Raw genomic sequence first — 229,289 nt, forward strand, 5'->3', positions numbered from 1 at the left:
CATAAAAAAAGCCTTTTCTGTCATCTTACAAGCGTAAGTACCTGGAGTTTGCAAAATGCTACTGGGACTTTGACTGTAACCATGCTGTATTGTCAGATAACACAAAAATATAGCTTTTTGGCAACAATGGCTACACCGAAAAGAACCTGATGCCCACTTTTAACAAGGTGGAGGGTCTCTGATAATTTGGAGCTGTTTTTCTTGAAAAGGAATCTTATTAGGGAACATGGCAGCATGGACTACATTACTCTAAATTTACTCTAAAATGTACTTCAGTTACAGGTTGGATTTTCTCTTTTTTGTGTGAGAGATAACCCTTATAACCCTTTTTATCTTTAACAATGTTGCAAATAATTGTAAAGTTACTAAATGGGTTCGATGCCTGTAACCCTCAAAGTCATCAGTAGAAGTGGAACAGTGGGATTACAATCCTTTCTATATTCACATACACTTATCAGCTCCTTCTCACACCAGCCTGAAGATGAGAGGAGGTCGTCATAGATACATGGAAGCCAGGGGCAAGCGTCCAAGACAGCCACCAGCTTGTGAAAGAAGGGCATTCCTCAGCGGTTGGGTGTCCTGCATGTGTGTGATAGGTAAGAATAGGGGCTGAGTAAGTATTTACTCTAAAAGCAAGACTAAATAAACAGAAAACTGCTGCTGTTTTAAGACCTTCCTGTCACTAGGTACACTCGTTAAAAGCTTATAACCTTCTAAACAACAAGAAGAACGCAGCATGATTAGTGGTTTCGAATTAAAATATAAAAAATGTTAATATAAAACGACCAAACACACACACACAGAGACACACAAACAGTATTAATGAAAAGTCAACACACTCTTCATTCTATGTGGAAAAGTTGATAAAAATGAAACCACAAATCATCACCAGACAGGTATGCAATACTATAACGTGCTAGCAGATTAATGATATAGAGAGTAAGAGAGCAGCCAGCAGTCATCTCAGAAAAATTACAAAATGACCAAAATGTCAACAGTTACACAGTGCAAAATTTGTTCCAATCTTGTACGTTTCTAAACACAAAGTCAAAATACATTCTAGTGTTTTAGTGGTTATATACACCGATCAACTATATAATTAAAACCACCTCCTTGTTTCTACACTCACTGTCCATTTTATCAGCTCCACTTACCATATAGAAACACTTTGTAGTTCTACAATTACTGACTGTAGTCCATCTGTTTCTCTGCATGTTTTGTTAGCCCCCTTTCATGCTGTTCTTCAATGGTCAGGACCCCCACAGGACCACCACCGAGCAGGTATTATTTGGGTGGTGGATCATTCTCAGCACTGCAGTGACACTGACATGGTGGTGGTGTGTTAGTGTGTGTTGTGATGGTATGAGTGTATAAGACACAGCAGCGCTGATGGAGTTTTTAAACACCTCACTGTCACTGCTGGACTGAGAATAGTCCACCAACCAAAAATATCCAGCCAAGAGCCCCGGGGGCAGCATCCTGTGACCATTTATGAAGGTCTAGTAGACGACCAACTCAAACAGCAGCAATAGATAAGCGATTGTCTCTGGCTTTACATCTACAAGGTTGTTTGACCAACTAGGTAGGAGTGTCTGATAGAGTAGACAGTGAGTGGACACGGTATTTAAAAACTCCAGCAGCGCTGCTGTGTCTGATCCACTCATACCAGCACAACACACACTAACACACCACCACCATGTCAGTGTCACTGCAGTGCTGAGAATGATCCACCACCTACATAATACCTGCTTTGTGGGGGTCCTGTGGGGGTCCTGACCATTGAAGAACAGGGTGAAAGCAGGTTAAAAAAGTATGTAGAGAAATAGATGGACTACAGTCAGTAATTGTGGAACTACAAAGTGCTTCTATATGGTAAGTGGACCTATGATAGATTGGCATCCTGACCAGGGTGTGTTGCTCAGTTGCGCCTGATGGTTCTAGAAAGCAGAAGGGCAGGACCTAACATGTCCCTGACAAGGACAAAGCGGTGATAAAACATTAAAATGAATGAATGAATCATAATCAGATAATAAATGCAGGTAAATCATGTGAGAAATCATGTGATCATGTGTAATATAATAGGTGCAATGGGCAATTGTAGCCTAGCGGTTAAGGTACTGGACTAGTAATCAGAAGGTCACTGGTTCAAGCCCCACATCTGCCAGGTTGTTACTGTTGGGCCTTTGAGCAAGGCCCTTAACTCTAAGTTGCTTAGACTGTGTACTTTCACAGTAATGTAAGTCAGTTTGGATAAAAGCGTCTGCTAAATGCTGAAATGTAAATGCACCCTGCACCAGGTGCAAGACAGACCACAACCCTGATCAGAGAAGTGACTAAAATGAATGATTGATGTGAGTGCTTGCTAACAAATTGTTCTGTAAATATAACTTATCGGTTAGCATGTACTGTATTTTGGATCTATTTTGGAATTTGTATGCTTGCCTTGCACCAAATATTTCAGTTTGCACTATCATCTAACAAGCAAGAAGACGGAAGAATTTTAAAGACGAATGTATTTATTAGGATCCTAATAGTTATTGACTTTGCAGAATAGAGCATTATTTATTTTATCTTCAAATATTTTTGGAGTCAGTCGGCTATTAAGTTAGTAGACTCTTTTTGGCAAGTCGCCACATCACACAACACTTTATACAGGCCGAGTAACAATAATATGCAGGTAGTGGAAGTGAGACCAGAGAGACAAACACAGCTCTGGTATGCACTATTGGACCATTTAGAGTATGTACACATAACCCCTCCTCCCACACACACACACACACACACACACACACCTGGCCTCTGTAGTGAGACCATCATCAATCATTATGTCCTTTCTTTAGAAGAAACCCTGAAGCTGTCATCAAGCATTGGACCGCAGCCCAATAGAAACTTGTCAAGCAAAACCACTAGATGATTATAAATATACCACAAGTTCCTGTTAATGGTGCTAAAACATGTCTCCTTTATTCATATCTGTTCATTTAAACAATTTGTACTATTCTTACTTTTATGAGGATAAGGCAGGTAACATGTAGTAGCTACTCTCGGGGAACAAGTTTCAGTCATAATAGAAAGATAAACAAAGAGTATTGTAAAGGATAATAATAATTAAACAAAGAGCATTGCTTCTTTTATTTGCACTGCTTATAAAGCAAATTGATTTGTACTGATTTATACAAGTGCTGGAGTGGTTTAGCTTCAAAACAGGCTATTTCAAAGCTCTGTTAGGACCTACCTGCGGACAAAGGACCACAATGTATAAATAATACAAAAATAAATAAAAAATAGAGCATAATCTAGGAATTTTCAACCTGTCTTTTTACTAGTGACCCTTTTAAGGGCAATATTGTTTTTGCAAACACACTTCTCAGCCTGCGCCCTTATTTCAGTACAGTACTGTAAATAAGAGCATATTTTACACAATGTTTAATGTTAACACAAAGTGATTTCTTTCAATTAAATATGAAAAGATATATTCTGTATAAATAATTATATTTGTTTACAACCCCAAATCAGAAAAAGTTGGGACAGTATGGAAAATGCAAATAAAATAAAAATGCAGTGTTCATTTACTTTGACTTTTATTTGATTGCAGACAGTTTGAACCCAAGATATTTCATGTTTTAACTGCTCAACTTCATTTCATTTGTTAATATACCTCCATTCCTGCATTTCAGGCCTGTAACACATTCCAAAAAAGTTTGAACAGGGGTAGTATAGGGTTAGCAATGAGGTGAAAAAACTAAATAATGATGGCACTGCATCAAGAACTGCAACTCAACAGTAGCTGATATAACCACATTTGTCACAACCTTTGTCAAGCACTACAATATGGAGTTACATGCACAAATGCCACTTAAAACTTTACTGTGCAAAAAAGAAGCCTTATGTTAACCATGTCCAGAAGCAGCATCGACTTCTCTGGACTCGAAGGCATCTACATGGACTATCACACAGTTGAATCGTCTATTGTGGTCAGATGAATCAGCATTCCAGGTCTTGTTTGGACGCTGTGTGCTCCGGACCAAAGACGAAACGGACAACAAGCTATCAGCAACAAGTCCAAAAGCCAGGGTCTGTCATGGTATGGGGCTGTGTCAGTGCCCTTGGCAAAGGTCATTTACACTTCTGTGATGGCAACATTAATGTAGAAAAGTACATTGAGATCTTAGAGCAACATATGCTGCCTTCAAGACGTCATCTTTCCCAGGGACGTCCATGCTTTTTTTAACAAGACAATGCAAAACCACATACTGCACACATTACAAAGGCATGGCTGCGGAGGAAGAGGGTACGGGTACTGGACTGCCCTGCCTGCAGTCCTGACCCTCCACAATAAAGAACGTGTGAAGAATTTTGAAACAAAGAATGCAACAATGACGACCCCGTACTGTTGCACATCTTAAGACGTGTTTGCAGGAAGAATGGGACAAAATAAAAGCTGAAACACTAAATCACTTGGTATCCTCGGTGCCAAAATGTCTTTAAAGTGTGGTGAAAAGGAATGGCAACATTACAAAGTGGTAAATGCTTTACTGTCCCAACTTTTTTTGGAATGTGTTGCAGGCCTGAAATGCAGAAATAGATGTTTATTAATAAATGAAATGAAGTTGAGCAGATAAAACATGAAATATCTCAGGTTCATGCTGCCTGCAATCAAATAAGTAGAGATGAAGTCAAGTAAATGTAAGAAACTCTGTGTTTTTTTTATTATTTGCATTTTCCATGCTCTCCCAACTTTTTCTGATTTGGGGTTGTACTATTTTTTTATTTAATTGATATTTAACATTAGTACTGTACAATGCAATTTATAATAACAATGCTTGAATTCTTGAATACTGTTTATCACAGTATATTTTAAGAACCATGGGAATTACTGTATAATTTATAGTATGTGTTTGTACACATTAGCTGTGCCGGAATTTACTGAAATCTCTACAAAAGTGAAATTATAAAGCTAAGGACACTATCATAAATCATAATGCATAAGGCTTTGATGTACAGTATGTAGGGTCAGATAGTGGATGCAGAAAAATTGTCTGCTGAAAAAGAAAATGAAGTGCAGAATCTGCCATTGCTGGATGAATATGAAAGCAAAGAAGAGATAAAAGGATCGCTATGTCTGGTAAGCACATTTTTTCTGTTATTAAAAACATAGCCCATAGTTTTACAGCCAAATAATCACAGTATATTACATTCTATTATATTCACAAAAGTAAAATAACATTATGTAATTTAACATTTTAAGATCTGTGCAGGATACACTGATCAGCCATAACATTAAAACCACCTCCTTGTTTCTCACTCACTGTCCATTTTATCAGCTCCACTTACCATATAGAAGCACTTTGTAGTTCTACAATTACTGACTGTAGTCCACCTGTTTCTCTACATGCTTTTTTAACCTGCTTTCACCCTGTTGTTCAATGGTCAGGACCACCACAGAACAGGTATTATTTGGGTGGTGGATCATTCTCAGCACTGCAGTGACACTGACATGGTGGTGGTGTGTTAGTGTGTGTTGTGCTGGTATGAGTGGATCAGACACAGCAGCGCTGCTGGAGTTTTTAAATACCGTGTCCACTCACTGTCCACTCTATTAGACACTCCTACCTCAGAGACGATCGCTCATCTTTTACTGCTGTTTGAGTTGGTCATCTTCTAGACCTTCAGTGGTCACAGGACGCTGCGCAATGGGTGCTGTTGGCTGGATATTTTTGGTTGGTGGACTATTCTCAGTCCAGCAGTGACAGTGAGGTGTTTAAAAACTCCAGCAGCATTGCTGTGTCTGATCCACTCATACCATCACAACACACTAACACATCACCACCATGTCAGTGTCATTGCAGTGCTGAGAATGATCCACCACCTAAATAATACCTGCTCTGTGGTGGTCCTGTGGGGGTCCTGATCATTAAAGAACAGCATGAAAGGGGGCTAACAAAGCATGCAGAGAAACAGATGGACTACAGTCAGTAATTGTAGAACTACAAAGTGCTTCTATATGGTAAGTGGAGCTTATAAAATGGACAGTGAGTGTAGAAACAAGGAGGTGGTTTTAATGTTATGGCTGATCAGTCTATGTCATAGAGCAGAGCCACTCAAGTGTATTACTGTTTGTATGGTACTATGTATGTGTACTATATCATTAGTTACATGTTTAATATATCATTAGTATATGTATGTGTACTATATCATTAAAGGTGCCGCACAAACTATAATTTTGTGTTGTGGGCTAACATTGTGTGTTTTTTCCAAGGCTTACAGCTCAGACAGGCTGACATCATGGAGGAGGGCATAGCTGGGGGTTCAGCTGCATTAACTAAGATGGCAAAGGCACTTAGAGATCTATGTGTTACAGCTGTCAGAAAAAACAAACACCTCAGGACTGAACGGATTAAAGGACAACAGGAATTTGATGCCAGTGATACGATTCATTTTAGACACAAACGGAAGGCAAGCACTTGTAATAGATACTACAAATCTGCTTATTTGTACTACAGTCCTACATATATAAAGTCCTTGGCAGGCAGCAAGAGTGTTTTGCTTGTAAAACAATAAATACAATCACAGTAAAAGCAAAGTGTCAAAATCATCTTAACCTGTGAAGAGAATGCTCAGTGTAATGCTCAAGCTGCAATTAAAAATAATCTCTGTGCTATGATTCTGTCAGGAAACCCAGGCCAGATAAAAAAAGTAACATTTCATTTTTTCATGTAATACACGGGCAGCTGTAGCCTAGTGGTTAAGGTACTGGACCAGCAATCCAAAGGTTGTCGTTTTAAACCCCAGGTTGCCACCGGTTGCCACTGTTGGGCCCTTGAGCAAGGCCCTAAACCCTCAATTGCTTAGATGTATACTGTCACAACTGTTAGTCGCTTTGGATAAATGCATCTGCTAAATGCCAAAAATGTAAACGTAAATGTGATTTCATGTATTTGAGTGTACCTTAACCATTTCATCTACTGTCATTCAGAGTTGCCACCTAAGACCTGCTTCAAATTAAATTAAATCAAGTGCTGTGCACTGGACATGGAGTGAGGCACCCAACTACAATGCTGTTCTTACCCTGGTACAAGGACACTCATACAAGTAGTTGTAAACCATATGAAATAATGGTTTCACTGTTTTGTCTGATGAGTGACGTGGTTATACTAACTTACTAAACCTAGGATTCCAACATATAACACACACAGGAGCACACAGAGATGGGATGAAGGAGTTATGAAGAGGAAAAGATCTGAGGCACTACTGCAGGAACATCTCCAAATCATAGTTGTGCGAATGGCTGGCAAGAAAACACCAGCATGGGGTAATTGGTAGACTATTTAAAGACACTGAAGATGAATATAGATACATTTTGGTGTTGTACACTAATTGGTAATGCACTGAAAATGAACAATTGTTTATTATATTAATCTTGTTTTCATGTATTTAATGTAAAACTTACTGAGATTGCTGTTATGCTTATTGCTTATGTTTATCCATGTTAATGTTTTGTTATCTGCATTTCTTAATTGTGTTAATTGTGTTACCCACCATAAATGGATGAACTTTATGCTTGCTAGTTCATTAATAAAGCCACAGCATTTGTAAGCACTTACTAAGTTTGAAGCAGTAGTTATTAACAATGAACAAGCTCCACTTTAGTCATGGTCTTGCAGATTTATAAATAAAGATCTCTTATATGTAGCCTTTTTTGGAAACTCTTTCTAGATCATTTGTAGGCATTTACTAACAGTAAGGTGTTGATAATTAGGAAGGACAAAGTTTCACTTTAGGTATGGTCTTGCAGATTCAAGACTGTTTTCTTCTTTGGGGTCTCGGAGATCCTAGGTTGTGTAGTGTGTGTGTGTGTGTGTGTGTGTAAAGAGATTCAGCTGTACCCTAAACTCTCTGAGACCCCAAACCCCCGAAGTTAATTTGGGGGTGTTTTGAACACAATGTCGGTAAGAAATAATACAACCCCAAATCAGAAAAAGTTGGGACAGCTTAAAAAATGCAAATAATAAAAAAACAGAGTTTCTTACATTTAATTTGACTTTTATTTCATTGCAGACAGGATGAACCTGAGATATTTCATGTTTTTCAGGTTTTATTTTGTCCCATTCTTCCTGCAAACACGTCTTAAGATGTGTAAAACTGATATTTTATGTAATTCACATTTTACATTTTTAACTATATTTTCTGTTGTTTTACCCTGAGGTGGTTCTGATGGAAACCTGTTTACCCACCCGTGGTTAAGGAATGAAGTCGAGACTGCCGTGCCAACAATGCTGCTCCTGCCAGATGTGACGGAAACCTGGCGTGTTTGCACCAAGAATGTCAAGAACTCACTACAGACTTTATCACAGACTGAATAATAACTCCAATAATTTTTGCTAATTATAACTTTTAGTTCATTTTAATTTGTGTGTGTATGATATTGTGTAAATCATATTTATTCAAATTATTCTCCAGGCCACCTAAGAAGGATGGCCTTCTGAGCCCTGCTGAGTCTGGTTCCTCTCAAGGTTTCTTCCTATAATTTTAAGGGAGTTTTTCCTTGCCACTGTCGCCCTCGGCTTGCTCAACAGGGGTTTTGGTCTGTTGGTCCTGGATTCTGTAAAGTTGCTTTGAGACAATGTCTATTGTAAAAAGCGCTATATAAATAAAGTTGACTTGACTTGACTTGCAACAGAACGGGGTTGTCATGAGGGATTGTAGATCACAGGCGTTCAGCTTAAGCTTGCGCCCTTGGCCCTTGGCATTGGAATTCCTCCTGATTCCTTGAATCTTTAATGATATTATGCACTGTAGAGGGAGAAATATGCAAATCCCTTCCAATCTTTTTCAGAGGTTCATTGTTTTTAAACATTTCAATAATTTTCTCATGCATTTGATGACAAACTGGAGATCCTCTGATCATCTTTGCTCATCAAAGACTCAGCCTTTCCTGGATGCTGCTTTTGTACCAAACCATGATTACAATCACCTGTTGACATCACCTGTTTGGAATCACATCATTATTTAGTTTTTTCACCTCATTACTAGCCCTAAATTGCCCCGTCCCAACTTTATTTGGAATGTGTTGCAGACCTGAAATGCAGGAAAGGAGGTATATTAACAAATGAAATGAAGTTGAGCAGACAAAACATGAGATATATTGGGTTCAATCTGTCTGCAATCAAATAAAAGTCAAGGAGAACCCCAAAGAGATCATAAGTGTTAATGAAGACCTTTTAAAAGTATTTTGCCATTTGTGAGTAATTTTTATGTCCCATTTCAAACATGAACCTTCCATAATTTTACAGCATGCCACTGTAAATCTATATAATACTGGACATGTTTTACAGCTTAAGAGTACAGAATGACAGTAATTACTGTGAAGGTCAAGTCAGCTGCTAGTACTTTACTGGACAAATACAGGTTTTATGTTTATTCACTGGTGTGAACTGAAGTGGAACAACTGATGCCCTTTTGCCAGGGCCAGACACTCATGAGAAAGCTTGTGCAACGATGACCCTACTTGTGGCTACAAAAAATCGCACCATCCTAATCTTTGGCACCTCCAGCTCCCTCTTCTATCTTTTAGTCAGTGCCACTGCCTTCAAACCATATAACATAGCAGGTCTAACTACCGCCTTGTGAGCTTTCCCTTTCACTCTGGCAGATACCCTTCTATCACAACCCCTGTCTGCATTCTCTTCTTCACCTCTCTACCAAATTCTCCATTACTTTGCACACTCAACTCATATTTATACTCCCACTTTATACAACCACTTCCAACATGTACTGTAATGTTTCACTCCTGCTAACTGTCATGCCCCTTCTCTCCAATGCATACTGCTATTTCTCATGGCTTTCCTCAAGCTGCTCCCAACTCTACAAATCAAGATGTCATCTGTGAACATCATTTTCCATGGAGACTCCTGCCTAACCTTGTCTGACAGTCTGTCCATGACCAAGAATTAGGAAAGGATGCAGAGCAGACTCTTGATGCAGTCCCTGTTCCACTTTAAACCCATCCATCATGTCTACTGTACTGCTGTAACACTGACCTCATACATATCCTGCACCACCCTCACTTCTCTGCCACTCTCAATTTCCTCATCTAATGCCTCTGCTTCTCTGGATGAACACACAATGCAACTTCTTCTAGACTTAACTATACTCCATCAACATTTTCAAAGCAAATATGCACTGCTGCTTTCTCAGATCTTTATGCTATGGCTGATCAACTTTATGCCTCTGTAGTAGCTGTAGCTTTGTACATTAGCTTTATTCCTAAAAATGGGAACCATTACGCGTCTTCTTCACTCCTCATGCATCCGATCACATTGATTTTGTTAAAAACTCCACTGCTATCTTCTTCTTGTTCCTTAGCCTTTGTCCCGTTTTTCGGTTACAGGGTCGGCATTTCCGGCTTCTTCCCGTTAGGGGTCGCCGGCGGGATTTGGCACAGTTTTACGCCGGTTGTCCTTCCTGCTCCACTGCTATCTTCTTCTTGTTCCTTAGCCTTTGTCCCGTTTTTCGGTTACAGGGTCGGCATTTCCGGCTTCTTCCCGTTAGGGGTCGCCGGCGGGATTTGGCACAGTTTTACGCCGGTTGTCCTTCCTGACACAACCCTCCCTATTTATCCGGGTTTGGGACCGGCACTACAATGCACTGGTCTGTGCATCCCAGCAGCTAGGTACAGTGCCTTGCAAAAGTATTCAACCCCCTTGAACTTTTCAACCTTTTGCCACATTTCAGGCTTTAAACATAACGATATGAAATTGTAATTTTTTGTGAAGAATCAACAACAAGTGGGACACAATCGTGAAGTAGAACGAAATTTATTGGATATTTTAAACTTTTTTTAGAAATAAAAAACTAAAAAGTGGGGCGTGCAATATTATTCAGCCCCTTTACTTTCAGTGCAGCAAACTCACTCCAGAAGTTCAGTGAGGATCTCTGAATGATCCAATGTTGACCTAAATGACTGATGGTGATAAATAGAATCCACCTGTGTGTAATCAAGTCTCCGTATAAATGCACCTGCTCTGTGACAGTCTCAGAGTTCTGTTTAAAGCGCAGAGAGCATCATGAAGACCAAGAAACACACCAGGCAGGTCCGAGATACTGTTGTGGAGAAGTTTAAAGCCGGATTTGGATACAAAAAGATTTCCCAAGCTTTAAACATCTCAAGGAGCACTGTGCAAGCGATCATATTGAAATGGAAGGAGTATCAGACCACTGCAAATCTACCAAGACCCGGCCGTCCCTCTAAACTTTCAGCTCAAACAAGGAGAAGACTGATCAGAGATGCAGCCAAGAGGCCCATGATCACTCTGAATGAACTGCAGAGATCTACAGCTGAGGTGGGAGACTCTGTCCATAGGACACAATCAGTCGTACACTGCACAAATCTGGCCTTTATGGAAGAGTGGCAAGAAGAAAGCCATTTCTCAAAGATATCTATAAAAAGTCACCTGGGAGACACACCAAACATGTGGAAGAAGGTGCTCTGGTCAGATGAAACCAAAATCGAACTTTTTGGCCACAATGCAAAACGTTATGTTTGGCGTAAAAGCAACACAGCTCATCACCCTGAACACACCATCCCCACTGTCAAACATGGTGGTGGCAGCATCATGGTTTGGGCCTGCTTTTCTTCAGCAGGGACAGGGAAGATGGTTAAAATTGATGGGAAGATGGATGGAGCCAAATACAGGACCATTCTGGAAGAAAACCTGTTGCAGTCTGCAAAAGACCTGAGACTGGGACGGAGATTTATCTTCCAACAAGACAATGATCCAAAACATAAAGCAAAATCTACAATGGAATGGTTCACAAATAAACGTATCCAGGTGTTAGAATGGCCAAGTCAAAGTCCAGACCTGAATCCCATCGAGAATCTGTGGAAAGAGCTGAAAACTGCTGTTCACAAACGCTCTCCATCGAACCTCACTGAGCTCGAGCTGTTTTGCAAGAAAGAATGGGCAAAAATTTCTGTCTCTCGATGTGCAAAACTGATAGAGACATACCCCAAGCGACTTGCAGCTGTAATCGCAGCAAAAGGTGGCGCTACAAAGTATTAACGCAAGGGGGCTGAATAATATTGCACGCCCCACTTTTCAGTTTTTTATTTCTAAAAAAAGTTTAAAATATCCAATAAATTTCGTTCCACTTCACGATTGTGTCCCACTTGTTGTTGATTCTTCACAAAAAATTACAATTTCATATCGTTATGTTTGAAGCCTGAAATGTGGCAAAAGGTTGAAAAGTTCAAGGGGGCTGAATACTTTTGCAAGGCACTGTAACTATGGGACAATTCAGTGTCTCCAATTAGCCTAGCGGTATGTCTTTGGACTGTGGGAGGAAACCCACGCAGACACGGGGAGAACATGCCACACAGAAAGGACCTGGACCGCCCCACCCGGGGATCGAACCCAGTACCTTCCCGCTGTGAGGCTACAGTGCTACCCACTTAGCCACCGTGCCGCCCAAAAACTCCACTGATATCGCTCCTAATTATTTCCATATCTATACTGGTATGTCTTCTGGGTCAACTGCCTTTCCACTCTTTATTCTCTTTATAGCTGCCCTCACTTCCTCCTTGCTAATCCAAAGCACTCCCCTACTCACTATCTCTATGTTATCCAACCTTATTTTCTTCATTCATCAGCTACTTAAAATACTATTTCCTATTATAAAATACTATTAAATACTTACTACGTACACTCTTCTCGTTTGTTAGCACATTCACATCTGCATCCTTCATCATTCTGTATATCCTTTGCAGCTCTGTCCTTTTCACCTTCCTTAGTGTCCAACATCTCATACATCTTGTCATAAGCCCTTTCCTTTGCTTCAGCTCCTTTAATCCTGTCTACTCTCTTCGTCTGGAAATCCCAGGTTTTTTTTGCCAACCTCTTTCTTTCCTGCACTTCTCTATTCCACTACAAAGTCTCTTTTTCTTCCTTCCTCTGTACAGATGTCACACCAAGTACCCTCCTAGCTGATTCACTCACCACTTTCGTGGCGTATGCCCAGTTATCTAGCTACCCAGAGCTTGTCTTACCTCTTCTCTGAATTTCACACCACAGTCTTTTTCCTTGAACTTCCACCATTTGATCATTGGTTTCATCCTCCCTCTTCCTCCTCTTCACCTCCAAATATATCCTACAGACCACTGATGCTGTCTAACTACTTGTTCCACCACTTTACAGTCTCTTTCAGGTTACATCTCTTGCATAGGATAAAGTCCACTATAATTTCCTTTGGGATCAACAAAGTATCTATCTATCTATCTATCTATCTATCTATCTATCTATCTATCTATCTATCTATCTATCTATCTATCTATCTATCTATCTATCTATCTATCTATCTATCTATCTATCTATCTATCTATCTATCTATCTATCCATCCATCCATCCATCCATCCATCCATCCATCCATCCATCCATCCATCCATCCATCCATCCATCCATCCATCCATCCATCCATCCATCTACCAGTGTGCACCTTCCCCCACACTTCTAAATCACCCTATGTTCCTCCTTCTTATTAAAATGTGGGTTTACTACAGCAGTTTCCAACCTTTTTGCAACACCTACTCATTACCTATATTCCCTTCACCAACATGCCCATTAAAGTCAGCTTCAATCACAATTCTCTCTTCTTTGTGTATCCTTATCACCACTTTATCCAGCTCACTCCAGAAATCTTCTTTCTTATCTATCTCACAACCCACTTGTGGGTCATATACATTCATCAGCACTCCATCAATTTCAAACTTCACACTCGCCACTCTATCAGACACTCTTTATACCTCCACTTTATTTTTGATGTACTCTTCTTATAAGATTACCACTACCCAATTTCTCCTCCCATCTACACCTTGGTAGAACACTTTAAACCCACTTTCAATGCTCCTAGCCTTACTTACATCCACTTTGTCTCTTGCACATGTAGTATGTCATTGCTTCTCCTCTCCATCATATTAGCTAGCTCTCTGCCATTATCAATTATAGTGCCTACGTTCATTGTTCCTACTCTCACCTCCACCTTCTTACCCTTCTGCCTTTCTTTCTGCTGTAGAACATTCTGTCCCCCTCATTTCCTCCTTCTTCTTCTTGGCACAACAGTAGCATAGTTTCCACCAGTACCCTGCTGACCAACAGTACTGAAGGCGAACAATGTTAACTCGGTCCTCAACCGATCTGGTATGTTAATATGATGTTTGATCTGCATATTTGATTTGGCACAGTTTTTATACCAGATGCCCTTCCTGATGCAACCCTTATTATTTACCAAGGCTTGGGACCAGCACTAAGAGTGCATTAATATTTGCAGCCCAATGGCAAGGTTACAGTGGCCTACTACTGTGATAATTGTAAAATGAGTTTACAGTAGTTTATTATCTGTTCATATCCCTTGATTTACATGTCACAAAATACATTTTAAACATGTTTACAAGTAACAAATTACAATTAAATGTAACTTATGGACTTTGAACTTTGGACAAACAGTTATACCATTAATAACACATTATCAAAATACAATTACACAGCATTTCTAAGCTTACTTACAAATGATATGTTTCTATTTACTAGGCAATTACTAACTGTTACCTACTTTTTATATTTCACATACTACACACTTTTTATTATTATGTCTGCGTCTGTAATATTTTAAATTACTTGGAAATTTACTAGAACTTATCCTACCTATCTTAACTCTGGGGTGCATTCACACATAACACCCCTCCTTTCCCAGAGAAAATGATAAAGTGCTTATATATACAATAAATCAGACTAAATGTTTAAAGTGTAAACAGTGTGAAGGGGTGTTGGCCATAAAATAATCTCTTATCATCTAATTTACAGATTAAAACCAGTTGTCAAAAATAAACCAGCTCCTCGATTCACCGGCATGTGACAAGCGTGTTCCTGGAAAATGAGAGAGGAGCTCAGTAAATCCCAGTAGTGTCAATAAAAGGAGTGTAGCAGCCACTCCACAAGCTGACATAGTCCACATCCAATGTAGATCAATCTGTAGGGTTGTGCTCACAAAAAAAGTTCCAGCCTCAATGAGCAGGTGCCTGATAAGCACGAACACTATTTAACACATGACAAAAAGAAGCCATGCCCCCTGCCATTCATAATGTGTGTGAATGTATATGTGTCAGTCTGCCCTGTGATGGACTGGCAGTCTGTATGTGGAGTTTCCTGCCTTATGCCAAATGAATCAGACACCTGACCAAGGTAAAACAGTGGTAAAACAGAAGTGGTAAAACAGACAATGAATTAATGAATAAATTAATGAATTATTGGGAAACTAATTAAATTAAATTAGTTTTTTAAAGTGTAGTGATTTTACCAACCTGTTATTAAGGTATGTAGTTGGAATTACTCAATACTGGAAATATAAACACAGGAGCAGCAAATGAATAATAATCCTGTAGCAATTCACCAACAACACCTCCCCTTCCCTTTTTATGTCTTAACATACTTGAGAATCTCCTTCCGTAGTTAATTGGGTCCATCTTTCCCAGCTCTAGACACACATTGAGGCCCATTTTCTTTGACTGTTCTTCAGCAATAAATTGCTGCTCCCTTGGGATGACCTGAGAGACAGCCAGCCTTGGAAACAAGAGATAAATCTGAAGGGGCTCTTGTTTCAAACCCAGTTTGCAGGACTAAAGTAGGCACAAAAAGCAGCCTAAAAAACCAACCATTTTGCCTCACATAGCATTACTAGGACTCTGGAGATAGACCTACTCTTTCAATGTTCTTTTAGGCCGCTAGACATACAAACCAAATGTGCTAAACACTGCCTATGGCTGATATGCAATAATTGAGAGACTGAGTTTATAGGTTTGTTTTGGGAGACAGTTTCCCTGCATTTACTTACTCATCTCCTTTTTAATTCCACTTTAAAGCATTAACTTATTTAAATATGGTAAAGGATTAATAATACACTTAGATAGCATTAGCTGGGTGAGAATAAAAATCAGGTAAACACAATTTTCAGTGTTTATATATCTGTAATTTACACTCTTCAAATAAGCTTCAAAAAAGTTATGTGGAATTATGCCACAAAATAATTATGTTTAATTGTCTACATAAAACATGTAATTAAGACATTAAAACTCTTAACTGTCTAAATGAAATTATCATAAATAAATTATAAATAAAATTAAATTATTTATAGGTCTTTAACAAGTTTTCAATGTTGCCACAGGAAATCAACAGAATTGCTGGCATCCTTCAACAACCCTTTTTTAAATTTCATCTACATTACATCTGGTGGTCATTTACTTTAGTGAAATCAAAAAAACAAACGAATAAAAACAAATTGCTTACAGTAAACATAATTGCTGTTTAGTTATAGTCCCATCCTAGTTATAGTCATATTCTACTAAGCTTAGCAAATCTCAGTTAATTTGATGTAGACACATTTTGTTTATATTTAATACTACATAATTTAATAATAATCATGTGCTTTATAAGAAATTATATTTAAAATTAAATAAATAAACATATAAAAAATAAAGTAATTACAATATTTATATTAATTTTAACTAAATTAACTTTTACCGAAATGTTTTTGTTGGTACGTGTATGTACCTTTATTCAGTTAGAATTTAACTTTTAACACATTTAACACATTTTAACACATCTACCAAGCATATGTCACTGAAGAAATTGTTTTATTACTTTAACTGTCATATAAATAAGAAATCTGAACATCTGGAACAAATTGTCAGAAAATAAGACGTACTAAGGCTGGGGACAGATTAATGGCCCTGCCAGGTGCAGTCAAAGGAAAGGATTATATAGTTATATCCAGGCCAATGGACTAAACATTCATTTTGCTTCATGCACACACAGAACATAGTCCATTTTAAATTTTAGTCCATGTCATGTTGAACCTACTTTCATATTGCAACATCCTGCCTTGCAAAGACTTAGGAATTTAGTTTTAAATACAAGATATGCTGCAAGTAATAAATTGCATTAAGAGAGTATGATCATGACTACACTGGAAGAAAAATGAAGCAACAACTGTAAAAATCTTTTAAACACTTTCTTAATAAATGTCAGATAGTGGCTTCAACTGGAATGTTAGCCAGAAGTCAATTTATGTATGAAAACACTAAATAATATGAAATCAAGAAGTAGATTTCCAGGGTCATATATATTAAATACAAACTTTCGGTGTTATGGCTGAAATTCGATAATATGAATATGACCATTGATCCCTAGATGATCTTAGGAAGGAGTCTCTTGTCAGCAGGGTCAAGGAGGATGATATCTGTATCTTCTCATGCTCAGACCAAGGACACAATTGATCTCCCTAGCTGACACTTGAGCTTTAACAGTGTGACAGTCCAAACAGACCTTGCAGATCATTCACAGTCATAAAAGCCTTTAACTTCTCTCTTCTCATCTTCACCCAGCATGTAGGACTCTGCTCTGAGCACTCATAAATAACCAGAATTGAACCACAGTACTAACACTAAACCTTTGGAAAGCAAATTAGTGCATGTTTAACATGTAAGAAAGATATCACAGTGTTTTCACTGGTCTGTAGCTGCTTGCCAATTAACCCACACAATTGAATATTTAATTGACCAAATTGTATTGAGAATCATTTACATGAGACAGTGTATGCCAGCTGTTTGTGAAAATAATCACTTACAATACTTATATCGCATTCTTTTCCATTTTACTTGTATTTAATAAAGTCTTTTAGGTAAAACTCTCTATTTTCTATAATTAATCCCTATCCAGAATCAATCCTAATGAACTAATTTATATATTTATTCATTTTACGTTACCTCTTCATCACCTTTAATTCTTTTTGAATGTCTCCGCAAAATTTGCACAGCTGGATTTAGTTTACCAGATTCTTCATCCTCTCTAGGATCCTCTCATGCTCTGTCAGATCAAATAGCAAACTATATCTCCACAGATGTCAGATGGGCATTGGCTAGACACAGACATTCATAGACACACCGAAGCATCTATAGTGATGTTTTGGCTTTGTGTTTAGGCAGTGTTCCTGTATTAAAAAACAGAAAAACAAAACAGCTGGCACTTATTTAGTGTGACCTCCCCTTACACTTGAGCAACTGCAGGAATCTGGTTCTTTTAAACGTAAATGGAATGGAACCCTAATTAATGTCATTGCTAACACCTGTATTTGCCCTCTTATTTAATGTTTAAATAACTGCTTTAAAAAGGCTATTACACCAGGTTTGTAAAAGACATGCATTACATACACATGTTATATGAGTTCAGTTTTTTGTAAGATTGCTTATACACTGATCAGCCATAACATTAAAACCACCTTCTTGTTTCTACACTCACTGTCCATTTTATCAGCTCCACTTAGCATATAGGAGCACTTATAGTTAGTGTGTGTTGTGCTAGTATGAGTGGATAAGACACAGTGGCACTGATGGAGTTTTTAAACACCTGAGAATAGACAGTAGTTCTACAATTACTGACTGTAGTCCATCTGTTTTTCTTCATGCTGTTCTTCAATGGTCAGGACCACTACATAGTAGGTATTATTTAGGTGGTGGGTCATTCTCAGCACTGCAGTGACACTGACATGGTGGTGGTGTGTTAGTGTGTTTTGTGTAGATAGATAGATAGATAGATAGATAGATAGATAGATAGATAGATAGATAGATAGATAGATAGATAGATAGATAGATAGATAGATAGATAGATAGATAGATAGATAGATAGATAGATAGATAGATAGATGGACGGACGGACAGATACTGTAGATAGATAGATAGATAGATAGATAGATAGATAGATAGATAGATAGATAGATAGATAGATAGATAGATAGATAGATAGATAGATAGATAGATAGATAGATAGATAGATAGATAGATAGATAGATAGATACTGTATGTGGATGGATGGATGGATGGATGGATGGATGGATGGATGGATAGATAGATACGTTATTTATCCCGAAGGAAATTATTGGTATGATTGGATAAGACACAGCAAGAGAATAGTCCACCAACCAAAAATATCCAGCCAGCAGCACACTGTGGGAAGCATCATGTGACCACTGATGAAGGTCTAGAAGATGACCAGCTCAGATGAGCGATCGTTTCTGACTTTACAGTCAAAGTGCTTCTTTATGGTAAGTGGAGCTGATAAAATGGACAGTGAGTGTAGAAACAAGAAGGTGGTTTTAATGTTATGGCTGATCAGTGTATGTATTAACTTTCAGTCACATCATTCCATTCAAAATGCCAAAGATGACAGAATATGACATACATAAAATCATAATTTTGCATCTGCAATCCCACTCTCAAACTGAAACTGAAAAGTACAGCCAGGTTTAAATTCATCATGCCATTTCCTCCAGAAAGCACCTGATTGGGAGTGTTTTTATTTTTCAGCATTATAACAATCCCAAGCACACTGCTAATGCAGTGATATCATATTTGGAGAGGAAAAAGTGCTGATATTAAGAGTCCAGACCTGAAAATTATAGACGCAGTATGGGATCACCTGGACAGAGAAAAAAAGACAGCCCATCTGAAGAAGAACTCTGGAAAGTGCCTGGTATAATATACCAAAAGAATACTTTAGAAAAATTCAGGACAGTCTCCTCAAAATGTGCTTAGTTGAAGATGTGCTTAGCGCAAATTGAGGTCACAATAAATACTGACTTTTGCTTGTAAAAGCCATTTTGTTTGGAAAAAAATGCTGCTTTGTGTACATATTTCATGTTTTTGCTTGTATCTTCACAAATAGACCAAAAATCAATGTGTCATTAAAACTTTGCTAAAACAAGAAGTGATGGCCTAGGACATTTGAACAGTGCTTTAGTAGTACTTTAATAGTATTTTGGCTCTGTCCAATCTCTAAACCTAAAAACCCAGTAAAAAATCTGGAATGTGGCGCTCAGGTGGCGCAGCTGTAAAACATGCTAGCACACCAGAGCTGAGACTACGAACACATTGTTTCGAATCTCAGCTCTGCCATCCAGCTCTGGCGCCTAACGATTGGCTGTTGTTCACACAGGGTGGGAAGCCGGATAGGGACTTCATAACTGATTCAATTACGACCTCTGCTGGCTGGTTGATGGCGCTGGCGCAGAGTTGATCAGGGTGTGTCTCTCCGTACACAAAGCTGATCCATATATGAACTCGCCTCGTGCAGGTGAAAAGATGTAGTCGGTACTGCACACGTGTCGGAGGGGGTGTGTGTCAGTTGTGGCGCTCCTCAGTGAGCAGTGGAGGTTAGCATCGGTAGAGGGGAAGTGTAATGCAATCAGGGTAATTGGGTACGACTAGATTAGGAAAAAAAATAGGGGGGAAATTGCAAAAAAAAAAATCTGGAATGTAATCAAGATGAAGATTAATGGTCACAAGCCATCAAACAAAGTCAAACTGGCATAAGTGGCATATGAAGCAACAACTGAAAAAATCTTTTAAACACTTTCTTAATAAATGCTAGATATTGGTGGCATGAAATAACCCAACAGCAATGTGAAAGACTGGTGAAGAGTATGCCCAACATTATCAACTGTATCATTCTTCCTTGACCAAAACATACTTATTTCTTATTTCTACTGCATGTTTCCTTCCAGTCCCTTTAGTTTAATAAGTAGCCCAGACTTAAATCCTTCCCTTTCTTAATACTTAGTTTTACTGGCTCCACTAACCGAAACTTTGACTTTAGTGACTTTGTCCCACTGCTCAATTTTGGAAAGGAGAATTTACTCATCTTGACATGCTGAACCCAGCTGTGTTTAATCTGTCTCTCATTCAAGATTTACTTAATCCATGATGGCTTTCCATAAGCGTCCCAAAGATCGCTGTGCATCCCGGATGAGATATCAGGCATCCCAGGGTGCACTGCATGGCCCAAGCCTCTGATCTCAGCTTTGTGGCTAGTAAATCAGCCTTAAGAGGTGACAGAAAGACCTCATTAAAGCAAAAAAGAGTGAGGGAAAGAGAGAGAGACAGAGGGCGAGAGAGGAAGTAAGGGTAGTAACCAAATGTGGTCAAATTTTATTGAGAATTTTGTAATTCAGTGGTAGAAGTAGAAAATTCATTCATATATTTGATTTTATTTCTGTTAGTTTTCAGATTTTCAGAGGGCACTTTTGGGAGGTACTTTTAATTTATTTTTAGCATATGAATTTAGGAGCTACATGGTGACGCTGTTGCCTTACAGCAAGAAGGGCCTGGGTTTGGTTCCCCAGCTTGCTTTCCATGCATGTATGTCTGCCCTCTGATGGACTGGTGACCTGTCCACGGTGTTTATTACCTTTCTTCCAATTAATCGGACCCACCGCAACTATGAACAAGATAAAGTAGTGGTAAAACAGACAATGAATGAATGAATATTACTTTGGCTTACAAATGTTTAAATGGTTTTAACTATAAAAACCCTACTTGAGAGTGCCCAGGTGGTGCAGCGGGATATTCCACTAGCACACCAGCACCGAGTTTCTGCACTCCCCGGTTCGAAACTTAGTGTTGCCACTGGCCGGCTGGGCGCCATCTAGCAGGCATAATTGGCAGTGCCTGCAGCAGATACTAATTGGCCACCGTATCTGCAGGATGGGGGCCGGACTATGTGTGGGTGGGTGGGACTTCATACTGTGTAAGGACCCTGATTGGCAGAAGAGACGCCTGTGCAGAATGCATGGGTGAGAAGAGGAGGGCTGTGCACGTGTCGAAAGAGGCGTGTACAGCGACGTGCTCTCCTCGGATGCAATTTGGCATCTCTCAGCAGCGGAAGACAAAATTGAGTGCACTAAATCGGGAGGAAAAATGGGGAGCATGCATTTAAAAAAAAAAATAAACCATCTAGATCAGACCTGTCTGCAAAGTGGCAATATAATCAAAAGTTTCACTGGTTTTATGTGATGAAAATGAGGGAATGAATTCTTTTGGAAGATCAGCAAGCAATACATCTGACCATAAATCAACACTGTATATCAGCTGCCTAATACCATCTCTATGGTGAAACATGATGGTGGCAACACCAATGAGTGGCCCAACCAAAACCCAGACTGGGATAAACTGACCAAATCCAGGTGTGCAAAGCATGTAGCCACATAACCAAGAGGAACACAAGAGATCTAAACTGTGCATCCAGCTATGCATCATAGTGCATAGTGGTGCTAAAGAATTCAAACAACAGGTGACTGAGTGCACATGCATGTATTTGGTAGGGGTGTGAGTACTTTTAATTAGATAGGTTATTGTGTGTGTGCAAGCATGTATTTGGTAGGGGTGTGAGTACTTTTGCTGAGATATCTAATTGTCTGTGCAAGCATGTATTTAGTGGAGGTTTGAATACTTTTGCTTAGATATTTCCAAAAAAGATGGGACATAGTGTAAAATGCAGTAAAAAGAAGAATCTGAGGGTTCCCAGGTGGCGCAGCGTGATATTCGGCTACCGCACAAGCGACTAATAATGGGGTCTTCAAATGCTGTGTAAGGAACCTGGTTAGTAGCCCGAGGTGCCTGTACAGAAGTGTTAAGATGTGTTTATTTTTTAAGATCTGTCTCCTGTTGAAACTGTATGGTGCAGCATAAGGAGGAGAATCAAACAACAGTTACTGCGGAGCAGCTGATGTCTCAGTTGCTAAACGATTACAAAGTTTCATTAAAGGAAAAGGTGATGGGCCGCTCAGGTGGCACAGTGGTAAAAAGATCTGTCACACGCTGGATCCAGAGCTGGGATCTCGAATACATCGTATCAAGTCTCTGCCTGTCGGCTGGGCCGAGTGGCCACATGAATAATGATTGGCCTGTTGTTCAGATAGGGGTGGGATACTAAAAAAGCCGGATAAAGACTCTCTCATAACTAATGCAATTACGACCTCTGCTGGCTGATTGATGGTGCCTGCACAGAGACAGGAAAAAAGTGCTGTCAGGGTGTGTCTCTCTGTACACAATGCTGATCCGCATTGCACTCGTCAAAGTGTAGGTGACAAAATGCATACGGCTGCTGCCCAAGTGTCAGAGGGGGTGTGGGTTAGCTTCGTTCTCCTCAATCAGAGCGGGGATCGGCATCGGTGAAGAGAAAGCATGACGCAATCGGGTAATTGGATGTGTTAAAAAAGGGAGAAAAAGGGGGAAATGCATAAACATTATATATATATATATATACAGGTTCTTCTCAAAAAATTAGCATATTGTGATAAAGTTAATTATTTTCCATAATGTAATGATAAAAATTTAACTTTCATATATTTTAGATTCATTGCACACCAACTGAAATATTTCAGGTCTTTTATTGTTTTAATACTGATGATTTTGGCATACAGCTCATGAAAACCCAAAATTCCTATCTCAAAAAATTAGCATATTTCATCCGACCAATAAAAGAAAAGTGTTTTTAATACAAAAAAAGTCAACCTTCAAATAATTATGTTCAGTTATGCACTCAATACTTGGTCGGGAATCCTTTTGCAGAAATGACTACTTCAATGCGGCGTGGCATGGAGGCAATCAGCCTGTGGCACTGCTGAGGTGTTATGGAGGCCCAGGATGCTTCGATAGCGGCCTTAAGCTCATCCAGAGTGTTGGGTCTTGTGTCTCTCAACTTTCTCTTCACAATATCCCACAGATTCTCTATGGGGTCCAGGTCAGGAGAGTTGGCAGGCCAATTGAGCACAGTAATACCATGGTCAGTAAACCATTCACCAGTGGTTTTGGCACTGTGAGCAGGTGCCAGGTCGTGCTGAAAAATGAAATCTTCATCTCCATAAAGCTTTTCAGCAGATGGAAGCATGAAGTGCTCCAAAATCTCCTGATAGCTAGCTGCATTGACCCTGCCCTTGATAAAACACAGTGGACCAACACCAGCAGCTGACATGGCACCCCAGACCATCACTGACTGTGGGTACTTGACACTGGACTTCAGGCATTTTGGCATTTCCTTCTCCCCAGTCTTCCTCCAGACTCTGGCACCTTGATTTCCGAATGACATGCAAAATTAGCTTTCATCCGAAAACAGTACTTTGGACCACTGAGCAACAGTCCAGTGCTGCTTCTCTGTAGCCCAGGTCAGGCGCTTCTGCCGCTGTTTCTGGTTCAAAAGTGGCTTGACCTGGGGAATGCGGCACCTGTAGCCCATTTCCTGCACACGCCTGTGCACGGTGGCTCTGGATGTTTCTACTCCAGACTCAGTCCACTGCTTCCGCAGGTCCCCCAAGGTCTGGAATCGGCCCTTCTCCACAATCTTCCTCAGGGTCCGGTCACCTCTTCTCGTTGTGCAACGTTTTCTGCCACACTTTTTCCTTCCCACAGACTTCCCACTGAGGTGCCTTGATACAGCACTCTGGGAACAGCCTATTCGTTCACAAATTTCTTTCTGTGTCTTACCCTCTTGCTTGAGGGTGTCAATGATGGCCTTCTGGACAGCAGTCAGGTCGGCAGTCTTACCCATGATTGCAGTTTTGAGTAATGAACCAGGCTGGGAGTTTTTAAAAGCCTCAGGAATCTTTTGCAGGTGTTTAGAGTTAATTCGTTGATTCAGATGATTAGGTTAATAGCTCGTTTAAAGAACCTTTTCATGATATGCTAATTTTTTGAGATAGGAATTTTGGGTTTTCATGAGCTGTATGCCAAAATCATCAGTATTAAAACAATAAAAGACCTGAAATATTTCAGTTGGTGTGCAATGAATCTAAGATATATGAAAGTTAAATTTTTATCATTACATTATGGAAAATAATGAACTTTATCACAATATGCTAATTTTTTGAGAAGGACCTGTACAGTGGGGTCAAAAAGTATTTAGTCAGCCACTGATTGTGCAGGTTCTCCTACTTAGACAGATGAGAGAGGTCTGTAATTTTCATCATAGGTACACTTCAACTATGAGAGACAAAACGAGAAAAAAAAATCCAGGAAATCACATTGTAGGATTTTTAAAGAATTTATTTGTAAATTATGGTGGAAAATAAATATTTGGTCAATAACAAAAGTTCAACTCAATACTTTGTAACATAACCTTTGTTGGCAATGACAGAGGTCAAACTATTCCTGTAAGTCTTCACCAGGTTTGCACACGCTGTAGCTGGTATTTTGGCCCATTCCTCCATGCAGATCTCCTCTAGAGCAGTGATGTTTTGGGGCTGTCGCTGGGCAACACGGACTCCACAAATGTTCTATGGGGTTGAGGTCTGGAGACTGGCTAGGCCACTCCAGGACCTTGAAATGCTTTTTACGGAGCCACTCCTTCGTTGCCGGAGCGGTGTGTTTGGGATCATTGTCATGCTGGAAGACCCAGCCACGTTCCATCTTCAATGCTCTCACTGATGGAAGGAGGTTTTGGCTTAAAATCTCATGATACATGGCCCCGTTCATTCTTCCCTTAACACGGATCAGTCGTCCTGTCCCCTTTGCAGAAAAACAGCCCCAAAGCATGATGTTTCCACCCCCATGCTTCACAGTAGGTATGGTGTTCTTGGGTTCTTCTTCTTCCTCCAAACACGATGAGTTGAGTTTTTACCAAAAAGTTCCATTTTGGTTTCATCTGACCACATGATATTCTCCCAATCCTCTTCTGGATCATCCATAAGCTCTCTGGCAAACTTCAGACGGGCCTGGACATGTACTGGCTTAAGCAGGAGGACACGCCTGGCACTGCAGGATTTGAGTCCCTCTCGGCGTAGTGTGTTACTGATGGTAGCCTTGTTACTTTGGTCCCAGCTCTCTGCAGGTCATTTATCAGGTCCCTCCGTGTAGTTCTGGGATATTTTGCTCACCGTTCTCATGATCATTTTGACCCCACGGGATTGAGGGAGATTATCAATGGTCTTGTATGTCTTCCATTTTCTTACAATTGCTCCCACAGCTGATTTATTCACACCAATCTGCTTGCCTATTGTAGATTCACTCTTCCCAGCCTGGTGCAGGTCTACAATTTTCTTCCTGGTGTCCTTCGACAGCTCTTTGGTCTTGGCCATGGTTGACTGTTTGAGGCTGTGGACAGGTGTCTTTAATACAGATAACGATGTCAAACAGGTGCCATTAATACAGGTAACGAGTGGAGGACAGGAAAGCTTCTTAAAAAAGAAGTTACAGGTCTGTGAGAGCCAGAAATCTTGCTTGTTTGTTATTGACCAAATACTTATTTACCACCATAATTTACAAATAAATTCTTTAAAAATCCTACAATGTGATTTCCTGGATTTTTTTTCCCTCATTTTGTCTTTCATAGTTGAAGTGTACCTATGATGAAAATTACAGACCTCTCTCATCTTTCTAAGTAGGAGAACCTGCACAATCAGTGGCTGACTAAATACTTTTTGGCCCCACTGTATATATACATATATATATATATATATATATATATATATATATATATAAAGAAAAGGTGATGGAACACACTGCTAAAGATGCCCCTGTCCCAACTTTTTTGAGTGTGATGAATTCATCAAATTCTAAATGTGTTCTAAATATTTACAAAATACAACTATGTTAATCATTGCTTTGTCCATAGTGTCCCAACTTTTCTGGAAATGGGGTTTGTATTTCTAGCCCCACACTACTATGTAGACTGCATCTGAAGGAGAGGTATAAAATTCCTCATAGTAAAAATGGCTGGAGGGTGTACATTTTCCAGTGTATTTTAATATCCTCTGCAGACTTGAAGTCCCCTGCATATTTCTGAGAATAATCTCTAAATCTACTCTCTGGGGCAACAGTGGACTTTATCTACAGAATAAGATATGTATCTGTACATAACCTCTCTGAGTTGTAACAGGCTAGCGGCATCCTGGAGGGCTAGAAAGTAAATTGAATTTTTTGCATCCTGGAATATAGAAACAATATGGAATTGGCACTTGTTTGTTACCCTCTGTGCATACCAATGCAAAACTGAACACAAGTAAAATAAGGACCAGATGTGCATTACTGGCTCAGACTTCATTTGGCAGTGAACCTTAGTAGAGAGCCGGCCATGAGGTGGACAGACTTTCTGGGGTCTGTTGCCTTTCAAGCCTGCTGAGCTATATATGTGCCAGGTAAAGCCTGATAAACAAAACCAGAACATGTTTTTCAGCTTCCCTCCCTATTTCTGTATTGTTTCATTTTATCTATTTTCAATCACAGTCGGGTCATTCCTTATCCATTTTAAAATACTACGTTTGTGTCAGTGTGTACCCTGTTATTTGCCCCAAATAGCATTAGAGCGTCTCAGACAACTCTGGTTTGCTCCCTCGAGTCATTGCACTCTGACCTCTGGCTTAAGTTCTGACAAACTGACAGTGTTCATTAGCTTCATTAAAAGCATAAATTCTCTGAAGTCCTACTCAAACCTGGACCTGATTCTCCTTAATGTTGCCGTTCCCTCTTTCTAATATACCGTAACATGTGGAAAGAGTTTGACATAGACTAAAAAGAAAAAAGCTTTCAAGTAAAGACCACATCTTGTACCCCTTTGCTGGCAGTATGCCAGTGTTATACTTGTCATGTGTATATGTAGAAATGTGAATACACAGCTGCTACAAAAGTGCCATTGATCACATACTGCCTGCATACTTTTTTGTGCATCTACAGAAGTAAAGCATACCCCCCTAATAACAGGATTTAGGCTGCATCCCAACACGTCAGTGTTAGTTTTCATTGCATTTTAATTCATTTTCATGGTGAATGAGTGTGCACATCCAAAAGGTGTACACAGCCGATGGTGTCATCAATGGAATAGAGGTTTTAGAGCTGTTGATATCTTGAAAATTGCAGAAAAAGAAAGACAAAAAACTGGTTTAATAAGAGGAATAATAAGAAGAAGAATACATAGAGAGTTGAAATTTCGGAAGAAAGTGGTAGTGGTCTACAAGCATGTATTCGGTGGAGATGAAAATACTTTTGCTCAGATAAGGGATTGTGTGTGTGCAAGCACACAAGCAGGTAATGTGTTGCTAGGCGGTTGCCGAGGTGTACTTGTTGTTAAGGTTTTTGAAGGTGGCTGCCATGGTAACAGGTGGTGTTGTTGTTAAAGGGTTGCTAGGCAGTTACTAAGGTTATGCCAAGTGGTTAATCTGTGCTGGTGGGTAGTTGCTAAGGTGTAACTAGGTGGTTGCCAAAGTGTACTGGGGTTACTAAGCTGTTGCTAGGTGATTGCTAAGTGGTGGACTGGTGTGAAATATGACTTATCCTTCTGCCTTTCAACATTTTGCTAGCAGATAAGGCATGGAGGCACAGATTAATGGATCAGTTCCTCTTAACTGACAGTCACCTGCGCCTCACTGAGCATTGAGACATCTCGCATGTCATCTCAGCATAAATCTCAACTACAACTGTCATCTGGTACAATTAGTTTATCTTTACCAGAAAAAAATGTCTACAGGGAGACAACTGTAAGCATACATTATTTTATTTCACTTTCTAGGCACTCTTTATTGTGAAGAAAAAGTTGGGACAGTATGGAAAATGCAAATAATTATAAAAAAACACCAAGTGATTTAGTGTTTCAGGTTTTATTTTTGTCTCATTCTTCCTGCAAACACGTCTTAAGATGTGCAACAGTACGGGGTCGTCGTTGTCACATTTTTCGTTTAAAAATTCTCCACACATTCTCTATTGAGGACAGGTCAGGACTGCAGGCAGGCTAGTCCAGTACCCGTACCCTCTTCTTCCGCAGCCATGCGTTTGTAATGTGTACAGCATGTGTGATAAAATGCTGATTCATCTGACCACAATACACATTCCCACTGTGTGATGGTCCATCCTAGATGCCTCCGGGCCCAGAGAAGTCGACGCCGCTTCTGGACATGGTTAACATAAGGCTTCTTTTTTGTACAGTAAAGTTTTAAGTGGCATTTGTGCATGTAACTCTGTATTGTAGTGCTTGACAAAGGTTTACCAAAGTAATCCCTCACCCATGTGGTTATATCAGCTATTGTTGAGTGAGGGTTCTTGATGCAGTGCTGCCTGAGGAATCAAAGATCATGGACATTCAGCTTAAGCTTGCGCTATTGCGCACTGAAATTCCTCCTGATTCCTTGAACTGTTTAATGATACTATGCACTGTAGAGGGAGAAATATGCAAATTCCTTCCAATCTTTCTTTGAGGTACATTATTTTTAAACATTTCAATCATTTTCTCATGCTTTTGTTGACAAACTGGAGATCCTCTGGCCATTTTTTGTTCATCAAAGCCTTTCCTGGATGCTGCTTTTGTACCAAACCATGATTACAATCACCAGTTGACATCACCTGTTTTTAGTTTTTTCACCTCATTACTAGCCCTAAATTGCCCCGTCGTAACTTTTTTGGAATGTGTTGCAGACCTGAAATGCAGGAATGGATGTTTATTAATAAATGAAATGAAGTTGAGCAGACAAAACATGAAATATCTTGGGTTCAAACTGTCTGCAATCAAATAAAAGTCAAAGTAAATGTGATGAACATTGCATTTTTATTTTATTTGCATTTTCCATACTGTCCCAAATTTTTCTCTTTTGTAAATATAAACAAATTTAGAATCTGACACACTCATTCCCTAAATCTATTCATTATATTATATTAGATAGTAAAAGATCTGAGCAAATTTGAGCCTTTGGAGGATCCTTCTTTAATACTCAATCATGATACTTTCAGTGGTTGCCAATTCACCTTCTTATTGTGGAATATTTGAAAATTGTATAGGTTGATTTGTTAAGTTAAATTTGTAAAATACAGTGATATTAGCATCATGGTTTGAAGATGCTTTTAAGCTGCAGAGGCGGGCAGTCTGGTTGATGCTAATGGAAAAATGAATAGTGCATAACAGAGAAAATTTCAATAAAAACCCACTTTACTCTGATAGAAAGCTTAAACTAATAGGGATCATGGACAGACTGACTAAAACACAAATAACTTTGGCATACTTTAAAATGATTTTTAAATACATAAGTGCAGTGGTACTGATGTTAACCACACCATTCATCTGTGGTTTAACCTTACACCAACAGTGGCCAAAAACCTGGAAAAATGTTTTAAGACCGAGTGTAACTGAATACGAGAGTGAAAGGAAGTAAGAGACACCAGCATGCAGGGTGAGAGAGTGGAACTGAACTTACTCAGAACCCCTGCTGCAGCCGGAACATCTGCCCACTCAGTGCAACCAATCCCAGTGCCATGACAAATCAGACTGCTTGGTGATCTTTTCATGAAATCCTGGCATGGAGCTGGAACAAATGCTGTCATTGACCCTGTTTTTTCTTCCCTTTCCCTCTCTCCCCATACCATTCTGGCTTCGAAATCCTAGACCCCTGCATGGAGAAATCATCTCCCACTCCACTCGAGTAATGAGCAAAAATCATGACAAAGACGATGCCTCAGCATTCCAAGCTACTGGCAACATACATAAGGGCAGGTTTGTGTGGCTTGTCAATTGTCCTTCCAAATACCAAAGGAACTGTGCCACCTAAAGATAAATAATTAAATTAATAAAAGAATAAATTAATAATGGTAAAATAGGGCAGCACAGTAGCCAGCATACTGTACCGGCCAGCAAAAGCAATAAAACACGAGAGCCCCAGACTATACAGACCCCAGATCCCCAGGATCAGAGCCATCTATCCCTTGTTTGGAAAGACTAATAAAGCCTGAGTAAATAAATATGTTTTCAATGTGAACGTGTCTGAATTACAGACAGCGGTAGGGAGATTATTCCAAAGTTGTTTGGCTATATAAGAAAAACAAAATGACATAACAGTCAATTTAAACCAAAATAATCAAACCAGTGAGGCATGGATTCAAAATCATACTAAAAATCAAAGTCATGTTTTGAAATCACAGGCTGATCCAATTTGTGTGAATTTCAGCACGGCAAATCATAATGTGAGTAGTGTGTATGGCCCCCAAGAACGTCTGGGCATGCTCCTTATAAGACGACTGATAGTGTCCTGGAAAATCATCTCCCACACCTGGATCAGGGCATCAGTGAGCTCTTGGATAGTCTGTGGTGCTACTTGGTGGCAGCGGATGCACTGATGCATAATGTCCCAGAGGTTCTCAATAGGATTCAGGTCTGAAAAATGTAGGCCAATGGTATCAATCAGTGGTATCAATGCCTTCATCATACTTCAATTTAGTTGTGCAAGTGTACATTTACATTTTTAGCATTTAGCAGACGCTTTTATCCAAAGCGACTTACAATTGAGACAGTATACATTGCAAGCAATTCAGAGTTAAGGGCCTTGCTCAAGGGCCCAACAGTGGCAATCTGGCAGATGTGGGGCTTGAACCTGTGACCTTCCAGTTACTAGTCCAGTACCTTAACCGCTGAGCTACCACTGCTATGTGCACCGCTGAGCAAGCACAATGTGCAATGACAATAAAGGATCCATTAATTCATCCAGGCACTACCTACGCAACCCAGTGCCCACTGCACCAGCGTCTGACAGTGGCTCTGAGGATTTTATACCAGTACATAACAGCAGGCAGGGTATCATTGGCTACCACATGAAGGTTTGTGCAACCCTTAAAAGATGTAGTTTGGTTAAAAACATGCACACCAGTAGCCGACTGGAGGTAATTTTGTAAAACTCTGGCAGTGTTCCTCCTGTTCGTCCTGAAAAAGATCCCGGTCCTACTGCTGGGTTGATGCCCTTCTACGGTTCAGTCCAGCTTTACTCGTGTAAAGGCCAGTGTTCTGGTATCTCCTCCATGCTCTTGACAGTGACAGTGCCAGGAGACACAGCAATCTTGTAGGAGATGGATTACCTGTGCACCCTGAATAGGCTGCGGGTACGGCTTTATGGTAACAGTAGTTACAAAGACACTAGTAAAATTCAGCTTTAGCCGCTGTCATTCTTTGTTTAACTGAGCTGCTGGTTAGTGCATGCTGTAGAGTGTTCATATATGCCATGCTCTACAGCCCTGTTTGAATTCTCTCTATGGGCAATATAATTCAATTATTATTATGCATTATGTCCTTTCACTTCCTTGTTGTTTCACTATATCAAAATTCCTGTGGGTCAGAAGTTTATATACACCAGGTTGACTGTGCCCATAGAAGCTTCTGATAGGCTAATTGACATAATTGGAGTTAATTGGAAGTGTACCCATGGCAGTACTTTGAGGCCCACCTTCACCCCATTGCCTCTTTGCTTAACATCAAGAGAAGTGGGAGTAATTTCCAAATGCCTGAAGGAACCGCATTCATCTATTCAAATGATAACATGAAAGTTTACACACCATGGGATTAATTAACCATCATACCTTTCAGGAGGGAGACATTTTCACAAGCATACTGCCAAAGTGTGGACAACAAAGTGAAGGTAATACAGTGGCCATCACAAAGTCCTGACCTTAATCCCATAGAAAATGTATTGGCAGAACTAAAAAAGCATGTGCAAGCAAGGAGGCCTACAAAATTGACTCAGTTACACCAGTTGTGTGAGGAGAAATGGGCCAAAATTCCAGCAGCTTATTGTGAGAAGGTTGTGGAAGGCTACCAGAAATGTTTGACTAAAGTTAAACAATGCACCTTGTGTAGACGTGTGTAAGCACTGCTCTCACACATTAATAATTTATCATTTTGGTGACTGAAAATCTCCCTGACAGTGTTTTTTTTTATCCAATTACCTGATTGCATTACCCTACTGATGCTGATCTCCACTGCTGATTGAGGAGAGCGAGACTGACACACGCCCCCTCCCCCAACGCATGTGCAGTAGCCGACTGCACGAGGCGAGTTCATATGCGAATCAGCTTTGTGTACGGAGAGCCACACCCTGATTAACACATTATTTTTCGACTCTGTGCAGGTGCCATCAACCAGCCAGCAGAAGTCGTAATTGCATCAGTTATGAGGTCCCTATCCGGCTTCCCACCCTGTATGAATAACAGCCAATCGTTGTTCATGTAGCCACCCAGCCCGATGGCAGAGCAGAGTTTCGAACCGACAAGTTTAAAATTTCAGTTCTGGTGTGCTAGCGAGTTTTAGCACTGCGCCACTGCATTTTTTATTTAAACGTGATCTTGACAAATGTCAGTTAACCTGAGAGAGCAATTACTTGCTTGCTCACAGCCAACACTGAAGCAGTCGTTAGTATTTGACAAACTAATGCTACATCTGAATCCTGCACCTCTGGCGTGGACAACAGCATTCACAACTCAACTGGGCCTTCAGAGGGGACTGGTTCACCAGCAGCTAGTCACAAGGTAGTATCAGATTTTTCTAAGATTACTGCAGGGACCTTTCTCAACAACTCTTTTTGTACAGTAAGGGGCTGCCCTATACAAAGAAGGGCTCCAGTTCAGTTTACTCAACCCTATTTGGCTATGGATGGCTTCAAAGGACAGCTACAAATTATTTGATACCCTGGAGGCAGTCTAGATTTTACTAAATGAGCATTACAACCGCTGCACAACCAGTATGTTTTTGGAGTTAAAGGTGCTCTGCTCTGTTTGATATTAGTTACTTAGTTTAATTTTTATACAACCCCAAATCAGAAAAAGTTGGGACAGTATGGAAAATGCAAATAAAATAAAAATGCAGTGTTTACTTTGACTTTTATTTGATTGCAGACAGTTTGAACCCAAGATATTTCATGTTTTGTCTGCTCAACTTCCTTTCATTTGTTAATATACCTCCATTCCTGCATTTCAGGTCTGCAACACATTCCAAAAAAAGTTGGGACAGGGACAATTTAGGGCTAGTAATGAGGTGAAAAAACTAAATAATTATGTGATTCCAAACAGGTGATGTCAACAGGTGATTGTAATCATGGTTTGGTACAAAAGCAGCATCCAGGAAAGGCTGAGTCTTTGATGAGCAAAGATGATCAGAGGATCTCCAGTTTGTCAACAAATGTGTGAGAAAATGATTGAAATGTTTAAAAACAATGTACCTCAAAGAAAGTTTGGAAGGGATTTGCATATTTCTCCCTCTACAGTGCATAGTATCATTAAACAATTCAAGGAATCGGGAAGAAAGGCCAAGGGTGCAAGCTTAAGCTGAACACCCGTGATCTTCGATCCCTCAGACTGCACTACATCAAGAACTGCCACTCAACAATAGCTGATATAACCACATGGGTGAGGGATTACTTTGGCAAACCTTTGTCAAGCACTACAATACAGAGTTACATGCACAAATGCCACTTAAAACTTTACTGTGCAAAAGAGAAGCCTTATGTTAACCATGTCCAAAAGTGGTGTCGACTTCTCTGGGCTTGGAGGCATCTAGGATGGACCATCACACAGTGGAAAAGTGTATTGTGGTCAGATGAATCAGCATTCCAGGTCTTTTTTGGAAAAATCTGTGCTCCGGACCAAAGACGAAAAGGACCATCCAGACTGTTATCAGCAGCAAGTCCAAGAGCCAGGGTCTGTCATGGTATGGGGTTGTGTCAGTGCCCTTGGCAAAGGTCATTTACACTTCTGTGATGGCAGCATTAATGCAGAAAAGTACACTGAGATCTTAGAGCAACATATGCTGCCTTCAAGACAGATATCCTCTTTAAGTTAACACAGGACGAGTTTAAATATTTGGATGTTAATATTAGATGTAAAACATCACTTATTCAGGAAGCTAACAGGAAGCTTATTTGTTTAAAAATGTTCAAAGAATAATGATTTCCTTTTATAAGTGGGCAGGGTGCAGTGCGTCAAGATAAATGTTCTCTTTAAATTTTGTTTATATTCTAATGACCTTTGCTCTTTTTGCTCTAATCTTCCTTTTCATTTTTATATAAGGCCATTACAGGGTGTTTTTTGGATGGTAAGGTCCCCCATATAAGGAAGGGCATTTTCAGTATACCCACTCTACAGGTGGCTTGGTCCCCAACTTTATGTATAACTATTTTGCAGCTAATATACAAAAAATAGCCATCTGGCATAAATATCCAGATACCGTCTGGTGCAATATGAAATCCCTTTCCTGCCATTTATCCTCAGATAGTGCTTTTGCAGTGTTTTTTCCTCTCTTTCCATATTCCTTTCTCATTTTTCTTCCAACCCGTTAGTTATGTCCACTCTAAAGAATTGGATCCAGTTTCGCAAAACACCTCACTTTACAGAGGCATCCATCCTGAGTCATATATGCAAGAATAATCTATTCAAGCCTGCAGCCTTAGACTTTAGATTTGGAAGTGGATAGGCATCAGTACTTTCAGGGATATTTACAAGAAGGCTTTATGCAGTTTAAAATTGAATCTTCCTAGAACGAATCTGTTGCAACTGTTTATAGTTCACCACTGAGCAGAATGCTGTTTTTAATATTTCAGGAATGTCTCCTGCTCTTCCTTGGGAAGATTTTTTTTTCAGTGCAAACTTAAGGAATCCCAGCTCTCTTTTCTTTGAAACGATTTTATCCTCCAATAAGAAAAAGGTGTTCAAGAGCAACTGCTAAATTGGAGGGAGATTTTGGCAAGGAGCTGGAGGATGACTGGTGGACTGAAGCTCTGGTTAGCGTCAATTCCTCATCTTCCTTTACCAGACTAAATTTAATGCAACTGAAGGTGCTTCACAGAGCTCATATGTGCAATGCTAAATTAACTCAAACTGACTCCATGATAAAGCCTACCTGTCCTTGTTGCAACAGGGACCCGCCAACACTTTATGTTCTGGTCATGCCACAAGTTGGGGAGATTATAGGATTATGAGTTCTCTACTTTTTTCCACAGTTTTAAGTAAACAGTCGAGTCCATGCCCCTTATTAGCTATTTTTGGGGTCCCTGCTGACACTACCCTAATGGGGCTCTCAAGAATTGGATGCCATAGCCTCATAGCCTTTGCACTGCTGCTAGCGAGATGAAGAATTCTCATTAGCTGGAAGTCTCTTTCTCACTTCTCTCATTCTCTGTGACTAAGAGATGTTATTTCCTTCTTGCTTCTTCAGAAAATCAAGTTTAGTTTTAGAGGTTATATGTATATATTATATGTACTGTATATGTACAGTGTATCACAAAAGTGAGTACACCCCTCACATTTCTGCAAATATTTCATTATATCTTTTCATGGGACAACACTATAGACATGAAACTTGGATATAACTTAGAGTAGTCAGTGTACAGCTTGTATAGCAGTGTAGATTTACTGTCTTCTGAAAATAACTCAACACACAGCCATTAATGTCTAAATAGCTGGCAACATAAGTGAGTACACCCCACAGTGAACATGTCCAAATTGTGCCCAAATGTGTCGTTGTCCCTCCCTGGTGTCATGTGTCAAGGTCCCAGGTGTAAATGGGGAGCAGGGCTGTTAAATTTGGTGTTTGGGGTACAATTCTCTCATACTGGCCACTGGATATTCAACATGGCACCTCATGGCAAAGAACTCTCTGAGGATGTGAGAAATAGAATTGTTGCTCTCCACAAAGATGGCCTGGGCTATAAGAAGATTGCTAACACCCTGAAACTGAGCTACAGCATGGTGGCCAAGGTCATACAGCGGTTTTCCAGGACAGGTTCCACTCGGAACAGACTTCGCCCAGTGTTGCTGGCACTGGGGAGCTGCGGTTCATTGAGGGAAACATGAATTCCAACATGTACTGTGACATTCTGAAACAGAGCATGATCCCCTCCCTTCGAAAACTGGGCCTCATGGCAGTTTTCCAACAGGATAACGACCCCAAACACAACCTCCAAGATGACAACTGCCTTGCTGAGGAAGCTGAAGGTAAAGGTGATGGACTAAACCCAATTGAGCACCTGTGGCGCATCCTCAAGTGGAAGGTGGAGGAGTTCAAGGTGTCTAACATCCACCAGCTCCGTGATGTCATCATGGAGGAGTGGAAGAGGATTCCAGTAGCAACCTGTGCAGCTCTGGTGAATTCCATGCCCAGGAGGGTTAAGGCAGTGCTGGATAATAATGGTGGTCACACAAAATATTGACACTTTGGGCACAATTTGGACATGTTCACTGTGGGGTGTACTCACTTATGTTGCCAGCTATTTAGACATTAATGGCTGTGTGTTGAGTTATTTTCAGAAGACAGTAAATCTACACTGCTATACAAGCTGTACACTGACTACTCTAAGTTATATCCAAGTTTCATGTCTATAGTGTTGTCCCATGAAAAGATATAATGAAATATTTGCAGAAATGTAAGGGGTGTACTCACTTTTGTGATACACTGTATATATAATATGTTATTTTTTGTTACCTTGGTCACCTTTTATTGTTTTGTTAAAGTACCTCCCATAGCCTCCTGTGGTAAGTCCTGATTGTCCTCTCTCCTAAATCCCTCCCTGTACTCTTTTTTTTATTTTTATTTATTTTTTTTATTCTTTTTTTTTTTTTTTTTTATTACTATTTTTATTTTATTTATTTATTTATTTATTTATTTATTTATTTATTTTATTTTTCTTCTTTTTTGTATTTATATGGAAGATTGTTGGTCTTTATGTTGGTCTGTAAGTACAAAAAACAACAAGAAAAGCTTATAAAGCTACCAAATAATAACTACATGTATGTTAGCTACTGAGCCACTGGGAATGTCATGAAAAAAGCTGAAACAATCACTGTAGTTTGATTCTGAAGTTTCACATTCTTAAAATATAGTAGTGATTCTAACTGACCCAACAAAGGGAATGTGTTCTAGAATAAAAAGTCAGGAATTGTGAAAAACTTTAATTTAGTTTAAATTAGTTTAAATAAGTGTGACTATGGTGTACGTAAACTTATTTTCTTGGGCAAGAAGGACTTGGAAGAGTTTGGTTTTGGATGGCTCAATAAACCATTTGTAATAAATCATTTCACAGGCTAAAGTCACAACCTACAGGCCAGACAGTAGCAGTTGGTTATGACTAATGACTTCCACAGCTGTGCTACATGAAGGCCATGCAGGCCATGTTGTTAAACTAATGACTTGCATCATCATAATCCTAAAAGTTAATCCGTTTGCTTGATATATGATTTGTTCAAAATATGATTTAATTATATTTTAATACTGAAACAATTACTGTTTAAGAATGAAAATAAAGTACAAGACATTTTATCAAGGCAGAACAACACTTTGGCTAAAAAGCCACTAACAAAAAAAGGGGTAATAGCATATAAATAAGGTGTCCAAAATAACAGAAACAAAGTAATATTTATTTATTTATTTATTAGGATTTTAACGTCATGTTTTACACACTTTGGTTACATTCATGACAAAAACTGTAGTTACTCGTTACACAAGATTTATCAGTTCACAAGTTTAATGTCAAAAACAGTCATGAACAATTTAGTATCTCCAATTCACCTCACTTGCATGTCTTTGGAATGTGGGAGGAAAACGGAGCTCCCAGAGAAACCCACGCAGACATGGGGAGAACATGCAAACTCCATACAGAAAGGACATGGATCTCGCCACCTGGGGATCGAACCGAGGACCTTCTTGCTGTGAGGCGACAGTGCTACCCACTGAGCCACCGTGCCGCCCAACAAAGTAATAAATGAAAGATGCAAAGACACTTGCAGCCCACAACAGAGAAACTGGATAGAACAGACATAGTGCAAAACTGAGAAGTGGTTGTTAAAATATGACAGGAAAGACAGTGAACCCCTTAGAACCAGCTAGGCTGGCAATTCATGAACAGCACCCAACCCCACCAACTGGCGCACCTGGTGCAAAAACTTGGATTTACGGACGAGGTCCACTCTGGAAAAGGGATGTCACGACGCCTTTGTGTCAACCCGCTTTCCCAGGGAGTTCCCATAAAGAGATAAGTATGCTGGCATTGGATGGCAGCAGAAAACCAGGGCCTGGCATCCCGGTATCATGGCTTTAGGGAAATAACAGGTTTGATAGCAGAGAAGCTGAATAGTGTTAGAGGGTATAACCATGATATATAGAAAAAAAAATCCACTTGGAGCATATAACACTCATGAGGTGCTCATGAGGTGCAGGTGATTGCCAGGAACTGCTGAACTACCTCTGCAGCTGTCAGGTTACACCTCAGATGTCTATATCTGACAAATGTTAACAATATGGACACTATATGATCCCTTAGCAGTTCAACTGAACTCCAGTGTATACCCCACTATGCACACATCATATTGAAATGCTTATAAATGCTGTTAATATTTAACACCCATTTTTGTCCTGACAATATAATACATGACATTCTGCTCTACATAAAATAGCTGAATAACACCATTAGCAGGGAACCTCAAGAAACAGCTATTTTAAACTTGTTTTAAAAACAAAAGCTTAAAGATAATTGACATTAGATTACCTTTGACAACATCCTCCAGACAAAACGAGTTCCAGCAGTTTCCCTCAGCAAACAGGTGCCTGATGTGCCCCAAGTTCACATTATTGTGCTTAATCATTACTGCTTCATTTTACTCATTACCCAGCATGCTCATACCTTTACCCACTGGGCCCTGTCAGCTTTAATTTACCTAATTGGCATTTCTGATATGAGGGAATGATCAGCCACTCTTTAACATCTGTTTCCCCCTCAACATTGAACCCACTTTAACCTTACTCACAATCTGTAGGCAGTACATTACTTTTCCCAAAGTGACAAACGACAGCTCAGCCCCCTATTTCTAATTAATGAACCTCTTTGACTACTTATGTCTTGGATAAACTGCTGCTTATCCAGTCTACTGTAATAAAAACACTACAGTTGTGATTGGAAATATTTAACCCCTTTTATATTAAAATATATAAAAGTGATGTTCCTAGAATTGAGGGCGGCACGGTGGCTAAGTGGTTAGCACTGTCGCCTCACAGCTAGAAGGTCCTGGGTTCGATCCCCAGGTGGGGCGGTCCGGATCCTTTCTGTGTGGAGTTTGCATGTTCTCCCCGTGTCCGCGTGGGTTTACTCCGGGAGCTCCGGTTTTCGTCCCACAGTCCAAAGACATGCAAGTGAGGTGAATTGGAGATGCAAAATTGTCCAAGACTGTCGATATAACCTTGTGAACCGATTAACCTTGTGTAATGAACAACTACCGTTCCTGTCATAACCAATGTGTAAAAACATGACGTTAAAATCCCAATAAACAAACAAACAAACCTAGAATTGAATGAAAATAGTTTGAATAAACAGAGAAATAATTTTCATTGATGCATACAAGCAGTTTTAAAAAGTTGACATAATTTTCAGCTTAAATCAAGTTCTCTTAATGTCGATGTGCACTATTATTATTTAACCACCAGTCTCAGTACTTGGTGGAATATCCTTTTTGCCATGGTAACACCTAATAAGTGATTTTGGTAAGCGCAAACAAGCTACTGAACTGAACTAAATTACATTTGCCTTGGCTTTTGAACTTGCTACAGTCTAAATCAAACTCAAATGTGGCCCGCCATGTCATTTTATGAGGCCCGCTAGAGCTTAAAAGATGTATGATTGTCTTAAAATACACTGTAAAATCGCACATTAACTGCATCTCCCACAATGCATGCTGATTTTGTGACCCGCAAAGTGACCGCATCCTGCCACTAGGTGGCAGTGTTTCCACATCAGCGTTTAACTGAGGCGGTTTTCCAACAAGTGATGTTGAGAAATATTTACAAATAATCCCAAAATGTACAAGAAGAGAAAATTGAAGCAGAAGGAAGGTCATTTAATGAAAGATGGGAAAGTGAATACAAGTTTGTGCTTCAAGAAGAAAAACAGGTATGTCTCTTGTGTTATGAGGCCGTGTCTGTGGTTAAGGAGTACAATATAAATGTAGATATACAGTACATTATAAATATACAGTAACAATTTGGCATTTTGACACCAAACACAGAATTTAGCCTTCAAGAAAAACAACAAAATGTCCAAGACTTAAAAGGCAGACTGCAATCACAGCAGGATACGTTACAATCGACCCTTTGAGGGCCACCATAATGCAGATGTGGCCTTCGGTGAAAATGAGTTTGACACCCCTGGTCTAAATGGTCCTTTTTGTCTTTGTTCTGGAGCACACGGCATCCATTAATTTCAAAAATGTTCTTGAATATTGATTCATCTGACCACAATACATGTTTCCATTGTGTGATGGTCCATCCCAAATGCCTCCAAGCCCAGAGAACTCAAATATACATGAGGTATATTTTTTCTTTTTTTTTTGCACAGTAAGGTGACATTTGTGAATGCAACTTTGTATTGTGGTACACAGCTAGTGGGACAAAGGTTTGCCAAAGTAATCCCTTTCACATGTGGTTATATGTATCAGCTATTGATGAATGATCGTTCTAAATGCAGTGCAGGCGTTTCCCAGATTTGTTTAATCGTTTAATGATATTATGCACTGTAGAGGAAGAAATATACAAATCCAATTCAATCTTTTTTTCAGTCTTCTTTTTTGAACAATTTCAATCATTTTCTCACACATTTGTTGACAAACTGAAGATCCTCCTCCCATCGTTGCTCCTCAAAGACTCCGCCTTCGTTGGTACTGCTGTTGTACCAAATAATAATTACAATCACTTGTTGACATCACCTGTTTGAAATCACATTTTTTTACCTCACTACTAGCCCTAAATTGCCCTCCTCTCAACTTCTTTGGAATGTGTTTCAGGCCTAAAATGCAGGAATGGGTGTATATTAACAAATGAAAGTTGTGTAACAGGCACTAGGCTATAGGGGAGTGAATGTGAGATAACTTCATAAGAAGACACAGGGAGTGTAAAAGGTCATAGAGAAAGATGACAGGATGCTTTACCACTGCCGATGGTGGAAGAGAAAATTGAGAAACCAGAGAGGACAGTAAAGAATGAGAGGGGGCAGGGAGGGGAGGCACAGTGGCTGGTAGTTTATAGCACAGAAAGGCTTGTAGGGTGAAAAACATTATTTTAGTGGCCCCCACATCCTAATAGAAGCCAGATGTAAGAAACCTATTCCTTATCTCCCTGTCTTCCCTCAGTCTTTTGTTCTCTCTGTCTCTAGTTTTATCTTTTGTTCATTTTCAGTTCTTTCCTGCTTGAATCAGACATGCACTGTCTTTGTTTAATAAATTAAGAGTACATACTTTTTGTAAATAGTTGCATAAACTAGAGGTCAGCATGGTGGCTCGGTGGGTAGCTCTGTTGCCTCATAGCAAGAAAGTCCAGGGTTCACTTTCCAGGTGGAGTTGTCCAACTTTGCATGTTCTTGTGTCTGCATGGGTTTCCTCTGGGAGCTCTGGTTTCCTCCCACAGTCTAAGGACATACAGCTTAGGTTAATTAAAGATACAAAATTGCCTGTGACTGTGTTTGACATTAAAGTTGAACTAATCAATCACATGTAGCATGTAACTAGCTTCCTGTCCTTTCATGAATGTAACCAAAGTGTTAAACATGATGTTCAAACCCTAATAAAAAAACAAACAAGCATTAACCAAAACTATTATGCTGGTAAGTTATGTAAGAACATTAAATGATTAATCGGATTCTCCTATTTCAATTTATTTAAATAATAAATTCTCCTATTTAAATCAGGGTTCAGGGTAAGGGTTAGTTCATACTTTATGTAATCTAAATAACAGAGTCTATTTCACTTTGACTAACATAGGGCTCTTAATGACAACTGATGTAATGTTATTCCATGTTATTGCTGTTGTCAACAGTCACAAATGTAACTAATACTAATTTAAAAATAATTTATACTAACAAAAATCCATACAAAAAAAATAAATAAATAATAATACTAATTAAAAAAATAACTTTGCTGTCTGAGACAAAGTTATTTAATAGTATGGTGAAATTATCCAAATACAGATGCTTGAAAATTGTATGAAATAAAATTGAAATAACCTGCTTTTCCATTAGTTCTTTTCAAAATACAATTTTGGATCATGGGCACGGTGGCTAAGTGGGTAGCACTGTCACCTCACAGCAAGAAGGTCCTGGGGTAAATCCCCAGGTGGGGCGGTCCGGGTCCTTTCTGTGCGGAGTTTGCATGTTCTCCCCATGTCTGTGTGGGTTTCCTCCAGGAGCTCTGGTTTCCTCCCACAGTCCAAAGAGATGCAGTCAGGTTAATTGGAGACACTGAATTGACCCATAGGTGAATGGGTGTGTGTGTGTGTCTGCCCTGCGATGGACTGGCGCCCCGTCCAGGGTGTTACTGTGTGCCTTGTGCCCATTGATAAGCTGGGATAGGCTCCAGCAACCCCCCCAATGTGACCCTAATTGGATAAGCGGTTAAGACAGAGAGTGAGTGAGTGAGTGTTTAGAATAAAACTAGAATAAGTTGTAAAAGAAAACGTGGTTCATCAGACCAGGCCATCTTTCTCCATTGCACCGTGGTCCAGATCCGATGCTCACATGTCCATTGTTGGTGCTTTCGGCGGAGGACAGGGGTCAGCATGGGCACCCTGACTGGTCTGCGGCTATGTAGCCTCATACACAACAAACTGTGATGCACTGTGTATTCTGACACCTTTCTATCAGAACCAGCATTAACTTCTTCAGCAATTTGAGCTACAGTAGCTCGTCTGTCGGATCGCACCACACGGACCAGCCTTCGCTCCCCACGTGCATCAATGAGCCTTGGCGAGTTTACCACTGTTCCATCCTTGGACTACTTTTGATAGATACTGACAACTGCAGACCGGGAACACCCCACAAGAGCTGCAGTTTGGGAGATGCTCTGACCTAGTCGTAGCCATCACAATTTGGTCCTTGTCAAAAATCGCTCAAATCCTTACATTTTTCCTGCTCCTAACACATCAACTTTGAGGAGAAATATATCCCACCCACTAACAGGTGCCGTGATGAAGAGATAATCAGTGTTATTCACTTCACGGTCATAATGTTATGCTTGGTCGGTATATAAAAGACCACAACAGCTTTCATGCATATTGGCATAGTGCAGTCATTGAGACTGCACTAAAAGGACAGACTACTATTTTTTTATGGATGTTTTCTTAATTGGTGCTTTGCAGTTGGTTATGTAAATTGCTATTTAAAACGCTAGTCCAAAAAACATAGTTGTTTAGCTAAGACCTGGTACTGTGAAGGCCATAGTCTATAATATATTTACGTGCATTTTGAATGCAAGCATTGTGATTATAAAGTGATAGTACAAATGATTAATCACAGTATAAAGTTACTCAGTCAAAATAACATTGTATTAATTCATGGTAACCCTTCCTTCTAAAGGGACAAATGGATCAGAAAAATGAAAGCAAAATGCCCACCACAAGATAACAGTCACTCAATGTAATCCCTTGTAGACTTTTCCATTTAAATTGTAACTTTTATGTAGGATTGTATACATACAACACAGTGTTTGGTAAGTAAAATAGAGCAGCATGCTGGCAGCATTTTCCAGCAGATACAGCAGAGTAAAAGACAGATGGATAAAACTGGTTAAAACATATTAACAGCTGGTTAAAACATATTCATCAGTGAAGTACATGACAGGAGTTTCTGCCAGCAAATATTGGCCTTGGACAATGTCTCTAAAGAAAAATGAGTCTCCAGAGTCAGTGTATTATATGAATTGGATCAAATGATTTTCTTTCTTCCATGCACACTTGCATCACTATGTGGAAATAAATATAATAATGTTACGTAAAGCTTTTGTGAGTGCACTGGAATTGGAAAGACAAAAGCTGCAAGAAATGGAAATGTAGGAGGCTCCACTCAGGAAGAGACTAGTGACACTAATCTGGAAAACTGAACATCACTGGACTGTTTGTGTATCATACACAATGTGCGTGTCAGTAGCATTATAAGCATCGACTGTGCTGCAGCTTCCAAAGGACAAGCTTTTTGATTTCACTCTGGCATGTTGATCAGTTGTCTTCTTTTTTTCTCTTTGAAACAGTTAATGATTTGTTAATTGTCTCTGAACAATAAATGAACTCTTCACTTGCATGAATGTGCATCTGATCTTATCCATACACCAATTTCAGTGAGCAAAATATTTGTTATATTCAAGATTTATTCATTCATTAAACTCTTGTGCCTTTCCACATTTTTTCCCACTAATAATTTTTAAAGTACCTTTCCAGCCATGGTGAATGTTCGTCTTACCATGCACTTGTAATGAAATCCTTAAAGAACAGCTGGTTGTATTCTGAAGTGATAAAAAACACAATAATTTATGTGAGTTGTGGGCCAATTAGCCTAGAAGGTGATTGATTGTGCCTAAGCAAGTTTATAATGGTTACTCTAAGGGGCGCATTACTTATCCAAACCAGGTATTTTACTAATTAAATTACAACCAGTTATTAGATTTCTAAAGTGTATTTTTACTTGATGATGAGGGTAACAGTGTGTCCACAAGAAAATATGAAAATGTCAACAGTTTCTTTTATATGTACACCAATCAGGCATAACATTAAAATCACCTCTTTGTTTCTACACTCACTGTCCATTTTATCAGCACCACTTACCATATAGGAGCACTTTGTAGTTATACAATTACTGACTGTAGTCCATCTGTTTCTCTACATGCTTTGTTAGCCCCCTTTCATGCTGTTCTTCAGTGGTCAGGACCCCAACAGGACCACCACAGAGTAGGTATTATTTGGGTGGTGGATCATTCTCAGCACTGCAGTGACACTGACATGGTGGTGGTGTGTTAGTGTGTGTTGTGCTGGTATGAGTGGATAAGACACAGCAATGCTGATGGAGTTTTTAAACACCTCACTGTCACTGCTGGACTGAGAGTAATCGTCCTGTGACCACTGATGAAGGTCTAGAAGATGACCAACTCAAACAGCAGCAATAGATAAGCGGTCGTCTCTGACTTTACATCTACAAGGTGGACCAACTAGGTAGGAGTGTCTAATAGAGTGGACAGTGAGTGGACACGGTATTTAAAAACTCCAGCAGCACTGCTGTGTCTGATCCACTCATACCAGCACAACACACACTAACACACCACCACCATGTCAGTGTCACTGCAGTGCTGACAATGATCCACCACCCAAATAATACCTACTCTGTAGTGGTCCTGTGGGGGGTCCTGAGCATTGAGGAACAGGGTGAAAGCAGGCTAAAAAGGTATGTAGATAAACAGATGGACTACAGTCAGTAATTGTAGAACTTCAAAGTGCTTCTATATGGTAAGTGGAGCTGATAAAATGGACAGTGAGTGTAGAAACAAGGAGGTGGTTTTAATGTTATGGCTGATCAGTGTATATTAATTGACAATAACTTTCCTGCCAATCATTTTCTGAAATATTTCGAAGGCCCAATGTGTGGACTTACCAACCCTGTTACAATAAATGTAAAATCAAAACAGGCCTAAAAACAGGAAGAAGACAGGATAGAAGGGGAATGAAACCAGAGTACCAGGCCTTTTCATCTTGTCACGTTATCTATTCAAAGATTCAGTCTTCACGTGTGTACAAAATAAAGAGCCAGGGGTGACAAAAAAGGACAGGAGGTAAAAGGGTCATTTACCCTAAGGCCAGGTCAAGGTTCCTGCCTCTTGACCTTACTGTGAAAAAATTTTAAGTAAAGGGGGCAGGTCAGAGCAAGAGTATCTCCAGAGGGAGAATTCTTAGAGAGAGAGAGGAAAGATTTTTTAAGAAATTCTGAAACTGAGCATAATAATCCAAAACATCCAAGTTGATCTTTGCCCTGTTAAAAAATTCATACAACGTTTAGACATTTTTAGATTTATTCGTTTGCACATATAGTGGTGATCGGAAGCATTTAACCCCCCTCAACATGAAATGTGTCATGGTGATGCGTAATAAATTGATAAAAATACACCAATCAGGCATAACGTTATGACCACCTTCCTTATATTGTGTTGGTCCCCCTTTTACTGCCAAAACAGCCCTGCAACTGCAACACACTGTGTATTCTGACACCTTTCTATCAGAACCAGCATTAACTTCTTCAGCAATTTGAGCTACAGTAGCTCGTCTGTTGAATCAGACCACACGGACCAGCCTTCACTCACCATGTGCATCAATGAGCATTGGCCGCCCATAACCCTGTCGCCGGTTTACCACTGTTTCTTCCTTGGACCACTTTTGATACATACTGACCACTGCAGACTAGGAACACCCCACAAGAGCTGCAGTTTTGGAGATGCTCTGACCCAGTCGTCTAGCCATCACAATTGGGTCCTTGTCAAACATTTTTTCTGCTTCTAACACATCAACTTTGAGGATAAAATGTTCACTTGCTGCCTAATATATCCCACCCACTAACAGGTGACGTGATGAAAAGATAATCAGTGTTATTCACTTCATCTGTCAGTGGTGAGATTTTTAGCACAAGTTGACATCATTGAATTTTAATGAAAGACACTTCTCTTGACAAATGTCCTGGTGCACTATTATTCAACTACCAGCTTCAGTACTTGGTGGAATATCATTTTAGATTTGATAACCTGTAATAAGCAATTTTGGTAAGTGTTAACAAGTTTCTTTACCCATTCTTCTTTCAAAAGCTTCCATCTAAGTGAGGTTTGATGGCTTTCATGCTGCTTTAAATTCCACCAAAGATTTTCTATAGGATTTAAATCTAAAGACTGAGAAGGCCACTCCAGGATATTCCAGGACTGATTCCTTAAGCACATTTTGGTTGACTTTGCTTGAAAGTCTAATTATCACCAAAGGTCAATTTCACCACAGAAGGCTTAACATTCCTAATCAAAATCCCTTGGTATTACTGTGAATCCATGATGCCAGTCAAGACTGCCAATTGCTGCAGCAAAAAACATCTCCACATCACTGACACACCTCCATGCTTGACTGTGGGGAGAGTATTTCTCTGGTCATAAGCCTGTCCTTTCTTACGCCAGACCAACCGCTGATCCACATAGACATACAGTTCCAGTTTTGATTCATTACTCCACAGAACTGTGTCCTGGAGCTCTCAAGGTCCATCCAAATCCATTCAGGCATATTTCCTGAGTGGTATGAGTAGTGGAGTCCAGCCATGAAGCTGTTGGTTGTTAAGTGATCGTCTCATGGTTGACACAGACACATTTGTCCCAGCCCTCATCAGATTTTTCTTCACTGTCCTTAGAAAATTGCTGGGGACTCTGGGTGCTTCTGCACTATAAGTTTGGAAATCTCTGTATTTCCGTATGCCCCTTTGATGCAATTAAATTATCTACTCTCTCAGCTTTTGTGACAGCTTCTCAGCTTCTTAGTTGCACCTGGAGCACATCTCTGGATGGTGTTTATACATGATGTCCTTAAAGTAAAGACATACTTAAATGAATGAAAGAATGAAATGAAAATGAAAGCTGTGGTAGAAGGGGAAACCTACCAGTCTATGTCACCGACATCTTTAATGCTGCCATCTTGGATTCAATTTCAGTTATTTTTAATGGAAAGGTAAGTGTGTGAAACTTCAAACTGATTAAGAATTTCACCAGAAAAACAATGGTGTGTTAACATGAATATATTATGTACTGTACATATTACGTAGGGGTTGAATAATTGGAACATGGCAGTTTTAATAAAACATCCTGCTACTGCTTTTCTTTATTTGCTGTATTATTTAACCAATAAAGACTTACTTTAGAGCATATTGTAGCTCTGCTGGGAACTGCAGATCTTCTTGTGTCTTGCAAACGTGCAAAAAATACAGCATTTTGTGGTTTGAATGTGATCTCTGTCTCCACCACCAGGTGGCAGCACTATAAATCCTCGAAAAGTAAGAAATCGTTTTAATCAGGCTGTTAAGACTTACAAAAAACATACATGAGTAAAAAACAAAAGTATGGAAAAGTATATTTAATATGTCCTTTAAAGAGACTTTTTAAAGTGTCGATATGTTAATATGTTTATTTAATATTATGTTAACTAGGATAATTTGTAAGAATGCAGTATGACCCATGGCAAGCACTTCAAAAATACAAAATAAATAAAAAATAATAAATAAAAACAATAAAATTAATAAATAAAAACTTATATCATACATACAGTACACTTTTTAAATCCACACAGAGTATGTATGCTCTTTATTTAAAAATGCATAAATAAAAATTGGCAATATGAAAATTGCAACTTTTCTTTAACTATAATTTAACCATACTAAAATGGAGAAGATGGCTATTTTAGTAATCAAAATTTCCCTTTATCACTTGTAATGAACCAAAAACCACTTCTGGGTGAATTAATTTTGTAATTAATATTACAAACCACCAACTTGTTTTCTCTCATTGATCTAACAGTTTTAACTGTCAACTGTCAATTTAAACTTTAGCCTGTTCTGTATATAGACTGTGTTCCTTCTAAAAACAACAGCAACACAAACTACAACAACAACACTAATATTAATAATAATATGTTAATTATATTTACCATTCCATTTACTTGTGAACTGCCTTGCTGTATAGGAATAAAAATATGAGGATAAAACATAATTGTGTGTGTGTGTGTGTGTGTGTGTGTGTGTGTGTGTGTGTGTGTGTGTGTGTGTGCACAATGTCCTTGTGCATTACACTGAACTGAATGGCCCAGCATCACGGCTTCAGAGAAAAGCAAGTTTGATTTTACACTAAAAACAAACAAAAATAGAATAATGATGATGTGAACTAATGCCATTATAGAGCCCTTCCTTACTGTAATAAATACTCCCTTACTTAGCCTTGGATATGTACCCAAATGATTTAAAAACCTAATTTTGATCCATATGTGCTGTCTAATTATGGGCTGATTTCAAACCTTCATTTTGTCTCAGATCTCTTTATGCCCTCTGATAATGGATGTGTCTCTTGTTCTATTAGATCTTAGTGCAGCGTTTGGTACCGTAGATCATAATATTTTACTGGATAAACTAGAAAATACAGTAGGTGTGTACTGACACTCTCTTGGTTAAAACCTTATCTGTACCTTGTAAGCTGGCATGTTAGCTAACTAGCTAACTATGTCTAGGCAGGCAGGAGATCCACTATGAAAATCAGCATAACTGAATTTTTTATTTTTAAGTGGTTTGGTTTGGTACAAATGCCAAACATGATTTTATGATACAGGTACAGGCAGTGTGTGAGTGTGTTCTATTTATTAGTCAGCCAGCTAAGTCAAAATGACAGAGAAAAGGAAAAATGACATCAGATCATAATTTCATAATGGACAAATAAAAGGGAAAATCTTCGTGAGATCAGGACTTATTTTCTCATTATCTGTTCTGGCAATAAATGTTGCATACACTACACCAATACTAGCAAATTTATCAAGTGAAGAACACTAAATAAATAAAATGTGCTGATCCATGATGTGGTGTACAGAACAGAGGCAGCCTATACATTTGATCATCAGAGAAGCTGTGTAAAGCTAACGTAGCAGACTAAGACTGGAGCAATACGAGATATTTAATGACTACATATTTAATGTTTTTCCGTCTAAATTCATACTAAAACCGTAAAACTGTTAACTGTTAAACTTAGGAAAACTACGTCCATATATGGTGTGTTATCTACAGGCCATTCTTAGTATTACTGGTTGAACATACTAAAACCTGTAGCCTTTTGATAGCACTTTTGGTGTCCATTCCAGTAATTGCTCCTAAGAACGTTTACTGTTTATTGTCTGCCCCAATGTTGAAATGAAATGTATGTCCTTGCCTGTTAGCAATTATTGTGGCTAAAACAAATAAATTCAATAATTAGAATGATGTCCCAATACTTTTGTCCATATAGTGTATATATACTGTAAGCCAAACCCAACAACATCGACACAATCAATAAGATTGAGGATTGTGTAAACAACATTAAAGACTGCATGTCATGTAACTTTCTACTACTTAATTCAGATAAAACTGGTATTACTTGTGAGATTCAAAGCTGTCAGGGACAAGTTGGTGCTAAACCTTAATGCTTTCTTTGTGAGTCACAGCTCAATCAAGTTTTTGTCTTTCATCTACTTAATATTGCAAAACAAGAAATACATTCTCTGGTAATGATGCTGAAAAACTGCTCCACACATTTATAACTTCAAGGTTATTGCAATGCCTTCTCACTGGATGCTCTGTTGGATCCAAAAACAAGCTACGATTGGTTCAAAATGCAACAGCTTGAATTCTAACTAGTACTAAAAGTTTAATCATCTCTGCACTGCCTGACAATTAAAGTTCTACATGGTCTAGTGTCAGAGTATTTAAGTAAACGTATTGAGCACTACAACCCAGCATGTTTTTTTTTTTCCATTCACAAGGTTTAGGGTTACTTTAAAAAATCACAGCAGGGGGAAGAGCATTCTCTTCCATTGGCCCACAACTTTGGTATAATCTACTCATTATAGACAAATGCACTTGGGGGTTCAAGGTCATAGAGATTTGTAGTGATTAGGGATGTTGGGCTGCTCTTGTTCTGCCTCTTTTATGCAATCATTCATGTTTGTTGACCTGGATGAGGTGGGCGTTAATGTCCCATGAGAGCCTTGGCTGTGGTACCTCCTAGTTCTCTCTTTTTGTTATGACATAATAATGAGGGTTGCTGGTGTCTCAAGCTATTCTCTCCACAATTGCCATCTTACTTTCTACATATTCCTTCGTTCTGACACAAACAACACCACTCTTGTTGAATATGATATGAATATACTGTGTCTGCCATGTCCAGAACTCACCAAAAGACTTTATTCTACGTACTACAGACTTAACTGAAAGATGATGATCTCAAATTATATTTCATTTTGTTTCATTCCCTCTTTGACTCCCGATTCAAAACAGTGTTCTTCCTTATTCCTTATCTCTCAAAGTTTCTTCCTTGTAATATTCATTAATTCACTTACTGCTATGTCATGCTTCAGCCCTCTCTCTCTTTTTTTTCTCTTTTTATCTCTTAACTGTGTGGCCGTTACTCCAGCCCATAAGCAAAAGATCGAAACATGGAAATAGAACAAGATAGAGAAAGAGAGCTCTTGATAAAGAGGTGAAATGCAGCGAACAAATCATAGAGAGAAAGGACACCATTGTATGGGTTGGCCTACAGACAAGCTGCCTATTGAGCTTCACCCAGCCGTGTACAATGGCTAAACTAACATCACTGACATTTGGAGCTACCCAGGCTTTAGAACATAAGGGCAGGAGGCTATAAAAACTTTTGGAAAAAGGCCCTATGGAAGCTCCTTTTCAGGATCAAATATATAACTATCATAGCCTGAGAACAATGACACTTAACCTGTTGTAACTTTATACCAGAAGGGGAAAGCAGAAAGAAGAAAAAGAAGAGAAAAGAACAAAAAGTAGAAAGTAACTGAAAAAAAAACTAAAAAGATGAAAAGTTTAATGTCTTGTAAACTTTAATTTAGTATTTGATGTGTAAGTGTGCTTTTGGTTACCATATTGTAATGCACCCCCATGGCTAAAGTTCTCATTCAATGACTGTTAACAGTAACAATCATACTGTAAATCTGAAAGTCTTTATTGGTTATCAGGGTTATAAATAAAACATACCAGAAACGTATTTCTACAGTACATACTGATTTATTTATGCAGTGGCATGAGTTCCTCTGTGTAGACTTGGAATGAGTGGGCTCTAAAATGTTAAACCACCATCACTGAGATCCAGTGGCGGCTCCTGCCAAATCTCTCAGTGCGATGATGGCCAAGGTGACCCGTTCAATGGGTAAATTAAAGCTTAAATAATTACCATCTTAAGTCATCTGTCAGTTTGCCCTCACAAATAACTTTGACCATGGAGAGAGACCAGCTTTACCATTAATCATAAAATTAAGTAAAGCCTTCACACTAACAATTTAATTCAGTCTTCACCAGATAGCATTTTATTTTAGGTGCAGCAGATCCAGAATAAAGACTGGCATCGGGGCTAATGTGCAATGAATAAAGAAGTACAATTAAACAATTTGGGAGAAACAAAAAGTGCAATCACAATTTACAATTTAAAAATTATATTACTTACTTGTAATTTACTTGTAACTTATATGATTTTCCCCCCTTTGTAGATGCTTGATGTTTAAATTTGGTCTAAATTGACAGGTCAATGTTAACAAACAAGCAAAGACAGTGTAAGAAAGGTTTAACTTTGCACACTACATAATGATTTCACTAAACTTAGACTTACTGTAGTAAGTCTTGTACTATGACTTCAGAAAGAAAAGGAAATATAATGAGAAAGCAAGAAAGAGAAAAAGAGAGATATTCAATCCTGCTTCACTTACCTGACCAGACTTACATTCTCAAAGCTTTTCTCTGACCTTTGACATGTACCCCTCACCCCTGAGGTGAATGCTTTGAGTATGTCACATTTAATCAGTTACACACATGCACATACTTTCCTATAGCAACAGGAATCTGAACCTGTCAAGACTCATTCATGTATCTCTCCATAGCCTAGTTTAGTCTTTTTTAGGCCATATTTAAGAAATGCATAATTCAGTTTTGTTTCTATCCATTAGCAACAATAACCACTGAATGTCAAACCATCCAGCCAATTTTTTTTCTGTTCATCCAAAAAAGTTTATGCAAATAAAGAAAACGAAGACAAGAAAGATAGTTCTTTGTTCCTCTGGGTCTTCTTAGAGGAAAATAATCCAAAATTTACACTCCTCTTAAAAAGATCTTATCTGATTTCCTGTCTACTCCAATGTCCTGTCAGAGTGTAAAGAGAATCCTCTATTTTCTGAATTATTTGAAAACAGTAACAATGAATGATTAATACACTCTATAACTAAATTTAGTAATATTTTCATGAATTTATTCTTAGTAAATGCTAATCCTGACCAGAGTTAATATCACGGCAACTCAGATACGCCGGGAGCATGGCAGAAATACGTCCTGGACAGTGTACCAAATCATTTTAGGTTTTTAGTAACATTTCATTAAGATTATTGCCCTCTGAAGTTGTGAGGCCCTGTGCTGGAGTCTATAGCTATAGTTTATTCAGTTCATCCAACCATGTAAACTATATGGACAGAAGCAGTGGCGTAGGTTTCAATTATTTACTAACACCACCCAACCTAACACATGAGTAGTGTACAGTATTATAAAGCAATAAGCCACGAGAGACCGTGCGTTACTGCGATTTTATCGCCTAAAACGTCTTTCCCCGTGATAAAATCATAGCAGTAACGCACGGTCTTGAGTGGCTTATTGCTTATATAAAATGGCGGTCAACATAAAATATAATAAAATACAACAATGTTTATAATTTATAAATGTTTTTATTTACAAAAACACTTACAAAAAGCATTCTTCCGCGACATTATGTAGTCCGTTAAGAGTGTGCCATGTTGCTAGGCAACATGAGGGCGAACATTTGTTCGCAATAAACATTCCTCCACAAACACTATTACACTATTTCTTGGATGAAACACCCGCTTAATGATTAAGATTACTGTTTATATTAATCTGGACATTTCCATGCATAGTACATGACTTAAAATAGTGTTCAACCAAGTTTGTACTTTTTCTTTTCAGTGGCGTATTAATATGGAATGATGTGAGGTGGTCATAGGTGTGCGTTTATCGGGGATTTTACAACGGCTTCGAACGCGGCTCAGCCAATCAGATTTTAGGACCAGAACTATCCGTTTTATAACATTAAACTCAATGTCCCCTAAACTCAAAATCTTTGAAACCTATCGCCCTTCATTGAAAAATGTTTACCCTTAAACTCAACGTTTTCCTTAAACTCAACGTGTTCAGTTTTTTTTTTTTAAATGTATTTATTTAATTTCAAATAAACAATGAATAGCCACTTTGTTCAACACTCAGCTTAAGTGGTGTGGTAACACATCATCAAAGTGTGAATATGAGAGGAATCTGCATTTGTGTGGAATCACTGTCAGATTCACTCTGAAAGCATCCACATGTATCTGTGTTTAGCTGGATTTTCCTCCTGTTCACTTTAAAACTTGTGGTACAGCTTGGGTTTCTGAGAAATTGTAAGAATCAGCTTTTTATTTCAGTGTTTTTATATTTGTGTTATTTTTAGTGTATAAGTGTCAAAAACAACCCCATTATTCTACATGAGACTAAAATATATGCAAGTTCACGGGACCATGGAGAGCATTAATAGGCTTCCTATAAATCCTTATGGAAAAAAATACCTTGAAACTCAAAACCTTTTAAATTCAACACCACTCCCAAAACCAATTGAGATAACCTAAAAGAAATAATGACACTTTACACCAAAGGAAATGTGGTACAATTAATTTTCTCAAAGGCTTACAATTTGCTATATGTACTTAAGGGTTTAAGTAATATTCCAGTGGTTTCCAGTACAAAGCTCAACATGGTGTTTTCACAAAAAGAAATATAAAAATTCCCTCAATGAAATCAGCTCTATTCACAGTTTTGTAAGGGGTATAATTCACTGATAGTTACAGTTAGAACTCGCAGTTAGAAAACAGTTAAACTTTAAATCTAAACTCCACACCACAATTGATATGTATATATTTAAATATACTGAATACATTAAAGCATGCTTCATCACTTTTTATTAGTTCTTTTCATTTATAATACTGAATATACACACAACGACCTACTTAACTGCATTACTAACAGAGCCATCTGAAATCTCACCTCTTCCTTATTTATTTCACCTTCCTGCTCTGGCCGCAGTCTGAGCCACCTGATTTTTCACCACAATTTGATTATAATTTGTATTTTTTTCAATATACAATATGAATACATTAATCATGATTAGAGAACAATAGCATGCTATAATCATGGCACATTGATGCATTTTTACATAGTTAACCATTTCATCTTAAATCAAACCTCTGCATCAGTTCTCTCACCTCTATGCACTGACAATTAACCTGGCTGGATTTTTTACAATTGTGTTTTTATTTGTTCTTTTCATTTTTTTTAATACACTGAATACACACTTTTCAAAAAGAGAACAAAGGCCTACTTTACTGCACTACTTTACTGCACTATCAAGAGCTGAAATCTCACCTTACCTTCCTTATTTATTTCACCTCCCTGCTCTGGCTGCAGTCTCAGCCTGATTAAAAAAATCAGGATTTATTTGCCTTTTATAAAGTCAAGAGAATCATCTGACTGTTGTATGTTTTAAAATACCTCATTAATCATACCTACATTTGGATGCTGAAAAAAGTTTCATTGCTGGTTTACAAAAGACACACATAATATTAGTAGTAAATTGACAAACCTATGTGCCATGCAGACATACAAGTACACATTTAAATGTAAAAGCTTTGCATGTTTAACGAAACATGTTATTGAGGTGTTTAACTTTACATCTTGACAATACTTTTTCACCTGCAAACCTTTTTAACAGTCTCTGTTACAGCTTTCACTCTGTGACTAGGAGGCCAGCGTCCTCTCTATCATACCAGCAAGAGCTGAGCATTTATGCTGCAGGTGCTCCTCCAGGAATCAGCAGCAGCTGTGCGTGATTAGGGGAGGGGCACCCAGCACAAACTGGTGGGAAAATCAGAAACTCGGCCTTCCTCCTGCCACAGTACCCAACAATAATTCTTTTATGGTTAAATGAAAATAACATGATTCAAAAATAATAATAATTTTCACTGTAATGTAATAGCCAGGAAAAAACACATCATAGCAATCAAAAACTAAATCCCGAGGATATCTGAGCAGGAAATATAGGGAGGGGGAGCATTTTAACCTTCTTTGAATTTTGAAGTCAACCACCCTGCCAACCCCCATCCCCAAATCTACACTTATGGGGGACTTATGGGGTATTGGGACAACCCATGTAATTTTCAAATTCATGTGTTTAAACAGTGGGTAGCACTGTTGCCTAATAGCAAGAAGGCTTCACAGCGAGAAGCCTTTACAGAAGAGTGGTTGTTTTAGCTAAAAAGATCACATAGCGGTCACTCTATTTTAATACCATTTGTTTTTGAGTTGGATGTCCAACAAGCTCATGGTCATGTCTGCAAATAATTTTGGCCATATAGTGTATACACCTGCAAATAGATAAAACATTTTTAGGCTTGAAGTGTCTAAAATCTGTTGTCATAAAAAGGTGAAGTACCATAAAAGAGTATGCTGTTTTATACATAGTTTGCATCAGGGGTCCTAATTGTGGTAGCAGCATGTTTGGTTCTCAATAAATGCAACAGCTCTGTGAACTTGTTACTTGCACCACAATAGGTTGCTTTAATAAGCACATTTAAACTTCCCAGTGGGACTATTTTTTTGCCCTTTTGCTTAAGGTATTTAAGCTACACTTTGTTGATGTGTATAATTAGGGTTCTACTAAATTTCTGTGGTAAATGTGCTTAATTTCACAGATCTCTTTTTTTAATAATCACAGATTTCACGGATTTTTAAGGAAAAGTGCCACATTTAATCACGAAATTAAATAACAATCACGTCATTAAATAACACTTATAAATTCAATGAAATAATCAATGGAAGCTACAATACACAGCACAGCCTACACATCTATGTTCTGACACACCATCCTCTGCGTCCACAGAATCGGTTGGGAGTTTTCCAAACTAAGTTACCAGTGTTTCTACCTGCTTTAGACTTCAGTTGGCAAGTACATTTACATTTACATTTTCAGCATTTAGCAGACGCCTTTTATCCAAAGCGACTTACATTACAATTACAGTATACAGTCTGAGCAATTGAGGGTTAAGGGCCTTGCTGGCAGTGGTGGGGCTTGAACCAGCAACCCTCTGATCACTGGTCCAGTACCTTAACCACTAGGCTACAGCTGGCAAGTAAAAGTTGCTCCATAAGAAGGAGCAATCTACAGTAAAGTATGCATGACATCAGTCACACTGATGCTTCACCTAAATAACACGGTTTATTTGTTTGTGTGACACTGTTTAGTTTAAAAACAATATTGGGGGATTCTGCAAAGCAGTAGCTTGGATATAGGTGGAAAGGCATAAAATTAAATAGAGATAATTCAGTTGGAATGAGAGTGGTACACTATACTACAGTAAACCAACAGAGATGGCATTTCATAAAACACAATAACAACTATGTGATAATGTAGAAATGTTGTAAGACATTTTCAGTAAAACAAGAAAAAAGACTAAAAGAGTTTAAAAATGAGTACATGTACACCTGGGATGTTAAGTTTTCCCTATGAACAAAAAAAAAAAAACATTTGTGGCAGTTACCTCAGCCCTTGGCAGGGATTCTAATTAAAACCAAACTTGTTTCCCTAAGTGAACAAACATGACAAGCAAATAGGCCTAATGGCATGGAGCAGAATAGGCTTTTTTCAAGCCTGCCAAAATATTAAGTAAGTGCAGGTGCCTCAGGAATGCCAAAGGGAGGGTAAAGAGCAAAATTACCCTTCTTTGTCTGCATTGCTCACTCAAACTCTTTAAACCACTTTGTTATTAGCTCTTTTACTTTTTTTTCTTAGTCTCTACGATTGCTAATTTTTACCCTCAACACTCACCTGTTATTAGCTTTCATGGCTTTCTTTCATTTACTTTATTTATCTTCATTTCATATTTAATGGATCATATGTAATGTTGTGGTGTTTCTAAAATAACCATGTACATTTATGAGTGTTCATTTATTTATTTAATAAATAAGACTTTAGACTTGACTTGCAACTTGTTCCTAATAACTTCCAACTTAACATTGACTCATTTATTTATTTATTAGTATTTTAACGTCATGTTTTACATGCTATGGTTACATTAATGACAGGACAGGTAATTACTGGTTACACAAGATTCATTAGTTCAAATCTTTTGTCAAATGTCAAACAAAGTCGTGGACAATTTTGTATCTTCAATTCACCTCACTTGCATGTCTCTGGAAACCAAAGCCCCGAAGGAAACCTACGCAGACACAGGGAGAGCATGCAAACTCCATGTCGAATGGACCTGAACTGTTCCACCTGGGAATTGAAACCCAGGACCTTCTTGCTGTGGGGCAACAGTGCTACCCACTGTGCTAGCCAAAAGCGTGGCTTAATGTACTAAAAAAAAAAAACATAGGAACACCAAACTTTTAACTCTTTGAATCAAATTTTGAATCACTTTTACCACGTCATATCAAACAGTTTGTCTCACTGGAGGCGCTTTAAAAAGGTCAGCTGCAAACTGGGTCAGACTGCAAAATGTATAGTTAGCTTCAAAATTATTTGCACACTTGTTAGCAAAAAAGAATGTTATATAAAAGAACGTTCTGTTGTTATCCTGGTTTCACATATAAATACATAAAATGCAGAGGGTGGGCTAGCTGTTCTAAAATGACCCTTCAAGTAAATGAATATGTAATCGATTGGTGATGCCCTGAAATAGACTTCTTCCCTGTCCAGAACCAGTTACTCTGGCCAGAATAAAGCATTAATACAATTTAATAAACTGTCCTCAGATCAACACATCATTTGTTACTTCTCTTAGAATATAACATTCAGAAAAACAATGCCAGGCCTCATTCTGCACACGCTACAACAGCGGGGCTTCCCAGATTCCACAGAATCACAGATTCTTCTTTTATTGCATTTTATTGATTAAAGCACCCCAACAGAACTGAAATGAGTTTACTCATTGCTTTACTCAGATTGCTGAGAATAGTGCATATATTTGCACATATTCTTTTCATTACGCATTAACAAAAATGAAGCTGCAACTTTCACTCAGCACAGGAAATGTGTTATTGATTTTTGTGTAACTTAAAACACATTTTAAGCATTGTTATGCACAACAAATAAAAAGGTGTGTCTTCACAGAACCAGAACATTTTCATTAAACAAGATGTGTGCAAATAGCTGAGTTCTTTTTGAGGTGAGTGTGACCTCTAGTGGACAGAAAAAACGACACTGATGAACAGTAATATACCACTATACCTACAAATGTTTATCTGTGTAGGAGTTATAGTTTAAGAATTAATTAAATAATAAAAAGCTTATAAATAGCTCAATAAACTAATAAGAATATACGTATACAAATATATATATATATATAACCCCTGGCAAAAATTATGGAATCACCACTCCTGGAGGATGTTCTTTCAATTGTTTAATTTTGTAGAAAAAAAAAATAATCACAGACATACCACAAAACTATAATTTTTTCAAAATTCCAACCTTCTAGCATTAAGAAACAATAAAAAAGAAAAAATATAATTGTTGTGGTCAGTCACAATTGCTTTTTTTAGATCAAGTAGAGGAAAAAAATATAGAATCATGAGAAAAACACTGCACCATTAGTACTTTGTTGCACCACCTCTGGCTTTTATAACAGCTTGAATTCTCTGAGGCATGGACTTAACTAATGACAAACAGTATTCTTCATCAGTCTGGCTCCAACTGTCTCTTATTGCTGTTGCCAGATCAGCTTTGCAGGTTGGAGCCTTGTCATTAACCATTTTCTTCAATTTCCACCAGAGATTTTCAACTGGATTGAGATCCGGACTATTTGCAGGCCATGCCATTGACATTATACGTCCTTTGCCCTATATAAACCTAAAAAGAAAAGCTGGAAGCTTTTGTATCTGTTACGTGGGGGAGTGTGGTTTGTTTTATAATTCTAGCAGTACTTAAACGCTACCACTAGGGGAAAACACAGACAGGTGGATAGAGTGCGTGTATATTAAACAGGTGTTCAGAAGTTAATTGAGACAGATAAAGGAAGCAAACTAGAGTCGTCAAAGGTGACGAACTCAAATACAGGTTAACTTTTTTAAGAAAGAAAAACACTATTTTCTACTCTTCTTCTTGTAGTTAAGTATTCATTTCACTCTATTTTCTTGTTTTCTTTTCTTTTCTTATTTACTCTTTAAAAATGTTCCAAAGCTGTTACGTTTTGTTTTATGGAGATTCTTCTGTCCATTATCACTGGATCCTCTGAATTATGAAGTCGTTAAAGAGTCAAAATATGAATATTGCTACATGTAAGCTAATGCTACTGTGCACTGAATTGACGTCACTAAACTGGAAGCCTCTTAATGTTTTCTTTTTTTTTTCTTGTATAAGCCTCTTAAATAACCACACGAAGCAGCGCGATTCACCAGTGTAACAGTGGAGTGATATTCACAAGTTTTGGTTGATATTTTTAGTAGGTAGCTACATTAAAGTACAGTAGAAAGCAAGGATGGTCGGGTGTTACGCCTTTGGTTGTACTCACCAAAAGAGAGCCGCTCGTTCCGTTGATTTAATTGGTGTAGTTCAGTGACGTCTAATTAATGTGCAGTAGCATTAGCTTTCGTGTAGCATTATTAGTATTACGACCCTTTAACAACCTCGTAATTCAGAGGATCCAGTGATGTACAGGTGAAAAATGTACACAGGACAAAACATACAGGGTTCTGAAAATCTTTATTTAGCACAGGATGCGTTAGAGTCGATTTTTTGAAAACCCCGTTCATTTTTCCCATAGGAAATCTGAGTTAGACCCGGGTGTCCAAATATGGGCATAATGAGGACTACAGAATGACGCACGACTTCAGTGGTCTGTTGCGTCTGATTCGCGCTAGGCTAACTGGGATTTGGAGTTCCAGCTGTCTGAGCACCTCTGCCGTGAATCTGATAATTCTTTTAAACCTTTATTTAACCATTGAAAGTGCAGAGAAATTATGCCTATTTTTTCAGTGACCAACGTAATCGGTTTTTACAAACATAAACAAATTTCTATGCCCACAACACACTAAAATAGTTGGAAGAGCAAAATTTAATTTGAAAGTTTAATATTTAAGTTACACTTAAAAAAAAAAAAAAAAAAAGCATTTCACAATAAGCAGGTGAAGTTGTAACCAGTAAGACTAACATGATTGGATATAAAAGAGAAAGCAAGCTTACTAATAATCTAGGTCTTTGGACCATTTACTATACATAATACTGTGAAAAGACTCAGAAAATCCACAGAAATCTTGAAATCCAAAGAGAACCTTTGGATGTGTGAGACCTTCAACATTTTACATATCACAGTCTGCCACTGCATTAAATTTTGAAACCTGAAACTCTGTTACATATTGAGAAAGTGATACATCAATTCTATGGACAAATGCTGCTCTCTGGGTTGCTCTCTTAGCTGGGCTAAGAAACAGTGGAAAAGTGTTGTGATCAGTTGAGTTCCTGTTTCAACTTAGTTATTAATAACCAAACGCACAATACAATAATACTACATATACTACATTCCCCCAGAAGAAAACACCCCAGAAGCTAATGGATGTAAATATCCATTCCCTTAATGTTGTAACTGTTTCACAACTCCAGTTTTTTATAATAGTTAACAGTAATCATGTGCACAATAACTAACAATCATACCCTAGGGATGTTAGAGTAGACTACTATCAGTCCCACATGAATTCCAGGGCTTATTTTTACCCTGTGGCTGGTGAACCCACAACAAAATCACAAAATAGTACTTAGGTGGTCTCTTATCTCTCCCAGATCGTCTAAGTACCAGGTCTTCAGAACTAACAGACAATGGAGAAGACACAGTCTCAGAAATCTTCTCCTCTCCTTTCCTTGTAATGGTTCTACTGTGTCAAATCTTGTCTGCCAACCCACAATCTGAACGTCAGTTGAAATACACTTGTCAGAGAATAGTCTTGCGACAAGCCCTTTGTTGCAGAATCTAAAGCATCTCTCACTTGATATATACGTATGTCTCACTTGATGCTTCACTTAATCTACAGGGGTTGGACAAAATAACTGAAACACCTGGTTTTAGACCACAATAATTTATTAGTATGGTGTAGGGCCTCCTTTTGCGGCCAATACAGCGTCAATTGGTCTTGGAAATGACATATACAAGTCCTGCACAGTGGTCAGAGGGATTTTAAGCCATTCTTCTTGCAGGATAGTGGCCAGGTCACTACGTGATGCTGGTGGAGGAAAACGTTTCCTGACTTGCTTCTCCAAAACACCCCAAAGTGGCTCAATAATATTTAGATCTGGTGACTGTGCAGGCCATGGGAGATGTTCAACTTCACTTTCATGTTCATCAAACCAATCTTTCACCAGTCTTGCTGTGTGTATTGGTGCATTGTCATCCTGATACACGGCACCGCCATTGGATGCACATGGTCCTCCAGAATGGTTCGGTAGTCCTTGGCAGTGATGCGCCCATCTAGCACAAGTATTGGGCCAAGGGAATGCCATGATATGGCAGCCCAAACCATCACTGATCCACCCCCATGCTTCACTCTGGGCATGCAACAGTCTGGGTGGTACGCTTCTTTGGGGCTTCTCCACACCGTAACTCTCCCGGATGTGGGGAAAACAGTAAAGGTGGACTCATCAGAGAACAATACATGTTTCACATTGTCCACAGCCCAAGATTTGCGCTCCTTGCACCATTGAAACCGACGTTTGGCATTGGCACGAGTGACCAAAGGTTTGGCTATAGCAGCCCGGCCGTGTATATTGACCCTGTGGAGCTCCCGACGGACAGTTCTGGTGGAAACAGGAGAGTTGAGGTGCACATTTAATTCTGCCGTGATTTGGGCAGCCGTGGTTTTATGTTTTTTGGATACAATCCGGGTTAGCACCCGAACATCCCTTTCAGACAGCTTCCTCTTGCGTCCACAGTTAATCCTGTTGGATGTGGTTTGTCCTTCTTGGTGGTATGCTGACATTACCCTGGATACCGTGGCTCTTGATACATCACAAATACTTGCTGTCTTGGTCACAGATGCGCCAGCAAGACGTGCACCAACAATTTGTCCTCTTTTGAACTCTGGTATGTCACCCATAATGTTGTGTGCATTGCAATATTTTGAGCAAAACTGTGCTCTTACCCTGCTAATTGAACCTTCACACTCTGCTCTTACTGGTGCAATGTGCAATTAATGAAGATTGGCCACCAGACTGGTCCAATTTAGCCATGAAACCTCCCACACTAAAATGACAGGTGTTTCAGTTATTTTGTCCAACCCCTGTATATGTCTCCTTACAATCTGACAATTTCCCAATGCTACTTTACAAGATACTGGACCCATCCTTTGTTCAGTAGATCCTGGAATCCACATAGATCTCTGTACAAAACTCCTCGTACAATCAGAATCTCCTACTAGAGTTCTCTCCTTCTCTTGTTGACTGCTTCTGCTTCTTTTTAACACTACCCTTTAAACCTGAGTGAAGCAAATCTAAAGTAGAACTTAACTTTCTCCCTTTCAACAATTCTTCCCATTGCTCCCATACTGTAGTAGACAAATAATGCTCTTGAAACCCTTGTTTTAATGCATTATTAAATTATTTTAACTGCTCTTTCAGGCAGTCCATTGGATGATGTATGATATGGTGCAGTATATTAAGTCCTGGTATTTTCTAGAGAAAGTAAGCTGGAGTGGAGCAATCGTCTTTATTTAACCAACACTCCAAACTACATTGAAATCAAAAGGCTGGCACAAGGTCAAAATGATCATAAATTAAATACAGATTCAGATGTATAAATAAGAAAAAGACACATATTTAAGAAGAAATATACACATAAAGGTCTCAGTATTTCTAAATCACTTAGTTGCTACATTATTACAGATTCTAACATTATTCATTAAGTAAATAAAATGTGCCAAGACAAATAAAGAATACTGGAGAATGTTGTTACATGTAGTACACAACTAGTACTTGACAGAAATTTAAATGTTGCTTTAGGCCTCTTGGAAGCCTCCTGAAGCAGTTTTCTTCTTGTCTTGTTATATATGCATGTGAGTGTATGCATATACTGTATATATTTAAGATTATATATACAGGTAGAGGATTTTAGAAGTCAATTCTGACTGTTGTGCAGTTCAAAGTTCACCTCCGGTGTGTTAATCCACGCAGGCAGTTCAACGCTGCCAGTTTTGAGTTGGTCTTGGTCGCAGGTTCTGGTTCCAGGATTGGGGCTTCTGTAGCAGCAGCAACTCCATACACAGGTAGTGATGGGATTGCTGATAAAGAAGAGCACTGCATGTCCTCCACATCAGAAGTGTTGCTGCAAATCTCTTCTTGTGAGTCTCTGAGATCATGCAGGTGCCTTACAAATGTCAGAGTCTGCTGCTCCAGGGTCGTAAAATTCTTGTGTACTTTTTCAAACTGTTAAGAAGTGGAAAATAACCAAGCATTAATGTAAGTAACTTCTTTCAATCTCATTATCATGATTATTTAATGTGCTCACACAACTTTCAGTTTAGTTAGCTCCTCATAAATACATATGTTTATTTAAGTGTAGTATAACCATTACCAACCTATTTTTTGTTTGTTTGCACTCAATCTAAAATCTTATCTAAATAAATGGCTAATATGAATCACTATATTTACTTCTTATAATAAGTGCAAAAAAGAAAAAAACAAAAAAATTGATGTCTATGAATGATTTCTATGCTATTCATTCAGTATTTTGGGCCTCTAAGCCTATGTTTTTGAGATATATATTATTCTTATTGTTTAAAAATGAAGGGTTGTGTACCTGTTCAGTGTTGCACTGCAGAAAATCTTTGGTCCATGTGAACTCAGGTGTTAGATCTAAAGTCTCAGCCAGAACCTGCTGACTTCTCTCCAGCTCCTGTCCAGAAAGTTTTTAACATCGTTATCCCTTTAGTTACAAACTGTTAAAAGGTAGCATGAACAGTAGTTTGAGTAATTGCATAAATTAGGTAAAGAAAACAAAAGAGTAGGTTTGATGAAAATAAAACTATACATATGAGGATTTAATGACAAAATGCAAGAAAGCAACTGAAAGCAGCTGATACAGATGAACTGATTCAGCGTTTTTGGAATAATCTGTATCATAATCTGTAATTTTAAAGAAAAGCAGATCATGTAATTGACCTTAAGATAATTGCATAACTATGAATACTTGTACATTTTTCACCTGAAGAAGATCTGTGCTTGAGCTCAAGTATGTCTGACACTCATGAACCCTACTCCGGAACAGACCCAGCTGTGTGTATAGGCTCTGTAACACAGTATCAGTTAAAAAAAAATTAACAAAGACCATTACCACATTTAGTTAATTATACATTTACAATCCCACAGTTATTTATAATCCAACCTCAGTGTCTGTGATAACATTGTGAGGATCTTCAACACCTTGGTGATTTTCTGACTGTAGAGTAACTTTGGTATGCAGATCCTCCAGGAGTTCCCAGCGGTTCTGTAGCTCCTGCTGAATATCTGCTATGCATTTTCCATACTGGTTCTGGACCTGAAGGAGAGAGTGCAAAGAACTAATCCTAAATAAGAAAAGAAAGTTGAAAGAGGACAGAAACAATGATTTAGTTCTTTTGTATACACTTACACGCTAAACAAATTGTATTATTAATACAATATTAGCCTACAGGCTAATAATGAGCATAAGGAAAGTAAAATAAGCATAAGCTTTACCTGTCCTGCAGGTAAGTGCTAATGAGTTTCATTCTGTCTTCCAATCCAGACACACCCACTCTGTCCACACTGGCGAGAAGCAGTTGCCTTTCAGGTAGATCAACCGTATGAACTGCTTGGTACACTGCCTAGAAAACAACAATGGGTGTAGTTTTAGTTGGAAATATGGAGACTTCAGCAGGAGCAAATTAATACAGCACTGTTACTTACATTTATTTCGACTTTTATTTAATTGCAGATGGTATGAAGCCAAGATATTTCATGTTTCTGGTTAACTTCATTACATTTGTTAATATACATCCATTCATGAATTTCTGGTCTGCAATACATTTACCACTTTGTAATGTTGCCATTCCTTTTCACAACACTTAAAGGCTGTTTTAGCACTGAGGGTACTAAAACTATTTCAGGTGTTATTTTTGTCCAATTTGTCCTGCAAACATATCTTAAAGTGTGCAAACGTATGTGGTTGTCATTGTCTCAATTTTATTTTCAAAATTCTTCAAACATTTTCTTCTGGGGAAAGTCTCAGTGTACTTGCATTAATGCTGCCATCACATAAGTGTAAGTTATCTTTGACACAACTCCATCCCATGACTGGCTTTTGGACTTGTTGCTGATAACAGTCTGGATGGTCCTTTTCCTCTTTGGTCCAGCACACACAGCGTTCATTTCTTCCAAAAAAAGATCTGAAATATTTATTTGCCTGACCACAATACACGTTTCCATTATGTGATGGTCCATCCCTTTGAGCCCAGAGAACTAGACAGCACCAGTGAACATGGTTAACTTATGGCTTCTTTTGCACCTCCCTATTGTAGTGCTTGACAAAAGTTTGCTAAAGTAATCTCTTGCCTATGTGGTAACATCTGGTTTTAGCTATTGATGACAATTCTTAATGCAGTACCATCTGAGGAATTAAAAATTACAATTGTTCAGCTTAAGCTTGCTCCTTGCCCTTTATGCACCGAAATTCTTCCAGATTATTTGAATTAGTTAAGGTTATTATGCACTGTATAGGGAGAAATATGCAAATTCCTTACAATCTCTCTTTGAGGAACATTATTTTTAAACATTTCAATAATTTTCTAACACATTTGTTGACAAACTTGAGAACCTCTGCCTATCTTTGCTCATCAAAGACATGATCACAATAATCTGGTGACATCACCTGTTTGATGTTTTCACATCATTATTTAGTCTTTTTTTTTTTTTACCTCATTACTAACCCTAAATTGCCCCCGTCCCAATGGATGTATCATAACAAATGTTGGCGAGTCAAAAAATGAAATATCTTGGGTATACTTCCTTCTATTAAATATATTTTTTTTTAACTATATCCCAACTTTATCTGATTTGGGGTTGTATTTTCTGTCTGTTCATGCCTGGCTACTGAGTTAATATATGTCTGGTTAATCAGGGTATCATGTACGGTGCTTGGAAATGGAGCATGACTTGACTTACTACGATGTATTAATGAATATTGGCATGTAAAAATAGCCTCACTTGACATTATTCCTTTAAATACAAAATAATAAATCCTCATGCTACTATAAATGTGACTAAAGAAAGACCACACACAGGGACCCCACTGACCTTTATTCTGTTAAGAAGGCTTTGTATCTGTGAAAGACTTGGCACTGACAGTGGTTCTTGAAGTAGAGAGACCACTAAGCCATCCAGCAGGGCACTCACCATAGCTACAAGATGACTTTCATTATGATAACTGATAAAATTGTAAACACAGAGCTTAAGAATATGCAACAGATCAGACATATGTGAAAAATGTGAGAAAGGACAGAATGATTAATTAAAGAATTACCTCCTGCTATCAAAGTATCATTGCTTACTATAACAACCTCAAAAAATGCAAGTTAAAATGCAGTGTTTCATAGATTTACCTTGATTTGTAATCATGATTGGTATAAAAGCAGTATCCACAAAGGCTAAGCCTTTGAAGAGCAAAGATGGGCAGAGTATCTCCAGTTTGTAAACAAATGTGTGAGAAAATTATTGAAAGATTGGAAGGTATTTGCATTTCTCTTTCTACAGTGCATAATATCATTAAACAATACTGGAAATACAACAGATCCATAGGCCTAAAAAGTTCTGGTTTTGTTTAATCACTTCACGAACAAAATCCTAAAACATCTGTGGCTTATTTAAATGGTTTAGAGCAAACTGGAGATGAATTTTCTTGTCATTAGGGGTGTACCTCTTGAGGTTCAGGCATTAAAAGTAGCTGTGTTGTGTTGACTTTGGAGAAGCCAGTTGCTATATTAGTTTTGGTGATCTATTTAAATTGTTCTTGTTTTGCTTATAATCCTAACTGGCCATGGAACCTATTACAAGGCAAGGATTGCATGATTTTTAAAAAGAACAGAAAGAAACAAATACTACAATACATTAAACAGTTAAACATTAAAACATTGTCACAGTAAGTAAAACAATGAAATACATACTCTTATTTCTTTCTTACCATGCCTGCTGATCTTGTTCAGTCTCTTTCACAACCTCACTGGTCTGGGAGACCATGTTCTGTAAATAGTTCATAGGCTATTGTTAATATTATATAAATAATTATTTGTTCATATAAATATTTCAAAAAATAATCTTCCTCTATAATCATAACTACAAACCTGTTTATGCGTTCTTCGGTATGTGAAAAGAAACTGGTACATAGAAACACAGAAACCAAGGCCCATCCAGAGAAACCCAGCCAGCAGCAGCCTGCCTCCAGCATCAAGAAGGCTGACTGATGGATGTATCTCCTCCTGGAGCATCAACCACACTGGAGCTATTGGAGTGAGACATCGAAGCCAGCTGGGGCAATGCCTCCACTGTAAACTGTGCATAAGAATATTGACAAAATACATGTTGGCTTTTGTTTACATTGCTAGCAGACTACTGTTCAATCTTATGCACTGTTTACTATATAATGTTATGTGCCAATGCTTGATTGACACTGTCCAGCTTTGCAATGTGACTTACATTTACAAGCTTTCATTTCCTTTTTTTACCAGCTTTTACTAACTGTAACAACCCACAATTACAGTCATGTCTCTCACCTGGAATTGCCCTCAGCTGTGCAATCTTTGCACGCTCAATCACAGAGGTATTAACACCTGGAACTAACCTACAGGTAGTGTATATTTCCCACGAAATCTGTTAAGCTTCACACAGCATTGCACTTCCTCGTGTACTCGCGACTCTAGTTGCAATCTTGTTTGAATAGTCATCTTGATATTTAGCATAGTTGTAGTCTAATCTTGTTTAGATATAGACTATATATAGTCTCTCTCACTCTCTTTCACACACACACACATCACTTTTTCCAGCACACATTGTTTATTCTTGTTAATATTAGCCATTGTTTTGGGTCACACTAGTTTTCCGTCACGGTATTAAGTCTGTTCTTGGTGGTGGCTTTTTTTTGGAATGTACTGTATAAATTAGTAATGTAAAAATCACTCACTATAAATAAACCCTGCACCACTGTTTGGCATTTTGTGTTTAGTGTCTTTTTATTACACCAACCTTGGAAATTTCAAAGTTGAAATACTTCAGAAGAACTAGATCACAGTGTATACATATAGACTCTACTTAACCCAAGCCAACAAGTGAGCAATGCATGTTTTGCCATAGGCAATGTCCTTATGATTTAGCTAACTCTCACACAGTTATTACCAATATGAAGTGAGACATAAAATGCTTATAAACAAACATGTATAATAAAAAGTCCAATAATACCAAGTGGATTCAAATAAAAGATAACTAGATAACACTATAAAAGATAACTAGATAACATCATATCTATTTAAGTATTAAATTGTCAATATGTTTATTTAAATAGATATTTTTAACCTGCACTTTTTGCTTTACCTTTGGCTAATTGCTTAAAATAATTTATTAAATATAACTAAATAATATATTAACTGTTCTACCTAACCATTCTTTGATGTCATGACCGATATTTCTGCTGTAATCAAAACTTACAATTGTAAGCATTACATATCATTTCTAAACAGAAGCCAGATATTTATCATTTAGACACTTACTTCCTCCAGCTCCATCTCTGCTCTTTTCTTTTCTGTTCCTTAACCACTCCTTCCTTTGCCTTCATTCCATTACTTTCTCCCCTTTTTCCTTTCTCCCCATTACTGTAACCTTTAAGGCCCCTTATATTCATTCTGATTATCCGAGGCACAGGTGCCAACGCTTGTGCGTTGCCATACTCTTACTCGTTGTGTTGTAGGAAGAAGTAAAAGACTTGTTTGTCTTGTAACGCTAGTCTGGCTGGCAGGATTAATTCTTCATGTCATAGCAACTGTTTTCTTCAAACTTCAAGTTCAAGTTATGGAAAAATTTGTGGAATGTGGTACAACTCCTAAAGCTGCCTCATAAATTAAGTAAGACTTAGTAATGTCAGCTGTTATCTCTAAAACCAAACATATAAAACAAGAACAAACCAGATTTATAAAACCATTTATGGACATAAATATGACCAGCCCATACACTCTGACATAGTACTTGACATGTTTAGGAAACCTTGATAAACCAGACACAGACAGTGTTAACACTGCACCTATTATGACAAGGTCTGTTACGACAATGACATTTTGACTGACAGTCTATTGTTTGTTTGTTTTTTGGAGGGTTTTGTATTTCAGCAACACTTGTCAGTAACTATTTTAATGATTTATTAATGTCTTGTTCTTTGGTCAATAAGGCATGAATAAAATAATGATAAATTATTTATTCATTATGCATAAGGCTTGATGAATGTGAATTTTATCAGTACATAATTAGGGGTCTGTTAAGTCAAGCATTAGTTGCAATAATGCATAATAAACACTTTGTTTAGACCCTGTTCTGCAAAGTACTGAGCATGAATTATTTCCTAAATGTACATGTTGTAGGTGTGTGATTGGCAGCATGTTGATTTATGTAGGTTTTTAATAGTCTCCTACTAATAAGAGACACAAAAGCACAAACTTGTTTTGCGCAAATGTCAGTTGTGGGCTTGACATTTGTTCATATTACACCCATGCGAGTTCTAGATCATGACAGATTTATTGTGTTTATTGTGTAACTTTAGAGTTAATAAGAGTCTAATGAGTCACTAATAAACCATGCTCCATATACAAAAATAAGGTTCTATTTCATTTGAAATTTGGCTTTTATACACAGGATTTAAATTTATCTGTCAACACAAAATAATCAACCCACTGAGGTCTGAGGCATTTCATCTCAACAATAAGATGACTCAGTAGTGGTCAATAATTTATCTAAAGACTGTTGTCTCATCCCTCTCCCAGGGTTCTATACTGTTTACAGGACAGCGGATGCAGTTTGGGCTATACTAGCACTGTCGTTAAAAAACGGGACGATTCCAGTATCCCAGAAATAAAAGTCAATGTAAGGTTGAGGGTTGTATAAGCTGACACCAGAATGTGAATTAAAAGGTTATACTAACTACTACATATAGACAGATCTAACTACAAAAAATACTATTATAACATTACATATGTGTCCTTTTTATAAACATAGTTGAGAGACAAATAAAAAATGGTGGATATGACATAGGTCGTAGAGCAGTTGAGACGATACGCGAACTGCAGTGGGTCCATTAGGAAGGCATATCAAGACCCTGAAGATCATGACATAGGGTGCGAGTGCTGTGGAACAGTATTCATTAATACCGTTAATGAATGGCGGCTGCGGGAGCTACACAGTGACTATAAGCATGAGCCGGTAGAGCTGGTCGGGTAGGGTTAGCCTTTAGCCTCAATCCAGGTCGATGTAAGTGGTGTGTATTGCCTTGTTGTATATACACCAATCAGCCATAACATTAAAACCACCTCCTTGTTTCTACACTCACTGTCCATTTTATCAGCTCCACTTACCATATACAGGTCCTTCTCAAAAAATTAGCATATTGTGATAAAGTTCATTATTTTCCATAATGTAATGATAAAAATTAAACTTTCATATATTTTAGATTCATTGCACACCAACTGAAATATTTCAGGTCTTTTATTGTTTTAATACTGATGATTTTGGCATACAGCTCATGAAAACCCAAAATTCCTATCTCAAAAAATTTGCATATTTCATCCGACCAATAAAAGAAAAGTGTTTTTAATACAAAAAAAGTCAACCTTCAAATAATTATGTTCAGTTATGCACTCAATACTTGGTCGGGAATCCTTTTGCAGAAATGACTGCTTCAATGCGGCGTGGCATGGAGGCAATCAGCCTGTGGCACTGCTGAGGTGTTATGGAGGCCCAGGATGCTTCGATAGCGGCCTTAAGCTCATCCAGAGTGTTGGGTCTTGTGTCTCTCAACTTTCTCTTCACAATATCCCACAGATTCTCTATGGGGTCCAGGTCAGGAGAGTTGACAGGCCAATTGAGCACAGTAATACCATGGTCAGTAAACCATTCACCAGTGGTTTTGGCACTGTGAGCAGGTGCCAGGTCATGCTGAAAAATGAAATCTTCATCTCCATAAAGCTTTTCAGCAGATGGAAGCATGAAGTGCTCCAAAATCTCCTGATAGCTAGCTGCATTGACCCTGCCCTTGATAAAACACAGTGGACCAACACCAGCAGCTGACATGGCACCCCAGACCATCACTGACTGTGGGTACTTGACACTGGACTTCAGGCATTTTGGCATTTCCTTCTCCCCAGTCTTCCTCCAGACTCTGGCACCTTGATTTCCGAAAACAGTACTTTGGACCACTGAGCAACAGTCCAGTGCTGCTTCTCTGTAGCCCAGGTCAGGCGCTTCTGCCGCTGTTTCTGGTTCAAAAGTGGCTTGACCTGGGGAATGCGGCACCTGTAGCCCATTTCCTGCACACGCCTGTGCACGGTGGCTCTGGATGTTTCTACTCCAGACTCAGTCCACTGCTTCCGCAGGTCCCCCAAGGTCTGGAATCGGCCCTTCTCCACAATCTTCCTCAGGGTCCGGTCACCTCTTCTCGTTGTGCAGCGTTTTCTGCCACACTTTTTCCTTCCCACAGACTTCCCACTGAGGTGCCTTGATACAGCACTCTGGGAACAGCCTATTCGCTCAGAAATTTCTTTCTGTGTCTTACCCTCTTGCTTGAGGGTGTCAATGATGGCCTTCTGGACAGCAGTCAGGTCGGCAGTCTTACCCATGAATGCAGTTTTGAGTAATGAACCAGGCTGGGAGTTTTTAAAAGCTTTTGCAGGTGTTTAGAGTTAATTCGTTGATTCAGATGATTAGGTTAATAGCTCGTTTAGAGAACCTTTTCATGATATGCTAATTTTTTGAGATAGGAATTTTGGGTTTTCATGAGCTGTATGCCAAAATCATCAGTATTAAAACAATAAAAGACCTGAAATATTTCAGTTGGTGTGCAATGAATCTAAAATATATGAAAGTTTAATTTTTATCATTACATTATGGAAAATAATGAACTTTATCACAATATGCTAATTTTTTTTAGAAGGACCTGTACTGTAGATGCACTTTGTACTTCTACAGTAACTGACTGTAGTTTATCTGTTTCTCTGCATGCTTTGTTAGCCTGCTTTCACCTTGTTCTTCAATGGTCAGGACATTCCCAGGACCACCACAGAGCAGGTATTATTTGGGTGGTGGGTCATTCTCAGCACTGCAATGACACTGACATGGTGGTGGTGTGTTAGTGTGTGTTGTGCTGGTATGAGTGGATAAGACACAGCAATACTGATAGAGTTTTTAAACACATCACTATCACTCCTGGACTGAGAATAGTCCACCAACCAAAAATATATCCAGCCAACAGTGCCCCATGGGCAGCGTCCTGTGACCACTGATGAGGGTCTAGAAGATGACCAACTCAAACAGCAGCAATAGATGAGCGATCATCTCTGACTTTACATCTACAAGGTGATCCAACTAGGTAGGAGTGTCTAATAGTGGACAGTGAGTGAACACAGTATTTAAAAAACTTTTTAAATACTGCTGTGTCTCATCCACTCATACCAGCACAACACACACTAACATACTACTACCATGTCAGTGTCACTGCAGTCCTGAGAATGATCCACCATCTAAATAATACCTGCTCTGTGGGGGTCCTGACTATTGAAGAACAGGTCTACAGTTAGTAATTGTAGCACTTCAAAGTGCTTCTATATGGTAAGTGGAGCTGATAAAATGGACAGTGAGTGTAGAAACGAGGTGGTTTTAATATTACATAATGTTTTAATGTAATGTTACCCTAACTGGTGTAAATAAGAATGTTTTGGCCATGGAACAAACAGTATCTTTTTTTTTGTGAATTAAAGCATATAAAATTGAAATGATTAATGGTTTTCCTTTTTTCATTTTCATTAAAATACAAAAACTTTTACACAAAGAATACATACAATTAAAAAAGGTTAAGAAAAAAAGAGCTGTTTATTTTCTTCTTAACATTAACGACATGAGAAACCACTAACCTGGGTGCTTACTGTACACAGACTATAAATTCAAGTCACTAATAACACTCAGAACCACACAGACATTTTACATTGTACAAGCCTACCTTTCAGATAAATAGTGACTCTATACATTCAGAAATGCATATGCCAAAAAAAACTCTATGTAGTGGAAACATAGAGTAGACCAGCAATACAGTATGGACTTTAGTAGAACTGTCAACCATGATGCTGTACAAATCAACAAAATATATATAAAATATTTCATGAAGACAAAGCTTTATAATTCTACCTTTTGTACATTTCTGTATAGTGAGATCCGAAGATTGGTAAATTAGATCTACTTAGTTTTTGTTCATTTAATTGTTTCAAAGAGGAACCTCTTCAAATGAATCTAATCTGTAAATGTGCAAATTAACAACAGCATTTTTTAAAATAAAATATTGTTAACAATGTTGGAAAACCAGTTTGTTTTTGGTTTGGTATAGCTTCATAATCATGCATCAATTGTCTATTAATTGTCATTAAGTTCATAAAAGAAAATAATTTAAATAGAAATTATACATCATAAAATTAGAAGGTGGATTGGCAATTTCTCTTTAAAAATTGAAAGGTATAAATGAGTGATTTAGGGTGTAATGCCCAGAGATTTGATGTAGTCCAGAGTGTATTTCCATGTGTTTCTGTTATTAAACAGAACAATAACACACCAATGATTGACCAGTTTAACAAATAATTCAGCAACCATTCAGAACAATAACACACCAATGATTGACCAGTTTAACAAATAATTCAGCAACCATTCCATCAGTCAATCTATCATGAATCATATTCCTTCATAGTCAAGTCCAAAAACAAATAGGGACTTAAAAATAAGTTAAAAACACATTAAGCTTCAGGGTTTGGTAATTTGCACCTATGTGGTACCAGCTCCGTTGGTTGCCGTTTTGATTATGTACTGGTTGGTGGCCTGTTGATTGGTAGAAGTCTGCTCCAGAGGGTCAGTGGTGGTCGAGGGGGCATTACCTTGTTTACTGTCCAGCTCAGACTGCTCCTCTGAGATAACATAATGTGTCTGTACAAGAAAGAAGTTACAAATTTATAAACAAGCGCACCTGTGAATTTTTGGAACTTGAACTTTCTGCAAGACATGGGGGGCAGAGGGATAAGATCATAAAAAAGAATGGGAACAGATTTGTCAGCTAAAATAAAGGAAAATCTTCAAGCCACTTGAAGGCACTTATATGGCACAGCGGTCTATTACACTAGCCCACCATTGCTGAGACCCAGGTTCGAATCTCAGCGGTGCTATCGATTAACTTTAAGTCATGTAAATTTACTCCACATTTTGCCAGTAATTAATGGTTTTACCTACACTAAATGCATTAGCAAAAGTCTAGCTGACAGATGTGAAAATGCTACTTGTCACTTACTGTTTTCGCTTGGTTGCTGTTGTTGTTGGTAACTGGTGTGCCAGCATCTGCTAATACATACTGAGCATGAGGCAGAGTCATCATCTGAATCTCAGAGGCTGAAAAAGGACAAAAGGAAAGAATGCAAGAAAACATCATAAAAAAGGCAAAGAGAAAACATTACAATTACAATTACAATGTAATGTTGTGTCTACACAACAGAAATTTACTCTGTTAGTAAATTTCCTAGGTAGGCACAGAAAGGGATTGTCCCAATTTGATGGAGGCTGTATTTTGGGTATGTTTGTAGCATTTTAGCACCTAAATTTGTAGGCAGCATCAGATGCATATTTTTCCAAGTTAAGCAATCCTATAATTCTGATCAGATCAGGAGGAGTCTGAGACTGTGCTGGATTATGACTCTGCAGGGCCCAGGTTGTGCACCCTTTTCTTTAGACAAAGGCACAGAGCTTGGGGTTCATATTGTTAAAATTCTGTATTCATCAAGGATGATTGGTGTGGTCCATGCACCTATATGTGGTAGGGCTGGGCGGTATATCACAAATATCGATATATTGTATAGTATTTTTTTTTTACATGATATTAAAATGGACAATATTTGTTATATCGAGTGTGCCTCAGATACACAGGTTACTATTGGAGTACGTTTAAAACAGCTAAAAAAAATGTGCAGCACTTGCATGAGCGGGCACACACGTACACACACACACCACACTGGTCCACAATTGTGTTTGCCGCTGTGTAGTTTTCACCCCGTTCATCTCACGCACTCAGATCTACCTCACTTGTTCATGGTGTCCCTCACTGCTACGTGTGGCTCAACATTTTTACTGTGTTGCTGCTATTTTTCCCTAAAGAACCAACTGCAATGTTAAGAAACAAATAACTGTAGTTAGTCAGCGATAAAGGAAAATGAAACCAGTAGCGAAGATCTAATAAAAAAAATTACCGCACATGGATCGGTTGAGTGAAAATGGTTTAGTTTCTTCAGGGATGATGCACAACATAGTAAAACATTTGTGCAAATTATGCAGTAAGAACAATGCAACTAAAAGTAGAATCATCGCCAATATCATCCACTGCAGTTTGCTGAGTCAGTAAATTACCGCAAATATGAACAGAAGGGTAAAAGCTCTTCTTCTGTCTCTCAATCTTTTCTTATATTGCACACAGCTATTTAGTCTTTAAAACAAAGACTAAAGAATAAAAGATTAAAAATACAACTTACGGTAACTCCGATAGTTCCAGTTGCTGGGCAAGTAAGCATGTTGCAGTGTCCCTTGTGTTTGATTCGTGGATGCTTGTAGACGACCGGGACTTAACTCTTGCGGTGCTTGTTGAGAAGAGGGGCTTAAAGACTGGCCAGTAACCTAAAATGAACAAATAAACAAAATATTTAGTCATAATAATTTTCAAATGTGTTTACATAGGTTAAACACTTCACAGTAGTACTCCAGATAGAAAATTAAAAATGTGCATGCTGCAAGTTGTCTGCAAAATACACGTTAGTGTAGACACACCTGAGCACTGGCCTGCACTGTCCCCATGGCCTCTGAGACCTGGATGTGTTGAACCTGAATGGAGTGCTGAGTGAAGCTATGAGGCTCCTGCAGTTGAGTCATATCTACTGTCGACTGCTGAGACTGGGAAGATGATGCCTGAGAGCAGAGACAAAATAATAAGGGAAGAAATAATAAAGCAAATACATTTAAACATGCTAAGAAATAGCTACATATGTATGTTTTAGGTGTAGGTAGCTACACTCTTACCGGGGTAACCTGTACGACCTGCAGCTGAATGTGCTGCGGTTGGGCGAGGCCTCCCCCTGACTGAGTCACAGGTATGTACTGGATCCTTTGGAAGTCCCCTTGCACTGTGCGGTAGTCTGTGGTCAGAGTCTGAGACAGCTCGGTCATTGCCTGGGTTAATAAGTCTGTTGTCTGAAAAGTAAAATAATTAGTGATTAAAAACTCCAATTAAACGGTTTAGAAGGTCACACAAATGGGTCTAAAAAAGACCCATAATTTACACTGCATTGTCAGGACAAAAACCAAGCCATGAAGTCCAGAATTGTCTGTCTTGTCTTTTTCTATACAGGCTAAACTATCCTACCATAGATGATCATTTTAAATAAGGATCACAAAATTACACTTTGGTCTCACTGAAATGGGTGTGGCAACATTTCTTTGCAAGAGACTAGTTTAGACTGCTCTGTGTGTGTTGAATTAGATGTGTGCATATGTACATGTATGTGTGTGTTTTCTTACCACCACAGCATCAGCCGTAGTGCCATCAGTTGTAACCACAGCTGGAGGGTTGCTTATGACCGTAGTAGCCAAAGGAGCCTGAATGCTGTTAGCTAGCTGTGCAAATTCTGGATGCTTCTTACGAATGTGCTGCACCATCTTCGTCTGTGGACACAATGAATTAACCACATTTTGTTATATGCACTTAAATAAAAACATTTATAATACAGGTCAAAAAAGTCTGTTAACTTCCAGTCATGAAATGCTTCTCCTCTATAAGACACCTGATTTAACTCTAACAGATATACAGTGGGGCCAAACTGGCAGAACACTAATGAAAATGCTTCTAATTAGCATTGTTTGGTCTAATTTAACACAATCTTTCCATTACAAATCATATAACAAGCATAACAATTTTATTTAAAAATGTAATCTTTGAGAATGTCACAGGAATTTCAGAATTTATTAGTATTTTGCCACTGCTTAAGTCTCATCCTCTCCACTGAAGCACATACTCAGATGACATTCAAATCCACAAATGGACTTGATCTACTTATCAGAAGTTTGTGTAGCATCAGAATTAGGTGGCATTAGACAAACAGTTTTTATAAGCAAGAGCTTTCCCAGTGTCAAATAGTGGCTAAATTGAAGGTTTCTAATGGGTAAGGTCTAAAAAAGGTCGATTGTATGCAAATCCACAATCAGGCAGACCAATGATGACCAATACATTAAGCTTTGTTAACTGATTGGCAATCAGCAAAACTATGACCAAAAGAAGACTACATATTACTGGTGCCAAAGAACAACTAGCAGCCTCTAAACCACTTCTTAATACATGGTAACTTGTTTACTTAAATATACAAATTTAACATTTGCAGCAGTAATAAAGTCTAAGTAAGGATAAGAACATGAAAAAGCTACAGAACAGTAAAGCATGTTGATGGGAATATTCAACTCTAAAGAATAGAGAAAAAAAAACACACCCTGAACACCTACACAAAATCAACTATACACTGACAAACAAGTACCACTTCATTTCTTAGAGACTTGCTATACCATTTGTTTTGTACCTTTGTGGAAAATTCATTCTGCAGCAGGATAATGGCCCAAAACACACCTCAAGGCGCTGCAACAACTACTTAAAGACCAAAGAAGCTCAAGGAGAGCTAACTTTTATGGACTTACCTTTAGTCACCCTACCTCAGGGGGGTTCAAACGTTTTTTGTTGGGGGCCGCATTTAGAAAAAAAACAGTGACGGGCCATGGACGCAATATGAATAAAATAATAATAATAAAAAATAATAAAAATAACAATAGACCTACTTGGTTACTATAAATGACACGTCCTTTTTATTTGAATGAGATTATTACTCTCTGTCATTAATGCAACCGTTTCCTGACAAATTAAACACACTTTTTTTTTTCTGAGTTACCATGGAGTTACCATGAAGTTACCATGAAGTTCAAGAACATTAATGCAGGTGTAACGTCGTTATCGTTTTGATTTATGAGAAAAGGAGATGTAAAGCGCTTTAGACTGGTCTAATGTGATAGCCACACCCAGTGTTCAAACTAGGAATGACATTTTTTTAGACTTAAGACCTGCAGGCCAACTTTTATTTAATTGATAAAATACCTTACGGGCCCTTTCAGAAAGGGGAATGGGCCACAAATGGCCCATGGGCAGTAGTTTGGACACCCCTGCCCTACCTAACCACCTTTTGAAACATTGATGATGGCACTTAAACAGAGAGAAAGTAAAACATCCAGTAACATCATCAATACGTTTATAGGAATATTGTGACATCACGTTGGGATATCATGAATCATCAGATTTTGTACTTGAGGAGTCCATACCACAAGCGCATGGTGCTAGTATAGCAAAAGAAAAACATACCAAATACCAATAAATTCTGAAAATGTGTAGTGTAGCATTAAAAACCTCTCCAGGGCATAAATTAACACACAAGTACTTTAAAACACAAACTCACGCACCTTGCTGCTGTACTGCTTGGCACAGTGTGGGCAACAGACAGGTGCTGTGGCAATGGTGCCTGTTAGCTGAGTGTGTGTACTCAGCATGGGATCTGGTTCACCCGGCCTGGCTGGATGCAGCTTTCGTATGCTGGGCGGCAATTCTGCACCAGGATGGTTCTTAAGAATGTGAGCTTTGCGCTTACTTGCACTCTTATACACCTGCAAAATCACAGTAAGCAGAAAACACATCCATGATTATACCATTAATGGAAGTTAACTTTAGACTAAAAAGCATTTCGTTCTATAAGTAGTAATATTAGGATAAATTTGTTTAAAAAAATAAAAAAGAGGCATATTAAGACAACATGTAAAACAATTCCAAAATGACTTAAACTGTTTAGTGTTCTTTTAAATGTTTCAATAGTAGTACAAGGGTTCTTCAAAAAGTTTTTAACTCTGTTTATTAAGAATTTCACTTTTCTACATAGTCATCTTCCAATGAATTCTTTCCAGCCTCATATCAACTTTTTAATGCCTTTAGCAAAAAATGTTTTGGTTGAGCGTGTAGCCACTGATGCACTGCTGCTTTAACATGATCATCACATGAAAATCTTCTTCCCCTTAAAGCTTCTTTGAGTGGTCCAAAAAGGTGGAAATCAGATGGTGCTAAATCTGGTCTATAAGCTCTCTTAGTCTCTCATACACGACCACTTACTACTCCTCCCGCCCTCACTGTATAAAAATAAAGCTCTAAATACAACAATCCAGAGAGTTCTCTTCAGTGCATACCTTATCACAGTACTGACAAAAGTAATCTCTGTTGGGCTTGATGATGGGCAGGGTAAGCTCAGGGACCTCTTCTATTCTCATTTCTGGGTGACGTTTTGACAGGTGATTTACCTTAGAGAACAAAATATATATATTAAGACTATTAATACTATACTAGTAAAACTGAAACATAACATTTTTTTCAGAAAAAGTAATCACCAGCATTCCTCTGCGTCTAAAGCCCATCATGCAGAGTCGACACTTAAACATGAAGCTTTCAAAGTCAGTGGTGGGCTCCTTCTGCTTCAGAGACTTAGTTCGCTGGATGCGATCAGCTTTTTTGGCTTCACGCTCTGGGTTATGCATGCGCTGCATGTGCTCCCGCAGTTTATCCTTCCTCTGGATAAAATTAAAAAAAGTAAGCATTAAACAACCACATGTACATATTTTTTACCTACCAGTGTTTCATATACTATGTTATTACACAACTGCACTGAAACTGAGCCTCGTTTTATACAAACACATTGTATAAATAAAATAGTGAGTGCCATTGTGTTGCATTTTTGGCAAAAAACACCTCACACAATATACAATTTTTAGGAATTCACTATATTCTATTCTGCTCTACAAAGCTAACACTTGTGAAAAATGACACTGAATACCTATAAAGCAAAGCATTAGCCCCAGACTGACACTGACAGCTTGGCCTTAGGGTATGAAAATTAATATCCATAGTTTACTCAGTGAGGGAAATCAATTTTTAACCAATTGACATACTTCGTGTGTATATCTGCTTCAAATACACCAGATATTGTGTTGGTCCCTCTTTTGCTGCAAAATCAGCCCTGCAACTGCAATACACTGTGTATTCTGGCACCTTTCTATCAAAACCAGCATTAACTTCCTCAGCAATTTGAGCTCGTCTGTTGGATCAGACCATACGGGCCAGCCTTCGCTCCCCATGTGCATCAATGAGCCCTGGCCGCCCATGACCCTGTCACTGGTTTACCATTGTTCCATCCTTGAACCATTTTTGATAGATACTGACCACTGCAGACCGGGAACACCCCACAAGTGCTGGGTGTGTTCTTATTTATCTAAGAATTATTCTAAGAATGCATTGATAAATCATTGAGTGTCAAGAAAGAACCCAAACAAACATCTGTAGAACATCTGCAGTCACTGCACTGAAGGCTTGTGTGCATCAGGGAAGTAGGGGAAAGCTATGCTGCCTGGAACCTTATTTCCTGTAAGGCCTCCCATGGCAGAAAGACATTATCAAAGACTAAACCTACCACCTATATTGAGTAGCAGCAATACAGGACAAAGGCAAATGATCACAATGGTGACCACAGCAATAAATAACATCAATTCAGCAACACAGAAGAAGACAATAATAAATTACTTCAGTACTCTACCAGAAAAAACCCAAATAAAATAAACAACAGAATGACTGTTGGTATAGTGCCAGAAGACTGGACACTCAGGTCAGAAGGCACCTAAGTTGTTATTGAGGTAGGGCAGAGAAATCCTACGTGCTGTCTGGACACCTAGGCTGACAAGTGAGGATAGAGAACTTGGAATGTTTAAAGTATAAAGACCCTCACCTTGAATTGTTTGCCACAAGTAGAACACAAGAAGTCTTTGCGATCAGAGTGGCGTAGCATGTGCAATCGAAGCTTGTCTGGTCTGCAAAAAGCCTTTTCACACACCATACACTGAAAGATCTTCTCTGAGTGAAAGCTACGTACATGCTTCTTTACCTAGACATAAAAGGCAAATGTACATAAATAAAATCAGTTATTATGTGATTAACTTGCAACCAAAACTGAAATAAAAGTATACAAATTTCTACAGCTCTAAAAGTATCCTGTGGTATCTGGCACTAAGACGTTACCAGCACATCCTTAAAGTCCTTTAAGTTGTGAAGTGCGGCCTCCATGGATTGGACTTGTTTGTCCAGCACATCTGTCAGATACTTAAATCTGGGAAATGTAGTGGTCACTAAAATAGACCACTGCCATTACTGAATACTAATGTGTAACGGAACTTGATTTGAAACCATGTTTGCATGGTTGCTGGCACAATAGTAGCCTACTGGGTAGAGGTTTGGCCTATCAGTGGAAAGGTTGAGAGTTTGAGTCCTGGCTCTGCCATGCAGCCACTGTTGGGCCTTTGAGCAAGGCCCTTAACCCTCTCTGCTCCAGGGGCGCTGTTCAATGGCTGACCCTGCACTCTGACCCCAGCTTCCAAACATGTTGGGATATGCTGAATTAAACTGTACTGTACACGTGTATATGTATATATAACAAATAAAAGCATTCTTTTCCATTCTATTCTATTCTATGTTTAGGCAGGTGTCAAAGTAGCATCCATATAAATGCTAAGACCCAGGGTTTGCGAGAAGGGCAATGTTCAGAGCATCACACAGCCTACATTGGCTTGACCCATAGCGTATCCTAGTGCCACCTATTCCCCAGGTAAGCAATGCACATGTACCCATCTGTCCACATAATGTAAAAAAAACGTAATTCAAATTGCAGATTTAACACTTGTGATCAGGTGTGTGTGTCACAACATTCGTTGTGTGGAGCTATACAGTATCAGGTCTGTCAGTGTGCCCATTCTAACTCTTAACCACCTTTAAAAGCATGTAAAATGTGCATGTTGGCACAGTAAAAAAAACACTGTTTTCTCAAAGATCATGTGAAAAGACAGGCACTTGTGCATCATTTTTACATGTAAGAAACAACACGAGGATGCACTACAGTACAATCCACCTTGCATTGTACAGGAATACCACAGGACTCCTTTAGATGTGTTGTGGAGTAATGCCATGTCTGTATATGGCTAAAAGTATGCGGACACATAACCATGAGCTAGTCAGACATCCCATTCAAAAACCACTGGCATAAGTATAGTGTTGGCCTCTACTTTGCAGATGTCATAGACTAGGCGGAGAGAACGAGGAAAGATGAAAAGCCTTCCTTAAACTGTTGTAGCAAAGTTGAAACAAGCATAAAATACATTTAATTTTATATACCTATCAGCAAGGAGTACTGCTGACACACCTGATCTCAACAGTTAGAAGGAGTATCCAAATACTTCTGGTCATATAGTGTACAAATACATAGACAGACAAACACACAGCTCTTAACAAAAATCAAGTGGAGGTGAAGAGCATGCCGAAAAGCATGAACGTTAGGATTGAAAATCAAGCTTATGTCAGTCAATTCTGATTTAATTTTTAAATTAAATGCTCTTAATGAAAAATTTTGAGAAACAAGGCGCCAAGGTGGCGCAGCGGGTTAATCCCCAGTGCTAGAGATTCTGAACTCCTGAGTTTGAACCTCAGCTCTGCAACCGGTCGGCTGGGCACCCTCTAGTAGGCATAATTGGCAATGCCTGCAGCAAACAAAATTGCCCATTAAAGCCTGATGTGTGGTAAAAAAAAACGGACTGAAAAGTGGCTGGGGTCTTCAACGCTGTGTAAGGACCCTGGTTAGTATCTCGAGGTGCCTGTACAAAAAAGTGGACTGCGCAAGTGTTGGAGGAAGTGTGAGGCAGGCAAAAATACCTTCCTCTGACACGACCGGAGTCTCCAGCAACGGAAGACAAATTGACTACGTTAAATTGGGAGAAAAGGGAAAAAATGCATAAACAAAATAGCAAAAAAAAACAACAACCCCAAAAACAATTATTTTACTCAAAAACATTAAAAAACCAAAGAGACAATTTTGCACTGCTGTTTGTCTTATTTTTTTCCAGAGCTGTGTGTGTGTATATAATCAAACTATAATCAGACCTGTAGAAAAATCAAACTATAAACAGACCTGTAGAAAATCAATAAAATTCTTTTTGCAGGAGGGGCAGGAGAAGCAGCCATTGATTTGGTGAATGTTGACATGCTCCCTGAGCAGTTCAAGCCTGTCATAAGACTCAGCACAAAACAGGCAGGAGTAAGTGCGCTGCTCTGAATGTAGCTGCAGGTGCTCCTCTAATGCACTGCTGTTCAAAAAGCCCTTGTTGCACTGGTGGCATGAGTAGCGGCACCCTTCCCGTCCATGGTAACGCATGTGCTGTTCCAGTCTGTCCTTCTCACGAAAGGCTTTTCCACAAAGTGAACACTTAAAAGGACGGAAGGACTTTCTGATGAAGAGGTGCTGCAGAGCTGCATTCTGTGGTAAAGAAGTACAAATTGTGATCATGTAAAAACAGATGTAAAGAAGTTCTTTAATAAGTCAGAGTTAACTATTAAAACTTTATTGTATTTAACAATAATATTAATAATAATGACTTAAATATATTAACTATAGCACATGGGTATTTCCTTGCACTAAATAATAAAAAATAAAAATGTGACAAAGTATCTTATCAAACCTAATCATGTTGGAGCAATAGGGGTAACAAATTATTTAAGTATTTTCTTAAATCTTGTTATATTAGGCAGAGACTTGCTACAGTTGGATAGCATAACCACTAATTCTTCCCTCTAAAAAGTTGTTCCACCTTTAAAAAACTTGGTTTACACAATTGTTACTGAAGAATTTAGAAATTAACGTTTAGGAGCAATACAACCCCAAATCAGAAAAAGTTGGGACAGTATGGAAAATGCAGTGTTCCTAACATTTACTTTGACTTTTATTTGATTGCAGACAGTTTGAACCCAAGTCCATAGTCCTCTTTATAGTGCATAATATCATTAAACGATTCAAGGAGTCGGGAGGAATTTCAGTGCGTAAAGGCCAAGGGTGCAAACTTAAGCTGATCTTCGATCCCTCAGACAGCACTGCATCATCTTAAGACGTGTTTGCAGGAAGAATGGGACAAAATAAAACCTGAAGCACTAAATCGCTTGGTATCCTAGGTGCCAGTATAAATAAAAGTCAAAGTAAATGTAAGAAATTGTGTTTTTTCTTATTATTTGCATTTCCATACTGTCCCAACTTTTTTTGATTTGGGGTTGTAATTACTGACTGCCAATCTCTTTTTTTACTTAAGCTCAGGAAAGCATGGGGAAATCTTTCTCCTCTGTTCTGTTTGAAACACTTTAAACAAATTCCAATGCTTAACTGGCCCGCAGGTATAAAAAAAAGAACATGACTCCACCTGAGAGTAATTACCATTAGTGCTGTCATAACCAGTGCTTAGACTATTGTTATTGTTTATAATACATATTTAAGGGCAAAATTAATGTTTAAGATGGACTATAATACAAGTCTACACACCCCTGTTAAAATGCCAGGTTTTTCTAATGCTAAAAAAAAAAAACCAGACCTTAATGTGACCTATAATTTGTGCAATTCAATTGAGAACCAAACTGAAATCACTTAGAGAGGAAAAATAAAATAAAAAACTAAAATAATGTGGCTGTGTGTGCACATCCTCTTATAACTGAGGATGTGACTGTTCAGAATTACCCAATCACATTTAAACTCATGTTAAATAGAAGTCAGTGACACCTGCCAACAATTAGTGACTCTGATCAACCCCATATGAAATTCAGCTGTTCTAGTATGATTTTTCTGACATTTACTTAGTTGCATCTTAAAGCAAAAGCCACAGTCAGCAAAAAGCTTACAAAGTAGAGAAAGGATTTAATTGCTGAAAGGTATCAGACAGGATAAGGGTACAAAAAGAAAATTCTAATTCCACATACAGCATGGAACACCGTGAACAAAATATGGCACAGTGGCATCACCAAAAACCGGACGTCCCTCCAAAATTTATAAAAAGACAAGAAGAAAACTGGGCCAGAAGACTGCCAAGCAAAGAGGCCTACAGCAACATTTATGGCAGAAATTAACTAAGAGGTAGGGTGGCAAGAAAAACATCCAAGCCTGGCTACATTTTGCAAAAACCTTCACTTAGTCTGCCAAATGCATGTGGAAAATCTTTGGTCTGATGATATGGTCAAGGTTGAACATCTTTGGCCATAGTTCCAAAAGGTATGTCTGGTGCACAAAAGAAAGTCACACTCACAGTAAAGCATGGTGGTAGCATTATGCTTTGTGTCTGTTTTTTGGCTGGAACAAGGGCTTTAGTCTAGGTTCAGGTCACCTTTCAACATGACAATGATCCAAAGCTTTGGATTGGTCCAGCCAGAGCCCAGACCTGAATCCAGTGGAAAATCTGCAGGGAGGCATGTGCACAGGAGATGCCCTAACCAAATTGGAATACTTTAGCAAGGAAAAGCTGGCAAAGGCTGCTGATAGGCTTCTTCTAAAAAAGACTGCTTCAAAAAAGATTTCAGGTGCCACTCAGGTGGCACAGCGGTAAAACACGCTAGCACACCAGAGCTGACATTTCGACTCGTCAGTTCGAAACTCAGCTCTGCCTTTCAGCTGGGCTGGACAACTATATGAACAACTATTGGCTTGTTGTTCATACAGGGTAGGAAGCCGGAGAAGGACCTAATAACTGATGCAATTATGACCTCTGCTGGCTGATCGATGGCGCCTGTACAGAGTCAGAGGAAAATACGTTGATCGGGGTGTAGCTCCCCGTACACAAAGCTTATCGGCTACTGCACATGTGTCGGAGGGGGGGTGTGACAGTCTCGCTCTCCTCAATCAGCAGTGGGGATCAGCATCAGTATAGAGGAAGCGTAATGCAATCGGGTAATTGGATACAACTAGATTGGGAGGAAAATTGGGCGAAATGGAAAAAAAAAAAGATTTCAGATTGTGTTTTAAATGAATTGTATAACTTGTAGGTCACATTAAAGTGAAAAAAGTTGGGAAATTATTCATCTTGGTCTTATTATTACATTATAAAACTTGGCATTGTAACTGGGGTATGTAGACTTTTTGGACTGTTAATTACTGTAAATACATAAACAGAACCTAATTTTATTCTCATTCAGTGGTTTACAAGCACTCTGTTGCACTAACAGTAATGTTAGTTCTGTCTGTAACACTAAATGTATTTTTACCACCAGTGTTATTTATCTACACTATTCTTATTTATTCACTGGCATGAATGTATACCTGCTCAAAAAGCTTTTTGAATGCTGCACATCTACTAAACTGATAAAGACTGCAAAATCACATCATTTTTCTCTGGTCATTATTATGCTGTATTAAAGCACACACACCCACACACAAAAACACACACACACACTATTCCCACCACTAAAGTTTTTTTATATAATAGTTGTTACTAGAAAGCCGTAATCTTACTCGAATCCTCCGAGCACGCCTCATGTCCTGAGGAGAGAGATGTGAATCTGTAGAAACTGGTGGATCCTGATCTTCTTTGTCAGGCAGTGGATCATCAGAAACTGTGGTTTGACTGTCTGTACCATTCACATCATTTGGAGCTTCAGTCTGGTCAGTCTGGGTATCTAATGGTTCCTCTGTTACAGTCTCCATAGAATCTTGTCTCAGCTCATCGTCTTTTAACCCGTTTACTGCATCACTGGCCTGCTCGTCATATGGGAGTTTTGAGAGCGTCAGAGCGTCCTACGACCATGGCAGACATAAGCATATTGATAAAGGTTTCAAACATATTATATATAAAATAAGATGAGCATCTTAAAGTAAAGTCAAGAATATTTAAGGCTCTCACATCTTACCTGGCTTTTATCTGCACCTTCTACTGGGGTCTCTAAACGGACAAACTTGGGTCGGCGACCCGGCCGCCTTCCAGTATTAAAGCGTTTTCTACCCCGTCCCCGCCTACGTGTTTTTGGTCTGGATAAAAAATAAATACAAAAAAATTACATGTATTAACTTTTATGTTACTTTTTAAAAATCGCAAGTTTAAAAGTAACATAAGTAGTAACATTAGTAGTTTTTTATCATCTTTAATAAATCTTTATTGTAGCTTTTGTTACTGTGCCAAGAGGCTCTGTTTTATCAACCTAATTAAAGAAACAAATCAGTCCATCTTCCCATCACTAATCCTGATTATTGTAACACCAGTAGACTAAAATATAAACATTTACATTATTAAACATTAAGATTCTGCAAAAGCAAGTAGTTTAATGAATGCAAAAAAAATAATTCCGTTAAATTTTAGTTCAGTCAATTACTTTAGTGTAAACAATAGTAATTTAATGCCAGACTTGTCTGGGTAATTTGTGATGTTGCCTGCTGGTGCGACTTCGGTAATGCCAGTAATCTTCAAGTCCTAACCTTTGAATAAGATCTAGTTTGTCATCGTGCATATTGAGATGCTGTTGGAGCTGCTCTGAACTCGCGAAGCGCCTATTACACTCAAAACATGGCCAGTTCTTCTCTTGCTCTCGCAGTACTGACAAATACAAGGACAAGATTGTAAATGTAAGTTAATTACAAGAAAAAAACAGCTTAATTTTAATATAAAAAGCGTTTCTTTACAACCAGTAAAAACATTAATAAAAAAATACCCTTTCTTTCTTCATCAGTGATATCATGAACCTTCTTATTGACAAACTCAGCATATGATGCAGCATACCAGACCTACAAAAAATGTGTTTTGAGTTTTTTTAAAATGTTTAATATGTGTAAATAATTTCTTAAACAGACTCATGCAAAACGGATGCACACCTTAAGCTCCTGTTTGGGTGGAATGTTTTTGATAGTAGTGTAGAAGATTTCTGACCCATATTGATATGCCACTAGGTTTTGCTCCAGGTGGTTCTCAGCTGGGCGGACAAACATTATCCAGTTACAAAGATCCTCATTAGACAGGTCCACCCATAAGTCCTTCTCTCCCTCACTGTCATTTTGAGAGTCTCTCATGCATAACTGCAAAATAAGATTAAGATATGTATAAATTTTGGGTACATACAGTTGAGAAAAGTTTTAGATGTAAGGAAAGTTCGTCATTGCTGTACTGAGATTTAAATTATCCTTATATTTATGGGTTATATTTGTAAAAACCTACAATCGAAAATCTACAGAAAACACCCAATACTTTGCTTTGATTAAGCTCCTGTCACCTTTATCTGCCACATTTGACAGCCATCAATAAACCTCTGACAGAACTCTTGTTTTCTGGTATGAACTTGACATTTCAGTAAAGACCACATATTCACGATAGGGTTGAGGTCAAAACTTTTACAAGTCTATTACAAAAGCTTGATTTTAGATCAGTGTAGCTATTTTAAAACCAGTTTTGACAAGTTTCTTCGGGTAACAGTCCTGCTGGGATACCCAACAGATTCAAAGATCCAACCATCTTTCTAATGAAGTAATACATTTTTGTTCATTTTTTATAAGGAATGTCAGCTGTTGTGTGTATAATTTTAAAATTTTCGACAAGCATTAGTCAGAAAAATGCAGATACAATTTCAATTCCAAGACAGCCATGGAATTAATTGCACCTAAATGTGTATTTTAATATTTAAACTAAATTTTATGTACTGTATCACTTAAAAATTCTCAATATAACCCAATCACAGTTTTAGAAGTACTATAATGAAGAAGTTTCTTTGTTTATAAATAATACTCTGATGCTATGCAATAACAGACTGTAGTCAATTTTTGTAATGCACAATTTGACAGTCCATTTATCAAAAAGGACCACCATAACAACCACTGTGATGTCGTTTTCCATTACATTTACATTTTCGGCATTTAGCAGACGCTTTTTATCCGAAGCGACTTACAGTTGACAGTGACAGTAAACAATCTAAGCAATTGAGGGTTAAGGGCCTTGCTCAAGGGCCCAACAGTGCAACCTGGCAGTGGTGGGGCTTGAATTGGCAACCTTCTGATTACTAGTCCAGTACCTTAACCGCTAGGCTACAACTACTTGGATTTAAAATTGTTCTCAGAACAGCAGTAAACATTGGCATGAAAACATCTGTGGCGCTTATAATAGTGTATTCAGCACAGTGTAAATGAAACACCTTACTGTCACTGCTGGGGTAAGATTAGTCTGGAATAGGATTAGTTTAAAGTAAATCTGTGGTTTAAGGTTGAATGACACACACAGACAGGCAAAGAAAAAAAGTTATAGGACATATCCCAAACACCTCAATTCCCAACAACTATGTCTTTCAGCCCGTGCAATATACACAAAACATTTTACACTAATTTGCCTATTTGAATTAATGTCAGAGGCAATATAGGCGATAATATATCAAGTTGCGTTACTTTAAAGCGCTGGTTTAGTCAGTACCTCTATTTCTACTTGGTGCATCTATTTGATAGGTGTACCCCATAAATTCACCAAGAGATTCCTCATTACTGGTGCAATTGCATTACTGATGGCTGGTCAAAGCACAAAAATTGAGTATAGTTGAGAGTAGTGCATTACTTTCAGTGAATACAGTACAAACAAAATAGACATAGCAAATGCAACCCATTTCGACATGTAAACATTTCATATTTAACATCCATAAAATTATGTAAAAAGCACCCACAAACATTATATATTCACTAGATTAAAACTAGACTATCACAGTTTAACAAAGCAATGCAATAAACACACACAAAAAGTAAATCCTTCATACTTTAAGTTGAAAGTGTGAGTCCTTCAGTTCACTACTTGGCACCAGCGGCCCCTCCACAGGCCCGAACTGAGTACGTTTCGAAATCCGCCTCTTAGAGAAGACACCTCCCTGGAAGTGGTCAATGTAGAGAACAAGTGGAAGGCTAGCTCGAGCTTTGGACATCACAGGCCTATTGGCGATTGGGTAGAGAGGACCATGCTTCAAACATGCACCAGGATTGGCATTATTACATTCCTCACACCCTTTAATAAAAGAAAGAAGAACATTAAAGTGACAGTTACATAAAGAGAAAGTGACAGAACTTAACACTGACTTGACTTCTGTCTATCAGCTTTATATATTTAACAGTGTTTGATACGAGTAGTAAATTTCTAAACTGTTGTTGTCAAAGAAAATGTAATAAAGTGGTTACAAAGTGCACATAATTTTTGTCACATGTACCTGCCCTATCAAAACACAAGAACAGTAACTGAAAAATATATTCTGCATTTACAGAGATGATGAGGCGTGAAGGGTTGTGGGGGCTTCCGTTCCCAGTCTTCCATTTCTGAATCCTCTCTGTTGTCATCATAATCTACATCTTCATCTTCAGAGTCCACAGTAGAGTCTGTTCCTGCCAAAGGACTAGTGGAATGGTCTGTCATATTAGAAAGAGCACTGCTGGGCAGCTGACTCTGGTGTGAAAAAAAAGACAGAATAAAAAAGCATTTAATATTGAATTAATAAAGTACATGGACACCTTCTCTGAGAGGGCTTTTCACAAGATTTTGGAGTATGTTTTTGAGAATTTGTGCCCATTAAATCTAAAAAGCATTTATGAAAATAAGAGTAGAAAGTTTATTGAGCATTGACCAGTTTTAAACATCCCACAATAAGCAAGTGAATTTGTAAAAGATGATAGAATCAAGCTTGGGTATGACAGGAGGAGCCACCAAACGCAAGCAACGGTCAGTGTGTACATTAACATTTAAAAGCATGTCCACTCTCTCACCTGTGAGACCGGCTCTAGCATGGCCTGTGGGACGTCGGCTACATTACTGAGCACATGTAGATTTGCAGCATTCATGTTCTGGCCACTTGGTAATAACACAGTGACCTGGGGCAGAATACAGTTATTAACAGTTATTAACACATTATTTACATACCATGAGAGACTGAACTGCAATATACAGCTTTGTACAAACTATTCAATTTACCTGCTGAGTTGTACCATCCTGCTGGATATATGCCACCTGAGGCTGGTCTGAAAACACGGCCTGAATAAAAAAAATTTTAAATGTTAAATCAAGGTGTCTTGTTGCTTTATTCTAGTCACTGTTGCAGTGGACCGTTTCCACCGGAAAACACTGGGCTCAATGCAGGAATACCCTAAAGAGAGTGCTAATCCATCGCAAGGCTTCGGCCACCTCTAAGACAAAGCCAATCATGCCTGTGTAGATGCTCGGCTGGCCAATAACACAAATGAGATGTAAAACCAAAGCAGTGTTGGGCTAGCGTAATAGTCACTTAATAAAAGTAAAAACAAAAATATGAAGCATGTCTAGAAATAAATTATTAGGCAAACATAGAAAACCAATTTATATCTGAAAAAGATGTCAAAAATTAATATACATCACCTGTGCTCCATCAGCAGGGTGTATGTACACAAGCGTGTGTTCAGCCGTCTCCACTGATGTGTAAGAACTTCCATCAGCAGTGTACATGACCTGCTGCTGCCCTCTGTCTGTCTGTTCTCCACTATATAAGATTTGAGCCATTGTGCTGCTCTCAAAACGCACCTGTAGATGAAATGAAAGCATAAGGCTATGGCAAGCATACATGACAACTTCAAACAGTTAAAAAAGGAACCAGTGTCAATTAATGATGATTATATTTTAAAGTACACAACATTATAGGCTTACAGAATAAAAGAGATAAGAGCTGAGCCAACATTAAGAAAAAATAAACGAAATAAAAATGAAGTTACAAATAAAGTTGTGATTCGTAACAGAACTGATATACCTGAGCTGAATTGCCGGATTCATGATTAGTGTTCTGATTCCATACAGAGGATGATTCCTGATCCTCCATGGCCAGATTTGTGAGACAACCCCAGATTATATCCTACACCAAGCCAACTGTAACAAACAAACATACAAGTTATGAGCAAAAAGCCACCCTTTATATGCTATACTGTTTTTATATACAAAGACAAAAAAAGAAACTTTTTTTCATTTACACCAGCTCTCTTCGTAAAGCCATAGCCTCCCATGGCTTTTCCTATTATTCCTATGATAATAAAACAGCTCATTTCCTCTTTCAGACACCCAAGTTTCAGCTCACATTTTGACATGTTTGGCAGATATCTTATTATGGATGTCAGCTCATCATCTAAAGCTTGTACGTAGCAAAAATTAGCATGTAACAATTTTAATGTAACTCTTTGCCCTAACTCCATAACTTTTCTTTTTTTTTCTAAAATGTACACAGAGTGCAATACACATGTCATGTTTTGTTGTAAATGCATGCTAGAATGCTTATAACTTTGAACCAGGGTTTATAAATGTACACCATGTCACATTATTACTCTAGATCCATTTCTTAGTATTGTTTACATTTGCCAAACTGCTTTCAAATCAACATGCTCTGGTTTTTCTGGGACAGAGAACCTAACTCATCACCTAGTAGTTTAAATTTGTAAAAGTCATAAACATCTGAGTTAAGAATCAAACAATCCATGAAGACACCACTAATCACCAAAGTCAGTCATGTTTTTGACTTAACCTCTAGCCGATCCAGAGACTCCAACATCACAAGATGACCAAGGAGAGCGCCTGAGACTTTCTAGTGAGTGACATCAGCCTAATCTTTTGCAGCTCTTTCACTGATGTTATCCTGCACCATCACAACAAAAGGACGTACACAAGGTGTGTTTATAAAACTTTACCTACAGTCCCCAGGAAAGCAGACTTCACAGAGTCTAAGGTTGACATAAATTGTGGCCCTGCTAAACTCAAATGTGATTTCCCTTTTAAGTCAATGACAAATGAATAATGTCAAAAGACTTCTTTCATGATTACCTGATGAGCAGACTCATCTAATGCCAAGGCCAATAGCAGCTGATGCAAAAATGGGACAGTCAAGTGTGATCACCAGACAAACCAACACAGATTATCTTAAATCAAAAACCCACAGATTCTGTTTTTGCATATGTGTCACATTTACTGAAAAAAATGCCATTTAGCCATACCTGGTCGTATGTACAAAAAAGTAATTGCCCCCTTAGACACTAAATCAATCACTTAAATAGAACTTGTCTAGCAATGTAAAGCAGGCTAGAGGGTCTCACTACAACTACTGGCACCAATACATTTAGTTACTTTGTACCACCTCCTTAAGACAACAGATCTGAGACTATGCCTTGATAAAGAATCTCGCTAAATACTTTGGATTCTAAGGTTCAAGCTTGTACTCTTCTCTTCAGATAAGTGAACCATTTGATGTGTTGATTTTGTGGTGCACTTTAAATTACTGTCCTGCAGCAAGGTCCAACCATGCCCCTTTTTTTTATTGTACCACTGACAGTTCTAATAACGACTGGCGAAGTGTAGGCACATAAGTTATACCTTGAAGTCCTTCTTCTGGCTACCGTCCCAAATTGTATTTATTTATTTCAGTTTTACACCACATTTTCTTGGACAACCGTCTTAAATAACTCCTGGTTATGAAGGTGGCATCTATTGTCGCAGGGGAAACTTGATAACAATACCTAATGAATGCAATTTCCCAGCTGTGATCCTTGGGTATTCTTGGGTCACAAACTAACCTCCTTACTGTGTGCATGGTCAATATAAACATACATTCTCCTCCAGAAGGTTGTAAACCTTTGCATTATTGACCTGTTATCTAACTATTTTTCAATCAAGGGAATTACATATTAGTCCTTCAAGAAGACACATTTCCCTTGGCAACAATAAAACACATGATGAAACTGCAAAAACACAATTTTAGGGTTATATTTATGCATGGTAAAGTGGAATATGCCTTAGCAGACACATTAAATCTGTACTGAGTAAAAACAGTTTGCGTTTTCTGTGTGTATCATTAGATTTCATGTACATATATCCAGCACTAAGACAATAATCCACACACATTTGCCCAGGTGTTGCATGTTTAAATAAAAAACTGATTGAATAAAAATAAATATTTACTGGTGCTGTATGGATTCCTATGAATCAGACAGTTCATGTTGGACTTTTAAGTGAAGTGTATTTATTAGGATTTTAACGTCATGTTTTACACAATTTGTTTACATTTATGACAGGCAATTAATTACTGGTTACACAAGATTCATCAATTCTTTCATCAAGTCTTTAATGTCAAACACAGTCATGGACAATTTTGTGGACTGTGTCTTTGGACTGTAGGAGGAAACCGGAGCTCCGGGAGGAAACCCACACAGACACGGGGAGAACATGCAAACTCCATACAAAAAGGACCGGACCGCTTCACCTGGGAATCAAATCCAGGACCTTCTTGCTGTGAGGCGACAGTGCTACCCACCGAGCCACCCCTGAAATTAAATAAATAATGGCTTTGAATGCAGTACAGATGTGGTTTTTGGCACACCAATGTGTAGAATTTAAAGAAGTGTGCTGGCTCTGTAAATATTGCATGGAACTTTATGTTGCCTATATTAAACAGGTGTGGGTTCAATTATTCACATTTGTAGCAATTACTTTTATTGTTTTTATTTATAGTGGGAAAGTAGTGCTGTATTTCAATTAAAAAACCTTGTATTGATGTACCAGTATGTCACTAGTTAAGCACTTGGCGTGTATATTATGTTGTGAGGGTAGTTGTAACCTGTAGTTAGCTCACGCAGTGTCTATGGTAACGTAGCTTTATGACTAGCTAAATAGAACATAAGCTACCTGTTAGCATGCTTGAAACAATTTTATATGAATGCACAGCTGTTCTTTCAGCTGCACATCTGGTAAATGGATGTAACGCGGTAGTAAACTAGACATTGCAGGAATCGAATAGTCTAATATTACTGCGGGGTAGAGGCGAAACACAGGTGAATATGTGTATGTAGCAGCTGGGTAAAAGTTGACGCAAATGTGCATAATAAATGTTAATACTACAAAAACAAAGCGACTCATGATAAAATGCCTCATTAGGTGATTCATGTTTCATTTCGTTTCTATTCTGATCTCCTTGCATTGACCCCTCAGGTTTAGTGTTCCAACCGGACTATACCACAAAAATAATAGCGGCCCATACCCAGGATTCTGATGCACCATAATACTCACATTATTAAAGTAAACCCGAGCATGCGTCTATTAACGCTAAAAGCATTCACTGTGTGAAATATCTTTGGACTAATAACTTTATCAGTAGTTTGGCTAAATTTAGGAGATTTTTAAAGGATTGTAAATACACATGATGAACCCTTCGGTCCCCGTTTATAGTTGAGCCCAGCCCCGTTTCTGTTGTAGAATAAGGAAGACGGGTCTCCATTTTGGGTGGGACTAAACAACGAGCTTGTCAAAGAGACTCAATAAAGCTCACTTTGTAACGGACATTTAGATGATCGACTCCTTAATAAAAACGTACAGATACATAATATGCACACTGATCTTAAATTACGTTTGTTGATCTAACAAGATATTGGATTATTTAAACAAAAGCATTCAAATTGATCTTACCCTCGGAATGGTAGCTGCTGCAGACATGGCCGCGCCGCATGTATTAACATAATCTGCCTGGCAACTAATACTGATCAAAACAATTCTTTAATAAGTTATATTTCTCAATGCGGTATTAAATACCAGTTATTTTAAAATATAGTTTATTTAACTGTTATGTTTAATTTAATATATTTTGTAAAATAAGTGAAACTGGAGACGCAGTGCAGCCCTTGTTAGGACCAATAGAAGCAATCCTCCTTTCAATTTTGACCAATAACAAAAATGTTTGTATCATCCAATGAAGAACTAGTCTCAATCGCTAGAGCCCACCCCCTAAAGTTTCGTTTTTGTATTTAATAAAGTAATAATATAAACATAAAAACATTAATTTTAACTAATTAAGCTAAATAAATGATCAGCCATAACATTAAAACCACCACCTTGTTTCTACACTCACTGTCCATTTTATCAGCTCCACTTACCATATAGAAGCACTTTGTAGTTCTACAATTACTGACTGTAGTCCATCTGTTCCTCAGCATACTTTTGGTGGATCATTCTCAGCACTGCAGTGACACTGACATGGTGGTGGTGTGCTAGTGTGTGTTGTGCTGGTACGAGTGGATCAGAAACAGCAGCTCTGCTGGAGTTTTTAAATACCGTGTTCACTCACTGTCCACTCCTACCTAGTTGGTTCACCTTGTAGATTTAAAGACAGGGACGATCGCTCATCTATTGCTGCTGTTTGAGTTGGTCATCTTCTAGACCTTCATCAGTGGTCACAGGATGCTGCCCACGAGGAGCTGTTGGCTGGATATTTTTGGTTGGTGGACTATTCTCAGTCCAGCAGTGACAGTGAGGTGTTTAACAACTTCATCAGCATTGCTGTGTCTTATCCACTCATACCAGCACAACACACACTATCACACAACCACCATGTCAGTGTCACTGCAGTGCTGAGAATGATCCACCACCCAAATAATACCTACTCTGTGGTGGTCCTAGGAGAGTCCTGACCATTGAAGAACAGCATGAGAGGGGGCTTACAAAGCATGCAGAGAAACAGATGTACTACAGTAAGTAGTTGTAGAGCTACAAAGTGCTTCTATATGGTAAGTGTAGGTAATAGGTGGTTTTAATGTTATGGCTGATCAGTGTAAACTAGATTATTATTTAAAAAAGCTTTTTGTACTAGATATCATAAGTCTAGGTAAAACGTTTTTACATTATTTAAATACCAATTAATTCTGCTACAGACACAACTGTAGCTGCACCATGGTAACTTGAGTTCTGGGGACATGGCGATCGCCTCCTGTCACTTGAGGTCCTGAGCCGGTCTGGTGGACTGGTTGCTCTCAACCCTTTAATGGTCTCACCAAGAACATAATGTTTAAAAAATATTTCTTTGCATTTCTTAGTTTCTTAGAACTATACCAACAACCAACGATTAATGAGTCTCTACCAAACAGTGGAGATGATTACAAAAAAGATGCAACTTTCGTGGATGATTTTCCAGCTGTTAGCTTCAAGGTTTTCTTAAAACCATCTACCAATATTTTAAGTTTAACATGTCAACCAAGGTTTAGATACGGCCCAAAATACAGCTTAGTTTTACCCAAGAGTTTAGACAAAGTAAGCTCAACCAAATGCTTGAGCAGACCATTAAAGGGTTAAGTACCACTCACACACAGAAAAGCTTTTTGCATACAGGCAAGATGCATTAACATCCGTAAAAATATTTCATAACCAAACCTATTTTCTATCAATGGAATGAAATTTCATTGTTTAACTGTGCATTGAGCATTGCTGTATTTATTGCCCTCTTTTTGGTTTCTTTACCTGACATGCAACCCTGTATCATAACTGAATGCGGAAATATGATTTTCTTCAAACAGGTATTTTATTAGAATGGCATCAGACAAAAGTTCTAGCAAATTCTCCTTGGTTAATGCAGATTCATGATTCATCACTAAACATCACTGACATTAAATCATCCACACTACACCCACACTTCTTTAACACAATGCACCCTTGTGTTCTTCTGTTTAGGTGTTAGTGTTTATTTAGTCACTCTGAGCTCAAAAAGTCCTGTGGAGGCACGAGAGAACCATGTTGAATAGACAAGTATTTTTAGGCAATTCATAAATAAGACCTTTCTGGCAGAGTGGCAAGGCAGCAGCCAATGTATCTTTAACTCAGGTACCATTATAAATGGAGTATTCTTACATGAATGTACTACTAGTGAATGTACTGTACTGTAGATAAAATTAATACTATTAATTAAATACTATAAATTATTATTGTTAATACAGTCACTTCAGTAGATATAAAATAGTAATAATTTGCTGAATATCTGAAAAACATTGATTGCTGACATTTTGTGAATTCTGGTAGTTAGTAGAACTCAATTCATGTTGACCTGGACTTCTGTGCATTTGCATTGCATGCTGTTTTTCATTGGAGATCACAGTGAAGTTTCTCCTTGGTGTCCTCTTCTGATGGTGTACACTGTTAGCCCGGACTTTATATTTAATCAAACATTTTTAGTACAACATACATAAATTATTTAAGTTTTTTTTCTCTACTATAAAATGCGGAGTACATTGTACTAATTTGAGTACACATTTAAATGTGCTAAAAGATTTAAGTTTACTAAACAAAAAAAATTACTTTTCTATCAGATTAACTTAAAAAAGTTAAGTTAAGGTAATAAAACAGAAAAACGCCACCATTTACATGTAAGTCCGCCTTTTTTCAGCTTGCTGTTGGTGAATCAGGCAGCCATTTGTTTTAACTTTTGTAACCTGTTGTTGCAAATTACTTTTTACTTTTCATTTAAGGCTTTTTGCACAAGTAAACTTGTCTTCCTGAAATGTCTTTTGTGAAGTGGAACCTTTGTTAAACTAAGTGGACAAACATTTTCTTCCTCATTATGCTATTTTTGAGTAGCATGTACACCAGTCTGATGGGGCTTTTTCATCTTCCGTCTAATTTTGGTAAGTATTGTACTTTACTTAACAATAAATGATCTTAATGTTGACACTAAATAAATAATCAAACAGCGCTGCTTAGCATGTTAGCATGCTAGCCTTCATACGAAGCAAATAGTGTGCTGGCTTGCTTTATTTTAATCCTTAAATTAATGCTGTTAATGTTAATTTTAATACTTCTGTTGTTTCTTTTTGTTGTTTTACAGGTTCATGGTTACTGTGAGGAGCTGTTTGTGTTTCATCAGAACTTTATATACAGTTTGTACAGTTTTAAAGATGTTTTCTTGACATGTTGTAGTGAAATTCTGAAGTGAAATTAAGAAAATTAATTTTATAATTGTGTCTGTTTCTCTATAAACATTTGTAATTCATATTTAAAATGTAATTAACATGAAAACTAAGAAGAAATCAATAGTTTTTTCCGTTGAGCTCAAGATATTAAGTAGAATTATTGGGAAAAGCAGTTGGTATAACAAAAAAAAGAAAGTTTAATCAACTTGCCTTTTAGGTGTAATAACTTAATGTTTTAAGTTATGCTAACTCAAGTTTTCATTATACATTACTTAACTTTTTTAAGGCAACCGGTTTCCTCAAATTTTTTAAGTAGATTGAACTTATCCGGGCTTACAGTGTAGGGTAATATTAAAGATGTAAGACTTGAGCTGCTGGAGATCCAGGTTGTTAACAGTCCAATCTAAGCTCACACCAAAGTCTTAGAAGTTGTCATTGATTATCTTATGATGGTGAAGACTAACTGAGATACACAGAGTATTAGCTAGGGATTGATTTAGAAACATGACTCTGAAGTTGGCGATCAGTGGTCTAATGCTCAACTTGCAGTTTTTCAAACTTCTAGGTAATGAGGAGTTGGTTTCTCTGGGACAGAGAGGATGTTGATTGGTCAAGGAGTGTCCAGAGTTGTAATTCAATCAACCCCTACTCACACGTCTTTCATGGGCAGATGAAACCAAGAAGTGCATCTATAATATAAACTGGGCATGGTGTACACTTGCAAAACCTGTTATAAGCTGCTGTATAATTTGCTGTAATCATATCAGTGAGATCCCTATCTTTATGGCAGGACAGGGAGTCTTGGTAAATAGTGAGATACAGATGAATGCAGCCAAATATGGAAGCGTCCTTGATGAGTACAAACTCAGATCTGGGTGACAGTTCAGCTTTCAACAAAAGACAGTTTGCTCCTGATGCAGGACAATGCCCGGCAGTATGTGGCCAGTGTGTGTAGGCAGTTCCTGGATCATGAAGGCACTGATGCCATTGACTGGGTCTCAAAGTTCCATAGACCCGAGTCCAACAGAAAACCTCTGGGTGTTTATACCTCCTGTGGCAGCTGACCTATGATTAGGTGTGTTACCAAACCAGACCATTATGTCTAAAGGTGGATAAGGATAAGAATGGAGTTTTAGGCAGAACTTTATTTTAAAAGGTGAACATGGTTGAACAAGCAAAGTGTGTCGCTCACACAGGGGACCTCTGTAAGCAATGACAACTATTTCAATGACATTCCAATTAGTAGTTTAACAGAGCAATTGCTGAGCTACCACAAGTTTGCACACCTGAATTTTGGTCTTTTTAATTTGTAATTTGGCTTTATGCTTTGAGTCGGTCATGTTGAAAGGTGAAATGTCACCCGATTTGTTCTGTCCCTGCTGCTTAGAAGAACCTCAATATAATACTGCCACTCTGTGTTTTACCATAGGGATGAAAACATGAATGAAACATGAATTAACTAAACTACATTTTAGTCTAAAAACTCTTAGTGCTTGAAGTCAGATGAGCTACTACTGAAAATGTTTCTACCAGGTACAAAAGTTATTAAATACTATACAGAGTTTCTTGACTGTAAATTACTTTGAACATAAGTATTTAAAAAGTACTACAGTTGTTTAATATTACTAGAAAGGCAGAATAAAACACATTTCATAAATATTTAATATAGCAGGTCATTATGAAAGATATTTGTATTTTTTCAAATGGTGTAACTCATTTAATCTGTCATAGCAATGACAGATTAAAAGTGTTTTGGATAATGTGTACAATACAACCCCAAATCAGAAAAAGTTGGGACAGTATGGAAAATGCAAATCAAATAAAAATGCAGTGTTCCTTACATTTACTTTAACTTTTATTTGATTGCAGACATATACCTCCATACACCTCCTGCATTTCAGGCCTGCAACACATTTCAAAAAAAGTTGGGACAGGGGCAATTTAGGGCTAGTAATGAGGTGAAAAAACTAAATAATTATGTGATTTCAAACATGTGATGTCAACAGGTGATTGTTTAAATGTTTAAAATTAATGTACCTTAAAGAAAGATTGGAAGGGATTTGCATATTTCTCCCTCTACAGTGCATAATATCATTAAACAATTCAAGGAATCAGGAGGAATTTCAGTGCATAAAGGCCAAGGGTGCAAGCTTAAACTGAATGCCCATGATCTACGATCCCTCAGATCCCCCATACTGTTGCACATCTTAAGACGTGTTTGCAGGAAGAATGGGACAAAATAAAACCTGAAACACTAAATCACCTGGTATCCTCGGTGCCAAAACGTCTTTTAAATGTGGAGAAAATGAATAGTAATGTCATGGAAAAATATGGTGAGATGATAAATAAAAACAAAGATTATTGTTGGTTGGATTGGATTGAAGAATTTATTGGCACGATCGTGGGTTCCTCCAGCAGTGTCTCTGGACAAGAACCCCCAAACAGATGCAATTCCTATCTCTTATACTGCTTAGGTCACATGACATTGGGTGTGGGCTTTGAAGCCCTTATTTTGTCTTTGAAGTCCCCACCCTGCTAACAATTACCCCCAATTGTTTTACATTTTATTACTTAACAACAGTTGCTTATCTCTGTGGTCTAAACTCCTCTCCAGCACAATGTAACACAGGATTTAATACACAAAGCAGCATATTACTAAACTTTAAGTAATATTAAACATAACATCTTATTCCTGCCATTACACTAACATTACAAAGTGGTAAATGCTTTGCTGTCCCAACTTGGAATGGAAGTTCATTAATGAATGAAATGAAGTTGAGTAGACAAAACATGAAATAGCTCAGGTTCATCCTGTCTGCACTGCAATAAAAGTCAAAACAAATGTCTGTGTTTTTTTATTATTTGCATTTTCCATGCTGTCTCAACTTTTTTTGATTTGTTGTATTAGGTTAAAAATGTCACAGTTAAAGAACAGGCATAGAAATATTTTATCTTTATAAATAAATTATTGAGCGTGCCCCATTGTAACATCCTTTATTAATGTATCTTGCTTAAAAATACTTGTCTTTTGTACACCAACCCAGATTCTGCAACCATCTGGTATATAACAAAAAAAATCAACAACTATCACAAACATATCACATTTCCCAAAATTTACAAATGCAAATAAAACAATTAAATATGTGGGTTCAACAGAAAATATTTTATAAGTATGCTTTTATTTTAAATCCAAAAGTTGTATAGAAAGCTGAAGCAAAAAAAAAAAAAAAAAAAAAAATTGATCGCATTTAAGTATATATGCAGTTATTGATGACTAAAAGATTAAGGAATATATCCTTGAAATAATCAAGTAAATACCCACACACAGCATCACAGTATCCTTAAAAATATCCTAGACATTAAAAATGACTGGAAAACATTAAAATTACATTACTAACAAATGTTAAAAAAAAAGATATAGGAGATTTATTTACAGAAATTTGGGAAAAAAAAAAAATCTTAAAACTTCCCTTTATACAATATACACATTTAAGACAATTGACCCTTCAACAAAAATATTAAGAACATAAAAGTCTGTAGGTTAGGTACATTACATAAAATTGCTGGCTGAAATTACTAAATTGTGCAGATAATAGAGTTACAAATCCTGCTCCTAATATACAGGTTGAGTGGTGGGTCTGTGGGCAACATTATTTCTGTGTTTTAATATTTAACATTTCCACATGGTTAAACATGGCTCTATTTTTCATGTGTTTGTATTTGACCGAGAGGACAGTCAGCAATCAGCATGTTTTGCAAAATGCTTTTGTAACTAAAATACCCTCACTTTTTGTCTTGATTTATACTCCTGTTTGCTCTTTAATCCAAGCACGGAATTTGGGGACTGTGGTGTAAATTCCAGGTTTGTTTCTGCGGGCACAGCCATCACCCCAACTCACCACACCAGCCAAGAAAAAGCGACCTCCATTATTAGAACTAGACATAGGACCTCCTGAGTCACCCTGAAAAATGTCAATAAATACAAAAAAAAATTATTATTATTTTTAAATAGGGCAAGAAAGAGGTTAGGGCTGTGAATAGATTATGAATTTATATGTCAAATGACTGAAGAAGTAAAATAATAAGAAAGAATGAAGATACTACACCTGACAGGCATCTACCCCTCCAGAAAGGACTCCAGCACAGGTCATGCGTGAGGTGATTTGTCCTTTCATCAGATCATTACATACAGTGCTGTTAATGATGCGCACTTCTGCTTTCTGCAGCACTGTCGCACCAGAGCCTGCCACACACACGTGTATATATAAGTATATGAACCATTTTCCACCTTAAGTATAACCTATAATCTGTACAATTACACAAAAATAAACTATTTTTCTCCCTTTTTTGAGGGAGGGGGCACAAATAAGACTTAATGTGTCGCTGCATAAATATGCATACTTTGTTAAAGCACCTTTTGGATTTATGACAGCATTCAGTCTTTTCAGTGTTCTGGTCTATCAGCATGGGAATCTTAACTGCGACTTTAGTCAAGGTTGCCAAGTAAAGATAAAAATCCAATTTTAACAAATATTTTACAGTCAGGTATTGCATGAGGTATAATTTTTACACTGTTGTGCATTGTTTGATAATATAAAACAATATTAGTATATTGATTCTGAGACCAGATTATTTTTTGTAATTCAGAGTGCCTGGTGCGCTGCTTGGGGTGGTGTTGGTTGTAAAGCCTGACAGCAGCAGGGAGAAAAGGGATGGTATCTTTTCTTTGAACAATGCAGTTGGAGAAGCCAATCACTGAAGGAGCTGCCTAGTGCTGTGACTGTCTCATGCAGTGGGTTGGAGGTGTTCTTCATTAAGGACGGTAGCTAGGCCATCATCCTTTTTTTCAACTGCCTCCACTGAATCCAAGGTGCAACCCAAAACAGAACTTGCCTTTGTGATTAGTTTGCCCAGCTTCTTACTGTCTGCTGTCATGTTGCCGCTACCCCAGCAGAAAACTCCATAAACAATGGATGATGCCACCACAGATTTATAAAAATAATTAAGAAGAGCCCCTGTATTCCACAAGACCGGAACCTCCTTAACAAAGAGAGTCTGCTCTGGCCTTTCTTACACAGTGCCTGAGTATTGTCAGTCCTCTCCAGTTTATTATTTAATAAAATCAACCACCTCCTTTTTACCAGTATTAACCTGGAGGCAGTTTAACTGACACCAGTCCACAAAGTTTTTGGTAAGCTCCCTGTACTCGTCGTCATTGCCATCCAAAATGTAGCCGACAATAACAAAGTCAGAGAACTGCAGTGGCATGTTGTTTTATATGGGGTTAATCAGTCACTTCAATTGATTATGAAAATAGTAGTCAGAACACACCTAACATGAGTTTGAATGTGATTATAAGAGGGTGTGCACATCTACGCAACTACAATAGTTTTTCCTCTAAATAAATTCAGTTTGTTTTTCAATTCAATTACACTGAATTTCAATTGATTATAGGCCATATTAAAGGTGGTAATAAATCTGAAACAATTTAACTTGGTCTGGCATTTTAGCAGTAGTGTATAGACTTTTTATATCCACTGTAAGTTCAGCATGTGCATAGAATGATCATCAGCAAAAGTTAAAGTTAAGTCTACACTCACCCCCTTCTCTCGTGGCACCCCAGCCGGTAATCCAGACCGATTTGCCCATAGGAAAGACATAGGTGGAGGAGGGCAGGCAGACAGGTCTAATTGTGTTTGTGAAGGTGACAGGTTTGTCCAGCTCCATAAGAGCTATGTCATAATCAAAGGTGTATTCATTGTAATTAGGGTGAGCAATGACTTTTTTGAGTAAGCGCTTTTCTGCCTTGTCCTTCTGTTTCTGAGTATGAAGGCCCAGGTACACCTCCCATGATTCTGGCTGAGAGAGCCTAGTTAATACAAAAACATACATAGTAATTACACTTTGTTTTCATAAAATGATGTAGCACATAGAATGGCCCATAACAGACCTTATTTAATTTATTTATTTAATCAAACTGAATGGAGCACAATTACCTTAATTTAGCATCATCTTGTACACAGTGAGCGGCAGTGACCAACCATTTCTCACTTATGATCGATGCACCACACACATGGGCAAGATTTTTTACGTGAAGGCTGACTTGCCAAGGCCACTCCCCCTCTGTAGCATCCTGTCCACCCACAATACGTGAGGTCTTAAAAGGGCGCATCCCACATACTAAATGAGAGGTAAAGCAATATTAATATTTATCATTTAAAAAGAATAAAAAACAGAAACAAAGAAAAAATTCTTACCACCACAGAAGTCTTCATCAGACTTATCAGTGCAGTCCTCTATTCCATCACACTCTGGGTTCTCTTTACTGATGCACTCACCATTCTTGCACCGGTAAGAACTTTCCATACATGTAGTTGCTAAAATAGAGAAAGGAGTGTGGGATAGAAAAACAAATCATTTTCTATTACTAACAGAGATGTACGAGTCAGGTCACGAGTCTTTAGGCTAGAGTCCGAGTCAAGTCACCAGTCTTTAGGCTAGAGTCCGAGTCAAGTCACGAGTCTTTAGGCTAGAGTCCGAGTCAAGTCACGAGTCAATATAATATACACAAAACATATATTGCAAATGTAGCAAAGAAATAAACAAATAATATGTAAGTTCAGATAAAAAACAACAACAGATTAGCGACTGTATTTTGCCGTTTTACTTCGTGCCTTTACCAGTGCCTTTCCTAGGTACCAGTTAAAACCTTAAACTGACGTTTTGTTCCCATTTCAAATTACGGCACAGCGGTCAAAATCCAAAACACAGCAAAAAATCCATAACCACTGCTTACCTTAGCTTATGTTGTTCCAGATGCTATTAAATTTATAACCATGTGTTGTCCCATTAGGAATAGAATCCGTTATTTTGTAAATGTGCTTATAATTAAAAACCTCCAAATTTTTCCCGGTTTTGAAGTAAAGCACAAACCCGTTAGAAAGACAATCAAGCGTTTCATTGACAATCATCTGTTTGACGCTGCAAACTAAATACATGCAAATAACAGCATTTCTTACTAAAAATTGGTTCAGAAAGCGGTTCTTACAAATCATTAGCGCCAATACTGTAGGCGCAATCCATTCACATTATCTGTTATTGTGAAGTGCACTACGTAGGCTATTCCACCATTTTAAGTAGGGAGCGACGCTTCATCACTATGCCGGAAGCTGGCTGGAACATTTACCCATTGCGTGCGTTGAAGGTTAAGACGGCGTTATTAGAGAGCAGAAAATGACATGATCAGAATGATGTCAGATCATATATATATATATATATACAGTGTATCACAAAAGTGAGTACACCCCTCACATTTCTGCAAATATTTTATTATATCTTTTCATGGGACAACACTATAGACATGAAACTTGGATATAACTTAGAGTAGTCAGTGTACAACTTGTATAGCAGTGTAGATTTACTGTCTTCTGAAAATAACTCAACACACAGCCATTAATGTCTAAATGGCTGGCAACATAAGTGAGTACACCCCACAGTGAACATGTCCAAATTGTGCCCAAAGTGTCAATATTTTGTGTGACCACCATTATTATCCAGCACTGCCTTAACCCTCCTGGGCATGGAATTCACCAGAGCTGCACAGGTTGCTACTGGAATCCTCTTCCACTCCTCCATGATGACATCACGGAGCTGGTGGATGTTAGACACCTTGAACTCCTCCACCTTCCACTTGAGGATGCGCCACAGGTGCTCAATTGGGTTTAGTCCATCACCTTTACCTTCAGCTTCCTCAGCAAGGCAGTTGTCATCTTGGAGGTTGTGTTTGGGGTCATTATCCTGTTGGAAAACTGCCATGAGGCCCAGTTTTCGAAGGGAGGGGATCATGCTCTGTTTCAGAATGTCACAGTACATGTTGGAATTTATGTTTCCCTCAATGAACTGCAGCTCCCCAGTGCCAGCAACACTCATGCAGCCCAAGACCATGATGCTACCACCACCATGCTTGACTGTAGGCAAGATACAGTTGTCTTGGTACTTCTCACCAGGGCGCCGCCACACATGCTGGACACCATCTGAGCCAAACAAGTTTATCTTGGTCTCGTCAGACCACAGGGCATTCCAGTAATCCATGTTCTTGGACTGCTTGTCTTCAGCAAACTGTTTGCGGGCTTTCTTGTGCGTCAGCTTCCTTCTGGGATGACGACCATGCAGACCGAGTTGATGCAGTGTGCGGCGTATGGTCTGAGCACTGACAGGCTGACCTCCCACGTCTTCAACCTCTGCAGCAATGCTGGCAGCACTCATGTGTCTATTTTTTAAAGCCAACCTCTGGATATGACGCCGAACACGTGGACTCAACTTCTTTGGTCGACCCTGGCGAAGCCTGTTCCGAGTGGAACCTGTCCTGGAAAACCGCTGTATGACCTTGGCCACCATGCTGTAGCTCAGTTTCAGGGTGTTAGCAATCTTCTTATAGCCCAGGCCATCTTTGTGGAGAGCAACAATTCTATTTCTCACATCCTCAGAGAGTTCTTTGCCATGAGGTGCCATGTTGAATATCCAGTGGCCAGTATGAGAGAATTGTACCCAAAACACCAAATTTAACAGCCCTGCTCCCCATTTACACCTGGGACCTTGACACATGACACCAGGGAGGGACAACGACACATTTGGCCACAATTTGGACATGTTCACTGTGGGGTGTACTCACTTATGTTGCCAGCTATTTAGACATTAATGGCTGTGTGTTGAGTTATTTTCAGAAGACAGTAAATCTACACTGCTATACAAGCTGTACACTGACTACTCTAACTTATATCCAAGTTTCATGTCTATAGTGTTGTCCCATGAAAAGATATAATGAAATATTTGCAGAAATGTGAGGGGTGTACTCACTTTTGTGATACACTGTATATATATATATATATATATATATATATATATATATATATATATATATATATATATATATATATATATATATGTATATGTATATGTATATGTATATATATATATATATATATGTATATATATATATATATATATATATATATATATGTATATATATATATATATATATATATGTATATATATACAGTGTATCACAAAAGTGAGTACACCCCTCACATTTCTGCAAATATTTTATTATATCTTTTCATTAGACAACACTATAGAAATAAAACTTGGATATAAGTTAGAGTAGTCAGTGTACAACTTGTATAGCAGTGTAGATTTACTGTCTTCTGAAAATAACTCAACACACAGCCATTAATGTCTAAATAGCTGGCAACATTAGTGAGTACACCCCACAGTGAACATGTCCAAATTGTGCCCAAAGTGTCAATATTTTGTGTGACCACCATTATTATCCAGCACTGCCTTAACCCTCCTGGGCATGGAATTCACCAGAGCTGCACAGGTTGCTACTGGAATCCTCTTCCACTCCTCCATGATGACATCACGGAGCTGGTGGATGTTGGACACCTTGAACTCCTCCACCTTCCACTTGAGGATGCGCCACAGGTGCTCAATTGGGTTTAGTCCATCACCTTTACCTTCAGCTTCCTCAGCAAGGCAGTTGTCATCTTGGAGGTTGTGTTTGGGGTCGTTATCCTGTTGGAAAACTGCCATGAGGCCCAGTTTTCGAAGGGAGGGGATCATGCTCTGTTTCAGAATGTCACAGTACATGTTGGAATTCATGTTTCCCTCAATGAACTGCAGCTCCCCAGTGCCAGCAACACTCACGCAGCCCAAGACCATGATGCTACCACCACCATGCTTGACTGTAGGCAAGATACAGTTGTCTTGGTACTTCTCACCAGGGCGCCGCCACACATGCTGGACACCATCTGAGCCAAACAAGTTTATCTTGGTCTCGTCAGACCACAGGGCATTCCAGTAATCCATGTTCTTGGACTGCTTGTCTTCAGCAAACTGTTTGCGGGCTTTCTTGTGCGTCAGCTTCCTTCTGGGATGACGACCGTGCAGACCGAGTTGATGCAGTGTGCGGCGTATGGTCTGAGCACTGACAGGCTGACCTCCCACGTCTTCAACCTCTGCAGCAATGCTGGCAGCACTCATGTGTCTATTTTTTAAAGCCAACCTCTGGATATGACGCCGAACACGTGGACTCAACTTCTTTGGTCGACCCTGGCGAAGCCTGTTCCGAGTGGAACCTGTCCTGGAAAACCGCTGTATGACCTTGGCCACCATGCTGTAGCTCAGTTTCAGGGTGTTAGCAATCTTCTTATAGCCCAGGCCATCTTTGTGGAGAGCAACAATTCTATTTCTCACATCCTCAGAGAGTTCTTTGCCATGAGGTGGATGTTGAATATCCAGTGGCCAGTATGAGAGAATTGTACCCAAAACACCAAATTTAACAGCCCTGCTCCCCATTTACACCTGGGACCTTGACACATGACACCAGGGAGGGACAACGACACATTTGGGCACAATTTGGACATGTTCACTGTGGGGTGTACTCACTTATGTTGCCAGCTATTTAGACATTAATGGCTGTGTGTTGAGTTATTTTCAGAAGACAGTAAATCTACACTGCTATACAAGCTGTACACTGACTACTCTAAGTTATATCCAAGTTTCATGTCTATAGTGTTGTCCCATGAAAAGATATAATGAAATATTTGCAGAAATGTGAGGGGTGTACTCACTTTTGTGATACACTGTATATATATATATATGTATATATATATATATGTGTACAGTGTATCACAAAAGTGAGTACACCCCTCACATTTCTGCAAATATTTTATTATATCTTTTCATGGGACAACACTATAGAAATAAAACTTGGTTATAACTTAGAGTAGTCAGTGTACAGCTTGTATAGCAGTGTAGATTTACTGTCTTCTGAAAATAACTCAACACACAGCCATTAATGTCTAAATGGCTGGCAACATAAGTGAGTACACCCCACAGTGAACATGTCCAAATTGTGCCCAAAGTGTCAATATTTTGTGTGACCACCATTATTATCCAGCACTGCCTTAACCCTCCTGGGCATGGAGTTCACCAGAGCTGCACAGGTTGCTACTGGAATCCTCTTCCACTCCTCCATGATGACATCACGGAGCTGGTGGATGTTAGACACCTTGAACTCCTCCACCTTCCACTTGAAGATGCGCCACAGGTGCTCAATTGGGTTTAGTCCATCACCTTTACCTTCAGCTTCCTCAGCAAGGCAGTTGTCATCTTGGAGGTTGTGTTTGGGGTCGTTATCCTGTTGGAAAACTGCCATGAGGCCCAGTTTTCGAAGGGAGGGGATCATGCTCTGTTTCAGAATGTCACAGTACATGTTGGAATTCATGTTTCCCTCAATGAACTGCAGCTCCCCAGTGCCAGCAACACTCATGCAGCCCAAGACCATGATGCTACCACCACCATGCTTGACTGTAGGCAAGATACAGTTGTCTTGGTACTTCTCACCAGGGCGCCGCCACACATGCTGGACACCATCTGAGCCAAACAAGTTTATCTTGGTCTCGTCAGACCACAGGGCATTCCAGTAATCCATGTTCTTGGACTGCTTGTCTTCAGCAAACTGTTTGCGGGCTTTCTTGTGCGTCAGCTTTCTTCTGGGATGACGACCATGCAGACCGAGTTGATGCAGTGTGCGGCGTATGGTCTGAGCACTGACAGGCTGACCTCCCACGTCTTCAACCTCTGCAGCAATGCTGGCAGCACTCATGTGTCTATTTTTTAAAGCCAACCTCTGGATATGACGCCGAACACGTGTTTGGTCGACCCTGGCGAAGCCTGTTCCGAGTGGAACCTGTCCTGGAAAACCGCTGTATGACCTTGGCCACCATGCTGTAGCTCAGTTTCATGGTGTTAGCAATCTTCTTATAGCCCAGGCCATCTTTGTGGAGAGCAACAATTCTATTTCTCACATCCTCAGAGAGTTCTTTGCCATGAGGTGCCATGTTGAATATCCAGTGGCCAGTATGAGAGAATTGTACCCAAAACACCAAATTTACCAGCCCTGCTCCCCATTTACACCTGGGACCTTGACACATGACACCAGGGAGGGACAACGACACATTTGGGCACAATTTGGACATGTTCACTGTGGGGTGTACTCACTTATGTTGCCAGCTATTTAGACATTAATGGCTGTGTGTTGAGTTATTTTCAGAAGACAGTAAATCTACACTGCTATACAAGCTGTACACTGACTACTCTAAGTTATATCCAAGTTTCATGTCTATAGTGTTGTCCCATGAAAAGATATAATGAAATATTTGCAGAAATGTGAGGGGTGTACTCACTTTTGTGATACACTGTATATATATATATATATATATATATACAGTGTATCACAAAAGTGAGTACACCCCTCACATTTCTGCAGATATTTAAGTATATCTTTTCATGGGACAACACTGACAAAATGACACTTTGACACAATGAACAGTAGTCTGTGTGCAGCTTATATAACAGTGTAAATTTATTCTTCCCTCAAAATAACTCAATATACAGCCATTAATGTCTAAACCACCGGCAACAAAAGTGAGTACATCCCTTAGTGAAAGTTCCTGAAGTGTCAATATTTTGTGTGGCCACCATTATTTCCCAGAACTGCCTTAACTCTCCTGGGCATGGAGTTTACCAGAGCTTCACAGGTTGCCACTGGAATGCTTTTCCACTCCTCCATGACGACATCACGGAGCTGGCGGATATTCGAGACTTTGCGCTCCTCCACCTTCCGCTTGAGGATGCCCCAAAGATGTTCTATTGGGTTTAGGTCTGGAGACATGCTTGGCCAGTCCATCACCTTTACCCTCAGCCTCTTCAATAAAGCAGTGGTCGTCTTAGAGGTGTGTTTGGGGTCATTATCATGCTGGAACACTGCCCTGCGACCCAGTTTCCGGAGGGAGGGGATCATGCTCTGCTTCAGTATTTCACAGTACATATTGGAGTTCATGTGTCCCTCAATGAAATGTAACTCCCCAACACCTGCTGCACTCATGCAGCCCCAGACCATGGCATTCCCACCACCATGCTTGACTGTAGGCATGACACACTTATCTTTGTACTCCTCACCTGATTGCCGCCACACATGCTTGAGACCATCTGAACCAAACAAATTAATCTTGGTCTCATCAGACCATAGGACATGGTTCCAGTAATCCATGTCCTTTGTTGACATGTCTTCAGCAAACTGTTTGCAGGCTTTCTTGTGTAGAGACTTCAGAAGAGGCTTCCTTCTGGGGTGACAGCCATGCAGACCAATTTGATGTAGTGTGCGGCGTATGGTCTGAGCACTGACAGGCTGACCCCCCACCTTTTCAATCTCTGCAGCAATGCTGACAGCACTCCTGCACCTATCTTTCAAAGACAGCAGTTGGATGTGACGCTGAGCACGTGCACTCAGCTTCTTTGGACGACCAACGCGAGGTCTGTTCTGAGTGGACCCTGCTCTTTTAAAACGCTGGATGATCTTGGCCACTGTGCTGCAGCTCAGTTTCAGGGTGTTGGCAATCTTCTTGTAGCCTTGGCCATCTTCATGTAGCGCAACAATTCGTCTTTTAAGATCCTCAGAGAGTTCTTTGCCATGAGGTGCCATGTTGGAACTTTCAGTGACCAGTATGAGAGAGTGTGAGAGCTGTACTACTAAATTGAACACACCTGCTCCCTATGCACACCTGAGACCTAGTAACACTAACAAATCACATGACATTTTGGAGGGAAAATGACAAGCAGTGCTCAATTTATACATTTAGGGGTGTAGTCTCTTAGGGGTGTACTCACTTTTGTTGCCGGTGGTTTAGACATTAATGGCTGTATATTGAGTTATTTTGAGGGAAGAATAAATTTACACTGTTATATAAGCTGCACACAGACTACTTTTCATTGTGTCAAAGTGTCATTTTGTCAGTGTTGTCCCATGAAAAGATATACTTAAATATCTGCAGAAATGTGAGGGGTGTACTCACTTTTGTGATACACTGTATATATATATATATATATATATATATATATATATATATAAAATTGTCACACGTAACTAATGTTGTTGACTTTTGTTGTCCACGAGTCATTTTTTGCAAGTCACGAGTCATTTTTTGCAAATCACGAGTCATTTGAAACGAGTCTGAGCCGAGTCTTAAGTCGCTGTGTGGAGAAACGAGTCTCTGATTACTAAATCCATAACCACATGCACACAAACTCTAACATAACCCCAAGTCTTACAGTGGAGTGTAATATTTTTGTTTAAGTCTTACTGTCTCGAGACAAGTTACGCTACATAAAGTATTCTTAGTCATTAGATGAAGTCACTTCACTTACATTTTCCACAGTTCTCTTCATCAGACTTATCACTACATTGACTTTGTCCATCGCACCTTAGTTTCTCTGAGATACAGACTCCATTTTTACATTCAAATTCACCTGCCTTACAGCGGCCTAAGAAAAAATTAAAGCAGAGAAAAGAATGAGAATGACACAACACAAGTTTTATAAACAGTGGGGGTCAAAGGTCTGAGACCAGACCTTTGCATTTTTATTCAATGCAATGTTTTTCATTACAAATTATATGATTAGCATAGTAATTTATGCTGTAATCTTAAATCCTAAGAGAATCCTATTTACATTCAATTATATACACACCACCATAACAACCTTTAAGAGGAAAAATCTTGGTTGAGAATGATGTGTCTAGGTCTTGGGGGTTTTGGGGTCTTGGGGGTTCTATGGAGGGTTTGTTTGTTTATTAGAATTTTAACGTCATGTTTTACACTTTTGGTTACATTCATGACAGGAAACGGTAGTTTATCTTCACACAAGGTTCTTCAGTTCACAAGGTTATATCGAACACAGTCTTGGACAATTTAGTGTCTCTAATTCACCTCACTTGCATGTTTTTGAACTGTGGGAGGAAACCGGAGCACCTGGAGTAAACCCACGCAGGCACGGGGAGAACATGCAAACTCCACACAGAAAGGACCCAGACCGCCCCACCTGGGGATCGAACCCAGGACCTTCTTGCTGTGAGGCAAAAGTGCTACCCACTTAGCCACCGTGCCGCCATCTAGGGAGGGAGGACTGCACTGATGGATTTAGGATAGTTGATTATGGTTGAAGTTAATTTCTTTAATGTGGGTGTCTATCCAAAGGCCTAAAGGGCGGATCCTGTTGAGTTTAAGTGTGTAAAGGTGTCCATGTTTGATTGCCAGTTCCTGGCATCTGATTTCCAGCTTCGATGTAGAGGCTGTGTACTGGGAGGTTCTAACAGCACTTAGGACTAAATGGAGACCAAGATGATATATGGGATCTAGTGTTTGGATATAAGATTTCCAGGTAGCTCGATAGATTAAACTGGTGTAGTCAAGCCGGGATCCGATCAGGGTTTTGTACATTAAAAAAAAAAAGATCCATATTTGGTGCTTGCTAAAAGTTTGATTATGCATTCAATTTTATGGCTTTTATGTGTGATATACAGAATAGTTAATTGTCCAGGGTGAGATTTTGTTTTTTCCCCATTACTTGAATGGGGTTGCTGTCTAAGAATAGTTCTGGGTCTAGGTGAAGAATTCCTTGTTGGCAGAAGTGCATGCACACAGTTTTTGAGAAGTTAAAGTCGTTATTTATTAACCATTTGTGGATGTTGTTGAGGTTGTGCTGGAGTCGAAATGTTATGTAGTTCATGCCTAAGCCGCTTGCACAGATCCTACAGTCATCTATGCAGAGGCTTCACATTAGGTTGGGGTCTATTACATTTGGGATGCTATTCAGTTTTGTGATAAAAAGGGTGACAGTCAGAATACTGCCCTGGGGAAATCCAATCACTTGGGTGCATTCCATTTGTTTTTATTTTTGGATATTGCAGAGGCCATTTTAAAGTGGCAGTTTGACTGGATGCTTTGGATGAAGATGGGCAGCCTTTCCTGGAAGCCCATGTAATGGAAGGTTGCTAAGTATTCCATATGGACATGTTGTAAGCCCTCTTCAGATCAAGGAGTGAATGGGTCTCAGACGTAGGCTTCTAGGGTACTTCTGTCTTTGTGCAATGAGCTGTGGTGATGTTATTGAGTCTCCAAATAAATAATTAGTAAAAATGGTTTGTTGTAGGGTTCTGAGCTGTCTGATAGGAATTCTGTTTGGTTTTTCTCCTCTTGGTTTTGCTGGGACGCTATCTTTTACGGCTTCTATGATGTGGTCTATGAGCCATTTGATTGGGTCTTGTCAGGGATGCTTTTTTAGTTCCTCTGGGTCAGTCAGCTTTCTTTAATTGCCACCTAGAGCTTACCATGAGAAGTTAGGGCAACATAGTTAGGGCAATTGCTGAATAGATCCTATATGCTGGATGTAAGAATGTATTTTTGTTTTCATTTAGAATCTACAGGGTTTTTTTTTGCTAGTTTTATCCTTTATTATTCTGCCTTTGGTTTTTGTACGATTGCTTTCCCACAGGAGATTGTGGTTGTTAAAGTCTCCTACAGTGGGGTCAAAAAGTATTTAGTCAGCCACTGATTGTGCAAGTTCTCCTACTTAGAAAGATGAGAGAGGTCTGTAATTTTCATCATAGGTACACTTCAACTATGAGAGACAAAATGAGAAAAAAAAATCCAGGAAATCATATCGTAGGATTTTTAAAGAATTTATTTGTAAATTATGGTGGAAAATAAGTATTTGGTCAATAACAAAAGTTCAACTCAATACTTTGTAACATAACCTTTGTTGGCAATGACAGAGGTCAAACGTTTCCTGTAAGTCTTCACCAGGTTTGCACACACTGTAGCTGGTATTTTGGCCCATTCCTCCATGCAGATCTCCTCTAGAGCAGTGATGTTTTGGGGCTGTTGCTGGGCAACACGGACTTTCAACTCCCTCCACAAATTTTCTATGGGGTTGAGGTCTGGAGACTGGCTAGGCCACTCCTTCATCGCCCGAGCGGTGTGTTTGGGATCATTGTCATGCTGGAAGACCCAGCCACGTTCCATCTTCAATGCTCTCACTGATGGAAGGAGGTTTTGGCTTAAAATCTCACGATACATGGCCCCGTTCATTCTTCCCTTAACACGGATCAGTCGTCCTGTCCCCTTTGCAGAAAAACAGCCCAAAAGCATGATGTTTCCACCCCCATGCTTCATAGTAGGTATGGTGTTCTTGGGATGCAACTCAGCATTCTTCTTCCTCCAAACACGACGAGTTGAGTTTTTACCAAAAAGTTCCATTTTGGTTTCATCTGACCACATAATATTCTCCCAATACTCTTCTGGATCATCCATATGCTCTCTGGCAAACTTCAGACGGGCCTGGACATGTGCTGGCTTAAGCAGGGGGACACGCCTGGCACTGCAGGATTTGAGTCCCTCTCGGCGTAGTGCGTTACTGATGGTAGCCTTTGTTACTTTGATCCCAGCTCTCTGCAGGTCATTCATCAGGTCCCTCCGTGTAGTTCTGGGATTTTTGCTCACCGTTCTCATGATCATTTTGACCCCACGGGATGAGATCTTGCGTGGAGCCCCAGATCGAGGGAGATTATCAATGGTCTTGTATGTCTTCAATTTTCTTACAATTGCTCCCACAGTTGATTTGTTCACACCAACCTGCTTGCCTATTGTAGATTCACTCTTCCCAGCCTGGTGCAGGTCTACAATTTTCTTCCTGGTGTCCTTCGACAGCTCTTTGGTCTTGGCCATGGTTGAGTTTGGAGTCTGACTGTTTGAGGCTGTGGACAGGTGTCTTTTATACAGATAACAAGGTCAAACAGGTGCCATTAATACAGGTAACGAGTGGAGGACAGAAGAGCTTCTTAAAGAAGAAGTTACAGGTCTGTGAGAGCCAGAAATCTTCCTTGTTTGTTATTGACCAAATACTTATTTTCCACCATAATTTACAAATAAATTCTTTAAAAATCCTACAATGTGATTTCCTGGATTTTTTTTCCTCATTTTGTCTCTCATAGTTGAAGTGTACCTATGATGAAAATTACAGACCTCTCATCTTTCTAAGTAGGAGAACTTGCACAATCAGTGGCTGACTAAATACTTTTTGGCCCCACTGTATAAGAATGATGGGTGAATGGAGTTAAAGAATTAAAGAATCCAATTCATGGCAGTTCACATTGTACTTAGAGTATGTAGATTGAACACAGGGAAATGGGTCATTGTAGGTTAGATCTGCAGCGATGACTTAGTTTTATTGTGATCGGGCCCAGTTGGTGGATTATGTATTTTTTACATCCCCCCATGTAGGGACGTTTGGAAAAAGCCTCTAGGATGATAAACCTTTGTCTTCACTTATGACATTGATAAATGGCAAAGAGGTCAGGTCCAGGTCATGATTCATCACTTTTCTTTGGGGGTTTTGTTTAGAATCCATATTTGTTGATTAGAGATTCACGATCTCTACTCCCCACCCACCTTGGAACCCAACAAGGGGATACATAGAGCCATGAACATCAAGCGGGTGTGTACCAGGGATACAAAGATGATATACTCAAGCAGTCATTAGATGGATTAAGAATGTGTGTGTGTATATATACATATATATATATATATATATAATGTATATAAATCATATACAAACACAATCAGATATACACACCCACGAACAGATTGATTGACAAGACACACAAAGAGACATATATTCTTACCACAGTTCATTTCATCAGTTTTGTCTCCACAATCATCAACGGAATCACACATCCAGAACATTGGCTTACATAGACCATTTCCACACTTAATCATGGTAGAATCACACTCTAAAGTAAAAACAAATACAGAAATACTTAACTAACAATCTACTTATTTAGATTTATGACTACATATCAATAAATTTTTTTGACTGAATGTTGGTTTGTGTTCATTCTCCTAATCACTACCATTCCTATTAACAAGGTTATTAAAGTATAAAAAAGCAAGCTGAAATAAAATGTAGTAAAATAAAAACTAAAACTGGAAACAGAAAACATGCCATCATGTTCAAAACTAACTGAATTATAAAAAAAGGATATTCTGTTGTTTGAAAGTTTGTTACTGTGTGTATGTACCAGTACTTACGACAATCCCTCTCATCACTGCTGTCTCCACAGTCATTCCAGCCATCACATTTCAAAGCAGGATTGATACAGCGTTTATTGTTACATAGGAACTTTTCTGGGCATGCTAAAGACAAAGCAAATGGGGTTAAAAAGTAATGTAAATTTTCAGATTGCATTCTACTTATATAAACTCTCTAAAAATGCTACTTTTTGACATCTACATTGTACAAAATGTAGTATGAGGTCGTTATGTAGTCTAGGACTCGCCACTTACGGTTACTGGGCTCGAAGGCCATGAAGGTAGCATTAAAGCCTCGATCCACATATGAGGCATCAGAGTGGAAGACTACAGTCATTTGGTTTGAGGTACCGGCCCGTATTGTGCTCGATGGTAAGGTACCACACAGCCTTTTGAGAAAGATGCACAAAAATGTCATTGTACATGTAATTCATGTAACTACAAATTAATCTAAACTGTCATCACTCACTTTTCATTATTGACCTGGACATAGTCTTTTGGACACGTCTTTGGGTCACCCACAGACATCATGAATTTAGAGAATAAAACTTTCACATGCATATTAGATGGCACCTTCAAAAGAACAAAGTTTAATTCAGCAATTATTATTTATTATCATAAACATAAAGATATATAGGTAGTTGTTATATTTTAGTCTCAGTATGACATACTGCCCTACCTGAATTGTCCATTCACACCTAATATTTGCAGGGTAATATGATGGAAAGTGTGGTGATGTAAAGGTTCCAGTAAGTCCTGTCAGAGTTCCACCACATGATAAATCTATGAGCAGAGAAATCATAAGACATAGGGTTATGGAGTTGCATCAGATTTACCAAACGTGATATGATATCCTTCACATAAAAAAAAAATATCAAGACATGTTGTTGCACAAATTCACCTCTTTGGAACCTTAATGTTTAATAAATTAATATGATTTTATAAAAATGAGTTCATGGATAATTAGGAAAAACACTGGGGTACTTAGAAACGCTACTGAACAGGGCCCAGGTGGCACAGTGGGATATTCCGCTAGCACACCAGCACCAAGTTTCTGAACTTGTCGGTTCGAAACTCTGCATTGCAACCGGTCGGCTGGGCGCCATCTGGCGGGCATTATTGGCAGTGCCTGCAGCAGATACCAATTGGCCACCGTATCTGCAGGGTGGGGACCGGACTATGTGTGGGTCTATGGGTCTTCATATGCTGTGTAAGGACCCTGATTGGCGAAAGAGACGCCTGTGCAGAATGCAGGGGCGAGAAGAGGAGGGCTGTGCACGTGTCAGAAGAGGCGTGTACAGCAACGTGCTTTACTTGGATGCAATCTGGTATCTCTCAGCAGCGGAAGACAAAATTAAGTGCGCTAAATCGGGAGGAGAAAATGCATTTAAAAAAATACATAAATAAATAAAAAAGAAATGCTACTGAACGATTTTGTTCATTAGTATCCAACCTTTCCACAACACAAAATTTCATATTTCCTGCTGAAAAAACCACAAAGGTGACGTTAGACACAGTATATCCAGTTACTAAAGATTTGGGGTGTACAAGCATGTTCTTCTTAGGTTAAAGCTTCCAAGAAGAAGCTCACTGATGTAATAGTTACTACTCAAGAACAGTAAATTAAATTTAAAACTGACATAGATGATGTCAAAGAACTTATATACACGAAGTTTAAAGTACACATTTTTAAAAGGGCTAATAGATTATTAAGTTATATTACATCATTAGGGTAACAACCCATCCTCCAGTCATACGTCATACGTACATACATCCTTGTCCATACCTCTTGCCTTACTTTTAGGCATCTGTGACACTTTAGCCTGGAAGCCAGTATAGCTGTCCACTTCATTGGTTATCAGCGTTAACAACATGACATTTCTTGATGAGATAAAGCTAAGAGGATTGTCAGGTAAAAAGTATTTTCCACATTTCCTGTAAAGAAAAAAAAAACATTTTAATAACACAATTTTTTTTACGTATTTACAGAAAGCATTTTTAAAAGGGATAAAAACTGTTAAAGAGGCTTTTTAAGCATGTCTTCTTGTGTGTTGGGATACTGGAGCCCTCTTTGAGAAGAAAAACCTTTAGTTGTTGAGAAATAAAGGAGATGATTGTCTATTTTAATCTGCAGTCATAAGGGTTCATTTATGTTTAAATCTGGTAATTGAGGAGGGCATGGAAAGTGTTTCTCAAACCACACATAAGCTCTTTTATCTGGTATTTTCACCACCCTGTGTACAGCATTTTAAACAGACATTTCAAAGCACCCTACTGTGACCCTATACAATGCATGCAATTGAAGGTTAAGGGTCTTGTTTAAAGGCCTAACAGTGGTAACTTGATGGTGGTGAGGGTTGAACCAGCAACCTTTGCGATAAATTGTCCAGTATCTTGACCACTGAGATACCACTGCCCTAGGTTATTTACACCTTCATTTTTTTCCAACTTCAGATGTAGTTTAAACAAAAATAATTCAAGAACCAATCATAATACTAAGCATTTGTAATATAACAATTAACATATACACCGATCAACCATAACATTAAAACCACAGTCTTGTTTCTACACACACTGTCCATTTTATCAGCTCCATTTACCATATAGGAGCATGTTGAAGTTCTACAATTTCTGACTGTAGTCCATCTGTTTCTCTGCATGCTTTGTAAGCCCTCTTTCATGCTGTTCTTCAATGGTCAGGACCCCCACAGAGCAGGTATTATTTGAGTGGTGGATTATTCTCAGCACTTCAGTGACACTGACATGGTGGTGGTGTGTTAGTGTGTGTTGTGCTGGTATGAGTGGATAAGACACAGCAATGATGGAGTTTTTAAACACCTCACTGTCCCTGCTGAACTGAAAATAGTCCACCAACCAAAAATATCCAGCCAACAGTGCCCCGTTGGCAGCATCCTGTGACCAATGAAGAAGGTCTAGAAGATGACCAACTCAAACAGCAGCAATAGATGAGTGAACGTCTCTGACATTACATCTACAAGGTGGACCAACTAGGCAGGAGTGTCTAATAGAGTGGACAGTGAGTGGACATGGTTTTTAAAAACTTCAGCAACACTGCTGTGTCTGATTCACTCATATAAGCACAACACACTTTAACACCACCACCATGTCAGTGTCATTGCAGTGCTGAGAATGATCCACCACCTAAATAATACCTGCTCTGTGGTGGTCCTGGCCATTAAAGAACAGGGTGAAAGCAGGTTAAAAAGATATGTACAGATGGACTACAGTCAGTAATTGTAGAACTACAAAGTGCTCCTATATGGTAAGTGGAGCTGATAAAATGGACAGTGTGTGTACAAACAAGGAGCTGGTTTTAATGTTATGGCTGATCAGTGTATATTCACACATATTCTTAAAGAAAGTTCAGTTATGATACCAAACACTTACTCAGCCATGATAAGACTTTCAACTGGCATCAGTGAGTCATAAACTTTAACAAAATCATTGCTGCAGTTTGCCTCCAGATCAAATCTTGTGAATTCCAGCTTTACAACATTGTCAGGATTTGCTCGAAACTGCCACTGCACAAATGTGTTGGCCGGGTATGGGTAGTCGGGAAATCCAGGTGACCTGATATCCAAGACTTCATTAGACCTAATTTGTATGCTGTACCTTTTTTTATCTGCAGAAGGCAAAAGAGTTTAGTTTCAATGTAAATTTCAGTTAGCATTAGTCAATCCATTCAACATTTAGCACAAATGAAAATTAAATTGTGCAGCTTACCGGCTTTTGTGATCATCCGTGAATCAACAGCTGTAAATAGAAATAGTAGCAATAAGTGAATAGTAAGATGATAAAACTGTGATACTTAATAAAGTAATAAATAAATAAAATACTGCACAATGTAAAAAAAAAAAAACAATAGGCTATTTAAATCATCACTAGGTTGTACCTGAAGAAACTATGCTGTCAAAGATCAAATTTCCTTGTGGTCCGGTTAAGCGGCGCTGTTTGTTCATGGTTTCATTCATGGTGCTCATTATATCATCCACAGCTGCCACCTGTGCCGGTGGAACGTTGAACTCTGACAAGTAATATGCTATTACACTGCCCTCACTTGACAAAAAGAAAAAGGTTGATTAATAAACATTTAAAATAAGAAAAGAATACATTTGTAAGTCTATCATCACATCTATCTTTTAAAAATGTTATTCAAGTAAATGTAGTTACTGTAAACAAAAACACAACTACCTAAAAAACGTATGTACAGGGTTGGGCGAAATCATTTAAATACTGAATATGAAGTCCTTGAAGTGTACTAAATAACAAGTGCTGTTGATGTGAACATGCCCCATTTTCCTTTAAAATATCATCTAATAAAGTGTTACCTAAACTTAGTGCTATATAACAATATTAAGGGTATCTGTGAATCTGTGTCGCTCTGGTGGCACAGTGGTAAAACATGCAAGCACACCAGAGGTGGGATTTCAAACACATTGTTTCAAATCTTAGCTCTGCCATCTGGCTGGACTGGGCAGCTACATGAACAACGATTGGTTGTTGTTCACACAGGGTGGGAAAGCCGGACCAGGGCTCCTTACAACTGATGCAGCTACAACCTTTGCTGGCTGATTGATGGTGCCTACGCAAAGCTGAGGAATAATGCGTTGATCAGGGTGTGGCTGTCTGTACACAAAGCTGATCCACATATGAACTCGCCTCGTGCAGGTGAAAAGATGCAGTCGGTATTGCACACATGTCGGAGGGGGCGTGTGTCAGTTGCGAAGCTCCTCAGTCAGCAGTGGAGAGTAATATTGATAGAGGGAAAGCGTAATGCAATCTGAGTAATTGGATACGACTAAATAAAGGGAGAAAATTGGAGGGAAAATTGCAACAAAATAAATAAATAATAGGATTTTTGATTTGTAAATTCTCTAGAACCTTTAATTGAGAAAAGTAAGAAGAAAATATTTCCAATGTTTTTACTGATCTCTGTATTTTTTAAATATAAACATGTAGAATTTGATGCCTGCAATACACTCAAAAAAAGTTGGGTCAGAGCCATGTTTAGCACTGTGTTCCAAGTTTTTGTTTTGCAAGTGAAATTTTTCCCACTCTTGCTTGATACGAGATTTCTCCTGCTCAAGAGTTAGTGGTAGCCAAACATTTTCAATAGGACACAATAGGGCTACAGGCAGGCCAGTCTAGCACACACACTGTGTCTATGACGCCACGCTATTGTAGCACGTACAGAACAAGGCATGGCACGGTCATGCTAAAATAAACACAGACTTCCCGGTAAAAGACGTTGCCTTGATAGCAGCTTGTCTCTTTAAATTGGAAATATACACCTTCACATCGATAGCACAATAACACATATGCAACTCTTCCATGCCTCCCATACGATAGCATGACGGTTTGTTATGCAATGTCGCCTGAGAGCTCAAAGGTCACTCACAATTCGTAGTGGTTTACATTTTTACCCTACACGGACTAAGATTTCTCCAAATTGAAAGCCCTAAATTATTTACACAGATGGTACACAGTCATGAGCAACGACCCATCATTGCTTGTACAGACTGAGCCTTTGGTGGATCCTCCATTTACACCGAATCATGAGTTCCTCACCTGTTACAAATTCACCTGCTTATCCTGGAATGTTTCAAAACACAGAACCTTCAATATCCGATTAAGTTTTCATGCTTGTTTTGCCTGTCACAACTTTTGTGGAATGTTATCCAGGCATCAAATGTTTACACAGTAAAAACATTGGACATCTTATTTTTCTACTTTTTTCAGGTAAACAAAAATTTAAGAGAATTAACATATCACAGATTCTTCTGTCCAAACTTTTCTGGAAATGGGATTTGTATACTGATGTAAAAAATAACTATGGGTTGTATATGAGAAAAAAAAACTTCTGCACGTTGTCTTTTTTTTTTTTATGTGTTTGTAACTAGTTTATTTTATTAAATAGTTATGCGGACAGGCTAATAAACATACCTGAAGGCATGTACAGTAGAATTCAAGTAATACTTGGACATCTGTGGAGTTCTTGCGTAGATTTCCGACAACTAAATAAGAAGACAGTCATTTTTTCTTATTGCAATAGATAGGCAAACTCAAAAAAAAAAAAAAGCTAATAGATCTGAAAATATGCCTTACCTGACCTACTACCTGACTGGCCAGTGCCTGAAACGCTGCACTATCAGGGTTCATATAATCATCCTGAAAAGCTTGGTTTGTGATGTGCATAGTTCCACTGTACATCTTCTTTACATTTGAATTATTTCGGTCTGCAAGTCAGGACAGGAGAGTATACAAATTAAAATTGAATTTAATGAGGAAACCATTCTAAAAATTAATAAAAAATGAAAAACTAGAATAACAGGGTTGCAAAAAAAGTGATCAGTCTTCAGTTTTAGCTCTTTAAAGAGCCACCTTTTGCTTTATTTCCAGCCATCAGTCTGTTTGGTTGTCTCACAGCTTTGAACACCTTGATTGGGGAATATCTTCCCATTGTTCCTTGCTCTGTATTCAGTCACATTTTAATGGTGACCAGCCATGCCATTCACAGATTTTCTATTGGATTAGGTCTTTTTTTTTGGCAAGGGGGCGTTGTCATGCCATACAATCTCTTTGTATCTTTCTCCTAATTTGTGTCCACAATGTTATCACTGTAATCTTTACTTCAGTAATGAGGGTTAAAATGTGTAAAATCAGTGGTGATGGGGGGGTGTTCTACAGACACTAACAGTTGCTGAACAGCTCAGGATGAGAGATATATCTTGCCTTGTAAGAGATCAGAGCAGAGATCCAGACAGTTCCTTAGACTTCATGGCTTGGTATCCGTTCTGACAATGCAGTGTAAACTGTGGCCAAAGTGTGTACCTTTTCAGATCATATCCATTTAATTCAAATTGCAACAGATGGACTACAGATGTGTTCTAGGCATTTCAAGTAAATTTAAGCAAATTTTATACACATGGCCACTATTTGGAGTGCAACATAAATGCCAATTATATCTATTCAAAGTCATATCCACAATAACTATAAGCTACTTCAACCATAAGTATGAGGTTACTGACTGTAGCACATTGCAGATCCATAAACTTTATCAACTGAAAGGGACCACTTCCCATTGGACCACCACTGACCAGATAATGCTTAGTTAGTAGACCATTTTCAGCACTTGATTGACACTAATATAGTAGTGTGTGTTTTTTTTTTTTCTGGTATGAGTGTATTAGGTGTGGTAATGTTGGTGGGATTTGTGAATACTGTTTATTGGTGGCCTTTTTATTAGGAATCACATGTTGCTGGTGTATAGTTAAAGACTGTAGCTTTTTTCCAATGTGGACATTTTTATGTTACGGTTTCAGATCACAGGATGCTGTTGGTGTTTTATTTTGGGTTGTAGCACTATTCTTCTCCCACTATAAACACTGGGGTGTTTAAAATGTTCAAAAACACTGCTTTAATAAACATGTACAAAGCAACAAATGTACTAAACAGATAAGTATACCTAATAAAGTGCACATATAAAAAAAACCCAGCATCCTGCTTATTACCTTGTCTGCCAGGCAAGGAGGAATAAACGGTTAAAACAGGTAATAGCCCAAAGAAAAAAAACTCCTTGGCTAATGTTTTGTATGTCAAAAAATTGTTAAAAGGCTAAAATTAAAGAAATCTTGTAAGATTTTATAATTATTTTTTGTGAGCCTAAAATTTGATTTCATATCGTGCAACATCTTTTATTATTAATTATAGTATACATGATGGTTAATTGTGTTGATTGTAAAAACAATGAAAACTGTTTTGATGAATAAAAGTCAAGAACAATTCTTACAATGAAAATGCCAGACCAGCAGTCCTGTCATCAAAGCTATGACGCCTAGGAGGACCACAAGGCCAATGATAGCACCAATCTTCCCTGGACGCTTTTTTTTCTCCAACTTTTTGGAGTCTGTTGCTTGCAGGAATGTAACTGTTTGGTCCATGTCCTTATCCTATATGAGCAGGAAACAAAAAAGAGGTATTAAAAAAGTCAGATATTAAATAACTTTTGTCAATGTTTCTACTACAATTATATTTTATTTCTGTCCAACTGCAAATTTTCACACCAATGGGTAAAACAAATACAAAAGATGAAATGGGTGGTTTATCATATTGTTCATGCAAGTGAGGTGAATTGAAAATACTAAATTGTCCAAGACTGTGTTTGATATAAACTTGTGAACTGAAGAAACTTGTGTAATGAGTAACTACCGTTCCTGTCATGAATGTAACCAAAGTGTAAAACATGACGTTAAAATCCTAATAAATAAACAAACAAACAAACAAACAGGTTTAGATTGGTAACTTTAGATTGGTTTGCTTCTAATGGTGCCTAATTAGGCATGCAGGACCACTTTGCTTCTAAGATTTGTTTCCTGCTGTGGTTTATCTTTAACCATGTGACCTCTTTCTGGAAGGCTGTTGATAATGTCTACCTCACCACAGACGCATATGACTTTTCAAACTTAAAACTAGGAGATTTGTTGTAATCACAGCATCTCAAGGGGCTTTAAGTCAGGACTTTCACTCGGCCACTTCAAAAGCTTAAGTTTGTTTTATTTGAACCACTGGACTTGCTTTGTCCTGTTGCATAAGCCAATTGTGCTGAGTCTTGGGTCACAAACTAACATACAGAGATTCTGCTTTAGGATTTCCTGATAGAGAACAGAATTCATGGTTTCAATAACTGACAAGTCATTCAGGTCCTGTGGAAACAAAGCAGCCCCAGACCATCACAATACCACCACATTTGACTGTTGGTAAGATGTTCTTATGGTGGAATGCAGTGGTAGCTTTAGGCCAGATATAACAATACCCATGTCATCCACAAATTCCACATTTGACTCAACAGTGCATAGAGAATTATCCCAAAAATCCAAAGGATCATCTATATGTCTCTTTGGCAATCGTGAGAAAAGCCTTCGTGTTCTTTTTGGTTTGCGCCTTGCAACTCTCTCCTGAATGCAATTTTTTTCCAGCGTCTTTCCAGTGAAATCATGTGTATTGACCTTAACTGGGTCAAGTCAGGCCTGCAGTTCTTCAGATATTTCTGGGTTTTTTTTTTTATAACCTAATTAATGATGCACTCTTGGTGAAATTTGGTAGGTCAGCCACTCCTGGGAAAATGTTTAAAAGTTTTCTCCATTTGTGGATAATGACTCTCACTGTGGTTTGCTGGAGTCCTGGGGCCTTAACAATGGCTTTGTATTCTTTTTTCAGACTGGTAGATTCCAATGACTCTGTTCGGCATCTGTATTTGAATCTCTTTATAATGTGGCATCATGTGCTGCTTTTTGAAGACATTCTAGCCTGCTTTACATTGCCAGAGAGGTTCTTTTTAAGTGATGTTATCATGTGCTGCTACAGTGGTCACCTAGTGGGTAAGGCTTTGGACTACCAACTGAAATATTCTAATTGACATTTATACAGTTATGGCAGAATTCAATCTAAATTCAGTATGTGCCTAAATAATTTAGGTACCAAAGATTAGGTATTTTACTCTTCTAGCCATTAGAAAACTCACAGATTGATAGTATTTGTCTTTTATACTGGGCAATACATTGTTGCTACAGCAGAAATCCTTCCTACTGTTACATATGACCATGATGCTATGATGCGAAGTGTATGGGTTTGAGCTTGGTAATCCAGGACAAAAGAAAGCTAAACAATGGTGGTGTAACGCCCCAATATTAAAAAAAAGTTATGATTTTGTTACAAGAGCCAAACTCATTTTCTCAAAACAGGAAGACTCCCCACACTTATACGGGGAGAACATAAATGTAATACATTTATAAGAAAACAAATAAATTTGCAAACAAGAAAGTATTCAAATGCTATTATTTTATGTATGACAATTAGAACATTGCTCAAAAAATTATGTACTCTTTCAATTACACACTTATTTTTGGTATATATGCAACTAAACATTAAATGATTTACAGAACCAAATAAATTGTTGATTACCACAAAAAAACACATATCCCCACTATCAATGACCAAGCCAGAAATATAGCTGATTCATATGGTCAAACAGTTCCAGTTTTGATTCATCTCTCTATAGAACTCCACATGTTTATCAAAGTCCCTTCTAGTGTCATTTTGTTGAGTAATTCTTTCTCTGCTTCTCAATCAAGGATGATGTGCACAGTGGATTTCAGCCATAAAGTCCTTAATTTTAAGTAATCTTATTGTTGCCACTGACACATTTGCACCAATGGCAACAATGTAGATTGTTTAAGCAATTGTTTTTCCTTGTTGTCCTGATGCGACCTCTGAACACTATATATATATATACAGTGTATCACAAAAGTGAGTACACCCCTCACATTTCTGCAGATATTTAAGTATATCTTTTCATGGGACAACACTGACAAAATGACACTTTGACACAATGAAAAGTAGTCTGTGTGCAGCTTATATAACAGTGTAAATTTATTCTTCCCTCAAAATAACTCAATATACAGCCATTAATGTCTAAACCACCGGCAACAAAAGTGAGTACACCCCTTAGTGAAAGTTCCTGAAGTGTCAATATTTTGTGTGGCCACCATTATTTTCCAGAACTGCCTTAACTCTCCTTGGCATGGAGTTTACCAGAGCTTCACAGGTTGCCACTGGAATGCTTTTCCACTCCTCCATGATGACATCACGGAGCTGGCGGATATTCGAGACTTTGCGCTCCTCCACCTTCCGCTTGAGGATGCCCCAAAGATGTTCTATTGGGTTTAGGTCTGGAGACATGCTTGGCCAGTCCATCACCTTTACCCTCAGCCTCTTCAATAAAGCAGTGGTCGTCTTAGAGGTGTGTTTGGGGTCATTATCATGCTGGAACACTGCCCTGCGACCCAGTTTCCGGAGGGAGGGGATCATGCTCTGCTTCAGTATTTCACAGTACATATTGGAGTTCATGTGTCCCTCAATGAAATGTAACTCCCCAACACCTGCTGCACTCATGCAGCCCCAGACCATGGCATTCCCACCACCATGCTTGACTGTAGGCATGACACACTTATCTTTGTACTCCTCACCTGATTGCCGCCACACATGCTTGAGACCATCTGAACCAAACAAATTAAACTTGGTCTCATCAGACCATAGGACATGGTTCCAGTAATCCATGTCCTTTGTTGACATGTCTTCAGCAAACTGTTTGCGGGCTTTCTTGTGTAGAGACTTCAGAAGAGGCTTCCTTCTGGGGTGACAGCCATGCAGACCAATTTGATGTAGTGTGCGGCGTATGGTCTGAGCACTGACAGGCTGACCCCCCACCTTTTCAATCTCTGCAGCAATGCTAACAGCACTCCTGCGCCTATCTTTCAAAGACAGCAGTTGGATGTGATGCTGAGCACGTGCACTCAGCTTCTTTGGACGACCAACGCGAGGTCTGTTCTGAGTGGACCCTGCTCTTTTAAAACGCTGGATGATCTTGGCCACTGTGCTGCAGCTCAGTTTCAGGGTGTTGGCAATCTTCTTGTAGCCTTGGCCATCTTCATATAGCGCAACAATTCGTCTTTTAAGATCCTCAGAGAGTTCTTTGCCATGAGGTGCCATGTTGGAACTTTCAGTGACCAGTATGAGAGAGTGTGAGAGCTGTACTACTAAATTGAACACACCTGCTCCCTATGCACACCTGAGACCTAGTAACACTAACAAATCACATGACATTTTGGAGGGAAAATGACAAGCAGTGCTCAATTTGGACATTTAGGGGTGTAGTCTCTTAGGGGTGTACTCACTTTTGTTGCCGGTTGTTTAGACATTAATGGCTGTATATTGAGTTATTTTGAGGGAAGAATAAATTTACGCTGTTATATAAGCTGCACACAGACTACTTTTCATTGTGTCAAAGTGTCATTTTGTCAGTGTTGTCCCATGAAAAGATATACTTAAATATCTGCAGAAATGTGAGGGGTGTACTCACTTTTGTGATACACTGTATATATATATGTATTGAAACCTGTAGTGATCATGTAGATGGGTCAAAGACGAGACGTAACTTTTTAGTGTCCCCACTTGATAAATAATAAACAATTATATCAATATAAGTGGATATACCTTCAATCTACTCCATTTGTACATGTTTACTGAAACTTAAAGTAATTTTTACAGAAAATGTATGATTTTTGAAAAAATAACCCTTGAAACCCCCAAAATGTCATTCAGTGCAACTGTCCCCCTACCTCTTTAAGTAATAAAACATTAAGAAAAAACTAATTAATATTAAGTAAAACTTAAAATTTACTGCTTTGGCATAATTGTACAAATGTCATGTGTGACATATTAAATAATATTCAATCAGATGTGTTTTTTAATATTAATAATATTCAGGACACTTTCAGTCCCCATTTTCCCAATCTTCAGTTGTCATTCAGTACAACGTTAATAAAAAGCCTTGTTTTAATATTTGATCAAGTTACTGCAGTCATGTGACCAATTATAACAACAAAAGAAGACACCTGGGGACCCTTCAGCACACACAAAGGTCAATGCATTTTAACATTATTTGATAAAAATGTATTTTTACTGACATAGTACATTAAAGAACAAAACTGAGTGTCATTCAGTACAACACAGAAAACCTAATATTACGGTTACTCTTGTAAACAAACAAGGTTATTAACATTTAAATGTGAATATGTGTAGAAATGTCTGAGTTAAGGTCAATGTTAGCTTTGGCTAACCACTGGGATAACTGTCAAATGTGCTAAAGTAAAATTTCTGTCTTTCAGTTCAACAACAGTCATTCAGCGCAACAGAATTTCGCTGTTGCACCAAATTGACAATGACATTGTTATACTGACTTTTTAAAGCAAAATTGAAACAGAAATTCCTTTGTGTGGCCAAATCCACCTGATGAAATTTACTACCTTAAGTCTGATGTCAAAATCATAATCGCAGAACTAAAGCCATGTACAGCAAGAACCTCAAGGTTAACAACAAAAGATAAAATGTGACTTCAAATGGTTTTCACTGCTGAATGAATTTAGATTTATTGCAGCAACTTTTTCACGTGTTATGACACAAATTCCACACTTCCACACTGTTCTGGTGCCTTACAAGTTGTTATGATGGCTTCATTAGCTATGTTTTAATATTAAAATGCTTTATGAATATATTGAAATGCTTTAACAGCAACCATTTTTTCATGCTATGACTGAGGACTTCAAATGATCTTATGTTACATCACTTTTATGCAAGTTTCTTGTTTTATTTCAGAATAAAGTTTACGTTTTTGATTGCCTTACTTTTTTCATGATGTAGTTTGTTTGTTTGTTTATTAGGATTTTAACGTCATGTTTTACACTTTCGGTTACATTCATGACAGGAAACGGTACTTTATCTTCACACAAGGTTCATTAGCTTTATCAAACACAGTCATGGACAATTTAGTGTGTCCAATTCACCTCACTTGCATGTTTTTGGACTGTAAGAGGAAACCGGAGCTCCTGGAGTAAACCATGCAGACACGGGGAGAACATGCAAACTCATGATGTAGTAATATCATAACACATACTTGCCACTGGTGTGGCATAATTTCATTCTACTACTGCTACTTTAATCAATAAAGAACTTAAAAACAAATTAAGTCATGAATATTCTGATGTAACAGGATAATTTGGAGTATGTCATTCAGTGCAGCATAAAATCAGCATACAGTGCAACAAAAACATTTGCTTAAAATAACTGTTATAAGTAATTATTATATATTTTTTTCATGTGAATGCAAGAGAATCCAGGCCTGCTTCATAGAAAACAGAGTTTGATTAGGTTTCAAATAGAATAGAATGTGTAGCAAAAACGTCTTGTATACAAATAAACAAAATCCCAAGACGCATTAGAGTACAAACAATGCACAGACAATTTAAAACAGAGTAAGTACAGTTTCTTCTGAGGTTTTAAATCTTTTGTAAGAGATATACTAAACTTATAAATTTGAAATGGCTAAGATTGTTCCTTGTGTGTGTATTTTTTCATAAATTAGTCGTTGCACTGAATGACATTTTTGTGCCCTTGTTGTGTGTCAACAACACTTAAACTATCAAATAAGCAAAATGCTGAGAAAAAAAAATACATATTTACATAGGTGACACATTTGTGCACAATATTAAATGAAAAACTTATACAATTTAACCATTTTATTTTTTTGGTACTAGGAACACCCTATTCGTCTTTCACCCAGATACAAAAAGAAAATACAGGAATTGTGTACACAAAATAAGAAAAGAACAAAATTGCTTCTACAGATAAGTCAGTGTTTAGCGTGACCTCTATATGCACTAAGCACCTCCCCGAGTTCTAAATTTAGGCTTTCTTTTTTTCTATCCAGGTGACCCCATGTCTCTATAATATTCAGGTCTGGACTCTGTTGAGGCCAGTCCATGATTGTCAGTGTTTTATCAGCTGTTTTCTCTCTAGATAGGATTTCACTGCATTAGCAGTGTGCTTGAGATCATTATCATGCTGAAAAATAAAACCTATCCCAAATCAGGCGCTCATGAGCCCATCTATTCGGACAATATGGCCAAAACCACTGACAAAATGCAGATGAAACTTTTCTTTCTTTCTTTGAGCTTTAGCATATCTAAGCCTCTTCACCCTGTTCCCCTTCTTTAAAAGTGTTAACTTGAGTACTACCCTTTCAAAAAGACCATTCCGGATCAAGCTTCTTTAGACCGTAGAAGGGTCAACCTGGCATCCCGATAAAGTTGCCAGATGCTGAGCCAGGTCCTTGCTGTACTTCTTCCGTTCTCTCAAAAAAGAAACTAAGAAACTTCATCAGATTTTTGCCTTCCAGTTTTTTTTGTCTTTGACCTTTCACAATTTTTCAAAACAGCTTGAATACCACATATTGACTATTCAATTTGTTTGCGGATGCAAAATTATGATTTTGTCTGATAACTTCAGTGATTTTTGGCATTATAAATGGAATGATGTGATTGAAAGTTGGTCTTAAACATAGTAGCAAGCTTCTAATGAATTAAACTCATACACTATGTAATGCTCAAGTATAAAGCTGTCAGCACAGCAGTCATTTAGACATGAAATAGTAGGACAATTGTGTTATTTATGGCATGATCTGTGTTTTAAGTCATTTTTTCTTGTTTCTATTTGTCTATTTATATTTTTGTTGTCATTTTTGTTTCTGCCTGGAAGTTTAGGATTGTTCTTGTGTTTTCTTGGTTGAGGGTTTCTTTAACAGTTCCAGGTATGTGTAGCTGTTGTCTCTCTCTGGTGAATTTGGGGCATTCGATCAGAATATGCTTTATTGTGAGCTGTGTTTGGCATCTTTCACATGTTGGGGGATTGTCTCATTTATTAAGTATTGGTGGGTGATTTTTGTATGACCCATTTTACATCTTGTGTATATAACTTGGTTTACTCGTTTCCTTGGTGTATTCTTGGCTTATTGCAAAGCAATGACATTAATTGTTTCATTCAATTTAGGTTTAAGAGAGCTAGGTTCAAGCTATCGGTAATGTGTACTGGGAGGTCAAGTCAAGTCATCTTTATTTATATAGCGCTTTTTACAATAGACATTGTCTCAAAGCAACTTTATAAAATACAGGACCAACAGATACAAAAACCCCTGTTGAGCAAGCCGAGGGCGACAGTGGCAAGGAAAAACTCCCTTAAAATTACAGGAAGAAACCTTGAGAGGAACCAGACTCAGCAGGGCCCATCATTCTTGGGTGGTCTGGAGGATACTTTAAATAGATAGTATTTACACAAATCATACGAACACAGAATTCAAATGAACTAAAAGTTATACCTAGTAATAAGGTCACAGTAGGGGGTCACAGTAAATACTTGACACTTTTGTCTATAGAAGCTGTTTTTCCTCATTTTTTCTGCTGTTTGTCTGTTGTTTTTGAATACTGCATACTAATATCCTGTATTTTCTGGTTGCTTCCATTTATTCATGGCATTTAGCATACGCTTCTATCCAAAGCGACTTACAGTACTGTGACAGTATACTGTCTAAGCAATGAGGGTTACGGGCCTTGCTCAAGGGCCCAACAGTGGCAACCTGGCATTGGTGGGGCTTGAACCAGTGACCTTTCAATTACTAGTCCAGTAACTTAACTGTTAGGCTACAACTGCCCTGTGTCCTAATAAAAGACTGAGAAACAATTATATATGGTGATTATACCATTGCACATACACATAAATACTGTACATACGTCTCTTAATCATTGAATTCTGGTGTACAATTCAGTCCCATTGCTACAGGTGTATAAAACCTACCTATGTAGTCGTTTGTGAAAGAATGGGTCGTTCTAAATAGCTCACTGAATTCAAATGTTGTATTGGAATATAATGTCATGTGGCTTATTGCAAAGCAATGACATTAATTGGGGTTTATATTCAATTTAGGTTTAAGAGAGCTAGGTTCAAGCTATTGCTTAGGTGTACGGGGAGCTCACAGTAAATACTTGACACTTTAGTCTATAGAAGCTGTTTTTTCTCATTTTTTCTGCTGTTTGTTGTTTTTGAATACTGCATACTAATGTCCTGTATTTTCTGGTTGCTTCCATTTACATTTATGGCATTTAGCATACGCTTTTATCCAAAGCGACTTACAGTACTGTGTCAGTATACTGTCTAAGCAATGAGGGTTAAGGGCCTTGCTCAAGGGCCCAGTAGTGACAACCTGGCATTGGTGGTTCTTGAACCAGTGACCTTTCATTTACTAGTCCAGTACCTTATCTGCTAGATCTAGACCTTAACTGCCCTGTATCCTAATAAAAGACTGAGAAATAATTATATATGGTGATTATACCATTGCACATACATAGATACTGTACATACGTCTCTTAATCATTGAATTATGGTGTACAATTCAGTCCCATTGCTACAGGTGTATAAAATCGAGCACCTATGTAGTGGTTTACAAACATTTGTGAATGAATAGGTCGGTGAAAAGAGCTCACTGAATTCGAATGTTGTATTGGAATAGAATGTCATACAGAATGTCAAACACATACATAATGCAAGTGAACAGGTTAAGCACAAAAATAAAGATTAAATAAAATGTTGGGGCCTACCGAAGATTTCGGATGGTAGCGCATTCCTGCATGCATGGGATCCATGGATTCAAGAGAGTTAGAACTTTTTATGTTCCTCCGATTTACTTTGTTAAACCTTCAGGTTCACTCCTGTCGATAAACTCCAGCTTGAGCAAAACCAGTTTCGGCGTTTGTTGTTGACGTCAGGTGAAACGACTATATGAAACCAGCAGCAGTCTTCTTACGAAAGTATGAGTAATTTACGCAGCAGTAAAATCAAACATAAAAACAAATAAACTAAAGATATGGTATCAAACAAGAATTAACTCGCCCGAAGATAACCAACACACACAAGCAAAGAAAGAGTCGTCTCACAAACACCCGGAAACGTCCTTCTGAGCGGAAAACAGTTTCTCTGGATTCAGGTGACAATGGGCGCGTCCCTTTCAAGCGAAACCTACCTGTCGCGCACAGGTAAGTTTCGAGCCTGCGCAATGCGCACCATGTGTAAAACCCGTGATTTACGAAAGAATAAGTTTAACCCTTTAACTTTTAGTCTAAATACTTGGGTAAAAATAAGCTGTATTTATATAATCTTGTTTGGGCTGTATATACTCCTTGGTTGACATGTGTTAAACTTAAAGATTCTAGTGGATGGTTTTAAGAATACAGCCTTTCTAACCTTTATTTATTTATTAGGATTTTTACGTCATGTTTTACACACTTTGAATCTCCAGTTCACCTCACTGGCATGTCTTTGGACTGTGGGAGGAAACCTGAGCTCCCAGAGGAAACCCACGCAGAGAGGAAACCCACGGGGAGAATATATAACAATGTTATAATGTTATATAAAGTTATAATATAACGAACCATATACCATATACCAAATACTATAGTTACTCATTACACAAGGTTCATCAGTTCACAAGGTTATATCGCACACAGTCATGGACAATTTAGTGTTTCCAATTCACCCTACTCGCATGTCTTTGGACTGTGGGAGGAAACCGGAACTCCCAGAGGAAACCCACGCAGAGAGGAAACCCACAGGGAGAACATGCCAACGCCACACAGAAAGGACCTGGGGATCGAACCCAGTACCTTCTTGCTGTGAGGCGACAGTGCTACTCACTGAGCCACTGTGCCCACCCTAGTTAACTTGAAGTTAGCAGCTGAAAAATGATCCATGAAAGTTGTATCATTTTTGTGATCATCTGTTTCAACTGTTTGATAGAGGCTCACCTACCATCACTGGGTTCTCAGCGATGTTTTGGCCAGATGGAAAATTATTGGCTATGTCTAGGGAGGATGGCTGAAGCCCTCCAATGGATTGGCACCCTGTCTAGGGTATTACTGTACTGCACACACTATGCACTCACCTGAGCTTTTAAATAATTGTGGTTGATTTTTGCAAACCTTGTTAAATCTAAACTACAGTCATATAGAACCTTGAAATAAGTGTAAAGTTCTCTACAAGGTGCACACTATACATCTAAATGAATCTCTAAAAAACTGAAGGATTTGTTTACCTTAGACAATATGTTGCCAGATTCCACTATTATAAAAACAGGGGGCAAATTGCTATTAATGGTTAAAGTGCCAATGCAAAGACTACTGCCATCTAAGAGAAGCACAAAAACTCATCTTTCAAAAATATATAATAGTGTTTTGTTAAATGATAAGTCAAAGTCAAGCTTTTTGAAAAAAAGGGTTTGCCACAGTTGATCATTTGTCCACATTTTTGATTTGGCACAGTTTTAATCTGGGATGCAAAAACCACCCTTCCTGACACAACTGTTATTTATCCAGGCTTGGGACTGGCACTAATAATGCACTGATATGTCAACGTATTATTCCTCAACTCTGCGAATCAATCAGCCAGCAGAGGTCGTAATTGTTAGAGGAACCCAGTCCAGCTTTTCCACCCTGTAAACAACAGCCAATCGTTGTTCATGTAGGCGCCCAGCCCAGCCGGATGGCAGAGCTGAGATTCGATATGATGTATTCGAAATCCCAGCTCTTGTGTGTTAGCGTAATTTACCACTGCGCCACCCGAGCACCTTTTTGTGAGTTTTCTGATGTATTCTGTAACATTCCAAGACATTGCTTTATCCAAATGGTAATAAAATATAATGTTAATAGAAAACCTTTATTTAGATTTTTACAATTTGTACTGATCAGATAACAGATAACAGATAAAAGTAATGATCAGATAACAGTGTCAATAAAGAGTATGGGGTCTGGGGTTAGGTTTGTATTCTTGTACCAAGTATATCTCTGTAATTGCTTCAATTGAAATGACATTTTATTAAATTACTTTAGGATTTTGTTAAAATTTGATTTAGCGTGCCGTTTTTCTTAAAACATCTCGGTTTTTCCCCTGGGTAGGAAATTGTCACAGTTTCATCTCTTTGTCTTGGTTCACGTACTGCATACTGTAGTTGTGAGTCCTGCTTCCTGTAACATCTGACATAATGCTGACATAATGCTAACATGTCTTTCACAATGAGAACATATTACAGACATAATGGTCATAGTGTAGGTACCTTATGCAGCCACTAGGTAGTGCCACTTCTTTACAGAACCTAAAGGGACAGTAGAAGAAAGTACATTACCTGTAGCTCCCCCTACAACCAGGTAAAAAAAAACAGACAGGCTCTGCCCAGATCAAACACATTGAGACCAGTTCTCTTGTTGTTGTTTCGGTATCACTATGGAATACGCCCTCCTGCATATGCCTCAGAACCCTATACCACTACGCCAGCCCATTGGCTGGCCGACAGTCATGACATTTGTGTGTCCCGCCTGTCATATACGATGCACTGACGCATCATCATTTAGTCATTCAAAACCCCATTCTTGCTTAATTCCAGAAGCCTGTGTATTTCCAGCTTTGCTGCCAACAGGTGGGGTGAAAAACTCAGTCGGTACTGGCTATACAAAGGTGAGGATAAATTATCCCAGATCTTCACCATAGTCCAGGTAAATTCAAACCAGACAGTTTGTTCTCAAACAACAGAGTGATTTGGATTAGCAAAGTTCGCCAGCCAGTTAACCATTACACTACAAACTGCTGTTTATAACTAATCCATTATCAGTCTGTTCTCTCAGCAAACTAATTATTCAGACAACACACTGTATAATTTGTTCTGAGGCAGAATTTTTTGGTGTAACCTGACTGTTTAGCACACCAGCTACATGGTTGTGCACTTGCAAGAAACAAAGACACATACCAGATCTGATCTGCATGTCTGGGGCTGTGACATGCCCAGGCAGCAGTAGTAAATTCCAGCTCATGTGAACACTGCATACATTTAGCCATGAATAGCCTGCACTGCAGACTAGTACGTCACGTAAGGCCGGCTTCCCTTAGTATTGGAGTGCGCCAACCGACTCAATGTCTATGTCCCACTGCCCTCCTTACTCAAAGAAGCTGAGGAAGAAGATGAAGTAGAAAAGAATAAGGAATGTTCCAAATCTCTTTTCTCCAAGGTAGAAGATGAGTTTGAAGACTACACATTCATCCCTTTCACCCAAATGTCCCACTCCCAAAATGCAATGGAGCCCACAAAAGACACAGGAGAGGCATGATCCTCACTGCTTCTAAGTGCTGAGCTGCCAGACATGATGAAGCATGCTGTAGTAAATCTGAAGATATCATGGCCTTTTGTAATAGCAGAGATTGCAAAATCTTGCTATAAATGGAAAAGTCTGTCAAGGACAAAACGAGTGGCTAGACAGCTTCTCACCTGAACTTCCTCATTCCGAAAAATGACATTCAAGAACTTTGTCCCATATTAGAATTACGTGCTCTGAGCAAAGAATTGAGGAAGTACTTATTTAGAATGCTCACTCATTCAGTCCTATTGAGGTTTGTGCGTCCAGGTGATTCACATACATCGTCACATCCAACCTGAAAAACAGGTATTTTTACATACACATTATGGCCAAAATCGGACACCTGACCATGATCTTTTCAGCTGTGACAACATCCACTCTTCTGAGAAGGTTTTAAAGTATGTCTGTGGGAATTTGTGCACAGTCAAAAAGCATTTGTGTGCCTCAGGGGGTGCAGCGGTAAAAACATATGCTAGCACACCAGAGCTGCGATCTCGAATACATCGTATCGAGTCTCAGCTCTGCCTGCCGGCTGGGCTGAGTGGCCACATGAACAACGATTGGCCTGTTGTTCATATAGGGGTGGGATATTGAGCTGGATAGGGACTTCCTCATGACTGATGCAACTATGACCTCTGCTGGCTGATTGATGGCACCTGCACAGAGTCAAGGAATAATGCGTTTATCAGGGTGCGGCTCTCTGTACACAAAGCTGATCCGCATATAAACTTGCCTTGTGTAGGTGAAAAAATGCAGTTGGCTACTGCACACATGTTGGTCAGTTTTGCTCTCCTTAAACAGAGATGGAGATCAGCATCAGTAGAGAGGAAGCGCAATGCAATCGGGTAATTGGATATGACTAGATTGGGAGGAAAATTGGAAAAAGCATTTGTGTGACTGGGCACTGATGTTGGTCAAGAAAGCCTTGATTAATGTTCTAGCTCATTTCAAAGCTGTTTAATGGGGCTGAGGTCAGGGCTCAGGACATACAATTGCTCTTTGACTGAATAAGCACAAAGTCCTGCAGACATACAGTACTTCAAAGTCTTGTGAGAAGCCTCAGAAGAGTAGCTGTTAAAGATAGCTGCTAAAAAGATAAAGGTAATTCAGTTTTAATACCATTTATTTTTGAATTTGGATGCCCAGCAAGCTCATGGTTAGGTATCCAAACATTTTGTCCATATGGTGTATGTGGGATCACAGATCTCTCACTGTCTACAAAGATGTGCTGTACAGGTGGTGGCAAAAGCCATGGCCACCATGGTGATCCAGGAAAGAAAGTGATGGCTAACCTTGGACTCCCAGAAGTCCCAGATGATCTTCAGAACAGCCCTAACACTAAGGGAATGGTAGTCTAGTGGGTAGAATTTTGGGCTATCAATTGAAAGATTAGCGGTCCAGATCCAGGCTCTGCTATGCAGCCACTGTTGGGCCCTTGAGAAAGGCCCGCCGTCCAATGACTGACCCTGTGCTCTGACGCCAGCTTCCAAACAAGCTGGCATATGCGAAGAAAGAATTTCATTGTACTGTATATGTATATATAACAAATAAAGGCATTCTTCTTAATGCAAAAGAGATGTGAATAGAAGAAGGGGATAGTGAAGCCCTACAGCTGTGACTACCCAAAAATCCACCATGCCAGGGAAATCCCATGACCAGGCAAAAATTCAGCAACCCAGCCTTCCTCCTGAGTTTGCCTTATGGTGCTGCTGTGAATGGGTAGAGCCAGACTACCCTTTGCTTACTGGTTCTCATCCCAGTGTTTCCAGTGTTTAATCAGAGTAAAGTTCTCATGCTTCCCAATGTTCAAAGGGACAAAACGAAAAAGAATAGAGGGTACTCCAATGCCAGATTCAATTCCACTCCACACAACCTTAGCTTAGGGTTGTTGCCCACACAAACTCAGTCATGCGAGCCAGCTCACTCGTAAGAGGTCCACAAGAGGGCGTCAGTGCATCACGGATGGGCAGCTGGAAAAAAAATGCAATTATCTAAACACCCCACCCCAACATCAGGTTCTGGTTCTGTGGTTGCTATACTGCCTTAGCACCAGGGCCGGCGCTAGGGGGGGGCTGTGGGGGGCATTGCCCCCCCCAAATTGTGTCTTTGCCCCCCCCAAGCAAAGCAGTCCAGAACCGGGGCTAGGGGGGGCTGAGGGGGGCATTGCCCCCCCAAATTGTGTCTTTGCCCCCCCAAGCAAAGCAGTCCAGAACCTGCTTAGCACTAAACCTGTCTGCCTAAAAGAGCCTCTTATAAAAGCAATTTAAAAAGCTGTTTACAGTTGTCTGGTTTTTGTGGAAAGATAATTGAAAGTCTACACAATAATTGAAAACACATAGAGTAGAAAAGAAGAGAATGGCTTTATTTGTCATATATTCATATACAGGTGTACACTACAATCAAATTCTTTCTTCGCATATCCCAGCTTGTTTGGAAGTTGGGGTCAGAGCGCAGGGTCAGCCATTGTACGGCGCCCCTGGAGCAGACAGGGTTAAGGGCCTTGCTCAAGGTGCTGGGATTTAAACTCTCAATCTTTCAGTTGATAGCCCAAAGCCCTACCCAATAGGCTACCACTGTCCAGAGTTTCATATAAACAAGTCTTTGTATTTTATTTAATAAAAAAACAATGTCATGTAGTAAAGTGAAGGTACTGTGGAACAGTAACATGAACATAAACACCGTAAACATATCTACATCTACAAATGCATCAATATTTATAACATTTTTGTTACTAAATAAAGTCCCACAAATAAAGATGTGCAGAGTTTAACATGCAGTCAGACTCCATAGCGATCCTATTTGTACTTGTTCCATTTTTCATGAATTAAATAATATAAAAGATTTAAAAAGGTTTTTTTTTTTGTTTCGGTTGGAATGCAGTTGTAAACACGCTGGCACACCAGAGCTGACATCTGGAACCTGCAAATTTGAATCCAAGCTCTGCTTTGGAAAGACCAGGTGAATGTACAGACAATAATTGGCTCATCCGAACTGTAGGAATGCTAAAGATCGGTGTGTGATTCTATGGCGCAATACGGCTCTCCGCATTAACTTGTGAAAAAGAAGCCCTCGCCTGCAGCATACGTGTCAAAGGGGGCATGTGTCTGTGTTCAGGATTTGAGGTCAGCAGCAGTAGAACTAGCAAAATGCAATCGTGATATTAGATACAACTTGATTAGAAGGAATGCGTTAAAAACCTGTACTGTTCTACATGTACAAGCTACAAGCTGTAGCCTAGCGGTTAAGGTAAAGGACTAGTAATCCAAAGGTTGCTGGTTCAAGCCCCACCACTGGCAGGTTGCAGCTGTTGGGCCCTTGACCTTCAATTGCTTAGACTGTATAATGTAACTGTAATGTAAGTTGCTTTGGATAAAGGCGTCTGCTAAATACTGAAAATGTAAATGTAAAATTGTTCTTAGAAGTAGTGCATAGGCACTAACATGGCTGAGGGTGAGTCTCAATTCAGTGAGAAAGATCTGTAGCTTCACTTCCAATTCAAATTAAGTGACAGCTGTTGGAAAAGCATTTATTAAACAATGCAGTTTCCTGCATCGTTTGTAAACGACAACGTTCTTAAAATGTATTTGTAAATAACCTCATTAACATTAATGGTCCCAGTTTCCATTTAAAACCCTATCATTAATCCTTGACATTTTAGGAATTTGAAAGGTTTGGGTTTTATTCATTTAACGTAAAGTAAAGTAAAGTATTATTCAGCAAGGAAAAATGGATTAGCTGAAAATCCTGGTAACTCAAACAGATCTTGATATTCTGGTATCATCTGAAATTTGGTTAAGATGCACTGTGAGCAAATCTAATGTAGCCTTGGGTGAATACAACCATTTTTCCAATTTCATAGAAATTCAGGGTGAAGAGGTACAGTCATCTACGTATGTAAGTGCTTGTTTTATTCTTCGTGTTAACTACAGAACCAACCAGGCCAAACTTAAAAGTCATTAACTGATTGTGAGTTGTTGATATGTTGATAGAAATTCTTAGACACACTAAGCACACACTAGTCTAGTTTTAGTGAAAAGCACAACACTGTTACTGCTGTCACTCTTATTTCAAATGACATTATTTTTACCCTTAGAGGAAGCACTCTGCAGCCCTTTTAATTAATCTTTCAAATGCTTTTAATACAGTTGATCATTCACTGCTTTTAAAAAAGACTGCACAATGCATAGTTCCAGAGTTACCTAATGTACAGACAGCAGTGTGTGGTTTTTGGAAATGTTAAATCTAAATTTGCATGATGACATTGTTTATTCTGTAACTGGGTGTAAAGTGCACTGCAGACACTGCACATTTTGTTGCTAAATCTCTTTAGCATTGCTTTAATGAGTTACAAGTTGCCCTCCATAACCATAAGTTAGTTCTTAATGCAGATAATACTAAAATGAATAACTCTACCAAAAGTGGTGCAAATACTGAGTCACAGAATTTTAATATTTTTTAATTTTAGATAAATGTTGGACTGTCATATCAATGAAGATGCTCTATGTGCACTCTGTTTTGTTTTCATTTCTGTTCCCCTGCCCTATCCACACCCCTTGTTTTTGATTTGTCATATTGTTATTGTATGATCCCTTTTTGTATTGATCTGTCTTGACCTTCACCTGTTTAACAGAACATAATAAAACTTTGCTGATCTTATGCTCATGTGTCCTGTCTCAATCGTCAACCCAGCATCAAAGAATTGTCACCCTGCTATGGACATAACAAGTTGGCGAACTCTAAGTGTGACAGCACAGTTTGGTAGCAGAAACTGGCTAATCAGATGCAGCAAGAAACTGGCTTTATACCCTGCTCCCAGAGCACACCTCATATGGTAAAGTCTGTTGAGCCACATCCTGTCTCTCTCCATGCCACTCTTTGATACGGTTCACTTCCAATACACCCACACCATATGATGGACACACTCTACCTCTGTACCTGTCAGGACTGACACTCTATTGCCAATTACACCATTGAGATTCGTACCATAGTAGCTGAGAGTCAGTGAAACTCAGAAGCATTAATGTCCATCTCTCAGGAGGGTTTGTCTAAAGAGTTCAAGGATTAACCTGCCATTTCTAGCTTTGCTGCTCTGGCCAAAGTCCTGGAGTTGCTCCTTGAAGGCTCCAGAGTTACCTTTTATACTAAGCTTCCCATAGTTGCAACAACACAACCCAGGGATTGACACATTTAGTTTCCTTAAGGGAACCTAAAAGTCTCATTAGTCAATCAACCAGTCAATAGTTCCCTGGAGTATTTTAACTTTTAAGTCCAAAGCCCCAATGACTGTGATATCAACCAAGCAAGGAACCATGGCACCTTGGGAAAAGTTGTTTTCCTCATCAGCCCCTGAACCCAAGGCCATGGAGAAATACATGGGCATTAGCGCTTGGATAAGGAGATTCTTCATCCAAAAAGAAGGATGGGTCATTGCATCACCATCCAATTTGTGATCGCACTTACCTTTTCAAGGTTCATGGTTACCTCCTTAAATCCAACAATGTACCACAGGAAAGAGACATTACATGTTTCCATTTAACATGGAGCTGGTTCTCAAGGAGCTTATTCATTGCACAGTATTGTATAGAATTGTCAAAACATTTCTCAATGCACGTAATTTAGGTCTTTCCCCATCTACCAGTCATAATACTGTAAAAAGATTTAGTTAATCAGGAGGGGAGGACCACTGTTGAATGAATATACCTTTGTGTTCTCAGATAATATTGCATTAGAAACCTTCATGCTGCTGTGATAAACGTAGGATTTGAAGTGCTGTGGAAAACGTCTTCACGTTTTCACCATGTTTGTGACATGCCTTGAACACATCTATGAGAGGTGTTGAAATAACATTACAGCTGAAACAAATTAAGGGTGTTATTGTGATGTTGTAACCCAGCTTTAGATGGTAAAACTAGCAGCAGGTTTAAAGATCAGCAATACTATGAAGGAGTTTAGTTGTGACATTGTGACAAAGCAGTATTAACAGTATTAACATATCCTGCTACTATAAACTACTGCTTCACTGACTTGCTTTGTACATTTGCTGTATCATTTAACTGCTAAAGACTTCATTTAACTTTGAATCTAGCTCTGTACGAGGGTTATAATTATTCATCACAATGTTCTTTATGGGTTGCATTTCCGATTGTGTACTTTATGACGTATGACTTTATTTTTGGTATACCACATGCAGTCAGTAGGAGGCGCGCCTTTACGTCTGAGCGCTGTGCTGAACGCTGATTGGAGGAATGAGAGGATACGTCGCTGTACATTCCATGATCCGCTGCGCACATACAAGGGCACTCTCCGGGATTGGTGCCATTTTTGTGGAATAGCGAAATAAGACCTTGTTTCTCTGTAAGCGAAGATTGGCCAAAATATAAATGTAATCAGTGATTGATTTATTAAGTGTACGCTGTGATCGATCGTTTCAGTTAAAGAGAAGTGAGAAACAGTTTGGAAAGATGCGTTCAATCCCAGCAATGTTTGTCCTGATTTTGGGCATCGTCGTTCCTAGCATGGCTGGATATATCGAGGTAAGCTACTAAACATGTTCATTTTAATAATTAGGGCGAATTATAGACATTATATTTTTACATTTTGTTGTTGTCTGTATTGTAGAGTAACATTTTTGTCTGCCAGTTGATAAAATCTGATAAGGTACAATTTTAGGGGCAACCCATGTGTAATTTTTTTTGTCTTTTTCTGTAATATAGCTTAATTTTTAAATAACAATTCGACTTGATTATCATGTTTGTTATTAACTATTTAATGCCTAAGTAAAGCGAAATAGAAATAATTATTCGTAGGGCTATGTAGCCGAACCAAACGGTTCTCCTTTACTAGTAGTAAATAAGTATAAATAAATAATAAATAAATAAATAATAAGTAGTAATAAATAAGTAGTAATAAATAATAAATAAATAAATAAATAATAAATAAATAAATGTAATAAACAAATGATAAATAATAAGTGTAAATAAGTAGTAGTAAATAAGTATAAATAATAAAATAAATAATAATTAAATAATAATAATAATAAATAAAAATAAGTAGTAGTAAATAAGTATAAATAATAAATAAATAATAATTAAATAATAATAATAATAAATAAAAATAAGTAGTAGTAAATAAGTATAAATAAATAATTTTTAATAAAAAATAATAATAATAATAAATAAAAATAATAAATAAATAATAAGTATAAATAAGTAGTAGTAAATAAGTAGTAGTAGTAGTAAGGATGCTCGATAACCACTGTCTAACCTTGTTTGCGGTTTAATTTTAAGACATTTTTGGCTCAGTGGCTATCACTGTCGCCTCACAGCAAGAAGGTCCTGGGTTCGATTGCCAGGTGGAGCGGTTCGGGCCCTTTCTGTGTGGAGTTTGCATGTTCTCCCCGTGTCTGCCCGGGTTTCCTCTGGAAGCTCCGGTTTCCTCTCACAATTGAAAGACATGCAAGTGAGGTGAATTGGAGATACAAGATTGTCCATGACTGTGTGACATTAAACTTGTGAACTGATGAATCTTGTGTAACGAGTATTTACCGTTTCTGTCATGAATGTGTAAAACATGACGTTCAAATCCTGAATATGTAAATACAACTATAGCAAGCTTGGCTTTCAGTAAGTAATAGAGAACTTTTATGGAAATTAGTTTTACAATGGGCCTTGCAAGAACGAATAACAAATAAATTGTCTTCTCTGTCAGTCTTATCAGTTTTTTTTTAACAGTGATGGTTCCTGAATTAAATGTATATCCTATAGCAAAATGTTGAATTGTATATGAAAGCCATTTTAATGATTCAAATGTTTCTGGGATTTACTTATAGAATTTACTTAAAATTGAAACATTGTTAAACCTTGCCTAGCTATGTATAATTGCCATTACTGTAGTCTTGATTGTCTAATATTATTATTATTTATGAGGATTTTAACATTATGTTTTACATACTTTAGTTACATTCATGACAGGAACGGTAGTTACTCGTTACAAAAGATTCATCAGTTCACAAGTTTAATGTCAAACACAGTCATGGACAATTTTGTATCTCCAGTTTACCTCACTTGCATGTTTTTGAACTTTGAAACTGGAGCTCCCGGAGGAAACCCGTGCAGACACGGGGAGAACATGCAAACTCCACACAGAAATGACCTGGACCACTACACCTGGGGATCGAACCCAGGACCTTCTTGCTGTGAGGCGACAGTGCTACCCACTAAGCCACCGTGCCGCCCTAATTGTCTAATAAATATGTGATTGTATTATACTTAAGTCATACCTTAAGTATAATAGTGGACAGTGGTAGCCTAGTGGGTAGAGCTTTGGGCTATCAACCGAAAGGTTGAGAATTTGAATTCCAGCTTTGCCAAGCAGCTACAGCTTAACACCCTCTGCTCCAGGGGCACCGTACGATGACTGACCCTGCGCTCTGACCCCAGCTTCCAAACAAGCTGGCATACGCGAAGAAAGAATTTCGATCTACTGTACATCTGTATATGTATACATGACAAATGTGGAGCATAACATTAATGTTTGTGCCCCAAATATTTGACATTTTATATCTTTAATTTCACAATCAACCTGTTGGGTCAGTGATTCGAAACCCTGTATATGATGCGGCACCTGATACACTAAATTAATGTACAACGCAGCCTACCATGTCACTACAATCTCAGCCTAGCACCTACACGTCTACACTCCACACAGTGAAGTCTGTTGTTAGACATGAAAGAAGTAGCCAGACATTTTCTTGCCTGATCAAGCAGGGACATCTCTGGAAAAGACGTCTAGAGGGCAGCATGCGTTGCTCCAAAATATCTATGTACCCCTCAGCTAATGGTGCTCTTAAAGATGTTCACATAACCCATTCCATCGACCATAACACTCCCATACCATGACAGATGCTGACTTTGCATTTGCAATCTTTGCATTGATGTGCTTTTGAACACTATTTTAAACTTTGTACATTTGTAGCTAAACTGTGTTTACTGAGGGGGTTTTCAGGTATTTTCAAGCCCATGTGGTAAAATTACAAATGCATGTTGGTTTTTATTTTGCAACCTTGCTGGTCTGAAATTGCTCTGTCATACACTGTCCTTTTATTCTTTGAGGGCTTAAATAATAAAAATTGTGGTCTTTGCCAACTTCTATAAAAAATAACAAGTAACCTCAGGTGGCAAAATAGAACTCATAAGCCAGTTGGGTCAAAATTTGCAGAACCATTTCTAGCAACCATAACCTGATGTAAACATGTTTTGCAGAAGTTTATCAGTTTCTCACATTGTTTTTGAGACAGCTTGACCCTGCATTTTTCATTGTTGCTCTGTTATTGTTTGAAGGCTTTGTTTATGCACAGCTCTTATGATTCTGCTTTAGTTTAATCAGTCCAAAAGATATTGTTCAAGGACTTGTGTGGTTTGTTCAGGTGCAGTATTGCAAACCTAAGTCATGATGTCATAATCCTTTTGGAGAAAAGGATTTTTCCAGCCACCCTTTTGTAAAAGTTAAACTTATTAAGTGTTTCTGTTCTCTGACCGTGGATTATATTTGCTGGAACATCTTTTCTGCGAAGGATTTGTAACGGTCTGGAAGGCACTTAATTTGTAATCAAGCCTTGTCACAATGAAATATTGTTTGGATATGGCACGACATGCTGCAACTGCTGAGAGGAGGGGCAGGACCTTTCCTGTCAGGAACTGTGAAGTGCCTCAAATAACTCCTCTCCTAAAGCTTGCCTGACCTAGATCACAGGAAAAGGAGATCCAAAACACATAAGTCACCAAGAGGATTGGCTACCTAGAAGAATAAAAGCTAGTCAATCTTCTTGTTTCAAATTTGAAAGATCATTTGCGACAGTGGTGAAATAAATGCAATTGCTGGCTTTATCCAGATGGTTGGATAAAGACAAATTATAGTTGATTGCCAACCTAAGAAACCCAGCCCCACATCTACAACCACTCAGAAACTACTAAATCATCATACAGATCAGTGAAGAAATGTCTAGCAGTAAAACTAAAAGGTAGACAGGCCTACCACAATTTACATAAAGAACAAATATAAGTGCATCAGACCAGATTAAAAATATTAAAATCAAGTTGAAGTCACAGAAACAGTGGAACTGCTGTGGCTTGAGGGCTACAACTTGCTGTGTGTGTGGCAGTTGTAACCTAGTGGTTAAGGTACAGGACTAGTAATCAAAAAAGGTGGCTGGTTCAAGCCCCGCCACTGCCAGGTTGCCACTGTTGGTCCCTTGAGCAAGGCCCTTAACCCTCAATTGCTTAGACAATATACTGTCACAGTACTGTAAGTCGCTTTGGATGAAAGTGTCTGGTTAATGCCAAAAATGTAAATGTGTGGAGGGCAGTGTTTGATCTACTCCATCAAACTTTACAGTCAGGCAGATGCCGTTCTCCTGACATTAGCCAAACCCAGATTTGTACATCAGACCACCAGATAGAGAAGCGTGATTCATCACAGAACACTGTTTCCACTGCTCCAAAGTCCAGTGGTGGCATGCTTTGCACCACTCTATACGAAGCGTGGTAGTGTTTTTGGTGACGTAAGCCCTGCATGCAGCTGCTCGGTCTTGTAGAGCCATGCCATTAAGCTCTTGGCATACAGTTTTTATGCTGATGTTCGTGCCAGAGAAGATTTGGAACAACACACAGTTGATTGTGGAATATCTAGGAGGGAAGAAATTTCATGAACGGACTTGTTGCAATGGTAGCATTCTGTTACAGTACCACACACAAATCTTGTGAGTTCTGCAATAGCACTCCTACACAGTGAAAACCACTAATGTACACCATTTAATTTAGCCTGGCAACGGATTGCAAATCATGTTGCTACATTCTTTTAAAATAATTTATGATCATATTCTCAAATGGCTGTAGGTCTTAATACCAACCAAGCTTGGCTTCTGGTTCTCTCTCTTAAATGTAAAATTCGATGCCTGCAACACAAAAAAGTTGGGACAAAGGTATTCATTGTACCTTTTAATTGTTTGGAAAATGAGGATACTACTGTATGTTACAGTTTAGCTGGTGGAATTTCTGCCCATTCCTGCTTGATACCAGACTCCAGCTGCTTAACAGACTCTGGTCACCATGTTGAATTCTCCTCTTAATGATGCACCATGAATTTTCCATATAAGACAGATCTAGACTGCAGGCAGGCCAGTCAAGCACACTTGCTCTGTGTCTTTGAATCTAATGTACTTTCCCACATGTAGAATAAGATAGACATTCTACAGTGTTGTGTTCTGCATATAGAAGATAATTGGTGTTCCTTTTACCAGTCTTAAATCCTAAACACTGTTGAAGGATTTGTTGTATTTAAGCACCTGTTGACTTCATTCTTGAATTTCTTGGTTGTTAGCACAGTTGTTTTCTTGTTTACCTTCTTTGGTATTGGATTTAAACTGACCTCTTTAAAACTGCCATCACCTTGCAGCATATGTCTTTCTAAATTCCCAACAAATGCCTCTGTGTGGGTGGTGTCTTCACATATATACACTGATCAGGCATAACATTATCACCACCTCCTTGTCTCTGCGCTCACTGTCCTTTTTATCATCTCCACTTACCATATAGAAGCACTTTGTAGTTCTACTGTAGTCCATCTCTACATTTCTCTACATACTTTTTTAGCCTGCTTTCACCCTTTTAGTCAATGGTCAGGACCACCACAGAGCAGGTATTATTTGAGTGGTGGATTATTCTCAGCACTGCAGTGACACTGACATGGTGGTGGTGTGTTAGTGTGTGTTGTGCTGCTATGAGTGGATAAGACACAGCCATGATTATGGAGTCATTGCTGGACTGAAAATAGTCCACCAACCAAAAACATCCAGCCAACAGTGCCCCGTGCGCAAGTGTCCTGTGACCACTGATGAAGGTCTAGAAGATGACCAACACAAACAGCAGCAATAGATGAGCGACCGTCTATGACTTTATATCTACAAGGTGGACCAACTAGGTAGGAGTGTCTAATAGAGTGGACAGTGAGTGGACACAGTATTTAAAAATCTCCAGCAGCACTGCTGTGTCTGATCCACTCATATCAGCACAACACAAATAATACCTGCTCTGTGGTGGTCCTGTGGTGGTCCTGACCATTGAAGAACAGGGTGAAAGCAGGCCAAAAAGGTATGTAGAGAAATAGATGGACTATAGTCAGTAATTGTAGAACTACAAAGTGCTTCTATATGGTAAGTGGAGCTGATAAAATGGACTGTGTGTAGAAACAAGGAGGTGGTTTTAATGTTATGGCTTATTGGTGTAAGTCACCCATGCTGTGGGCACTAATACCATGACAGATGAGTGCTTTTGCACATTTTGTCTTTTGTACAGAGAACTTCATGTAAAATACAGTCATCAGCCAAAACATTGTAAATCATTCTCTATAAAGGATTAAGAGAATGAACAAAATGTCCCAACTTTGTTTATATTTGTTCACTTTTCTTTCACACCTACACCCACACATTTTTTAATACTTACACACACACACACACACACACAGCACCTCTGTTCTTTCTGCTTTTCCTCATCATCTAGCAGGATGTAATACCCCGTCCTTCTTACCATTTTTCCATGCTCTTATGAATATTATCCCAAGGCTACCTGTACAGTTTGTACAGAGCATGTTTTCCTGCCACCGGGCCCTCTGCTCAGTGAATCAAAACTGCACTTAAAATGTCAGAATGGTTTCAATTTTAAAAAATGGTACTTGCAAGACTATAGTATTAGGGTTTTTATTAGTGGTGTCACAATGCATTGTACAACTAAAATGTAATTTGATGCAGTTGAGGTGATAAATATAAATTAGCTATCAATGTGTTCTATCTAAACCCCTTTGGTCGACGTCAATATTTTAAGTCGATGCATCGTTTTTAAAACTATGCTTAAAAATGATCCTTTTTCATTTCTACAGTGTTTCCATTCATATAACCGTTCATATGATTTCCCTCAGCACTACTTGCTTCGTACATGACCTAAGTCGTATTTGGTCCAGTCACTGGTTGCCGGCATTAAGTGCAGTCTTAAAAAACGTCTTCTGCAGCAGAGTCAGAGGCTCAATGTAGAGAGCTTTCATAGAAAAGCTAAATGATTTCCAAGACCCAAATCATCAAAAGTTTGGGAATACTTAAAACTGGCACAAAACAAAAATGTGGTTTGTTCACTCTGCAAAGCTTTGATGGTACCACAGCAGCACTTGCACGATGTTGCACTTCTATATTGTTTCATTAAACTTCTTAATCACGGAGATCCTAGAATACCGAATTCCTTAGCGAGTTCAGATTGGGCGCAATTTTACTTCTATATTGTTTCATTAAGCTTCTTAACTGCGGAGATCTTGGAATACTGTATTTCCTAGTGAGTTCAGTGTGCAGTGCCACGCACTTGCTCTGTTGGGCTCGCGAATAGAATTTGAAGTAAGTTTTGAGTGAATGTGTAGGTTAGAATCTGGGCTCATTCTGTCTTTACTGTAGGGCTGCAACGATTAGTCGACGTAATCGATAACGTCGACTATAAAAATTTGTCGACGTGGAATTTCATTGTCAACGCGTCGTTATTATTGCAATGCACTAAAGGGACTGCAGGGGGCGCAGCATCGCTTCCATGGCGCAGCGGGGAGTTTATGAAGACAGAGAGGCAAAGATAAAGAGACTGAAACTTTCTAAAGTATTTCAGCCAAAATAACCCAAAGAAACGAGCTGGACGCAGACACTACAGAGCAGAGTTATGGTTTCACACCAGCAACACGGTGAAACGCCTTGCAGCCGTGATGACCAGCGTTATTACGGTAAGTTTTTACACGCTTTGTGCTTTAACCAACGTAGTTAATGTTTGTTAATGCTAGAGTACTTGTCGGAAAACTATCTAAGAGTTCGCTATTTTTCAGGTTTGTTTGCTAGCTAACTCATTAAGTGCAATAGTTAATCAGTCATTTATATGAGTAACGTTATATAACTTAACATTATAGCCTAACGTTACCCTGTCTCGTCTTGCATATTTTTTGCTCTCGTTAATGAGAGCATTCATTCTAAATAATAAGCCTCATCCACTTAATGATAGCTAGTTAGCTCAGCAGATAATTCAGTTAAGATATTTAACCTGTTATGGTTTAGTTGGCATAGCCAGTACACTATTTGTAATAAACTATGATACATAGCCTTCAGTTTGTGATAATTAATACAGCTTTCTCTTTTGCTCTTTCTATTAATAGCACTAAGCAATGGAGTGTGGATGACTTTGACCAGAGAAGAGGTTCATGCACCCCTCAGATGGCTGAGGTCTTCACAGACAGCATTATGTGTTTTTCATAGACAGTTCATATATATGTTTTTGACTTCCAGAGTGATAACTTTTGAAACATAACAGTTTCTAATGCTGTCCAAAGCTTTTGTATTTAATTGATTTTTTTTATTGTGATTGTGTATTAATGTTTCAAATATATTTAATTAAACTATCAAGCTTAAGTTTCATATTCATGTTTCATGGGTTATTATTTTAATTTGATATTGGAACTTAAATAACATAACAGGGTTTTGTTATGTTAAGGCAGAGATGCAGGGTATGACATAAATAATCGTTGACTAGTCGACTAATCGGAAAAAAATAAAATAAAAATAATCGTCAGATTAGTCGACTACTAAAATAATCGTTAGTCGCAGCCCTACTTTACTGTACATTGGACTTAATAAGATGTACCTACTTCTATTTTATTTCTGTTGTAAGTTTAAGCACTTTGCTTTGTGTACGTTGCACTTTGGTTAATATGAAGCACTTGAGAATTTGATAAAATGGACATAAACCCTGTTTACATTCACTGTGCAGAACCATTGTGCACAGTTTGATTTATAACAAGCCCAAATACTATAGATCTGGTGGAACTGTTAAAATGCTTTGGATTGTTAATAGACCGATTTTTCTCGCCAAAAAGGCCTTGGAACAAGAATACGATAAACATTCATCCTACAGGTGTTAAAAGAGGTCAGGGCGCTCAACAATTTTCAGACCAAGCTTAACAATCAATATTGTTTATGGTCTCACCCAGATGACTGTTGTCATACTGAAACATAAAAGGGCATTCCCCAAACTGACAATGTTGGAAATGCAACATTTTGTCATATTCTGTATTCCTCTGGCTTTCTTTTATTGGTAGTGATTTCAGGGCCTGTCTTGAGTTTAGCTTCATGCACTGGAGGTTCTTCTATGTAGTTGAGATCAACACAAGTATCTTGGCAACTGATATTTGTTTATATAGATATTCTGTGCATTTCTTCCATCGTTGCTTGATCATTGGTCAGTTAACTCTAGGGTAAAATCTAGTCAAATGTTATGGAAAACAGTTCTTGTTTTCCCACATTTGTTTTCATCTTCAGTGTTTTTACTGGGGGCGTGGCTCTGCTGCATGACCCTGTGATCTTGTGTGATCTGTGATGTTTTTAATGTTTTAAATTTTAAGTACTACTACAGGAACAGATAAAATCCAGGCATGCATCTGTTAAAAGCATGTTTGGTTTTGTGTTACCTGGCAAAAAAACTTGTTGATCGACAGTTAGTGACTATTATTAATAAAAATTTGTTTTATAGATTTTTTTTTCAACTTAACGTACGAACAAATTTCGGATTACTAAACGAAATTCGTGAAACACGTGACGTCACAAATAGGTTCACTATGTGAGTATGATGTCAAAATATTGTAGAGCAGGATATCGTTCCCTGGTTGAAATGGTGTTTTGTTACGATATGACAGCATGGTTTGGAAATTTAAGCTGCAAAGGTAGAGGAAAACTGAGCAAAGTGAGAATTAGTAGTAAGGTAGTAGGAAGAAGTTAAAGACATATTGAAGATTTGTTCAGGGATCATGTTCATAAAAACAGCGTTGACAATAATAAAGGGCACACTACATCTCGTTAATTCACAATTTAGACTATTACAGTCAGCCAGTATAGGATGCAGTAGAAATGTTCAGGTTGTAATTATTTGCGATATGTTAGAGGTATGTTATTTTATGTGATACATGTCGTAAACATATAAATGATTTTACTGCCACAAATGTTTGTGAGTGTATATGTGTATACGTATATGTGTATATGTGTGTGTGTGTGTATATATATATATATATATATATATATATATATATATATATATATATATATATATATATACAGTGTATCACAAAAGTGAGTACACCCCTCACATTTCTGCAAATATTTCATTATATCTTTTCATGGGACAACACTTACAGCTTGTATAGCAGTGTAGATTTACTGTCTTCTGAAAATAACTCAACACACAGCCATTAATGTCTAAATAGCTGGCAACATAAGTGAGTACACCCCACAGTGAACATGTCCAAATTGTGCCCAAAGTGTCAATATTTTGTGTGACCACCATTATTATCCAGCACTGCCTTAACCCTCCTGGGCATGGAATTCACCAGAGCTGCACAGGTTGCTACTGGAATCCTCTTCCACTCCTCCATGATGACATCACGGAGCTGGTGGATGTTAGACACCTTGAACTCCTCCACCTTCCACTTGAGGATGCGCCACAGGTGCTCAATTGGGTTTAGTCCATCACCTTTACCTTCAGCTTCCTCAGCAAGGCAGTTGTCATCTTGGAGGTTGTGTTTGGGGTCGTTATCGTGTTGGAAAACTGCCATGAGGCCCAGTTTTCGAAGGGAGGGGATCATGCTCTGTTTCAGAATGTCACAGTACATGTTGGAATTCATGTTTCCCTCAATGAACCGCAGCTCCCCAGAGCCAGCAACACTCATGCAGCCCAAGACCATGATGCCTCCACCACCATGCTTGACTGTAGGCAAGATACAGTTGTCTTGGTACTTCTCACCAGGGCGCCGCCACACATGCTGGACACCATCTGAGCCAAACAAGTTTATCTTGGTCTCGTCAGACCACAGGGCATTCCAGTAATCCATGTTCTTGGACTGCTTGTCTTCAGCAAACTGTTTGCTGGCTTTCTTGTGCGTCAGCTTCCTTCTGGGATGATGACCATGCAGACCGAGTTGATGCAGTGTGCGGCGTATGGTCTGAGCACTGACAGGCTGACCTCCCACGTCTTCAACCTCTGCAGCAATGCTGGCAGCACTCATGTGTCTATTTTTTAAAGCCAACCTCTGGATATGACGCCGAACACGTGGACTCAACTTCTTTGGTCGACCCTGGCGAAGTCTGTTCCGAGTGGAACCTGTCCTGGAAAACCGCTGTATGACCTTGGCCACCATGCTGTAGCTCAGTTTCAGGGTGTTAGCAATCTTCTTATAGCCCAGGCCATCTTTGTGGAGAGCAACAATTCTATTTCTCACATCCTCAGAGAGTTCTTTGCCATGAGGTGCCATGTTGAATATCCAGTGGCCAGTATGAGAGAATTGTACCCAAAACACCAAATTTAACAGCCCTGCTCCCCATTTACACCTGGGACCTTGACATATGACACCAGGGAGGGACAACGACACATTTGGGCACAATTTGGACATGTTCACTGTGGGGTGTACTCACTTATGTTGCCAGCTATTTAGACATTAATGGCTGTGTGTTAAGTTATTTTCAGAAGACAGTAAATCTACACTGCTATACAAGCTGTACACTGACTACTCTAAGTTATATCCAAGTTTCATGTCTATAGTGTTGTCCCATGAAAAGATATAATGAAATATTTGCAGAAATGTGAGGGGTGTACTCACTTTTGTGATACACTGTATATATACTGTGTATATATATATATATATATATATATATATATTAATGCCATGAGTGACTGAAGATTCACATTGTGTATAATAAATTATATACTATTCTACAAGGGATCTTCAAGTTTCCACACTTTTATATTTTCATTGTAAACGGTGAGGGTGGGAAAAGTAGTAATTGGTCGTGTCTGAGAAGCTGAGACAGAGCTTATAGTCCGGATTTAGTCTCATCTGATTTACACCTTTTTTGCTGCTTAAAGAAGCTTTAAGGGGAAGAAGATTTTCATGTGATGTGAAAGCAGCACCACATCAGTGGCTACACAAGCAATCAAAACGTTTTTTGCAGATGGCATTAAAAAGTTGGTACGAAGCTGGGAAAAATGGATCGGAAGGTGACTGTAGAAAAGTGATGTAACTGAAACTGGTCATCCAATTTGTTGTCTTTCTTCTTTTCATTCTTTTTAAGTGTCATGCATTGCTTCACTGGTTCTCTGTAAATTATGTCTAGCATCTGAAATCAGTTAATGTTTTCCTTGAAGACAGGTGTTATGTTCCTTGGTCATATTTCCTTAGGTCATATTCCAAAATGAACTCCAGGTCATGTATTTGCAATTGAAATTGAGCTTCTGAATCTCTTGGTACAGTGTAGTCAATTTGGTTTTACCAAACTCCATTTGATCCAGGTTTAAATGTGGTGTTTTGGTAGCTCTCTGGTTTCACTCTGATTTTCGACCTTGGCATTTCTGTCTCCCATAACCAACAGGGACATCTCGTTTGCAGTTCTTGTCAAACACACTCCCATACTAAATCCGACTGTTTCCTGGATTTCTTTAAGGCTTGGTTTTTGCGTGTCCTTGGTGGGAGAAATTGTGATCTCTGTAGCCATAGACTTGATATGAAATTGATGTCTAAAAGTAAGGTCAAATGTATTTGTATAGTGCTTTTTATATTTGGACTCAAAGCAACTTGACAGATTAGAAGACAAAAAACCCTGATAAACAAACTGAGGGCAACACTGGTAAGGAAAAATTGCTTTAAAACTACCAGGGAAAAACCTTAAGAGGAACCAGACTCAACTAAATCCATCCTCCTTGGGTGGCCTTGAGGATAATTAAAATCATAAAAAAGTATTTGATTGAATAGGCTACATATGTATAAATAAAATTATTTCCAACAAAGGTTGTAGTGAATGAAAGGCACAAGGAATTTGAGTTCGTTATCTTTAATTCAGTCTGAGGTAGAATAAAGTATGTTGGTGAGTTCAGTCAGTCCAGAAATGATCACAGATTGCCAAGACATTCGGCAGTCAAGCAGGAGAGGCATTGTTGGCATGGCAACCTTAGACCTAGGGGTTTCAGCCTCAGGTCAGTTAAAGGGTTCACGTCAGAGCCATCTCTGGGTAAAAAATAGAAAAAGTGGTTAAAATGAGCAGAATCATTGGTAATAAAATGTCAACAGTGTAGATTATAGCAAGAGACTCCGGCTCCCTAATTATCACAGCTTAACTGAAAGAGGGTACTTCTCAGGTTTGAAAAAACTAATCAAAAACCTGTGCTCAATATGTTTACTCAAACACTGCCTAGCCAGGCCATGTAGCACTTTAGTTTAGCAGAGGAATGTTGTAATCTGTGTGGAATTTCATTGGCAAACAGTGCAGAGAGAAAGGAATAGGACTAAAATGCTAAGACTTTCAAGTTAAATTTTAGTTAGTACTAGGAAGACTGTATTTGTGTTAGCACAAGAATTGCTTTGGAATTTCTCAATGATTTTTGTCTTTTAAAACATTTAAACACAGTTTTTGTATAAATGAATAAATAAAACAGCACAACACACAGCACACCCCCAATATATGGTTAGATTTCTTGTTCTTTACCTAGATCTGCTGCTGTTGCTACCAATCAGCAAACTCTGTCACAACTGTGGTTGGATATTTGACCACTCTTTTTGCCAAAATTGCTATAGTTCGACCTAAGTTGTTGCACAGATTTAACTTTTTAGTACAACAGATCTAGTATGTTTGGGTCATTATTCTTTAAGAACAGACAATAGCATCTAACCTTTATTACTGGCTAATCATTTAAAGTAAAGAGTGAAGCCGCAAAAGTCAAAGTGCGATATAGTGAGGGATTACTGTATATCACTAAATATCACTAATATTTGCTAATAATAGATGCACAATAGGGCAGCACTTATGCCACACAGCAAGAAGGTGCTGGGTTTGATTCCCAGGTGTTCTCCCCGTGTCTGCATGGGTTTTCTCCAGGAGCTCCAGTTTCTTCCCACAGTCCAAAGACATGCAAGTGAAGTGAATTGGAGATACAAAATTGTCCATGACTGTGTTTGATATTGAACTTGAAGTAATGAATCCTGTGTAGCCAGTAATTGCCTGTTCTGTCATAAATGTAACCAAATTGTGTGAAAAACATGATGTTAAAATCCTAATTAATAAATAGGTAGATGAACAAATGGAATTACTTTAAATCTGTCTTGTTATAAGGATTTAATACACATTTACTAGTCAATCAGAAACCTGATAGAATTTTCAGATTGAATACTAGTACCAAAGTCAGTCATTGCTCAATTACTTTAACAATTAAACATATTCTATGTGAATGCGAGTTTTTTACCCAGGACAGAAATCTATACCTAATTGGATCAGATATAAAATAATTTTTTAGAAAAACGGCTCCTTCTAAGATTTTAAAATTTCTGAAAAGCATAAAACTAAAACATCTCTTGTAATCTCAACCTCTTTAAACATCTTTCGTGTAGTTAAAGTGTTCTGAAAAACATACAAATGGCACGCCATAGAGGTGGCTCTAAATACAGAGCTTATAATGGCGATAAAACACAACACAACAACCAAAGTCAGTGCACAAAGTGTCATGAAAAAAACATCATTAACTAATTCTGATGTAAGTTGGAGTATTCTAAGAAATTTTACTGATATTGATTGTCTGTATACGTTTTATTTCTGTGCATTGTGTGTTTGTTTATATATGTGTGCTTTACACCTAAGGATAAAAACCCAGTCTCCAGTTTATCAGGAGTTATTTTATATTGCACCAAATAATTATTTAAAGCATAGACTCAGATTCTGAGAATATTCATGTAGCATATCTGTTTGCAATATTGGTTAGCCTTGCTAAAATTGACTACTGTTAAATTTTTTTTTTATTTGTGCTGTAAATCTTAACCTTAAAGATTTTCTCTTTTATTTATGTTTTTCTGTTATTGTCCTTATTTTAATTGTATTTATTGTTTGCATTTAACAGGTACATTAGAGGAGTAATATACATTGGTAACAAAGCTACTGTAGTTAACTTATTGTGAACACAATTAGAATTATTTCTTTCTTATCTTTTACAGGCATTAGCAGCCAACACAGGGACCGACTTTGCAGTGGCAGAACCTCAGGTGGCCATGTTTTGTGGAAAACTTAACATGCATGTCAACATTGAGACAGGTCGGTGGGAGCCTGACCCATCTGGAACCAAGAGCTGCATAGGGACCAAGGAGGGTGTGCTGGAGTACTGTCAGGAGGTGAGACATGCTGTCGTAAAGCTCCATAAATAATACATTATTAGTATTACACATAGACCAAGTCATACAAACAAGATGCAAGTTTGGCCACAGTAGAATGACCCACCAACACCTAATAAAATGAGAAAAACCCCAACCTGTGAAATCTGCTAAACACCTGTTACAATCAAACACATCCTGATAGAATGGCCAAAATACACAAAAGAAGGACAAGAAGTACACATGCCTAAAACCACAAAATAAATTCTCACAAAAGACAATACAAAAGCAGTTTTAACCTGCCTCACAACCATAAAAATGAAAATATAAAATGGACTCACAATATAAAGAGAAGATACAATACGCAGACTCAAACAAAATACCCATCATGCCATAAATAACACAAAGCTGTTAAACAAAAAAAGAAACACAACTGTAAGATACTGTATGTAGGAAGGCTGCATGATTAATTATATTTTATCATTATCTCAACATGTGTTTTTGCAATGCGTCACAGATCCTGAGTACAAGCTCAACTTGAATAGCATTAACAGCTTTTTTAACACAAAAGTCCTAGCAAGAACCAAATAGGGATTTTGTTTATGCAAATGCTTGACTCTATAGACCATCGAGGGATATGCTAGCTTTTAGAATGTTCCCTGCCCAAAGCGTATGCTTTGCAGCAAATCTATTGCTCAGGAATAGATTGCTAAAACTAGCACTAGAGTTTGAAATCCAAACAACTCAATCAAGTATACCCTACAGTCTTCCAGCCAAAGTATCTGCCACTGTATGTCGCCAATCCAACATCCACCAAATAAGACACACCTAAAGCAAAAAAAAAAGTTCTTTAATACCATACAATAGAGCAGTAGATCTCGAGTATTGATCACTGTTTAGGCTAAAATGTTCTTCACTTTTTTCAAATTATTTTTCTCTTATTTTCTTTATGCTTTTGCTATTAGATGTACCCTGAACTGGAAATTACAAACGTTCTGGAGGCCAACCAACCAGTCAAGATTGAGAACTGGTGCAAGAAAGGGAAAAAGCAGTGCAAAGGCCATGCTCACACTGTTTTCCCCTACAAATGTTTGGGTAAGCCAATGAACCATTTACCTATGAATCTAATGTTACTAGTCTTTATTTACTATAGTGACTACATCCTTTAACCCATTTGTGGCCAAGAATTCTATAATGAGTATAATAAGTATAATGACCATAATGTGTGTATAGCCTTCATTGAGTTTTGTAAAATTATTACAGTGGATCTAAAAAGTCTACACACCCCTTTAAAATGCCAGGTTTTTGTGATGTAAAGATAAATCAAGGAAAAGATGTTTTCTTGATAGCAGCATGTCTCTATAAAATTGAAATGTACACCTTTGCATCAATGGTACCTTCACACATATGCAAGTCACTGAAGTCGTGGGCACTGATGCACCACCATACCGTAACAGTTGTTGGCTTTTGCAGCTTTTGCCAATTATGGTTTGGTTTGGACAGTTCTTGTCAATTTGATATAAAGAATGTGCTGTTTTTCAAAAAACAAGCTGTATTGTGAACCCATCTGACCAAAGAACACGTTTCCACTAACTTGTGGTCCAGCTGAGATGAGTTGAGGCTGAGAGAACTCAATGGTGTTTCTGCATAGAATTGATTTATGGCTTTCTCATTGTGTAACACAGTTTTAGGTTGATTGTGTTGACAACGGTTTTCTGAAGTATTCCCAAGCCTGTGTTATTTATCACAGTAGCCTGACGCTTTCTCACCCACTGTCACCTAATGCCTTGAAGGTCACGCACATTAAGTAGTAGGGATGTAACGATACACTCTAACCACAATGCGATACGATTCACTGTACTGGGTTCACGATACGATTTTTTCCCGTTTTTTTTTTAACACGTGCACCGATTTTTAACTGTCTTGTGGTGCATCGTTACATCCCTATTAAGTAGTGTTTCTTTTCTTGCCCTAAACAGACTGAGATTTCTTCAGATTCCTTGAATATTTTCACAATGTTATGTAAGGTAGATAGTAAAAACAGGTACATTATTTGCAATCTTGCATTAAGCAAGGTTTTTTAACTGACTTACAATTCTCTCATTATGTTTGGAACACAGAGGATCTTCCTTATATCATTTTATTTTATAATGTGTGTATATATATATATATATATATATATATATATATTTAAAACAATCATACTAATTTAGTATTCTCTCTTGGCATTAAGCCCATTTTTAACTTTTTTTTTTGGAAGAAGTTTTGAAGTTTTCTGAATTGATGTTCATAAATATTTAAAACTTTGCTAAAACAACAATGCCAGTGGTGGTGTAAGATTTATATCAATATTATCTGTGTGTGTTCCCCTATTTTTATCTTTTACCTGAGTGTGCTTAAATAATAAACATTATTATAAATAATGGAGGATAAAAGGAGCTACATTAGGTGGTCTTCACAGCACAGCTAACTGTGTGTGATTGTGTATCTGCAGCTGGAGAATTCATAAGCGATGTCCTGTTGGTTCCAGCCAAGTGTCATTTCTTCCATAAGGAGATCATGGATAGGTGCCTCAGTCACAGGCAGTGGCAAGGCAAAGCCAAGGAGGTAAACCAAGTCTATTTATAGTCTTATAGACCCACATTAGAGTTTGGGATGGGTCTCTAAGGACTCACAGTTTACATTACATTGTCAGGGAAAAAAACAAACCATAAAGTCTTAGTAAATGTCTTGGATTAAACTGTGAGAATGCATAAATTTAGGAAGAGAAAAGGGATGTATACATTGCCCTGTTACAATCACTGACTAGAATTTGTTAAACAACGTATTAAATACAACAAGAAACATTCTGGTCTGATGAGACAAAATGGGCTTAACATCAAGCACTTTATCCAGTAAAAAAAAAAAGGCACTCCACATTACCTTTCTATGCCATCCCTATGGTGAACCCAGAGCACATACAACAATGTGGTACTAATTTAACATTAAAATGGCTTTCTTGATGAGGGTTTTTACCCCAGTGTATTTGTGTTTTCTTCTTTTAGGCCTGCTCAGAGGCAAACATGGTTCTGCACAGCTATGGCATGTTGCTACCCTGTGGCCTTAATAAGTTCCATGGTACTGAATACGTCTGCTGCCTCTCTAATCCTCCCAATAAGCCTTCTCTAACGTCCAAAGCATCTCAGGAGCAAAACATGGATGAGGATGAATTGGAGGATGAGCAACCTGATGGAGCAGTAGAAGAAAGGTAAGATGCAGTCATTCGAAAAATACATTCAACCTATTTTAAGTTGATTTTTTATTTATCAGGAACTAAGTAACAATTCTGTACTCATCAGCAACTTCTGTAAACAAATAAATAATCTAGCAACAAAAAGATGCCACACTTTTTAGTATGTATTCATGTAATCCAGCTCTGTAAAAGCATGGCTTTTGGCAGTTCACTATTCTGGAACATTCACGTGTTTCTGCAACATACCAAAAAGAAAGGGCATAAACCAAAGCAATTTTTTCTAGTGAAAATTTTGTAGATCAGAATCTCTCACTATCAGGTCAAATTTAGTTATTAGTGTTTTTACAGTGGACATTGTCCTAAAACAACTTTATAGATTCCAGGACCAAAAATGAGCAAGCTGAGGGCAACAGTGTCAAGGAAAAACTTCCTAAATATCACAAGGAAGAAACATTAAGAGAAACCACATTTACAAGGGAACCATCCTCCTTGAGTGGTCTAGAGCAGGGGTTTTTAACCTGTGGGGCATGTGTACGTGGCGCGACATTACAAGATTTTTTAAATTCTAAAATTAAAGCAAATCATTTTTCACCCACAGAAGACATATTTGATTAGTCAATTTAATGTTATCCAGCTCAGTCTGAATAAAGGACCGATGGCTAGCAAAGCAGAAAATAAATTAGTGACAAAAACAATGACTGCTGTTATAGGATGTGTGTGTGTGTGTGTGTGTGTGTGTGTGTGTGTGTGTGTGTGTGTGTGTGTGTGTGTGTGTGTGTGTGTGTGTGTGTGTGTATGTCTTTAAGCGAGGTGTATAGTGGGAGATGTCCTGTTCACAGTATCGCTATAAGTGAGTCAGGAGTCGATTCGTATGAAGCGAAGTTTGTACACGTTCTGAGTTTCTCTCCTCAGACAGCACTCCGTTTTTACTGTTATTAATGAACGCTGCAGTATTAAATAAACACCAGCGACTAATTAAACTGAGTATTACCACAGAGCGGGAGCCAAGTCTTGTTCTGTCCGTGAAGCTAAAAGCGAACTTAGCATGGATGTACTTTTGCCTCTAATTGGCTCTTTGAAGTAACGTTTTCTGCTCTCATCTACATTAAAAGCACCGCTTACGACTGTTTATGACTAGTTGAATTTCTATAATGTGCTTGCAGAATATGTTCAGCCATCGCATTGAATAAGATCGGACTTTCAGTATTTCAATTAGCAATGCTCACAATGTTAATTATATTATTTTAACTTGTCAAGTGCTTTTGCAATGGTTTTTGTGCGAGGGTTGATGCGGATCATACATGATGAAACTCATGTATGAAGACTTTGTTGTATTGTTTGAACAAGTGATTAAAGAAGCAACCATTTAAAATACCAGCCTAATTTCTTACATTAATTTCCACCAATAAACACAGGTTAGCATGACCCTTCTTGTAATAGCATAGCAGCTAAAGCAGATGCTAATAGATGGAAAAATATCATATTTACCTTATGTTTCTTTAAAGAATAGACATTCCAAACAACTCACAACTTGTTTTATTAAGGCATAACTTTGCCAGCACCCACCTGATCATGTAATCAGACACTAATTACACATTATATCACATAGTGTGTCATATAAAATCGGAAAATATATTTTTGAACGATCATATCGTGTGACCAGTGAAATTGCCCAGTGTAAAGAAGGCTTTAGGTATGCAAACTTGCATCTAAACAAACTACAAAAGTGATTGAACATTATCTTTTGTGTTTGTGTCTGTGTGTGCATATTTCCCTTGTGGTGGAATAACATTTATAACATAAGACAATGAATATCTGAAGCCTGGATTAAGCATGGAAGGTTCTTATTTACACTGCGCAGTGGGTTCAGTCGAACCAAGAGTCACATTTGCACATGGTATTTATATTGACAGCCCGCTTCTTTCAAGGACCCCCAATACCAGTTGGAACTGGTTTGAGCTAGTTTTCCCCCATTCTTCAGGCATGGTGTATTCTCTCTGGGTCAACTTATCTTGCAAAAACACCCTGCTCGACCTTACAATGATATCTTAAAATGTCATACGATTAACAGTCACAACAGCCTGTACTGTTCCAGTAGAACAAATAGTTCTTGATGATAATTTTTCCCCTTCACCCCTTTTTATCAGCCTAGTCATTTGCAACTCCTGGTTGTATTTCGTCTGCCACTAGCACCATTCACCTGATTAAGGAAAGGAGAGTATCAATGACTGTCACAGAAAGCTTTATCACATATAGCAAGGCACAATATGCTCTTTCTAAATCATTCACTCTTTATGCAGACACCTAAACTGAATGGGACACCCAGACAACAAACAAACTCCATGAGATACGTCCAGATATTAGCAATAAGCCAAGAATGCACCAAGGAAGACGAGTAGACCAAGTTATACACACAATGTAAAATCACTCACCAGTACTTAATAAAAGGAGACAACCCCCCAACATCGTGTTCTTTAGCTTGCATGGGATATGGGAGCAGAAAACTCAACCGAGTGCCTCTGTTAACACCACAACACTGGACACAGTGCCTTACTTGGGCTCATGAGGTTGCTAACTGGACCTAAGAGGACTGGCAGCATGTGCTGTGGTTCAATGAGTCACAGTATCAGTTGTCTCAGACTGATAGTAGGGTTTGTGTGTGGCCCAGACCCCATAAAGCCATGGACCCCAATTGTCAACAAGGCAGGCTGGTGGTGGTTCTGGTAACACTGTTTTTAACAACTGACTAGGATGCTCTAAACGTGAAAAGTCCATTTGACCTGAATTCACTATGTAAGCTGGCACACAACTGCAGTGACCAAACACAGCTGCAGACCTCCCAGTGTGTTTAATTATCACAAAACATAATATACAAACCATTGAAACATTTTGTAAACTACATTAAAAAGAATATTGGATTTGTTAATTTTCCCAAACCTTTGTTTAACTGACAAAAGTAGAAGTTGTGCGGTTGTCTTTGTAGGGAAAGACAGATACCACTGCTGAATGTGTGTAAGCTTTGACCCCTCAAGCAGAATTGCATGAGAAGGCATCATGCTGCTGTGTTAAATATAGCATATATTTTATTTGCAAAACTGTGATAATTAATATCATCAGTTCCCACACTATTAAAAAGTGTAATGTTAAGAAAGGTATTACAGAAATAAACATGCCTCTGTACCAACTTTTTATTGTTTTAAAGGGGTGGCACTGTCGCCTCACAGCAAGAAGGTCCTGGGTTCGATTCCCAGGTGGAACGGTCCAGGTCCTTTTTTTTGTGTAAAGCTTGCATGTTCTCCCTGTGTCTGTGTGTGTTTCCTCCGGAGCTCCGGTTTCCTCCCACAGTCCAAAGACATGCAAGTGAGGTGAATTGGAGATACAAAATTGTCCATGACTGTGTTTGACAATAAAGACTTGAACTGATGAGTTTTGTGTAACCAGTAATTACCTGTCCTGTCATGCATGTACCCAAAGTGTGTAAAACATGGCATTAAAAAACTAATAAATAAATACATCATAAATATGTTTCTATTTACAAAATACAATCAAGTTCTCAAACTTTGGAAATATTTTCTTTATACTTTGGTCAAACGTTCAAGAGCTTGAACAAATCACAGATTCTTGTTTATACTGCATTGTACAAGATGTACCAACTTTTCTGGAAATGGGGTTTGCTCTTGATCTTACGATGCCCCCCTCATTGTAATTTTTTTCTCGGTACAGTAAATTATAAATGATAGTTTTCTTTTTTTTTACCAATTAAAATATTTTTTTCTCCCCAAAGTGAGACAGCAATAGATGAACTGCCAACTGAGAAGGATGATTATGATATGAATGGAGAAGATTACCAATATGTGTATGAGGATGAAGACGACGACCAAGACATTGAAGAGAAAAAAGTTGTGAAGGAAGAGGATGTTGCTGTTAAAAGTCAAGACGGAGACAAGTCACTTCAGAAGGTCAAAGGTTAGTCAAAGTTTCTGTGGATGTTTTGGTTTTTAAACAGAGAAAAAAATCTTTGATTAATGTCAGTCTCATTATGGTGCCTCTGTTAGCTGTGTCAGTCAGGTTTGTTAAGGTTTGGATTTGGCAAATTAAAGTATTCCTTTTTATTTAACCAATGTCTGTTTAAATGTAATGTGGTACCTTGTACATTATGATGTGGTGGCATATCCATTTTTTATTATACTTGGCTGAGCTGTTGACCCATTTTTTTGTATAGCATCACAAAGGAAATGTATAAAGCGAATGCAACAGAGCTTTTATTCAAAATAAATAGGATCCTTGAATAGGTTTAATACTGGCTTTAAATGTATTAAATAGAACCAATAGTTAAATCTCCTCTCTGTTTGTGTTACCCTGTTTGAGCAGGTATATGAAATGTGTTGGATAGTGTTTATAATCTGCAAACAAGAGTAATGGAATTTTTCCAAGATTACTTTTATCTGAGCATTTCTTTACAAGGGAAAACATGGGTTGGGGGTGATGTTTTGGTGGGGTCACACTAGGGCTGGGTATCGCCACTAATTTCCTGGATCGATTCGATTCCGGTTCACAAGGTCTCGATTCGATCTTCGATTTTCGATTCAATTTCGATTCAACACATTTAGGCATATTTGAGTTACATTAACAGGTTTTGTTTAAATATGTACAGATGTTCAGAGAACGAATGTGATAATTGTACAAAGAACACTCATTATTAAAAATATTTGTGTATTTTGTTTACATAAATAATTAATCCAAAACAGACAACAGTAACATTCATTTTTTATTATTATTTTATATGTCTGACACGCTACAACATTGTAAATGTAATGTAAACATACACCTGGCTGTTGAACAGCTTATGCCAAATTTACACTACACGACACTCTGATTAACACCTGGTCGCTGTAATGTTCACACTACACGACTGATCGGCGATGGGGGGTTTTACACTACACCATCTATCACCAGGGAGAATCACAGGCGAGCTTCTCTGCTCTCCAAAACTACGTTTTGTCACGAAAACACACGTGAGAAGTGATGAAAGGTTTAATGATACCACGTCCAAACATGCACATCAACAAGTAGCGAGAGATGAAAGTTTGTGCGCTGATGAAATAAATGAATCTGAGTGGATTTGGCAACACGAGCAGCATGGCTTGTTCTATAGTGAGTTGGAGGTTAATAAATATTTTGTTTTGTAGAGAACGATCAGGTCAGAAATACTGTAAAACTCGCGTGTGCTGATGTATTCTGATAGAAACTATATTGCGCTCCACCACCTGTTTACAACCTCGCCCCTGTGTTTCCCCTTGCTGTTACACACATTGATTGAGAGCCGAGTTTTGATCGCAGAGCGAACACCGAGTTCCTCCCGAATCCAGCACCGACCCGTCGCCGAGCAAAAATCAGTGCAAAAAGTTGTGTAGTGGTCATAACTTGAGCTTCTGCCATGCTAAACTGATGTGCAGGTCAGATCTCGTTGCATGAAAAAACACTGGCTGGTCAAAATTAAAGGGGGTAACAGATTTCCGTGTGCACAGTAAAAAGGGGCATATTTAAAAGATCGATCTTGCGTTTATATGAATCGATATAGGATCGTTCAAATAAAGATCGATTCGAATCGAAAAATCGATTTTATAAACCCACCCCTAGGTCACACATTTGTTTATATTCACGTTGATTAGTACCAGTACTTGTAATGGCATTAAAACCAACTGTCTAATATTGTGTAGGCCCCCCTTACGCTTTCAGATAACCTCTGACCCATCGAAGCATGGACTCCACAAGAACTCTAAAGGTGTCCTGTGGTATCTTTAACTAGGTGTGAGGTGGGGGCCGTGAAATCAGCCTTTTCCCATGTAATATGCAATTTGCTGTGAAATTCAAAATGTAAGGTTTGTGTTTAGTGATTTAATGTTTTTTTTATTCATGTAGCATTCAAGTGCCTCACGTTTACTGGTTAATTTGCACTATGAGGCGGTCCTAGTGTAAACGAGTGTCTTTAAAGTGTGTTGTTTATAAAGTCAGAAATAAACTACATAGACAAACTATTGGGAGCATAATACTTTACTGGCTTGTTTTTTTGAGGAGCAGCACAGACTACAGAGAGATGATCATGTGTGTAGAGAAGCACACTTTTCCATTGATAATGGAGTCCCCAAAGAGACAAAATGCACTCAATACGTAAACACACGCATCAAATATTATCAGCACACTATACCACAGTAAAGTCTGTTACACTAGCAATCGTACGGCAATTCAGTTAGCAATTGGTTAGTCAAAATGTCCAAGATGTTAAAGTGTAAAGCAGTAACTTGGGTAACTGAGTTTGGAAAACTCCCAACCAGTTCTGACACATTTGTCCAAGCCTTTGAGTCATCTATTGGGTAATCTGCTTTATTGGGTAATCTCCTTTTCTTGCAGTAACATGCAGGGTATTTTTGTGGTTCTGATGACTTTTAGATGGCCTCTAGTTTAAATTGTGAGCTTGCTTCTGTGGCCAGACAGTTTTACTTCTGTGCTTGGAACTTCTTAACTATACTTCCAAAGGTGTCCCTAGGTGTTCAAGGTCATGGCAATCTAAAACCCATTGCCCTTTTGATGAAGTGAATTTATGTCTTCTCTTATCTCTTGTATCAGCACTGTAGTTTTCACCATATTTGGAACATAACTTGAACACATCTGGGTGGTGTATATCATCACAGCTAAAGCAAATTAAGGGTCATTAACCCTACCCAGTAACCCAACTTTAGGTCATACAGACTAGCTATAAAAAAACTGTTATTCTTAGTATAGAGATCCTTATTTGGGGGAAGGAGGATTTGAATATTTGCAACTGTATGTGCATTTGTGAACGCAGTGAGTGCAATGGAATTACCTGAATTTCTGTATTGATTACTACTAAACTGTTGTCTGATTGTTAACTAAGCCACAATTTAAGACAAACATTATTAAACAATGCTAATAATATGCATGCCTGTTATTGAGCAATTTGAATGAACATCCATAGTACGTAGAAAAGAAAGTTAGTAAACCCTTGAATTTATTTACCCATAGATTACTCTTTACCAGCAATACCTTTCATGGCTTGCAGGCACAGCCCTCTTCAGATCATGCCAGAGCATCTTGATAGGGTTAAGGTCAAGGCTCTGACTTGATCATTCCTAAATGCAAATTAACATTATGTCTGCAGGCATTCTTATCTGGTTTAATCTTACGCACATCTCCTGAGGTCATCTGTAGGGCTGTCGCGCTAACCGCAATTTTGAAATATCGCGGTATAGACCAGCCAACCGCAGGGCATGCCAAGCAACCGCATCACAGCGATATTCACGTTTTTTCTTTCTTCCTTCTCTTTTTTTTTTTTTTTTTTTGCAGGGTCCATTTTGTTTTATACGCTTACATTCGGGCATAATAAATGTTAAATAAATTCATAATGAAAATGAGCTAAGAGCGTCATTTTCCCGCAACCTGTTCTCATGCGTTGCTGCTGAGTGTCAGGCTTTGTGTTTTAAAATGTTAACAATGGCAACAGGAATTATAGGTAAGTTTATTAATGATTAAATTGAGTTCACACTCAATAAATACTTGTAATTTAGACTATATTTAAACAGCCTTGGCGTACTAAAACACTTAATGACGGTTAATATGCCATTGCAGCCTGCAAATATTCTCTTGCTCGCTTGCTGGAATGATTTAAATGTATTTTTTCGTTGAATAAAAATGTATTGAAACGAATAATAACTTAAAATGTAGTATATATTATGTTAATTATACCTACTAAATAGATATTTAATAGTGGCACGATAACCGGGCTAGATTTTCTCTGCTCTGTGTATTACTGCAACATCGGTAACAACGGGAACATCGCTACCCCACTCAGATCCTCTCTAAACCACATCAGGTGAACATGTTGGTTCTTCTAGCGCGCATGATAACGCAGGTTTAAGGTCTTACAGACTTTATTCTTTATTCAAATTTTTTTTTTTTTTTTTACCATATTTTTTTCATTTCACAGTGTATATCTAGCCTAGGCTAGAAGCTAAATTTAAACCTTTTTTTATAGAGAAAAGACACGCATCCCTGCTCTGTTCTGTATTTAACAATAAACACGCATTTCATTGGTCTTAAAGCTGTCTCATTTTTGTCATTATAAAGCAATAATATACCGAATCATAGCCTAACAATAAAGCTTGTTTATATAGCTCAATCAATTAAGTAATTTTCAAAAACATAAATAATGGCGATATTACCGCATACCGCGATATTGAGACAGGCTGAATATCGCAAGGGGAAATTCTTTCACCGCGACAGCCCTAGTCATCTGTATGTTGTTTGCCTGAAGGCATGGTTCACACCAATCTTTCTTATGAAGAACATATTTGTCATTAATAGAATGGGTGTTGGATCATTCTCAGTACTGCAGTGACAATTACATGGTGGTGGTGTGTTAGTGTGTGTTGTGCTGCTATGAGTGGATAAGACAGAGCAGTGCTGCTGGAGTTTTTAAATATCGTGTCCACTCACTGTCCACTCTATTAGACACTCCTACCTGGTTGGTCCACCTTGTAGATCTAAAGTCAGAGACGATCGCTCATCTATTGCTGCTGTTTGAGTTGGTCATGTTCTAGACCTTCATCAGTGGTCACAGGACGCTGCCCACAGGGTGCTGTTGGCCAGATATATTTTTTGGATGGTGGACTCTTCTCAGTCCAGCAGTGACAGTGAGGTGTTTAACAACTCCATCAGCGTTGCTGTGTCTTATCCACTCATACCAGCACAACACACACTAACACACCACCACCATGTCAGTGTCCACCCAAATAATACCTACTCTGTAGTGGTCTTGGGAGAGTCCTGAGCATTGAAGAACAGCATGAAAGGGGGCTAACAAAGCATGCAGAGAAACCGATGGACTTCAGTCAGTAATTGTAGAACTACAAAGTGCTTCTTTATGAAAAGTGGAGCTGATAAAATGGACAGTGAGTGTAGAAACAAGGAGGTGGTTTTAATGTTATGGCTGATCTGTGGTTTTAATGTGCCATATTATTGATATAACTGACAATTTATTCCTGAATCCACAGTTAATCACCTACAGTGACAGTACATTCTTTAGAGCTGTTCAGAATTTATTGAATTTATTGAAATTAAAAACTACATCTACTATTCACAAAACTGTTCACACTCTTTATTCAGTACTTTATTTTATGCCAGAGGGCATGAAGGCTACTGTTTAGTCTTGGCCGCCCAGCAATTCGGGACATATCCTTCCTGCCATTCCAGTGTTGTTTTGGCTGTATACTTTGGGTCATTGCCATATTGAAAGGTGACCTGTTATCCCAGTTTGATTTAGCATGCATTGTAGAGGAGTTCTTTTTTTAAGGATGTTCCTGTATTTAACTGCATTCATATTGTTCTCGTTTATGACCAGTCTCCCTGTCTTTGCCACTGAGATCGCATGATGCTGCCACGGTCATGTTTTACTATAGAAATGGTATTAGCTAGGTGATGTATTGCTTGCTGGTAACGGCATTATTTCATCTCATAGTAAGACTACGCATCTGTGCGGTGATAGGCTAGTAAATTGTGTTACTGTTTTGGGCTTAGCTTTTAATAATGTAAGCCTAAAATTGCTTTTGTTGTTAGATAACATTCTTTACTGACATTGTTTTCATTGTTTTAGGATAAACATTAGACCATCATGGGGCAAACGTACCTACCTCCTTCTGTTTGGCACTATAGTTACTAGCTACTTTAGTTACTTTTTAGTGACCATGTTGGCATTTTTATGCTGCAACGGTGTAGTAGTTTGTTAGATGTGAGAACAGTTAATAATAATAAAAAAAGACACAAGCACCCTTGTCTCTTGTTTATTTTTGTCTTTTTGGTTTACTTTTTTTTTCAGTTTTGCCCCTGACCCCTCAGCCTATTGATGATGTGGATGTGTACTTTGAGACACCAGCTGATGATAAGGAGCATAGCCGTTTCCAGAAGGCCAAGGAGCAACTAGAGCTTAGACACCGTAACCGCATGGAGAGGGTAAGGAGATAAAAGAAACATGATGGGGCTAAAACAATGGATGCAAAAGAGAAAGAAATTTTAATGTATTTTAATGTCTTTAATGTATTTTCTTATTATTTATCAGGTGAGGAAAGAATGGGAAGAGGCCGAAAGTCAAGCCAAAAATCTTCCAAAAGCAGAGAGACAGACCCTAATCCAGGTAACATAATTTCCTGTTAAAAGAGGATGTAGGCACAGTGGGATATTCCACTAGCACACCAGCACTGAGATTCTGAACTCCTCGGTTCAAAACTTGGCATTGCCACCGGTCGGCTGGGTGCCATCTAGCAGGCATAATTGGCATGGCCTGCAGGGTGGGATGACCGTACTATGTGGGTGGGGTCTTTAAACGCTGTGTAAAGACCCTGATTGGCAGATAGAGGCGTCTGTGCAGAATGCATGGGTGAAAAGGGTTCTGCTCAGGGCTTCGCGTGGGTCGGAGGAGGCGTGGGCAGCGATGTACCCACCTCGACTGCAATCAGGGATCCCCCAGCAGCAGATGACAAATTGACAACACTAAATTGGGAGAAAAATGGGAGAAAATGCATAAAATATAATAGAAAAAAAGAGGATGTAGGAATGATGAGTACTGATTATATTCATATATGCAAGCACATTTTTGCCCTTAACTGCAATTTTTTAATTTAGTTATTCTGGTTCAGATTTACCTTCATAGTAATTTTGGCATTTATGGTAATGTGATTCAAGTTTAAATGGCTTAGTTACATAGTCGAATCACATTATTATGATCACTTCCCACTTTTTCGGCAGCAGCTCATAGCTCATGAATGAAGGGTATATAAGGTGTGTGATAGGCTGTCTGCACATATATCCCTCGTTGCTGTCATGGGTAAAAGTACCATGGGTAAAATTCTTCCCTGAGGCGGATGCGATCTTCCAGCAAGATAATGTGTCGAGTAACAGCTAAAAATGTCCAACATTGGTTGAAAGATCATGACCAAGACTTTCACGTATTACCCTGGCCCCCTAATTCCCCAGACTTGAACTCAATTGAGCATCTGTGGAACCACCTCTATGGATCCTCCCCCACGCACCCTCCAGCAGCTGTGGGATGCACATCAGTCAGCATGGCTCCAGATAGCTGTGACAACCTACCAGGGCCTTATTGAGTCACTCCCAGCCCATCTAGCTGCTGTCCATGCTGCACACGGCGGTTACTCTGGATATTAGCTGGTGGTCAGAATAATGTGACTCGATTGTGTATTTCCATATCTACATTTAACATTTAATATTGATATATAAGAGCTAGTGATGATAAAGTCACCAACAACCAACTGACAAAGGCAATCCATACAGTATATTTTACTTTTTATAAACACTTTCTAGTGTACTACTAAACTACAAAAAAAAATTTTGGACAGCAGAAAATCTACAGACCTGACTGGCAGGCTGTGGTTAGTGAAATTTAATCCAATTGTCAATTTAATTTGGTTAATTGGTTGATTTGGTAGCTGAGGGGGGAATTACTTTTTTCAGTTTACAAACCCCAAACAATTTCGTTTACGTGGGTTATCTTTGTCTAATATTAAATATTACAATATGTTATATTATAATATAATAATATTATTATAATATAATAATATTATCTGCTATAGTTGGATAATGGGCTGCAGTCCAGCAGAACTTAGTTTGCTCAGTTTTGTTTAGGCTTTGCAGCATTGTAATAACCAATGAATCTCTGAATCTTCTGCAGCATTTCCAGGCCATGGTTGAATCCTTGGAAGAGGAGGCAGCCAGCGAGAAGCAGCAGCTGGTAGAGACTCACTTGGCACGGGTGGAGGCCATGCTGAATGACCGACGTCGTTTTGCCCTGGAGAACTACCTTGCTGCCTTGCAGGCTGATCCACCTAGGGTAAAAAAATTTTTAATGTTTATATTGACTTTAGAAAGTTACCATATGACTGCTTTAGTTGTACAGGAAAGTAACAACAAAAAGCACCATCTTTTTTTGTAAACATCATTATTATTGTTATTAAAAGTGCTGTTAATTGTATGTAGTAAATTGCTTACTGCTCCTCTGTTTTTTTGCTTATGCATATCATTGTCTTATCTCTTATTTTGCTCTTCTTGTCCAGCCCCACCGTATTCTGCAGGCTCTTAGGAGGTATGTGCGTGCAGAGAATAAAGACCGGCAACACACAGTTCGCCATTATCAGCATGTTCTTTCAGTGGACCCTGAGAAGGCTACCCAGATGAAATCTCAGGTAGATTGGTTACTGTTTGTTTTAAGTCCAGATTGAAATGATGGACTCTGTATATGTGGATTTTATGTGTGTTTGTGATATACTTCACTCTGTGTTTGGGCAGAAATTCAATTGTCCCCTTCAATACAGGTTCATTATAACACAGTCAGTTTACACTCTGCAATTATTGCACTTTTCAAAGGTATTTGGACTTTTTGTCATCTCATATTGGTAGCTAAGCAAAATCTTTGGTCGTAGATGACTCAAATTTCTTTAAAACTTCCAAAATACTGTAAAAAAAAAAAAAAAAAACCTTGAGAGAAATCACACTTAACAGGGATCCATCCTCCTTGGGTGGCCTAAACGAAAGTTGGTTTAAGCAACTTAGGAACAAGCAAACATCACAAAGAACTGCTAGGTTAGAAACCATTATTGTAAACAGAATTCCGAGTGTATTTAGCTATTGTACTTCTTAATAATTTAATAATTAAGACTTAATTTTGTTTTACCAACCGTTTTTGTTTCCCAGTTCTTTTTTTGTTGTTGTATACTTTCACTTTGAGTACATTTAGGCATTGTTCCCAATTAATATCATGTTTGTGTCTCCTAGGTGATGACCCACTTGCGTGTAATTGAGGAGAGAATGAATCAGAGTCTGTCTCTTCTCTACAAAGTGCCCTACGTTGCAGATGAGATTCAGAATGAGATAGGTAAGTTTATAAATTAGAATTTCACAAGGCAAGCATAGTGCTCTGTATTTTTTTTTATGCGTGTAGTGTTTTAATTTACAATGTGGCATTTTCAGTCTGCTGGTAGAGTGGGTGGTGCAGAGTAACATGGATCCAGGGGGGAATTTGTTTCTGTACAGTTCATTTAAAGCTGATTTAGGATTTTAGTATTTTAACTCTTAACACAACATGAATGTCAGTGAAAGAATTTGGGTGGTGCAACGGACATGATGCATACAGTACCAAAAGTTGTGCATGGTAAAATGCCATCCAGACTGTTATCAGTAAATGGTGCAAAGTCAACATCTGTCATATATGTCCACAGTATGGGTGATTTGCATATGTGTGGAGGTACGATTGATGTGGTGGTGTATATTGGGATTTTAGAGAGACACATGCTGTCATCAAGGTTACGCATTTTCCATGGAAGTTTATTGTTATTTCATCAAGACAACGCCAGACTCAATTCTAGATGCCCTGCAACAGTGGGGCCTCATAGACACAGAGTGTGTGCGCTTGACTGGCCTGCCTGCGGTCCTAATGTATCTTCTATTAAAAATTTATGGTGCATCATGAAGAAGAAAATCAGATAGTGACGACTGTTAAACAGCTGAAGTATCATATCAAACAAGAACAGAGAACAATTAGACTTGGAAAACTTCAAAATTAGTGTCCTCAGTTCCCAAACCACAAGTCTTATTAACAGAAAAGATAATAGAAAACAGTGCTCAACATGCCTCTGTCTCGACTTATTTGTGGTTGTTGCAGTGTGTTGCAAATGTGTTTATATTTACAAAATGTGATGAAGTTGCAAAAAAGGTTACAATAATGTGGTTGCCTAAATATGCACACCCTTGAACTTATACTTTGTTGAAGCCCCTTTTGATTTTATGACAGCATTCAATATTTTTGGGTAGGAGTCTATCAGCATAGCACATCATTACAATCTTTACCCACTCATCTTGCAAAAGCACTTCATCTTCTGTGCACAGCTCTCTTTGGGTCACCCCCATACCTGTCAAGTCTCCCGTTTTGGCCGGGAAACTACCGTATTTTACCCCTCTTTCCCGCCGTCCTCCCGTATTAGTATTTTCCCGTAAATTTCCCATATTATATTATACTTTTAAAAAACATTCCTGTGCCTCTCCAAACTGAAATGTCACTAACCTCGCTAGGTTAGTGCGGACAGCGGGAACAAACCTGGAACAGGGAGAGATGGATGGATGCAAGGAGAGTGTAGATCCAAAGTTCGTAAAGTTTTAAGATGATGCGGAGACCTCTGTCTGACGCGTGTTCCACAAATATCTAGTCCACTCGATCGAAAAAAAGCAAAAAGACTGCACTTGTCTTTATATGTTGAATTTTATTTAACTATAAACATATAAAATACCTTAAAAATGCATGTATTTCAGCTACAGCGTCTAATTATTATATCTAATTAATCTAAATTACCAGACACGGTCAGAAAACCGTTTGGCTCCATCCTAAATCATCATAAATCTAACCTGCGCACTAGCACTCAGCATAGCAAATATGACAGAGCTCTTAAAGTGACAGCTATCACTTAAACATGAGAAAATAACATAGATTATTATAAACAAATATGGACTTTCAAATTCAGCAATAACAAAATTATTCCAATACAAACAATATTCACATATCAGTATAACCTAAACATAAAAAAGTTAAATTGTTAAACTATCTAGGGGAATTTTGGCACCTACAGAGAGAGAGAGAGAGGGCATTCCTGCCAAAAAAGTAAAGACTGCATGTAAATATTTAGAGAAATGGGACATCGAATTTACCTTTCTAAAGAGGAGCAGGATGGGGCAGAGTTATGCATTCTGTAAGGTTTGTAACTGCGATTTTAGTGTCTCTCATGGGGGAAGATATGTAAAATAAATAAATGTGCTTCAATTCCCTTTTGTGTTTTCATTTAGGCTGTATTATAAGAATTACATATGTAGGAATGTCCACAGCATTTCAGTGTCAACAAAGGTAGGCCTATCAGATTCTGATCATCTAATTGTAGTTTGTAAGTGGTTCACAGGTGATTATTTTAGATTTCTTGTAAACCTGTCTTAAAATGTAAGGGATACTGAACCTCGGTTGGGCTGGTGGGACGTCTCGAAGCGCGCGGTGGAAAATTTCCCTTATTTTTAAATCCAAAACTTGACAGGTATGGTCACCCCTCAGATTTCAATTGAATTCTGGTCAGGGCTCTGGCTGGGCAATTTCAAAATTTTGGTCTTCTCTGGTGGAGGCATTCTTTTGTTGATGTGGAGATTGGGTCATTGTCGTAAAGGTGAAATTCCTCATAATTATCTGTTATTTTGAACTGTTCCTTATTCCATCCTATAAATAAATGTGAAATGATTTATCTTGATTTGATCTATAAACATCACAAAAGCCTGCATTCTAACAGGCTTGTGTAGACTTTTTATATCCACTCTGTGTTGCTGGATGTCGTTGGCTATGCATATTTGTACTCCCTCTTAGCTTTATCCACTCTCTTTCAGATGATCTTCTTCAGGAGCAACAGGTAGATATGGATCAGTTCCTATCCTCAATCTCTGAGTCTCAACCGGATGTCACAGTCTCTTCTGAAGAAAGCATGGAAGTTCCAGTGTTTAAGGGCAAGCCCTTCCTTCCCTCTCAAGTCAACACCCTAGGCTCACAGTTTGAACCTGATGGTAAGTGCCTTGTCTGTATGTGGTGAAAACCATCAAAATAGTTTTGTTACAGTTTGTCTCAGGTTTTTAAAATGTAAATGGAAACAGTGTAACTTTTATTGTAATCACATATCACATAACTTTTATCGTAATCACAACATTTGTTTCATTACCAGGGTCACTGCTTATTCAAATTTAGTACTCGTTTGAAATGTTGTTTTGTTCGTATTATGGATTGAACTACTCTGCCATTAGCACTATTCATTGCCAAACTTTAGGCTAGACTTTCCTTAGATGTAATAGTCCTGCGAAGCTATTAACTATACTAAATCCTAAACATAGATGACTATATTTAAAGCTGGGCTACACATTTTAAATACTCTCTGGTGTATTTAAAACCATTGGGCTTTTTAAACACTGTGATTGTGCTTGTAATTTGTGGTACAAGTATGTTCCCAAACAGGAAAAAGGAAAATAAAGCTTAGTTCTTACTAACAGCCCCCCACGCTGTCTTCTTTCCAATAAGTTCTAGTTTCCTTGCATGTATTTTATTTCAGTTGTTAAGCAGCTTGTTTATATTTTCTTTCTCTCCTTTTAACTGTTTTCCCTATGCTTGCCCACAATGCCTAGGTGATTTCTCTGAATCCCAGCGTACCTTCAGGAAAGGTGGGTCCTTTGCACTTAATGCTTTTTTTTCTTTTTCTCTAAACCACCTTTTCTTTCTCAGTCTTTTTTCCAGTTTATTTTGTGTTTATTTTTAAGTTGTGCACACATCTATCTATTTGCTATTTTAAGTATTGTTGCCCCCCCCCCCTCTTTCTTTTAATTTGGGAAACCCTCCTGGTTTGATTGGGAGAACTGCTTAACTGGAAAAGTACAGCAGTCAGCTTGTTGGTTGTTCATTATGAAGCAGCGACACATTCCAAAAAAAGTTGGGATGGTAAAGCATTTACAACTTTGTAATGTTGCCATTCTCTCACACCACACTTAAAAGATGTTTCAGCACAAAATACCAATTGGTGAAGTGTTTCAGGTGTTATTTTGCCCCATTCTTCCTACTGGTCCTACATGTAAAAAATTTTACAGACTCTTTATTGGGGACAGGTCAGGACTGCTGGCAGGCCCATCTAGTACCCATAGTAGTATACTACTACTACTACTACTACTACTATCTACTTCCGCATCCATGCCTTTGTAATGTGTGCAGCATGTGGTTTTACATTGTTTTGTTGAAAAATTCGGTCCTTAGAAAAATGCTTTGAAATAATAATATTAATAATATTAATAATAATAATATACTATGTATATATTATTGCAAATAAAAATATATTGTCGCTGTCTGATGAAAAAACACGTATCTCCAAAAACCCAACTTTTCAGGAAAAGAAAAAAACTTTTTCCCTTGACAGTAACGATGCAAACAAACCACAGATAGTGCAATTTAGATACAATTCAGCACAGAAATAAAATTATATCTTTATCAGGTCGTCATTCCATTGGTTTCATATGTAAAATGGACGTGGATTCCTTTTGTTGAATTCCAAAGAGCATGTCCAACTTCCTGCACAGTCTGTTGTGTGTTCTTTTAAATACTGTGGGTATGAATACATGTTTTAGCACGAGCAGAGTCTAATATTACTATACTAGAATATACCTGGTCAAAATCAGCACATTTAATCTACCAGCCAATGGAGATACTCATTAGGGTAGGGCAAGAGATTGCATATCTTTTCATTGGTCATTTTGATATTAGCTGCTATGGACAGACAGAGATTTATACCCACAATCAACACATGTAAAAAAGTGAAAACCGCTAGTGGAGATACGTGTTTTTCATCTGCGACGATATATGGATACACAGAATAACACATTTTGAAAATGTTAACAAAATCATTTAGAAAATGGTAACAAAATCCCTTAAAAACCAGAAAGCTTAACAAATTTTTCTCATTCTTCATCATTTGTCATTAAGTAAATAAACGTTTGAAAGCAGAAACAAACTGTGGTTGGAAACACTAGAAATAAATAATAGTAATGTTGGTGAAAATGCGGTTTATGGTATTTAACCCTCCTTTCCCTGAGGTAAATTAATTTCCTGGCAGTAGCTGGATACCTAAGTAACTTAGTGTTAGCTAGCTTTAAATTTTTTTGACAGCTTTTTAAGATTACTTTAAATAAACTGTCCTTAAATAGTTCCGTTAATAATTTTATCATAAGTAGTTATCCAGCCAGTAGGCAAGAAGGCAACAAGTCACAACATCCATTTGTGCTTGCCCTGCTATTTTATCTAGGTTTGCTATCACTAATATTCTCTCCTGGGTATATTTGACTTGAAGAGCCAAATATTAAACCATTCGGGAATTAAAATTGCTATTATTACAAACATGTTTTTATGAGCATTTAATGCATTAAAATGAACTAGAAAGGCTTACTTTAATTATGTTGCTGCTACAAATTGTCTTTTTATCTGTCAGATTTTTGATGGTCAGCACCTATGAACTGCTATCCTATAGTCTTTTCACTGATGTTTGATTGGACTTAAGTCTGGCTCTTGGCTGGGCATCTTAAGGACTTGCTGTGAAGCCAATGTAGTGTAGTTTTGGCTGTATTCTTTGGGTTATTGTTGTGTTGAAAGGTGAACTGACACTTAATTTTCTGTGCACTCTGATGGAGGTTTTTTCAAGACTGTTTCTGTATGTGGCTAAATTTATCCTTCCTCAATTCATAACTGTCTCCATGCCACTGAGAAGCACACCGATAACAGGATACTACAAACACCATGTTTTACTGTATGTTAGATGTTAGCACTGTGGAGGGTGGTGCCGTTTTTTTTTTTTTTTTTTTACCCTACATAGTGCTTGCTTTTCTGCCCACAAGTTCAGATATCTCATTAGAAAAATAGTCCTTCATATATCATTCGTTTCTGCATATGTGTAATAGCTATCACATTACTGGTGCATGTGCTGAACAACATCATTACAATTAAATATCCTAAGGGATATATCAGATTTTTTTCAATGTTTGCATGGCTTTCTGAATAATCAGGTAACTGCAGAAAGCTGATGACGATTGCATTCTTAGTGTACATGGAAATATATTCAGTGCCCCAGGAGGCTTATGAATGCCAGTAAATGACGTGTCTATTGCTGTTCTTAAGTGCAGCATTTTTATCTAAAAATATGACAGGCCAGGAAGCTAACAGAGGCTCATTGTAGCAAATGTTTCATAACAGTCAGCTGCATGTTTGACTGAAAAAAAATGTTTAAATGCTGTGCTAGGGGGAAAATGTGTTTTGGTGATTGGTGTTTGTACGTGTGTGTGGAGATACACAGTAAACTGCCCTGTTTTTGTAATTAGCTGTGCTGTTCTCTTTACAGGCTCAGGGTTAAGTATGGATGGCATTACTGAAGCCGAAGACAGAGTCATCAGCAGCAAGAACAAGATTGGTGACAATGTGGTAAGAAACACTTGGTTCCTTATACTAGGCCAACATACAGTGGATATTAAAAGTCTACAGACCCCTAGTAAAACACATGACCTATAGTATGTGCAATCCAATTTAAACTGAAATTGATTAGAGGGGATAAATAAAAAAATAATAATGTGGCTGCACACCTTCTTGTTGCATTAGTGTGGAGAAGGGTATAAAATTTCCAAGGCATTAAATATACCATGGGACACACGTTGGTTAAATACGACACAACAGTGACATTACCAAGAACTGGTAATCCCTTCCAAGTAGAAATCTTGTTAGCGTGGCTTCCAAGAGGCCTACAGCAACATTAAAAGACCTTCAGGAATTTCTGGCAAATACTGTTTATGTACTACATGTGACAATAATCTCCTGTATTCCTCCTATGTCTGGGTTGTGGTGTAGGCTGCTAAGACAGAAGTTTTTTCTTATAAAGAAAAACACCCAAGCCTGCCTACATTTTGCAAAAACCTTCATCAAGTCTGCCAGAAGCATGTGGGAACATGTTATAGTCTAATGAGACCAAGGTTAAACATTTTGGCTGTGGTACAAAAACAACACTGCATCAAAAAAAAGAACCCGTGTCCACATTGAAGCATGGTGGTGGTAGCATTATGCTTTTTTTTTTTCTTCAGCTGCAACTAGGGCTTTCGGCAATGTAATAGGAATTGTGAACACAGTTCCAAACATCAGTCAGTTTGGCACAGAATCTTCAGACCTCTGTTACTGAGGTGGAAAAAAGATGGAAATGAAGAGGAATTTTACCATTCAGCATGACAGCTACCTAAAGCATACCTCCATATCAACAAAAGAGCTTCACCAAAAGAGGATCAAAGTTTTGGAATGACCCAGCCAGAGCACAGACCTGAATCCAATTGAAGTCTGTGAGGTGACCTAAAGAGGGCTGTGATGCATTCACAGTCTGACAGATTTAAATAGCTTTAGCAATGAAGAGTAAACAAAGATTGTGAAGATGTGCCATGCTAATAGACTGCTACCCAAAAAGACTGAATGCTGTCATCGAACCAAAAGCTGCTTCAACAAAGTATTAGTCTGAGGGTGTGCAACTGAGGGTGTGCAACCACATTACTGTAATGTTAGGTTTATTCTTCACCCCTAAATTATATGTTTGTTAAAAGTGGAAAAGTTGTGAAATGATTCATCTGGGTTTCATTTATTACATCACAAAAATTGTGACAGGGGTGTGTATACTTTTGGTATCCACTGTATAGTTAAATGACTGTATTTTGTTAACATAAATTTGCTATCTGTAAAGCAAATACAATAAAAGCACCCCAATACTGCACTATACATTAATATATTTATATTTATAACATTTAATAGAGTCTCTGCTTATAAAGATTTATAATGAGGCATACACCGATGAGGCATAACATTATGACCACCTTCCTAATATTGTATTGGTCCCCCTTTTGCTGCCAAAACAGCCCTGCAACTGTGATGCACTGTGTATTCTGACACCTTTCTATCAGAACCAGCATTAACTTCTTCAGCAGTTTGAGCTACAGTAGCTCGTCTGTTGGATCAGTCCAAACTGGCCAGCCTTCGCTCCCCATGTGCATCAATGAGCCTTGGCCACCCATGACCCTGTCACCGGTTTACCACTGTTCCTTCCTTGGGCTACTTTTGATAGATACTGACCACTGCAGATCAGGAACACCCCACAAGAGCTGCAGTTTTGGAGATGCTCTGACCCAGTCGTCTTGCCATCACAATTTGGCCCTCGTCAAACTCGCTCAAATCCTCACGCTTGTCCATTTTTCCTGCTTCTAACACATCAACTTTGAGGATAAAATGCACTCACTGACAGGTGCTGTGATGATGAGATAATCAGTGTTATTCACTTCACCTGTCTGTGCTCATTATGTTATGCCTAGTCGGTGAATAATTGTGCTTTTATTTATGGTTCATGTTATTGTGAAAGGGCAGGATGATTTAGTCCTTTATGTGAATCCCAGCATGCTATATTTAACTTGTACCTTCCATATATTGCATCCTAGTTGTCATTCTCTGCATTATAGACTAGCATTTCATAAACAACTAGAAAAAAATACTTCATGTTGCACAGGACTGCTGTTGCCTGCCTGCATGCTTGTAGACTTGATCACTGATGCTGTGTAACAAGAAAATGCATTTTAACTATTAGATACATTATATGGCTACTTGTTCATAATCACCTCTTAGTTATTGTTGTATACAGTTAAGTAGATTTTGTAACCTGGGCATGTGCAAATATTTTTTATCTATTTTCATCACCAACACTAGTCTAAGCAGAGTCTAAGTGATTTTAAAAGCAATATAATTTAACAACATATCAGTCTTTAAATAATAATTAAATAAATAATTTCCATAATGTTAATAAAAGGAAACAATTATAATTATAGTATTATAACAATGATACAATTATGTTGCCAGTGAATCTAAAACCCCTCCTTGAATTTTGGGCACAAGCTGGGAATTTACAGTGGACAGGGTGTGTAGAGAGGATGGCACACCTCATATCTGAAGCTGAATCATCTGTTGTACTCAGATGACCTCTCATTTCCATACCATATGACAGTTTTGTGATTCTGCCCCTCTTTAATGCAACTCTGATGAATAAAGCCCCATGTAACTGTCAGAGCAATTTACTTGGTGCCGCACTGCAGCTGAAGATTCACATTAATCCAGACTGTCAGTCTTACTTTACTGCCAGAGTCAGTAATCATAGCTGCCTGTCTGTGTTGGCAGGTGATTGATGAGGCTGAGGATGTTAAAGAAGTGATTTACAGTGCTGAGAAAGTCAATGTTTTAAATGGGGTTGATCCCCTGGTGAGTATTTATTGCCCACTAGTTTTTTTTGGAACAGCAGGATGTGAAATTGCTTTGTAAAATTACCTTTAGTTATTGCTGTCTGACAGTTGGTGTAGGACATATACCATATATGGTAGACCCATAATTTTTTTTAAGCTGTGTACAAATAAGAACCTGAACATTTCATTACAGCAGTTATCATCTTGGCAATGTTGTCCAAAGTCCATATGGTGTATGTGTGCATGTTTTTAATGTAAATGCATTGGAAAGTGGCACCCTTTATCCTACACAAATAGAAATAATTGACTTATAATAGAAATAGAATAGAATGCCTTGTCTTCTATGTATTTGTCATACATACATATACAGGTGTATCCCTGTAAACAGAAGGTTGCCGGTTCAAGCCCCGCAACCACCAAGTTGCCACTGTTGGGTCCTTGAGCAAGGCCCTTAACCCTCAATTGCTCATCGTGTTCAGCTCATCGTGTAAGTTGCTTTGGATAAAAGCGTCTGCTAAATGCTGAAAATGTAAATGAAAATGTAAAAATCCAAGCTTATTTGGAAACTGGGGTCATAGCACAGGGTCAACCATTGTACGGTGCCCTGGAGCAGACAGGGTTGAGGGCCTTGCTCAAGCACCCAACAGTGGCTGCATGACAGCTGAGATTCAAACACTCAACCTTTCAATTGATAGCCAAACCTCTACCCACTAGGCTACCACTGTCCCATTAAATAAAGGTAAACATGAAAGCATATAACCAAGCAATTAAAGAGGAATAAAACAATAAAATCTTTATCACACTTATGGTAAGCTAATTGCCAATAAACTGGGCATGCCGACAGTGCGGTGTGTTTGGTAAAAGGAGCTTAGGAGGAAATACTGGAGCTGCAGAGCTGGTTGGAGACAATGACTAAGGAAGAGGGGGTTCCAACCTTCAGTCTATTTTTGGTTAGGAATGTAAGATCATTGGCCAATAAGATGGATGAATTATAAAGTTTCTATAATGTGCTGTACAAACACATGGCCTTGTGATACTTTACCAGACTCTATCGTGGGTATAGCCGGCTTCTAGTTGGTATCTTACAGACAGAAGTTGCTGGGGGGCAGCAAGAAGAAAGGAGGGTTAGTTGCAATTTAAGTGAACAAAATGTGGTGCAACCCTGGACATATTACAGTTTAAGCATGTGTGGTTGCAGCTCGGAGATTGAGCTACTAGCAATAAGTCTCAGTCTATGTTAGTTGCCTAGAGAGTCATCTTAGGCTATTATTACGGTGTCACAGGCTGCTGACGTCATTAATTCCCTGACTGTGAGACTACAACCACTGCATCACAATGCCTTTATAGCAATCTCTGGTGATTTTAACCATGTCACCTTGATGACAATTCTGTCTAATAGACCTGTTGTAAGGAGGCTCCAAAGCTCTTTCTCTCCTAGGAAGATCAGATCAAAACTTGGTTTGCCTTAAGCCCCTCTGTAGTCTAGTCTAGCAGCAACCAGAGATCACCAGAACTGTAAGAAGGTGATCACAGAAGGCTGACGAGACTCCTCAGGGCTATTTTGAGGTGGAAGACTGGGATGTTCACTGTAATGCACATCACGTTATATAATTTTTGCACAGACAGCATGATCCCCACAAGAATGTGCACTGTTTCCCCCACAATAAACCCTGAGTGACTGGGTACATCAAGGCAGCTCCGAACAGGAAGAAGGCTGCCTTCAGGAGTAGAGGCAGGGAGCAGATGAATAAAGAGTGGAAATAACAGAGGAAAAAGATTACAGAGGATAAGGAGTGTTAAAGAAGAAGGTTTGACTGGAAACTTGGCATGGAAAAAGACTGACCAAAAGATTATTTGTGACCTGGATGATCACTGGTGTACTGATCTATCAGTGGCTATTAATCTGTATCTCCTTTTTGTTGGAGGGATGGCTGAAACATCAGACACTGAGAGTAACATCAGTATCATGTGTGATATACACCAATCAACCATAACATTAAAACCACCTCCTTGTTTCTACACTTACTGTCCATTTTATCAGCTCCACTTACCACATAGGAACACTTTGTAGTTCTACAATTACTGATTGTAGTCCATATGTTTCTCTACATGCTTTGTTAGCCCCCTTTCATGCTGTTCTTCAATGGTCAGGACTCTCCCATGACAACTACAGAGCAGGTATTATTTAGGTGGTGGATCATTCTCAGCACTGCAGTGACACTGACATGGTGGTGGTGTGTTAGTGTGTGTTGTGCTGGTATGAGTGGATAAGACACAGCAATGCTGATGGAGTTTTTAAGCACCTCACCGTCACTGCTGGACTGAGAATAGTCCTCCAACCAAAAATATCCAGCCAACAGCACCCCGAAGGCAACGTCATGTGACCGCTGATGAAGATCTTAAAGATGACCAACTCAGCAGCAATAGATGAGCGATCGTCTCTGACTTTACATCCACAAGGTGGACCAACTAGGTAGGAGTGTCTAATAAAGTGGACAGTGAGTGGACACGGTATTAAAAAACTCCAGCAGCGCTGCTGTGTCTGATCCACTCATACCAGCACAACACACACTAACACACCACCACCATGTCAGTGTCACTGCAGTGCTGAGAATGATTCACCACCCAAATAATACCTGCTCTGTGGTGGTCCTGGGAGAGTCCTGATCATTGAAGAACAGCATGGGGGGCTAAAAAGCATGCAGAGAAAGAGATGGACTACAGTCTAATTGTAGAACTACAAAGTGCTTCTATGTGGTAAGTGGAGCTGATAAAATGGACAGTGAGTGTAGAAACAAGGAGGTGGTTTTAATGTTATAGCTGATCAGTGTACTTTTCAGTATTATGTGCAATATGATACTTTCACTGCTAAATCACTGCTATGTGACTTTAATGGCAGCAGAGAACAGCGGTAGGAACAGAGCTGAGTAAACAACCAGTGTGCAGTCCTCCGATAAGAGATAATGGAAAGTAAACAGGAAGTAAACAAAGGAAGGACACAAAACTTATGTCCACTGCTCGAATTGAGGAAATTGACAAAGTAAGTAAAGGAAAGAAGTACAAAAAAGAAAGCCCAGTTTTAAAATGTCTTTAAAATGTCCATATTCAATTGTTTTTATCCAATTAATGCAACAATGTATGTTTTACCAAATTAAAAGTTATCCGGCTTTTAATTATGGATCAGAGAACTCCAGTCTCCCATGTCTAGTAAAAAATAACTGTTTACCTGTAAATAAAAAGGTGCTTTAACTTAGTATTAGTTTAAGGGTGTTCATATTTATGCAACCACATTATTGTAAGATATAAATGTTCCCTTTCTAAAAGATTTCATTATAGGTCACATTAAGCTCTTTTGTCAGAGCAGCAAGCTTTATGTCGTGCACATCACCTTGCTAATACCATCCCTAAGGGTGAAACATGCTGGTGGCAGTATCATGCTATAGAGTGCTAATTATTTATTGCAAAAAAACTAGTGAAAACATGTTTGTACATCAAATAGGAGAATAAGTGTGGATTGATGGGTAAAATGGCAAAAATCTATGCAAAATAAAATCTACTGTACAATACAAAGTGAAGGGGTCTGAATACTTTCTGCATCCTGTACATATGCAGTCATGGGCCCGTATAACAATTGTTGGATTGTCACCCACTTCAATAAACCAATAGATAATCTTTAAGAGTCTTTTTTTTTTCCAAAAAATAAACCAACATATAGAAACCAGCTGGGAAATATAAGAATTCCCTATGAATCAGTAACATGTATAACCATTTTTAACAAAAATAACTAGAAGTAAACATTTTTTAGGGTTTGGTATTCTCTAGAGGTTATGAGTATTGTATTGAAGTTGAGAACTACACAATTGTTATTTAGGCCCAGATTAACACATTAATTAAAGCATGGTGTACTTTGTCAGAATGTTTACTGAGGGATGGATGAAGCATGTCTGTCTCTCTAAGTGTGTGATACATTCTGTAAATGTACAGTGTAATCTGTTCATGCTTATCAATTGTTTCTCTCACTATAGTTTAGTCCTGCAGATAACCAAGAGACATTTCGCCCCTTGGAGGTCTTCAGTTTTGGAACCAACACCCTTATTGGTTTTCTTGTGATCGCTGTGGCCATGGCAACTGTAATTGTAATCAGTCTGGTGTTGCTGAGAAAGAGACATTATGGCTCCATCAGCCACGGCATTGTGGAGGTAAGCTTACTACATACAGGTGGCTAATAGTAATGCATTTTATTTAAAGCTTTCTTAACACCATAGTATATACAGTTTAAAATGTCCAAAAAATAAATTAAACATGAAACCAAGCTGTATCTGAGTTCCTGAGATGTTAAGGAATAGAATTCCACTGCAGAATTGTGTACTGTAGTCTATAAAAAGTGAATTCATTAGCTGCTCAGGTGGCGCAGCGGTAAAATACGCTGAGCTGGGATTTCGAACGATCGGCTGTTGTTCAGGGTGGGATGAGCCGGACCAGGGTTCATCATAACTGGTGCAATTACGACCTCTGCTGGCTGATGGTGCCTGCGCAGAGTTGGGGAATAATGCTGATCAGGGTGAGGCTCTCTGTGCACAGGGCTGATCCGCATATGAACTCGCCTTGTGCAGGTGAAAAGATGCAGTCGGTACTGCGCACGTGTTGGAGGGGGCATGTGTCAGTTGCGAAGCTCCTCAGTCAACAGTGGAGGGTTGTATTGGTAGAGGTGAAGTGTAACGCAATCAGGGTAACTGGATGCAACTAGATTTGGGGAGAAAAATTGGGTGGGGGGGAGGTCGGAGAAAAAAAGAAAAGTTGATTTGTTGTGTTTAAAACAACTGTACTTTATAAAAAGGCAAATATAGCTTTTTGCTAAATACTTTTTCACCAGAGGTCTAATTTGACTGACATTTTACAAATTATTCTACAGTATATTAAAATCATGTTTTAGCCATAGTGTTTTTTACTGAGACATTGTAATGTAACAATTGTTACATGTCCTGAATATACTGCTGTATCTGTGTTGAGTTTTTTTTTTCGATTTGTGTTGGCCATTTGTAAAATAAAACTAAATTTTTATAAAATTATGTAATCGATCATTAACTTTTTTTTGCCAGGTTGATCCCATGTTAAGTCCTGAGGAGCGCCATCTGAATAAGATGCAGAACCATGGTTATGAGAACCCTACTTACAAATACCTGGAACAGATGCAGATCTAGGACCAACAGAGGGACAATACAGAGCTACAAAAGGCTGAACATACTACTGATTTATGATAAACTTCTCACTTTAAATCAGTTCAGACATCAGAAATGTATATTAGGTTTATTAAGAAACAATCATTTACCTTTGTTAATGTTTCTCTTAATGCTGTAACTTGGTAATGCTTTTAATCTTTTACTTATTTAAATTCATTAACAGTTAAATCAGGAAATTGTGATTGACCTTTTATCATCAATACAAGAATCAATTTAACTGAATTATAAAGAAATGAATAACAAAGGAAATACATTGTGTTTTCTAAACAGTTACAACTTTTGATGTATTTTTTTCTTAATAATTACTTGTATATGAAAGTTACCTGCACCGACCTAAATGTATAGTGGTTCAGAATAACATATGGTAGTTGAAATGATTTTATTATTTTTTTACACATATGATATAAATGTATGAGTGTAAAGCAGGTGTTCTTCAGTTTTTTTTTCGCTAGAGCTTTAAACTTTGTCATTTAGAAACAAGGTGGGTTGGTCCAAATGTCTTGTTGTCAAAGCCTGTTAAACTGGTTTGAGAATTGGTAAATGATGCAATGATGTACTCTTTAAAATGCCTATTTTTAATTGTTTTTATCCCATTAATGCAACAATGTATGTTTTACCAAATTACAAGTTGTCCTGCTTTTAATTATGGATATTGGTTGAATTCAGGCAGGGAGCTGAGGTCAGAGACCTCCAGTCTCCCATGTCCCACTACCCTACAGATGAACATGCATGTGTACACACACACTTTAGTTTGGACCCAGGCAAAACTTTAAGCATTCACATTTACTAGCTGATATTATGGCAAAGCAGCTATTATGTCCATGTTTGGTTTTGCAATCATGACTGGAAGAAAACCTGTTTGTGTTGTTCTATTATGAAATCATGTATATAAAATGTTTTATCTATTACTGCATTATTCCTGTGATAGTACTTCTGCATGTGTCTATGCACCCAAATGAGTTGGATTTTAAACCTCACTTGGGATGGGTTGTGTTGTAGAGGGAATACTAAAACAAGATGCTAAAAAAATAAACCACTGCGAGAGGGAGAGAGAGTAAAATTATATTTGAGTGCTTTTACACTGCTGTTATATGACAGAGGAAAGCAAGTTTTCTTCCAGGATAATCTTGTACACGGCTTGATTCATGCTGCCACTTTCCAGCACTCCAAGATCTTCACAGATCCTCCACCAAATTTCACAGTGGTTGTGGTGTGTAGTTCTCTCCAGGTTGCTGTCTAACCATTAGATGGATGACCAGGTGTTAGGGCCAACTAAAAATTGGATGAGACCACTTTTCTCTAGGTTTCTACAGTCTAATCCTTATAGTCTTTTACAAACCTCAGCAAAAGGTAACAAAGCAACCTTAATCCAGTTACTTTTAAATATTAATAACACTGTTTTGTCAACCAGATGGTCATTTATACTTTCCGTTGTAACGCATTAAATGTTAGTAAAATTAACTGATTCAGTTCAATATCGCTATGTGTTTCATGCAGGAAATGTGTCAAATAAACTTGCTGCTTCCCTTAAATACATGGTTGGCTTTGTCATTTTTTTGTGTTCTGTTTAACTTTGTACCGGGGGAAGAACAATCAACATCCAGTGTGTCACAAAAAGTGTGCAGAATGAAAATTTAGTTTATTGAAGATAATGCACATTAACGTTAAAAACCCTTCCAGAGATGTTCACAAGTCACAAAATACGAGTCCGAGTCGAGTCACTAGCCTTTAGGCTAGAGTCCGATTCAAGTCACGAGTCAATATAATATACACAAAACATAAATTGGAAATGTAGCATAGAAATAAATAATCTGTATGTTCAGATAAAAAAATAACAACGGGTTAGCAACTGTATTTTGCCATTTTGCTTCGTGCCTTTACTTTCCTAGGTACCAGTTAAAAGCTTAAACTGACGTTTTGTTCTCATTGCAAATTACGGCATAGTGGCCAAAATCCCAAACACAGCAAAAAAATCCATAACCACTGCTTACCTTGGCTTATGTTGTTCCAAATGCTATTAAATTTATAAGTGTGTGTCCCATTAGGAATATAATCTGTTATTTTGTAAATGTGCTTAAAATTTAAAACCTACAAACCGGTTGTGAAGTAAAACACTAACTTGTTAGAGAGCCAATCAGTCATTTCATTGGCAATCATCTGTGTGACGCTGCAAACTAAATACTGTATATGCAAATAACAGCATTTCTTAAATCAGAAGGTCTGATTGGCTCAGAAAGCGTTTTTTTTTTTCAATCATTAGTGCCAGTTCTGTAGGAGCGTTCCATTCACGTTATCTGTTAGGGAATAGGGAGCAACGCTTCATCGCTACGCCGGAAGCTGGCTGGAATATTTAGCCATTGCATGCGTTGTGGGGTTAAGACGGCTTTATGGCGTTATTAGAGAGCAGAAAATGACACGATCAGAATGATGTCGGATCATATATATATATATATATATATATATATATATATATACAGTGTATCACAAAAGTGAGTACACCCCTCACATTTCTGCAGATATTTAAGTATATCTTTTCATGGGACAACACTGACAAAATGACACTTTGACACAATGAAAAGTAGTCTGTGTGCAGCTTATATAACAGTGTAAATTTATTCTTCCCTCAAAATAACTCAATATACAGCCATTAATGTCTAAACCACCGGCAACAAAAGTGAGTACACCCCTAAGAGACTACACCCCTAAATGTCCAAATTGAGCACTGCTTGTCATTTTCCCTCCAAAATGTCATGTGATTTGTTAGTGTTACTAGGTCTCAGGTGTGCATAGGGAGCAGGTGTGTTCAATTTAGTAGTACAGCTCTCACACTCTCTCATACTGGTCACTGAAAGTTCCAACATGGCACCTCATGGCAAAGAACTCTCTGAGGATCTTAAAAGACGAATTGTTGCGCTACATGAAGATGGCCAAGGCTACAAGAAGATTGCCAACACCCTGAAACTGAGCTGCAGCACAGTGGCCAAGATCATCCAGCGTTTTAAAAGAGCAGGGTCCACTCAGAACAGACCTCGCGTTGGTCGTCCAAAGAAGCTGAGTGCACGTGCTCAGCGTCACATCCAACTGCTGTCTTTGAAAGATAGGCGCAGGAGTGCTGTCAGCATTGCTGCAGAGATTGAAAAGGTGGGGGGTCAGCCTGTCAGTGCTCAGACCATACGCCGCACACTACATCAAATTGGTCTGCATGGCTGTCACCCCAGAAGGAAGCCTCTTCTGAAGTCTCTACACAAGAAAGCCCGCAAACAGTTTGCTGAAGACATGTCAACAAAGGACATGGATTACTGGAACCATGTCCTATGGTCTGATGAGACCAAGATTAATTTGTTTGGTTCAGATGGTCTCAAGCATGTGTGGCGGCAATCAGGTGAGGAGTACAAAGATAAGTGTGTCATGCCTACAGTCAAGCATGGTGGTGGGAATGCCATGGTCTGGGGCTGCATGAGTGCAGCAGGTGTTGGGGAGTTACATTTCATTGAGGGACACATGAACTCCAATATGTACTGTGAAATACTGAAGCAGAGCATGATCCCCTCCCTCCGGAAACTGGGTCGCAGGGCAGTGTTCCAGCATGATAATGACCCCAAACACACCTCTAAGACGACCACTGCTTTATTGAAGAGGCTGAGGGTAAAGGTGATGGACTGGCCAAGCATGTCTCCAGACCTAAACCCAATAGAACATCTTTTGGGCATCCTCAAGCGGAAGGTGGAGGAGCGCAAAGTCTCGAATATCCGCCAGCTCCGTGATGTCGTCATGGAGGAGTGGAAAAGCATTCCAGTGGCAACCTGTGAAGCTCTGGTAAACTCCATGCCCAGGAGAGTTAAGGCAGTTCTGGGAAATAATGGTGGCCACACAAAATATTGACACTTCAGGAACTTTCACTAAGGGGTGTACTCACTTTTGTTGCCGGTGGTTTAGACATTAATGGCTGTATATTGAGTTATTTTAAGGGATGAATAAATTTACACTGTTATATAAGCTGCACACAGACTACTTTTCATTGTGTCAAAGTGTCATTTTGTCAGTGTTGTCCCATGAAAAGATATACTTAAATATCTGCAGAAATGTGAGGGGTGTACTCACTTTTGTGATACACTGTATATAAATTGTCACACCTAACTAATGTTGCTGACTTTTGTTGTCCACAAGTCATTTTTGGCGAGTCACGAGTCGAATCCGAGTCATTTGAAACGAGTCCGAGTCGAGTCTGAAGTCGCTGTGTATATAATAAGTTTCATGATTTATCCATCACTACTTTTTCTAAGCATTTTGCTCAACCTTGGATATTTGAGCCCAACACAGCAATAAAATTTTGAACACAACAAACGACTCAGTTTTATCAGCTGCCTTTACTGAAACAATAAATGTCATGTTTTAATACAGTGGAACACCTTTTAAAAGATGTAAAACGTTTCTTGTCCACCAGCTATATAAATCAATTCATGGTTTGGCCACCAGATGCCGCAAATGTACACTGTTATGAAGTTTCGGGTAATTAACGTTTTTTATTCTTTTAGGAGGAAAGCTTCAGTGCCTCAGCAAGCTTCGGTTTGCCATCACAACTTACATCTGAGCATAAAACTTTCCACAGGGTTATCCAAAAGAACATGCATATCAAATATCTCCCAGCTCCCAACACAGAGGTGCAATTCTACTTCATTTTATAAATAGAGAAGATACTTACAATACTGCTGGCGACCTCTCATGGACGTCTACCGATCTACTTACCAGAAAACTATGTGCTGAGGGGAACCACGTCAATATGAACAAAATGTATGTACGTATTTTAAAGCATACAACAATTAAGATATGTTTCAAAAAACATGAGGAAAGAATGTAGTCACTATGACTAAGAAGTATAAATGAAATGCCTACATAAAAATATAGTTGTGGGCTAACGTAATTTTAATTAAAATCATTTTAAGTGCTATTTGTATCAGGATTTATTATAAAAGTTTATGCTTTGGAGTAAAATCTTTTATACAATAGGTAGCAAGCATGATGGTGAAGAGCTTTACGTGAAGACAAAAAACACTTTTAAAAGGCTACAAGCCCAGTTGAGAAGACGGTATTTAAAAACTGAAATCCTAACTGACGTTTGTTTGTTTTTTTTGTTTGCTAGTCATGCACCCAGGAGCTTTTGCTGGTAAATTCGGTTCATTTTATGGACTCGGGTTAACAGACATCCCAAGTTGCAAAAACTCAAAAACTCATTTCAGGGAGGTACCCCCGGACCTCGACACCGACCCCCGATGTGTTCTACATAGTGCACTAGATAGTGTGAAAGACAATAGATTTATGTTCCCTACATAGTGCACTAGATTGTATATTAGAAAAGAATTTCTGTTCCTTACTTAGTGCACTAGATAGTGTACTAGATAATAGACTTATGTTTCTTACATAATGCTTTAGGTAGCATATTAGTTAACGGATTTAGGTTCCCTACATAGTGCACTAAATTGTATATCAGATAACGGATTTATGTTCCCTACATAGTGCACTAGATAGTATTTTAGATATGAATTTATGTTCCCTACGTAGTGCACTAGATGGTGAATTTGACAATTGGTTTATGTTCCCTACACAGTGCACTAGATTGTATATCAGATCACGGATTTATGTTCTCTACATAGTGCACTAGATAGCATTCATGTTCACTACATAGTGCACTAGAAAGTATAACCAGATGATGATTTGTGTTCCTTACATAGTGCACTAGATAGTGTATTACATAATTAATTATGTTCCCTACATAGTGCACTAAATTGTATATCAGATAACGGATTTATGTTCCCTACATAGTACACTAGATAGTATATTAGACAATTGATTTATGTTCCCTACACAGTGCGCTAGATTGTATATCAGATAACGGATTTAATACACGATGGAGGAAAAAAGTCTGTGTCGCCTGCGTGCGCGTGTGTGTGCGCTCTTGGCCGCTCGTTCTAGATTCCGGGAGATTTTATCTGACTTGCGGGCATCGCTATGTATATGTGGGAGACTCCCGGAACTTCTGGGAGACTTGGGATGTCTGGGTTAATCTAAGTCACTCAGTAATCTGATCCGGTTCACTTGAGTCACTTGTACTGACATCTTGATTGCGATTGATTTACTGCATGAAAATGCATCCAAATATCACTTGTCTTCTGTGCACTCATCTTTTGTAAATAAATCATTCTCTCTTAATTCTCTTGGCACCTCACACACTTCTCTTGTCAGTAACAGGTTGACACTTTTTTCTAAATTGAATCTTGATCATGGGGGATAGTGACAAGGAGAGGGGGGGTGGACTCACCTACCAATCAGATGGGACTATTAATGGATCAAGGGTTCAAGGGGGATGGTTAACAACAAATTACCATGGTAACTTGACCCAGTCAGGCAGCCACAGTGGCACCAAAACAAACAGTCAATAAATTACCATGGGGGAAGGACTATGATACTCCTTAAGTGGTACAGTCCTAAAGTAGCCTGTAAGCATTTGCATTTTAATAATAATATAACTATATTTTGTTGTTGTTTCGCACATGAAAATATGCTGCATTACTAATCTATTGATACTACTACTGATAATAATAATAATAATAATAATAGCATGTGCATAAAATCTGCCATATAATGAACACCAGTGTGTTTAACCGCTTATTGGAATATGTAACTTATTACTAAGATTCACAGACTGGAGTGAAGCCGGTTCAGCCAAATCATCTGATGATGATTGCTCACTCGCCTTGTGTACTTAACAGCAGCCAGTCAGAGGACTCATAGGATCCGGGTTAATTGAGATTTCGGACTCATGATTTCTGATTCAGTATGAAGATTCGAATCATTAACCCGGGTGATTCAGGAACCGTCCGGCTCTATTTGTATATGATAAAGCTACCTCATTTATAATGGGCCACAAGGTAGAGTTGTATAATAACCATGCGTTACATGCGTTATTAACAAGCTTATTTTTCGTAATTACTAATGCTTGGAGAACAGGATACAATATTATCTTGTCCGCACCTGAATTGTCTATACACAAATGTTCACAAGTAAATTCAGCTCAACAAAAGGTGACTCCCGACATAAAGCAGTCTTCTTGAAACCCAGGGAAGATATGCAGTCCACACTGCTGTTTGACAGTGACATGATTTTCTTTGTGGACAGGTCATGCTTTAAAGGACCTAAAAGCATATGAGCTGGCCATGCAGTTGTACAGTACGTCTCAGTTAACATGCATAAATCAGAGACATTTGAAGTAAAAGAGAAAACAAGTGTACCACAACTGTGCTCAGCCCAACTGGCTGAAATACATACAGGATATGACTCAGTAGTAATTACAGGAAACAATTGTGTGGATCAAGAATCTAAGCTAGCAGCAGACGGCATAAACTACCAAGCACAACAGACAAGCCAATCATTGTCTACACCGATCAACCATAACATTAAAACCACCTTCTTGTTTCAACACTCAATGTCCATTTTATCAGCTCCACTTACCATATAGAAGCACTTTCTAGTTCTACAATTACTGACTGTAGTCCATCTGTTTCTCTACATGCTTTGTTAGCCCCCTTTTATGCTGTTCTTCAATGGTCACCACAGAGCAGGGATTATTTAAGTGGTGGATCATTCTCAGCACTGCAGTGACACTGACATGGTGGTGGTGTGTTAGTGTGTGTTGTGCTGGTATGAGTGGATCAAACACAGCAGCACTGCTGGAGTTTTTAAATACAGTGTCCACTCACTGTCCACTCTATTAGACACTCCAACCTAGTTGGTCCAACTTGTAGATGTAAAGTCAGAGACGATCGCTCATCTATAGCTGCTGTTTGAGTTGGTCATCTTCTAGACCTTCATCAGTGGTCACAGGACGCTGCCCACAGGGCGCTGTTGGCTGGATGTTTTTGGTTGGTGGACTATTCTCAGTCCAGCAGTGACAGTGAGGTGTTTAAAAACTCCAGCAGTGCTGCTGTGTCTTATCCACTCATACCAGCACAACACACACTAACACACCACCACCATGTCAGTGTCACTGCGGTGCTGAGAATGATCCACCACCCAAATAATACCTGCTCTGTGGTGGTCCTGAGGGACTACACTTTTTAACATGTGAATGAGCTTGCGTCCTTTATAGCAGCTATAGGGCAGATACCAGTACCAGATGGTCCGTTCTGTCATTTCATTATGGACTATGTAGATTTAGTCCAAAGAGTAGAAAAATACTGATGCATCTTAGTAATAGTGGTCAGGTTCAGCCCATAGTAAAAATGGACGCAGAATTGGCAGCAAAGTTCCCACTGAGGGAAGTATTTCTGAGGTTTGGAATTCCAGAAAAAAATAAGTTCAGACAATGGAGGACACTTTGTAATTGCCACCATACAAAGGATAGAACAGGCACTGACAATTAAGCAAAGGCTAGGGATACACGTACCACCCACAGTCACAAGGAATGGTAAAAATAAGGCATTTAAAAGCAAAATAGCAAATATTTGTGCATGTGCAGAAATAAACTGGGTTGATGCTTTGCCGCTTGCTTGCATTTAACCCCGAATGAAATGCTGATGCATGCAGATCCGATGGTAACTAATACTGATAAAGTGTTCATTCATCACGTTACATTAGCTCTATCTTTTACTGTCTTTTGTCCTCTTTTTTTTTTCTTACCTGGGAACCAGAGGGCTTCAGCCTTTTTTGACAAATTGGCTGGCGACTGCTTTGTTGTTAGTAAGTGATCAAAAGCAAATGCAAAGGTTAGCTGTCACATAATCACTGGCAGTGCCCCTTTCATCCCCTGGTTTGATGTCTACATTATGGAAAATATTAGAGCTTTAATTATGTTATAAAGTTATGATGATGTGGGCTTTTTGTAATATTTAGAAATAACAGTATAAATAGTATTAGTGAAAAATAACCAAAGATAGAATGATTTTTCCCTCAATTCCTGGCTATGACAATACTACTGCATTATTAACAATATAATGATAAAATGGGCAGAGAGCTGTGGCGTACAGAGGATGCAGTTGCGATATGCAGATCCGGTCTTTGCCAAGGGCATTGAGACAACCACATCATATGACAGACCCTGGCTTTTGGACTTGTTACTGTTAACAGTCTGGATGGTCTGGAACACAGACTAAAGACCAAAAAAAGATCTAGAATACTGATTTGTCTGACCACAATACACGTTTCCACTGTGTGATGGTCCATCCCAAATGCCTCGGAGTCCAGAGAATACAGTAAAGTTCTAAGTGGCATTTGTTAATGTAACTCAGCACTGTAGGATTTGAGATCACTGGTGTTCAGCTTAGGCTTGTGCCATTGCCCTTTATGCACTGAAATTTCCTCACATTCTTTACATCGTTTAATGATATTATGCACTGCAGAAGGAGAAATATGCAAATCCATTTCAAGCTTTCCTTAACACTGTTTTTAAACGTTTAAATATTTTTAACTAGCCCTAAACTGCCCCATCCCAACTTTTTGGAATGTGTTGCAGACCTGGAATGTAGGAATGGACGTATACTAACACATGAAATGAAGCAGACCAGACAAAGCATAAAATATATTGGATTCATTCTGTCTGCAATTAAAAATTAGTCAAAGTAAATGTAGAAAAAACTGCTTTTATGCCTTTACCACTTTTTCTAATTTGGAGTTGTAAATCCCACCAGTACATGACTCCTGCTAAGCTGTGTCATGTTTAGGGAATGTCCCACTATATATTCTACACGTGTTTCCCTACTTTCATTTAATCACTGGCTAAAGAAAGTTGCACAGTTTCTCTAATTAGAAAAAAAAAAGGAAGTTTGGGGGGAAGTTTGGGGAAGTTTAAATTGTTCTTCTGTAAATGCTATTCCATCTAATGTGTAAAAAAGATTTACCATAAATGTAATTATCGTTGTGATAAGTATTTGTAACAACACTTTGTTCAACACAGTATACACCCATTAGCCATAACATTAAAACAACCTGCCTAATTCTTGTGCCACAGCATCAGATCCTGTAAATTGCAAGTTGGGGCCTCCATGGAGAAATGCATAAACAAAAATATATAAATTAACATCCACATGAATGCCAGTACTCAGTTTTCCAGCAGCCTGGGATGTGGTACTGCATTGCAATGAAATATACAGGGGTTGGACAAAATAACTGAAACACCTGGTTTTAGACCACAATAATTTATTAGTATGGTGTAGGGCCTCCTTTTGCGGCCAATACAGCTTCAATTCGTCTTGGAAATGACATATACAAGTCCTGCACAGTGGTCAGAGGGATTTTAAGCCATTCTTCTTGCAGGATAGTGGCCAGGTCACTACATGATGCTGGTGGAGGAAAACGTTTCCTGACTTGCTTCTCCAAAACACCCCAAAGTGGCTCAATAATATTTAGATCTGGTGACTGTGCAGGCCATGGGAGATGTTCAACTTCACTTTCATGTTCATCAAACCAATCTTTCACCAGTCTTGCTGTGTGAATTGGTGCATTGTCATCCTGATACACGGCACCGCCTTCAGGATACAATGTTTGAAGCATTGGATGCACATGGTCCTCCAGAATGGTTCGGTAGTCCTTGGCAGTGACGCGCCCATCTAGCACAAGTATTGGGCCAAGGGAATGCCATGATATGGCAGCCCAAACCATCACTGATCCACCCCCATGCTTCACTCTGGGCATGCAACAGTCTGGGTGGTACGCTTCTTTGGGGCTTCTCCACACCGTAACTCTCCCGGATGTGGGGAAAACAGTAAAGGTGGGCTCATCAGAGAACAATACATGTTTCACATTGTCCACAGCCCAAGATTTGCGCTCCTTGCACCATTGAAACCGACGTTTGGCATTGGCACGAGTGACCAAAGGTTTGGCTATAGCAGCCCGGCCGTGTATATTGACCCTGTGGAGCTCCCGACGGACAGTTCTGGTGGAAACAGGAGAGTTGAGGTGCACATTTAATTCTGCCGTGATTTGGGCAGCCGTGGTTTTATGTTTTTTGGATACAATCCGGGTTAGCACCCGAACATCCCTTTCAGACAGCTTCCTCTTGCGTCCACAGTTAATCCTGTTGGATGTGGTTTGTCCTTCTTGGTGGTATGCTGACATTACCCTGGATACCGTGGCTCTTGATACATCACAAAGACTTGCTGTCTTGGTCACAGATGCGCCAGCAAGACGTGCACCAACAATTTGTCCTCTTTTGAACTCTGGTATGTCACCCATAATGTTGTGTGCATTGCAATATTTTGAGCAAAACTGTGCTCTTACCCTGCTAATTGAACCTTCACACTCTGCTCTTACTGGTGCAATGTGCAATTAATGAAGATTGGCCACCAGACTGGTCCAATTTAGCCATGAAACCTCCCACACTAAAATGACAGGTGTTTCAGTTATTTTGTCCAACCCCTGTATATTATACATCTGTAAACAACAGGTGTTACTGTAACACCCAAGTTCAATAGTCAGTACATTATTCATTAACCTTTATTACTTGTTAATATATTGTAAGTAAACTGCTTAGTCTTGTTTCATGAATAATGCAGCAAGTCAATTAAACCATTGTGTCATTCCTTAGATTTTAATATGTATGAATTTCAGTATTGTGCTTATAATTTTAAAATGTGTGCAGTTCATTAATTTCACTTTCCTTGGAAAAAGAAATTAACCACTTACACTTTAAATCAATAATTAAGAAGTTAACAAATACATAATTTGCATGAGGTATGTCATGAAAAAGCTTTTTCAATAATAGTATATTTTAAGGATTTTATAATGGCATACCTAAAAACAAAACAAAAATAAGAATAAATCAAAAAGCATTTTGTGCATAGTAGTAAAACTGCTCAATGCAATGAGCAGAAAGCAAGAATTCAAAGGCAACGTGTGCACAGCACTCCACACATTACTGCTGGTAACAAATCTATGGCACTTTTAGAACACTGCTCCAGTATGTAATGTATTAGTGTTCTTCATTTTTTGAACTCAGGCCTATATACACTTTAAGCAATTAGAGGCAGCTGGGCCTCAAAGACAGAAGTCACCTAACTGCTAGTAAGAAAAATAAGAAAAAAATTAACAGCAAAGTTAGAACAAAAAAAACAAGACTAGGGAAGAGAACGCTGTTAACGAAGGTCACTGTCGTCCTCCTCTATGGTTTTTTTAATGCGCAGCAACATGGTGGTGAGCCACTGATCCAGTCGTGAGATTGTATCGTATTCCTTCACCTAAGGATATAGAGGAAAAGAGGAGAAAAACTAAGAAATAACATTAGCACTATCATTTTGAATATTTACCTTTTTATATATTTACCAAGCTACAGCATAGGTACATCACCACCCTAGGCCATAACCACCATGTTTTACACATACAGTGTTTATAAAGAGTCTATACACATCTGATAAAAAGCTGGGTTTTGTGATTTTTTTTAAGTAGACCAAGCTCAATCATTTCATAAATCTTTTTTTTTTGCATTTTTTTTTTCAAAATTTTCTCCCTAATTTAGTCGTATCCTGACTATCGTATCCCTGATTGCATTATGCTTCCCCTCTACCAACACTACCCTCCACTGCTGACTGAGGAGCGCCCCAACTGAGGAGCGCCCCCTCAGACACGTGCAGTAGCCGACTGCATCTTTTGACCTGCATGAGGCAAGTTTATATGCGGATCAGCTTTGTGTACGGGGGAGCCACACCCTGAGCAAAGCATTATTCCTCGACCCTGACCCAGGTGCCATTAATCAGCCAGCAGAGGGCGTAATTGCATCGGTTATGAGGAGTCCCTGGCCCGGCTTCCCACTCAGTTCATCTAGGTGCCCAAAAAACCATACAATACTGTGGTTGCATAAATATGTACACCCTTAAACTAATACTTAGTTGAAACACCGTCTGATTTTAGGGCAGCATTTTATGGGTAGCTGTCATCCTGACTTGGCAGTCTTTTTTGGCCCATTTTTCACACATGTGCACACATACATACTGTACATACATACATACATATACACACAAGTCTAAGACACTCAAGTCTTCCGAGTAGGCGTTAAAGAGCCTAAAGGCTCTGGGGACAAATGATCCTCTGAGCCTGTCCGCTCAGCAGCTCTGACAGCAGCCTGCCACTAAACACACTCTGTTCAGGATAATTGTGTGCAATGGGTGATTGACATTGTCCATAATGAAAAGCAGTTTACACAGTCCTTTTCACAGTCACATGGCCAGTAATGTCCACCGCTCAAGCTCACCTGACCAGTTTGTCCAAGCATGTTGTATTTCTCCTTTTAAAGCTGCCTTGCCAGCACACCACAGCAAATAGAATGCTGGCAACCATGGACTGACCTGTAAGAGTTTCCTACATATGTTAAAGGACCCCAGCCTTCTCAGGAAAAAGAGCCAGCTTTGCCATTAGAGCCTTACTGTATATACTGTCTGTGATTTCTGACCAGTCTACTTTTTCAATCAGAGTGAGATACTTAGAGGTCTATGAAAGTACACCACCATCTATTTGGTCTTGGTGTGTTTAACTGCAGATGATTCAACCAGCACCAAGCAACAAAGTCATCCACCAGGCTTCTGTACACCTCCTCCTGTCCACCCCTGACACACCCAACAATTACAGTGTCATCTGAAAATTTTGTATGTCCCAGAGTTGTTATTAATATCTAATTTGTATAGTGTGCACATGAAAGGTGAAGGTGCAGTCCCTTGTGGTGCTCCTGTGCTGCTAATTGCAGTCTCCGAAATACAGCTTAAATACTGTGGTCTGCCAGCAGGGTAGTCCATAATCCAGGTCACCAAATGTGTGATTTGTAAATTCGGAACATCTCCAGTTATAAAAGGATGTACATACTTATGCAGCCACATATTTTTCTTTTTATTTATTTATTTATTTTTAGTTTTCCCACTAAATGATCTGTGTTAGATCTAGATTTAAAGGAGGAAAATATTCTGAAACTATTTATCTTGGTCTGATTTTTTTTACATCACAACAACCTGTCATTTTAACAGGGGGGGTGTAAACATTTTATACAACTAGGCTGTTTTTGCCTTAACACTAAGAACTTTTTCCAGAATTCTGCAGGCCTCTGAATACTTTTGAACAAACTGAAACCTTATCATGTTTGATTAAGCTTAAGGTTTTGGTCAATGTCTCTGAGTGTTCAATTCTTATTGCTCAGCAAATGTAAGCAAAGACAACTGCTTTAAACTACATTTGTACTGTAATCAAAGTTAAAAGCAGACCAACAAAATACTAGAGACATTTTTTTTGACAAAGCAGTGTATGTTATATGCAGATTTTTTGTCAGAAGACTTACTTACCGAGTCAGTATATACATCAACATTCTGCTCCTCATACGCATCAAGAAGTTTCTATAAAAGAGAATTACTATGCAAATTAAGTGCACACCAGTCTGTTACTAATAACTATTTGTTTACTAAAACCCTTGACACAAAAACATTAATCTAAAAACTACTTAATTTTTGATGGCTAATCACTAGAGTGTGTCCCAGAGGATTTTTTAAAGCTACTCAAAAGTCTCTTTTTTTCTGGTCTCCTACATTCAGGCTTTTGCTTCTAAAGCTGCTTTTTGCTGCAGCCCTTCCAGCCCTCCACAAAACAGATCTCTATAATCATTGCTTGGAGGGCCTTCTTTATCCTGACGTCTTCACAACAAAGGTGTCCACAAGTCTCTTACAGCTGGCACAATAACAGACCCTGAAAGCCTTCTTTTAGTTGCATGTACAAAGGACTTCAACATTACTTTTATTCTTTTTTTTTTTTTCCAATCCCATTAAAAATTACAGGCAGAACTGAAAAAGCATGGGCAAGCAAGGAGGTTTACAAAACTAACTCAGTATCACCAGTTCTATCAGAAGGAATCAACTTATTGTTAGATTGTTGCAATGCTCTCCTCACTGCATGTTCTGGTAGTTTCATAAACAAGCTCCAGTTGGTTTAAAATGCAGCAGCTTGAGTGCTAACTTGAACTAGAAACTTTGATTATATTAGTCCCACTCTATCATCTCTGCACTGGCTTCCAATTAAATTCTGCATTAATTAGAAAATCCTTTTACTCATCTATAATGCGCTACATGGCCTGGCACCACGGTATTTAAGTGAACTGAACACTACAACCCTGCACCTTTACTTCGTTCACAGAATACAGAGATTAAAAATTCACAGCAGGAAAAGAGGGTTCTCATACATGGTCCCACAACTTCAGAAAAATGTACCTGCCTATGTTTAGGATTTAATTTCGGTTATTTATTTACTTAGGCTTTTGATTAGTCTTTACAAACCAGGAAATATCTCTTTCAGTTAAGCTGTAATATTTAGGGGATGGAATCTCGAACAATATTCTGCACTGTTGACATCTTATCATTAATGTTTTTGTTAGAATCAAACTTAAACTACTTCTTCTGTGTTCTGTACTCCGAGATTACTCTCATGTGACCTGAAATTGCTCTTTCACCGACCTAAGGCAAAGCAAGTAGGTTTAAGGCCATCATGTGTTACAAATCAGCAGTGACCACACTCACAATGCCAAGAGACTCTCTAACAGACTTTATTTCACCACAGACTGAACTGAAAGATGATGAACTCTGTTATGTTTCACATTCTAATGAACTCAGTGATCCACTAGGCCACCCAAGTTAAAGAGGATGGTTTCTCTTAAGGAGTTTTTCCTTCCCACTGGCTTGCTCGTAGGTGTTGTTTTTTGGTCAGTCTGTAAAGTTGCTTTGAGACAACGTCAACTGTAAAAAGCACTATACAAATATAAATTTTGACTTGATATTTTAAAAATACAGTAGTGATCCTAATTGACCTAAGAGAGGGAATGTGTAATATGATTAATGTCAGGAATTGTGACTAACTAAGTTTAAATGGATGTGGCTCAGGTGTATGCGAACTTATGACTTCAACTATATGTGGATGGTCCAGGTACCAGCAGCTCACCTTCACCCAGTAGTGTTCATCTAGAGAAACACTGCTGGAAACATTGACATCACAGGCTGCCAGTGACATAAGCTAATCACTTCTGGCTATATTAACAATTCAACAATTCAAAACTCACCTTGACTAATTTGCATTCACGGGAGTCTGAAAAAGCTGGGAACATTTCCTCATACTTCTGCAGAGCAAGCTATTGACAAAGAAGGCAGAGGATGTGAGATTAATTGAGCAAACATGACATAGGTATAAATATAATGCTAAAATTATATATTTTTAATATGGATCTAACCTTGGCATTAAGCATGTCAACACAGAAGTGGCAGAGAGTTGCCTTAAAAAAGTAGTCCTTGGCACTGTATTTTAGCAAAGTGCTGTCCATCGCATGTGTTGCTACCTGCAATACAAATTGCAAACACACATACAAATCAGGTGGAAAGGTAAAAAAAATGAGTAGGTATAATAACATTTAGACCAGTGTAATATTAAAAACTATTGTTTATGTAACTAGGCATAAAATGTCAAATGACACTTCATCTCGATTCCTCCATTCCCAGCCTGATCAATTTTTAAGGACCATCATGAACAAGTCTTCTTTTTTTTTGCTTTCGGTATCTCCCCTCCTTCGTTATTTCAGGTCTTAAAGCAGCATGTCTACTGAATTAAAGCCATACGAAGTTCCACATTTTTGCCATTCAATTATGGCCTCTGCTGGCTAACTGAAACACCTGCACAAGGGCCAGTTGATTACTGATGGCAGTCTGTGGCTCTTGTTATGCCATATTGTGCTGAGAAACCACCTTATTTATTTACTTATTAGGATTTTAACATCATGTTTTACACACTTTGGTTACATTCATGACAGGACAGGTAATCACTGGCTACACAATCACTGGCTTTATCAGTTTAAGTTTTTTTTCTATACATTTATGTATTTTTTCTCCAAATTTAGCATAGTCAATCTGTCTTCCGCTGCTGGGGATTCCTGGCTGCATCCATGGGGGGTATGTTGCTGCTCACGCCTCTTTCGACACGTGCGCAGTCCTAGAGGACCCCTTCTGCACAGGCGCTTCTATCTGCTAATCAGGGTCCTTGCACAGCCCGTGAAGACCCCACCACACGGTGGCCAATCAGTGTCTGTTGCAGGCACTGCCAATTAAGCCCGCTAGATGGTGCCCAGCCAACCGGTGGCAACACCGAGTTTTGAATCGAAGAGTTCAGAATCTCGGCGCTGGTGTGCTAGCAAAATATCCCGCTGTGCCACCTGGGCAAGTTTTTTTTTTTAAAGTCAAACACATTTATGTATTTTGTATCTCCAATTCACCTCACTTGCATGGAAACCGGAGCATATGGAGGAACCCCACACAGACATGGGGAGAACATGCTAACTCCACACAGAAAGGACCTAGACCGCTTCACTTGGGAATCGAACCCAGGACCTTCTTGTTGTGAGGCGACAGTGCTACCCACCGAGATAAATACAAATTATACTCTGGAGGGCTGGCTCTGTTCGATTAGCTAAATTGGCTTACCAGTTAAATTTGGTGATCAGTTTAGGTAAACAAGCACGGCCTTTACTTTTCACAAAGGGGAATATGTTTTGATTAATGGTCTGAAATAATTTAGTGTGTCAAGTATGTCATAACCGTTTTACATAAGTGGTAGCGATGGGGTAGGTTTCACAAAGATGGTACACTTACCTGCTCATATATTTCAATAGCTTTTGGGTACTGTTCCAGCTGTGCAGCATATGTGGCAACTTTAAGAAGACATTTGTTAGCTGAGCTGCCAAAAAAAAAAAAGTAAAAAAAAAAAATCAACATTTTATTTCTCTCTACCACACCTACATACCTATATCTATCTACCCAGGACTAGAGGAAGACAAGCATCAAGGCTCTTCTCTGTACTGGCACCCAAATGGTGGAACGAACTTCCTCTGTCTGTCCGAACATCTGAGTCTCTTGCCATCTTTAAAAAACGATTAAAAACCCACCTTTTTACTGAGCACTTAAGCTGACTTGCACTTTTCCATTTCTTAATTAAAAAAAAAAAAAAAAACCCTTTGGTTCTAACAGGTTTGAGCTGATGTGTGTTCTTGGACTGTTGTCTACTTAAACATGAGTAATGAAATGTTTACTATGGAAGCACTACTGTAAGTCGCTCTGGATAAGAGCGTCTGCTAAATGCCGAAAATGTAAATGTAAATATATATATGTATAATTTTGTAAATAAAAAACAGAAAAATAGAAATAATAAACAAAAAAGAATTGGCTAACCTTGTGGACTCCTCTCCTTTGTAGTAATCAGCAGCCTGCTCATAGTGAGCTATGGCCTAGGACAGAAAACAATTCATCTTGTATATTTAGGTTAGATTCATATAAACTGTATAATATTTTCCTGTATAGTATTTCCTTGAATGAAAAATGTGGGAACATGCCATTTAAACAAGAGGGCATATAACACCAATAGGGTACTCTGAATAAGAAAGGGAACATTTTTTTTTGAATGACATATTTTTGGACTAAAATAGCATTAAAGTTCAGCCCTCAAAACAGGGTTAAAATGAACTGGATGTCAACAGGTATTTATCAGGCATTACTTCAAGAATTTCAAATTACTACATCTTTTTCACACACCTCTGAGTAGTAAAGTGTTGAATTCTAACTCATCCCTACCCCTCCTCAATGTGTATATGCCAGTTCTATTTATAGATTTAGAGTGGCTGCTGTTATAACCCAAACCACAAAACTTTATTATGCATTTGGATCATTTAAATTATCCTCCATGGGACAACTGTGTATTAAAATTACAAACGGAAAAAACATTTATTGGAGTAACACTTGATCTTTGCAGACTTTTATTTATTAGGGCTGTCCAGTGTTTAGTTTACTGTCTAATTTCTTCAATATGTATTAAACACAATTACACAGACATGAAACAAGTCTTACCTTTTCAATGTCAACAAGCTCAGTCTCATAAATCTCCGCAATGGTCACATGATGCTTTGCCGCAATTGTGAAACGGCCCTATGACACAAGGCATTTTTATGTATTAATTAATATAAATAATACTGTTTAAAAAAGGTTTTAGTCACAAATACAGGGTTAGCTATCTTCTTGAATGTAAATAAGCACAGCAGCAATGCATCTTTACGGTGCCTTTAAATACAACACAAAAAACTACAAGGACATACAGGGGTTGGACAAAATAACTGAAACACCTGTCATTTTAGTGTGGGAGGTTTCATGGCTAAATTGGACCAGTCTGGTGGCCAATCTTCATTAATTGCACATTGCACCAGTAAGAGCAGAGTGTGAAGGTTCAATTAGCAGGGTAAGAGCACAGTTTTGCTCAAAATATTGCAATGCACACAACATTATGGGTGACATACCAGAGTTCAAAAGAGGACAAATTGTTGGTGCACGTCTTGCTGGCGCATCTGTGACCAAGACAGCAAGTCTTTGTGATGTATCAAGAGCCATGGTATCCAGGGTAATGTCAGCATACCACCAAGAAGGACAAACCACATCCAACAGGATTAACTGTGGACGCAAGAGGAAGCTGTCTGAAAGGGATGTTCGGGTGCTAACCCGGATTGTATCCAAAAAACATAAAACCACGGCTGCCCAAATCACGACAGAATTAAATGTGCACCTCAACTCTCCTGTTTCCACCAGAACTGTCCGTCGGGAGCTCCACAGGGTCAATATACACGGCCGGGCTGCTATACCCAAACCTTTGGTCACTCGTGCCAATGCCAAACGTCGGTTTCAATGGTGCAAGGAGCGCAAATCTTGGGCTGTGGACAATGTGAAACATGTATTGTTCTCTGATGAGTCCACCTTTACTGTTTTCCCCACATCCGGGAGAGTTACGGTGTGGAGAAGCCCCAAAGAAGCGTACCACCCAGACTGTTGCATGCCCAGAGTGAAGCATGGGGGTGGATCAGTGATGGTTTGGGCTGCCATATCATGGCATTCCCTTGGCCTAATACTTGTGCTAGATGGGCGCGTCACTGCCAAGGACTACCGAACCATTCTGGAGGACCATGTGCATCCAATGGCGGTGCCGTGTATCAGGATGACAATGCACCAATACAGACAGCAAGACTGGTGAAAGATTGGTTTGATGAACATGAAAGTGAAGTTGAACATCTCCCATGGCCTGCACAGTCACCAGATCTAAATATTATTGAGCCACTTTGGGGTGTTTTGGAGAAGCGAGTCAGGAAACGTTTTCCTTCACCAGCATCACGTAGTGACCTGGCCACTATCCTGCAAGAAGAATGGCTTAAAATCCCTCTGACCACTGTGCAGGACTTGTATATGTCATTTCCAAGACGAATTGACGCTGTATTGGCCACAAAAGGAGGCCCTACACCATACTAATAAATTATTGTGGTCTAAAACCAGGTGTTTCAGTTATTTTGTCCAACCCCTGTAGCTGCAACTGCCATCTGGTGATAAGTTTTAATTAGGAGATAAACGGAAAATAAATAATATACAGTTTTTTATATAGTAGATAATGATTTAGTGTGTTTAAAGTCTATCCCTTTATAGACTTTAAGAATTAGAGAATTGCACTTTTTAAACAATATACTACAATATAATTTACATAATAAATCAAACAATTAAGCCCAACTACCCAAAAATTGCTTTAAGATGCCTGTTTTATAAAAAAATTGTGCATGTCCTGGTCTGAAAAGTGACCAAAAATTCTACACTATAACCACTGCTAACCAAAATGTTCTATGGAAAGTGAAAGTGAAACATTAGAAAGAAATGAGTCCTGTTAGATCTGCTGTAAAGTTACCACAGCATTTTAAGATCAAACCAAAAGTCAAACACAGTAGAGAACGACGAATTCTGCTTTTTACTCGAAAATCCAAATGGAGAATGTCTGCTCTTTAGTCCATTATGTAAAATACAAGTGCAATAGGGCGATGTCACAAGATAACAATCCAAAGCACAAGAGCAATACCACTGCAACAAAAAAGGGCATGAGTGGCCAAATTAATGTACTAATGTAGCCGTACCTTAAACAGACAGATCAATCGCTAAAGCCCCCCCCCAGTCTTTAAATCCACTACCTTCAAATCCTCTATGATCAATTTCAAAAATCACAATGCCCCCAACAGTCTTCTGACTTAGAGCATCCAAACAGTTGCACATTTAAAATTACTATTTCTTTCCGCTGAAGATGATCAAATATAATGTAACTGTACATTACCACTTGGAGAATGATCTCTTTAAAATAGATTGCTTAATTTAATTAGGTTAATTTAATTTCATCTAATAATTAATATTCAACTTGACAAAAGTGCCCAAACTTTTGCATACAACTGTCTATCTGTCCATTAACTCTAAAACCATATGGTCGAGGTTACAAACAAGTTGCGTACATCTTCTGTATGTCGAATCAACATATAACAACAACACACAATTGCTTGTCACTTTATAAATGAAACCACTAACACTAGGTCAGTTGCTTTTGGAACAAAGTCGTTTAAAGACTCACCATATCTGTGTAAATCTCGATGGCCCTAATCAAGCAGTTTATGGCTTCTGTAAACACAGTAGAAAGCATATTACTTTCATGTGACACTTATTTATTTAAGACAATACTACAATTTTTATTTACAGCATTAACATGTTTAGACTAAATTAATATTTAACAATTACAAGATCCAACGATTACAAGATCCATAGTAATTAGGGAATGATAATTACAAACCTTGTGGATCTGCTTTTTTAAAGGCATTTCCAGCGTCAATAAAGTTGGTTGCAGCATCATGTTTGCTCTGCATCTGCAAGTGAAGAAGGGCAGCCTGGGAGAAGGCATTTCCTGCAGCTAAAACACAAAAAGATCTTAATGAATCTAATTGTACAGGGGACTATTTATTGAATTATTTCCCGTCCTTAATGGCTGAGGTGTCAGTTTAAATATTTAAACTAATTACCACTCCAGTTCTTTGCCATCTTAAACATGTTAGCAGCTCGTCCATACATGTCACATGCCTCCTCCATCTTTGAAGAGCCCCTGAGAAAACAAATTGACTTACATGAGCTTATATTTAAAATTACACAGCCAGGCAGGCGTATACACAGATGTAATAGTATTGTTACTTTACTATATGATTACAACAACACAGCGGGGGGCACAGTGGCTCAGTGCATAGCACTGTTGCCTCACAGCAAGAAGATCCTGGGTTCGATCCCCAGGTGGGGCGGTCAGGGTCCCCTCTGTGTGGAGTTTGCATGTTCTCCCCATGTCTGCGTGGGTTTCCTCCAGGAGCTCCGTTTTCCTCCCACAGTCCAAAGACATGCAAATGAGGTGAACTGGAGATACAAAATTGTCCATGACTGTGTTTGATATTGAACTTGTGAACTGATGAATCTTGTGTGATGAGTGACTACCGTTTCTGTCATGAATGTAACCAAACGTGTAAAACATGACGTTAAAATCCTAAATAAATAAATATAATAATACTCAAATATTATTTAGCTAATTGATATTTGCACATATCGAATAGCTAAAGCTTTTGAATAACAGGATAATAGTTAACTGCTACCGAGCAATCTGACACTAGGGCTCTAAAAATAAATCATCATGATTTTTAATTGCTCAATCACAACATCAAGCAGTTGTGATATAGTTAAACTTTATGTTTTTGTTATTTATGATTACTGACTGGCGCATTCGTGTTTTAAATATGGGTATAGTAAGTTTATAATAAGTTTTCCATTACAGTTACAGTTTATCATGTAATGTAATGGAACTATGGCCTTATTTTGATTTACATTTAGGTCTTAGTCTTTACATTCAGGTTATGGTGTCATATGCTAAATTGTATCATCTTTTTAAATACTTTGTAAAACTTCGTCTCTTCCTATTTGAACTGTCGTGTTGCTATATAGTTAGCAAGCTAACACATTCCGGTAAACTACTTTGGAAAGTGACTGCTTACCCAAACAACGAACCAAGAAACGACTGTGATGATTTGACTTTCTTTTCGGCTTCTGCCATGAGAGCCATGGCCTCTTTATCTTTACCTGAATTATCCATATTTTTTATATCCAACTAGCTCAGAATCCTCTGACGAGCCACATCAACACAACATTACCAAGATTTCCGAGATGGACCCGCATAGAGAGTAGAGGCTTTATTTCAAAACAAAAGTCCTCCAGAGTGTTCTGTATGACTAAACATGTACGGGGGTAGAAATGCTTACTATTTAATTAATATTTAGATGTTTATTGACCGAAAACGAGAATAAAGAAATATTAAGCTCATGTCCAATATGAAACTAATTTCACCGCGGTACTGTACCACAGTACGTTTTAGAACATCGTATATGAATAACACACTCCCTCTCGTGTTCTATTGCTTAAATATATATATATATATATATATATATATACAGGGGTTGGACAAAATAACTGAAACACCTGTCATTTTAGTGTGGGAGGTTTCATGGCTAAATTGGACCAGTCTGGTGGCCAATCTTCATTAATTGCACATTGCACCAGTAAGAGCAGAGTGTGAAGGTTCAATTAGCAGGGTAAGAGCACAGTTTTGCTAAAAATATTGCAATGCACACAACATTATGGGTGACATACCAGAGTTCAAAAGAGGACAAATTGTTGGTGCACGTCTTGCTGGCGCATCTGTGACCAAGACAGCAAGTCTTTGTGATGTATCAAGAGCCACGGTATCCAGTGTAATGTCAGCATACCACCAAGAAGGACAAACCACATCCAACAGGATTAACTGTGGACGCAAGAGGAAGCTGTCTGAAAGGGATGTTCGGGTGCTAACCCGGATTGTATCCAAAAAACATAAAACCACGGCTGCCCAAATCACGGCAGAATTAAATGTGCACCTCGACTCTCCTGTTTCCACCAGAACTGTCCGTCGGGAGCTCCACAGGGTCAATATACACGGCCGGGCTGCTATAGCCAAACCTTTGGTCACTCGTGCCAATGCCAAACGTCGGTTTCAATGGTGCAAGGAGCGCAAATCTTGGGCTGTGGACAATGTGAAACATGTATTGTTCTCTAATGAGTCCACCTTTACTGTTTTCCCCACATCCGGGAGAGTTACGGTGTGGAGAAGCCCCAAAGAAGCGTACCACCCAGACTGTTGCATGCCCAGAGTGAAGCATGGGGGTGGATCAGTGATGGTTTGGGCTGCCATATCATGGCATTCCCTTGGCCCAATACTTGTGCTAGATGGGCGCGTCACTGCCAAGGACTACCGAACCATTCTGGAGGACCATGTGCATCCAATGGCGGTGCCATGTATCAGGATGACAATGCACCAATACACACAGCAAGACTGGTGAAAGATTGGTTTGATTAACATGAAAAGGAAGTTGAACATCTCCCATGGCCTGCACAGTCACCAGATCTAAATATTATTGAGCCACTTTGGGGTGTTTTGGAGAAGCGAGTCAGGAAACGTTTTCCTCCACCAGCATCACGTAGTGACCTGGCCACTATCCTGCAAGAATAAATCCTGCAAGGCTTAAAATCCCTCTGACCACTGTGCAGGACTTGTATATGTCATTTCCAAGATGAATTGACGCTGTATTGGCCGCAAAAGGAGGCCCTACACCATACTAATAAATTATTGTGGTCTAAAACCAGGTGTTTCAGTTATTTTGTCCAACCCCTGTATATATATATATATATATATATATATATATATATATATATATATATATATACATATATACTGTATATATATATATATGTATATATATATGTGTATATATATATATATATATATATATATATATACACATTCATATACGATGTTCTAAAACGTACTGTGGTATATATGCAGGAAATGCAAGCAAACACTGATATATATGGAATGAAACTCAATATATATGGAATGAAAACAGATATATATATATATACTGTATATATATAATGAAACTCGATATATATCAAATAAAAACTGATATATATATATATAAAATGAAACTCGATATATATAAAATGAAACTAGATATATATGGAATGAAAACTGATATATATAAAATGAAAACTGATATATATATATAAAATGAAACTCCATATATATATAAAATGAAACTAGATATATATGGAATGAAAACTGATATATATATAATGAAAACTGATATATATCAAATGAAAACTGATATATACAGTGTATCACAAAAGTGAGTACACCCCTCACATTTCTGCAAATATTTCATTATATCTTTTCATGGGACAACACTATAGACATGAAACTTGGATATAACTTAGAGTAGTCAGTGTACAGCTTGTATAGCAGTGTAGATTTACTGTCTTCTGAAAAGAACTCAACACACAGCCATTAATGTCTAAATAGCTGGCAACATAAGTGAGTACACCCCACAGTGAACATGTCCAAATTGTGCCCAAATGTGTCATTGTCCCTCCCTGGTGTCATGTGTCAAGGTCCCAGGTGTAAATGGGGAGCAGGGCTGTTAAATTTGGTGTTTTGGGTACAATTCTCTCATACTGGTCACTGGATATTCAACATGGCACCTCATCGCAAAGAACTCTCTGAGGATGTGAGAAATAGAATTGTTGCTCTCCACAAAGATGGCCTGGGCTATTAGAGGATTGCTAACACCCTGAAACTGAGCTACAGCATGGTGGCCAAGGTCATACAGCGGTTTTCCAGGACAGGTTCCACTCCGAACAGGCTTCGCCAGGGTCGACCAAAGAAGTTGAGTCCACGTGTTCGGCGTCATATCCAGAGGTTGGCTTTAAAAAATAGACACATGAGTGCTGCCAGCATTGCTGCAGAGGTTGAAGACGTGGGAGGTCAGCCTGTCAGTGCTCAGACCATACGCCGCACACTGCATCAACTCGGTCTGCATGGTCGTCATCCCAGAAGGAAGCTGACGCACAAGAAAGCCCGCGAACAGTTTGCTGAAGACAAGCAGTCCAAGAACATGGATTACTGGAATGCCCTGTGGTCTGACGAGACCAAGATAAACTTGTTTGGCTCAGATGGTGTCCAGCATGTGTGGCGGCGCCCTGGTGAGAAGTACCAAGACAACTGTATCTTGCCTACAGTCAAGCATGGTGGTGGTAGCATCATGGTCTTGGGCTGCATGAGTGTTGCTGGCACTGGGGAGCTGCAGTTCATTGAGGGAAACATGAATTCCAACATGTACTGTGACATTCTGAAACAGAGCATGATCCCCTCCCTTCGAAAACTGGGCCTCATGGCAGTTTTCCAACAGGATAACGACCCCAAACACAACCTCCAAGATGACAACTGCCTTGCTGAGGAAGCTGAAGGTAAAGGTGATGGACTAAACCCAATTGAGCACCTGTGGCGCATCCTCAAGTGGAAGGTGGAGGAGTTCAAGGTGTCTAACATCCACCAGCTCCGTGATGTCATCATGGAGGAGTGGAAGAGGATTCCAGTAGCAACCTGTGCAGCTCTGGTGAATTCCATGCCCAGGAGGGTTAAGGCAGTGCTGGATAATAATGGTGGTCACACAAAATATTGACACTTTGGGAACAATTTGGACATGTTCACTGTGGGGTGTACTCACTTACTGTATGTTGCCAGCCATTTAGACAATAATGGCTGTGTGTTGAGTTATTTTCAGAAGACAGTAAATCTACACTGCTATACAAGTTGTACACTGACTACTCTAAGTTATATCCAAGTTTTAGTTCTATTGTGTTGTCCCATGAAAAGATATAATGAAATATTTGCAGAAATGTGAGGGGTGTACTCACTTTTGTGATACACTGTATATATATAAAATGAAACTCGATATATATAAAATTAAACTAGATATATATGGAATGAAAACTGATATATATAAAATGAAAACTGATATATATAAAATGAAAACTGATATACTGTATATAAAATGAAACTCGATATATATAGAATGAAAACTGCATTATTGAAATGTTTAAAAGATTGGAAGGAATTTGCATATTTCTCCCTCTACAGTGCATATTATCATTAACTGATTCAAGGAATCGGGAGGAATTTCAGTACGTAAAGGCCAAGGGCGCAAGCTTAAGTTGAACGCCCGTGATCTTCAATCCCTCAGATGGCATTGCATCAAGAACTGCCACTCAACAATAGCTGATAAACCACATGGGCAAGAAACCATGTCTTTTAAGTGCGATGAAAAGTAATGGCAAACATTACAAAGTGGTAAATGCTTTACTGTCCCAACTTTTTTTGGAATGTGTTGCAGGCCTGAAATGCAGGAAACGATGTTTTCTAAAAAATAAAATGAAGTTGACCAAACAAAACATGGAATATCTCAGGTTCATACTGTCTGCAATGAAATAAAAGTCAAAGTAAATGTAAAAAAAAAAAAAACTCAGTTTTTTATTATTTACATTTTCCATGCTGTCCCAACTTTTTCTGATTTGGGGTTGTACAAAGTATATAGAATATATTAAAAGTATATTAAAAGAATTAGAAGCTGTCTGAACACAAGCTGTCCACGCTTTACTTTATAATAAACTTAATTATAGCTGTGCAAAAAAGCCTTTGCTTCATCATCAACTAAGTTTATTGTTGATCATGAAGCTTTGTGGAGGACAGCATTGTGAACTTTTACTCCACCAGGGGGCATGCATAAAATAGTGTAATGCATTGAGCTAGCTTGGTGGTTCTAAAGGTTTGTTGAATTATTTTTGACATTTTCTACATAATTCAGTATTGATGGATGTGTAGCTGGTGAATGGCTGCCAAACAGTAATATGGGTACTGGATTAGATTCATCTGGTCACTGCATGTAAACAGTTTGCATGTTCTTTCTACGTCTGTGTAGGTTTATTTTAGGTGATCTGGTTATCATATCAGGTGTCAATGGAATTCTGCACTTAATTAACCTTAAATTACCTAAAAAATAATAACCTAAAACGCCTATAATCATTTTCTCTTTGAGACATGAGAGAGGGAGGGCGAGAGAGAAAGAGAGAGAGAGAGAGAGAGAGAGAGAGAGAGAGAGAGAGAGAGAGAGAGAGAGAGAGATGCCTGTGAATTAAAACGACCCTAGTATAAAATCCTTAACCTGTTAACTACTTACAAAAATATTTGATTCTGCCTGGGTCTTAGGAAACTTAGCTGAACTTGGGAGAAAGATATTAATAACTTATTTAGCCCAGCCCATCACATTCCTCACATGTGAGTCACACTGTATACCAGTCAGTACGAATGGCTGCTTTGACTCTGTTTCTCATTTGTGTTTATTTCCATGAAGGAGTGCTGAAGTGGGGCAAGGGATGTCTTTGCTTCTAAAAACCATTTCATATACCCACTAGTACAGTTCTAATTCCCAGACAGTTAAAGAAGAGGTACAACACAATCACCAGTTTGTAAGGCAATTTAACAAAAAGGCAGAGTTAATATAAGATAAACAGAGAGAGAGAGAGAGAGAGAGAGAGAGAGAGAGAGAGAGAGAGAGAGAGAGAGAGAGAGAGAGATCAAGGATGTGGGGGAGAAAGTGGTCATTACACTAGAAAATGGAAAATGCCCGTATAATGTTTTGGAATGTATGACTGTGGCTCACTGTTTATTGGGTCTGTCACTATGAGACCAACTGCACAGCTCATGTGAGAGGAGTAACCCTTAAAGGAGGAGTAACCCTTAAAATGCACGTTCAACAGTTGTAGTCAACATTATTGGTACCCTCGAATGTATGCCATGTAAAATATCTCCTGAAGTGAAGTGTTTAGTGAAACTGCTTGGACGTGATGAATGGCATCCCTTGTACAGTTTGAAACAAAGAACAAAATACAAATACATACTAACCTGTGATTAATTGGAAATTACACTTACCTTGTCAAAGCTCACATGACTTTAATTAGTGTATGAATGGTGGCTTTGATGCTACAAAGGCCAGTTTTATTCCCTGCTCCTTGTTCACAATGGCAAATACCAGAGAGCTCTCTGAGCAGACCAGAAATTCTATTGTCACCAAACTCAAGCAGTCTAAAGCTTACAAGACCCTGGCAGTCCGGCTTCAACAGTACAAAATGTTATCAAGGAAGAAACCGAATCCAAAGAACTTCAGGCTGAGCTGGAGACATCTGGAGCGATGGTTTTAAATAATACCATATGCTGCATACTGATAAAACAGAGAGTTATGGGCAAAGGCAAGGAGGATCCCACTGCTTAAAGAAAGAAACTGAACTTCACAAAACTTACATGGACAAACCACAATACAGTACTTATGGGAAAATGTTTTATGGACTAATTAAGAGCTCTCTGGCAATGTATACCAGCGTTTGTTTACAGTGAAACCTGGTGGAGGATACATAATGTTGTGGGGGTGTTTTGCTCTTTCTGGGAGGGGAGGCCTTGAACATCTTAAAGTGCTCCCAGGTGTAAGAAAACTAAGTTTGAGTTGAAAAAAAGGGTTCTACAGCAGGATAGTGACTCAAAATACTCATGAAAGTACACAACAATGGTTAAGAAGAAAAAAATGGTCTGTTTTAAACTAGCTAGGAGTGAGTATGAGTTCATAGGTATGCAGTAAAAACAGTGTTTTAATTAAAATCCCACACAACATTGTAAGTCGTGAGCTTTTTGATGTTTTGTAAAGTCTTTAATTTGACAGTTTTTTTTTTTTTGCATTTTTCCCAATTTTCCTCCCAATCTAGTCGTATCCAATTACCCGATTGCATTATGCTTCCCCTCTACTGATGCTGATCTTCACTTCTGATTGAGGAGAGCGAGACTGACACACGCCCGCTCCGACGTGCAGTAGCCGACTGCATCTTTTCACATGCACGAGGCGAGTTCATATGCAGATCAGCTTTGTGTACAGAGATCCACTCCCTGATCAACGCATTACTCATCGTCTCTGTGCAGGCGCCATCAACCAGCCAGCAGAGGTCATAATTGCATCAGTTATGAGGTCCCTATCCGGCTTCCCATCCTGTATGAGACAGTCATTGTTTGTGTAGCTGCTCAGCCCAGTTGGATGGCGAGTTCGAAATGTCAGCTCTGGTGTGCTAGCGTGTTTAACCGCTGTGCCACCTGAGCGGCCTCTTTTGACAGTTTTAAAAGAATTTTCTCCCTGTCTTGAGAACTGTAAATTTCAGACAGTGGTCATCCCTGTATGGCATGGCTTGCCCCAAAGTTTTTTAGCTGAATTATTTGTCACTGTTGTGTTAAAAGCTTCTGAACTCGACTGAGTTTGTGTATGCACTGGAGAAGGTATGTTCCTGTGTTTAACTGCATTCATCCGGCCTTCAATTCTTACCTCCTTGTCCCTGCTGCTTAGAAGCATCCACATAGCACAATGCTGCCACCACCATGTTTCAGTGTCCAAGTCATGTGCAGTGCCTGTTTTTTGCCAGACCTAGTGCTTAATTTTCATGTCATCAGACTATCCTGAGTCCTTTACATGCTGCTTAGCAAGCTCCAATAGTCTGTCATATGTTTTATTACTTAGCAGGGGTCTTGACACTTTGCCAAAATTCCAGGTTCTTTTAATTCTGCACAGGACTTGTGGAGTTTTTTTAGAGTAAAAATTCAATGCTAAGCTTCTGTATTCTCAAAATAATTAAAGTTACTGTGGTCCAGAAAACACTCAAAGCCTTAGATAATGTATTATATTCTTGCCCTTATTGATGCCTTGCAATAATTTTATTGTGACATGTCATAGACTTTATGGCTTGTTTTTGTCCTTAAAATGCAGTATAATTTGTTAATCCTTATAGACCCAGGTGTGTGCCTTTACAAACTCCAGTTGAGTTGCATTTATATTTATGCCATTTAGCAGACACTTTTATACAATGACTGAATGCAAGGATCTTGTTTAGGGGCCCAACACTGGCACATTGGCAGTGGTGGTCGTAAACCAGTGACATTCTGATTACTAGTCTACTACCTTAAACACTAAGCTACCGCTGTGTTCTAGAAACATTAGTTTTTAATTTCTAATTAATTATTTTTGAAAGACTCTCTCAAGGAGTCTAAATACCTTCTAAATCTGCTGTATACACTAATATTTGGAGAAAAAGACATCAAAACAATTATACAAGGTGGATATAAACAGTATAAGCTATAAGGTGAAAACCAAAGCTTTGAAGGTGTAGATCTAGACAGTTTACTGCATCCATTTAATTAGACATTGAAACATGCCACACCTTCAGCTTCTCGCTCACTTACTTTCTTAACCGCTTATCCAATTAGGGTCGCCGGGGGTGGGGGGGGTGGGTGTGGTGTGGTCAGGTGCTGGAGCCTATCCCAGCTTTTCAATGGGTGCAAGGCACACAGTAAAACCCTGGATGGGGCACCAGTCCATCGCAGGGCAGACACACATACACACACACACCCATTCACCTATGGGGCAATTCAGTGTCTCCAGTTAACCTGACTGCATCTTTGGACTGTGGGAGGAAACCGGAGCTCCCGGAGAAAACCCACGCACACAGGGAGAACCCAGGACCTTCTTGCTGTGAGGCGACAGTGTTACACACTGTGCCGCTCATCTTCAGCTTCTGTGAACTAAAGTACTTCTTACTATTACAGCATCTGCTGTTGAAATGATCATGTTCTTCTAAAGAATTAATATGTCAGTATTACAGTCTAGCACTGTAATGGTATGCTTTACTTCCCTTGTGAAAATTGCAGAATGAAAAATCCAAACCAGTTGTAAAATTTCCACTTTTAATAAATGTTTAAAACAGTTAATGAAGAAATGTTCTTAGCATAATCAAGTAAACATTTGTGTGAGCAAACTTTGTGTAAGCGCATATTTTGTATTTTAAAAATAAAGATGATGAAGCATACCTGCTCAGAGGCAGTATGTGGTCATAGCAATTTAGTGCTTTAGCAAAATGTGGATTTGTAAATGTGATTATGCAAAAGCAATACAAAAGAGAGCTTCATATTTTACAACAGTAGAAAGACAGTGTACACACATTCTGAAATGGACCACATTGACAGCTTCAATTTTCTAGGCATCGGATCCTTTTTGTCTGCGTTTAGATGGAGGCACCAGGCGGGCAGGTAATTCTGGGGGAAGGCCGTGTCCCTCAAGCTTTACTTCAATCAGGTGACTTGCCAGGGCAAATTCCTCATCATCCAACATGCCATCACGATCCACATCTGAGAGCTTCCAGATGCGACCCAACACAGAGTTGGGCAGCCTCGTGCTTACCATCCAGTCTTTGGCTTTGGTGCCACTCAGCTTGCCCTCGCTGGGTGCCAAGTTGTAGAAAATCTCATCATATTTGGGCTTGTCTTTGTTCACAATCCAGTCCTCTTCTGTTTCACCATCCTCACCATCTTCTTCAGCTTTCTCACCAAAAGGGTCACCTTCCATGAAGGGTCCTGCTCTGGTTCCCAGAAAAGCCCCACCTTGGATTCCTATTTGGGCTCCTGATTCCAGCTCCTCCTGTGGTCTGACGAGACCAAGATAAACTTGTTTGGCTCAGATGGTGTCCAGCATGTGTGGCGGCGCCCTGGTGAGAAGTACCAAGACAACTGTATCTTGCCTACAGTCAAGCATGGTGGTGGTAGCATCATGGTCTTGGGCTGCATGAGTGTTGCTGGCACTGGGGAGCTGCAGTTCATTGAGGGAAACATGAATTCCAACATGTACTGTGACATTCTGAAACAGAGCATGATCCCCTCCCTTCGAAAACTGGGCCTCATGGCAGTTTTCCAACAGGATAACGACCCCAAACACAACCTCCAAGATGACAACTGCCTTGCTGAGGAAGCTGAAGGTAAAGGTGATGGACTAAACCCAATTGAGCACCTGTGGCGCATCCTCAAGTGGAAGGTGGAGGAGTTCAAGGTGTCTAACATCCACCAGCTCCGTGATGTCATCATGGAGGAGTGGAAGAGGATTCCAGTAGCAACCTGTGCAGCTCTGGTGAATTCCATGCCCAGGAGGGTTAAGGCAGTGCTGGATAATAATGGTGGTCACACAAAATATTGACACTTTGGGAACAATTTGGACATGTTCACTGTGGGGTGTACTCACTTACTGTATGTTGCCAGCCATTTAGACAATAATGGCTGTGTGTTGAGTTATTTTCAGAAGACAGTAAATCTACACTGCTATACAAGTTGTACACTGACTACTCTAAGTTATATCCAAGTTTTAGTTCTATTGTGTTGTCCCATGAAAAGATATAATGAAATATTTGCAGAAATGTGAGGGGTGTACTCACTTTTGTGATACACTGTATATATATAAAATGAAACTCGATATATATAAAATTAAACTAGATATATATGGAATGAAAACTGATATATATAAAATGAAAACTGATATATATAAAATGAAAACTGATATACTGTATATAAAATGAAACTCGATATATATAGAATGAAAACTGCATTATTGAAATGTTTAAAAGATTGGAAGGAATTTGCATATTTCTCCCTCTACAGTGCATATTATCATTAACTGATTCAAGGAATCGGGAGGAATTTCAGTACGTAAAGGCCAAGGGCGCAAGCTTAAGTTGAACGCCCGTGATCTTCAATCCCTCAGATGGCATTGCATCAAGAACTGCCACTCAACAATAGCTGATAAACCACATGGGCAAGAAACCATGTCTTTTAAGTGCGATGAAAAGTAATGGCAAACATTACAAAGTGGTAAATGCTTTACTGTCCCAACTTTTTTTGGAATGTGTTGCAGGCCTGAAATGCAGGAAACGATGTTTTCTAAAAAATAAAATGAAGTTGACCAAACAAAACATGGAATATCTCAGGTTCATACTGTCTGCAATGAAATAAAAGTCAAAGTAAATGTAAAAAAAAAAAAACTCAGTTTTTTATTATTTACATTTTCCATGCTGTCCCAACTTTTTCTGATTTGGGGTTGTACAAAGTATATAGAATATATTAAAAGTATATTAAAAGAATTAGAAGCTGTCTGAACACAAGCTGTCCACGCTTTACTTTATAATAAACTTAATTATAGCTGTGCAAAAAAGCCTTTGCTTCATCATCAACTAAGTTTATTGTTGATCATGAAGCTTTGTGGAGGACAGCATTGTGAACTTTTACTCCACCAGGGGGCATGCATAAAATAGTGTAATGCATTGAGCTAGCTTGGTGGTTCTAAAGGTTTGTTGAATTATTTTTGACATTTTCTACATAATTCAGTATTGATGGATGTGTAGCTGGTGAATGGCTGCCAAACAGTAATATGGGTACTGGATTAGATTCATCTGGTCACTGCATGTAAACAGTTTGCATGTTCTTTCTACGTCTGTGTAGGTTTATTTTAGGTGATCTGGTTATCATATCAGGTGTCAATGGAATTCTGCACTTAATTAACCTTAAATTACCTAAAAAATAATAACCTAAAACGCCTATAATCATTTTCTCTTTGAGACATGAGAGAGGGAGGGCGAGAGAGAAGAGAGAGAGAGAGAGAGAGAGAGAGAGAGAGAGAGAGAGAGAGAGAGAGAGAGAGAGAGAGAGAGAGAGAGAGAGATGCCTGTGAATTAAAACGACCCTAGTATAAAATCCTTAACCTGTTAACTACTTACAAAAATATTTGATTCTGCCTGGGTCTTAGGAAACTTAGCTGAACTTGGGAGAAAGATATTAATAACTTATTTAGCCCAGCCCATCACATTCCTCACATGTGAGTCACACTGTATACCAGTCAGTACGAATGGCTGCTTTGACTCTGTTTCTCATTTGTGTTTATTTCCATGAAGGAGTGCTGAAGTGGGGCAAGGGATGTCTTTGCTTCTAAAAACCATTTCATATACCCACTAGTACAGTTCTAATTCCCAGACAGTTAAAGAAGAGGTACAACACAATCACCAGTTTGTAAGGCAATTTAACAAAAAGGCAGAGTTAATATAAGATAAACAGAGAGAGAGAGAGAGAGAGAGAGAGAGAGAGAGAGAGAGAGAGAGAGAGAGAGAGAGAGAGATCAAGGATGTGGGGGAGAAAGTGGTCATTACACTAGAAAATGGAAAATGCCCGTATAATGTTTTGGAATGTATGACTGTGGCTCACTGTTTATTGGGTCTGTCACTATGAGACCAACTGCACAGCTCATGTGAGAGGAGTAACCCTTAAAGGAGGAGTAACCCTTAAAATGCACGTTCAACAGTTGTAGTCAACATTATTGGTACCCTCGAATGTATGCCATGTAAAATATCTCCTGAAGTGAAGTGTTTAGTGAAACTGCTTGGACGTGATGAATGGCATCCCTTGTACAGTTTGAAACAAAGAACAAAATACAAATACATACTAACCTGTGATTAATTGGAAATTACACTTACCTTGTCAAAGCTCACATGACTTTAATTAGTGTATGAATGGTGGCTTTGATGCTACAAAGGCCAGTTTTATTCCCTGCTCCTTGTTCACAATGGCAAATACCAGAGAGCTCTCTGAGCAGACCAGAAATTCTATTGTCACCAAACTCAAGCAGTCTAAAGCTTACAAGACCCTGGCAGTCCGGCTTCAACAGTACAAAATGTTATCAAGGAAGAAACCGAATCCAAAGAACTTCAGGCTGAGCTGGAGACATCTGGAGCGATGGTTTTAAATAATACCATATGCTGCATACTGATAAAACAGAGAGTTATGGGCAAAGGCAAGGAGGATCCCACTGCTTAAAGAAAGAAACTGAACTTCACAAAACTTACATGGACAAACCACAATACAGTACTTATGGGAAAATGTTTTATGGACTAATTAAGAGCTCTCTGGCAATGTATACCAGCGTTTGTTTACAGTGAAACCTGGTGGAGGATACATAATGTTGTGGGGGTGTTTTGCTCTTTCTGGGAGGGGAGGCCTTGAACATCTTAAAGTGCTCCCAGGTGTAAGAAAACTAAGTTTGAGTTGAAAAAAAGGGTTCTACAGCAGGATAGTGACTCAAAATACTCATGAAAGTACACAACAATGGTTAAGAAGAAAAAAATGGTCTGTTTTAAACTAGCTAGGAGTGAGTATGAGTTCATAGGTATGCAGTAAAAACAGTGTTTTAATTAAAATCCCACACAACATTGTAAGTCGTGAGCTTTTTGATGTTTTGTAAAGTCTTTAATTTGACAGTTTTTTTTTTTTTGCATTTTTCCCAATTTTCCTCCCAATCTAGTCGTATCCAATTACCCGATTGCATTATGCTTCCCCTCTACTGATGCTGATCTTCACTTCTGATTGAGGAGAGCGAGACTGACACACGCCCGCTCCGACGTGCAGTAGCCGACTGCATCTTTTCACATGCACGAGGCGAGTTCATATGCAGATCAGCTTTGTGTACAGAGATCCACTCCCTGATCAACGCATTACTCATCGTCTCTGTGCAGGCGCCATCAACCAGCCAGCAGAGGTCATAATTGCATCAGTTATGAGGTCCCTATCCGGCTTCCCATCCTGTATGAGACAGTCATTGTTTGTGTAGCTGCTCAGCCCAGTTGGATGGCGAGTTCGAAATGTCAGCTCTGGTGTGCTAGCGTGTTTAACCGCTGTGCCACCTGAGCGGCCTCTTTTGACAGTTTTAAAAGAATTTTCTCCCTGTCTTGAGAACTGTAAATTTCAGACAGTGGTCATCCCTGTATGGCATGGCTTGCCCCAAAGTTTTTTAGCTGAATTATTTGTCACTGTTGTGTTAAAAGCTTCTGAACTCGACTGAGTTTGTGTATGCACTGGAGAAGGTATGTTCCTGTGTTTAACTGCATTCATCCGGCCTTCAATTCTTACCTCCTTGTCCCTGCTGCTTAGAAGCATCCACATAGCACAATGCTGCCACCACCATGTTTCAGTGTCCAAGTCATGTGCAGTGCCTGTTTTTTGCCAGACCTAGTGCTTAATTTTCATGTCATCAGACTATCCTGAGTCCTTTACATGCTGCTTAGCAAGCTCCAATAGTCTGTCATATGTTTTATTACTTAGCAGGGGTCTTGACACTTTGCCAAAATTCCAGGTTCTTTTAATTCTGCACAGGACTTGTGGAGTTTTTTTAGAGTAAAAATTCAATGCTAAGCTTCTGTATTCTCAAAATAATTAAAGTTACTGTGGTCCAGAAAACACTCAAAGCCTTAGATAATGTATTATATTCTTGCCCTTATTGATGCCTTGCAATAATTTTATTGTGACATGTCATAGACTTTATGGCTTGTTTTTGTCCTTAAAATGCAGTATAATTTGTTAATCCTTATAGACCCAGGTGTGTGCCTTTACAAACTCCAGTTGAGTTGCATTTATATTTATGCCATTTAGCAGACACTTTTATACAATGACTGAATGCAAGGATCTTGTTTAGGGGCCCAACACTGGCACATTGGCAGTGGTGGTCGTAAACCAGTGACATTCTGATTACTAGTCTACTACCTTAAACACTAAGCTACCGCTGTGTTCTAGAAACATTAGTTTTTAATTTCTAATTAATTATTTTTGAAAGACTCTCTCAAGGAGTCTAAATACCTTCTAAATCTGCTGTATACACTAATATTTGGAGAAAAAGACATCAAAACAATTATACAAGGTGGATATAAACAGTATAAGCTATAAGGTGAAAACCAAAGCTTTGAAGGTGTAGATCTAGACAGTTTACTGCATCCATTTAATTAGACATTGAAACATGCCACACCTTCAGCTTCTCGCTCACTTACTTTCTTAACCGCTTATCCAATTAGGGTCGCCGGGGGTGGGGGGGTGGGTGTGGTGTGGTCAGGTGCTGGAGCCTATCCCAGCTTTTCAATGGGTGCAAGGCACACAGTAAAACCCTGGATGGGGCACCAGTCCATCGCAGGGCAGACACACATACACACACACACCCATTCACCTATGGGGCAATTCAGTGTCTCCAGTTAACCT

General features: G+C 38.6%; 4 protein-coding genes across 9 annotated transcripts; 1 reads left to right on the top strand and 3 right to left on the bottom strand.

Annotated features, from left to right (window-relative positions):
• Window positions 1-74,398: 74,398 nt before the first annotated feature.
• prdm10 (PR domain containing 10) lies at window positions 74,399-93,080 on the bottom strand. 2 transcript variants are annotated; one of them, XM_063004529.1, is made up of 21 exons: window positions 92,922-93,080; window positions 92,502-92,561; window positions 92,297-92,401; window positions 91,799-91,979; window positions 91,306-91,547; window positions 89,393-89,593; window positions 89,233-89,305; window positions 89,000-89,117; window positions 88,438-88,555; window positions 88,043-88,324; window positions 84,695-85,039; window positions 82,469-82,624; window positions 81,081-81,260; window positions 80,883-80,993; window positions 80,112-80,312; window positions 78,138-78,281; window positions 77,640-77,810; window positions 77,391-77,528; window positions 77,099-77,240; window positions 75,871-75,968; window positions 74,399-75,512 (listed from the first exon to the last, which is right to left on the bottom strand). In XM_063004529.1, the coding sequence occupies exons 1-21, from the start codon at window positions 93,060-93,062 to the stop codon at window positions 75,354-75,356; spliced, it is 3,366 nt and encodes a 1,121-aa protein (XP_062860599.1). In that variant the 5' UTR covers window positions 93,063-93,080; the 3' UTR covers window positions 74,399-75,353. The 2 variants fall into 2 exon arrangements, with proteins under 2 accessions (XP_062860599.1, XP_062860600.1); XM_063004530.1 differs by lacking the exons at window positions 74,399-75,512; window positions 75,871-75,968 and adding an exon at window positions 76,667-76,733.
• Window positions 93,081-103,525: 10,445 nt separating this feature from the next.
• Window positions 103,526-136,352, bottom strand: st14a (ST14 transmembrane serine protease matriptase a). The gene is made up of 19 exons (XM_063004531.1): window positions 136,308-136,352; window positions 127,055-127,214; window positions 125,371-125,501; window positions 125,209-125,279; window positions 123,158-123,321; window positions 122,989-123,018; window positions 122,653-122,887; window positions 121,031-121,179; window positions 119,924-120,027; window positions 119,714-119,817; window positions 119,500-119,633; window positions 119,245-119,349; window positions 118,839-118,946; window positions 114,527-114,643; window positions 106,516-106,635; window positions 106,255-106,438; window positions 105,859-106,127; window positions 104,365-104,501; window positions 103,526-104,220 (listed from the first exon to the last, which is right to left on the bottom strand). Exons 1-19 carry the CDS (start codon window positions 136,350-136,352, stop codon window positions 104,059-104,061), a joined length of 2,529 nt encoding a protein of 842 aa, XP_062860601.1. The 3' UTR covers window positions 103,526-104,058.
• Window positions 136,353-146,192: 9,840 nt separating this feature from the next.
• Window positions 146,193-193,066, top strand: aplp2 (amyloid beta (A4) precursor-like protein 2). 4 transcript variants are annotated; one of them, XM_063005277.1, is made up of 17 exons: window positions 146,196-146,419; window positions 160,974-161,147; window positions 162,092-162,221; window positions 163,621-163,733; window positions 164,171-164,373; window positions 168,143-168,324; window positions 174,251-174,384; window positions 174,491-174,565; window positions 176,120-176,278; window positions 176,502-176,630; window positions 177,220-177,319; window positions 179,857-180,030; window positions 180,640-180,675; window positions 183,387-183,466; window positions 186,233-186,313; window positions 190,320-190,493; window positions 191,394-193,066. In XM_063005277.1, exons 1-17 carry the CDS (start codon window positions 146,348-146,350, stop codon window positions 191,493-191,495), a joined length of 2,118 nt encoding a protein of 705 aa, XP_062861347.1. In that variant the 5' UTR covers window positions 146,196-146,347; the 3' UTR covers window positions 191,496-193,066. The 4 variants fall into 4 exon arrangements, with proteins under 4 accessions (XP_062861350.1, XP_062861347.1, XP_062861349.1 ...); XM_063005280.1 differs by lacking the exons at window positions 190,320-190,493; window positions 191,394-193,066 and adding an exon at window positions 189,194-189,333 and having other exon boundaries at window positions 146,193-146,419; XM_063005279.1 differs by lacking the exon at window positions 186,233-186,313.
• Window positions 193,067-203,286: 10,220 nt separating this feature from the next.
• napab (N-ethylmaleimide-sensitive factor attachment protein, alpha b) lies at window positions 203,287-214,604 on the bottom strand. Of its 2 annotated transcripts, XM_063004532.1 has the most exons (11): window positions 214,444-214,604; window positions 213,436-213,515; window positions 213,210-213,326; window positions 212,994-213,040; window positions 210,425-210,502; window positions 209,753-209,808; window positions 209,177-209,261; window positions 207,769-207,873; window positions 207,601-207,669; window positions 205,844-205,894; window positions 203,287-203,758 (listed from the first exon to the last, which is right to left on the bottom strand). In XM_063004532.1, exons 1-11 carry the CDS (start codon window positions 214,539-214,541, stop codon window positions 203,657-203,659), a joined length of 888 nt encoding a protein of 295 aa, XP_062860602.1. In that variant the 5' UTR covers window positions 214,542-214,604; the 3' UTR covers window positions 203,287-203,656. The 2 variants fall into 2 exon arrangements, with proteins under 2 accessions (XP_062860602.1, XP_062860603.1); XM_063004533.1 differs by lacking the exons at window positions 212,994-213,040; window positions 213,436-213,515; window positions 214,444-214,604 and having other exon boundaries at window positions 213,210-213,269.
• Between the last annotated feature and the right edge of the window lie 14,685 nt (window positions 214,605-229,289).

Source organism: Trichomycterus rosablanca, chromosome 11, assembly GCF_030014385.1.
Source record: "Trichomycterus rosablanca isolate fTriRos1 chromosome 11, fTriRos1.hap1, whole genome shotgun sequence".
In the NCBI taxonomy this organism is placed as follows: domain Eukaryota; kingdom Metazoa; phylum Chordata; class Actinopteri; order Siluriformes; family Trichomycteridae; genus Trichomycterus; species Trichomycterus rosablanca.

Excerpts from the sequence above, each read along its gene's own strand:
- prdm10 (XM_063004529.1), bottom strand. The coding sequence starts at position 93,062 with ATGGCTCAAATCTTATATAGTGGAGAACAGACAGACAGAGGGCAGCAG. Across the intron at positions 92,402-92,501 it reads AGGATGGTACAACTCAGCAG|GTCACTGTGTTATTACCAAG; the intron begins GTAAATTGAATA and ends ATTCTGCCCCAG. Across the intron at positions 78,282-80,111 it reads CCAAGCAGTACAGCAGCAAG|ACGAAGATGGTGCAGCACAT; the intron begins GTGCGTGAGTTT and ends TTGTGTCCACAG.
- st14a (XM_063004531.1), bottom strand. The coding sequence starts at position 136,352 with ATGGATCCCATGCATGCAGGAATGCGCTACCATCCGAAATCTTCG. Across the intron at positions 114,644-118,838 it reads AACTGATGAAATGAACTGTG|GCCGCTGTAAGGCAGGTGAA; the intron begins GTAAGAATATAT and ends ATTTTTTCTTAG. Across the intron at positions 104,502-105,858 it reads GGGTGCCACGAGAGAAGGGG|GCTCTGGTGCGACAGTGCTG; the intron begins GTGAGTGTAGAC and ends TGTGTGTGGCAG.
- aplp2 (XM_063005277.1), top strand. The coding sequence starts at position 146,348 with ATGCGTTCAATCCCAGCAATGTTTGTCCTGATTTTGGGCATCGTCGTT. Across the intron at positions 164,374-168,142 it reads GATGGAGCAGTAGAAGAAAG|TGAGACAGCAATAGATGAAC; the intron begins GTAAGATGCAGT and ends TTCTCCCCAAAG. Across the intron at positions 168,325-174,250 it reads GTCACTTCAGAAGGTCAAAG|TTTTGCCCCTGACCCCTCAG; the intron begins GTTAGTCAAAGT and ends TTTTTTTTTCAG.
- napab (XM_063004532.1), bottom strand. The coding sequence starts at position 214,541 with ATGGATAATTCAGGTAAAGATAAAGAGGCCATGGCTCTCATGGCAGAA. Across the intron at positions 209,809-210,424 it reads AGCTTGTTGACATTGAAAAG|GCCATAGCTCACTATGAGCA; the intron begins GTAAGACTTGTT and ends TTTCTGTCCTAG. Across the intron at positions 205,895-207,600 it reads GTGAATGCAAATTAGTCAAG|AAACTTCTTGATGCGTATGA; the intron begins GTGAGTTTTGAA and ends TCTCTTTTATAG.